Here is a 217,234-nt window from a genome sequence, read left to right on the forward strand (position 1 = left end):
TTTTGGTGCGAGTTAGGAGCGTATATGTTAACAATTACCAAGGGCTTGTTATTAAAACGTGCTGCTAGTATTAGGAATCTTCCTTCGGGGTCTTGTTCTACATTGGAAACTGTGAGAGCTACCATGGATCGCACTGCTATCAATACTCCTCTGACTTTTTTGTTTGTGCGGGAGTGGAAGATATGTTGGTATCGCTTATTAGTACATTGTGGAGGGTTCTGGGAAGACAGATGGGTCTCCTGGACGCATAGAATATCGGATCGGGAAGTCGTTGCTTCCCTCCCATAAGAGGGATCGCTTGAAAGGACTATTTAGTCCTTTAACGTTAAGGGATGTGATTGTAAGGGACAGGAAATACTAAGTGCAGTTGTCAAGATGGTACTGAGGTTGACTGACCCTTATGAGGAGGCAAGTAGTAGTTAGTTACACAGTGCACATACACAAAATCGTAGACTTTTAGCAGAAACGAACAGGTGTTGTAAAAAAATAACAAGAAATCAGTATAGAAAATAAATGGTGCTGAGGCTTTTATATCGCTAACCGGGTGATATAGAGGCATAAGTCACTCTATTAAACAGTCCCTTCAGGAACAATGGGTGGGGAAAAACGAAGTGGAACGGTAATTTAGGTGTACAGGTATGGGTAATGCTGTGTGCCTAGCACACAGTGGCAGTCTGGCGTGGAAGGTTCGAGAGAAATAAGGTGGTCATTCACACTCACATGTTTAACTGAGCACCAGTTAAGAAAGAGGGCGACCTGAAAGGTTACCCCTTTGTCATCGGAGAGTTATGATTTAATTTTTGTAGCCCATTTAGTAGGGATCCTGGAGGATCTAGTATTCAAAGGCGGCACTGGGGGTATGTTAGGTGAAATGCCCCAGTTATGTAGCTGTTTGAATCCATCCTTGGGAGTTAGAAAGGCAACTTGCTGTTGCTGGTAGTTTACAAGGAGCTTAGTGGGAAATCCTCACTTGTATGCGATTTTGTGCTCTATGAGGATCGCAGTAATTTGTGAAAAAGCCTTGCGCGCCTGTGAGGTGGCGGCTGAGATATCGTTATACAGCTGAATTTTAGTGAAATGTTCAGGAAGGTTTCGTATGGTTCTTGTGGCCCTCATGATCTGCTCCTTAGAATTAAAGAAGTGTATCCTAGCCAGGATATCTCTGGGTATTGAATCGGGCAGGTGCTGCGGTTTGTGGATTCTATGCGCTCTATCAATGAGGAGATCCTGCGGTGTTAAGGAAGGTATAATCTTACGAAACAGTTGGTGCAGGTATGGAATTATATCAGGAGATGACACAGTTTCTGGGACCCCTCGGATCTTAATATTATTCCGCCTCGAGCGGTCTACGAGGTCTGCGACTTTAAGACACAGTTGGTGGATAGCTGCGGAATGTTCATCCTGAATGTCAACCATAGTGTTATGGGAGCTAGTGGCAGCAGAGAGATGGTGCTCAATGTGATCTATACGGTCTTCCATGTCATCTACTCTGGCCAACAAATGGTTAATGGAGGATCTAAGCTCTTTCTGCATATCTGCTTGTAATCAGAGTAACATGGCCTTCAGGGTATGTTCAGAAGCAGGGCTGTCAGAGGTGTTGTAAGCAGCCAGAGAGGAGTTAGATTCACCTGGTGCTGCTGTGGAACTACAGGTGCCAGCGCCATGTTGCTGCTTCACTGGGGGAGGCTTAGAGGGAGAGTGTGCTGGAGACATCGCTGATCTCTTAACTCTGTCAGCCGGTGAGATGGGGGGCAAGCGCTGTTGTTCCTCAGATTCCTCCATATCAGAGAGGGGGTCCTCTGTGGACGCTGGGGCCGACGAGGCCGCGTGTGTCTCCTGAGGCGCAGGGCTTTCGTCCTGGTCTGCGCCATCTTGGGCCTGCACGCCGGTGGGCTTCATATAGAATTCCATGAGTTTCCTTGCTCCGTGGGTGGCGGATCTACCGCGGGTCATGTCCCCGGTGATGTGGGGTGATCCCTGGCTCTCTGTGGGACAGATCGAGGAGGTTGATGGCGCTGGATGCTGTTTATAGCTATGTGGATGAGAGGAGCTCAGTGTCTATGTGGCCATTCCGGTCAGCGGCCAAGCCACGCCCCCCGTAAAATTTTTTTTAAATTTGACGCGGGGGTTCCCCTTAATATCCATACCAGACCTGAAGGGCCTGGTAATTGAATTTGGGGGACCCCCATGCTTTTATTTATTTATTTATTTTATCAATGATTTTCAATGAGTGTTCTCTGTATTACGGAGCCGAAAATTCATAATAGCTGCGAGTGATTTTAAAGGACTTTTTTTCCTGCATAAATGACACTTTGTGCAGGGACAGTTCTAAGCACCAGAAATATGCACCCCTTCACAGGCATACTATAGACACCCCCCAGGTACGAAATTTAAAGGAATATTACACTTTTATTGTTTCACTTTAATCATTATTAAAATCACTGCTCCCGAAAAAACTGCAGTTTTTAAAACTTTTTTTTGCATTGATACATGTCCCCTGGGGCAGGACCCAGGTCCCTAAATACTTTAGATTTTGAACTTTGGATTCCCATAGACTTTAATAGGGTTCTAAAGTTCACACGAAGTATGCTATATACTAGCTCCGTCGAATCTTCTTTATACATTCAACAGACACCATAAGCCTTCAAAGACAGATTCGACCGTAATTCATGTGGATTTTCGGATGAAAACAAAGTAAATAAAAACAAATTTTGGGAGTAACTAAATCAATTCATTTTTCGGACGAAAACGAAATTCCAAAACGAAATATTTTACTCTGCACATGTCTACAAATAAGTGACCTGATTTATGAAAACAAAAGAAAAAGCTTTTAAATAATATTCAGAATTGACTGACCTAAATACTGTACAATGTGCTACTTAATAATATGTACGTTACTATATGGAACATCTATTGTCCTGCACATGATAGTATAAAAAAAGTTAAACAAGATTTATACCATGCTCAATATTCTTCCTCAAACTTAAAAAGCATTATTACTTTCATATTTTTTTTATTTTACAGGTTATGGACAACATGGCCTGTTTTATATATGTTTTAATGTTAATAATTTACTCCCATCACATTGCAGGCAAGGCATGGGATAAATAGCTAGAAACAAATGTATTTCCTCAATTCTAGACAATGTTCTTATCTCAGAACAACACTCTAAAACATATCTGATCTTGATCATGCTTCTTTTTTCTCTTTTTTTTATTATAGTGACGCATGTCAGATGGATCATTAGTATCATATTTTTCAAGAGCCTATAAAGGTCCCACATTTTTTAACTTGAAAGGCTGGTGTTGACACTGAATGGTGAATGTCTTGGGATATTAAGATCACATAACTGCAGACATGAAATCGGCGTTGGTCGCATTGGTGGGCTGGTTCCTTTTGGCATTAGGTGAGATACCACTGGCAAAACATGGATTTTTACTATTACGTTTTGAGGAACTGAACGAAACATTGAGGTGGTTATTGCTGATCACTGAAAATACTAGATGCTTGGATGACACTTGTTTTGGTACTGACATAGAGAAAAAAATGAAAACTGGGACTTTTTCTTCCCTATATCCTGATCTACATACTTGTGATGGGTTATTGACTTTGTCCGAAAAGTCAAAGGTTCAGCAGCCAGGCAACTAGCATTTAAGAAATTAGCAAGGCCAAGTCTCATATTTCTGTCATGGAAGGTTTACTTTTTAACATTATGCAATGGCTGCATGAACGTTCCACAAAGAAAGTAATGTATGTGCTTTCGGGTAGTATATATGTCCAATCTTTATAGGTACCTCTGTGTCTTCCACATCCTTCTATAACTCAAGTAACCTTCTCTTCATATACAGGTTACTGCCAGGCACTAACACTGGAGGGGTTTCTGATTAGCTGATTGTATTGATATGCAATGAATTAATGAGTTATATACACCATCTATCTAGTGGTGGTTAGTGTAACCGATTACTTCTGAAGATAATTTTCCATTGTGTGCAATCAGGTAATTATTCATTACCCTGAAAAAAATCTGATAATGAATCCAACTGGTCAGGTCATTTTGCACAACAAAGACTTAGTTGGCATACTACTGAGTCATTCTAAGGCTTCAGCTATGGTCCTTGCCACAACATACACCTTACATTAAGTTTACCAACATACCTGTCCAAGGTTTATGGTGAACTGGGGAACCTATCAGTAAAGTAATGACTATTCCCTGTTGGATAGCGTTCCTTAATAAGTTGGACACATTAATAAACCAGAGACTTCTGATCCAGGGAATATCCAATTGCCTTCTGGGGGATCAGAAAGGATTGTGTTCCCTCCCATTGGAGAATGGATGATAGAATTTTTGCTTGCCTTCCTCTGGATTAACCGTGGGCATAGGATTGTGTATATGCAGATTTTTCAGTTTTTTTTCTGTTGGTTGAACTAGATGAATTTGTGCCTTTTTTCAACTTGACTAAATATGATGGGGAAAGTCAGCATGTAAAATATGTTGGATGAAACACTATAGGACTGTGTATAGCCATATATATTTGAAACATCCGCTGAGAGAGGGTAGCTGAAATTGCTTCAGTCTGCAATATTAGAGTGATTTCGACCCCACCAAAATGTGGAGGGCTCCTTTCTCCATCCATAGTACCTCTGCAAACACTGTTGTTTATATAGCAGTCTTCAGGTCTCACCTGCAGCAAAAGCTGATTAGCAAAAGCAATTTTATATATAGTGCCTTGAAAAAGTATTCATACGCCTTGAAATTTTCCACATTTTGTGATGTATTGGGATTTTATGTGATAGACCAACACAAAGTGGCACATAATTGTGAAATGGAAGGAAAATTATAAATGGTTTTCGTAATGTTTTACAAATACATATTTGAAAAAGACTGCATTTTTATTCAGTACCCCTTTACTCTGATACCCCTAACTAAAATCTAGTGAAACCATTTGCCTTCAGAAGTCACCTAATTAGTACATAGGGTCCACCTATGTGTAATTTCCTCTCAGTATAAATATAGTTGTTCTGTGAAGTCCTTGGAGGTTTTCTAGAGAACCTTAGTGAACAAACAGCATCATGAACACCAAGGAACACACCAGACAGGTCAGGGATAACGTTGTGAAGAAGTTTAAAGCAGGGTTAGGTTATAAAAATAATATCCCAAACTTTGAACATCTCACAGAGCACTGCTCAATCCATCATCAAAATATGGAAAGAGTATGGCACAACTGTGAACCTACCAAGACGTCCACCTAAACTGACAGACCGAGCAAGGAGAGCATTAGTTAGAGAAGCAGCCAAGATGTCCATGGTAACTCTGGAGGAGCTGCAGAGATCCACAGCTCAGGTGGGAGAATAACTATTAGTCATGCACTTCACAAATCTGGCTTTCATGGAAAAGTGTCAAGAAGAAAGTCATTGTTGAAAGAAAGCTTTAAGAAGTCCTGTTAGCAGTTTGCAAGATTCCCTGTGAGGGACACAGCACACATGAGGAAGAAGGTGCTTTGGTCAGATGAGACCAAAGTTGAACTATTTGGCCTAAAAACAAAATGGCATGTGTGATAGGAATCTAACACTACAAATGATCAAGGCTACCAGGGGTGATCCACAGTGAAATGAAGCTGGTGTGATGTCATGATCTCTCGATGGGATGACAGGATCTCTTTGGGATCTCTTTAATGTTCCTAGATCTCTAATCCTGAGCTCCTCACATGTCTGCTGTTCCAGTTTTAGTAAATTCCTCCCAATAGCTACTTAACTTCAGCAGAGAAACATCATATTTTCTGCCTTGCCAGACAGAGCTGTGCTGTATGATAGTGCTGTATAAGTCTTAGGACTGAGGGGACATAAATGCAACTCTATTGGAAGGTAAAACGGCTGCCATGCATGCATTTCATCTGTGGGTTCAGCGATTTCTCTGGAAGTCAGTTTTAGGATACACTAAATGGTTCTTACTTGCAAGTCAATCAGGACATTTTCATAATTTTCTTACATTTCCTTGTGAGGTTTTGTAACACTGTAGAAGATGATTACCAATTATGACATTTAACTTCCTTAACCTTACTCATATTATAGTATGTTGTTTGGTATAACTTGACTACAAATATACAGTCTCTTTAACTCCTATTATCTGGCAATAATTAAAGACATATGCAAATATGTTAGCAATATAGAAGAGAGAGATGGATATGTTTATTCATTTTGGCTGATGCTTAAGCTCCGGAGTATGTATTAGTGTGCTGACTCCAACATGAAATTATCAATGGTCTCCACAATGGTGGGATTCTTGAAAAAGGTATGAGATTGCTGTGGTTTACTAGATAAGTAGATAGATAGACATGTTTATTAAAGTTGCCTTATGGTATGTATACAACTAAAAGCAAGCATATCTTGGCCCATTCATGTTGTTTATCAACAAATGCCCTGTAGTTTCCCAAACATTGTATTTTAATTCTATAGCCGATGGAGAGGGTGATATGCAAATCAATATTTTACTTATCAACAATATATTAAAAAATTATACTCTTTACAACAACCCTTCCCCTTTGTAATGATCCCTTAGACTGGCACAGTGAAAATTAACAGGAATAAGAGATGAAGATTACAGAAGGAGGGGGCTTTATTAGCTTTGATATTGGTCTCCCTCATGCATAGCTATGGCCCTGGGGGACAAAGTTGATAATAACAAAGTTAATAATGAAAACTATTATGTGTGTGACAATGTATCTAAAAATATCTACTTTCAAAAATGTGTACTCAAAAAATGACACTGCCCAGTTAACATACATTGGAGTTGATTTATTAAAACTGGAGTGTAAAATCTGGTGCAGCTGTGCATGGTAGCCAATCAGCTTCTAACTCCAGCTTGCTCAATTAAGCGTTGATGAAAAACCTGAAAGATGATTGGTTTCTATGTAAAGCTGCACAATATTTTGCACTCTCCAGTTTTAGTAAATTAACCTCAATGGGTCCAAAACCAAGTTCTCAATTTCCACCTTCAAGTGCCATGTGTGCAAAAAAAATTAAATATAAGAAAATAACATTGTAAAGAAATCCTCTATGTTAAAAATGTGTTATCAACTTGGTTTTTGTTTATTTGGAGAACCTATTTTTTGTTTATTTGGATTGAATAATTTGTGGACTGAGTGGTATCATTTTTTGAGTACAATATTTTTGCATAATATTTTTGAAAGTAGATATTTTTTGATACATTGTTACGCAATGTTATGTATATAACCTTCTTGTTTTAGGTATTTTAAGGCTGCTTTCCTGCTGTTTTCGACCGCTCGCGGGGCACTTTTAACCCCATAAAAGGGGTTAAAAATGCCCATGTTACGGCGTGAAAGGGGTCTAATTGTTTTACACACTCCACAGAGAACATAGTGACTGCAGCTGGATAATTATTTTATTACACCTGTGGGGTTGAGTTATAATATTTATATTTTTTAATAATGAAACTTAAGCTTATGAGATTACTGAGCCTTTTTTATTTCTTATCTTGGATTATAAAAACAAATTTGGGTTTGTGTTGCAGAGATGTAGACAGTGGGAGGGTTTCTAATCTTTTTTTTTTAAGTTTTAGTTGCCTTGGTGCTGTCTTGACCAACTGGGTTTAATAATTTTTGAGAATACTAACAAGAACATGTAAACAAATCAGGTGAGTTGTAGAAAAGGTTACATTCTTTAAGGTTAATGACTTAAATAATGAAAGATGAATTTCATGTATGGATGTTTTATTATAGTTACATTGGTCCAGAATATACCATACCAGGCTGAGCCTCTGGAAACTGGAAATCACTAATGTAGACATGGCTACTCCGGCCATCTCCACTTGCTTCTGGGTCCCATTCCGATCAGTTTTCCTGCTGCATTCTGAATACAGGAGGTCAGCCCCTTAGCACAGGAGCCATTTAAGGACTGCTCTGCGCTGTCTGAATGAATGCATTCTCTTATTGGATGAGGTGGAGAACATAACATCACTGCCCTGCCTTTCCACCTTGTCCAATCATAAAATGCTTTGCATTCATTCAGAAAATTCTCTGAATGGCACCCGTACTGATTCATGTGTTCATAATGCAGCAGGGTAACCGCTCGGCACAGGACCTGGAAGCAAGTGGAGATCACTGAAGTAGCAATTTCTTCAGTGATTTTCAACTTCCAGGGACATTGGCCAGGCATAGTATATGCATAGTTACATTGCTCCAAACTGGACCAATGTAACTATGTAAAAAAGTATCCATACCTGGAATTCGTCCCTGAAGAGGATCGGCATATCAGCCAGACAACTAGTATTTTCAGACGTAGAGGTGATCAGTAGCGGCCTCCATATTTCTCTCATGATGGAAACACATTTTGATTTCTATTTTTTCATTCATAGAGATGAACTCTAATTTGTGAACTTTATATATTTTATAGTGTTCTGAGCACTACACCTTTTACTCATGTTATGTACCGAACAATTAGTGTCAGCAGCTTTCTTTACAATTTATTATTTAGTGCAACAAATGTTGTGTTTTCTACATTTTAATGGGTGTTAAACAGTATAACTGAGAGAGCTTGATAAGGGAAGTTTCTTTTACACTTCCAGCTCAGTTTACTATTCGTAGAGAGATAGGTTGCATGAGGGCATGGAGCGGCATGAATTTCTGAATGAAGTAGACTGGAACCACTAAAACTGTGTGGTGGGAGGGGGGGCGGGGTTGATGCAGAGCAACCGGAAGCATGTCAATCAGAATGCACAAGGGTTAGTAGAGGTTGGAAAGCATTGAGTAAGTTAAGTACAAAGGTAGCCAGAGACATTTCCAAAGGTGCTAGCAGAGCTTGAGGCCAAAAATCAAGTCATGATGCAAGCCAGGTCAAGAACAGGAAAAAAAAGAGCATCAGGAACAGGTTACAAGTCATAGGTTACAACTGAAGACCATTCGGCTCAAAGACACCAGCATTTAGCATGAGCAGACACACCATGAAGCATGCCTGCGAATGGGTGATTTTTTATGCAATAACATACTCCCAGTTGGACGTCTATGAGCAGGATGGTGCACCGAGAAATGTGCATGAGCCCATGATAACAAGCATAACATTCCCCCCCCCCCCCCCCCCATTCCAGAACACCATTAAACACATCAATAAACAAATCACAGTTCAAGCAAGTCTGATACACAAGCAGGTTGCATCCACAGCTTACATGGTTATACATGTTGCCACTCCTGAAATCCTCCCCAATTGGACACCCCATTGAACAGGTAGTAGGTATTCATTGCTTACCCGGGAAGTCTCCTGTAGTACTTCAACCCAGGGGGACCCAGCAGTTCCCTTATTAGAACTAGTTCCCTTAGGGCTGGCCCTGGGACGTCAAGCCAAGGAGACCAGAGTTTCTCGTATTTATTTAATCAACCCCTGTGCTGGTATATACCTGTATAACTCTTCAGAAAGAGCGTGTTTGTCATGTGAGTCACCCATGTTTTTACCAATGGGGGAGTCATGGATTTCCATCCCAACAAAATTACCTTCCTAGCCTGAAATAGGGATCTGGAGAAGGCCACTGCTGTCGTTTCCACAGGAATCTCTTCTTCAGGGATTCCGAGTAAACAGTGAATGGCATTCAAAGGGACATTCACCTGGAACACTTTATTAAGCGTGGAAAGGATCTCACTCCAGTAGCGGTGCAGCTTTTGGCATTGCCATATGAGATGAATAAGATCCTCCAAAGCTCAAGTCTACCCATTTTATTAAGCTTTGCTGGGGTGTAATGAATAGATTATAGAATATAGAGAATATAAAGTGGGATGACTTTTTAAAGGAAGTGTGTATTTATTTATTTTTGTAGTCAGAGTCTTCAAGCGGGAAATGCGATACTCCTAAGAACCAAGGCCTGAGGTGTGCCTTGGCCTAGCTGGTCAGTATGCCTGAGAAGAGGGCATACCCTGAATGTAAGAATAAGAACAAAATACTATGAGAATGTATGAAACTGGGGAACGGGTGGGTGGGAACTCAGAAACCCTAACGACACTGGCCCTGACAGAGGAGGAGGCTTAAATAGCCCTCTCAGGCTCCTCCTACAAATACAGGCTGGCCTGCGGCCAGCCTTCAACTTGTAGTCAGAGTCTTCAAGCGGGAAATGCGATACTCCTAAGAACCAAGGCCTGAGGTGTTCCTTGGCCTAGCTGGTCAGTATGCCTGAGAAGAGGGCAAAAAGACACAAAATTTAGGTGAAGAAGGGAAGGTAATGAACCATCCCGGATAAAGGCGTGCTCCCGGACGGCAGCAGTACGTATCCAGCAAGTAACCGGAAAGGGTTCGCAATGGCAAAAGAACACACCGACTCCTGCCTTGGCGAATGAGAAGGAACCCCCTAATGAACCTGTGACACTACCCTAACCCAACTGAACATCCCCTGAAAGATTGAATTGAGCCGGATGCCCGTGACACCCAGACCCGAGAATGAACTGCTTGTGAAATGAGAGGATACGCGAGGGGAAAGGAACAAGGCCTGGCCCGAGGAAACCCCTGCAAAAGATGATGAACTACCCCAATGAAATAGCCCAGAGACATACCCCCCCAAGAGGGTGAGTGGCAAAAAGACCACTAGCAGGAGTGCGAAAAGCTGGAAACCTGATGGATGTGACGGAGTAAGCGGATAAGGCCCCTGCACCATGCAATAATACTGTCAACCTGGAGAAATCAAACCGGACGCAGGACCCAGGTCCCAACGGATACGATTGGGTCATGCTACAGCCTGAACCCAACAGCTGGGACAGAAACCTGAACCAAGGAGGGCCAAACTCCCTCCTGGGGAAATGGTCCCCATGGCATAATAGACATACCCAAGCCCCCCCTACTTGGAACAAGCTGGGGATCGGAAAAGACGACTGGACTGATGTCCCTAAGTGGAACTCCAGGCAATAAGTTCAAACAAGATCAGAGCCAAGAGTGGCATCCAAACCATTGTGACATCTGCCCAACCTACACCCCCAAGGACCGTCACGGGGACGTGGCTTACAAACGCCCTGAGAGAGACTATACATCCCTGGGCAGTAACCAGGGCCTCAACACAACAGGACATCAACTGAAGGAAAAAATTATTGACTGCTTCTGACCCAAGGGTGAGCCCAGTGGTGAAAAGACATCAGCACCAATCCACTAGCCCCTAACATCGGCGTGGCTGAAGGTAGTGATAGCAAGCATGGATGATATCGGTATGGATGCCAAGACGGCCCAACCTGACACACAAACTAGAGAAATGACAGACAACCAGACATGAGAACAACAATACCCGCTGCCTAACTAAGAATGAAACATGAGCAGAAAAGTCAAGACCACTGCACTTAAAAGAACCTGACGGACGGACCACCCCCCCCCCCCCACCCAACATGTAAGTGGTAAGTGAGCCCGAGTGACCTGCAGTGCAGAGACAGGCAATTACCTGAAAACTCAGGGCTAGTGTACCCACGGACCGTGGTGGGTAGTCGTATAGATGTGGTGAATGAACATGCAACGTATGATGTATGGTATACGGGCGAGAAGATTGAGGACAACAATCAATTAATAAATTAAAACCTCAGCCCGTATGGATCTATAGACGTGACAGATCCTGACGTGTGAGCCCTAGCTACCTGACCCAGGTACAAACATGACACAGACACGATGGGACATGACAATCAACAAGGACGAACGACTACCAGAGTATGCCATGAGTGAACAATGCCCCTCTGAGAAACTCTGAGACTGAATACCAAGTCTGAAATACCATGACAGGCATGCTGGCAGCAACACAAAGACAGAAAACGCTGAGACAGAAAACGCTGAGACAGAAAACGCTGAGACAGAAACACAACATGCCATGATGAAAAACAACATGACAGAAAAAACACTGAAACTAACCGCTGAAGCAGAAACGTAGTGACAGAAACAGAGACAAAACGCAATGACAGCAACAACCAAAACTGAAACGCTGAGGCATAAATTAAATGCCAGAAATCCTGGGCCAGAAATGCTATAACAGAAAAACTGCGACAGTGACGCAACAGCAGAATCCTGGCCAGAAATGCAAAGCCCGCCTGGTTCAGAACGCCATGAAAGAAATCTTGGTCCAGAAGCCACCGCAGTCCAGGGGCAGCACGCTATGACAGCAGTCCAGGATCAGAATACTATAACAGCAGTCCAGGGGCAGAACGCTATGACAGCAGTCCTGGGGCAGAAAGCTACGACAGACATGCCGGGGCAGAACGCTACGACAGGCATCCAGGGGCAGAAACGCTATGCCAGACATGCTGGACATAAACGCTATGACTGAAAAACTGGACAGACCGCTATGACAGTAATGCTGCACAGCACGCCATGACAATAATGCTGCACCGCACGCCGTGATGGAAATGCAGCACCAAACGTAGTGCTGGAAATGCTGCACAGAACGCTGTGATGGAAAAGCCGCACAGAACGCTGTGACGGAAAAGCCGCACAGAAACGCTGTGACGGAAATGCAGGACAGAACACTTGAGACAGCAACGCTGAGACAGAACGCTGCGACAGAAATGCTGGACAGAAACGCCGAGACAGAAATGCTAGACTGAGCGCTGTGACAGAAATGTCACGTGGAGCTCAGGTGGGGGGGGGGGACCCGCCACGTGGAGCTCAGGAGGGTGGGGAGACCCGCCACGTGGAGCTCAGGCGGGTGGGGAGACCCGCCACGTGGAGCTCAAGCGGGTGGGGAGACCCGCCACGTGGAGCTCAGGCGGGTGGGGGGAGGAAACCCACCACATCGAGCATGGGGGGGGGGTGCCCACCACGTGGAGCTCAGGAGGCCCACCAGGTGGAGCTCAGGAGGGGGGGGACCAACCACATGGAGCTCGGGATGCCCACCACGTGGAGCTCAGGAGGGGGGGGTCCCACCATGTGGAGCTCAGGAGGCCCACCACGAGGAGCTCAGGTGGGTGAGGAGGAAACGACACTGGCCCTGACAGAGGAGGAGGCTTAAATAGCCCTCTCAGGCTCCTCCTACAAATACATACTGGCCTGCGGCCAGCCTTCAACTTAACACAATTGGATGATCAAGGTGAACACAACTTTAATTTGCTAAATTAAATGGTTCCAGACAAGTGGTCCATGGGCCCATCGGCTATTGGGCCCCAATGAGATAACAGAGTGCTCTCTGCATTCCAGCACCTGGCACTGAAAAAGAGACTGTAATGTGTGTGAGTTATTACACCAATGGGAGGGACGTGAATTTAACTTTCACTGGATGACCAGTGCCACCAATGCAGGGGAGGGATGGGGGTTAATTTTCACTGCCACTGACCACCAAGGAGGGGGTGTTAAATTTCACTTCTAGAAATCACCATTGCAGGGGGGTTAAATTTCACTTCCATTGACCATCAATGTGGAGGGGTTAATAGTATTGATACCAATGTTGAGGGCTATTATTGCATCCACTGAAACCAATGTTGGTGGCTATTATTGTGTTCACTGACTCCAAAGTTGGGGGTTATTATTGCATCCACTGACACCGATGTTGAGGATTATTATTGCATCCACTGATACTAAAGCTATGGGTTATTATTGTGTCCATTATCACAGAATCTGAGGGGTTATTATTGTGTCCACTGAGTCCAATGTTTGTGATTATTATTGCATCCACCAACACCAATGCTGGGAGTTATTATTGCACTCACTTACACAAATCCTAGCAGTTAATATTTTGTTAACTAGGGATGGGCGAATGGTTCAGCCTGAGCATAAGTTCAGGCTGAAACTTTGGTTGTTCGGAAGTTCTGCGAACACCGAACAATATGCGGTGTTCGGGGCAAATTCGAAAGCCGCCGAAACACCATTAAAGTCTATGGGACACTAACATGAAAAATCAAAAGTGCTAATTTTAAAGGCTTATATGCAAGTTATTGTCATAAAAAATGTTTGGAGGGGCGGGTCCTGCCCCAGGGGACATGTATCAATGCAATTTTTTTTTTTCTTAAATGGACATTTTGTCAGGTCTCGGATTGTCAGGTTTGTCTAATTGTCGACAAATTGTCAGGTCTCGGCAATATAGATAAAACGCATTGAAAAAAAGGAGCATGGGATCACCCCCCCCCCCCCCCCAGTCCGTTACTAGGCCCTTTGGGTCTGGTATAGGTATTAAAGGGAACCCCGAATCAAAATAAAAAAATTTGCAATCAGGTTTAAATGACAATTTTTCCTTTAGAAATGTAATTTTGCTGTGGTACTGTTCTAAACACTGGAAAAGTGAACCACTTTACAGACATACTATAGACACCCCCCAGGCACAACATTTAAAGGAATATTTCATTTTTATTGATTCACTTTAAGCATTAAAAAATCCACTGCTCCTGAAAGAATGGCAAACAATTTTTGCATTTATACATGTCCCCTGGGGCAGGACCCGGGTCCCCAAACACTTTTTATGACAATAACTTGCATATAAGCCTTTAAAATGATCACGTTTGATTATTCATGTTCATGTCCCGTAGACTTTAATGGTGTTCGTGTGTTCTGACAAATTTTTTGCCTGTTCGCATGTTCTGCTGCGAATTGATCCGGGGGTGTTCAGCTCATCCCTAGTGTTAACTGACACCAATGTCTGTGGTTATTACTGCATCCTCTGACACCAATGTGGGGGGTTACTATTATGTCCACTGACCCCAATTCTGGGGGTTATTATTGAACTCCCTAACACTGATAGGGGGGACATTATTGCATCCATTGACATCAATGTTGAGGATTATTATTGTGCCCACTGACACCAATATTTGGGTTATTATTGTGCCCACTGACACCAATGCTGGGGGTTAATATTGCATCCACTGACACCAATGTTGGAGGCTATTTTTGTGTAAACTGGCACCAATGCTGTGGATTATTATTGCACTCACAGAAAATAATTCTCTAGGTTATTGTACTCTCAGAATCAAAATTGTTAGTGTTGAGAGGAAAAAATTTGCTGCTATTGTGCAACCTTTGGAAGCGCTGATGGTCACACTTGAGGCCCTCTAAGGCCATTTCTGTTTCAATATGTTTATTGCTTTCAAGTAAAAAAATCAGAAAGAAACATTTTCCAGAGATAACTCAGGTTATAGTATTTCTCTACACAACCATGCATAAGACGTCAAGGACCTTAATGCACACTCAGTACATTTAGGATAAATTTAGTACGGTGCAATCATCAGTAAAGTGATAATATAACATACATAAAACTCATTATAAGTGTAAATACAAAACAAAAAAAAAAAAAGCAGTCACTTCCAGCGCTAAGGTGTCTTCTGAAGTAGAGGGCAACAGGGAAAATGGTAAAATGGTGTCCCAAGACTGGGTGGATGCTGCTTTCCTCAGATTGAGTAAAACGTTCATAAAAAGTGGGTACCCACAAAGTGCAACTCTCAATAAGCCCTAAAAAAACGCACTGCATGGATATGTGCAGGCCCAATCACAGGGTATAGCTGACATGTTTCAGGAGTGCACCCCCTTCCTCAGTGCTAGGCTGATCAGGACCACCATAGGCAAGCGCTTTTATAGGGAATTGTATCATTCTCTATAAAAGTGCTTGCCTATGGTGGTCCTCTATGATTTTCAAGTTGACTAGCACTGATCTAACCCCTAACAAATCAACGCCAGCATCTTTATGCCCTATTTGAATCTTCTTATCTTGATTCCATGTAACTCATATCTCATTTAAATGTCAACCAGGAAATGTCATGTTGTCTTGATTCCTTGAAACTCATATCTGATTTAAATTACAACCTGGGAATTTGTATTACTGTCAAATATTGACTTCAACTTAATTGTAAGACACACAGCTTGTGATGTCATTAATTACCAATGTTATGCGTTACAAAGATCATCGTATGGTTTATACTAAATGGAAAGATCCTGGGTCACATATTCAATTTGGATGCTGATGCACAAACAGTGAAGGACTTTGAGTATTACAAGCACCCCACTCGAAGAATGAAGCCTTTGGTGGTCTACACATTAATGGGTTGTATGCTTCTGGCAACAGGTGAGGGATTGTTCAGAGTGTAAGGTGATTCTTTTTACTTCAGAGTTTTATTGAGTGCTGGAATTTTGCAGCCAATAGAAATTCAACAAGCTGGAAGGAAGATAATCCTATGGTGCATTATGCATTTATTTATTTTAAATAGTAATTATATACTATTTATGTTTCATATATATCTATCTGTCTATATAAGTGTATAATTTTGTTTGCGCATTATTACATATTTTATGATCCCTTATTTAACACATTTGTTCTATACTTGTTTTGTTTTTTGTTTTTTTTTAACGACACATTGTAATTGCTTAGTGTGCCATATTATTTGTATATACTGGATAATTCAAGTACTTTTTATTCTTGGAGAAGACAGATATTCTTCATCAATCATAACTATACATTTTGGTTGCTACACCACTGAAAGCTATCCAGCTTATTGTATATACAGTTAATACTTCAACTCAACTCCTACCAATTTTTAATTATTATTTTTTTAATTATTCCTCCCTATAACCCTACCAATGAACTGTAATGTCCCATACACACAATCGGAAATTTGGCCTGCAAAAGTCCGATGTGAGCTTTTGGTTGGAAAATGTGACCGTGTGTATGCTCCATCGGACCTTTGCTGGCCAAATTCCTGCCAGAAAATGATTGAGAGCATGTTCTCAATTTTTTGGTCATAAAAATTTCCGATTGGAAATTCCAATCATCTGTACCAATTCCGATGCGCAAAATTCCTACGCATGCTTGGAAACATGCTTGGAAACAATTTGACGCATGCTCGGAAGCATTGAATTTAATTTTCCTGGTTCGTCGTAGTGTTGTACGTCACCGCGTTCTTGATGGTCAAAAGTTACGCAAAACTTTTGTGTGACCGTGTGTATGCAAGCCAAGCTTAAGCGAAATTCTGTCGGAAAAACCATCCAAGCTTTTTCTGATGGAAATTCCACTTGTGTGTACGGGGCATCAGGCTTTGCACTCTTTGCTAAATTTGCTGCAAAGGACAAGGGACACGCTTTGTGTCTGGAGGAAAGGAGATTTAACCTCTGCATACGAATCTACTTCTTCACAGTCAGAGCCATAAAAATCCGGCATAGACTTCCTCAGGAGCTAATTTAAGCAAGCTCAGTTCGTTGTTTTAAAAAAATGCTGGAAACATTCTAAAATTCATTATAACTGGATATTATCATTTGTATGTAATAATACCAGAGTTTGTTGATCCAGGGAATATCTGAGGAAATCAGGGAGGATTTTTTTGCCCTGGACCATGTTTTATAAACATTTATTTAGCCTTACTCTGGATCAGTTCTGAGTATAGGATTATACATATGGTTTTACATTTATTTATTTATTTGTTTTATTGGTTGAACTCAGTGGAATTGTGTTTTTTCATTTGAATTTAACCTATGTAGCTTTTAGGCACCTGAAATATATTTAGCTGATTTAAACTGAAGGTTCAGGCTGGGTTCACACTAGAACGCGCTGCGGCTCATAGCAGGAATCTAGTGCATCTCCGTTCACCGTTTCAGTTCTCATTTTAGCAGTGGCAGCTGGTGCTCAAATTTTTTTGGGGGGGGCGCAAACAAACTGAAAAATTCAGAAAAATACTTAAAAAAAACATCAACTGCAGCCTCACTGTGCCTATCAAATGCAGCCACTGTGCCATCAATTGCATGTGTGTTTCTAACTGTGGGGGATGTGATTGACTAGAGGAGGCGAAATATTGCTGTTCCTACTTAGTAGGAACAGACGATTTGTCTCTCCTCTCCTGTCAGAACAGGAATTTGTGTATTTACACACACACATCCCCATTTTGGCTCTCGTATCCACGATCGCTCATGGCTGGCAGACATCGTGGGCACCGGCCAGGTGCACTGGGTCCCCCGCCGTGTGCCTTCTAGAGCTGTTTAAAAGGGCGATGTACAGCTACGGTGATTCGTGGGATCGTGCCGACTTGCTACAGTATAATGATGGTGACTTCCCATAATTGATGAAACCATGAATTCTGCACTCTACTAAAAAATCCTGAATAAGAATGTCCTGACCTCAGTCTCAAGCACACTTGGGTAATGATCCAGAACACACCAGCAAGTCCACCTCTGAATGGGTCAAAAAAACAAAATTAAGGTTTTGAAGTGGCCTAGTCATAGTCTGGACTTAAATCCCTTTGAAATGCTGTTCATGACCTTACACAGGACGTTCATTGTAGAAAATGCTCCAATGTGACAGAATTAAAACAATTCTGCAAACCATGATGTGAAAGACTTTTTGCATGTTATCACAAACACTTGATTGCAGTTGTTGCTGCCAAGGTTGGCACAACCAGTTACTTTCTCACACAGGGCCAGGCAAGTTTGGACAGTTTTTTACCCTTAATAAATTAAATCATCCTTTATAAACTGCATTTTGTATTTACTCTGGTTATCTTTGTGTAATATTAACATTTGCTTGATATCTTATTCATTTAATGCCTCGTACACACGATCGAATTGTCCGGCGTACTTAGTCCGCCGAAACGCATTTCACCAGACAATTCGATCGTGTGTGGGCTTCAGCGGACTTTCTCAGCGTAAAGTCCGGCGGACTTAGAAAGTATTTTTGCAGTCCAATCTTTCCGTCGGACTTGGGTTTCAGCGGACAATACGTTTCGTCAGTGTGCTAGTCCGGCAGACTAAGAATGACTCATGCTCAGAAGCAAATTATGAAAAGGAAGCTATTGGCTACTGGCTATTGAACTTCCTTTTTCTAGTCCCGTCGTACGTGCTGTACGTCATCACGGTAGCAAACGCCAGACTTTCTGTGTGTCCGTGTGTGGCCAAGTCCATTCGGTAGAATGTCCGCCGGAATATCCGCCGGATTGTTTGCTGGACTAAGTACGCCGGACAATTCGATCATGTGTACATAAGTGTGACAAATATGCAAAAAAATTAAAAAAAATTATCAAGAAGTACTTTTTCACAGCACTATGAAAAAAGGTTACATTCACATGACCACACGGGTGTATGTTTGTACTCTGCACAAATCAAGGCCTTCACCACTGTCTTTGCATTACTCTCATCTGAGTGATTATAAAAAGTGTGTCCAGAATCAGTGAATACGTGGAGTTCTGGCAATGCACAAACCAGCCGATTAGCTGTGACTATACCACCCAAGGATGCAGAATCCAGAGGCAGGATTTAGCCAACTCTGAACCCAAGAAACTATCAACACCCATGCGGATTTGTGAATGTAGTCTGATTAAACTTTTTCATTTTGATAATTGTTTTTCACGTGCACCAGAAGTGATTGAGAAAGGTGACATCATGTATTGTTAAGGACTCGGCAGTGCCTGAACCCACTGACATCCTCAAAAACTATTGACAATAGGAAGCTGTAGTAATACTGCTATTATGCAAGAAAAATTATCCCTTACATCAGACTCCTGAGTTAAGTTCTTCCTTATATCCGAGTTCCCATTCACATCAGAGTCCACAGGGTTCCCTCTTACCGTGTAAGGAGGAACTCTGAGGACCATGATGTAAGGGGGAATGCTGTGGACTCTGGTGTTCTCAGTGTGTTTGCTCAGTTCTCCTCTCCACTCTGAGAGGAAAGCCATGACTATCAGTTAGCAGCTCTGTGCTCTGCCCTTCCATGGCTCGCTGGAGTGCTGGGCTGTGGAGGGGATGGGAGGGGCAGGCTTAGACTCTTAGCGGTTTGCTGAGAGGTGAGCCAGGTGATGGTCCAGGGATTTGGTTGGATCTTGACCATATGGTTGGGATCCTTGTCAAGTCTGGACCGGCTAAGTGATGTCAGTCAATAGGCTAAAAAAAAACGGGTTACAAGAGTGAAGAACAAACTAGGAGAAGTAGGGCCAAAAGACCTTTGGCCCTACTTCACATTTAATGCTGGATGATAGGTGCTTGCTGTACTAAAAAAAGCTGAATACAGCAGCCACACATGGGACAGGCATAAATAGATGTAAGAGGGTCAATAATTATTCACATATTTTACTAGAACATGAGAGAATGTACCCTTACATCATTTTTCAACATAGTCCCCTTGCTTTCCAATGCACTTGTTCCAGCATTCTACAAGCTCGGGAGCACACTTGTTCACATGTCCCCTTTGCAAGCTGCTTGCTCTGGGGGCATGTGTCTGAAGGGAGGGGCCAAGGGGAGCTGGCGGGGTACCAGAGAAGAGTAGGATCGGCAGGTAAGTATGACATGTTTGTTAATTTTAAAAAAAAATTGCCTTTATTATCACTTTTAAGCCCTATACACTATCAGATTTTCTGCTGCTTTTTTCCTTCAGATTTACCAAAACCATATAATATGAGGTCAAACCTTAGGAGTTTCAATGTGTATGCAATCGGACAGGCCCTTGCACTACATAATTTTGGTAAATCTGAGGACAAAAATCAACATAAAATCTGATAGTGTGTATGGGACTTAACTCAACGGAATAGATAGTAATCAATTTGTGATTCCGGTTGTTTCCATTCCAAACTCTGGTGTTTGCTTTCTGGTTCAACGTAATGGATCATCTCCAGTGATTATTATTTTGAAAAAAGCTTCACCTTAGAGTAGCGTTACAGTAAGTGTTGACAGATGGCCACATAATTGCGCTCGTGTCCTTCAGTGAGCTATTTTTGGACTCATCTTGAACACAACTTATCAAAACCAAAACTGTTATGAATAAGCTCATATGCAAAACCATGACTAATCTGCTTATGATTTTCCACTTAATCAATAGTCATTCATCGGTTCATCAGAATCATAGCACAGACAACGTTGTCATCAGTAACGAGCGGATGTGGATGGGCGTCTTGCTCCTTCTGTGTGCTTAACAGTTGGCTGATCATTTTTGAACTTCTCAATCCATTATTATTACGCTTCTCTCCCCATACTGTGATGAAAGCCTTCAATGGATTTCGGCTCCTGGTACACATTCGGACCACAAAAAAGGGATCACTGCTTTCTGTTTGTTGGTGCAAACCAAGTGGTGTGGTCATGTTTACTGTGCAACAAAACCAGAAGAGTTATGAAGGTCAAAGATTCAATAAATCAACAGCAAAAGGGTCATCTCTCGACTTATGCGCACAGAAATCAGTGCAATCAATTTAAAGATCATTGGAACAAAGTGTGTATTATTAACCACTCACCCTCATAGTTGGTGTACCTAGTGTTATGTCGTGTACACACGGCCGGACTTTTCAACAGTAAAGGTCCGACAGAACGAATCCGTCGGACAATTCGACCGTGTGTGGGCTTCATCGGACCTTTGCTGTCGAAAAATCAGACAGACTTTAGATTTAGAACATGTTTCAAATCTTTCCGACGGACTCGAGTCCGATCGAAAAATCTCTTCGTCTGTATGCTAGTCCAATGGACGAAAACCAACGCTAGGGAAGCTATTGGCTACTGGCTATGAACTTCCTTATTCTAGTCTGATCGTACGTCACCGTGGTTGAATTTGTCGGACTTTGTTGTGATTGTGTGTGGCCAAGTCCATTCGTTCGTAAAATCCATCGGAAGTCCACCGAAAGTCAGTCGGGAAGACCATCGGACCTAGTCTGCCGGAAAGTCCGGTCGTGTGTACACAGCATTAGGAATCTTTAGGGCAGTATGTGCCCAGGGATGAATTGCCCAGTAGTTATTGTTCCAAGCAATCATCCCTGGGCGTATAGTGCACTAAATTTTTGTAATTCTCAGGAAACCATCCAGCTGCAATAGCTTTCTCATAGATTTACAGGCTGCCAGCTGCAGGTCTGGACATGGCCTTCCACCTGCACTTAAGCGCTAGAGCCTCATGCACTGGGGAATATATGGCAAGTGTGCATTAGGCCTTAGAGATTATAAGGAAGATAAGAAATTAAGGTAGTAGCATGCATATCTTTGCATGTTTTCCATCCACCAGTGTTTTATCAGCAATGATCCACATTCATAAAAAACACGTAAGTTTACATAAACATATTTGCATGTGTATCACTAAAAAATTGTATACTGCGCTAAAGCCAAAAGAAAAATAAATATAAAATGTAAGAAAAATAAGGATTGAGATCAGTGACTAACCTTGTGATATAGACATAGTAAGCATAAAGCGGACAAAAAAGTCACGCTACTCAATATGAAAAATGTTAGAAAAATGGAAATTGAAAAATCAATGCAAAATTCTGTGAGCTTACACAAAAACAATTAAATGTAATGGCAATGTATGTGAAAAGAAAAAAAGAAAATTCAAAAAAAAGTATAGAAAGTTAGTCCCCGTGATGTGGACTACGCCGCTTACCAGATGATGTGGACCATCTATTACTAGAATGGTCAAATAGGCATACAGATAAACCTCAATAGGATATCATAAGCAGCCAGGCCTCTAGAACCCGCTGATAATCCTGAAGTTCCTCCAAGGGTGTCCAACTCACATCCAGAAGTCCAGATCAACCAAGACCAAAGGGCATGTATGGAAGAGACCTGCACTAGCATAAACTGATTTATTAGTATAGCCAAAAAGGTACTTACAAAAGTCAAAAGAATCACAAGCTTTGTTTAAAATGAGTTTGCCAGAAAACAGAAAACAGATTCACCCTTGCTTCTAGGGTCACGTGGGGTGTGATGGCGTCAGAGCATAGCTCCGCCCAACATGTTTAGACGTCACATATGGAAACTGATATTTTTCAGACCTCATAACATTTATTAATTGTATAAGCCTAGAGAGAGAAAATTGTATTTACAATTATTACGTGAATTAGAAATGTCCTAGCTAATGAACAGTCTAATTTTTGGTGTTAGAGTTGATTGTTCAATCAGTCATTTTCTGCATGTGAAATTTATCATGTGAGATTATTATGGACCATGTAGCATCTGATATTAATAATTCCAAAATGAAGCTATCACAAGCTATCACTTACCATCTGATATTTTGTTGTCTTTGGTTTGATGCATGTGTACTGTACATCTATGTGTATAGCTATACATGCACACATATGTATATCTATGATCGCTATTTTTAGGATCATGATTGTATCAGTCACATTTACATTGATATTATAATGCATTTTTTTTGTAGCCCTGATGAAATGAGTTGGCTGTTGATTTAGTATTAACTAATAAAATAATTTAGACTCTTTTATCCTTTGGTCTTGCGTTCTTCTTCCATTAGTGCGTGTTCTTTTTCCTTCATAAATCTCCAAAATAACAGAATGATCTTCGTTTTAGTATAGAGGGCAGAACCATGCAAGTCATGCTATGCTCATTTGGCCAACTTTGCATCAATACCTGCTCATTTACAGCAGAGATATAGTCTACAGTAATAAAGAGCCCTTTATTTTAAACTACATACAGCTTTTAAAGGTATGTTTGTCATGATCAGTAAAATGATGCAATAACTTCCATCAACAATAATGTGACAGATAATGTAAGGTTAGCTTAATAAAAGCAAAAATCCCCCTCACTCCATCACAACAATATACAATATATCATATAAGAGGGAGAGAGTAGGCAGGTTTTATTTGAGATAAACATTGCAGTGTGTTTATCTAAAACACATAAACTACTTAACTGCAGCAGAAAAAAAATGTGTCTTCTGTCCTGCCAGACAAGGCTATGCTTTGTGCCAGAGATGTGTAAATACCAGATATTTACCTTTTTCCCTGGAGGTCAGTATCACGTACCTGGTGATGACTGGAATGTTATGGAGGACTCTCTTGCACCACTTGCCCAAAACTCTTAGGCCGCGTACACACGCGGGGACTGTTCGCCCAACTTTGTCCGTCAAACAGTTTCGGCAAACAGTCCGCTCAAAATTAGCATGGACGGACATGGCCACACATGACGAACGAACAGTTTGCTGAAACCGTGCGTGATGACGTGAACGGCACGTACGACGGGACGAAAAATACGACGTCCTATACACTGCATTATAACTTTCGGCGTATAAATCCTTTCTGAGCATGCGCGGAACTTAGTTTGACGAACAAGCCTACACACGAGGGGACTGTTCGCTGAAACAAAGTTTCAGCGGACAGTTTTTCGGAATTTCCGAAAAACCTTGTTCAGCGGACTGTTCGCTGAAACTGTCCGCTGAAAGCCCACACACGAGCGGACTGTCCGCCGAAACACTGTTCAGCGGACAAAGTTGGGCGAACAGTCCCCGCGTGTGTACGCGGCCTTAGAGATGGAGACAGAGAGTGTGAGGGCATGGAGTGGTACAAGTGAGTGGAGTGACTGGCTGGCAAAGTCTGCTCTTTAGGTGGATGATGCTGGGGTCACAGTCCTAAGAACATGCTACTGAAGCAGCTTGGCACCGGAGCAGGAGATGATAGCAGAGCCGGGATGTAGGCAAATATCAGTGGCAGCCAGGCATCAAGCGACCGAGTCAGCAGGCAGAGCAAGTCCAGAAAGTAGACCAAGGTCGGTCACAGTCGGACAGCACAGTACAGGATCAGCCAGCAGAGACAACTCCCTTAAACAGGCAGAGAGGTCAGAGAGATTATATGAACAAGGTTAATGTCGGAGCAAAGACAAATCCAGGAGAAAGCCAGGTCATACACAGATAAGCAGGTTTAAGTACTGGATCTCAGGAATACAGGTACAAGCTGGAGACCTTGCAGCAACTGCTCATAGTGACAGAGCATTAGCATGTGTGCAATGCACACACACAAATATGAGCATAAGCCTGCACTGGTTTTCTGGTGCTGGGAATCTGGTTTACCTTACAGTCAGCTTTAGGATACATCAGATCATTCTTATTTGCAAGGTATTCAGGAAGTTTTCATAATTTTCTTACATTTTCTTGTGTGGATTTGCAACACTGCAGAAGATGATTACTATTTATGACTAATATGACTATTAACTTCCTTAACTTTCATCATATTTCTTTTTCTTTCTTTTTTTCCCATACATTTTTATTGGTGTAAAAGAAACGTGCAAAGGACAATAGAATCTCGCACATGCTAACAGTAATACAAGGTATATAGGTCATATATATATATATATATATATGGGGATGGTCATTTTGAGAAGAGAGGCTCTACTAAACCATGAGACATTTAGGATGTTCCATTTCTTTAATTCTTCTCTTGTTTCCTTTAGGGCTGGGGTGAAGTTTGCTTGGAAAAGTTTACAGTAAATTGAGTAAGAATGAGTCTTTGGACCATGTGAACCATGTGAAAGGGAAATTATTTTAACATTGTGAAACTGTGTCAGGGGTAGTGCTATGTTTAAGGTGTGTGATTTTGAGTAATTTATCTTTAAATTAGAGAAAGTCTGAAAGTGTTTTAGATCTTTTAGCAAATTTGATATGGAGATTATTATTACACAGGATTTATATATAGCGCCAACAGTTTATGCAGTGCTTTACAATATAAAAGGGAGACAATACAGTTATAATACAATATAAAAAAGAGGATTAAGAGGGCCCTTCTCAGAAGAATTTACAATCTAATTGGGTGGGACAGGTGGTACAAAGGGTTGTAACTGTGAGGAATGATGGAATGGGGAATGAGCCGATGGAAGTGGTAAAAGATTAATTGGAGATGTGCTAGGCTTTCCTGAAGAGATGAGTTTTCAGGGATCTCCTGAAGGTAGCAAGAGTAGGGGATAGCGGACAGGTGGAGGTAGCGAGTTCCTTCGGGTGGGAGAGGCTTTGGAGAAATCCTGGAGATGAGCATGGGAGGAGGAGCAAGATTGGTGATGTAGCTCAGGGTAGAGTTGTGAATGGCTTTGTATGTTGTGGTTATTATTTTGAATTTACTTTTCTGGGTGATTGGGAGCCAGTGTAGGGATTGGAGGAGAGGTTTGGCAGACACTAAGCAATTGGTAAGCAGAAGTCTGGCAGCAGCATTCATGATACATTGAGGAGGAGATAGCCTATGGAGAGGCAGGTCAATGAGAAGGGAGTTTCAATAGTCAAGGTGAGAGATAACGATGGAGTGAATGAGGAGCTTTGTGGTTTCATTCGTTAAAAAGGGGCAAATTTTAGAGATGTTACGGAGGTGAATTCTACAAACTTTTGACAATGATTGGACTTGAAGCTGAAATGACAAGTTAAAGTTTAGGATTACACCTAGTACTCTAGCGTGAGGGGAGGGACTGATAGTTGCACTGTTTATTTTAATGTGAGAGTCTGATAAGAAGAGCAGGAGGTCGCCTGCAAATGCTGCAAGCTTATACGTTCGTTTTTTGATTGTGACACCTTTAATATCTGGGTTCATTCTTATTCTGTTTAGAAGTGGTTCAAGAGTGAGATGAATAGTAATGGGTAAGGGGACATCCCTGTCTGGTACCATTTGATAGGTGTTTAACAGGTGGCCATTGACTCGAACCCTAGCAGCGGGTGAGGTGTAAAGAGCTCTTATGTATGACAACATTAAGTTAGGTAAACCAATGGATGTGAGATCGGCTTCAATATAGTCCCACGCTACCACCCTGTCAAATGTCTTTTCCACATCTAAAGAAAGAAATAAACCGTGTTTTCCATTATGATTAAGCCAATGACGGATGTTTAGGACCTTGATGATATTGTCTCTACCCTCTCTACCGGATATAAAAACCAACCTGGTCGAGAGAAATTAAGGAATGGAGAAGTGGCAATAAATAGTTAGCGAGGGTTTTGGCATACATTTTTACATCTAAATTGGTGAGAGATATAGGGCAGTAGCTTGTTACTTGTGTGGCATATTTTCCTTCCTTTGGAATGACTGCTATATATGCTTCAAAAAGGTTTGGGGGAGTAAGAGGATCTAAATTGAATGAACGAAAGGCAGACAAAAAGAAATGTTTTAGAATGTCTTTAAAGATTTTATAATATTGTAATGGGAGACAGTCTGGACCTGGGGCTTTACCTACTTTCATGTCCTTAAGGACTTTTTCAAATTCCTCTTCAGAAAGAGGGACATTCAGTTTGCTATAAGTCTCTGTAGAGATTGGCGGTGCCCAATATTTTGCAGGAAAGTCTGTAATTGTGCCAGATCTTTTCTTTTATTCCCTTGTTCATAGAAGATTTTATGTCTTAGAATGTACTGTCTTTTGGTTTTCATGTTTAGCTCTTCAAGGAGAAGAAGTCTTGTTTGGGTCAATTCTTGGTTGGTAGAGGTTGCTAAGTTTTGCTTGTGGGTCACTTCTAATGCACGTATACGGGACATGAGGGATGTAATTTTAAGTTGGCATTCTTTTTTGATTTTGGATGCAGTTTTTATGAATTCCTCCTGGATCACACATTTGTGTGCTTCTCACAAGTTCAGGCATGTTGTGTCTGTGGTGTAGTTGAGATAAAAATACTCTTGTATGTAAGAGGTTAATCTTTCTATGTCAACTGGGTCTCTAAATAAGGAGGAATTGAGTCTCCAGGTTTTTGTCCTCATGGTATTTTCGGGGAAAGTTAGAAGGCTAGTGATCGGGTGGTGATCTGATTGAGTCATGTTTTATGAAAAGTAATAAGGCACTAGGCGCTACCTCAAAGGGTTATTTTATGAACTAGAACGATATTTTAGGGGAGTCTCCAAGTTCCTCTCTACCCCTCCAGGCCTCAGACCCTCCTCCGCAAAGGGAAAACCAGATGGTCTTCTCTAGTAGTGGGATCACGCTACATATGTTTTATCAAACTATAATGTCCAAAATTGTATACAGTGTTCCCCTATGTTAAGTGCGTATACAGCTATACTCTAAAGATGGACAGATTAAACACCCCATCCCCTACATACTACCTATTGTGTAAAGCAATACAGAGTGTAGGGATAGGTTAAACCAATGAAATGTTATAAACAAAAAAGTGATAATAATTATAGATATCAAAAATAAAAATAAGAAATAAAAAGATAATAATAAAAATAAAGATGTAATGCTCGGTCGATGTGTAACAGGTCCCAAAAACTGAATGAATGAAATATAGCTGGAGACAGAGATTACATGCACCTAACCCCTTAGGGGGACAAAGATCTGGTGAGTGGGGACATGAGTGGGCGAGCACGGAAGTCACTGGATTCATCTGAATGAGCACTAAAGTCACTTTTGACTCGTATTTACTTCAGAGTTTTTGGGACCTGTTACACATTGACTGAGCATTACATCTTTATTTTTATTATTATCTATTCATTTCTTATTTTTATGTTTATCTTTGTTTTTATTTTTTATTCAGTTCTCTTTATTTTTTATTTTTTTTATTTTCATTTTTATTATTATTTTTACTTTTATTTTTATTTTTTCAAGTAGGCACTTTTGGATACAAAATAACTGGTTCTGCATTTTTTTGCACTTTTTTTGCACATGTTTTTGCACTTTTGCGCACATTGCACTTTATGAAACTTGGAGAACTGTTTTTTTGCACATTATTTGGACTTTATCATCACATGGATTTACTAATGTGTTATGTGTTTTTTAATCAGGAAATGACATTCACACCAAAATCAAATGCTAAAAGCAAACAAAGATGTCAACAAAATTTGTCATGCCATTGAAAGTACTGATAATTTTCTTACTTATACATTTTGTACACGTTTTCATACGAATTTGACCCAAATATGGGGCAATACTTATTCATTTGGTCTATTTATAGTATCTATCTATCTATCTATCTATTTATTTTAAAAATCCCCAAAATGTTTCTAAATATATTAATAGTAAAAAGGCATGGTCATAACATATTGGCCCATAAAAGATGATCGGGAGAAGTTGGTCACACATGACAGGCAACTGTATTAAATAAATTCTTCTCATTTTATACGAATATAAAGGAGGGTTGTAATAAAAAAGACAGTAATGCTAATACCATTATATGTAATGTATCCTGACTGACATGTATGACTGACAAAAAACAGTATTCAAAATAGACTACAGAAACTTGAATAAATCACAGACAAGATTGGATTGCTTACACCCAAGAGTTCTCAAGGAACTTAGACATGTTAATGTCAGACTGTTATCCCTAATTTTTATGGAAAGCTTACTGACTGGAATGGTACCAGTGGATTGGCATAAAGCTAACATGGTACCAATATTCAAAAAAGGGCTATATAGATATATACCTGAATATTACAGACCAAAATAGTATCATTAATAGTAACCATAATGGATTTATGAAAGAACGTTCTTGCCAAAGCAGCCTTTTAACATTTTATGGGGATCTAAGCTTTCATTTGGATAAAAAAAGGCCTGAGGGCCTAATGTATCTAAATTTCTCTAAGGCATTTGATGCTGTACCCCATAAATGTTATAAAGGACAGCTTATATATTGCCCTTAGAGCATTTGGCTGTGTTTGTGTTTTATTTTTTTCAGCAGATACAGAAAATACCAGTTGATCTGCTGTGTCCTTGTCACTTCCTGTAAATTGAACTGCAATTACAATCAATGTTCCTTCCAAGTTATGTTTGTAAGCCACTAATTCCCTCACCTTTCCATTAGGCTGCAGTCACACCCAATCAGAGTGATTTTTAAGGCATTTTCAGGCAAGTTTGAGTGTTTTTGCATGGGTATGCAAGTGTAAAAATAAATCTTCAGATAACCGCAATGGAGTCGATTTACTAAAGGCAAATAGGCTGCGTGCTCTGAAAGTGCAGCTTCACTCATTTCCCTTAGTAAATGTAATGAGGGAAAGATTCTTTGTAAAGAATACTTAATCAGGTGCAAAGAAAAAAAAAACATTTTTACTTGCCTTGTGCAAGTAAAAATGTTTTTTTTTTCTTTGGATGATGGAAATCAGCAGAGCTTTACCTCGTTTACTAAGCTCTAGGGAAAATAAGTAGAACTGCACTTGCAGAGTGCACAGTATATTTGTCTTTAGTAACCCCCCCCCTTATTTCCACTGATGGTTGAATTTACTCAACATATATCTAAAGCCAAAACATAAAAAAAAAAATATATATAGTTAGTGAGGTTGAAAAAAGACACTAGTCCATCTAGTTCAACCAGCAAGAAAAAAATATTGAAAACCCCCATATACACAATCCTATACCCACAGTTAATCTAGAGATAAAACAAACAAACAATAAAGCATGATCAAATTTGCTCCAGTGGGGTTAAAAATGCCTTCCTGATCCCCTGGGAGGCAATCTTATATTCCCTGGATCAACTAAATAGTAGGGAATTTGTGAAACCTATGGCAAGTTTTTTTTTTTTTTTGCCATTGGTGTCCATTTGGGAATATTTCCCTTAACTACCTTTCCTGTGAACACAGCAGTAAATGTAGGAAAATGTCTTCAAAGAGATGAAAATCTTCTTAGTCCCTAGAACAAATTTCACCAGTTGGATGATTTCCCTTCCAAACAAGCACAAACAGGAATGAAACTCTGACAGACATTTTATCTATTCACAATTCTAACCACAATGAAATACAATTTGAGTTTTAAAGGAAGGGTGGATGTCTGAAGATGAGGGCAATGGAAGAGGGTGTGTAAAGAGTTGAGTGCTGGGGGTGGGGTAAAGAGATCAGAGCTGAGAAGGGGTGCGGAAGTGACATGTCGATGACAGATGCAGATGTGAGCAACTGTGGAGGATGGCTGAACCCTACACCCTGTGCATAAAGCACTACTGAATCCTTCATCCTGTGCGTAGCACATTCTTGAACTCTGCACTGTGCATAGCACAATCCTGAACCATCCGCCCTGTGCACCCTGGTCATAATGGACATGCTCTTGAACCCTGCACTGTGTTTGTAATACACTCCTGAACTATGCCATCCAGTATGTAATGCAATGGTACAATCCTGAACCCTGCACCCTGTGCATAGCGCAATCTTGTGTGTGTGTAATTTACCTGTGTGTAATTTGATGAGCACACTCCTGGACCCTGCACCCTGTGCGTAATGTACTCTGAGCATAGCACAAATACTGAACCCAGCACCCTGTACATGATGCACTCCTGAACCCTGCACCCTGTATGTAGTGCAAATACAGACTCCTGCACCCTGGGCATGACACATTTGTGAATCCTGAACTCTGTGAGTAATGCACTCTGTGCATAGCACAATCCTGAACCCTGCACTCTATGTGTAGCACAATCCTGAACCCTGCACTCTGTGTGTTGAACAATTCAGAACCCTGCACCCTGTGTGTAATGCACTCCTAAACCCTGTTATCTTGTGTATAATGCACTCCTGAACCCTGCTATCTTGTGTATAATGGACTCCTGAACCCTGCTATCTTGTGTATAATGCACTCCTGAACCCTGCTATCTTGTGTATAATGCACTCCTGAACCCTGCTATCTTGTGTATAATGCACTCCTGAACCCTGCACCCTCAATATAATGCACTCCTCAACCCTGCACCCTGAGAGTAATACACTCCTGAACCCTGCGTGTAATGCATTACTAAACTCAGCACCCTGTGCATAATGTACATCTTAACCTTGTACCCTGTGCACAATGCATTCTGTACTTAGCACAATCTTGAACTCTGTACCCCATGCATAATGTGTGTAGTGCACTCCTGAACCATGCCATCCTGTGTGTATTGTACTTTTGATCCATGCCATCCTGTGCGTAATGCATTTTTGAACCAGGGTCCCTGTGTCTAATGCACTCCTGAATGCTGCATCCTGTGAATAATGATCTCCTGAGCCCTGCACCATGTGTAAGCTGCATAATGCACTCCTGAATTCTGCACTCTATGCATAATACACTCCTGAACCCTGAACGCTGTGCATAGCGGCATGATCTTAAGCACCACAGTCTGTGTATAATGCAGACTGTGGGTAGCACAATCCTGAATCATGCCATCCTGTGCATAATGTGTGTAGTGCACTCCTAAACCATGCCATCCTATGCCATAATGCACTCTTCAATCCTGCACTCTTTGCTTCATGCAATCCTGAACCAAGTAAAGTGCATAGTGCACACCTGAATCATGCCTGTAGGCACATAATAAATATATATAATTATTATTATAATAAATAAATATACATCAAATGGAGTAATCCACTGGCTTTACAGCCTCTAAAACAATAATCAGTAGTCTCAAAATACATGTTATTTAATTGAGATGGGGTAAAATCAGTGGCAGCCCCTCCATAAGGGGTGTAGAGTTACCCCCTAATCTCAATGTGCCCAGCCCCTAATCTCCATGCAGGGCACCAGACGCATGGATTTCAGAGAGCCGGAGGCTCCAAATGGCTTAAAAAAGGCTGGGCTTGTGGTGCAGAGCACCGTGCCCCGAGCCCACCCATTATTGTCTTCCTGCTTCTCCTTCCGGCTATCAGGAAGCAGGTCTTAAGAGGAGGAGCAAACTTATTGGCTGGTAGAAGAAGCAGGGGGGACGTCACCCATGCCGCCTGTGAAGCTGCCATGGAGTAGAAGCAGGAAAGAAGCTGCCCATGCCGCCCACGAAGCCGCCCATGCCACTGTGGAGTAGAAGGGGCGCCCGTGACCAAGATGGGGTAAGTAGTGCTGGACGATCGAGGGACAGTGGGAGGAGGTTTGTTTGCCACCCCCTCAAAAAAAAAAAATGGAGCACCAGCCATCACTGGGTAAAATACCATCTAATTAAGACTTTTATTTCTGCTTCTCTAATGAAGAGTGAACATGTGCATCTATAGATATAATATTGCCTGATTGGCAGCTGGTTTAGCCTCTCAGCCCCCCTCTTTAGTCTGGCGCTCCAGTGAGTACTGGAAGGGCAGAACAGAGGGCGGTGAATAACAGTCCTTGCTCTCTGCCCTGGGAAGACCGAGAACTGAGCAATTAGCAGTCATGTGATTGCTCAGTTCTTGAGCTTAGAGCTGGTGGGGGGAAATCAAAGCTGCAGCAAGGAGGTGAATAGAATTGTTTTTTTTTTTTTTTCGATTCCAATAGTTCTCATTTAAAACATGTCCTTAGCACTTCATGAAAAGTACAATGTAGAAAAGAGCAGTTATTGCACAAAAAATGTATAGAAAAAAAAAAAAAACTTGTAGAAAACTAATTGTGGGCCTCTTTATGTTTTCAGTCTTTTGTAGTGCATTCAGAGTTAGCTCTGAAGAAGAGAGTATGCAGTATTAATTTAATTGAATTTGCATTCTTGTTTTGTGTCATGCAATCAGGGCTGGTGCAAGGATCGTTGACACCCTAGGCGAAAACCTAATTTTGCCGCCCCCCCCCCCCCGCTGCACCCATGACTCCACCTTACCCTGCCCTTGCTACACATGACCTATCTGACCCCTACACTGACCCCCTGACACATAAACTAATCCACCTGACTCCTACTTCCTGCACTACTCACATCACACTGACCCCTACACTGACCCACCTGATAATTACACCGACCCACCTGGCACCTACACCAACCCACCTGGCACCTACACTGCCAATTACACTGACCATCACGCTGACACCTACACTGACCATCACGCTGACACCTACACTGACCATCACGCTGACACCTACACTGACCATCACGCTGACACCTACAGTGACCATCACGCTGACACCTACACTGACCATCACGCTGACACCTACACTGACCATCACGCTGACACCTACACTGACCATCACGCTGACACCTACAGTGACCATCACGCTGACACCTACACTGACCATCACGCTGACACCTACAGTGACCATCACGCTGACACCTACACTGACCATCACGCTGACACCTACACTGACCATCACGCTGACACCTACAGTGACCATCACGCTGACACCTACACTGACCATCACGCTGACACCTACACTGACCATCACGCTGACACCTACACTAAAAACACATACCCTGAAAACACATACCCTGAAAACACATACCTTGAAAACACATACATTGACACATACAATGGCACTGACGCATACACTGACACGACACATACACTGACACGACACATACACTGACACATCACACTGGCATGACACATACACTGACACATTACACTGACATGACACATACACTGACCCGACACATACACTGACACGACACATACACTGACACATCACACTGACATGACACATACACTGACACATTACACTGACATGACACATACACTGACATGACACATAGACTGACACGACACATACACTGACACGACACATACACTGACATGACACATACACTGACACGACACATACACTGACACGACACATACACTGACATGACACATACACTGACACGACACATACACTGACACATTACACTGACATGACACATACACAGACACATTACACTGACATGACACATACACAGACACATCACACTGACATGACACATACACAGACACACCACACTGACATGACACATACACAGACACACCACACTGACATGACACATACACAGACACATCACACTGGCATGACACATACACAGACACATCACACTGGCATGACACATACACTGACACATTACACTGACATGACACATACACTGACCCGACACATACACTGACACGACACATACACTGACACATCACACTGGCATGACACATACACTGACACATTACACTGACATGACACATACACTGACCCGACACATACACTGACACGACACATACACTGACACATCACACTGACATGACACATACACTGACACATTACACTGACATGACACATACACTGACATGACACATACACTGACACGACACATACACTGACACGACACATACACTGACATGACACATACACTGACACGACACATACACTGACACATTACACTGACATGACACATACACAGACACATTACACTGACATGACACATACACAGACACATTACACTGACATGACACATACACAGACACATCACACTGACATGACACATACACAGACACACCACACTGACATGACACATACACAGACACACCACACTGACATGACACATACACAGACACATCACACTGGCATGACACATACACAGACACATCACACTGGCATGACACATACACAGACACATCACACTGGCATGACACATACACAGACACATCACACTGACATGACACATACACAGACACACCACACTGACATGACACAGACACATCACACTGACATGACACATACACAGACACATCACACTGACATGACACATACACAGACACAGACACATTACACTGACATGACACATACACAGACACACCACACTGACATGACACAGACACATCACACTGACATGACACATACACAGACACATCACACTGACATGACACATACACAGACACATCACACTGACATGACACATACACAGACACACCACACTGGCATGACACTGACACACATCACACTGACCTACCTGACTCCTACTTCCTGCATTACTCACACACAAACCCCTCCATACAGCTCAATGGATCCATCCTCCTCCTTACCTCTGCTCTTTGATGCTGCCTTCAGCGACCATCATCCGGGCCTCTCCGACTCCTCCGCACTGCCAGCGCCGTCCACCCGCTCCGCCGGGGCCGCGCCAGCGCCATCCATCCGCTCCGCCGGGGCCACACCAGCGCCGTCCACCCGCTCCGCCGGGGCCACACCAGCGCCATCCATCCGCTCCGCCTCCATCATATCCCCGCCGGGACCAGGCCAGCGCCGTCAACCCCGCTCCATGATGTCCCCGCCGGGCAGGAGGTCAGCTGACCGACCTCTCGAAGCTCCCATCTCCGCCGAGCCCCGCCCCTCCGCTGCACTCACACAGACACACAGCGCCGCTCCAGAGGGACAGGCTGGAGCAAAGGAGTCCCGGAGCGGCGCTGTGAGATGAGTACGGTGGGGCGCTCAGCGGAAAACATGGGGGATTGGTGGCGCCGGTGGAACACCACAGGGGGGGCGAGAGAGCAGAAGAGGAGCTCACACTGGGCAGAGGCCGTAGTTGCGCCCTAGGTGGTAGTGCGCCCTAGACGGCTGCCTACTTCGCCTAGTGGTAGCGCCGGCCCTGCATGCAATGTTGCTAGATCTTTCTATTGATTATCCAGATCCTAGAGGTCAGAGAGGCACTGTTAAGCTACATGCTTGTGATTTTACAGCTTTGTGAGTATGTTTTTTATACTTTTATTAACCACTTGACAAGCAACCCATAGTAAAAATACGTCATTACTGTGATGTTAAATACCAGGGTTATGGCAGCAGGTTTTTTTTTTTTTTTTTTTACTATGGACCATTCTCTTTCGGATAAAAGCAGACCTGCAGGTGAATTCACTGAGGGATCACTTTTAGAAGCAACGGGAGGGGTGTCCCCCACCTCTTCCCAGGCATTCCTGGGCTTATTTAACAGAACCCAGGGAGTGATCTGATGCTGCCATTATCTGGGCATGGAGAAAATTGAGGCCAAGAGTGCTGCCACTAATCTCTATGCCCTTGGAGGACCAGAGCGACATCTGACATCACTTCCAGTTCCCGGCCCATAGTAAAACATATATTTTTTTTTTAAACAAAAGTAACATTTTCTTTTCTTTTGCTTTTAAAGTTAAAGTAAAGTAAAGTAAAGTGCCCCATCTCCCTGTGCTTGTGCGCAGAAAGAAACGCATACATAAGTCACGCAACCATATGTAAACGTTTATCAAACCACACATTATGAGGTATCACCATGAGTGTTAGAGTGAGAGCAATAATTCTAGCACAAGACCTCCTATGTAACTCTAAACAGGAAAAAAGTCGTTTGTCGCAATTACATAAGTGTGTGCATTTTGAAAACATGACATGTTAGGTATCTATTTAGTCTGTGTAACATCATATTTCACATTATACCAAAAAATTGAGGTAACTACAGGCATACCCCACTTTTAAGTACACAACACAATGGGTTTTATTTACTAAAGTTGGAAAGTCCAAAATCAGGCACACTTCTGCATAGAAACCAATGAGCTTCTAATTTCTGTTTGTTCAGTTAAGCTTTGGTAATAAAACCTGGAAGCTCATTGGTTTCTATGCAGAAGTGAGCCTGATTTTGCACTTTCCAGCTTTAGTAAATAAACCCCATTGTGTACTTAAAAGTGGGGTATGCCTGTATTGTGTTTTTTATTTATTTATTTTTTTCATTAACCACTTCCGGACTGCCCGCTGTCGTTTTACGCCACTACTTTGAAAAGGGATATCGTTGTTATGGCAGTAGCTAGCTACCATAATCCCGGTATCCTCTTCTTCAGCGGATGGTCCGCTTCAAGATAAAAGTGGTCTCTGCTATCGATTCACCGTGAGATCACTTTTATCGGCCACAGGAGAAGGGGACCCCCCCGCCACTCTCCGGTGCCCTCCGCTGCTTAGCAGTAGTGGCGATCAGATCCTCTCCCTAGCCTGACATGGAGATAAGTGAGGGGAATATGGCCCCCACCTGTCTCCATATCGTTGCAGGGTGGAAGCGACATCAAAACGTCACTTCCCCCAATGGTCTTGAAGGGACTTTTTTTTATTTTATTTTTTTAATGGCATAAAATACATTTTTATTTTTTTATTGTATTTTAGTGTAAATATGAGATCTGAGGTCTTTTTGACCCCAGATCTCATATTTAAGAGGCCCTGTCATGCCTTTTTTTCCATTACAAGGGATGTTTACATTCCTTGTATTAGGAATAAAAGTGACCAACTTTTTTAAAAAAAAGAACAGTGTAAAAATAAAAGGTAAAATAAATAAGATTTTTTTTTTAAAAATGTTAAAGGCGCCCCAACCTGTCGAGTTTGCGTGCAGAAGCAAGCGCATATGTGAGTAGCGCCCGCATATGAAAACGCTGTTCAAATCACACATGTGAGGTATCGCTGCAATCGAAGCGAGAGCAATAATTCTATCCCTAGAACTCAAAACATGCAACCTGTAAATTTTTTTAAATGTCGCTTATGGAGATTTTTAAGGGTAAAAGTATGTCGCCATTCCACAAGCGAGCGCAACTTTGAAGCGTGACATGTTGGGTATCAAATTTACTCGGCGTAACATTATATTTCACAATATAAAAAAAGTTGGGCTAACTGTACTGTTGTCTTATTTTTTAATTCGAAAAAGTTAATTTTTTCCAAAAAAAGTTTGCTTGTAAGACCGCTGCGCAAATACGGTGTGCCAAAAAGTATTGCAACGACCACTATTTTATTCTCTAGGGTGTTAGAAAAAAAGAAATATATATATATATATATATATATATATATATATATTGTTTTTGGGTTTTGGAGTATGTTATGCACAGGGTTCTGGAGTGAGTTATGTACTGGGTTCTGGAGTGCATTATGTACTGAGTTCTCGAGTATGTCATACACAGGGTTCTGGAATGAGTTATGCACATGAAGGTGGGTTCTGGAGTGAGTTATGCACAGTAAGATGGGTTCTGGAGTGAGTTATGCACATGATGATGGGTTCTGGAGTGAGTTATGCACAGTAAGATGGGTTCTGGAGTGAGTTATGTACATGAAGGTGGGCTCTTGAGTGAGTTATGCAGAGGAAGGTGGCTTCCGTAGTGAGTTATGTACATGAAGGTGGGTTCTGGAATGAGTTATGTACATGACGGTGGGTTCTGGAGTGAGTTATGTACATGAAGGTGGGTTCTAGAATGAGTTATGTACATGAAGGTGGGTTCTTGATTGAGTTATGTACATGAAGGTGGGTTCTGGAATGGGTTATGCATAGGATTCAATAGAACTCAATCTTCCCATCCCCCAAAGCTCCACCACCCTCCACATGATTACCTTTCTAAAAGCCACATTCTGTAACTGGCTTTGTCACAGATTTATTTTCAGTGCACGCTACTTTTTAGTTCCTAAACTCCTCAATAGGAGATAAGGATAGTGGTGCAGAGCAGGGAGGCTGTTGAAGGAGCCATGGGGGGGCTGTTCTACTTTCACTTTCATCTACTGTAGAAGGCTGAAAAAAGCCCTGCCTTGGCATCTTTTTCCCGACCAGCAATGTACGAATGCCTCTTTCCCTATGCACTGGTTGCTTGACAAAGGGGCAGGTATGGGTAGAATTCTCGCCCTTCCACAACATCAGAGCTCAGATCTGACAGGTGCAGTCTCTCATCGTGGCTGCACAGTGCACATCCAGCAAGCTTGCTCGCCAATCCCTGGCTGTGCTGAATTTTCACACTGCTACAGGTTCTATTGAGCCTGAGGTCCTATTTGATGTAAATCAACATAATTATGCGTAACAAAGCCCCTGCACAGCGGGACAGTGGGAGAAATGTGTGAATGTGGGAAAGTCCCGCCCAATACGGGATTTTTGGGAGGTATGCATTTAGACCTGCTCATTTGCATTACAGATACAGGCTACGGTAATATTGCACCATTTATTTTGAATTGCATACATCTTTAGGCTCGTTTGCCATATGAACGTCATTGCAATGCAATGGGTTCCCTAAAGTAGTGCTTTGGGGACCAGCAAGAAATTATTATCTGAGAGGTTACAGTAAGGCTAGCTAATTGAAAGCAAAAAAAGTTCAGCCAGATGGATGAACCAATGGGAAGCAAAGCAAAGGAATGTTGGAACAGAAGGTATTTAATTCCATCACATCCATCATCAGTTTAGGATAGTGAGTAGAGCAATGCAAATAATTTCTATATATCTCTATGACCAACTGTTTATCCAGAACGCCTAATTTACAGCACAGACACAGTCAAATATTATTGTGTAACTAGTTCCAAACTGCACTGATCTGTTTTGGGCTTGTTAACCATCATCAGTGGTGTAGGGTTCTGAAAACCCTAAAAAAATAATACGTAGACAGCTTATTGTGAGGGGGTTAAAAGGATTAAAAAGGCTCCCAACTGAACCAGTCTGAAGCACAGCAGAGCCTTCTTATGCCCTGTATACACGACTGGACTTTCCAGCAGACTAGGGTCCGACGGACTTCCCTACAGAATTCCGGCGGCGTTCTGATGGACTTTCCGAACGAACGGATTTGCCCACACATAACCAGACTTTCTGGCCAACTAGGTCCACTGGACTTCCCAACGGAGTTTCGACGGAGTCCCCACCCCCTTTCCTGACCAGCCAGGCTGCTTGCTCGGATAAGGGTCTGGTATGGATTTTGGGGGAACCTCCATGCCGTTTTTTCGGTGTAGGGTGTTCCCCTTAAAATCCATACCAGACCTAAAGGCCTGATATGCCTCTGGAGGGGCATTCCCTCTCACGCTCGCTGCAATAGGAAAATGTGTTTTTCCTATTGCAGCCAACACGAGATATACAGTACCCTGTCGCCAAGAACCAGCGCGATAGATAGGATCGCGCTGGAAACATTCTCACGGGCAGGTGCTGTAGCTGCCCGCGCATCATATTTGGTATATAAACTGTTTTTGTTTATAGCGCAAAAAAAAAAAAACTGCCGAGGTGATCAAATACCACCAAAAGAAAGCTCTATTTGTGGGGAAAAAAGGACATCAATTTTGTTTGGGTACAATGTCGCACGACTGCACAATTGTCAGTTAAAGTGACGCAGTGCCGAATTAAAAAAAATGCTATGGTCATTAAGGGGGGAAATTCTCCTGGGGCTGAAGTGGTTAAAGAATCAAGCATAGCAAAAAGGGTATTTCACCACGTCAAAAAAATGTGTTGTCGCCACATCCCTATTATATGGCAAAAAAAGAGGATCCCCCTTCGTTGGAACTTTGTAGGCAACAACCACACATGAATAGATTAAAGAGTTTATTGTATATACATAAAATTGTTTGATCATTCAAACATGAAATGATCATTTAAAAGACATATCAAAAAACACATATTTCAAATTAGAAAAAGAAAAGACAAAAAACATGACAGATTACATAGTTTGCATGACAAAATTATTACAAAGTAGTGTCTGCAGTAGTGGGTGCGTTTCTGGTTCAAACACCTTCATCAGGGTTATTGGTAAGTGGATATGTTGTCATAAATTTGTCTTAAATGCAAAATGTTCTACTATGCAACTTGAAAAAATTAAGCACTACCAACAGTGGTGTAGACAAATGCCCACCAAGAACACTAATGCCGTAAGAGACGTTTTCCAGAAAGAAAAGCTTGTTTGTTTGGTTTGCCTGATGATCACAGGGAGTCATATATAACAAATTGCAAGCTACGGTTTCTGTAGATTAAAGAATGAAGCACACTCTGAGTCATTTGGCAATGGCTCTGCAGTGTTGGCAAAAGAACCTCTGTATGGATTCCATCCTGCTCTTCAGTGCTCCAAGAGCGGGTTGGATGCCAGACAGAGGTTACTTTGCCAACATGGAAGAGCTATTGCCAAATGACCCAGAGTGTGCTACACCAGGACCGTCTTAATAGCATCATGGGCATGCCCATGGGCAAAGTAATGTTCTGGGGCCCCTACAATAGAGACAGTGCAGGCAAACAAACATCAAGTAGGTAGGAGGCAGACAAGCAGAACTTCCCCTTTTGGGTGGAGCTCCGCATTAACTACACAAACAATCATTCTGTACAGCAAAGAAACAGTGGTAAAATGCTACATACATAAAGTAACAAAGCTGTCCTGTGCATACACACACACACACACACACACACACACACACACACCAGGTTTCCCCCTACCATTGTTATCCTGTTACCACCTCCACAGCCCCTGGTTTCTCAACCCCAAATACCTCCCCAGCACTCTGACCCCTCTACACCCCAGATATCACCACAGCACGTTTGCCCCCTCTACACCCCAGATATCCCCCCAAAACCCTGACCCCTCTACACCCCAGATATCCCCCCAGAACTCTGACCCCTCTACACCCCAGATATCTCACCAGCTCTCTGACCCCTCTATATCCTCCTAGCACTGAGACCCCTCTACACCCCAGATATCCCACCAGCACTCTGACCCCTCTACATCCCAGAACCCCAGATATCCCCCAAGCACTCTGACCTCTTTACACCCCAGATATCCCCCCAGCACTCTGACCCCTCTACACCCCAGATATCCCCCCAGCTCTCTGACCCCTCTACACCTCAGATATTCCCCCAAAACTCTGATCCCTCTACACCCCAAATATCGCCCCAAACTCTGACCCCTCTACACCCCAGATATCCCCCCAGCACTCTGACCCCTCTACACCCCAGATATCTCCCAAGTCCTCTGACCCCCTCTACCTTCCAGATATCCTCCTAGCACTGAGACCCCTCTACATCCCAGATATCCTCCCAGAACTGTGACCCCTCTACACCCCAGATATCCCACCAGCGCTCTGACCCCTCTACATCCCAGAACCCCAGATATCCCCCAAGCACTCTGACCCCTTTACACCCCAGATATCCCCCAGCACTCTGACCCCTCTACAACCCAGATACCCCCCAAGCACTCTGATCCCTCTACACCCCAATTTCCCCCAAGCACTCTGATCCCTCTCTGCACCCTAGATATTACCCCCAGCACTGTTACCATATACCATAAGATACCCCTTGTATTGTGACCCCACTATATCCCTGATACCCCCTACACTGTGGCCTCTCTACATCCCTGATACCTCTAGCACTATAGCCACCCAAGATACCCCAAGCATTGCTACCTCCTATATACCCCAGATCCCCCTCAGCATTGTTTTCCTCCATACACCTATCATATCCCCCAGCACCATTATTCCATCCATGTAGTACCCCCTTTTCCAGTGGAGATACAGTGCATGTGAGCTTTTGGCTGTGTGTCCACCTCCAGCATTGTGACAAGGACTCACCTATACCAATCAAGTCATGCAGGCAGAAGGAGGGGCGGAGGAGGAAGCATCCTTACGGGCATTCCAAGCCCTTCAGTGCAAACAGTGCTGGATAGCAGGGCTCACTATGACAGAATCCACAATGCCACTTCCACAGGTGGGCTCTCAGTGCTGCAGACTCAGCAGCTTCCACTCCAACTCTTGCCCTGTAGCCTTCACGTCCCAAGCATTCAAGCTGCATGGGGCATGGTCAGTGCATCACTGGTGCTCCGGCCCCACTCTTCCCTGCTGGCTTTGAAATAATAGGTATCGTGTTGCACAGCATGGCCCACCGCTGTCAGCCAGTGTGAGCTCAAGGAGCAGTTGCTTTGGGGAAAATGCAGGGGCCTCTGGTCAGTGCCCAGGTGTGCCCGCTTATTAAGACAGCCCTGTGTTACACATAAGCCTTATTGAGGCTTCGGTTAGCTTCACTCTTTAATCTACAGATACTGTAGCTTGCAATTTGTTATATATGGCTCCCTGTGATCATCAGGCAACCAAACAAACAAGCTTTTCTTTCTGGAAAACATCTTATGACATTGTGTTCTTGGTGGGCATTTGTCAACACCACCATTGGTAGTGCTTAATTTTTTCAAGTTGCATAGCAGAACATTTTGCATGTAAGACAAATTGATCACTGCATATATTCTTACCAATACCCCTGATGAAGGTGCTTTAACCAGAAACGCATTGGGTACCGGAGACACTACTTTGTACTAGAGAGTAATCATTTTTTATGTCATGTAAACTATGTAATCTGTCATGTTTTTTGTCTTTTCTTTTTTCTTTTTGAAATATGTGTTTTTTTATATGTCTTTTAAATGATCATTTCATGTTTGAATGATCAAACTATTTTATATATATATATATATATATATATATATATATATATATATATATATATATATATATATATATATATATATATATATATATATATAATAAACTCTTGAATCTAGTCATGTGTGGTTGTTGCCTACAAAGTCCCAATAAAGGGGGATGCTCTTTTTTTGCTAAGAATCAAGAATAGGTTCTATCTGAAAAAAAAATGCTGTTGAGCCTCTATATTTTGTGTAGAGGTTCAATGAGCAATGTATGTGGGAAAGTCAAAGACATTGTTCAATATGCAGTTTCTATGCTGGATTGTGCTTTATCCATGCAACATTAATGACTGGGCATCTTGCTGTGAAAAGAGAAATCTATGTGCTGGAGGTGAGATTTTACTAGAGAAAGCTCAATGTAGATGCTGGACACTGTTTAACCACTTGCTTGCTGGGCACTTAAACCCCCCTCAGTCCCAGACCAATTTTCAGCTTTCAGCGCTGATGCACTTTGAATGACAATTGCGCGGTCATACAACACTGTACCCAAATGAAATTTTTATCATTTTTTTCCCACAAATAGAGCTTTCTTTTGGTGGTATTTAGTTACAGCTCGGAGTTTTATTTTTTGCTAAACAAACAAAAAAAGATGCAAAAAAAAATAAAAAATCATGTTTTAATAGTTTGTTATAAAATTTTGCAAACGGGTCATTTTTCTCCTTCATTGAAGTGCGCTGATTAGGCGGCACTGATAGGCTGCATTGGTGGGCACTGATGGGCTGCATTGGTGGGCACTGATAGGCTGCATTGGTGGGCACTGATAGGCTGCACTGGTGGGCACTGATAGGCATAGTTAAGGCGGCACTAATAGGCACAGATAAGGCGGCACCGATGGGCACAGATAAGGCGGCACTGATGGGCAAAGATGGGCACAGATAAGATGGCACGGATGGGTGGCACGGATGGGCACTGATAGGTACCACTGATAGATGGGACTGATGGGCACTGATAGGTGGCACTGATAGGTGGCTCTGATAGGTGCACTGCTGGGCACTGATGGGCGGCACTGCTGGACACTGATGGGCGGCACTGGGGTGCAGCACCTTTGAGGCAGATTGTGGGCACTGTGGGTGGCACTGTTGGTGGCACTGCTGGATGGCACTGTGGGTGGCATTGTGGGTGGCACTGTGGATGGCACTGTGGGCACTATGGGCACTGCTGGGTGGCACTGATGGGGGGCACTTACTTTTATTCAGGATGGCACTGCGGTGGGCAGGTGGGCACTGGCAGGGGGCAGGTGGTCGCTTGTATTGCTGGCCATGATCGGGACTGATGTCCCGATCACGGCCGCCGGTGATCGGCTTTTTTTTTTTCTCCTCGCGCTGTCAGCGCGAGGAGGAATAATAGCCGATTGCCGGCTCCGTTCTATCACATGATCAGCTGTCATTGGCTGACAGCTGATCACGTGATAAGGGGTCGGGATCGATCCCTTGCATGGATCGGTGATCAGGCGAGTCTCATGGACTCGACGATCACAGAGCGCGCCGCGTGCGCCCCTCAGGCCGCGCGCAGGCCGCTCGTACACGGGACGACGTCAATAGACGTAGTCCCGGAAAAGTAGATCCGCGCTAATGCCGTCATTTGGCAATAGCGCGGATCCCAAGTGGTTAATGTAATTTGTGCGGTGGATTGGGGGTCCTGCAGGCAATTTACATGATGAGGGTGGCATTTCACTGGGAAAAGCAAAATGTGTTTGCAGATTGTAGAGAGGGGGAACAACACATCTGGGTGCTTAGGGTGGGATCTCACTGAGGAAACAGCAATCTGTGTGTGTGCTGAAGGTGGGATCTCACTGGAGAAAGAATAATGTATGTGCTGAAGGTTGGATCCCATTGGGGAAAGAATAATGTGTTTGCTGGAGGTGGATTCCCACTGGGGAAGACTAATGTATGTAATGGTGGAGGGATCACACTGGGGAAGACTAATGTATGTGCTGAAGGTGGGATCCCACTGGGGAAAGACAAATGTGTGTGCTGAAGGTGGGATTCCACTGGGGAAAGACTAATGTGTGTTAGGGATGAGCCAAACACCCCCCCCCCCGGTTTGGTTCACGGCAGAACATGCGAATTTCCCCGAAAGTTAATGCGAACGTTCGAACACTGTTAAAGTCTATGGGACCCGAATGTGAAAAATCAAAAGTGCGAATTTTAAAGGCTAATATGCAAGTTATTGTCCTAAAAAGTGTTTGGGGACCACGGTCCTGTCCCAGGGGACATGTATCAATGCAAAAAGAGTTTTAAGAACAAACGTTTTTTTGGGAGCAGTGATTTTAATAATGCTTAAAGTGAAAAAATAAAAGTGAAATATTCCTTTAAATATCGTACCTGGGGGGTGACTATAGTATGCCTGTAAAGTGGCGCATGTTTCCCATGTTTAGAACAGTCCCTGGACAAAATGGCATTTCTAAAGGAATAAAAGTAATTTAAAACTGCTTGCGGCTGTAATGTAATGTCAGGTCCCGGCAATATGGATGAAAACTATTGATGCCCTTTGGGTCTTGTATGGATATTAAGGGGAACCCTGCACCCAAATTAAAAAAAGAAAAGGCGCGGGGCCCCCAAACCGTATTTACTTTGAACAGCAGTATGCAGGTGGTATAAACAAGACAGGGACTGTAGGTTTGTTCTTAAGTTAAATATGTTTGTAATTTGGAGCAGGTACATTTTTTAATTGTAGTTCCAGTCAAAAAAATCTATTTTTAAGCTTTTTGGATAACATAGGGAAGGGTTATCACCCCTGTAACATTTGTTTTACTGTCTGTGCCCCTGTTCAGAAGATTTCCCAATGACATTTGGATTTTGGATTATTAGGGGAACATGGATTGGTGATAAAGCATCCTTGGAGACACCTTTTTCCCATATTAACTCCTACAGGAGAGAATTTCCCTTCCTAGGGGTAAATTTCCCCTCACTTCCTGTTGTCTCCCTCCATTTGTAAGTAGGAGTAAGTAGGGGGCCGCCTGTATATACTATACGGTCTGCCCTATATACTCTGCAGAAAAATGGGCCTTAGGTGTTGGTGGTACCAGAACACTGTAAGCCCTCACAGTTACTCTTGGTGGGCACTGGAACGGGCCCTGCTGTGAAATATTATATCAAGAATTGTAATTACATGCCACTGTTAAACAGGGGAAGAAAAAAATGGGCCTTTGGTGGTGCCACAACACTGTAAGCCCCCACAGTTACTCTTGGTGGGCGCAGGAACAGGCCCTGCTGTGAAATATTAGATCAAAAATTGTAAATATACTCCTCTGTTAAACAGGGCATAACAATTGGGTCTTAGGCAGTGGTGGTGGTGCCACAAAACTGTAACCCCTCACAGATTCTGTTGTTGAGCGCAAGAACAAGTCCTGCTGTGAAATATTAGAGCAAATATAGTATTTACATGCCCCTGTTAAACAGGGGCAGAAAAATTGGGCCTTAGGTGGTGGTGGTGGTGGTAGTGGTGGTGGTGGTGCCACAACACTGTAAGCCCTCACAGTTACTTTTGGTGGGCACAGGAATGGGCCCTGCTGTGAAATATTATATCAAAAATTGTAAATATACTCCCCTGTTAAACAGGGGCATACAAATTGGGTCTTAGGCAGTGGTGGTGGTGCAACAAGACTGTAACACCTCACAGATGCTGTTGTTGAGTGCAGGAACGAGCCCTGCTGGGAAATATTAGAGCAAATATAGTATTTACATGCCCCTGTTAAACAGGGGCAGAAAAATTGGGTCTTAGGCGGTTGTGGTAGTGGTACTGGTAGTGGTAGTGGTAACACTGTAAAGCCTTACAGATACTCTTGCTGAGTGCAGGAACGGGCCCTGCTATGAAATATTGCAGCAAAAATTGTAATTACATGCCCCTGTTAAACAGGGGCAAAAAAATTAGGCCTTAGGCACTGGTGGTGGTGCCACAACAATGCGACCCCTCACAGATACTCTAGTTGAGCAGAAGAACGAGCCCTGCTGCAAAATATTACAGCAAAAATTATAATTATACACCCCTGTTAAACAGGGTAGAAAATTGGGCCTTAGGCACTAGTGGTGGTGCCCTGAAACAAAATTGTTCTATCAACATGAACATTGAGGAGGAATAGGATAGTCATTCAGCATAACAGTATAGTTACTCAGCACAGGCAGTCTTCAAAGCATCTCACATTGACAGAAAAAATAATCGGTTACATCAGCATCAGGTGCTTGGTAGCTGGTGATCCAAATTAATTCATTTTTATGAAGGTGAGCCGATCAACTGAGTCTGTGGATAGGCACACTCTGTGATCAGTTACAAAGCCTCCAGCAGCACTGAATGTGCATTCAGAAAGAACGCTGGATGCAGGACAGGCCAGTAGGTCAATTGCCTATTGTGCAAGCTGTGGCGAGTGATTCATCCTCAACACCCAGTAACCCAGTGGATTTTTTCGGTTGGAAAGTTCTCCAAGTCTGATCTTGCCCCTAGGTATTCCTGCACCATGTAAATCAGAGGCTGGCGATCGTTGCTGGAAACAATCAGACCTTGGGTCTGTGGACTAAAGAATTGTTTGAACGTGTCAGTCACAGGGCCACCTTCTCCACTACTCCTTCTGTGACTGACCGAAGCCTCAGCAACACGTTGCCCAGGAGGACCAGGAAATTGTAACCTCCCAGGCTCTGGAAACACATTGCACAAACCTGTCTGAAAGGCCTCCTGAAGATGTTGCATCCTCTGCGAAGGTTGGATAAGTTCCGAAATTTTACCCTTGTACCGTGGATAAAGAAGGGTTGCCAGGCAGTAATGATCCCTCTCCTTGATATCCGAAGGGTCCTTTTGCAGGCTTTGCAGGATCAGGGAGGCCATGCAGCAAAGGTTTGCTGAGGCATTCAATCCGAAGTCCTCTTGGTTACTAAGGATGACATGATACACAGCTACCTCCTCCCAGCCAATTACAAGTCCATGGGTTTCTGGGGACTGAAAATGATCCCTTGAAGATTGCTGCTGATGTTGAGTGCAAGGCTCCACCTCCATGCTGACACAATCCTCTTCCTCCTCCTCTTCATGTGTGATCGGCTAGCCCGTAGGAATACTGTCTGGATAAAAAGGGCCTTGAGAGGTAAGGAAATCCTCTTCTTCCTCCCTCTGTTCTGCCTCAAATGCCCTGTACATTATTCCACAAAGCGTGTGCTCCAACAGGAAGACAAGAGGGATAGTATCACTGATGCATGCACTGTCACTGCTCACCATCCTCATGGCCTCCTTAAATGGGGACATGACAGTGCATGCATCCTTGATCAGTAGCCACTGGCGTGGCAAAAAAAGCCAAGCCCCCTGACCTTGTCCTGGTGCCATACTCACACAGGTACTCATTTATGGCCCTCTGCTGCATGTGCAGCTGCTGCAGCATTGCCAACGTTGAGTTCCACCTGGTGGGCATGTCACAAATGAGGCAGTTCTTGGGCAGGTTGCATTCCTTTTGAAGGTCAGCCAGCCAAACACTGGCATTATATGACCGGTCGGAGGGCAGAGAGGAGGTTGGTTCCATTGTTGCAAATCGCCATTCCTGGCTGAAGCCGGTGTGGCATCAACCACTTCTGTGTATCCCTCTGCAGAGCTGATAGAATCTCTGCCTCAGTGTGGCTCCTGTCCCCTAAGCAGACCAACTCAAGCCCCGCATGGCATCTTTTTGCCTGAGTGCTTGCATAGCCCCTTGAATGCCTACGGAGCACCGCTGGTTCCGAGAAGAAATCTGCAGAGGAAGAGGCCATAGAGGAAGAAGAAGAGGAGAGGGTGGAGGAGAGAGGTGTGGCAGAATCACCACTACTAGAAATTTGGAGGCATGGTGGTGGAACAATCTCCAACAAAACTGCACCCTGTCCTGCATCCTTCCCAGCTGCCAACAGAGTTACCCAGTGCACCATGAAAGAAAGGTAACATCCCTGTCCATGCCTGCTGGACCATGAATCAGCGGTAATATGCACCTTACCGCTGACTGCCCTGTCCAACGAGGCCAAGACATTGCTTTCCACATGCTGGTAGATAGCTGAATTGGCCTTCCGTGAAAAGAAATAATGTTTGGGAACCTGCCACTTTGGTACTGCACATTCCACAAATTCATGAAAGGGGGCAGAGTCTACCAGCTGAAAAGGCAGCAGTTGGAGTGCTAGCAATTTAGCCAAGCTAGCATTCAGCCGCTGAGCATGTGGATGGCTGGGACCAAATTTCTTTCTATGGTTTAGCAACTGGAGTAGGGAAATTTGCCTGCTACAATCAGATTTTAGTGTAGCTATAGCAGATAGCCCACAAGTACTTGGCACACCTAATTCTACACCTTCACTCCTCTCAGTGCAGGTTTCTGCAATGACTGAAGGTATAGAGGGGTTGGAGATCCCAGCTGATGAGGAGCAAGGAGAGGTCCGCCTTGTTCTTTGGTGTGGGTCTTTTAAGTACTGTTGCCAACGGACTGCATGGGAGGTTGGCAAATGTCTGGTCAAGTATGTGGTGCCCAAGAGGCTGCTGTTTTGGCCATGCTTGATACGCTTCAGACATATGTTGCAAACAGCAACGGTGTGATCTGCTGCACATGTATCAAAAGAGGCCCACACCAAAGATCTTTTCAAAATATGCAGGGAGTGAGCAGCACCCTGCAAATGTGGAGCTCTGCGGTGTGATGCAGTCGGGTGGCTGCCCTTAAGCTGGCCCCTGGAGGGCATCCTGCCTCAATGGAGATGTGCATCCTCCTCTCTTCTATCAGGCACCCACATAGAGTCAGTGACCTCATCATCCCCTCCCTCCTCATCACTGGAGCAAACCTGACAGTATGCTGCAGCTGGGGGGAACATGACTGCTAGTTTCTTGTCCTTCTTGGGTACCCCCTCTCTCTGGGCTCATGTTACTGCTTTCCTCAACTTGGGTACCATCATTGGAGCCTTTAAAATGCTGCACATCCTCCTGCAGCATGTACCTGGCACTGTGGTCGAACAGTTCGGGGGACTCCTCCATGCATGACTGATGGCAGTGAGCTGATGGGATAGGCCGCTTTGGCAGCTGCATTGGCAGGCAAAGTACTCTGAGCCTGGTTGACAAAGGATGAAGAGAATTCGTATGTCTTAGTTATCAACTCTACCAACTCTTCTGCACATTGTGGATCAACACGGCCAGCTGCCAAAAAAAGTATGCACCGTGTCCACGACCAGCACTGTTAGCTGTAGACACAGAGCATGCTTGCCCTCTTTTAGTGGTCTGTGAGCATCTGCCTCTCCTTGGTGGCCTTCCAGACATGCTATAAAATTTTATTAGCAAAACACCGCCTGAAGTTTACTATTAAAAGTACACCAGGAATGGCCTGCAGTCAGATATAGGCTTGGCTAGACTAGAATACAGTGGATATATATGAAGGAGACTGTATACATATTTTATGCACTGCAGATCACTGAATCATCTGCCTGCCTGCCTGCCTGAAAGTGTATTTGAATAGTACACCGGGAATGGCTTGCAGTCAGATATAGGCTTGGCTAGACTGGAATGCAGTGGATATTTATATGTAGGAGACTGTATATATATTTAATGCACTGCAGATCACTGAATCGCCTGCCTGTCTGAAAGTATATTTGAAAACGTACACCAGCAATGGCCTACAGTCAGATATGGACTTGGCTAGACTAGAATGCAGTGAATATATATATATATATATATATATATATATATATATATATATATATTTAGGAGACTGTATATATATTTAATGCACTGCAGATCACTGAATCGCCTGCCTGTCTGAAAGTATATTTGAAAACGTACACCAACAATGGTCTACAGTCAGCTATAGACTTGGATAGACAAGAATGCAGTGGATATATATATGTAGGAGACTGTATATATATTTAATGCACTGCAGATCACTGAAACACCTGCCCGCCTGCCTGAAAGTGTATTTGAAAACGTACACCAGGAATGGCCTGCAATCAGATATAGGCTTGGCTAGACTGGAATACTGTGGATATATATGTAGGAGACTGTATATATATTTTATGCATGGCAGATCACTGAATCACCTGCCTGCCTGCCTGAAAGTATATTTGAAAACGTACACCAGCAATGGCCTGCAGTCAGATATAGGCTTGGCTAGGCTATAATTCAGTGGATATATATATGTAGGAGACTGTATAAACATTTAATGGACTGCAGATCACTGAATCACCTGCCTGCCTGAAAGAATGTTTGAAAATGTACACCAGCAATGGCCTGCAGTCAGATATAGGCTTGGCTAGACTGGAATACTGTGGATATATATATGTAGGAGACTGTATATATATTTTATGCACTGCAGATCACTGAATCACCTGCCTGCCTGAAAGTATATTAGTGACAGTACACCAGTAATGGACTGCAGTCAGATCTAGCTAAACTGGAAACAGTGGATATATATATATATATATATATATATATATATATATATATATATATATATATATATATATATACACGAGACATGAGACTGACTGTATATACATATATTAAATACACTGCAGCTAACTGAATCACCTGCCTGCCTGAAGTATATTAGAGTACAATGGTGAAGGACTGCAGTGAGATATAAATTGGATACAGTGGATATATATATATATATATATATATATATATATATATATATATATATATATTAGGATGCACCGAATGGGTTTTTTGGTGCTGAAACCGATACCGAAAATGAAAAATACACTAGGCCGAAAACCGAAACTGATACCGAAAAAGCACCGATACCGAAAATGACTATTTTTTAAAAAATAATTTTATACAGGAGATGGTCAGAGACTGGGGACATGGTACGGGAGGTGGTCAGAGACTGGGGACATGGTACAGGAGGTGGTCAGAGACTGGGGACATGGTTCAGGAGGTGGTCAGAGACTGGGGACATGGTTCAGGAGGTGGTTAGAGACTGGGGACATGGTTCAGGAGGTGGTCAGAGACTGGGGACATGGTTCAGGAGGTGGTTAGAGACTGGGGACATGGTTCAGGAAGTGGTCAGAGACTGGGGACATGGTTCAGGAGGTGGTCAGAGACTGGGGACATGGTTCAGGAGGTGGTTAGAGACTGGGGGCATGGTTCGGGAGATGGTCAGAGACTGGGGACATGGTTCAGGAGGTGGTCAGAGACTAGGGACATGGCACAGGAGGTGGTCAGAGACTGGGGACATGGTACAGGAGGTGGTCAGAGACTGGGGACATGGTTCAGGAGGTGATCAGAGACTGGGGACATGGTTCAGGAGGTGGTCAGAGACTGGGGACATGGTACAGGAGGTGGTCAGAAACTGGGGACATGGTTCAGGGGGTGGTCAGAGACTGGGGACATGGTTCAGGAGGTGGTTAGAGACTGGGGACATGGTACAGGAGGTGGTCAGAGACTGGGGACATGGTACAGGAGGTGGTCAGAGACTGGGGACATGGTACAGGAGGTGGTAAGAGACTGGCGGCATGGTACAGGAGGTGGTCAGAGACTGGCGTCATGGTACAGGAGGTGGTCAGAGACTGGCGGCATGGTACAGGAGGTGGTCAGAGACTGGCGGCATGGTACAGGAGGTGGTCAGAGACTGGCGGCATGGTACAGGAGGTGGTCAGAGACTGGCGGCATGGTACAGGAGGTGGTCAGAGACTGGCGACATGATAAAAGAGATAAGTGTGTTGTCCACTGTGCAGCCAGTATGTTTTCCCCCGTGCAGCCAGTGTGTTGTCCCCCGTGCAGCCAGTGTGTTGTCCCCCGTGCAGCCAGTTTGTTGTCCATCGTGCAGCCAGTGTGTTGTCCCCCGTGCAGCCAGTGTGTTGTCCCCGTGCAGCCAGTGATGCAGTGAAGAGAGAGTAGAGCCGCCTCCGCCGCCTGGTTCAATAGAGTGCCGGGAACATCACAGCTTTAATTTCAATAGCTGTGTGTTCCCCCGTCGTGCGCCGTCGCATACAGCCCCTCCCCCTTGTCCGAGGAACTGTGATAGACAGATCCCCCATCCAATCTGGAAGGGTAATCTGTCTATCAAAGTTCCCCGGACAAGGGGGAGGGGCTGTATGTGACGGCGCACGGCGGGGGAACACACAGCTATCGAAATTAAAGCTGTGATGTTCCTGGCACTCTACTGAGCCATATGGCGGAGGCGGCTCTCCTGCGTTATAGATCTGCCATGATGGGCGGCACCAGGGGCGGGGGCGGTGCTCCGCCCCCGCCCAGGCCCCGCCCCATTTTCGGCTCAATTATGGGCCGTTTTTCCTTTCGGCAAATTGCCGAAAAGGGCATTTTCGGGCCGATATGTTTTGGTGGCCGAAATTTCGGTGCATCCCTAATATATATATATATATATATATATATATATATATACGAGACTAACTGTATATATATATATATATATATATATATATATATATATATATATATATAGTCATTTGCACCCCAGAAATTTTTCCAGAAAATCAAGTATTTCTCACAGAAAAGTATTGCAGCAACACGTTTTGCTATACACGTTTATTCCCTTTGTGTGTATTGGAATAAAACAAAAAAAGGGAGGAAAAAAGCAAATTGGACATAATGTCACACAAAATTCCAAAAATTAGCTGGTCAAAATTGTGTGTCTGTGTATGCCACACTAAGCATGGACAACAGAAAGAGCAGAAGAGTACTGTCTGAGGACTTGAGAACTAAAATTGTGGAAAAATATCAACAATCTCAGTATAACAAGTCCATCTCCAGAGATCTAGATTTGCCTTTGTCCACAGTGTGCAACTTTCTCAAGAAGTTTGCAACCCATGGTGCTGTAGCTAATCTCTCTGGGCGTGGACAGAAGAGAAAAATTGATGAAAGGTTGCAATGCAGCATAGTCCGGATGGTGGATAAGCAGCCCCTAACATGTTCCAATTGAAATTGAAGCTGTCCTGCAGGCACAGGGAGCATCAGCATAAACTATCTGTCAACATTTCAATGAAATGAAATGCTATGACAGGAGACCCAGGAGGACCCCACTGCTGACACAGAGACATAAAAAAGCAGCACTACAGTTTGCCAAAATGTACTTGAGTGAGCCAAAATCCTTCTGGGAAAATGTCTTGTGGACAGATGAGTCCTGAGAGTCCATGAGACAGAAGAGCTTTTTGGTAAAGCACATCATTCTACTGTTTACTGAAAACAGAATGAGGCCTACAAAGAAAAGAACACAGTACCTACAGTGAAATATGGTGGAGGTTCAATGATGTTTTGGGGTTGTTTTGCTGCCTCTGGCACTGGGTGCCTTGAATGTGTGCAAGGCATCATGAAATCTGAGGATAACCAAAGGATTTTGGGTCAAACTGTAGAGCCCAGTGTCAGAAAGCTGGGTTTGCGTCCGAGATCTTGGGTCTTCCAGCAGGACAATGACCCCAAACATACGTCAAAAAGCACCCAAAATGGATGGCAACAAAGCAGTTCTAAAGTGGTCAGCAATGAGTATACAGTAGATCTAAATCTCATTGAGCACCTGTGGAGAGATCTTAAAATTGCTGTTGGGAAAAGGTGCCCTTCCAATAAGAGAGACCTGGAGCAGTTTGCAAAAGAAGAGTGGTCCAAAATTCCGGGTGAGAGGTGTAAGAAGCTTATTGATGGTTATAGGAAGCAACTGATTTCAGTTATTTTTTCCAAAGGGTGTACAACCAAATATGAAGTTAAGGGTGCCAAGAATTTTGACCAGCCCATTTTTTGAATTTTTATGTGACATTATGTCCAATTTGCTTTTTTTCCTCCCTTTTTTTTGTTTTGTTCCAATACACACAAAGGGAATAAGTTTGTGTATAGCAAAACGTGTTACTTCAATACTTTTCTGTGAGAAATACTTGATTTTCTAGAAAAATTTCTGGGGTGCCAACAATTTCGGGCATGACTGTATATATATATATATATATATATATATATATATATATATATATAAAATACACTGCAGCTAATTGAATCGCCTGCCTGCTCAATCTAAATGAAATGACTCTCTCTCGGTCAACACACTACACAGGGCTGACGTGCAGGCGGCCTTATATAGTGTGGAGTGTGGACTTAACCTCCTGAGCCATAATTGGCCAAAGGCACACTGCCTTCAGCCAATTATGGCTCTCTTTTGCTCACGGCATTATGGTTGGCCAAAGTATGCGGGTCATAGTGCATGGTTGGCCAATCATCAGACAGCAGTGCACTACACTCCACAGTGCATTATGGGCCATTGTGCGCCGCTCAAATTTGAAAAAAAAAATTAAAAAAACTATTTTTTTTAGCACAAACAGTCTCTGCCATGGGGTTAGTGTCTTTACTCCTTGCTGGATCTGCTCCTCAGTCCATTAGTTCCCAGGCACTTTGTTCACCGCACACAGTTCCAGTCAGTCATTTAGCTTTAAGCACCACTCTTGACTTCTTCCAGATCATTATCTAGACTACTGGCACTCAGAACACAGAACAATGAGCCCCTACATGTAGCTCTAACCCTGCAGGAGTCGCTGCATAGGATGGGTTCTCTGTTTTTTGCCCCACCCTTTCCAAAGAAAGTCAGCCCTTCAAACACGCCAGGTTGAGTATACAAACATACAATATCACAGGAAATCACTGAAAGTAAAACTTATTACCTAGTAGTAGTGTTATATCAAAGAAAACAGTCACCAGATCAGGTAATAAAGGCACACTTTATATATTGTCACCCAATATGGTTGGTGATTAGGCAAGCATAAAAAGAATAAACCATCCCTGTCCGCGCTATAGCCGAAAGAAGGCTACAGTGTAGGCTTACTTTCTGGGAGGGTGTTCAGGAATGTCCTCCTGTGATCACGCTGCCATGATCATGGGCGGTGCTCTGTGATCGCTGAGTCTTTTGCACTCAGCTAATCACAGATTGGGGTAAAGGGCCAATCACAGTAGCCCTTTACCAAGTGATCAGCTGTGTCCAATGACAGCTGGTGACACAGATGTAAACAAAGCCAGTTATTGGCTTCCCTTTTCCCATGTTGACAGTGTGAGAAAGGGAGAAGAGAGCCAATAACTGACATGTGTTAAAGGGAAATCTACACTGATACACTGATTATCAGTGCAGTCCCAACATAGCACACCAGTGCTGCTAATGAGTACGCACCAGTGCTGCCAATCAGTGTCCATCAGTGTCTGCTCATCACTGTCACCTATCAGTTCTACCTATCAGTGCCCAACAGTGCCACCTACCAGTGTCTATCAGTGTCCATCAGTGCCACCTATCAGTGTCCATCAGTGCCACCTATCACCCATCAGTGTTGCTTATTAGTGATGCCTATCAGTGCCACCTATCAGTGCCCTTCAGTGCCACATATCAGTGCCCATTGGTGCCACCTATCACTGCCCATCAGTGCCGCCTCATCAGTGCTGCTGCAAATTTTTATAACAGACTAAATTTTCAGTCTTTTTTTGTTTGTTTAGCAAAAACTAAAAAAAAAAAAAAAAAAGAAACTGTGGTGATTAAATACCCCTAAAAGATAGCTGTATTTGTGTGAAAAAAAAATTATAAAAATTTCACATGGGTACAGTGTTGTAGTGTTATTCAAAGTGCGTCAGCTCTGAAAGCTGAAAATTGGCCAGGGGTAAAAGTGTCCTGTTGGCAAGTGGTTAACAATGGAAATAACACAATTTAGCATACAAAGTGATTAACACCAAGGACTAGGCATAAGATGACATTTGGCATCCAGATGAGCATTAACTGTAGCCACCTCAAGTGCAGCACTAAACAGTAGTAAAGTTCTACTGAGTGCTGGAATGATAGTGCCAGAGCACATTTATGGTGACAATTAGGGATGAGCCGAACACCCCCCGGTTCGGTTCGCACCAGAACTTTCAAACGGACCCCAAATTCGTACGAACGTTAGAACCCCATTGAAGTCTATGGGACTCGAACGTTCGAAATGAAAAGTGCTAATTTTAACGGCTAATATGCAAGATACTGTCCTAAAAAGGGTTGGGGACCTGGCTCCTGCCCCAGGGGACATGGGTCAATGCCTAAAATGTTTTTAAAAATGGCCGTTTTGGCGGGAGCACTGATTTTAATGACGATTAAAGTGAAAAAAAAAGTGAAATATTCCTTTAAATATGGTGCCTGGGGGGTGTCTGTAGTATGCCTGTGAAGTGCCACGTGTTTCCCGTGTTTAGAACAGTCCCTGCACAAAATGACATTAAACGGAAATAACACCATTTAAAACTGCTTGCGGTTTTAATGTTATATCTAGTTCCTGCAATATGGTTGAAAATCATTGAGAAAAATGGCATGGGTAGCCCTCCCTGCCCATTACCAGCCCCTTTAGGTCTTGTACGCATATTAAGGGGAACCCCGTACCCATATTAAAAAAAGGAAATGCGGATGGCCCCCAGGCCCTATATACTCAGAACAGCAGTATACAGGTGGTGCAAACAAGACAGGGACTGTGTAGGTTTGTTGTGTTAAGTTGAATCTGTTTGTAATTTTCAACTGGTACATTTTTAAAGTGTAGCTCCAGTCAAAAAAACTATTTTTAAGCTTTTTGGAAAACATAGGGAAGGGTTATCCCCCCTGTATAATTTGTTTTGTCGTCCATCTTTTTTCATCTCACTTGCTGTTGTCTCCTTCCGTTTGCAAGTAGGAGATGTTTGTAAATTGGATGTTTGAAAGTAAGGGCCTGCCCTATATGCTCTGCAGAAATGGCGGAACAAGGTGTTGGTTTTGCCACAACATTGTAAGCCCTCAAAGTGACTCTTTCTGGGCGCTGGAGCGCCCTGCTGTGAACGATTATATCAAGAATTGTAATTACATGCCATTGTTGAACAGTGGTAGAAAAATTGACCTTTGGTGGTTGTGGTGCTGGTGCCACAACACTATAAGTCCTCATCGTTACTCTGGGTGGGCACAGGAAGGGGCCCTCCTGGTAAATATTATATCAAGAATTGTAATTACATGTCCCTGTTAAACAGGGGCAGAAAAATTTGGCCTTAGGCACTGCTGCTGGTGCCACCACACTGCAACCTCTTCCATACACTCTAGTTTTATTGCAGGAATTAGCCCTGCTGCAAAGCATTGCATCAAAAATTGTACTTAAACGCCCCTGTTAAACAGGGGCAGAAAAATTGGGCCTTAGGCACTGGTGCTGGTGCCACCACACTGCAACTTCTGCCATATACTCTAGTTTTATTGCAGGAATTAGCCCTGCTGCAAAGCATTGCATCAAAAATTGTACTTAAACGCCCCTGTTAAACAGGGGCAGAAAAATTGGGCCTTAGGCACTGGTGCTGGTGCCACCACACTGCAACTTCTGCCATATACTCTAGTTTTATTGCAGGAATTAGCCCTGCTGCAAAGCATTGCATCAAAAATTGTACTTAAACGCCCCTGTTAAACAGGGGCAGAAAAATTGGGCCTTAGGCACTGGTGCTGGTGCCACCACACTGCAACTTCTGCCATATACTCTAGTTTTATTGCAGGAATTAGCCCTGCTGCAAAGCATTGCATCAAAAATTGTAATTAAACGCCCCTGTTAAACAGGGGCAGAAAAATTGGGCCTTAGGCACTGCTGCTGGTGCCACCACACTGCAACCTCTGCCATATACTCTAGTTTTATTGCAGGAATTAGCCCTGCTGCAAAAGCATTGCATCAAAAATTGTACTTAAACGCCCCTGTTAAACAGGGGCAGAAAAATTTGGCCTTAGGCACTGCTGCTGGTGCCACCACACTGCAACCTCTTCCATATACTCTAGTTTTAATGCAGGAATTAGCCCTGCTGCAAAGCATTGCATCAAAAATTGTAATTAAACGCCCCTGTTAAACAGGGGCAGAAAAATTGGGCCTTAGGCACTGGTGCTGGTGCCACCACACTGCAACCTCTCCCATATACTCTTGTTTGATTGCAGGAATTAGCCCTGCTGCAAAGCATTGCATCAAAAATTGTACTTAAACACCCCTGGTAAACAGGGGCAGAAAAATGTGGCCTTAGGCACTGCTGCTGGTGCCACCACACTGCAACCTCTTCCATATACTCTAGTTTTATTGCAGGAATTAGCCCTGCTGCAAAGCATTGCATCAAAAATTGTACTTAAACGCCCCTGTTAAACAGGGGCAGAAAAATTGGGCCTTAGGCACTGGTGCTGGTGCCACCACACCGCAACCTCTGCCATATACTCTAGTTTTAATGCAGGAATTAGCCCTGCTGCAAAGCATTGCATCAAAAATTGTAATTAAACGCCCCCTGTTAAACAGGGGCAGAAAACTTGGGCCTTAGGCACTGGTGCTGGTGCCACCACATTGCAACCTCTCCCATATACTCTTGTTTGATTGCAGGAATTAGCCCTGCTGCAAAGCATTGCATCAAAAATTGTACTTAAATGCCCTTGTTAAACAGGGGCAGAAAAATTGGGCTGATGGCATCAACCAGAACCAGAAATGTTCTTCCAACATATCAGCGGAGGAGGAAGAGGATAGACAATCAACATAACAGGACAGTCACTCAGCATCAGCATAGGCAGTCTTGAAGGGATGTGATATTTCAAAAAAAATTATTCTGTTACATCAGCTTCAGGTGCTTGGTAGCTGTGGGTGATCCAAGACTGATTCATCTTGATGAAGGTCAGTCGATCAACTGATTTGGTGGACAGACGCACCCTGTGATCGGTAACAAAGCCACCAGCAGCACTGAAGGTGCCTTCCTAAAGAACGCTGGATGCAGGACAGGCCAGTAGCTCAATTGCATACTGTGCAAGCTCTGGCCAGTGATCCATCCTCAAGACCCAGTAAGCCAGAGGATTTTCAGTGGGAAAGGTGTCCAAGTCTGACCTTGCCCCTAGGTATTCCTGCACCATGTAAATCAGACGCTGGCGATGGGTGCTGGAACCGATCATACCTTGGGCTGCGGATTAAAAAATTGTCTTAAAGCATCAGTCAGACGGCCACCTTCTCCACCGCTCCTTCTGACCGATGCCTCAGCAACACGTTGTCCAGGACCAGGAGTTTGTAACCTCCCAGTCTCTGGGAACGCGTTGCACAGACCTTTCTGCAAGGCCTCCCGGAGATGTCTCATCCTCTGCTCCCTCTGCGATGGCAAGATAAGGTCGGCAACCTTACCCTTGTACCGTGGATCAAGGAGAGTGGCCAGCCAGTAATGGTCCCTCTCCTTGATCCGAAGAATACGAGGATCCTTCCGCAGGCTTTGCAGGATCAGGGAGGCCATGCAGCGTAGGTTAGCTGAGGCATTCGGTCCGGAGTCCTCTGGGTCACTAAGGACAACATGATCCGCAGCTACCTCCTCCCAGCTACGTACAAGTCCACGTGTTTCTTGGGACTGTAAATCATCCCTACAAGACTGTTGCTGCTGCTGCTGATGCTGATGCTGAGTGCCAGCCTCCACCTCCATGCTGACACAATCATCCTCTTCCTCCTCCTCATCCTCTTCCTGTGTGATGGGTGGCACAGCAGGAACACTGTCTGGATAAAGGGGGCCTTGAGAGGCAAGGAAGTCCTCCTCTTCCTGCCTCTGTTCTGCCTCAAGTGCCCTGTCCATTATTCCACGCAGCGTATGCTCCAAGAGGTGGACAAGATGTACAGTGTCACTGATGCATGCACTGTCACTGCTCACCATCCTTGTGGCCTCCTCAAACGGTGACAGGACAGTGCATGCATCCCTGATCATGCCCCACTGGTGTGGTGAGAAAAACCGAGCTCCCCTGACCCTGTCCTGGTGCCGTAGTCGCACAGGTACTCATTGATGGCCCTCTGCTGCGTGTGCAGCCGCTGCAGCATGGCCAATGTTGAGTTCCATCTGGTGGGCATGTCACATATAAGGCGGTTCTTGGGCAGGTTCAACTCCTTTTGGAGCTCAGCCAGCCGAGCACAGGCATTAAATGATCGGCGGAAATGCACACAGACTTTCCTGGCCTGCTTCAGGACATCCTGTAAGCCGGGGTACCTGCCCAAGAACCGCTGCACCACCAGGTTAAGGACGTGAGCTACACAGGGCACATGGGTCAGTTGTCCCTGTCGGAGGGCGGAGAGGAGGTTGGTGCCATTGTCGCAAACCACCATTCCTGGCTTAAGCTGGCGTGGCGTCAACCACTTCTCGGCCTGCCCCTGCAGAGCTGACAAAAAATCCGCCCCAGTGTGGCTCCTGTCCCCCAAACAAACCAGCACAAGCACGGCATGGCATCGTTTTGCCTGCGTACTTGCGTAGCCCCTGGAACGCCTACGGAGCACCGCTGGTTCTGAGGACAGAGCACTGGAAGAGGCCATCTAGGAAGAAGAAGAGGAGGGGGTGGAGGAGAGAGGTGTGTCACAACCAATAGTAGCATTTTGGAGGCGTGGTGGCGGAACAACCTCCAACACTACTGCACCTTGTCCTGCATCCTTCCCAGCTGCCAGAAGAGTGACCCAATGGGCCGTGAAAGACAGGTAACGTCCCTGTCCATGCCTGCTGGACCATGAGTCAGCGGTAATATGCACCTTACCGCTGACCGCCCTGTCCAGCGAGGCAAGGACATTGCCTTCCACATGCCGGTAGAGAGCCGGAATCGCCTTCCGTGAGAAAAAGTGGCGTTTGGGGACCTGCCACTGAGGAACCGCACATTTTACAAACTCACGGAAGGGGGCCGAGTCTACCAACTGAAAAGGCAGCAGTTGAAGTGCTAGCAATTTAGCCAAGCTAGCATTCAACCGCTGGGCATGTGGATGGCTGGGAGTGAACTTCTTCCGCCGGTCCAGCAGCTGGGGCAGGGACATTTGCCTGCTATAATCGGACGTGGGGGTACCGCTAGCAGAGTTCCCGGAAGCACTTGGCTGTGACACACCTAATTCTACACCTTCATTCCTCTCAGAGCAGGTTTCAGAGAGGACTGAAGGTCTAGTGGGGTTGGAGATGCCAGCTGATGAGGAGCAAGGAGAGGTCTGCTTTGTTCTTTGGTGTGGGTCTTTGAGGTACGCTTGCCAACGAGCTGCATGGCATGTCAACATATGTCTGGTCAAGCATGTGGTGCCCAAGCGGCTGATGTTTTGGCCACGTGAGATACGCTTGAGACATATGTTGCAAATAGCAGCGGTGCGATCTGATGCACTCGTCTCAAAAAAGGCCCACACCAAAGAACTTTTAGAATAACGCGCAGAGGCAGCGCTCTGCACAGGCGGAGCTCTGCGGTGTGATTCAGTCGGTGTGCTGCCCCTAAGCTGGCCCCCGGAGGGCATCCTGCCTCATTGGACATGTGCCTCCTCCTCCTCCTCCTCCCTCCTTCCAGGCACCCACGTGGAGTCAGTGCCCTCATCATCCCCTCCCTCTTCATCGCTGTAGCAAACCTGGCAGTATGCTGCAGCTTGTGGAACATGACTGCCAGATTGCTGTCCTTCTTGAGCATCCCCTCTCTCTGCGCTCACGCTACTGCCTTCCTCTAGCTGAGTGTCATCATCAGAGCCCACAAAACACTGGGCATCCTCCTGGAGCATGTACCCAACACTGTGCTCAAAGAGTTCAGGAGACTCCTCAGGAGGACGTGGTGGGTCTAGGGAAGGAGTCACTGATGATGACATTTAGAGGAGGGAAGACGATGCGTTGGCAGCTGCTTTGCTAGTACCCTGAGACTGGGTGAGAGAGGATGAGGAGGATGAAGAGGGCTTGGTCATCCACTCTACCAAGTCGTTGGCATGTTGCGGTTCAACATGTCCAGCTGCCGAAAAGAAGGGCAAGCGTGTCCCATGGCCACGTGCTGATGACAATGCACCGCGTCCACGACCAGCACTGTTGTCTCTAGACACAGAGCCTGCTTGCCCTCTTTTATCGGCTCGCGCCTGTCTGCCTCTCCTTGCTGGCCTTCCAGACATGGTAATGGCCTGAAGGGAGTTGGGTAAAAAAGCAGTTGGGTAGTGTATAATGTGCTAGAGGCACACAACACCCACTAACTCCTGCAGATGCCTTTATTATAGAACACCAGAGATAAAGGGGTATATACAGATGTATACTGTGCTGTGCTGGAGGCACACACAACTTCCAATAACTCCTGCAGATGGCAAGTGGTCTCAAATAGAGAACAGCTATGTAGGTGGATATAGCGGTATGTACTGGGTACAGAGCACGCAGACAGCACGCACTATCTCCTAACACTACTGACTGCAAGCTCTATTATAAAAGATAGATCACTAGCTATATAGGTGAGGTGAATATAGCGGTGTATACTGCGGTCAGGGCACGCAGACAATAACCACTACACAACAGCAAGATCGAAAATCGGCCGAAAATGATCGGTGTGTACTGTGTTGAAGGTACACAGAACACCCACTGCTTCAGACGCCAACACACTACACGAGGCCGCCGCGCTGGCGGCCTTATATAGTGTGGGGCGTGCACTACACAGCCTGAGCTATGATCGGCCACAGGCATCCTGCCTGTGGCCAATCATGGCTCTCCTCGATGCTGGCGCTGCGATTGGCCAAGCATGCGGGGTCACAGTGCATGCTTGGCCAATCATATGCCAGCAATGCACTGCGCCATCACAGTGCATTGTGGGCCGTGAGCGCCACACGAATTTGACGCGAATGGACCAAAATGTTCGGACTTCGCCGAACGGACGAACAGCCAATGTTCGAGTCGAACGTACGTTCGACTCGAACACGAAGCTCATCCCTAGTGACAATGATAGTTCTAGAGTGATTGGGTATGCACTGTCCAAAACAAAAAAAAAGAGGATGGTGGGGGTAAGGGAGGGTGGGTCAGGGGAACAAAGGGAACTTGCAGAAAAATTATTACGGGAGGGGCAGTCCCTTGAGGTGTTCTTCTGCTGGCTTTTGTTGGGGCCCTTTAGGGGCAATGGTGTGCTTAACATAAGTCCCAGTTAACCTGCATGCAGTATAGGTACAGCATAGGCACAGTATATTCTTGACACAGGTGTAAAGTAAATCTGGTTCAGATGCAGTAAAGTTCAGTATAATGCAATATAGGTGTTGGCATAGGTGCAGTCTAGGTTTTGGTATAGAGTAGTGTTGAGCGAATGGTTTGGAACAAACAAAAGTTCAGCGAACACCTGAACTTGTGGGAAACTTGGCAGGATGTTCACCCGCCAGGCACCACACAATGCACTGCGTGCTGCACAATGTACTCTAAGTCCCGATTGGGCAAATCTTTGCCCAATCAGAACACAGTGAAGACTGTTTGTTAAGGAGCGGGGCCAGGAAGTCAGTGGCTGCGGCCTTAACAACCGATGAGTCATCAGCTGTCAATGGCAAAATAAAAAAAACAGCTTGCTCCAAACATATGTAAAGTGCTCCAGTGCAAATAAGGTGCTCTTCAAAAAAGTTGGATTGGCCTCTTACCAGACAGGGGAGATCTCAAATTATAGAGATAAAATAGCGCTAAATATCGTAACTGGATAGCCAACACTCTCACCATCAGGCATCCGGTTAGCTACATTAAATATAAGAAAGAGAAGCCACATAGCGTAATACAGCTAAAAGAATCTTCTTTTTATTAAAGAATAAAAATGCACTTACATATATCCAGCAAAACAATCACAATGTCACAGAACACTACCATGAGACTATCCAACAGGGTCGTGTGTAATGACGTCACACTCTACCTCCGCCCGATGCCTTTCCTCAAATCTGGTATCTTCCTGTATTGGAGACTGGGGAATAAAAAGGAGATTATTTTAACTGTATTAAGCTATGTGGCTTCTCATTTTTATATTTAATGTGAAACAAAAGTAATAATCAATAAAAACATATTTTTCTTTTATTTTCAGAGACCACTGATTCATTTGAAACGTCATTTTCACCATCAGGTATGTAAGTTCATGTATAGTGCAATGAATTTTTTTTTAACCACTTTAGCCCTGGAAGAATTTACCCCCTTCCTGACCAGAGCACTTTTTGCAATACGGCACTGCCTGGCACCCAAACAAAATTGACGTCCTTTTTTTCCCACAAATAGAGCTTTCTTTTGGAGGTATTTGATCATCTCTGCGTTTTCTTTTTTTGCACTATAAACAGAAAAAGTACGACAATTTTGAAAAATCGCTATATTTTTTACTTTTTGCTATAACAGATATCTCCAAAAATATATAAAAAACCTAATTTCTTTCTCCGTTTAGGCTGATATGTATTCTTCTACATATTTTTGGTAAAAAAAAATTGCAATAAGCATATATTCATTGGTTTGAGCAAAAGTTATAGCATCTACAAAATAGGGGATATATTTATGGCATTTTTTTTTTTTTTATTATTATTAATGGCAGCAATCTGCGATTTTAATTGTGACTGCGACATTGCAGCGGACACATCGGACACTTTTGACACTATTTTGGGACCATTGTTGTTTATACAGCGATCAGTGTTATAAAAATGCACTGATTACTGTGTAAATAAAACTGGCAGGGAAGAGGTTAAGGGGTTAAGTGTGTCCTAAGGAGTGATTCTAACTGTGGGGGGATGGGCTCACTACAACATGACAGACATCAATGCTCCCGATCTGCCGCTCCATGTCACAATTGCGAACCCCCTGGCGGACTTCGAGTCTGCGGGACCTATGGGGACGCTCATGGAGTACTCGGCGCAAGCCCACAATGCTGCGTTCTAAAAGGGACATACAGGTAGGCCCATTTGTACAGCCGTGCCATTGTGCTGATGTACATTGTCGTGCGCTGGTCGACAAGTGGTTAAAGAACCTAACCAGAACCAGAATAAATGCAGAAGAATACACAGAGTGTAATACAGCTAAAAGAATCTTCTTATTATTAAAAGATAAAAATGTGCTTACATGTATCCAGCAATACAATCGCAATGTCACAGAACACGGCCTCGAGACAATCCAATTGGGTAGTGCGTAATGACGTCACACTCTAACTCCGCCCAATGCTTTTCCCCAAATCTGGTGTCTTCTGGGAATGGAGACTAGGGAATAAATAGAAGATTCCTTTAGCTGTATTATGCCATGTGGCTTCTCCTTCTTATATTTAAAGTGGATGTAAACCCTCACATATACCCACTGAAAAGGCCAGCCTCAGATAATACACAGAGATGAAACAAATCTCCCTACATAAGTTTTACATGTATATATAGTGTTTAGAAAGTGCATAGAGGAGAGATCGGCTGCTTTTTTGACAGGGGGGGCCTGTGCTGAACAATTATCAGTGCAGCCCCCCCGAGGATGCCCAAATTGGACCACCAGGGCCACCACAAGACCACAAGACCACCAGGGATGCTCAGCACCAGGTACCCCCCTAGACCACCAGGGATGCCAGTCAGTGACCACAATGGATGCCAATCAGTGCCCACAATGGGCATCACTGATTGCCTTACATTATTGTTTGGTGCTGATTGGCATCCATCCTTACAATACTGTTCACCACAATGTCGCCTATCGGTGCCCATCCGTGCTGCCTATCAGTGCCCATCCGTGCCGCCTATCAGTGCCCTTCCATGCCGCCTATCAGTGCCCATCCATGTCACATATCAGTGCCCATCCATGACACCTATCTGTGCCCATCCATGCCCATCAGTGCCACCTATCCATGCCGCCCATCTATGCCAATCCGTGTCACCTATCCATGCCAATCCGTGCCACCTATCAGTGCCTATTTGTGCCACCTATCAGTGTCTATCTGTGTTGAATATCAGTGCCACCTATCAGTGCCATCTATCAGTGCCCGTCACTGCAGCCCCATCAGTGCCCATCAGTGAAGGAGAAAACGTACTTATTTACAAACTTTTGTAACTGAAGCAAAAAAACATGTTTTTTTCAAAATTTTTGTTTTTTTTATTTGTTTAGCAGAAAATAAAAATTCCAGAGGTGATCAAATATCACCAAAAGAAAGCTCTATTTGTGGGAACAAAATTATACAAATTTAGTTTGGGTACAGTGTAGCATGACCGCGTAATTGTCATTCAAAGTGCGACAGCGCTGAAAGCACAAAATTTGTCTGGGCAGGAAGGTGTATACGTGCCTGGTATTGAGGTGGTTAAAAGATAAAAATACATTTACATGTACCCAGGAATACAATCACAATGTCACAGAACACGGCTGCGAGACTATCTGACTGGGTTGTGTGTAAGGACGTCACACTTTAGCTCCGCCCGATGTCTTTCCCCAAATCTGGTTTTCTGGGATTGGAGGCTGGGGAATAAAAAGAAGATTGTTTTAGCTGTATTACACTATGTGGCTTTTCCTTCTTATATTTAAAGTGGATGTAAACCCTCACATATACCAAGTGAAGTGACCAGCCTCAGATTGTACACAGGGGTGAAACAAATCTCCCTACATAAGTTTTACATGTATATCTGCTGTTTTCATCTTCTTATAATGTTTACAAAGTGCACATCGTGTTAGGAGATTTTCTCTTCCTGGTTAGCACTGCAGTCAAGCATGGGCATACAACCAAGACAGCTGATTGGAGGAAAGGCACACACTCCCTCTCTGCATTGGTAGAGACGTTCAGTTCTGTCCTTTAAATAGTTCAGGGCTCTGCTAATCTATTTATAGCATCCTTACCAAGAGAAAACTCTGCCTGCTTTTATCATATTTGACAGAGAATCTGTCAGGAGTTGTCAGGCTGATAACAGAAGAACAGAGCAGGAGGCAGCTACGGGACACAGTGTTTTGAAGAGAGATAACAAAACACTGCAGATATATGTGCCCAGCTCAAATTTCATGAATCGGATTTACACCCACTGTAATGTGCACAAAAAAAAAGTAGTAATTAACAAAAACATATTTTTATTTTATTTTCAACAGCCACTGATCCATCAGAAACTCAGTTTTCATCACCAGGTATGTAAGTTCACATGTAGTGCAATTGAAAATGTTACCTTTTTTTTTTTAAAGAAACAAACCAAAACCATAATAAATGCAGGAGAATCCACATAGCGTAATACAGCTAAAAGAATTGTCTTTTTATTAAAAGATAAAAATGCACTTACATGTATCCAGCAATACAATCACAATGTCACAGAACATGGCCACGAGACTATCTGACTGGGTTGTGTGTAATGACGTCACACTCTAGCTCCGCCCGATGTCTTTTCCCAAATCTGGACTTCTGGGATTGGAGGCTGGGGAATAAAAAGAAGATTGTTTTAGCTGTATTACACTATGTGGCTTTTCCTTCTTATATTTAAAGTGGATGTAAACCCTCACATTTACCCAGTGAAGTGACCAGCCCCAGATTGTACACAGGGGTGAAACAAATCTCCCTACATAAGTTTTACATGTATATCTGCTGTTTTCATCTTCTTATAATGTTTACAAAGTGCACATCGTGTTAGGAGATTTTCTCTTCCTGGTTAGCACTGCAGTCAAGCATGGGCATACAACCAAGACAGCTGATTGGAGGAAAGGCACACACTCCCTCTCTGCATTGGTAGAGACGTTCAGTTCTGTCCTTTAAATAGTTCAGGGCTCTGCTAATCTATTTATAGCATCCTTACCAAGAGAAAACTCTGCCTGCTTTTATCATATTTGACAGAGAATCTGTCAGGAGTTGTCAGGCTGATAACAGAAGAACAGAGCAGGAGGCAGCTACGGGACACAGTGTTTTGAAGAGAGATAACAAAACACTGCAGATATATGTGCCCAGCTCAAATTTCATGAATCGGATTTACACCCACTGTAATGTGCACAAAAAAAAGTAGTAATTAACAAAAACATATTTTTATTTTATTTTCAACAGCCACTGATCCATCAGAAACTCAGTTTTCATCACCAGGTATGTAAGTTCACATGTAGTGCAATTGAAAATGTTACCTTTTTTTTTTTAAAGAAACAAACCAAAACCATAATAAATGCAGGAGAATCCACATAGCGTAATACAGCTAAAAGAATTGTCTTTTTATTAAAAGATAAAAATGCACTTACATGTATCCAGCAATACAATCACAATGACACAGAACATGGCCACGAGACTATCTGACTGGGTTGTGTGTAATGACGTCACACTCTAGCTCCGCCCGATGTCTTTTCCCAAATCTGGACTTCTGGGATTGGAGGCTGGGGAATAAAAAGAAGATTGTTTTAGCTGTATTACACTATGTGGCTTTTCCTTCTTATATTTAAAGTGGATGTAAACCCTCACATTTACCCAGTGAAGTGACCAGCCCCAGATTGTACACAGGGGTGAAACAAATCTCCCTACATAAGTTTTACATGTATATCTGCTGTTTTCATCTTCTTATAATGTTTACAAAGTGCACATCGTGTTAGGAGATTTTCTCTTCCTGGTTAGCACTGCAGTCAAGCATGGGCATACAACCAAGACAGCTGATTGGAGGAAAGGCACACACTCCCTCTTTGCATTGGCAGAGACATTCAGTTCTGTCCTTTAAATAGTCCAGGGCTCTGCTAATCTATTTATAGCATACTTACCAAGAGAAAACTCTGGCTGCTTTTATCATATTTGACAGAGAATCTGTCAGGAGTTATCAGGCTGATAACAGAAGAACAGAGCAGGAGGCAGCTACGGGACACAGTGTTTTGAAGAGAGATAACAAAACACTGCAAATATATGTGCTCAGCTCAAATTTCATGAATCGGATTTACACCCACTGTAATGTGCAAAAAAAAAGTAGTAATCAACAAAAACATATTTTTATTTTATTTTCAGGGGCCACTGATCCGTCAGAAACTCAGTTTTCATCACCAGGTATGTAAGTTCACATGTAGTGCAATTGAAAATGTTACTTTTTTTTTTAAAGAAACAAACCAAAACCATAATAAATGCAGGAGAATCCACATAGCGTAATACAGCTAAAAGAATTGTCTTTTTATTAAAAGATAAAAATGCATTTACATGTATCCAGCAATACAATCACAATGTCACAGAACATGGCCACGAGACTATCTGACTGGGTTGTGTGTAATGATGTCACACTCTAGCTCCGCCCGATGTCTTTCACCAAATCTGGTCTTCTGGGATTGGAGGCTGGGGAATAAAAAGAGGATTGTTTTAGCTGTATTACACTATGGGGCTTCTCCTTCTTATATTTAAAGTGGATGAGAACCCTCACATATACCCAGTGAAGTGACCAGCCTCAGATTGTACACAGGGATGAAGCAAATCTATATAAGTTTTACATATATATGTGCTGTTTTCATCTTCATATACTGTTTAGAAAGTGCTCATTGTGTTAGGAGATTTTCTCTTCCTGGTTAGCACTGCAGTCAAATCTGGGCATACAACCAAGACAGCTGATTGGAGGAAAGGCACACACTCCCTCTCTGCATTGGTAGAGACATTCAGTTCTGTCCTTTCAATAGTTCAAGGCTCTGCTAATCTATTGATAGCATCCTCACCAAGAGAAAACTCTGCCTGCTTTTATCATGTGTGACAGAGAACCTGTCAGGAGTTATCAGGCTGATAACACAAGAACAGAGCAGGAGATAGCTACAGGACATAGGGCTTTGAAGAGAGATAACAAAACACTGCAGATATATGTGCCCAGCTCAAATTTCATGAATCAGATTTACACCCACTTGCACAAAAAAAAGTAATAATGAACAAAAACATATTTTTATTTTATTTTCAGGGGCCACTGATCCATCAGAAACTCTATTTTCATCACCAGGTATGTAAGTTCACATGTAGTACAATGGAAAATGTTACTTTTTTTTTTTTTAAAAGAACCAAACCAAAAGCAGAATGAATGTAGGAGAATCCACATAGCGTAATACAGCTAAAAGAATCGTCTTTTTATTAAAATATAAAAATGCATTTACATGTATCCAGCAATACAATCACAAGAACACGAACACGGCACAGAACACGGCCGCGAGACTATCTGACTGGGTCAGGTGTAATGATGTCACAATCTAGCTCCGCCCAATTCCTTTCCCCAAATCTGTCTTCTGGGATTGGAGGCTGGGGAACAAAAAGAAGGTTCTTTTAGCTGTATAACGCGATGTGGCTTCTCCTTCTAATATTTAAAGTGGATGCAAACCCTCACATATTCCTAGTGAAGTGGCCAGCCTCAGATTGTACACAGGGATGAAATAAATCTCCCTACATAAGTTTTACATGTATATCTGCTGTTTTAATCATCACATACTGTTTAGAAAGTGCACATTGTGTTAGGAGATTTTCTCTTCCTGGCTAGCACTGCAGTCAAGTCTGGGCATTCAAACAAGACAGCTGATTGGAGGAAAGGCGCACACTCCCTCTCCTCATAGGTAGAGACTTTCAGATCTGGTCATTGAATTGTTCAGGATTTTGCTAATCTATTTATAGCATCCTCCCCAAGACAAAACTCTGGCTGCTTTTATCATATGTGACAGAGAACCTGTCAGGGGTTATAAGGCTGATAACAGAAGATCAGAGCAGGAGATAGCTAGGGGACATAGTGCTTTAAAGAGAGATAACAAAACACGACAGATATATGTGCCCAGCTCAAATTTCATTAATCAGATTTACATCCATTTTAATGTGCAAAAATTGAGTAATAATCAATAAAAACTTTTATTTTATTTTCAGGGGCCACTGATCCATCAGAAACTATATTTTCATCACCAGGTATGTAAGTTCACGTGTAGTGCAATGGAAAATGTAATTTTTTTTTTAACCAAACTAAAACCATAATTAATGCAGGAGAAACCACATAGCATAATACAGCTAAAAGAATCTTCGTTTTATTAAAAGATAAAAATGCATTTACATGTATCCAGCAAAATAATCACAATGTCAAATAGCAGAGCCGCGAGACTATCTGACTGGATTGTGCGTAATGATATCACACTCTAGCTCCGCCCAATGTCTTTCACCAAATATGGTCTTCTGAAACTGGAGACTGGGGAATAAAAAGAAGATTCTTTTAGCTGTATTACGCTATGTGGCTTCTTCTTCTTATATTTAAAGTGGATGTGAACCCTCACATATACCAAGTGAAGTGACCAGCCTCAGATTGTACACAGGAATTAAACAAATCTCCCTACATACGTTTTACATGTATATCTGCTGTTTTCATCTTCTTATAATGTTTACAAAGTGCACATCGTGTTAGGAGATTTTCTCTTCCTGGTTAGCACTGCAGTCAAGTCTGGGTATACAGCCAAGACAGCTGATTGGAGGAAAGGCACACACTCCCTCTCTGCATTGGTAGAGACGTTCAGTTCTGTCCTTTAAATAGTTCTGGGCTCTGCTAATCTATTTATAGCATCCTCCCCAAGAGAAAACTCTGCCTGCTTTTATCATATTTGACAGAGAACTTGTCAGGAGTTACATAGTTACATAGTCAGGTTGAAAAAAGACACAAGTCCATCCAATTTAACCACAAAAAAAAAAGAAAATATGTATAATAATATCATACCAGTCCATATACCCAATTCTATACCCACAGTTGATCCAGAGGAAGGCAAAAAACCCCAGCAGAGCATGATCCAATTTGCTAAAGCAGGGGAAAAAATTCCTTCCTGATCCCCAGAGAGGCAATCCCCGGATCAACTTTAGCTATAAATGTTAGTACCCAGTTATATTATGTACACTTGGGAAATAATCCAGGCCTTTCTTAAAGCAATCCACTGAGCTGGCCATAACCACCTCTGCAGGGAGTCTATTCCACATTTTCACAGCTCTTACTGAGAAGAAACCTTTCCGTATTTGGAGATGAAGTCTCTTTTCCTCTAGACGTAAAGAGTGCCCCCTTGTCCTCTTTGTTGAATGTAAAGTGAATAGCTCGACACCAAGTTCCCTATATGGACCCCTTATATATTTGTACATGTTGATCATATCCCCCCTTAATCTCCTCTTATCAAGAGTGAATAAATTCAGTTCCTCTAATCTTTCCTCATAGCTGAGTTCCTCCATGCCTCTTATCAGTTTGGTTGCCCTTCTCTGCACTTTCTCCAGTTCCCGATATCCTTTTTGAGAATTGGTGCCCAAAACTGAACTGCATATTCCAGATGAGGTCTTACTAATGATTTAAACAGGGGCAAAATGACATCTCTCTCTCTGGAGTACATATCTCTCTTAATACAGGAAAGGACTTTGCTCGCTTTGGAAACCGCAGCTTGGCATTGCATGCTATTATTGAGCTTATGATCTACCAAAACCCCCAGATCCTTCTCCACTATGGATTCCCCCAGTTGTACTCCCCCAAGTATGTATGATGCATGCATATTCTTAGCCCCCAAGTGCATAACTTTAAATTTCTCAACATTAAACCTCACCTGCCACATAGTCGCCCAATTAGACAGAGCATTGAGGTCAGCTTATAAATTCGAGACATCCTGTAAGGACGTTATTCCACTGCATAGCTTGGTGTCATCTGCAAAGATGGAAATGTTACTTTTGATCACAGACCCAATATCATTTTTAAAGATATTAAAAAGCAAGGGTCCCAACACTGAACCTTGGGGTACACCACTGATAACCTTAGACCATTCAGAGTAAGAATCATTAACCACAACTCTCTGAATTCTGACTTTTAGCCAGTTTTCTATCTATTTACAAACTTATATTTCCAAACCTGTAGACTTTACCTTACACATGAGCCATGTGTGCGGAACTGTATCGAATGCTTTTGCAAAATCCAAGTATATCACATCCACCGCAACCCCTCTGTCCAAGGTTTTACTTACCACCTCATAAAAAGAAATCAGGTTTGTCTGACAACTTCTGTCTTTCATGAATCCATGCTGTCTGTTGCTCAAAATATTTTTTTCCTGCAAGAACTCGTCTACAGTATGTGGTCTTTTATTAATCCCTCCAGGATCTTCCGAACTATAGAAGTTAAACTAACGGGTCTATAGTTACTTGGTAAAGACTTTGTTCCCTCTTTAAATATAGGCACCACATTGGCCCTGCGCCAATCCAGTGGTACTATTCCTGTCATTAATGAGTCCCTAAAAATTAGATACAATGGCTTTGAAATTACAGAGCTCAAGTTTTTTAGGATCAGTGGGTGGATGCCATCAGGTCCAGGTGCTTTATCCACCTTTATTCTGTCCAAATATTTCTGGACCATATCACTTTTAAGCCATTGTGGATTTGGGGCTGCGTCAGTACCACCCCCATTATGGACATGAGCTCCCCCATGCTCCTTTGTACACACAGAGCTGAAGAAAGTATTTAATAAGTCAGCCTTCTCTTTGTCCCCAGTCACCCACTCCAGATTTTTTTGCAAAGGGCCTACATGCTCAGACTTGACCTTTTTACTATTAATATATTTGAAGAATTTTGGGGTTTGTCCTACTATCTTTTGCAATCTGTCTTTCATTTTGAATTTTTGCATCCTTGATTTCCTTTTTAAATATTCTGTTATATTCCTTGTAACATTTAATTGACACTAGCATTCCTTAATTTTTATATTTTTTTAAAAGCTCTTTTTTATAGTTTATAGCTTTTTTAACTTTGGCCGTGAGGTTTTATTTTTAAACTTTTAAACTTATTGCCCATGGGAATATACTTTGCCGTGAGATCACAAACAGTCTTTTTGAAGAATTCCCATTTCTGTTCTGTGCCCATTGATGCCAATATTCTCTCCCAGTCTAAGTCCTGGAGAGCAGCCCTCATCCTTGGAAAATTTACTCTCTTGAAATTAAGTGTTTTTATCTTTCCCGTATGTGATTTTTGCTTACAGCTAACATCAAATGAAATTATGTTATGGTCACTGCTACCCAGGTATTCCTTTATCTGAACATTAGTAATACGTTCTGCATGGTTTGAGATTACCAGGTCCAACAGAGCATCATTCCTAGTTGGGGCCTCAATAAACTGGACCATAAAATTGTCCTGTAATAGGTTTACAAATGTTTTCCCTTTAACTGTCCCAGCAGTGCCATTACCCCAGTCAATTGCTGGGTAGTTAAAATCCCCCATTATTATCACTGTCCCAGCCCTTGCAGCCCTTTCTATCTGTGCAAGGAGCTGAGTCTCCACCTCCTCATTAACATTGGGTGGTCTATAACAAACTCCAATGATTAACTTTGAACTACGCACATCTGTATGCAGTTCAACCCATAATGCCTCAGACTCATCACACTCTCTGTCCACCAGGTCCTCTTTCTCACTCGCTTTGAGATCACTTCTCACATACAGACAGACCCCTCCACCTTTCCTTTTTACTCTGTCTTTCCGAAAGAGTGCATAGCCAGGAATATTAATAGCCCAGTCATGTGAGAAATGAAGCCAAGTTTCAGCAATACCGATTACATCATAGCTTTCCTGATGCACCAGAGCTTCCAACGTGCCTATTTTGCTTGGCAGACTTCTGGCATTGGTGAACAAACATTTTAATGTATTAATATATTTTGACCGGTCACATACTATCCTCTTGGGTGTTCCAAGATTACAACTAGGACTTGCTACTATATTTACCTTGGGTTTATGTGCTTTGGTTACCATACCATTAATGCCCCTAATATTAACCTCTGGAATATGCTCCATGCTGACTATATCTATCTCTGAACCCTCCCCCTCATCGCCTAGTTTAAAAACCCCTCTAACTTTTTGGCCATCCTTAATCCCAGCTGATCCGCACCCTCCTCATTTAGGTGCAGTCCGTCCCTTCTATAGTACCGGTTATCGACTGAGAAGTCATCCCAGTCCTCCAGGAAACCAAACCCCTCCTTACTACACCAGCTTTTGAGCCACTTGTTTACTTCCCTAATCTCCCTCTACCTTTCTGGTGTGGCTCGATGTACTGGTAGTATTCCTGAGAATACTACCTTGGAGGTTCTTTTCCTCAATTTAGCTCCCAAGTCCCTAAAATTATTCTTTAGGACACTCCATCTGAGTTATCAGGCTGATAACAGAGGAACATAGCAGGAGATAGCTACAGGACATAGTGCTCTGAAGAGAGATAACAAAACACTGCAGATATGTGTGCCCAGCTCAAATTTCATGAATCAGATTTACACCCAACTTTAATGTGCCCAAAAAAAATAATAATCAAGAAAAACATATTTTTGTTTTATTTTCAGGGGCCACTGATCCATCAGAAACTCAGTTTTCATCACCAGGTATGTAAGTTCACGTGTAGTGCATTGGAAAATGTTACTTTTTTTTTTTTTTAAAGAATCAAACCAAAACCAGAATAAATGTAGGAGAATCCACATAGCGTAATACAGCTAAAAGAATCGTCTTTTTATTATAAGATAATAATGCACTTACATGTATCCAGCAATACAATCACAATGTCACAGAGCACGGACACGAGCCTGAATGAGTTGAGTGTAATGACGTCACACTCCAGCTCCTCCCGATGCCTTTCCCCAAATCTGGTCTTCTGGGATTGGAGGCTGGGGAATAAAAAGAAGATTCTTTTAGCTGTATAATGCTATGTGACTTCTCCTTCTAATATTTAAAGTGGATGTAAACCCTCACATATACCAAGTGAAGTGACCAGCCTCAGATTGTACACAGGAATTAAACAAATCTCCCTACATACGTTTTACATGTATATCTGCTGTTTTCATCTTCTTATAATGTTTACAAAGTGCACATCGTGTTAGGAGATTTTCTCTTCCTGGTTAGCACTGCAGTCAAGTCTGGGTATACAACCAAGACAGCTGATTGGAGGAAAGGCACACACTCCCTCCCCTTATAGGTAGAGACTTTCAGATCTGGTCCTTGAATTGTTCAGGATTTTGCTAATCTATTTATAGCATCCTCCCCAAGACAAAACTCTGGCTGCTTTTATCATATGTGTCAGAGAACTTGTTAGGAGTTATCAGGCTGATAACAGAAGAACAGAGCAGGAGATAGCTAGGGGGCATAGTGCTTTGAAGAGAGATACCAAAACACTGCAGATATATGTGCCCAGCTCAAATTTCATTAATCAGATTTACATCTATTTTAATGTGCAAAAATAGAGTAATAATCAATAAAAACATACTTTTCTTTTATTTTCAGGGGCCACTGATCCATCAGAAACTCTATTTTCATCACCAGGTATGTAAGTTCACATGTAGTGCAATGGAAAATGTAACTTTTTTTTTTTTTAAGAACCAAACCCAAACCAGAATAAATGCAGGAGAAACCACATAGCATAATACAGCTAAAAGAATCTTCTTTTTTTTTTAACCACTTGCCGTCCGCCATATAGCAAAATGACGATGGCAAAGTGGTTTTAATATCCTGACCGGATGTCATATGATGTGATCAGGATATTAAGCCGATGTGCGCCCCCGGGGGGCGTGCATCGCGGCGATCGTTGTTGTGGTATGTCAGTCTGACACACCGAAACTACGATCTCAGTAAGGAGTCTCTGACTGAGACTCTTTACCATGTGATCAGACATGTCCAATCACGGCTGGTCACAGTGTAAATAGGAAGAGCCGGTGATCGGCTTTTCCTCACTTGCATCTGTCAGACACGAGTAGAGGAAAGCCGATCGGCTGCTCTTCTGACAGGGGGGTTCTGTGCTGAATGATTATCACACTGGACCACCAGGGACTCCAGCAGGCCACTAGGGATGCCCAGCACCAGGTATGCCCCACTAGACCACCAGGGATGCCAATCAGTGGCCACAATGGATGCCAATCTGTGCCCACAATGGGCATCACTGATTGCCACACATTATTGTTTGGCGCTGATTGGCATGCATCCCTACAATACTGTGCACTACAATGCCGCCTATCAGTGCCCATCCGTGCTGCCTATCAGTGCCCATCCATGCCACCTATCAGTGCCCATCTATGCCGAACATCCATGCCCATCCGTGCCACCTATCCATGCCACCCATCCGTGCCAATCCATGCCACCTATCCATGCCAATCCGTGACACCTATCGTTGCCTACTTGTGCCACCTATCAGTGTCTATCTGTGTCACATATCAGTGCCACCTATCAGTGCCACTTCATTGGTGCCACATCATCGGTGCTGATCAGTGCCGCCTTATCAGTGCCCGTCACTGCAGCCCTGTCAGTGCCATCACTGAAGGAGAAAACTTACTTGTTTACAAAGTTTTGTAACTGAAACAAAAAAAACATGTTTTTTTCAAAATTTTTGGCCTTTTTTTATTTGTTTAGCAGAAAGTAATAATTCCAGAGGTGATCAAATATCACCAAAAGAAAGCTCTATTTGTGGGAACAAAATAATAAAAATGTCGTTTGGGTACAGAGTAGCATGTCCGTGCAATTGTCATTCAAAGTGCGACAGCGCTGAAAGCTCAAAATTTGTCTGGGCAGCAAGGTGTATAAGTGCCTGGTATTGGAGTGGTTAAAAGATAAAAATGCATTTACATGTATCCAGCAATACAATCACAATGTCACAGAACATGACCGTGAGACTATCTGACCGGGTCGTGTGTAATGACATCATACTCTAGCTCCGCCCGATGCCTTTTCCCTAATTCTGGTCTTCTGGGATTGGAGGCTGGGGAATAAAAAGAAGATTGTTTTAGCTGTATTACACTATGGGGCTTCAGCTTCTTATATTTAAAGTGGATGTAAACCCTCACATATACCCAGTGAAGTGATTAGCCTCAGATTGTACACAGGGGTGAAACAAATCTCCCTACATAAGTTTTACATGTATATTTGCTATTTTCATCTTCATATACTGCAGGGATATGCAATTAGCGGACCTCCAGCTGTTGCAAAACTACAAGTCCCATCATGCCTCTGCCTCTGGGTCTCATGCTTGTGGCTGTCGGAGTCTTGCTATGCCTCATGGGAATTGTAGTTCTGCAACAGCTGGAGGTCCACTAATTGCATATCCCTGATATACTGTTTAGAAAGTGCACATCGTGTTAGGAGATGTTCTCTTCCTGGTTAGCACTGCAGTCAATTATGGGCATACAACCAAGACAGCTGATTGGAGAAAGGCACACACTCCCTCTCTGCATTGGTAGAGACGTTCAGTTCTGTCCTTTAAATAGTTCAGGGCTCTGCTAATCTATTTATAGCATCCTTACCAAGAGAAAACTCTGCCTGCTTTTATCATATGTAATGGAGAACTTGTCAGGAGCTATAAGGCTGATAACAGAAAAACGGAGCAGGAGACAGCTATGGGACACAGTGCTTTTAAGAGAGATAACAAAACACTGCAGATATATGTGCCCAGCTCAAATTTCATGAATCAGATTTACACCCACTGTAATGTGCAAAAATAAAGTAATAATTAATAAAAACATACTTTTATTTTATTTTCAGGGGTCACTGATCCATCAGAAACTCTATTTTCATCACAAGGTATGTAAGTTCACATGTAGTGCAATGTAAAATGTTACTTTTCTTTTTTTAAAGAACCAAACCAAAACCATAATAAATGCAGGAGAAACCACATAGCGTAATACAGTTAAAATAATCTTCTTATTATTAAAAGATAAAATGCATTTACATGTATCCAGCAATACAATTACAATGTCAAAGAACATGACCGTGAGACTATCTGACCGGGTCGTGTGTAATGACGTCACACTCTAGCTCCGCCCGATGTCTTTCACCAAATCTGGTCTTCTGGGATTGGAGACTGGGGAATAAAAAGGAGATTTGTTTTGCTGTATTACACTATGTGGCTTCTCCTTATATTTAAAGTGGATGTAAACCCTCACATAATCCCAGTGAAGTGACCAGCCTCAGATTGGATGAATCAAATCTCCCTGCATAAGTTTTACATGTATACCTGATGTTTCATCTTCATATACTGTTTAGAAAGTGCACATTGTGTTAGAAGATTTTCACTTCCTGGTTAGCACTGCAGTTAAGTCTCGGCATACAGCAAAGACAGCTGATTGAGGAAAGTCACACACTCCTTCTCCTCATCAGTAGAGACTTTCAGCTCTGTCCTTTAAATAGTTCAGGCCTCTGCTAATTTATTTATAGCATTCTCCCCAACACAAAACTCTGGCTGCTTTTATCATATGTGACAGAGAACTTGTCAGGTGTTATCAGGCTGATAACAGAAGAAAAGAGCAGGAGACAGCTAGGGGACACAGTGCTTTGAAGAGAGGTAACAAAACACTGCAGATATATGTGTCCAGCTCAAATTTCATTAATCGGATTTACATTCACTTTGTGCTAAAATAAAGTAATAATCAACAAAAACGTATTTTTATTTTATTTTTAGGGGCCACTGACCCATCAGAAACTCAGTTTTCATCACCAGGTATGTATGTTCAGGTGTAGTGAAATGGGAATGTAACTTTTTTTAATGAACCAAACCAAAACCAGAACAAATGCAGGAGAAATCACATAGCATAATACAGCTAAAAGAATATTCTTTTTATTAAAAGATAAACATGCATTTACATGTATCCAGCAATACAATTACAGTATCACAGAACACGACCGTGAGGCTATCTGACTGGGTTGTGTGTAATGACGTCACACTCTAGCTCCGCCCGATGTCTTTTCCCAAATCTGGTCTTATGAGATTGGAGCTGTATTACGCCATGTGGCTTCTCCTTCTTATATTTAAAGTGGATGTAAACCCTCGCATATACCCAGTGAAGTGACCAGCCTCAGATGATACACAGAGATGAAATAAATCTCCCCATATAAGTTTTACATCTATATCTGCTGTTTTAATCGTCATATACTGTTTAGAAAGTGCACATCCTGTTAGGAGATTTTTTCTTCCTGGTTAGCACTGCAATCAAGTTTGGGCATACAGCCAAGACAGCTGATTGGAGGAAAGACACACACTCCCTCTCTGCATTGGTAGAGACTTTCAGTTCTGTCCTTTAAATAGTTCAGGGCTCTGCTAATCTATTCATAGCATCCTCCCCAAGACAAAACTCTGTCTGCTTTTATCATATGTGACAGAGAACTTGTCAGGACTGGAGTTATAATGCTGATAACAGAAAAAGGGAGCAGGAGACAGCTACGGGACATAGTGCTTTAAAGAGAGATAACAAAACACTGAAGATATATGTGCCCAGCTCAAATTTCAGGAATCGGATTTACATCCCTTTAAATGTACAGAAATAAAGTAATAATCAATAAAAAACATATTTTTATTTTATTTTCAGGGGCCACTGATCCGTCAGAAACTCAGTTTTCATCACCAGGTATGTAAGTTCACATGTAGTGCAATGGAAAATTTTACTTTTTTTTAAAGAACCAAACCAAAACCAGAATAAATGCAGGAGAAAGAAAGCACATAGCGTAATAAAGCTAAAAGAATCTACGTTTTATTAAAAGGTAAAAATGTATTTTCATGTATCCAGCAATACGATCACAATGTCACAGAACATGGCCAGAAAACTATCTGACTGGGTTGTGCGTAATGACGTCACACTCTAGCTCCCCCGATGCCTTTCCCCAAATCTGGTCTTCTGAAAGGCACATAGTGTAATACAGCTAAAACAATATTCTTTATGTTCCCCAGTCTCCAATCCCAGAAGACCAGATTTGAGGAAAGGCATCGGGTGGAGCTAGAGTGTGACGTAATTACGCACAACCCAGTCAGATAGTCTTGCGGCCGTGTTCTGTGACATGGTGGTCGTATTGCTAGATACATGTAAATGCATTTTTATCTTTTACGGTAATAAAAAGAAGATTATTTTATTTTATTTTTTTAATGAACCAAACCAAAACCAGAATAAATGCAGGAGAAATCACATAGCGTAATACAGCTAAAATAATCTTTTTATTAAAAGATATAAATGCATTTACATGTATCCAGGAATACAATCACAATGTCACAGAACACGGCCGCAAGATTATCTGACCGGGTCGTGTGTTATGACGTCACACTCTAGCTCCGCCCGATGCCTTTCCCCAAATCTGGTCTTCTGGGACTGGAGGCTGGGGAACAAAAGGAAGGTTCTTTTAGCTGTGTTACACTGTGTGCCTTCTTCTTATATTTAAAGTGGATGTAAACCCTCACATATTCCCAGTGCAGTGACCAGCCAATGGTGGAGAAGGATCTGGGTCTAATGGTAGATCATAGACTTAAAGGAGTTGTAAAGGTACAAGGCTTTTTATCTTGCATTCTATGGCTGCTCTGTTCAAAACCAACTGCACATAGCAGGTAAATATGACATGTTATTTAAAAAAAAAAAAGAAGAAAAACAAGACTTTACAATCACTTTAAAGGGGTTGTAAACCCTCATGTTTTTTTCACCTTAATGCATCCTATGCATTAAGGTGAAAAAACTTCAGACAATGATCGACCCCCAGCTCCCACCATTTTACTCTCCTGAGCCCTTTGTTCCCTCTTCGGTGATACCCTCTTCCTCTCTTCCTGGGGTTCTCGGTTTTTGATTGGATAGATTTATAGCAGCGCAACCATTGGTTCCTGGTGCTGTCAATCAAATACAATGATGCAGCTGCTGGGGGTGGGGCAGAGTCCGACAGTCTGTGCCTATAGACGCAAATACTGGACTCGGGAGCAGGCCCACAAGGTACCCCCCCCCCCCCCGGTAGAGAGAGCTTCTCTCGGGGAGTTTACTGATGCGAGGAAGAGACGCGAGAGCCGCCGGGGGACCCCAGAAGATGATAATCGGGGCCACTCTGTGTAAAACGTACTGCACAGTGGAGGTAAGTATGAGATGTTTATTTATTTTTTAAACAAGGGTTTACAAACCCTTTAAGCTTTACATATACTAGTAGAATTTAATTTTGTTGTAAGAATATTTGTTTGATTTCTAATCGTTAGTGGGGTCAAATTGATGTTCATTTTCAAACTCAGTGATGAGAAAATTAAAAGGAGCAGGATGGAAAAGCTTTCTTGAATGAATGACTTTCTAACTATGAATGTGGTTTACATTTGGGAGGCCAAAAATGTAATGTACCTAAAACTAGTAGCCTACTGTGGGGTGCTAAAAATAAATATTGTATCTTTACTTTTACAGATGCATCGATAAGTACAGATGATGCCTCAACTGTAACTGATACATCAAATAATGAAGATACATCAGCTGTAACTGATCTGTTAACTAGTGAAAATGCAAGTGTGACCAGTACCTCTGTAACTGATCTATCAACTGATGATGGTACAGCTGTGACTTCTACCTCACCTGGACCAGATCTATCAACTGATGATGGTACAGCTGTGACTTCTACCTCACCTGGACCAGATCTATCAACTGATGATGGTACAGCTGTGACTTCTACCTCACCTGGACCAGATCTATCAACTGATGATGGTACAGCTGGGACTTCTACCTCACCTGGGCCAGATCCATCAACTGATGATGGTACAGCTGGGACTTTTACCTCTCCTGGACCAGATCCATCAACTGATGATGGTACAGCTGTGACTTCTATCTCACCTGGGCCAGATCCATCAACTGATGATGGTACAGCTGTGACTTTTACCTCTCCTGGACCAGATCCATCAACTGATGATGGTACAGCTGTGACTTTTATCTCACCTGGGCCAGATCCATCAACTGATGATGGTACAGCTGTGACTTCTACCTCACCTGGACCAGATCTATCAACTGATGATGGTACAGCTGTGACTTCTATCTCACCTGGGCCAGATCCATCAACTGATGATGGTACAGCTGTGACTTCTATCTCACCTGGGTCAGATCCATCAACTGATGATGGTACAGCTGTGACTTCTACCTCACCTGGGCCAGATCCATCAACTGATGATGGTACAGCTGGGACTTCTACCTCTCCTGGACCAGATCCATCAACTGATGATGGTACAGCTGTGACTTCTATCTCACCTGGGCCAGATCCATCAACTGATGATGGTACAGCTGGGACTTCTATCTCCCCTGGGCCAGATCCATCAACTGATGATGGAACAGCTGTGACTTCTACCTCACCTGGGCCAGATCCATCAACTGATGATGGTACAGCTGTGACTTCTACCTCTCCTGGACCAGATCTATCAACTGATGATGGTACAGCTGTGACTTCTACCTCACCTGGACCAGATCCATTAACTGATGATGGTACAGCTGGGACTTCTACCTCACCTGGACCAGATCCATCAACTGATGATGGTACAGCTGTGACTTCTACCTCTCCTGGATCAGATCCATCAACTGATGATGGTATAGCTGTGACTTCTACCTCACCTGGGTCAGATCCATCAACCGATGATGGTACAGCTGTGACTTCTACCTCACCTGGACCAGATCCATCAACCAATGATGGTACAGCTGTGACTTCTACCTCTCCTGGACCAGATCCATCAACTGATGATGGTATAGCTGTGACTTCTACCTCACCTGGACCAGATCCATCAACTGATGATGGTACAGCTGTGACTTCTATCTCTCCTGGACCAGATCCATTAACTGATGATGGTACAGCTGTGACTTCTACCTCGCCTGGACCAGATCTATCAACTGATGATGGTACAGCTGTGACTTCTACCTCACCTGGACCAGATCCATCAACTGATGATGGTACAGCTGTGACTTCTACCTCTCCTGGACCAGATCCATCAACTGATGATGGTATAGCTGTGACTTCTACCTCTCCTGGACCAGATCCATCAACTAATGATGGTACAGCTGTGACTTCTACCTCACCTGGACCAGATCCATCAACTAATGATGGTACAGCTGTGACTTCTACCTCACCTGGGCCAGATCCATCAACTGATGATGGTACAGCTGTGACTTCTACCTCACCTGGGCCAGATCCATCAACTGATGATGGTACAGCTGTGACTTCTACCTCACCTGGGCCAGATCCATCAACTGATGATGGTACAGCTGTGACTTCTATCTCACCTGGACCAACTGACAAAGATACAACAACTGCAACTGCTACATCTGCTGTATTAGATACCACAACTGATGCAGATCCACCAACTATAAGTGACTCATCAGAATCACAAACATCTCATGTAGGTGGCCAAACATCTACCATAACAATTCTTGAAACTTCTCCTTCAACCGATCAAACTTTGAACATAACAGCAGAAACACCCTCAGTAACTGGTTTTGCAGACACCGAAACACCAACATTCACTGGAACAGTAGCAAAAACATCTCCTGCAACTGGCATAACAGAATCTGAAACAACATCTTTAACTGGAACCTTGGCTGACATTTCTCTTGTAACTGATATAACACAGGAGACATCACCCGTAAATACTGCCACAGAATCATTAACCCCTTTTTTGTCTAGTCAAACCACAGATACTTCCCAAGTAACTGGCACATCAGGACCTGAAACACATCCATCAAGTGGAACAATGGGAGACGTATCTACTATAACTAATAGTGTGGAATCTGAAAGTCCTTCTGTAGCTGCAACAACTAAAGAAGTGTCTCTGGAAACTGACACTGTAACACCTGCAGCGTCTAGGGCAACAACAGAGACATCTTTTGTAACCACTGTAGAGTCCTCACCAGCAATGGACATAACAGGATCTACAACATTTGGGGTATCAGCAGGAACCCTGGATGTAACAGTTTTAACTGGATCTTTACCATCTCCAGCAGGTGGAACAACGGTACAATCTTCACCAGCAACTGATACAACAGTTCCTAAAACAGGTCCAACAGCAGAAATATCACCTGTAACTAACACAATAGGACCTCAAACATCTGGAGCATCAGCAAAACCTTCTCCAGCTACTGATACAACCGATCTTAAAACAGCTCAAACAGCAGAAACCACACCTGTAACTAGTGCAATAGGACCTAAAACATCTGGAGCAACAGCAAAACCTTCTCCAGCTACTGATATAACAGATCCTAAAACAGCTGATACAGCTGAAACCTCTCCTGTAATTAATACAATAGGACCTGAAACATCTGGAGCAACAGCAAATCCTTCTCCAGCTACTTATACAACAGATTCTAAAACAGGTTCAACAGCAGAAACCACACCTGTAACTAATACAATAAGACCCGGAACATCTGGAGCATCAGCAAAACCTTCTCCAGCTACTGATACAACAGATCCCAAAACATCTCAAACAGCAGAAACCTCACCTGTAACTAATACAATGGGACCTGAAACATCTGGAGCAACAGCAAAACCTTCTCCAGCTACTGATACAACAGATTCTAAAACAGGTACAACAGCAGAAACCTCACCTGTAAGTATTACAATAAGACCTGGAACAACTGGAGCATCAGCAAAACCTTCTCCAGTTACTGATACAACTGATCCTAAAACAGCTCAAATAACAGAAACCTCCCCTGTAACTATTACAATAGGACCTAGAACAACTGGAGCATCAGCAAAACCTTCTCCAGATACTGATTCAACTGATCCTAAAACAGCTCAAACAACAGAAACCTCCCCTGTTACTATTACAATAGGACCTAGAACAACTGGAGCATCAGCAAAACCTTCTCCAGCTACTGATACAACTGATCCTAAAACAGCTCAAATAACAGAAACCTCCCCTGTAACTATTACAATAGGACCTAGAACAACTGGAGCATCAGCAAAACCTTCTCCGGATACTGATACAACTGATCCTAAAACAGCTCAAACAACAGAAACCTCACCTGCAACTATTACAATAAGACCTAGAACAACTGGAGCATCAGCAAAACCTTCTCCAGCTACTGATACAACTGATCCTAAAACAGCTCAAATAACAGAAACCTCCCCTGTAACTATTACAATAGGACCTAGAACAACTGGAGCATCAGCAAAACCTTCTCCAGCTACTGATACAACTGATCCTAAAACAGCTCAAACAACAGAAACCTCACCTGTAACTATTACAATAGGACCTGGAACAACTGGAGCATCAGCAAAACCTTCTCCAGCTACCGATACAACTGATCCTAAAACAGCTCAAACAACAGAAACCTCACCTGTAACTATTACAATAAGACCTGGAACAACTGGAGCATCAGCAAAACCTTCTCCTTCACCAGCTACAACAGATCCTAAAACAGCTCAAACAACAGAAACCTCACCTGTAACTATTACAATAGGACCTGGAACTACTGGAGCATCAGCAAAACCTTCTTCTCCGGCTACAACAGATCCTAAAACAGCTCAAACAACAGAAACCTCACCTGTAACTATTACAATAAGACCTGGAACAACTGGAGCATCAGCAAAACCTTCTCCAGCTACTGATACAACTGATGTTAAAACAGCTCAAACAACAGAAACCTCACCTGCAACTATTACAATAGGACCTAGAACAACTGGAGCATCAGCAAAACCTTCTCCAGCTACTGATACAACTGATCCTAAAACAGCTCAAATAACAGAAACCTCCCCTGTAACTATTACAATAAGACCTGGAACAACTGGAGCATCAGCAAAACCTTCTCCAGTTACTGATACAACTGATCCTAAAACAGCTCAAATAACAGAAACCTCCCCTGTAACTATTACAATAGGACCTAGAACAACTGGAGCATCAGCAAAACCTTCTCCAGATACTGATACAACTGATCCTAAAACAGCTCAAACAACAGAAACCTCCCCTGTTACTATTACAATAAGACCTGGAACAACTGGAGCATCAGCAAAACCTTCTCCTTCACCAGCTACAACAGATCCTAAAACAGCTCAAACAACAGAAACCTCACCTGTAACTATTACAATAGGACCTGGAACTACTGGAGCATCAGCAAAACCTTCTTCTCTGGCTACAACAGATCCTAAAACAGCTCAAACAACAGAAATCTCACCTGTAACTATTACAATAAGACCTGGAACAACTGGAGCATCAGCAAAACCTTCTCCAGCTACTGATACAACTGATGTTAAAACAGCTCAAACAGCGGAAACCACACCTGTAACTAGTGCAATAGGACCTAAAACATCTGGAGCATCAGCTAAACCTTCTCCAGCTACTGATACAACTGATCCTAAAACAGCTCTAACAACAGAAACCTCCCCTGTAACTATTACAATAGGACCTGGAACAACTGGATCATCAGCAAAACCTTCTGCTTCTCCGGCTACAACAGATCCTAAAACAGCTCAAACAACAGAAACCTCACCTGTAACTATTACAATAAGACCTGGAACAACTGGAGCATCAGCAAAACCTTCTCCAGCTACTGATACAACGGATCCTAAAACAGCTCAAACAATTAAAACCTCACCTACAACTAATACAATAGGACCTGGAACATCTGGAGCAACAGCAAAATCTTCTCCAGCTACTGAAACAACAGATTCTAAAACACCTCCAACTTTTCAGACATCTCAAAAAGCAGAGCTAACAACAAAAACCTCTCTTATTCCTAATACAACAGGACTTGAAACACATAGCACAACTGAAGCAGCACCAGAATTTGTCAGCACAATTGCTTCCACTGTGCAATCTACTATCATAACAACGGTTCCAATCAATCCTACTACCAAGAACACAGTAGCATCAACCTGTGAGTCTTTTTTTTTAGAATCTTCTAAATTCGTTATCAGCATTAGTTCAAGCAAAGTGAATTATCTTATAAATTGTGAATTAACTGTGTTGTCTTGGAAGAAAATACTTGTCTAGAGAATGTACTTACTCATGAGGCTCTTTCTATGACCACCTATACCCTCTATAACTTATCTAACAAATGACCAGATGACACATTCTCTTTTGGAGTCAAATGGCCATAGCAGCCCTTTTTTATTACAAACATATGAAATACAAAAATACTCTGAAACATAACTTAATGCATATAAATAAATTTCTCAACAAACATTATAAACCAAATATATACATCCAGCATTAACCCTTTCCTGATCTAGAGGTCTTTGAAGGTAAATTAGAATTTTAACCAACCAGTTGTATCGGTAAACCATAAAAAGGCTCCCCGCTGTGTATTAGGCAAGCTCAGGGACAAACCAGCAACTTCTTTCCAGATACAACTTTCTCCATTCCATTATTAACATTTTAAGGGAAAGGACACCCATACCGCCATATGTGCCCAACCCCCTTAAACCTCCATTATTTTTTCCAGCACCACCTTCAAAGACCCCACAGACCTAACATAGACCTAACGCTGCTACGACAACAAATCTTTTGTAACCTGCCCTGAGTACCCAAAAATGATCAAAGAACCGCCCAAAAACAAGAAAACCACCCCGATTGCCACTTCTCTCTGACAAATTAAAAACTTAAATTAGGGAGGGTGGGAAAAACTCTCCTCCTGCTTCCCGATCACGACGCAAACTGAGCTTCCGTGCGCCGACTCCGCCCCCTGCCATGTCACGCTTGTCGCCCATTGTCCCGCCTCCTCACTTCCCATTGACGTACAGCCAACCCTCACTGCCCCCCACCCTCGTCATGCCAGCCCTCCCCCTAGTGCCTTAGATATGGGCCATTTCTTTCTTCATAGTTATGGAGGGAGGTATTCCATTGAATTAAAACAATAAAATTAATTAAATAAAAGCTAATCAAAAAATGCATCTCACACAGAGTGGTGCTGTGGATACACAGAAGTACAGCAAGTGCCAATTAAATAAAAGGACTAGATGTTAGAGGGCTGTCTTGAGGCAAAGACCTGTTCAGTTCTCTAACCATTTATAGAAGCATATTATTTTAGGAACCAGTATTTTTCTTTTCAAATGTTTTTATTGAGATTTTTAGCAGAATTAGTTACAACAAGGGTTACAAAACAAAAAAAAATAATATATAGTAATAAAAGTAACATAACACAGTATAATGTAGTGACAGGGTTTTCTCAGCACAATATAGCATATAAACAAATAATCCACAATAAGGAATAAAGTAGTATTCCCAAGTATCTAATATTCATAGTCATAAAGGGACTCGAACAAGAGTAAGTCTCTTAGAATTTGTATAATAAAGTCCGTAATATAATTATTGTAAGATTTATAAATAGCGATATGGATAATGGCCACTTCTGGACCCCAAGACACCCCTCAAGGGATCTATCTGTGTCTTGGAGTACCTAGTCCAACATCCTAAAGGAAATTCAAACACAGTAGTTATCTTTTATGAAGGAAAATAAAGATCTATTCTTACTCCGCAGCTCAATTCAGATAAACAAACATGTGATATATTTGTCACTTTGTTATGAAATTATTTTTAAAGCCATCCAAAAAAAAAATATTAAAACGCACAGGAGTTCTTTCTTCTATATGATTAAAGAATCAGCATTATCTAAATTGTGGAAGTATAATTTTTGTACCATGTACTCCAAGGTTCCCATAGTTGTTGTTCCTTAATTAGGGATGAGCCGAACACCCCCCGGTTCGGTTCGCACCAGAACTTGCGAACGACCCCCGCGTTCGTTACGAACGTAAGAACCCCATTGAAGTCTATGGGACTCGAACGTTCGAAATGGAAAGTGCTAATTTTAATGGCTAATATGCAAGATATTGTCCTAAAAAGGGTTTGGGGACCTGCCTCCTGCCTCAGGGGACATGGGTCACTGCAAAAAAAAGTTTTAAAAATGGCCGTTTTGGCGGGAGCACTGATTTTAATGACGATTAAAGTGAAAAAAAAGGTGAAATATTCCTTTAAATATGGTGCCTGGGGGGTGTCTGTAGTATGCCTGTGAAGTGCCATGTGTTTCCCGTGTTTAGAACAGTCCCTGCACAAAATGACATTAAACGGAAATAACACCATTTAAAACTGCTTGCGGTTTTAATGTTATATCTGGTTCCTGCAATATGGTTGAAAATCATTGAGAAAAATGGCATGGGTAGCCCTCCCTGCCCATTACCAGCCTATTTGGGTCTTGTACGCATATTAAGGGGAACCCCGTACCCATATTAAAAAAAGGAAATGCGTGTGACCCCCAGGCCCTATGTACTCAGAACAGCAGTATACAGGCGGTGCAAACAAGACAGGGACTGTGTAGGTTTGTTGTGTTAAGTTGAATCTGTTTGTAATTTTCAACTGGTACATTTTTAAAGTGTAGCTCCAGTCAAAAAAACTATTTTTAAGCTTTTTGGAAAACATAGGGAAGGGTTATCACCCCTGTATAATTTGTTTTGTCGTCCATCTTTTTTCATCTCACTTGCTGCTGTCTCCTTGCGTTTGCAAGTAGGAGATGTTTGTAAGTTGGATGTTTGAAAGTAGGGGCCTGCCCTATATTATAGCGGTATGTACTGGGTACAGAGCACGCAGACAGCATGCACTATCTCCTAACACTGCTGACTGCAAGCTCTATTATTAACCACTTGACCACTGGGCCCTTAAACACCCTTAATAACCAGACCAATTTTCAGCTTTTGGTGCCCTCACATTTTGAATGACAATTACTCAGTCATGCAACACTGGACCTATAGGAAATGTTTGTCCTTTTTTTCACACAAATAGAGCTTTCTTTTGGTGGTATTTAATCACCTCTCAGTTTTTTATTTTTTGTGCTATAAAAGAAAAAAGACCGAAAATTCTGCGAAAAAATGAATTTTTCTTCGTTTCTGTTATAAAATTTAGCAGATTAGTAATTTTTTCTTCATAAATTTTGGCCAAAATTCATACTACTACATATCTTTGGTAAAAATAAGTACAAATTGGTGGATATTATTTGGTCTTTGTGAAAGTTATAGAGTCCACAAGCTATGGTGCCAATATCTGAAAATTGATCACACCTGAAGTACTGACGGCCTATTTCCTTTTTTTTTTCCACAAAATTGTCATATTATCAGGTTATTTCACACACACAGCATATGCATACCACAAATTACACCCCAAAACACATTCTGCTATTACTCCCGAGTACGGCGATACCACATGTGTGAGACTTTTACACAGCGTGGCCACATACAGAGGCCCAACATGCAGGGAGCGCCATCAGGCGTTCTGGAGCACCCAGGCCAATTCTGACATTTCTCTCCTACATGTAAAAATCATCATTTATTTGCTAGAAAATTACAGAGAACCCCAAAACATTATATATATATATATATATATATATATATTTTTTTTAGCAAAGACCCTGGAGAATACAATGGTGGTCGTTGCAAATTTTTATCTCACACGGTATTTGCGCAGCAATTTTTCAAACGCGTTTTTTTGGGGGAAAAAACAGTTTTGTGCTTAAAAAACAAACAAAAAAAACAGTAAAGTTAGCCCAATGTTTGCATAAAGTGAAAGATGAAGTTATGCTGAGTAAATAGATATCAAACATGTCACTCTTCAAAATTGCACATGCCCGTGGAATGGCGCCAAACGTCGCTACTTAAAAAATCCCCATAGGCCACACTTAAAATTTTTTTTTACTGGTTACATGTTTTGAGTTGCAGAGGAGGTCTAGGACTAGAATTATTGCTCTCGCTCTAACGTTCTCGGCGATACCTCACATGTGTGGTTTGAACACCGTTTTCATATGTGGGCGGGGCTTACGCATGCGTTCGCTTCTGCATGCAAGCACATGGGGACATGGGTGCTTTAAAAAAAAAATATTTATTTTTATTGTTCATTTTACTTTATTTATTTTAGTTTGACATTTTTTTCCCCAAAAATATATTTTTGATCACTTTTATTCCTATTACAAGGAATGTAAACATCCCTTGTAATAGGAATATGGGGTGACAGGTCCTCTTTACAGTGAAATCTGGGGGTCAATATGACCCCACATCTCACCTCTAGGCTGGGAAGCCTGAAATAAAAAATAAAAAAAAGATTCTGGCTTTGATCGTACTGGCGAGTTGGTAGAAGCACCGGAGGGCGGTGAGGGGTGGGGGGCGTCTATGGCTGGGTATTTCAGGGTATCACCGAGTATGGCTGGGTATCTCCGAGTATGGCTGGGTATGGCAATTTATGGCAGGGTATTGCAGAGTATTGGCGGGGTATTGGCGGGGTACTACAGAGTAATAGCAGGGTACTGCAGAGTATTGGGGGGTACTCCAGAGTAATGGCAGGGTACTGCAGAGTAATGGGGGTTACTGCAGAGTAATGGGGGTACTGCAGAGTAATGGCAGGGTACTGCAGAGTAATGACAGGGTACTGCACTGCAGAGTAATGGCGGGTACTGCAGAGTAATGGCGGGTACTGCAGAGTATTGGGGGGTACTGCAGAGTATTGGGGGGTACTGCAGAGTAATGGCAGGGTACTGCAGAGTAATGGGGGTTACTGCAGAGTAATGGCAGGGTACTGCAGAGTAATGGCAGGGTACTGCAGAGTATGCACTGGTATTGCAGAGTATTGGCAGGGAATTGAGGGGTTAAATTCGGTGAGCAGCGATGTGGGCACTGCAGATGCAGCCCACATCGCTGCTGACACCGATCTCTTTCCCCTCCGCTGTACCGATCGGTACAGAGAGGGGAGGGAGGAACCGGCGTCATAACATGACGCCGGTTTGTTTACAAGTGATCACTCCGTCATTTGACGGAGCAATCACGTGGTAAACGGCCGCGACGAGCGGCCGTTTACCACGTGATCCGTGATGCGTCGGGTCCTGTGGACACGGCGGCCCCGGATGCTCTCGAGTGCGCGCCCCAGGGGGCGCGCGAGAGCAGAATTCTGGGAGGCCGTTAATTAACGGCCTCTCAGAGTTAAACAACCGCCCTGAAGCCGTTAATCGGCAATGGGCAGTTGTTAAGTGGTTAAAGCTAGATCACTAGCTATATAGGTGAGGTGAATATAGTGGTGTATACTGCGGTCAGGGCACAGACAACAACCACTACACAGCAGCAAGATAGGAAATCAGCCAAAAATGATCGGTGTGTACTGTGTTGAAGGTACACAGAACACCCACTGCTTCAGATGCTAACACATTACACGAGGCCGCCTCAAAGGCGGCCTTATATAGTGTGGGGCATGCACTACACAGCCTGAGCTATGATTGGCCACAGGCAGGATGCCTGTGGCCAATCATGGCTCTCCTCGCTGCTGGCGCTGCGATTGGCCAAGCATGCGGGGTCACAGTGCATGCTTGGCCAATCACGAGCCAGCAATGCACTGCGCCATCGCAGTGCATTGTGGGCCACTCGAATTTTGACGCGAACGGCCCAAACGTTCGGAATTCGCCGAACGGACGAACAGCCAATGTTCGAGTCGAACGTACGTTCGACTCGAACACGAAGCTCATCCCTATCCTTAATATATAGGGATTTGTCATTAGGAAATAACAATTCGTAGGAGTGGTGGAGTTGGGTTAATTCTATAACTTCTGTCATAGTAGGAAGAGAGTCAGTTTTCCATTTTCTAGTTATGGATAGTCTCGCAGCTAAAAGTATATGTGTTACTACTTTACGATATTGTTTGGGAATCGTATGTAAATTCATATTCAGAATGGCTAGTTCTGGTGAAAGTTGAAGGACAATACCTGTTACGGAAGTGAGTAAATGGGAGATTGCCTGCCAGTAGTTATGTAAGCTTGGGCAGTCCCACATAATATGAAATAGGGTCCCCAATTGAGTACAATTTCTCCAGCAATTAGGTGATGAGTTCCCCTTGAATTTTGCTAGGATATGTGGAGTCAGGTATTGTCTTTGAACAATTTTTTGTGCCAGTTCCCATAGTGTAACACATGCAGTGGCCCTATATATGCTTCGTAGGGAAGCCATCCATTGTTTAATTGAAAAGTCTTGCCCCAAATCTTGTTCCCATTTAAGGAAGGAAGGTAGTTTGCTGGGTATGTTTTTTTCCTCTAGAATTGGGTATATTGTAGCTACTCCTTTCTGTGAGGTGGCATGGTTATTGAGGAAAGACCATATTTTAACCGGGATTGAAGCTCTGAGTTGTGGATTGTGTAGCAGACACTTTTCTATTTGAATATATGTAGATCGCTCATAATTCGGAAGCTGTAATTCATTACTTAACTGAGAAAAAGACTTTAATGAGCCCTGTTGGAAGAAGGAACCAAGTTTGATATCCCGACCCAAATTCCAGTCGTGTATTTGTACGCCAGGAATTAATGTTGGTATAATTGTTAGAGGAGGGTTTAACACCGTGATTGGAGTTTTATCCCATTTGTATGTGATGATTCTCTGCCAAGAGTGTAGCGTCGCTTTCACCGTTGGTGGGTATTGAGCTGTAATTGTGGACTTAACTTTCCTACTAAGTAACCAGAATTGCATATTAGGCTGTCGTGTGATGTCTTTCTCAATTTGTCCCCATAAAGTTTTAGGAGTAGGCAAGAACCATTCTTGCAATTGGGTCAAAAGAGTTGCATCATAATAATCCTGTAGATCAGGTACGGTCCCACCACCTATATTTCTATGTTTAATTAGTATATGGTATGCGCAACGGGATTTTTTGCCATTCCATAGATATTTTCCCAAACTGCTTTGTAAGGATTTAAAGTAGTATTTAGGGATACATATTGGAAGGGACCTGAGTTGATATAATAATTTTGGTAAGGTCATCATTTTGAAAGCTGCCAGGCGACCAGCCCATGTAAATTCGAATTTACTAAGTGTTGTCAGATCTGTTTCAAAATGTTTCATAAATGGTAAAAAGTTTGTTTTAAATAACTGTTTTGTTTTGTTAGTGAGAGTGATTCCTAAGTAAGAAATCCCCTCGTCTTTCCAGTGGTAGGGGTATTTATTAGACAATAACTGCCTGGTTGTGTTATCTAATCCTAGGTCTAAAATATTGGACTTAGTTTCATTGATTTTATAATATGATGCTGCTCCAAAGGTCGTTAGTATATTTTGGAGATTCGGGAGAGATGAAATAGGATCAGACACTATAAGCACTATGTCATCTGCGAACAGACTTATTTTATTATCTATTTGCCCAATTTTTATACCAGATAGTTTTGTGTCAGATCGTATACGTTCTGCTAGAGGTTCGATGGCTAAATTAAATATTAAAGGAGATAAGGGGAAACCTTGTCGTGTTCCATTCGAGATGCCAAAGGGCCTAGACATCATATCATTTGTGTATACTCTCGCTGAGGGGCCCTTATACAGTGCAAAAATTGCCGATAAAACATTTCCATGAAAGCCGAATTTTAAAAGCACTGACTGTAAATAGCCCCATTGGACCATCCAAAGAAAGGAGCAGAGAAGGCGTTTGATGTCTCTCAGTGAAGTGTATAATATCAATCAGACGTCTTGTTGCATCTGAAGATTGTCGACCTTTAGTAAAGCCAGATTGATCTTTGTGAATGAGGTCTGGTATGTAGTTCATCAGTCGATTCGCTATTGCTTTGGCGTATATTTTGATGTCAATGTTCAATAATGAAATCGGTCTGAAATTTTGGGGAGCATTGGGATCTTTGCCTGGTTTCGGCAGTGTTATGGTCAAGGCCTGAAGCATCTCAGCCGGAAATTCTGATTTGGATGCCGCTTCGTTAAAAAGTGAGCATAAGTGGGGAGCCAGTATATCTCGAAGTAATTTATAGTATTCTCCTATCATTCCGTCTGGGCCCGGAGATTTATTGTTGGGCAGGGAGTCTATAGTTCTAGCAATTTCTTCCACTGAAAATGGGACGTTAAGATCAGAGATTTGATCAGTAGTTAATGATGGGAGACTAATAGTATCTAGGAAATCACTTATTATCTTCGGGGTAGGTGTGGGAGTTTGTGACTCATCTTTAAGATTGTAAAGGGAGCTATAATAACAGCTAAATGCATTCGCTATGTCTTGGGGGTCTTGCAATTTTTCTCTAGTAATAGGGTGGTATAGATATGGAATCTTTGATTTGGAATATCTGCCTTTGATCCGAAGTGCCATGTTTTTTCCTGCTTTGTTGCTGGTAATATTTAGCTTTAAGTTTTCTAGTATGTTTTTCAAATGTATCCAATAAAGTCGTTCTGAGTTCCTGTCGTAATATTTGTAGTTTAGTTTTCAGTTGTTGTGATGGGTGAGATTGGTTTTGGGAATCTAATGTTTTAATGTCAGCAGTAAGTTTCTCAATGTTTTATTTTTCCTGAATTGAGCATTCAGTTGCATTAGGATTCCCCTACTAAATGCTTTATGAGCACCCCATAGGGTGGCGGAGTCTGACACCGATCCCACATTATATTTAAAGAATTCAGTTATCTGGTTTTGTATAGCTGTAGCATAGGTAGGCATTTTGATAAGATATGCATTTGTTCTCCATAGAAAATGGGCCGTTTGAGAGTGTTTAGATAGAATAGTCATACTAATTGGGGCATGATCAGTCCAAGTGATGGGTGCAATGTCAGACTCCCTCACCCGCTGCAATAACCACTTATCCGTAAAAATATAATCGATACGAGTATAGGTATTATGTACCAGGGAATGATATGTGTATTCACGATCTCCAGGATGATGGCATCTCCATACATCATAGAGATCGCTTTTATTCAAAAAAAATTTAAGTGCACAGTTGGTTCTGGTTTTGGGATTAGAAGTGTCTAGTTCTTGTTCATGTATTGTGTTGAAGTCTCCACAAATTATTAAGGCACCTTTTCGGCATTTACCTATTTTTCTCATCAGGCCATTCAGAAAATGGGATTGCCTTTTATTAGGCGCATACACATTTACCAATGTAGTAAGTGTATTATCAATGGTACATATTAATATGAGGTATCGTCCATTGGTATCTACAATAGATTCATGCAATTGAAAATTAACTGAATGATGTATGGCAATAAGTACTCCTCTTTTTTTCTGTTGGCCTGATACTGTAAATATGCGAGGAAAGTTCTTATGGGTGCAAGTGGGAATAGCGCCTGTTTTGAAATGGGTTTCTTGTATACACAATATTTGAAATCGCTGGGTGTTAGCCATTTGCCACATCGACGCTCTTTTTGCTGGATGGTTAAGACTTTATACTCATAAAAGGATATTAATAAGATGGAAAAAGTAAGTACATACTAGCCTGATAATAGCTTTAAATTCTACTTCCATGTGAGCAATCTGTAGTCTGAAATGACTATGAATGTCCAAAAATTTAGTGACGGAAAAGTTTTGATTCAAATTTTGTAGGTTCACAACATACCTGTCCCTTTGAATGCTATGAGTTGTGTATAGGATACTGTGAAGAAAAAAATAAAAGTAAAAGCACAAACAAAAATATAACCAAACATTAAACTTAACTTGCAGTGGTAAACATTTCATTGTATACTGCAACATTAGGAACCAGTATTTTTCTAAGTCACTCTAAAGAGGAGCTCCAGTCATTTTTATAAAAAATTTGTGAGCAGCTACAAAAATTGTGGGGTTGAAAACTGTGGGGTTGATTTACTCAAACTTGAGAGTGCAAAACCTGGTGCAGCGTTGCATAGAAACCAAACAACTTCCATTTTTTTTATTGTCAAAGATTAAAGAGGTTCTAAACACTCAAGGTTTTGTACCGTCATGCATTCTATGCATGAAGGTTAAAAACTTTCTCTGTGCAGCAGTCCCCCAGCCCCTCTAATACTTACCTGGGCCCCATTGCGATCCAGCAATGTGCATGAGAGCCTCGGCTTTTCAGAGACTCCCCATCCTTATTGGCTGAGACAGCAATGGGAGCCATTGGCTCCCACTGATGTCAGTCACAGCAAGTGAGCTAATGAGGAGAGAGAGTGAATGGGGTCGAGCCACGACACTGTGTATGAATGGACACAAAGTGCAGAGGCCTGGGAGCGAGCCTGCTTGGTGCCCCCATATCAAGTTACTTGCTCTGGGGGCGCCTGGCAGGAGGGAGGGGCCATGAGCAGTGGCTGGGAAACCTAGAAGAGAAGGAGCAGGTAAGTTTGAAATGTTTGCTGGGTTTTTTTTTTAAGTCTTTACCTACTTAAGGACTGGGCCTAATTTTCTGACTTGGTGTTTACAAGTTAAAATAATTTTTATTTGTTTTTGCTAGAAAATTACTTAGAACCCCCAGACATTATATAGTCATTGCGATACTTTATGTCACACCGTATTTGCGCAGTGGTCTTACAAGTGAATTTTTTGGCGATAATGTTACGCCAAGTAAATTAAAACTCAACATGTCACGCTTCAAAATTGTGCCTGCTCGTGGAATGGCGACAAACTATATACCCTTAAAAATCTCCATAGGCGATGTTTAAAAATTTCTACAGGTCAACAGTTTTGAGTTACAGAGGAGGTTTAGACCCCTTTCACACTGGGGTGTTTTTCAGATGCTTTAGCGTTAAAAAAAAGCGCCTGTAAAGCGCTTGAAAGAAGCCTCATCTGCAATCCCCATGTGAAAGCCCAAGTGCTTTAAGAGCCCTTCACACTGCCAGCTTTTAACCCCTGCTAGTGGCCAAATAAAGGGTTAAAAGTGCCCACAAAGCACTGTTGCCAAAAGCGCTTTGCAGTCACTTTTCAGGCATTTTGCAGGTGATTTGCAGGCACTTCCCATTGAATTCAATGGGAAGGGCCGCTTCAGGAGCGGTGTATTCACTGCTCCAAAAGCACTCAAAGAAGCTGAAGCACTCAAAGAAGCTGCTTGCAGGACTTTTTTTGATACCCTGCCAGCGCAGCGCCTCAGTGTGAAAGCACTCCGGCTTTCACATTGGGATTGCAGTTGAGGCTTCTTTCAGGCGCTTTTTTAGAGCTAAAGTTCCTGAAAAATGCCCCAGTGTGAAAGGGTTCTAGGGCTAGAATTATTGCTCTCTCTCTAACGATCGCGGTGATACCTCACATGAGTGGTTTGAACATATGCTGGCGTGACTTACATATGTTTTTCGCAAGTGCGGCGGGACACGGCACTTTACATTTTTTTTCCTTAATTATTTTGCTTTTTATTTTTTATTTTGACACTGTCCTTTTAAAAAAATATTTTTTTATTCCTATTAAAAGGAATGTAAACATCCCTTGTAATAGAAAAAAAACATGACAGGACCTCTTAAATGTGAGATCTGGGGTCAGAAAGACCTCAGATCTCATATTTACACTAAAATGCAATAATAATAAAAAAATAAAAAAATTCCCTTTAAGACCATTGGGCGGAAGTGACGTTTGATCCAATGGTGTGGAGCCGAGTAGGGGCCATCTTTCCCTCGCTCGGCATCCAGCCTGTGAGGGGAGAGGACCCGATCATCTCCGCTGCTACCGATGGCGCTGGTAAGCAGTGGAGATGACCGGAGCTCGGTGGGAGGGGATGTTGCTGCGAATCCAGCATGGAGACTACTTTTATGGGTTAGCGGACTGCCTGCTGTTGAAGAGGATATCGGGGTTATGGCAGCAGCTAGCTAGCAATGGTATTCCACTTCAAACAACCGATGTACAACTGCGGCGGGCGGCCCTTAACCCCCCTAGCGGTAATCCCGAGTCTGGCTTGGGGTAGGAATATACTGACAGGAGCGGTAACCCCAAGCCAGACTCGGGATGGCTTCGCTCGATGCAGGGGAGGACACAGGGAGAGTTACTCACCTTGTCCCCTGGATCCAGCGATGTCCGCTGCGCTGTGTGATCGAGCTGTCCTCCGCTCGATTCACAGTGCCGAATGCCGCCGAGCTCCGTTCCCTGCGACGTTACGGTGCACGGGAGCGGAGAACGGCGGCAAATTCAAAAAAGTTAAAACACACTAAACACACACAGCACTGTAATCTTACAGATTACAGTGCTGTATTAAATAATACACACCCCCTTTGTCCCTAGTGGTCTGTGTGGTCTAGTGGTCTGTGCAATGCCCTGCATGCACTTTTATATTATAAATACTGTTTTTTACTGCCTGGAATTTGGAAATTGTCCATAGCAACCAAAAAGTGTAAATTTTTCAGTGTTTTAGGATTTTATTACATTATTGAATAATTTTTATTATTCTTTATTATATTATAAACTTTATCATACCCGGGATGTCTGCTAGACTCTGGTTTGAACAGATTTAAGAGCGTTATTCCTAAGGCTGCGTACACACGGGCGGACTGTTCGCCCAACTTTGTTCGTCAAACAGTACGACCAATAGTCCGCTCAAAATTTGCATGAACGGACTTGACCACACACGATAAACGAACAGTCCGCTGAAAGCGTGCGCGATGACGTGAACGGCACGTACGACGGGACTAGAAAAACTACGTCCTATACACTGCAATGCAACCTTCGCCGTGTAAATTCTTTCTGAGCATGCGCGATACTTAGTTTGACGAACAAGCCTACACACGAGCGGACTGTCCGCTCAAACCAAGTTTCAGCGGACTGTCTTACGGGAATTCCGAAAAACTTTGTTCGTCAGACTGTCCGCTGAAACTGTCCGCTGAAACTGTCCGCTGAAGCCCACACACGAGCGGACTGTCCGCTGAAACACTGTTCAGCGGACAAAGTTGGGCGAACAGTCCGCCCGTGTGTACGGGGCCTAAGAATTACAGGACTACAATATAAAAGCCAGATTTCTGTGCAAAATAATTGTACCGCTTTCAGCATCTAAATCCAGACTGAATCATACCGCCAGGGAGGTTAATTTGTTAATTGAACAAACTGAAGTTAGAAGCCAATTGACTACCATGTAAAGCTGCACCACATTTTGCACTCTCCAGTTTTAGTAAATCAACCCCTGTCTGTCTTAACAAAAGTTTAAAGATTTAGGGGCTAGACTTCACCGTTGCATGTTAATAAGAACTGGACTCAGCCAGTCCTCAGCCCAGCTATGTATTGGGACAGACCATATTGGTTTAGCTGAGAATTGCTTGCAGTCAGCCTTCTTCTCAGAAATATCAAAAAAGATAAAAAGTAATTAAAAAGCTTTTTATTTTTTATTTTTAAGTATGCGGTATGAATAGGAACACAGAACAAACATAGAGTGGGGTTTTCCCAAATTTCACTACAAATGTTAAAATATACTTGCTGACCGGCTCCTGTACATATACGTCAGCACTTTGAAGATGGCTATCTTGGTAATGACAGCAGCTGCTGCCACAACCGAGGTATCCATCTTTGGAGTAATGGTGGTCTCTGTTGCGGATTTGCTGCAAGATCCCTCGGGACCTGTCCGTCGCTGGATATGGAGACGAGTGAGGCTAATATGTCCCCCACCCGTCTCCATATCATAGCAGGGCTAAAAAATTGTAAACAGTGTAAAAATAAATAAAATCAAATAAAACCAATAAGAATTTTTTTTTTTTTTTAAAGCATCCTGTCCCGACGAGCTCGCGTGCCTCCTCTCTAACTCATGCAACCTGTAGAATTTTTTAAACGTCGCCTATGAAGATTTTTAAGGGTGAAAGTTTGATGCCATTCCACGAGCGGGCGCAATTTTGAAGCTTGACATGTTGGGTATCAATTTACTTGGCGTAACGTTATCTTTCACAATATAAAAAAAAAATTGGGCTAACTTTTCTGTTGTGTTATTTTTTTATCCAAAAAAGTAAATTTTTTCCCAAAAAAGTGCACTTGTAAGACCGTGGCACAAATATGGTGTGACAAAAAGTATTGCAATGACCGCCAATTTATTCTCTAGGGTGTTAGAAAAAAATATATATATAATATTTGGGGGTTCTAAGTAATTTTCTAGCATAAAAACATGTTTATAACTTGTAAAAACCAAGTCTGAAAAAGAGGCCTGGTCTTTAATTGGTTAAGGCACTGGTCACTTAAAGCCACTAGTTAGTTCCTCGTCACAGAGTAATGGAGTGCTTTTGGTGAATTTATTCATTTCTTTTTCTGATCCTAAATTTTGGTTTGGAAACTCCATTTTGCTCATTGAGCTTCAAAGGCGAAATCTTATTTTTTTTCCTCCTTTATTTGGATGCTGTGTGTGTTTGGAAAGGGGATGTATTCAGGGTAGTATAGGGTATTTCATTGAATGTTTTGTGTTTTTTTTTTTTTTCTTCTAATTGTTATTTGTGTACATTCATTTTACATGCTTTCTGACTTTTTTTCTTTCTTTAGAAAAAAAAAAAAAAAACATACATTAACGAGGCTAATAAGGGGCCATTGCAAAAGACCAGTTCCAGGATAGTTGAAAGGAGCTTCTGTAACCCTCAGGAGCCATACAAAGACCTTTTTTTGCCCTAGTTTTGCTTTCCCCAGTTGACTTGAATGAATTTACCCAAAATGGCAAAAGTTACCAAAATCTAATGGCAAAAATTTTGGGGACGTGAAAACTCTCAGTTTTATCTCATCCCTGTTGCTTGCACTGCCTTTTCTAAAATTCTCCATAGTTGGGTAGAAAACATTTGGTACAAGCTCATATAGTAATTTATTATGTATGTATATATGTGCATGTCTCTAACTATTTTTTCTGTTGTTTTTCTCTAGCTAAATGTGAGAATGGAGGAGTCGATGATGGAATTAAGTGCATATGTCCTGAAGGTTTTATCGGGGCCTTATGTGAGACAATTGAAAGCCAGTTTGAAATTGGTAAATTTCACTATTACGAAAGATTATATTCTCAAAAACTCTAATGTGCACCTCTCATACCCAGCCTCATATCTTCCGACCAAGTGGGTTTCATTCCAGGTAGGGAGGCGACAGATAATACCACACGTACCTTAAATCTACATCATTGGCTCACCTCCTCAAAAACCCAGGGATTTCTTCTATACCTGAATGCGGAGAAGGCGTTCAACAGGATGGCCTGGGACTACATGCGGGAAGTACTGAAGGGTATAGGCCTTCGGCCCCAACTGTGCTTCTACATAGCTGCACTATACTCCAACCCCTCGGCGAGGGTGAAAGTGAATGGCCACCTGTTGAACGCCTTTACCATTAGTAACGGGATACGTCAGGGATGTTCCCTCTTGCCCCTCATTTTTGTCCTGACATTAGAACCCCTATTAATCAAGCTCAGGGCAAATCCTGACGTCAAGGGGATTGCCACACCACATAGAGAATTTAAAACAGCAGCGTTTGCTGACAACATGCTATTATCACTCCAAACGCCTCGAGTCTCCCTACCTAGTCTACTGAAAGATATGAAACTATTTGGCGACTTGTCAAATCTCAAAATCAATCTCTCTAAATCTTATGCCCTGAATATCTCACTCCCCCATTCTGAAGTACTACATTGCCAAGACTCTTTCCCATTCATATGGAAACAGGACTCAATCCCATATTTGGGTATACACATACCTAGGAGACTACCTGACCTCTATCACCGCAACTTTATACCCATGTTATCTAAGATTCAATCGAACCTGAAGGATTGGGCCAGCCTTAAAGTCTCCTGGTTTGGGCGTTCAGCCCTAGTAAAAATGATAATTCTCCCCCGTCTACTCTACTTAATGCAGACAATCCCCATCCACCTTCCCCAGTCCTTTTTTCGTCATATAAAAAATCATGCGCTGCTTTCATATGGAAAAACAGCACTGCACGTATTAGTTATTCTCAGCTCACACATGCCAAAAGCAAAGGCGGGATCAGACTACCTGATATGCATAAGTACTCTTTAGCTTGTCATTTGACCAGAGTGGTCGATTGGAAAGCCCACAAACATGAGAATACTTGGGTCGGTTTGGAGAACTCTTTCACGGATACTTTATTACATATAATCCCCTGAAAGAAACCCTCTCTATGGCCCCGAGACTTGGTGACGCACCCCTTTATCTACCCCACATTAATGGCCTTTAGGAAGACTATGGTACCCTTCCAACTGTCCTCATACCCAGGCCTGTTGACTCCTCTGCGGGGGAATCCTGACTTTCCCCCCGGAAATTCTGAGGCGTTCCTCCAGGGAATGGCCTCATGAGGAAGTACTGGCGCACCAATTTTTCCACAAGGGACGTCTACGTTCCTATGAAGACTTGGTATCCTCATCACGTACTAAAACATTCCCCTTTTGGACCTACAGACAGCTGAGACACTTCTTCACGTCGCCAGCTCCATCTACACTGTGGAGCAGACAGCTTACTGCCTTTGAATCCCTACACACACGCACAACCCCTCAAAGGCACCTAATATCATGCATATACACTCTACTCCAGGGGAAATGTTCAACCCCTAGCAGGAACGATTCACAACGCTCCTGGAAAAGGGACCTTGAGGTGACCCTTACGGATGACAATTGGGAGGATATATGTGAGCACATTCATAAAGGCTCGTTAAACGTAGCAATCCAAGAAAATTGCTACAAGATCACAACCAAATGGTACAGAACCCCTGCTCTTCTACACCAATTCTCCTCTACAATCTCTAACATTTGCTGGAGATGCAAGAAGGCGGTAGGCTCAATGCTCCATATCTGGTGGGAGTGTACTTCAATCCAACAGTTTTGGAGAGAGGTGCATTCCCTAACAACACAAGTTACTACACTCCCCCTAGAGTTTAGCCCAGCGCAATACCTCCTACATCACTCGACTCTTCCTAAGAGACACTATTACAAATCACTTGCCATGCATATGGTCAATGCTGCTAGGCTTTGCATTCCTGTGCATTGGCGATCTACAGACACACCATCCATTAGGGAATGGCTAACGAGGATCTCTAAGATCGAGGAAATGGAGGAATTAATTCATATCTCCCAAGAACGTCTGCAAAGCTTCAGAACCACCTGGGCATGCTGGACCCACTTTAAATCCACCGAGAACTATAAGTCTCACTTTACGCCCCTTGATACGGTTACCGGAACAAACTAGTGGGACACCCCATCCACAAGTCCTAAGTGGGGGTTGGGATGGAGAGCGGTCCCTATCCCCTCCCTTTCTCCCACCCCTTCCACCCCTCTCTCTCCCTACCTTTCTCCACTTTCCTTTCTTTCCCCTCTTAACCATTCCTTCCTCCGTATTAATGCATGTGACTAAACCCCACAACACTAGCACGTTCTCTCACGACCCATGTTGCGAGATAGAGGCTAACCCCTCCGGAACCAAATCTCCCATTGTTTGGACCTGTCAACAATGGTCTCATTGGCATTGTTCTAATCGCCCCTAGGGGTTGGCTTTCAAAAGCAGTACACACTGAGAGGACTCCTTATTGCTATGTTTTAATGCAAGACTAGTCGCCTTGAATGATGTTAAGTATTCTCTCAATGTTGTGTCTAGTTAAGTGACCCACTGCAAAATGCTATGTTGACTGTACTGTATTGCACATTTACCTTGTAACTTTTTCAATAAAATAAAAAAAATTTTGAGAAAAAAAAACTCTAATGTGCAACTGGTGCAGTTAAATACACCAGGGACTTCCTATATAATGCATAATGAGATCTGTGCCATTATAGTCACTGTACATACCCCTGTGTTTTCATTAAGCATGTTTTTTAAAGCTAAACTCCAGGCAAATAACTAAACCCCCTTTCTCCCGATGGTGCTGTTTATTGTTTGGCTATGGTCAGGAAGAGCAGGACATATTGTATTTAGGTCATCTTACTCCAGTTTTGGAACTCAACTTTGAAGTGTGTGTGTGTGGGGGGGGGGGGGGGGTTTGGGGGGTACAGGGATATATGGTAGAATATATATAGCTGTATTTGGTCCCAGTTTTAGGGAGGGTATTCAGGCCATTGACCCCTCTGATATTCAGACCATGCACCCGTCAAGATTCAGCAACAGGGATGGCCAGATCTGCGTAGCTACAAAACAAAACTGTGAAGTATAGTGAAGTGAACTATAGTGAAGTAAATGTATTAATAGCAAATAAAAAAAATTGCACGGACCAGCAAACTGTGAACATACAAATGAACCATAACCGTATAAGCAAAATACCTAACAAAGTAACAGGATGCCTAACAAACTAACAATATACAATATGTACAAGAAGGGGTGCGCAGGTCACAGAGAATACTGAAGATGCAAGGAAGGGTGCACCTGGACTAGGTACAGGATCAAGGGAAGCAGATGTAAGGCAGCAGAGTGCAGAGTACCAGATGCAGGGCTAGAACAAGAGCAGGTAAAAATCTCATTCAGTATTAGAGGGCCGAACACCCCCTGGTTAGGTTCACACCAGAGCTCCCGAACATGTAAAAAGTTCAAAGCCGACTCACAAACTCTATTAAAGTCTATGGGACCTGAACTAGAAAACTAGAAAAATTAAAAGTCCCCATCTTGAAGGCTTATATGCAAGTTATTGCCCATAAAATGGGTATGGAGGTCCTGGGGAACTTTAATCAATGCAAATGTTTTTTTTTGTTTTTTTAAAATGATTGTTTTTACAGGAGCAGTGATTTTAATGATGCATAAAGTGAAATAATAAAAATGAAAAATTCCTTTAAATTTAGTTCCGGGGGGAGGGGTCCCTTAGTCTGCCTGTAAAGTGGCACATCTGTATTATGTATAGCACCTGCTGCAGCAAAGCTGACATTTACAAAGAAAATAAATGACTGCTAAATTGCCAGCAATGAAAAAAAAAAAAAAACGGCGTGGGGGTCCCACCAATCCATACCAGGCTCTCTGGGTCTGCTGCTGGGTGCATGCTTGGTCAGTGATGTCACAAAGGAGAAGTGCCCCCAGGTGACATTGCCAGGTGGCCCCGCCCACTACCTATATAAAAACTGTCAAATGCCAGAGCCTAATGTTGGCAGTTATCCTTTGTCGCATGCAGAGTTTTTTTTTTTCTTTTTCATGTCCGGTGGGCGTCATGATTGACGATGATTGTCATTGAATCTACATGGGGGGACATTGTTTTTTTATTTTTCTGTCAAAAACTGTCTTTCTATTTATTTTTTACACTTACTCCAGTAAGGGTCTGATATGCATTTTTGGGGGTCCCTTCAAAATCACACCAGATCTAAGGGTTTGGTATGGTTTTTGGGGGGCCCACACTGTTTTGTTTTTAATTTTGGCCTGGTAAGGATTGGAGGGCAATACTTTTTTTTTTTTAACATTTTTCTATTGCTTTTTTTTTCATTTAGCTGTCAGCGGGGAAGCCCATTGACAGCTGATGACTCATCTGTTGTTAAGGACACTGTTGCCGACTTCCCGGCCCACTCCTTAACAACTAGCTATTCACTGTGCCCTGATTGGGCAAAGCTTTGCTTGGCTGGCGAACATCTCGCCAAGTGCCCTGCAAATTCAGGTGTTCGCCGAATGGGCGAACAGCCAATGTTTGGGCCGAACTTTTGCTTGGCCCAAACCGCTCGCCCAGCACTATTCAGTATCTGGCAGCAAGCAAAGCAAATCCAAAGACTGATGCAAGGTGTATTAGCAGACAGAGGCTTAAGTACTCTTTCAACTGCTGGGACCAGGTAGAACTGATTACTGAAACCTGCTTGCTCTCATCTGCTGATGGACATTGGAACTACAGCTATCCCCCAGTGCCACCAGCAGGTGAAGTAGGTCCTGACAGTGCCCCTCCCTATCAGGAATAGCATGCCCCTAAGGATTGTATCTATAAATGGCTAAATTCACAGATAAAATACATATAAGGGAGCTGTACGGTGACTGGGTTCCACCATGAATAAAGATTAGCCATAGGAATGAATAGTCCAAGTGGCACACATTATGACTTGTTTGCTGAGCAGGGACATACAGGGAAGAACTCAGGATCCAGGCTAAAAGTAAGTATTTAAATAGGGTTTAACTTTTTGGGATGGGGAAACATTTTTAGAACAATTTCACTATTTAAAGAAGTCAGTCCTGCATGCATGCAAACAGCAATCATTCAACACATGTGAGGTATCACCTCAAACATCAGATCATGGGCAATAATTCTAGCACCAGACCTCCTGTGTACATCTAATGTGCTAACCTGTAAAGGCTTTTCACCTATGGATAGTAAAAGCATGGGGGTGCACAGTTTTAAAGCATGGCATGTTTTGTATCTATTTATTTAGTGTAACATCATCTTTTATATTTAAAAAAAAAAGTGGGTATTACATCGTGTTTTTTTGCATTAAAATTCAAAAATGTATATTTTTTTCCCTAAAAATTGCAACACCCACCAATTTATATTGGTGGGGACAAGGGCCTCTTCCCCACAACCCTGGCCGGTGGTTGTGGGGGTCTGCGGGGGGCTTATCGGAATATAGAAGCCCCCTTTAACCTGCCCCCTCTGTGTGAATGAGTATGGGGTACATTGTACCCTGATAAAAAGCAAAGCCAAGCCGCTCCAGGGGAGAGCAATCAGATGCTTCAACCTTACGGTGCAGGTCCAGTCCGCAATCTGGATAAAAGCCACTGGAACAGGAAAACGTTTGACTGCACTCACAGGTTTGAAGATCATCAGACAACATCATAGACATCATGACATCAGTGCAGACCTGGCAGACATTAACACGTTTCACAAATTTAAATTTGCTTAGTCATTTGAGTGTGGTAAAACCTTTTCCTGTTCCAGTACATTGTACCCCTACCCATTCACCAAACAAAAGTAGTGTAGTGTGACAAAAAACAAGAGACAGTTTTTGACAAGTCTTTTATTAAAAAGGTTTTCTTCCTCCGTCTTCTTCTTCTTCCGGTCTTCTTCTTTCTCCGGTCCTCTTCTTCCTCTGCTCTTCTTCTTCCTCCGCTCTTCATCTTCTTCTTTCTCCAGTCTTTTTCTTCTTTCTCCGGTCATCCTTCTTCGGTCTTCTTCATACTTCACCCGCTGCATTCTGTGGGAAAAAAAGTCCCTGACCCTTTCCAAAAACGCAGAGGCACAAAAATGCATTGATGTGAACGTGTTCCATAGGAACCCATGTTAAAAATAATGTCCTGCGTTTCTGCAAAAAGCACAAAAATGTATTAGTGTGAATGGAGCCTTAGGTCTCTGCTTTAAAAAAAAATATATAATGTTTGAGGGTACTAAGATTTTTTTTTTTAACCACTTCCCACCCATAGGCCTTCATATGATGTTCTGGACTTTGAGATATCTGAATGATGGGTGCAGCTACCGGAATCATCCAGATATCTTTTTTTTCAGTCAGTGATTTCCTGCAAACTAAAAGCAATCATAGTGGCTGTTTAGCCTCTTGATTGCTTTTAAAGGCGATGAGAGGGGAGATCCCCCCCTCCGCCTGCCGTGCTCTGATATCCATGTGATCAGGGAGCTGGAGAATGAATCCGCCAGCTGCAACGGTTTACCATAGAGCTGGCCATGGACTAGATGATCCCCAGCCATCTCTATGACCCCTCGGCGTAACATTAGCTTTCACATTATAGAAAAAAAAATTGGGCTAACTTTACTGTTTTGTTTTGTTTTATTTATGAAAGTGTTTTTTTCCCCAAAAAAATCTCGTTTGAAAAATTGCTGTGCAAATACTGCAATGCATTTTATTCACTAGGGTGTCTGCTAAAAAAATATTCATATAACATCTGCGGGTTCTGAGTAATTTTCTAGTAAGAAAAATATGATTTTTACATGTAGTAGAGGAATGACTGGTATAGAAGTAATCTTCTCACCTGAAATTATTATTTTTTTAAACATTTAAAGAAACACAAAATAGGCTTGCAAAAGGGTTAATGGGTTTTTCATTTTTGTCCTATTTTGCCTGGAATTCTGCTTTAACCATATCGACAATCCCTCATACCTAATATATCTGTTTTACATGATCTTTTACCAGAGGCGGCTGGTGTTTTTTTTGGGGGGGTGGTTGTCCCTGATCAGCTAGCACCCCATTTCCTAATTGGCCAGGAGGAGGATCAGTGTGAGAATAGTGAATATTCATTCGCTATTCTCACACAACTGGTCCCAACCTTTTTTGAAGCCTATTAAAGCCTCTGGCTCTAATCACGTGCTAAAACCCTCCCCCCATTGGAATCCATGTGTTCTTCACCCTGCATGTAGATCAAGGGGTTGGACAGATGGATAGGGGGGCGCACCTGCCTTTAACCCAAACTAACACATACATTACATAGAGAGACAAATCTGACTAGACATGTGCAATTTGTTTAGTTCTAAATTTGTTTTTTTTTTTATTTTGATACATTTGTTAATTCATAAATATCCGAATTAACGAAAGTCCGTTTAACAAATTTTTCTGAATATTCGAAAAATTTGGAAAATCTGAAATTTTAAATTCAGAAGTCTGAAAATTAAAAAATTCGAAAATTTGATCATTCAAAAATCCGAAAATCGGAAATTTGAAATTCGAAAATCTGAAAATTCATAAGAATGAAATTCCGAAAATAAGAATGAAGATTCGAAAATCTGAAAATTCGAAAATCCAAAAATACAAACATTCGGACGTTCGAAAATTCAAAATTCGGCAAACCGAAAATCCGAAAATAAGAACAAAAATTCAAAAGAACGAAAATCCGAAAATAAGAATGAAATTCTGAAACTAAAAAAAAAAAATGTTGAATTTCTGAATTCTCTAATTTACGAATTTTGCGAATTTTTGAATTCCCGGGTTTTCGAATTTCCAGATTTTCAAATTTTTGAATCTATGAATTTATGAATTTGAGAATTTTGATCATAACGTTTGACCTGATGAAAAAAAAAACGAATGAAACTAAAACAAACACATTTTTTGGCAGTGCACATGTCTAAATATGACCCCATACTATTTATGTCAATATTTCTTTTGGGTAATGCATTTTGTACATGTAGCTATATGTGGATGCATCTTTGTACTAATACAGCTACACCTATTGCTTTACAGATACAACAGTGAGAACATCTGTAAATGTAATACTGCGATTTCCTCAGTTGACAGTTGACGATTATAAAAGTGATCCGGTTGAATTTCAAAATAACTTTAAGTCTGTGGTGAGATATCGCACTTGAATAGAAAAGGGTATGTGACATATTGTTCATTTGTGCAAGATTGTGTGCTCTATAAATGTCTTCTCTCTTCACAGGCAGATGAGATGTATATAGATGTACCAGGTTACAAGGGTGTTACCATTACAAATGTAACGTAAGTCTTCTTTTTTATTTATTTTTATTTTTTTTACAAGCTGCTTACTTTTATATTAGCCACTATCTAGTAGACATGTGCACACTGAAATATTTTATTTCGGAATTTCGTTTTCATCTGAAAATTTTATTTATTTAATTACTCTCGAAATTTGTTTTTTTTATTTATATTGTTTCGTTAAAAAATGCACTCGTCTGAAAATCCGAAATAATTAAGGTCAGATCTGTCATTGAAGGCTTATGGTGTCTGTCGAATGTTCTAAGAAGATCTGACGGAGCAGCTAAACTGTACGACGCCGCAATCGTACATTTCCGGTCAAATATTCCACCTACAAGCTATAGTAGAATTCTAATGTTGTATGACACTAGTAATAATTATATTTATAAATTATTATTACTAGTCAACCAACATTAGAATTCTTCTATAGCATTTGATCCGCTGGCGGCGACTGCTTTGTCGAATCTTCATGACGAATCTTTTCTCTCTATGTCGAATAATTTTGGACTAATAGAGTTAGATTAGGCACATTCAACCTTTTTTTGCTATTGTCTCTATAATGTTGAATCTTTTCTCTCTATGTAGAATAATCTTGGACTAATAGAGTTAAGGTTAGGCACATTTGACCACATGTTCGATGGACACAGATCGCTATTTTCAGTGTCATGTCGAATCTCCTATCTATATCGAACTGTTGTCACTCACAACGAAAACAAAAATAAAGCATTTGTTTATGTCGCATCTTTCGGTGTTTGGATTCTGCACGTTCGTTATCGTTTGTTAAAACGATATAAAAAATACCCGAAATTCGGATGAAAATGCATTCGGACGAAAACAAATGCACATGTCTATTATCTAGGTAAACCAATATCAAATGAAAAATGTCTTGCTTAAAAGCAGAAACCACAAGATGCCTGATGTTATTGGCCAACAAAAAGTCTTATCTGTGCCCCTCTCTAATTTAGCTTCACTTTGTTATTGTGGTCTAACATTCCCTGATTTTATAGCTGGGACCCACCAATTGACACCTCACTGTACTGTAAAGGTTAGAGCTCATGTACACTAGCATTATCCCTCTGAAGATCAAGCCATGGTGGATCACTTTCCAGAGGGCATTTTGACAGGCGGTGAAAAGGCATTATATTGCCTCCATGCTGTCTGTTTTGACACCAGGAACCTACACCACGTACCAAAACCGCATGTTTTGCACATGTCTTGGTGCATCTTGGCTCCGATCACTTAAAATGGATGTAAACCCTCACATATACCCAGTGAAGTCACCAGCCTCAGATTGTACACAGGGATGAAACAAATCTCCCTACATACATTTTACATGTATATCTGCTGTTTTCAGCTTTATATACTGTTTGGAAAGTGCACATTCTGTTAAAATTTCCACTTCCTCATTCAGCAGTAGCAGTGCAATGCGGAATTACACTGGGAGGCAGCTGATTGGAGGAAAAGAACACCCCCCTCCCCAGATAGGCAGAGACTTTGAGAGCTGTCCTGACCTATATAGCACCTACCCTGACACAAAATTAAGGCTGGTTTTATCTCCTGTGTCAGAGAACTTGTCAGAGGTTAGCATGCTGATAACAGAAGAACGGAGCAGGAGAAAGCCACGATACTCAGCTCTTTGCATAAAGATAAGAGCTCAAATTTCATGAATTGGGTTTACATCCACTTTAAGAGACAAGGGGTTTAATTCTTGTCATGGCCATGATGCTTTATTTTGTACACCCCTGTCCACTGCCTTTGCAGCATAACTGGTTCCCGACCGCCACACGCCGATGTACATCGGCAGAATGGCACGGCTGCGCAAATGGCCGTACCTGTATGTCCCTTTGAATTTTCTGCCATGCCATCATGTGCACACCGGCCGGGAGCTCCATGGGTAGGATATCCACGATCGTCTAACAGAGAGGGAGAACGGGGAGATGCTAAAAAAACAACAACATTTTTTTACTTTTTGCTATAAAACATATCCAATAAAAAAAAATTCTTCATTAGTTTAGGCAAATATATATTCCGTTACATGTTTTTGGTAAAAAAAAAACAAAAAAAAACATTAAGCGTATATTGATTGGTTTGAGCAAAAGTTATAGCGTCTACAAAATAGGATATAGATTTATGGCATTTATATTTATTTATTTTCTGTTACTAGTAGTGGTGGCGATTAGCGACTTATAGCGGGACTGCGATATTGAGGCAGACATATCGGACACTAACTGACACTTTTGACATATTTTTGGGAACCAGTGACATTATTACAGTGATCAGTGTTAAAAATATGTAAAACACAAAACTGGCGCTAAAGTGATAAACAAGTGAATAAATGATGATAAATTAAATGTTGCTAAATTAAAAAGTGCTATACCTTTAAATATGATAAACATGTGAGAGCAGCGTTAGCAAATAAAACAGAACATTTGTAAGTATATGAACAAATTCTGAAAATATATAAAATTAATGAAATTCCTAAAAATATTAGTGTTAACCAAATGTCATCGGTATGGATCCAAAATTCATATAGTGAGAAAAAAGTGTATCTGCCTTAGGAGACCACACTCATCAAACAAGAATTGTCCTCAACTTTTCAGTCCAAGGGTAAAAGCAAGTAAAACAGCCCCAATATTAATGATGTAAAAGTTCCAAAGGTAAAACATTTGATGGGTACTTGATATAAGAATGCCACACTCTACCGGTAAAAAAAGAGATAGAAAAATATACGGTGAAACACCATTAAACAGTGTAAAATGCAGCGCACTATGGCGCTACTTACAAAAGCGGAGAAATAAGAGCAAACACTCAGAAAGGACTTCCGCGATCGTTGCTCGTTCAGTGTGACTGGTTAGTTCGTTGGCGCGTTTCGTCCCTCCTCCGGGGCGTTATCAAAGACATCTTGTCTTTCATTTTATTGGCTGTGCGAACGGACAAACTTTCCGTGGAACAAAGTCCAGTGGAGCAAAGTCCGATCATGTGTACAGAAAACCATAGGACTTTTGTACAAAGTACAAACACGAATGCTCAAAACCAATGCAAAAGATCAGACAATAATACAGAAGTTGACCAAAGGTGGCAGTAAAGAGCAGAAAAACCACATGATTTAGTGAAAGTTGTCTGAAAAAGTCCTGTTGTGTGTATGCAATACAAGTTCACAGCCGACACCCTTTGTACAAAAATCCACTGGAAAGTTTGTACAAAGTCTGATTGTGTGTATGAGGCTTTCGACTGGGATTTCATTAAAGTTCATGTGTGTGTAAAGGCAGGTGTCCCAATACTTTTGATAATATAGTGTATATATTATTCATGACAGCCCCACTGTATTTTATTTTATTTTATTTGGTGTAAATTCCCTTGGAAAATTACCAGCCTATTTGTCTTTAGTACCTTAAACACTATATGTTCATAATTTCATAATGAATTGTCTAAAGTAGTCACCAGAGTGCTGGTGACTACCTATTCAGTTTTATTTGGATATTGCACAGTGGCATCTATTTCAAGCATCTAATTCCAATCTATATTTTTCTATGCATCTAATTGATTGTAAAGCTTTGTTTATTAAAAAAAAATATATTGTGGCAGCACGCAGGTAAAGTCACCTGGTTGTATCCAGGATGGGAAATATGTATGCCCTAGATTCAGGCTTTATGCAGACTTGTACAACTAGAGGGGAAGAGTTAATGAGCCCAGCTGAAGTAAGTGGGCTCATTAAGACCTCTACAAAAAACCCCAGCATGCTTAGGGTGATGCTCCATCCTGGAACCAGTTTTGTGTTGTATAGACTGGAGAGTGTGACACCTGTTCTGTGCGGTGAGTTAACGCCTGTGTGGCAAACCTCTACAACAGAGACAGGGACTGGTGCAGCACAAGGCTGCACTCAGTTGTTAGATAGGGAATCTAAGTGTGTAATTAGAGGTCAAGCTGACCAGGATTTATTTTCATGTTTTATTTTTTGTTTGGCTGTTATATGTTTCACTGCATGGAGCATAAATAAACCGCATCTTTTGTTTTTTTGCACCTACAACGCTGTCTGCTGTGCCTGATTTTGTGTTGTGAACCCATCCAGGGGGTCACACACACCCGCTGCCGAGCTAACCCCTCACAATATATACAAACATGTCATGCTTACCTCCACTGTGCAGCTCATTTTGCACAGAGTGGCCCCGAACCTCTTCTTCTGGGGTCCTCCGGCGACTTCTCCTCACATCAGATAACCCCCTAGGAGAAGCGCCCTCCCGGGCAGTTACCTTTTGCACATGTTCCCAAGTTCATCATTCACCGGCCATAGCCGGCGAATGTATGATTCGGCCCTTCCCCCCGGTGCCCACGTCATTGGATTTGATTGACGGCAAAAGGAGCGCTGCTATCATTTGTCCAATCAAGACCCGAGCACCCTGGGCAGAGGGTTCTCAGCTCCTGCCGGATGAAGTTCCAGGGCTCAGGTAAGTAAAACGGGTGGGCTGGGGGGCAGTCACTGCCAGGTGTTTTTTGCCTTAATGCATAGCATGCATTAAGTTGAAAAAACATGAGGGTTTACAACCCTTTTAAGGTAAACAACCTTCCACTTCCTGTTTCCCCCACCCCCTGCCTAACACTTACCAGGCTCCTGTCTCGATTCAGGGCTGTGCCTGGCTGCAGTTCTTCTCTACCCTCTCCCTGCTCTCACAGGCTGCATTGATAGCAGTGTCAGTCATTGGCACCTGCTGCTGTCAATCAAATCCTGGGAGGAGGAAACAAGGGGAGTGGTCAAACCACATGTGTGTTTATGGATGCAAACAGCCTTGCTTGGGACTGTGCTTGCACATGTGATCCCATAGCACACGGCTTGGTATGAGTGCACACATAGGAGAGGAGGAGCGGAGAGTGCCCGAGGGGATGGGGGACTCCAGAAGAGGAAATAAGGGACCACTCTGCAATACCATTGCACAGAGCAGGTAAGTACTATATAATATCTTTTTTTATTTTAATTGAAAAACATTTTTTAAAAATGGTGTCGCAAAATCAGTGATTGCTAATTGTTTGCTTTACACGGCTGAGGGTGCGAATTGCTGTCAAATCATCAGGATGGAAGTTTTAAAATGGCGTTATATGCTATGGTTAAATTTACAAGGACAGATGCAAGACCAGTCAGTCAAAAGAAGGGAACAATAGTAACTGGTCTTCTGCACTGGAAACTGTTGAACAGAAGCCCTGTAGCCTACATCTTTCAGGTAAGTCTGTTTAAGAATAGGGATTAGCTAGAGCATGTTTGGATCTCAGTCCGAACCCACGTGAGTAAGTGCCTCCAGGAAGCTGTCAAATATACAATGGCAATCATAAACTATCCAAATGACTTTTGGGCAGGAGGGGCCAGTCCATAAGGGGCGCAGGGGCACACCCTAGTTTGCATGTGGGGCACCGGACTCATAGGTTTCTAATTTCTATGAGTGTGCTCCAAACCCATCCACTTGTCACAATCAATATTCTCTATTGTCTTCCGGCTTCTCCTCCTGGCCAATCAGGACAGGAGGCAGATCGGGTTGGCTGGGAGCAGAAGCCAAGGAAGCCACGGCGCCATAACCGTGGAGGGGTGATAGCTGACCTTGGAGGGGGGGGGGGGGGTTGTTTGCCCTAGCTACCACTGCTTTTGGGGATAATGAAATGAGGGCAGTGCAAATAAAAGTGTGGCTCAAACACTTCAAAGATGGTTGAGAATCTATTGAAAGTGATCAATGTTCTGGAAGGCCTGCAAAAAGCAGAACATGCAGAACACTTGGGAATGTTGAACGTATACCAGGTGCAATCAACAAAGCTTGGCGACTGGCAGTGCAAGAACCAGAAGCTGATCTGGTGATTCCATAAACTTCTGTGTCTGAGATTTTGTGTGAGGTCCTAAGGTGCTTACCTTGACGGGGACGGAGAAGTTATTGTCCTATGTTCAATGATTCTTGCATCTTCTTCAATAAATGTCTCTATTCTCCATATTACGTGACTGGATACTTTCCGGGCAGACCTCATATGTGCGGCTGCAGGGCGGAGGATGCCTATTATAGCTACTCATATTTAGCATAGTACATGTGAGAGCTTCTTGGTGGGATAGTGCACATGGGTTTGAACTAGGATCTGAACACGCCCCCAGCTCACCCTTATTCAAGAAGAGCTGCAATGTTTTGAAAGATGATAAAAAATGTTGCTAAGGTAAGTAGCTAAATTTCTATAGGAGGTTTGATAGTTCTGACTCAAATTCAGCTTGGGTTTTGTTTTTGTGGTATATTGTAAAATAAAGCCCTTCGGATCAATTCGTTTTTTAGGAGTGGAAGTCTTATTGTGGACCATGTGTTGATCATAGAATTGGACTACGCCGGCAGTGATTCTTTGACTGAACAATATGAAAAAGTTATTGAAAAACTAAAAGAAGACCTGGAGGCTCAACAGAATGAAAGCTGCACCACAGACAGTAAGTAATAATTTTTGTCTTCATAAGGAAAAGGGGCATTTGGAAATGCAGATGACTACATTCTAGGAGTCAGAGTGATAGCCATAGAGAAATTAAAAAATAAATAAAAATAAAACATTTACTGTGTATATTACTATTAAATTCCTCACTTAAGACCGTCCTAGCATCAGGCTGCAGGTCCTCATCAGGGCAGTGCATGGAAACAATGACTTCTATTGAGTTGGGCTTGGGCTGTTGCTAAGATTGTGAAAAGCCTGGGGATTTTCCAGCACAGCTGTCACAGGCCATAGAGACAGTTCTTGAGCCATTTGCAGACAGTATAAATTGATGTAGCACCCTCCTAGACAGCCTGCTGGATGATAGGCAAATGTTTTTTTTTTTTTTTTACTCCTCTGTAATCATTGGAGCAGCTGTTGATTTTTAAGGTGGGGAGAGTCAAATGCACAGCTTGAATATTTATTGTGCTGCAGCCAATCCCTGTGGAGGTGTTCCCAATAGGTGACTAGGGAAAACATAAATAGTGGGGGGTCTGGAGCAGGCATCTTCTTGTCCTGCTAGAGAATCTCCACAACCTAAGGGGCTGCTGTCCCTTTATGGCAATTCTGCTAGAGTTTTGCTGATGTCCATCGAATTCTCAGCTATAGTAGAGCTGTGGGGGCTATTCCTAAGTATCTTTGGAGCTAACTAAGTACCTTCACCTAAGGATCTGGTTTGGGGAACTCAATGAAGAGTGCTGGGTGGAAGCTGAAAAGTGTATAGCTGTCCTGTGGCATTGTGAGTGTCAACCCCTCCTTTACTGAACAGTGTCCAGTGGAAGGTAAGGAACTGAGCAAGTGTTCCCTGACATAGGGATGTTTGACAGAAACGAAGGAGTGTTAAGCTGTCTTGTTTTAGTAGACATTGCAGAGGCCATTTCTTATTAACCCCCTTAGCGGTAATCCCGAGTCTGGCTCGGGTTGGGATTTTGCTAACAGGAGTGGTAACCCCGAGCCAGACTCGGGATCGCATCGCTGGATGCAGGGAGGACACAGGGAGAGTTACTTACCTTGTCCCCTGGATCCAGCGATGTCCTCCGCGCTGTGCGATCGAGTTGTCCTCCGCTCGATTCACAGTGCCGAATGCCGCCGAGCTCCGTTCCCTGCGATGGGAGCGGAGAACGGCGGCAAATTCAAAAAAGTAAAAAGACACAAAACACACACAGCACTGTAATCTTACAGATTACAGTACTGTATTAAAAATTACACACCCCCTTTGTCGCTAGTGGTCTGTGAATTGCCCTGCATGCACTTTTATATTATAAATACTGTTTTTTCTGCCTGAATTTGGAGACTGTCCATAGCAACCAAAAAGTGTCCCTTTTTCAGTGTTTTAGGATTTGATTACATTATTGAATAATTTGTATTATTATTTATTATATTAAAAAACTTTATCATACCCAGGATGTCTGCTAGACTCTGGTTTGAACAGATTTAAGAGAGTTATTCCTAAGAATTACAGGACTACAATATAAAACACCAAATTTCCATGCAAAATAATTGGACAGATTTCAGCACCTAAAACCAGACTGAATCATACCGCCAGGGAGGTTAAGACAGCTCTTAGCCCTTGTACACACAGTCGGACAGTCCGACGGAAAACGTCCGACCGTGTTGTCGGATAATCCGACCATGTGTGGGCTCCGTCGGACTGTTTCTGTCGGAATATCCGTCCGACAAAGTTTTAGAGCTGGGCTATAAAATTGTCCAACAACATGATCCGATCGGATTTTCTCCGATCGTTTGTAGAGAATTCCGATCGGACAAAGGGCCACGCAGGCTCAGATCAAATTCCTAGACCAAAGCTATTGGCTACTAGCCGTAACTAAATAATGTCATCACGTTCTGAACGATCGGATTTTCCGACAACTTTGTCCGGCCATGTGTATGCAACACCAGTTTCGGACAAAATCCATCGGATTTGGTTGTCGGAATGTCCGACCATGTGTACAAGGGCTTACAGGGTCTCAGTTCTGGTCAATTCTCTTAGTTCCTGGCATAAAGATTGTTCAGAGAAGCCCAGTCTTGTACAGAGTGTCATCCTGTTACTATTCAGTGAGTCTTCTATATCCCATACCATCCCATTGTACAAGCAGAAAGTCATAAAAAAAAGTTAAACCCTAGACCAGCTTGGGATCCTTCAGAGGTTGCTTGAGGTTCTTTGAGCAATGAGCAATTTCTACCTCTCAAATAAGTTCCCGCTGACACCATTGATCTTATATTAGCTATCTGTAAGGGGGTAACTCCTCCCAATGACTACAAATGTAAGGAGCATTCTTCCCGCTGACCATCACACTAATGTACTGTGAGCTGTAAAAAATAACGCTTCAGAATGCATGCATCTAGAGTGCTGTTTTTGGATCTTAGGGCAGTACCACTACAAGTACAGAAATGAGCCCTCTTGGGAAACGTCCTCTCCAGAATTTAGGATTCACATCTGGGGAAATGCTGGCTAACCACACAGGGGTTTTATACCATCAAGAGAGAAATTTATAGCGTGTCTCCTGGGTCCTGGGGCTAATTGAGAAAATATGGATAAAGTTTAGCAATTTTCTGCAATTGAGTTGGCGTAAACTTATACCCTATTTCTTACTCCACCTCAAAGTAGTAGATTTTTTCCTAAGGACTTGATCCGAAACTTGTGTTGCATTCACACGGTCGCACAAAGTTGTCGGAAAATCCGATCGTTCTGAACGAGGTGACGTCAAACACGTACGTCGGGACTATAAATGGGCCAGTAGTCAATAGCTTTCTTCTCTTAGTTTATTCTGAGCATGCATGGAACTTTGTCTGTCGGAATCTGACAGAAAAAGTCCGATAGAGCCCACACACAATTGGATTTTCCGACAACATAATCCGATCTGACCTTTTCCATCAGAATTTCCGACCGTGTGTACAGGGCATAAGAATGGGATAAATGTGGCTAAAAAATAAAATATGATGAGGTGAGGTATCAATAATAAATGAAATGAATTCATCTAACTAATTTACCTTCTATTCTAGGTGGTCCATTCTGTTTTAGTGATTTCAACTATACACCCAGAGATGATATACCTAAAAAAGAGGGTAAGTTTGAATTTTCTGATACTGGGAATACATGCATTTCGTCAAATTTAATTTAAAAGCAAAATTGATGACTTTGTGCGTGCCAAAATGACTCCCTTATTTTGCTGCACAGCACCATAAACTATTTTGTTTAACATATACAAAAATAAAAAAATAAAATAATAACTGTGTTATTTTTTTTTTTTTTTTTTTTTTTTTTTAAAGGATACGTTTTATTGTGACGCATTTTTTTTTTTTAATTTCAATATATTTTTATTAAGCAAGAAGTATGTAGCATACAAGGTAAGGAATTATACTTGACAATGAGTCGTTGACAATAGATAATACAATACTAATATAATCAGAATACATACATAACAAAGGGAATACAAACTGGTGGAGAAAGGGTAGGTCTATAACAGTACAAAGACTGAAATATAAGGGGAACGGTCCCTCGTTCCCGGCACCCCATATGGGATCACACTGTGCCCAAGAGCGAGGATCCGCTACCTCGATCAAAGTTTCGATGTGAACGATCAATGTGCAATACAAACATTTTCCTTGAACGTTGCTTCAGTAATCTTTACTAACTGTAAGTATAAAATAGATTCAACCAAGGATTATCCAGAACAGTAATAGTAATAGTAACTTAGGAAATAACTCGAGGTAACCTGTTGGCAGTAATCAATAGTAATGAGTAGATTACATAGTGGGGAGGAAAGGAAGAGAAAGAGAAAAGAGAAGAAAGGAAGAAAAAAAAAAAAAAAAACGAGAGGGGGGGAGGAGGGAATGTACAGGTAAGCAAGGATCTGAGTAAGATGAGCCTCTCAGTGAAGTAAAGGCTTGGTTCTGTTATACCATTCTAGCCAGACTGTCCATCTGTGTGTCAGTTTAGATAAGGAACCTTCTGCCGATGCATACATGCATTCATACATGCCGTGTATATGTGTTAGTTTGATGACTTCTGTGTGAGATAAATGTTCAGGGGATTTCCAGTTACGTACAATGATCAGTCTTGCTGCCAGGCATATATGAGTGATTATGGTTTGAAGGTTACGTGGGTATTTATCAATTCCTATGTTAAGGAGTGCCAATTCAGGAGTTGGGGGGGAGGCGATGTGTGTGATATCTGATATGAGGTGGAAAGTGTTTGTCCAGAATTGAGTCAATTTAGGGCATTCCCACAAGATGTGATATAAGGTACCTAGGGAACCGCAGAGTCTCCAGCAGTTAGGATCGGTGGAAGGACTAAATCTGTGAATTTGTGTAGGGGTGAGGTACCACCGAAGATTACATTTGAGGGAGAGATCCCAAAGGTTAGCTGATTTAGTCGCTATGAAGGTAGCGCGTAGAGCGTGGTGCCATTGTTGTGTATGTGGAGTTTAGATCTTTTTCCCAATTTAGCATAGGGGGTAGTTTCTCAAAGCTATTTTTATCATCTAGAAGAGCATAAAAGAGAGAGATACCTTTGGTCGATGTGGATTGTTTTGATAGGTAGTGCCAAGCCACTGTCGGTAGGGTACGTCGGAGAGAGGGAGTATTCAGGAGGCAATGTGATATTTGGACATATTTGAAATAGTCCGTGGTTGGCAATGAGAATTTTTCTTGTAAGGAGGTGAATGGGAGTAAATATCCGTTATCAGTGTCGTATAAGTCTGAGATGTGGGATATACCTTTGTCCCGCCAAGTGGAGGTCTGTAAATCCGCTATCAGTAAGTGTAGCGTCTCTATGGGGAGAGGAATTTCGCAGGTAGGGGCTGTGGTAGGTAAGTGATCGAATAGATAATTAAATGCTGCCAAGGATGCCTTAATGGTTGGGGATAGACGGTGATCTGTCTTCCTAATTTTAGGTGCGGATAAAACCCAATTTCCTAAGTGTTTGCCCAGGATTTGAGAAGCTTCCATATTGCTCCAGTGATTATTTGGGTCAGAGATGAACCAAGCTTTAAGTTGAGCTAAAATTGCTGTGTAATAGTAATGTTTAATATCTATGTAACCCATGCCCCCTATCCTTCTGTGTTTTGTAAGAAGATGTCGTGCTATTCGAGGTTTTTTATCTTGCCAGACATATTAACGGAGCAAGGATTGTATTTGTGTGAAAAAGGAGGATGGTAGAGGTATGGGTAGAGCTCGGAATAAATAAAGTAGTTGGGGGAGTTGGAGCATCTTAAATGCTGCGAGTCTGCCTGATGCGGAGAGGGTGAGCTTAGAAATATTGGCAAGGTCTGCGGGAAGTTTAGTTAAGAATGGAACAAAATTCGCTTTATATAAGGCAGTAGGGTTGGACGTAAGGGCAGTGCCCAGATAGGTGAGGGAGTTTGATGACCATGCATATTGATATTTGTTGCGCAAGTGTTGTTGGATTGGTTGAGGCAAGGCTAAAGGTAATATGAAAGACTTTGTCACGTTCACCTTATAATACGATACACAACTAAAATCATCCAGTAAGCTTTGCACAGAAGCCAGGGAAGAAGAGGGATTAGTCAACGTGAAGATCACGTCATCAGCAAAGAGGCTAATCTTGTGTTCTTTATCGGCAATTGGAACTCCCGATATAAGTGTGTGGGATCGCACTTTAGCCGCGAGGGGTTCAATTAACAGATCGAAGATTAGTGGCGAAAGGGGGCATCCTTGACGGGTGCCATTGGATATGTTAAACTCAGTGGATAACATGAATGAGCAATAAACTTGTGCTGAGGGGGTAGAATACAAGGCCAAAATAGCCATTAATATATGACCCTGGAAACCAAATTTTTCCAATGCTTGTTTTAGGTATTGCCAGTGGACCCGATCGAATGCCTTCTCTGCATCCAAGGATAGAAGCAGAGAAGGCATCCGATGGGCCACCGCATGATGGATTATGTTGACCATACGTCGGGTTGCGTCAGACGTTTGGCGGCCTTTAATAAATCCTGACTGGTCAGGGTGTATCAGTTGTGGCATAATATCATTCAATCTATTAGCTATTACTTTAGCAAAGAGTTTTACATCATGGTTTAGTAGGGATATAGGACGAAAATTTTGTGTGGAGGTGGGTTCCTTCCCTGGCTTCGGAATTGTTATGATTAAAGCTTTCAACATTTCATGTGGAAGAGAGGCCGAGGAGGCAGCCGAATTAAACACTGGAGTAATATGTTTGGTGAGAATATGGTGAAATTGTTTAAAATATTCACCCACAAAGCCATCAGGCCCGGGTGCTTTGTTGTTAGGTAAGGATTGGATGGCATGAGTAATTTCTGCTACCGTGAAGGGTGCATTTAGTTCAGTTAGTTGGGAGGGAGATAGGCTAGGCAAACAAGTTGTATCTAAAAATGCTTTGATTTGTAGGGATGTTGGTTGGTCTTGGTTATCTTTCAAGTTATAGAGAGCACTATAATAGGTGCTAAAGGCGTTTGCGATGGCTTGTGGATCAGTCAGTTTGACACTGGTATGTGGGTGATGGACGTAAGGAATACGGAACTTAGTGGAGTATCCCTTAATTTGATGGGAGAGCAGTTTGCCTGGCTTATTACTTTCCGCATAAAATCTCATTTTTAATCGTTTTTGGTGTTTGTCATGGGTTTCAATCAATAAGGCCCTGAGTTCTAATCTGAGGGCAATGAGTTTAGCCTTAAGTGCTTGTGTGGGAGTGTGCTTGTTAAGGAGATCAGTAGTTTGGATGTTTGTCAATAAGGTGTTCATTCGCTGCCTCCTTTGCCTCTTATCTCTAGCCCCTAGTTGAATAAAAAGACCGCGCATATATGCTTTATGCACTAACCAAAGAATATGAGGGTCAGTCACTGAGCCAGTGTTATTTTCAAAGAATGACATTAGATTGTCCTGTAGAACCTGTGCATGTTGTGGGGATTGCAGTATCCTGGTGTTCAATCTCCATAAATAAGTTGGATTACATTTAGTGGTATCCTCAATGGTCAAGCTTACAGGGGAGTGGTCAGACCAGGTGGTCAGATGTATATTTGAAGCAGATATTTTCTGCAGAGTCCATTCATCTGTGAGAAAAAGGTCTATACGGGAATATGAATTGTGACAAGGAGAGAAAAATGTGAAGTCTTTTTCGTCTGCGTGGATGCATCGCCATCCATGCATTAGTTCAGGACGTTTCCTTGTGGTGTGAGATGATGCATCTAGGATAGGATCAGGGGTGCAGTTGAAGTCACCACACCATACAATAGCGTCATGTTGAATTTCCTTAACTTTTTTATGTAACTTTCATAGGAAACGAGATTGATGTGTATTGGGGACATATACATTGACTATAGTGTAAGGGGCATCATTAATATAACATTTCAGAATAATATACCGTCCTCCTGAGTCAAGAAAACATTGGTCTTGTCGGAAAGTCAAGGAGTTGTTAATGGCTATGAGCACTCCCTTTTTTTTTTGATCCGCATTGGCTGTGTAGATGGTAGCAAAGTTTCTGTTGGTGCAGGAGGGGGGGTTACTGGCTAGGAAGTGTGTCTCTTGTGCACATAATATGTCGCATTTGGTTTGTTTAGCTAGAGCCCATAAGGAGGCTCTTTTGGCGGGATGGTTCAGACCCTTAGCATTAATTGTAACAATGGTTATTGTCATGGTGTGAGCTTGAGGGATAGCTGTTGTAACTGAAAGTAGGAATACCGTCGCTTACTTCAGAGATGAGGACGATGTCCGCTTCGTGCGCAAGAAACTGGTCAATATATGTCGTTGAGGAGAGATCGTCTATCAATCTGCGTGTGCGGTTCCGAGAAGGGTTGCAGAGGTAGTCCTTAGGATGAGAAACCAGCAGTGGAACTTGAATACCTGTAGGGGATGAGGGAGAAGAAAAGCAAACAAAAAAGAGAGAAACAAAGAAAAAAATAGGGAACGAGACTGAGGAGCTCCCCAGGGGTTGGTTATTAGAGCAACAGGGAGAGAGTGATACTTGGGGTATAAAAAGGTGAGATTAGAACAAAAAACAGTTCTCAGGGTACTGGAACGACACTCCGGTGTCCGGAAGAAAAAAAAAAGACCCTGGAGGGGGGTAACAGTCTAATACGACCGAGTGTGATCAGGAGTCACATCCAATCGGCCCTAATAAGATATGGTACCGCAGCCAATTAATGAGGCAGTGCGCTCCTATTTCCTCTCTGTGGAAGAGGATGGGTTATTATGGAACCCGTGTTGCTTTGATCCATTGAAACCAGATCAGTATTGGATGGGATAATGGCCCACGCTCGCAACATATGCAGCCCTTGTTCGACTGAGGAGACCACATGCTTTGATCCAGCATGATTGATGGATATTTTGGCAGGAGCAATCCATTGGTATTGGATTTGGTTTTAGTAATGTTGTTCAGTTGCCTACGTCTGCTCAGGGTGTGCTGGGAGAGGTCGGCGAAGATTTGGAGGTGAGTATAAGGTTCAGGTAACGTTGGCATAGCCCTCACTTTCTGCATAAATTGCTCCTTAATATGAAAAAAGTGCACTCTGAGAATGACATCTCTGGGAGTGGTATCAGGCAAAAAAGCAGGTTTTGGTAATCTATGAATACGGTCCACAAGCAGTTCCATATTTTTAGCTTCTGGGAGTACCGATTTGATTAGGCCTTTCGCAAAGGCAGGAAGTTCAGTATTTTGTACTGATTCCGGGACCCCACGGATTTTAAAATTATTGCGGCGGGCTCTGTCCTCCAAATTTGCCAGTTTATCAGTTAACCATTTTGTTTCCTGGGCCTGTGCTTCTTGTGAATCAATTATGTCGTTTATGGTGGCAGTCATGGCGTCAGCATTAGATTCTATATGGGTGACTCTGTTATCCAATATTGCCAGATTATTGCCAAAACCCTGCAGGACCGACATTATGTCTGACTGTAAGGAGCTGCGGAGGGACATAAGCATTTCCTTGAGGGTAGTGTCCATAACAGCCTGGCCTACTGTGGGAAAGGAAGCAATGGCATCCGTTTGAGGGCTCTGTAATGGTAGGCCATAGGACAGCCCTGTTCTATTGTCTCCTTTCTGGTTTGTTTCTGAGGCATCCATCCTCATTTTACTTTTAGCAGGGCTGTGTGAGGAAGGAGACCCGGGAGGAGAACGTAAATCATTCCCTGATGCTCAGGGACTTACCCGCGTGTCGTTTGTATCAGAGCGGTCGTTTCTCCCTTGAAGACGACTGGGATGTTCCGCTGTGGTAACATGTTCACCCGCCGCGGCGCCATCTTGGCCTCGCCGCGCAGACGGCTGATACATAAAGGCCGTCAGTTTGCGGGGAAGCCTGGTCTCCTTTCGTTTCAACGACATACAGCGGGTGTTCGCACTGCCGAACGAAGTAGTTAAAAAGGCTGGGGTCCGCTCGTAGCCGCTGTAAGTCGCCATTTCAGTCACGCGCCGGCCACGCCCCCAATAACTGTGTTATTAATGTTTCAAGTTGCTATTTGGTATTTTTTTCCTATTGTTTAACCACTTTCAGACCGGACCATTTTGCTGGCTTAAGACCAGACCACTTTTTGCGATTCGGCACTTTAACTGACAATTGCGTGGTCATGCGACGTGGCTCCCAAACAAAATTGATGTATTTTTTTCCCCACAAATAGAGCTTTCTTTTGGTGGTATTTGATTGCCTCTATAAAGGAAAACTAGTGCGCTTCACCTAATAATTCATAGGAAGACTAAATGAATACAAAATATTAAATATTGAATGAGTACAAATTACTATGCACAGGAAGCAGCCAGCATAAAAACAGTGATCTCAGCACCGAAAGTGAGTAAAGTAAATATAAATAAAAATGCGGCGCTACCTAAAAGTGTTTATATATATACAATGAGTAATATTACCAAAATAGAAAATAAAAATAAAAATATAGTGCAAATAAAATACTATCCACTACATGATAAATACAGCATATATAGTGCAAAAAAGAATTATATCTGCATAAATATTCCAAATGCAAAAGAACGTACAAAAAATATATATAAAAGTGCAAGTACGTGAAAAAATCAATCCAGTGATTAAATATAAATATTCAATATAAACAAGTGATTGTCCATAAATAAAACGTGCACTGATGACTGATAAACTTGCAAAAATAAAGTTCATGCAGAAAGTGTAGAAATCATTTCCCAAAAGTGACAATCCACTGCAAACTTCAGTGCTTAAAGAGTGCACCACCTATTTCCCCCAGCCTCTCACCTCCAATAACTGGTAAATAGGCACTGTGTGTAATTAAAGTAGCTGCTGGCTCCTTATTCATTCAGTCACACTGCTCCACCGCTGTCAGTATCTCACTGTATGGCTATGTAGTACATGCCCTCCCAATAACTCCAGGATGTCCAACCGGTATAAGATGGAAGAAGACAGAGGGGCTTTCATGTGTAGTAATTAGCTAATTTATTTTATTAAAAGATAAAATCCACACTTACATAGACATAAACAGCAGAGTGTGCAGCAGACGCGGACTTCCGGTTTCGGCCGTAACCGGAAGTGATAGGTCCGACACCAAATTCCTTCCCTGACGCGTTGCGTTACAGCACGTAACTTTTTCAAAGGGTTTTTATTTTTTGTGCTATAAACGAAAATAGAGCGACAATTTTGAAAAAACACATTATTTTTTACTTTTTGTTATAATAAATATCCCACAAAAATATATAAAAAAACTTTTTTTTTCCCTCAGTTTAGGCCGATACGTATTCTTCTACATATTTTTGGTAAAAAAATCGCAATACGCGATTATTGATTGGTTTGCACAAAAGTTATAGCATTTACAAAATAGGGGATATTTTTATGGCATTTTTATTAATATTTTTTTTTTTTTTAGTAATGTCGGCAATCAGCAATTTTTATTGTGACTGCAACATTATGGCGGACACATCGGACATTTTTGACACATTTTTGGGACCATTGTCATTTATACAGCAATCAATGCTATACAAATGCATTGATTCCTGTGTAAATGACACTGGCAGTGAAGGGGTTAACCAGGGGGTGGCAGTGTAGGGGTTAAGCATTCCTAGGGGTGTGTTACTAACTGTGGGGGGCTGGGTTTTGTGTTAATGAACACTGATCTCTGCTCCAATCACATGGAGCAGAGATCAGCATCACTAGTTGCTAGGCAGAACGGGAAGATGCTGTTTACAATGGCATCTCCCCATTTATCCACCCCGTGAGACGATCGCGGGTATCTCCACGGCGATCAAGTCTGCGGGACCCGCGACCAGACTCACGGGGGTCCCGCGAGCATGCCACCGGCGGTGTGCACACAATGGCAGGGCGGCATTTAAAAATGGATGTACCTGTATGTCAATATGCCTGCCCGTGCCAGTCTGCCGACATACATCGGCGTGCGCCGGTCGGGAACTGGTTAAAAACCTCAAATAAAAATAAATAAAAAAACAACAAATAAATATAAAAGCTCAAGGTAAAAGATGTAGAATCATATTTACTTTTATTTTAGTTATGCATTTTCCTTTTTTATTTCAAACATTTCATGCACAGCCATAATCACTGATCATGCATGATATAGTTTAAAAATCTGGAAAAGTAAACAGCCACAAAATTGAAGACATGTATGCCCTTTCCTTTGTTTTATGTTGATGTGTTTTGATCAACTATAGCATGTCACTATGCAATGCATAGAAAATAATTATTGCGCAGGTAGGAAAAAAAAAACTGCTGCTGGCAACAACACAATAGGACATCTTACGGAATGGCAGAATAAAAATGAAAATTTGCCACGCAAAGCATTTCATTAAATATGGTGAAAAGAAATCCATAATGTGAAGGAGTTCATGCTATTCTTCATAGTGACAAAAATAATAATTCAAAGTCTGAAATTCCCCTAGTATGAATCCAAATTGAGTGAATGAGGTGAATAAAAGTGCCGATCAACCAAGTGCACCTCCACCGTTTACACACACAAATCCACGTTCCTGCTCTGTAACCAGGGCTGGATTAACGTAGGGGCTATTGGAGCTGCAGCTCCAGGTCCCTACCATAATATAGGCCCAGACACCCAGAAAGGACAATCTGCTCATGGAAAGCAATGGGCCAACGGGAAGAGATCTCCCCTGACGGCCCTGCATTCCACATGCACTGCCTGGGCAAGGTGGTGGAATTGATAATGGACACTGCATGAGCAGTCCCAACAGAAGCCTGGACTCTTACAGAAGTTGGCAAATCAAATGCCAGGCTTCCCTAGTGTTATGCCTGTGCGGATGCACCCTTTTGAGTTTGGGTGCATGCCAGCACAGGCTCTTGGAAAGCAGGAGGGTGCGCAGTAAAAGGTCCACCAAAATTCTCAGCACCAAGCACATGATGCTCTTAACCCGGCCCTGTTTGTAACAAGTGATCGCGAGTGCCCGGCGTACATCGACGGCAGGTACGCGCATTGGCTCCTCAGTAACGCGACGGGCGTGCGCTGTCCTCCCGCAGCGCACACCCCCTAAACCATCAGAAAGCCTTGGATGTCCTATGACGCCCGCCCAGGATGGGAGATCCCATCTGAGGACGTCATATGACAATCGGCGGGTAGGGAAGTGGTTAAAGCAGAACTCCAGCTTTGTTAACTTATTAGACATTTGTATCACTTGTATTGTTGCACTGTATGTTATTTTTTATTTTTTTCATTTATGTGTAGATCGTTTTATTAGCACTGTAAAAGCACTTTCTCTTTATGAGCCTTTCTCAATAAGTTCTGTTTGCCTCAGAATTAGCTTTTACCAATAAAAATGCAAAAGCAGGTTAATGCAGATTAGAAATAGGTCACAAGCAAGCCAAAAGGAGCTCAGCTGCAGGTAAAATGCATCTGTCAATGAACAGTGAATGCTCTCAGAAGCATCTGAACCTGATGTCAAATGCAAGCAGAATCCCCCTAAAGCAAGCTGCTAGGGATGAGCCGAACACCCCCCGGTTCGGTTCGCACCAGAACCTGCGAACGGACCGAAAGTTCGCACGAACGTTAGAACCCTATTAATTACAATGGACGCAAATGTTCGAAATCGAAAAAGTGCTAATTATAACGGCCAATATGCATGTTATTGTCCTAAAAAGGGTTTGGGGACCTGGGACCTGCCACAGGGGACATGTATCAATGCAAAAATAAGTTTTTTCTTGAGCAGTCATTTTAATGATGCATAAAGTGAACAAAAAAAGTGAAATATTACTTTAAATATCATACCTGGGGGATATCTAAAGTATGCCTGTGAAGTGGCATGTGTTTCCCATGTTTAGAACAGTCCCTGCACAAAATGACATTTGTAAAGGAAAAATAGCTATTTAAAACTGCTTGCGGCTATTAAAGCATTAAGTAATTATTAAGTAATGTCTTGTCCTGGCAATATGGAGGAAAATCTTTGAGAAAAATGGCATGGCTACCCCATCACCCCCCAACCTCAGCCCATTACCAGCCCCTTTGGGTCTTGTATGGATATTAAGGGGAACCCCGCACCCAAAATATGTTATGTTAATGTTAGGCAGATGCCTGTGTTGCACAAATGAACTACACAACACCAGCAACGAGGGGGCAGATTCAGGTGTATGCTGTGCAGGAGGCACACTACACTGACTGAATATTAGGCAGATGCCTGTGTTGCACCAATCAACTACACAACACCAGCAATGGGGGGGGGGGGGGGTAGAATCAGGTGTATGCTGTGCAGGAGGCACACTACACCCACTGTAACAGTACTAGGTTAGGAAGCAAAGCAAGGCAAAGCTGACACTGTCCCTGCCTATCCTGCGCTCTCCCTGAACACTACACTCATTGTAACAGTGCTATCTAAAGAAGTAAAGCACAGCTGACACTGTCCCTGCCTATCCTTCTCTCTATGAACGCCACAACACACTACACAAGGCCGCCGCGCTGGCGGCCTTATATAGCGTGGGGCATGTACTAAACCCCCTGAGCTATAATTGGCCTGTGGCCAATTATGCCTCTCCTCGCTGCCGGCGCTGTGATTGGCCAAGCATGCGGGGTCACAGAGCATGCTTGGCCAATCATCAGCCAGCAATGCACTGTGACTGGCGCAGTGCATTGTGGGCCGTTCGTATCACACAAATTTGATCCGAACGGCCCACAAAGTTCTGTTTTCGCCGAACGGACGAACGGCTGAATGGACGATGTTCGATTAGAACATGGGTTTGAATCGAACACCGGGCTCATCCCTACAAGCTGCATTTGCCCATTGACATGAGTCCAAAATCCATTGTCACAGGCCCTATCTGTATTGTTCTGGGTCTGTGCAGGGCAGCTGATAAGGCAATGCAGCCAGCCCTCCTGTACTAGGCCTAGTACTGTACTAGGCATCAGTTCAAAAGGGGGGCGCAGGCACAGTGCCGGCTGTACTGCCTTATTGCTGACACTTGTGACTTTTGTGCATCCCCCTGCAGCTCTTCCTCCTTCTCCTCCTCTCTTTCCCACCAGCTGTGCTGCAGGGGGTTGGTTTTATTATCTGTGCCCTCGTCCACCTGCTGTTGGGCCCCTCTCCCCTGCAGCGCTGTGGGCTTCCCTCCTCTTCCTGCAGCTGCTGAGGGCACAGAGAAGGATTGTTTCAGGATAGAAAGCAGGGGGCCAGTAAATATGTAATTTACTAGCCCCTCCCCTTCCTGAATGAACACAGTGAACAATTGGTACCGATCACTCACTGTGTATATTCATCACTGAAGCATAGTAAACTGTGTTTCCTATGTTTCAGTTTGTGAATGAGTGGGAAGCCTCAGAGCGCATCTATTCATTAACTGTCCATAGTAGCTCAGGCTGCTCAGGCTCAGACCGATTAATCTATGTCCTCATTCCCTTTCTCAAAAAAGAACAAACATTTGGGACTTTAAATGAGGCATATACTGTATAATAAAGGTGACTCCATCCCTAATTGTCAGTGTGACAGTGGGGTCACTTTGGACACAGGGTGAATAAAAGAAACCCCCGATATGGTCTGTGATAGCCATATTCAAGGCTGTATAATACATTGTATATAAATTGGATGTATACTGTATGTGGGGGTTAAGTGTCATTGCTGTGAGGAATTAAGTTGTTTTGCATTTCTATTGTTCATTTAAGTCTATCCTTGTGTGTATTGTAAAGTGCCAGACAGACTGGCTGCTAACCCTTTGTGAAAAGATGTGTATTGGGTGGGATCGTTTTTAAGCCTAGCAGACGTCTTGGGATGTGTGGGTGGAGCTGGGCTCTTGTTCATGTTAAAGCATGTGCCTTGAATTGTGTATAAAGTTACAATGTTGGTTTTTAATAAATTCATTCCTACTACAGAAGGGACAGAGTGCGTCTCGTCTTTTTGCCAGAGGGGTCGGCTTCTATAGGAAAGGGTCGTTTAGCTGTGGATATTGGTAGCGAGTGGATGTGTGTCCAGAAGAGGGAACATCGTAAACTGCGTTAACCCCCTTTATATTAGGGGAGCCGTTACAGTCAGAAACCATGAATCAGACTGAAACAGAAGTACAGCTAAATCTCACTTGTTTAGTAATAACAAAAAGAGGGTAAACAGAGTAAACAAAGTCAAAACATGGCCAGAGTTCAGGAACCAGAATGGATAGTAAGACAAACCAAAACGTCAGGGAGCCAGAAATGAGCGTAGTAGAACAGCAAGCAGGATCTGGAGCCAGAAGGTATGTCTTTAACAGAAACACAGAAGAGCGTCTCTAGACATGTGACCAAGGTGAAGGCTGAGATCATCTGGGCTGGACGGCTTATGTAGGCAGGACTGGTGAGCAGGATATCAGCAACAGGTGAGTCACTGTGGAGAGAAATGGGATCTGGCAACTAGCCGACAGCTGAGCCCAGCCCTGACACTAATTCATTTAAAAGAAAGGAAGGCTTGGGACTTTGAGTGAGATGTGTGATAGTAGTAGGTAAATTCTAATATAAATGAACATAATATACAGTGGAACCTTGGTTTACGAGTAACTTGGTTAACAAGCGTTTTGAAAGAAGAACACTTTTATTTTTTTATTCTGACTTGGTTTGCGAGTGTTGTCTTGCAAAACTAGCAGAATTCAAGCTAATGGGGTGTGCAGTATGGCATTTGGCCAGAGGTGCGGGGGCAGTGGTGACACTCGGAATGGTTTAGAGCCATTTGGAAATACTCAGAAACGCTCAGATATACTCCATTCCCAAATGTTTCAAGCCTTTCTGAGTTGAGCCGAGCTGTCCCAGAGTATTTATGACTCTCTCTGGCACCCTCCCACCTCTGACCACATATGGTATTGCATGCAAAAGAAGTCAATGCGAATTGAATTATCTTCGTTTCCATTGACTTCTATGGGGAAACTCGCTTTGATATGAGAGTCCTTTGGATAACAAGCATTCTCCTGGAATGGATTATGCTCGTAATCCAAGGTACCATTTTGAGTGATTCTTTAATGTGCAGCTCAAAGTAATGTCTTTTGATCTGCAAAAAATGACAGTTCTGGCAACTTTGGAAGTTAAAAAAAAACAAAAAAAAAACGTTTTTACCAATGCAAAGTTTATTTCAGTCCAGTGGTGTAGATAAAGAGTGGTGATCCAAACGTACCCAGGTTTGGTTCAGCGAATTTATTAAAATTTCGATACTGCGCCCTAAGAAAATCAATGGGAGCCAAACGTTTGTTTTCAGTAATGGCTATTTTCTAAGCAAAAAATCCAGGGATTGAAAAGAAAGGGTCGAGCACTGATCTGGGAGACATGTACGTGGAATTACAAACATTACCATTACATTAACATTACCTTATATTATATTACATGTTCAGACTGTTGGAGTCAGGGACACTATATTCTGGCATCATGTAAATTGCATGCCTATTTGTTTACTTTACTTTTGCATAATTACTTGGCTTACATACAGTGGCAGTAAGCCAATATGATTGTTTTTTGACCTATAAGAATTTTTTTAATAGCTAATTTTTCGCAAAAGATTTGTTGTGTAGAAGTGTTAATTCAGCATTGGAAACAGAAGAGGCAATACAGCCAAAAGAGATTGCTATATAGCCGAAATACGGCTACAGAGCCGTTGGCTTATTCTGGGAGGGCGTCCATGGACCCCTGGGGCAGATGGGCAGATGTTTACCATGTGATCTCTCTGTCAAATGACGGCGCAATCACTTGTAAACAAACCGGTGTCATGACGTGACGCCGGTTTGTTTACAAGTGATTGCGCCGTCATTTGATGGAGCGATCACATGGTAAACATCCACTATCCACCTCTATCCACCGCTATCCTCCCCTCGCTCTGTCCTGATCAATACAGAGCAAGGGGAGAGGGGGAGAGATGGCAGCAGTGCTGTGGGCTGGATGTGTAGTGCCCACAGTGCTGCTCAGTGACAATAATCTGCAGTACTCTGCCCATACTCTGCAACACTGTGCAATACTCTGCCAATAATCTGCAACACCATGCAATACTCTGCAATACTCTGCAATAAACTGCCAATACTCTGCCAATACTTGCCAATACTCGCCAATACTCTGCCAATACTCGCCAATACTTTGCCAATACTCTGCAATAAATTTTAAAAGAAACAAATATTTTTTTTTTTTTTTTACCAAATTTTCTGTCTTTTTTGATTAACTAGATGCCGACCGCCGGGCGTCAAATGACGACCAGGCGGCGCACCTATTGTGGCGGGAGGCCGTCATATGATGGCCTCCCGTTTAAACAGGGAATGCGCGCGATCGTGCGCGTGCATCCCTGTTTCTTCGGTGGCGGTGTGTCATGGAGACACCGCTCGCCACCGAAGGGGGTGAACAGCCATTCGTTATGGCTGTTTACCACGTGATCGGCCGTGATAAAGTCACGGCCGATCACAGATGGTCACACCCCGAACGTGCACGGCGCATGCGCGTGATCGCGAGCACGCTGCGCGTGCACGTCGGTGGTGGCGTGTTCCCCGGGAACACTGCTCATCACCGACGCTGGTAAACAGCCATTGGCCGGCTGTTTACCCACATGGTCGGCTGTGATCCTTTCACAGCCGATCACTAAAATGTAAACAAACCACGGTAACGAGATGTTACCGGGTTGTTCTCCTCCTCACACACCGATCGTGTGTGAGGAGGAGATTGCGGTAACATCTCGTTACCGCCTAGTGTACACCAATCACACTGATTGCCTGCCTGCCCCCCCCCCAATAAAGAGGACCTGTCACCACCCCTCATAGTACCTGTCAATCACAGTCCATCAGAGTACCTGTCACAGCCCATCAGAGTACCCGAGTACCTGTCACAGCCCATCAGAGTACCCGAGTACCTGTCCCAGCCCATCTGAGTACCCGAGTACCTGTCCCAGTTTATCTGAGTACCCGAGTACCTGTCACGGCCCATCTGAGTACCCGAGTACCTGTCACAGTTCATCTGAGTACCTGAGTACCTGTCACAGCCCATCAGAGTACCCGAGTACCTGTCACGGCCCATCAGGGTACCTGAGTACCTGTCACAGTCCATCAGGGTACCCGAGTACCTGTTCCAGTCCATCTGAGTACCCGAGTACCTGTTCCAGCCCATCTGAGTACCCGAGTACCTGTCACAGTCCATCTGAGTACCCGAGTACCTGTCACAGTCCATCTGTGTCCCAGAGTACCTGTCACAGTCCATCTGAGTACCCGAGTACCTGTCACAGTCCATCTGAGTACCCGAGTACCTGTCACAGTTCATCTGAGTACCCGAGTACCTGTCACAGTTCATCTGAGTACCCATCACAGTCCATATGAGTACCTGTCAACGCCCTTCAGAGTACCCAAATACCAGTCACCAAACCATCAGAGTACCTGTCACCAGGCCATCAGAGTACCCGAGTACCTGTCACCAGGCCATCAGACTACCCGAGTACCTGTCACCAGGCCATCAGAGTACCCGAGCACCTGTCACCAGGCCATCAGAGTACCCAAGTACCTATCTCCAGCCCAACAGAGTACCCGAGTACCTATTTGCAGCCCATGTCTCATAGAACATACGTTGGGGTGTTTGCTTTCCAAAATGGGGTCATTTTGTGGGTAATTTCACTGTCCTGGTGGTCCAGGACCTTCAAAAGTGTGATAGGTAGGAATGAAATGAGATGTGTCATGTATGCTCCTAGAACGCCTGAACGTACTACTTCAATGTTCGGCCTCTCTATGTGGTCAGGCTGTGTAAAAGTCCTACACATGTAGTATCGCCATACTCGAGAGGAGTAGCAGAATGTATTTTGGGGTGTAATTTTTGCTATATACATGCTATGTGTTAGAAATATCTCATAAATTGACAATTTTGTGTAAAAAAAAAATTGCTATATACATGCTATGTGTTAGAAATATCTCATAAATTGACAATTTTGTGTAAAAAAAAAATGCGTTTTAATTTTTTTCCACATATTCCAAAAACTTCTGGAAAAAAATTAACCATTCAAAAGACTCATTATGCCTCACAGATTATACGTTGGGGTGTTTTCTTTCCAAAATGGGGTCATTTTATGGGAAATTCCATTGTCCTGGTACTCCAGGGACTTCAAAAGTGTAATAGATGGTTGAGAAATGAGATGTGTCATTTTTGCTCGTAGAACGTCTGAAGGTACTACATCAATGTTAGTGCTCTGTATGTGGCCAGGCTGTGTAAAAGTCTCACACATGTGGTATCACCGTACTCGGGAAGAGTAGCAGAATGTATTTTGGGGTGTAATTTGTTGTATGCATATGCTGTGTGTGAGAAATAACCTGGTAATATGACAATTTTGTAAAAATAATAATAAAAAAAAAAATCTTCATTTTGCAAAGAATTGTGGGAAAAAATGACAACTTAAAAAAACTCACCATGCTACTTACTTAATACCTTGGAATGTCTACTTTGTAAAAAGGGGTCATTTGGGGGGTATTTGTACTTTCCTGACTTGTTAGTGTCTCAAGAAATGAGGTACACCTGATGTACTGAAGGCCTGATCAGAAGTGATCAATTTTCAGTGATTGGCACCATAGTTTGTAGACTCTATAACTTTCACAAAGACCAAATAATATACACTAATGTGGGTTATTTTTACCAAAGATATGTAGCAGTATAAATTTTGGCCAAAATTTATGAAGAAAAATTACTAATTAGCAAAAATTTATGATAGAAACAAAGAAAAAAGCATTTTTTTCACAAAATTTACGTTTTATTTTATTTATAGCACAAAAAATAAAAAGCCCACTAGTGATTAAATACCACTAAAAGAAAGCTCTATTTGTGTGGAAAAAAGGACGCAAGTTTCATATGGATACAGTGTTGGATGACTGGGTAATTGTCATTCAAACTGTGAGAGCGCTGAAAGCTGAAAATTGGTCTGGTCAGGAAGGGGGTGTAACTGCACTGTATTGAGGTGGTTAAAAACTCTCTGAAAAAAGACAGACTTTCTGCGCATACCATGAGGTGGTATTTATATAAAAAATATTGTTTTACTACAAAGTAGATTAAAATAGCATACAACAACCTACAACACCCTATTACTTGACAAGGTAAACAGATACCCAATAAAACAGACATAGAGGTTTGGATCCTTTCATTGAGATAAATGTGAAGTCGTAGTAAATACGAGATAGATCTGTATCATACATATATGCATATATATATATATATATATATATATATATATATATATATATATACACAAACACACATTGGAAAGTAACATATAAGAAAGAAACATAACATGACATACAGTATCTCACAAAAGTACAGAGTACACCCCTGTCCAAATTAGGCCCAAAGTGTCAATATTATGTGTGGCCACCATTATTTACCAGCACTACCTTAACCTTCTTGGGCATGAAGTTCACCAGAGCTTCACAGGTTGCCACTGGAGTCCTCTTCCACTCCTTCACGACATCACAGAGCTGGTGGATGTTAGAGACCTTACGCTCCTCCACCTTCCATTTGAGGATGCCCCACAGATGCTCAATAGGCTTTAGATGTGGAGACATGCTTGACCAGTCCATCTCCTTTACCCTCAGCTTCTTTAGCAAGGCAGTGGTAATTTTGATAGTGTGTTTGGGGTCGTTATCATGCTGGAATACTGCCATGCGGTCTCTGAAGGGAGGGGATCATGCTCTGCTTCAGTATGTCACAGTACATGTTGGCATTCATGGTTCCCTCAATGATCTGTAGCTCCCCATTGCCAGCAGCACTCATGCAGCCCCAGACCATGACATTCCCACCACCATACTTGACTGTAGGCAAGACACACTTGTCTTTGTACTCCTCACCTGGTTGCTGCCACACACGCTTGAAACCATCTGAACAAAATAAGTAATCCATGTCCTTAGTCTGCTTGCCTTCAGCAAACTGCTGGCTTTCCTGTGCATCATCTTTAAAAGAGGCTCCCTTCTGCTAGGACAGCCATGCAGACCAATTTGATGCAGGGTGCGGCGTATGGTCTGAGCACTGACTGGCTGACCCCCCACCCCTTCAACCTCTGCAGCAATGCTGGCAGCACTCATATGTCTATTTCCCAAAGACAACCTCTGGATATGCTTAGTAGGATATAAGCATGTGCACTCAACTTCTTTGGTCGACCATGGCGAATCCTGTTCTGAGTGGAACCTGTGCTGTTAAACCGCTGTATGGTCTTGGCAATCTTCTTATAGCCTGGGCAATCATTATGCTGAGCAACAATTGTTTTTTTTCAGAACCTCAGAGAGTTCTTTGCCATGAGGTGCCACGTTGAACTTCCAGTGACCAGTATGAGAGAGTGAGAGCGATAACACCGAATTTAACACACCTGTGCCCCATTCACACCTGAGATCTTGTAACACTAATGAGCCACATGGCACCGGGGAGGGAAAATGTCTAATTAGTCCCAATTTGGTGCACTTACTTTTGTTGCCAGAAGTTTAGACATTAAAGGCTGTGTGTTTAAATTACAGGAAGATTACCCAGGCATTCCCTACATTTGCCTCAAAGTTGGCTTGAAGTCACATTGTCATAATCTTTTTATATGGACTATAGACTGAAGGACTTATGAATCAATGGTTGTAGAACGAATCATCTGAGTTTCCATTATTTCTTATGGGAAAATTTGCTTTGATACACGAGTGCTTTGGATTACAAACATGTTTCCGGAACAAATTATACTCGCAATCCAAAGTTTTACTGTACTATATTAGGTGTTTAGCTGTTTTCAACTGTGTGTATGAATTATTAGATAACTGAGAACTTCTCCATGACTAATATGCTTTTTATATTAAACATTAATTGCATTGTTTTTTTTTGTTTTTTTTTGTTTTTTTTGGGGGGCTTTTCTAGACATCTGCTCAACAGTGGTTCCAGGAGGCTATGAAAAGTTTTATACTCCCTTCATAAATTCAAATAAAGTGGTCTGTTTGTCTGTCTGCGAGATCGCTTCTCCAAATTTCCATAACTGTAATACTGGGAAATGTGACCTTAAAACTACAGGACCTCAGTGCTAGTAAGTATTGATTATTAATATACTATATAGTTATATAGTTACATAGTAGGTGAGGTTGAAAAAACACACAAGGCCATCAAGTCCAACCTATGTGAGTGATTATATGTCAGTATTACATTGTATATCCCTGTATGTTGCGGTCGTTCAGGTGCTTATCTAATAGTTTCTTAAAACTGTCGATGCCCCCCACTAAGAACACCGCCTGTGGAAGGGAATTCCACATCCTTGCTGCTCTTACAGTAAAGAACCCTCTATGTAGTTTAAAGGTTAAACCTCTTTTCTTATAATTTTAATGAGTGGCCATGAGTCTTGTTAGACTCCTTTCAGCGAAAACGTTTTATCCCTATTGCAGGATCACCAATACGGTATTTGTATATTAAAATCATATCCTCTCTCAAGCCTCTCTTCTCCAGAGAGAATAAGTTCAGAGCTCGCAACCTTTCCTCATAACTAATATCCTCCAGACCCTTTATTAGCTTTGTTGACCTTCTTTGTACTCGCTCCATTTCCAGTACATCCTTCCTGAGGCCTGGTGCCCGGAACTGGACAGCATACTCCAGGTGCAGCCGGACCAGAGTCTTGTAGAGCGGGAGAATTATCATTTTATCTCTGGAATTAATCCCCTTTTTAATGCATGACAATATTCTGTTTTCTTTGTTAGCAGCAGCTTGGCATTGCATGCCATTGCTGAGCCTGTCATCTACTAGGACCCCCTGGTCATTTTCCATCCTAGATTCCCCCAGAGATTCCCGCCCTCCCCCAGTGTATAGATTGCATTCATATTTTTGCCACCCAAATGCATTATTTTAAATTTTTCTACGTTGAACCTCATTTGCCATGTAGTTGAACACCCATTACATTAATGTGTTCAGATCTTTTTGCAAGGTTTCCACATCCTGCAGAGAAGTTATTGCCCTGGTTAGCTCAGTATCATCCGCAAATACAGAGATGGAACTGTTTACCCCATCCTCCAGGTTGTTTATGAACAAATTATACAGGATTGATCCCAGCAAAGAAACCCTGGGGGACCCCACTATCCACCCCTGACCATATGGTCAAAACTTTATGGATACCTGACCACCACATCACAGATATGGCCAAAAATGTGTGGACATCCCTCCAAATTATTCATGAGTTCAAGTGTTTCAAGTAAAGGGTACAGCTAATACTGCAAAATACTAAGACATTTTATACAATTGTGGAGAAAAATTTATTAAAATGTAAGACTGCAAAATGAGCAAATTGTGTTTCCAGGCAGTGGGAAAAGCAAATAGAATTGTAGGATGCATTACTATAGATGTCACCAGCAGGAGGAATAAGGTCCTGATTCCCGTATATATAGATCTTTAGTTATCACTAGGGAGATCACCAGCAAGAGGAAGGAAATCCTGATTCCTCAATATATTGTGGATCTTTAGTTCTCACTAGAGGTGGTCCAAAAGGTCCCCTGTTCGGTTTGCGGCAGAACTTTCAAACATCACAAATGTTTGGAACTGAATAATGAACCCCATTGAAGTCTATGGGACTCAACCTGGACCCAACCTGGAAAAATAAAAATTGCCCATTTTGAAGGCTTATATGCAAGTAATTGGCCATACAGTAGCTGAGGGTCCAGGTATTGCCCTGGGGGACATCAATTAATGAAAAAATGAGCAGTGATTTACTGAGGCTTAAAGTAAAACCATCAAAATGAGAAATAACAATAAAAATGAAATATTTTAGTGCCTGGGGAATAGAATATCCCGGGTATAGAACATGCTGCAGCAATAATGACATTTATAAAGCCAAAAAAAAAAAGATTTTCCATTCAAGCTTTTTTTATTTTATAAGCAACCGCTTGGGGGGGGGGGGGGGGGGGTGGCAGTATAATGAGGCCACAATTCAGTGCACTCAGAACAAGATTAAGAGATTTTTGGGATAAATTCTGGTGCAGTGGCGGCCCATTCATGTGGGGCGAATGGGCACCGCCCCCACCCCCGGCCGCCAGACACAGTGCACTATGGGAAGTGCCACGTCAATGCAATCACGAGATTGCAGACGAGGCGCTTCATTTGCAAAGCGCTGAACAGCTTCTGCCCGTAGTATTACTACGGGCAGGAGCTTTGTTATTCAAGTTAAGAGGTTACTTCCGGTTTCCCTGATCCAGAGGGAAGTGACGTTGGCAGCTCTGTGGAACGCACGGCCCGAGCGGAGCTGCCTGTAAGGTAAGTAAGTGAGGTTGCATATGATGGAGTACAGTGAGGCTGCATATGATGGGGCACAGTGAGGCTGCATATGATGGGTAGATCGTCCGAATTTCAGCTATTTTCGTTTTCGTTTTGACAAACGATAACGAAAGCACAAAATCCGAAAAACGAAAGATCCGACATAAATAAATGCTTTATTTTCGTTTTCATTGTTACAACAGTTCGATATAGAATAGGAGATTCGACATGACTCTGACAATAACAATCTGTCTATAGAACCTGTGGTCGAATGTGCCTAACCGTACCTCTATTAGTCCAAGATTATATAGAGAAAATATTCGACAGAGAAAAAAGATTTGACAGAGAGAAAAGATTCTGCAAGTTACTGTCCTAAAAAGTGTTTGGGGACCCGGGTCCTGCCCCAGGAGACATGGATCAATGCAAAAAAAAGTTTTAAAAACTGCCTTTTTTTTCGGGAGCAGTGATTTTAATAATGATTAAAGTGAAACAATAAAAGTGTAATATTCCTTTAAATTTCGTAGGGGGGGGGGGGGGGGGGTTGTCTATAGTATGCCTGTGAAGGGGCGCATGTTTCTGGTGCTTAGAACTGTCCCTGCACAAAGTGTAATTTATGCAGGAAAAAAAGTCCTTTAAAATCACTCGCAGCTATTATGAATTGTTGGCTCCCGTAATACAGAGAACACTCATTGAAAGTCATTGATAAAAAAATAAAAAAATAAATAAAAAAAAGTGTGGGGGTCCCCCAAATTCAATTACCAGGCCCTTCAGGTCTGGTATGGATATTAAGGGGAACCCCGCGTCAAATTGAAAAAAAAATTGACGTGGGGGTCCCCCTAAAAATCCATACCAGACCCTTTATCCGAGCACGCAACCTGGCAGGCCGCAGGAAAAGAGGGGGGACGAGAGAGCGGCCCCCCTCCCTCCTGAACCGTACCAGGCCACATGCCCTCAACATTGGGAGGATTGGGAGGATGCTTTGGGGGTCTGTGACCCCTCAAAGCACCTTGTCCCCATGTTGATGAGGACAAGGGCCTCATCCCCACAACCGTGGCCGGTGGTTGTGGAGGTCTGCGGGCGGGGGGCTTATCAAGGGGACCCCCAGATCCCGCCCCCCCCTACCATTTCACAAAGAAAGTGTAAAAAATAGTTAAATAAGACAAACACACTTTTGAAAAATATCTTTTTAAAAAAAAATAAAAAATAAACAAAAGATTCCAGCGGTGGTAATCCACTCTTGCTATCCAGTGACGGACGGTCATCTCTCCAGCGATGGCTCATCTCATCCAGCGCAGTGTATCCATCCTTCTTCTGTCTCCACGGACCACCCGTCACCTGACCCCGCCCCCCTCTGACGCAAGGGGAAACCCGGGGTTCCCTGTGACGTATGGGTGACCCCGCACCCCTCTGATGTAACACAGGCAGGTTTCCGTTACATCAGAGGGGGTGGGGTCACCCATACGTCACGGGGAACCCCGGGTTTCCCCTTGCGTCAGAGGGGGCGGGGTCAGGTGACGGATGGCCCCGCCCTCCGTATATAAGAAACGTCAGGCCGCCGGAATCCTTGCAGTGTCTCCTCCGTGGAGACAGAAGAAGGATGGATACGCTGTGCTGGATGAGATGAGCCATCGCTGGAGAGATGACCGTCCGTCACTGGATAGCAAGAGTGGATTACCACCGCTGGAATCTTTTTTTTATTTTTATATTTTTTTTAATAAAGATATTTTTCAAAAGTGTGTTTGTCTTATTTAACTATTTTTTACACTTTCTTTGTGAAATGGTAAGGGTACTTTTGTACCCCCTTACCATTTCAAACAGGGGGGGGGGCGGGATCTGGGGGTCGCCTTGTTAAAGGTTGCTTCCAGATTCTGATAAGCCCCCCGCCCGCAGACCTCCACAACCACCAGCCACGGTTGTGGGGATGAGGCCCTTGTCCTCATCAACATGGGGACAAGGTGCTTTGAGGGGTCACAGACCCCCAAAGCATCCTCCCAATGTTGAGGGTATGTGGCCTGGTACGGTTCAGGAGGGAGGGGGGGCACTCTCTCGTCCCCCCCTCTTTTCCTGCGGCCTGCCAGGTTGCGTGCTCGGATAAAGGGTCTGGTATGGATTTTTAGGGGGCCCCCCACGTCAATTTTTTTTTTAATTTGATGCGGGGTTCCCCTTAATATCCATACCAGACCTGAAGGGTCTGGTTATGGATATTTAGGGGGAACCCCACGTCAAATTTTTTCTTAAATTTGAGGCAGGGTTCCCCTTAATATCCATACCAGACCTGAAGGGCCTGGTAATTGAATTTGGGGGACCCCCACGCTTTTTTTTTTTATTTATTTATTTTTATCAATGACTTTCAATGAGTGTTCTCTGTATTACGGAGCCGACAATTCATAATAGCTGCGAGTGATTTTAAAGGACTTTTTTTCCTGCATAAATGACACTTTGTGCAGGGACAGTTCTAAGCACCAGAAACATGAGCCCCTTCACAGGCATACTATAGACACCCCCCCTACGAAATTTAAAGGAATATTACACTTTTATTGTTTCACTTTAATCATTATTAAAATCACTGCTCCTGAAAAAAACGGCCGTTTTTAAAACTTTTTTTTGCATTGATACATGTACCCTGGGGCAGGACCCGGGTACCCAAACACTTTTTAGGACAGTAACTTGCAAATTAGTCTTTAAAATTAGCACTTTAGATTTTGAATGTTGGAGTCCCATAGACTTTAACAGGGGTTCTAAAGTATGCTATATACTAGCTCCGTCGAATCTTCTTTATACATTCGACAGACACCATAAGCCTTAAAGACAGATTCGACCGTAATTCATGTGGATTTTCGGACGAATGCAATTTTTGAACGAAAAACGAAATAAATAAAAACGAATTTCGGGAGTAACTAAATAAATTAAGTTTTCGGACGAAAACGAAATTCCGAAACGAAATATTTTACTCTGCACATGTCTAATGATGGGGCACAGTGAGGCTGCATTTGATGGGGCACAGTGAGGCTGCATATGATGGGCACAGTGGCTGAATTTGATGGGGCACAGTGGCTGCATAAGATGGGCACAGTAGCTGTATTTGATGGGACACAGTGGCAGAATTTGATGGCACAGTAGCATCATTTGATATGGCACAGTGGCTGCATTTAATGGGCACAGTGTCTTTGTTTGATGGCACAGTGGTGGCAATTGATGGGCACAGTGGCTGCGTTTGATGGTACAGTGGTGGCAATTGATGGGCACAGTGGCTGTGTTTGATGGGCACAGTGGCTGTGTTTGTGTCAAGAAAGACGTTCTGGTAATCCAGCTGCTTGTGGAAGATCTGTGTGCAGAATTCCCATCAGAAGAGCCAACCGGTGCATGCGTGTGTGACAGCGCTTGGCGCCAAGAAGCTTATTTAAAGGAGACTGTCACCATGCCTTCTTGCTGTCCGGTCTACAGTGTTCTCTGAGACCAGTGCTACTTGTTACCTACTTACCTGATTCCTGTCTACCTGGCCTGTTCCTGATTACTCCTGTTTGCTGCCAGTCTCCGACCCCAGCTTGTCCCGACTACTCTTCTGCCACTCCCTTTGGTTTGATCGCTGCCTGCTTGTTGCCAACCCGGCCTGCACCCCGACTACTCTCCTGCTTCTGTCTGGTACCTGCTCTGCCGGCCAGTGTTTACCCAGCGTGTCTGACTTTGCTAGTGTTGCTGCCGAACTACAGAACACCTCCTCACTGTCTGCTGTTCCAGTGTTCCTGCCAAGGTACAGAGCACCTCCTTGCAGCCGGCTGTTCCAGTGTTCCTGCCGATCTACAGGACACCTCCGTACTACCTGTTGCTTTGGCTGTGCTACGTAACTCCTCCCGGCTGTCTGCTGTGTTCCAGTCATCTGTTCCAGCCCACTGTTCCTGTCAGTCTCTCTTCAGCCACTTCAGAGATGTTGGCGATCGAGAGTTGTTAGCAATCAAGGCCTCGCTCGAAGAATGGCGATATCTTCTGGAAGGAGTAGCTCATCTGATTCTTGTTTATACAGATCATAAGAATCTGCGGTACTTAAAGACTGCCAAGAGATTGAGACCATGACAGGCCAGGTGGGCACTTTTCTTCACCAGATTCTCATTCCACATCACCTATCACCCCAGGTCGAAGAACACCAAGCCTAAAGCTTTGTCGCAAACATACAACAAACCTGAAGCTCCTTCATCCCCAGACACCATCCTGTCCTCAGGAAACTTCCTCCTGCTCCAAGGGGATTTGCTTTCCCAAATCAAACAAGCTTCCATAGGCTCCCTTTCTCCACCTAATACCACTCTACAGGCCAGAGATGATCTTCTGTGGTATAAGGACAAGGTTTTCGTACCCCAGGAAGTGTGAGTTACGGTACTTAGTTCCTGTCATGGTCACATGCTGGCCAGCCATTTTGGTGTGCACAAGACCTCTGAACTTCTTCAGCGCACGTTCTGGTGGCCGCAGTTACGAAAGGATTGCAATGACTATTTGAGGCATGTGCTACCTGCATCCAGAACAAGGGCAGCAAGTCTAAGGTGTGGGGTTTGTTGAAGCGATTACCCTTCCCGGAGAGGCCATGGAGGATGATCTCCATGGATTTAATTGTTGAGCTGCCACCTTCAGAAAGCTACACTACAATCTTTGTGGTGGTGGATAGAATATCCAAAATGGCTCACTTCTTGCCAATGAAGGGCACACCCTCTGCCACTGAGACTGCTAGAACATTCATCAAGAAAGCAGTCAGACTTCATAGCATCCCTGCAAATATCACTTCAGATCGAGGAGGGAAATTTACTTCCATGTTCTGGAGGGCACTTTGTGGGTCTCTGAAGATTGACCTTTCTTTCTCCTCTGTCTATCATCCTCAAACAAATGGCCAGACGGAAATAACAAATCAGACGCTGGAGCAGTATCTGCACTGTTTTTCCTCATTCTCTCAGGATGATTAAGCTCCTCTTCTACCCCTTGCCGAATTTTCATATAATAATTCTGTTCATTCTGCCACAAAGCAATCCCCAATTTTGCAAATTACGGTTTTCATCCTCTGTTCCTGTCTAACAATCTCCCGGAGTGCCCGGTACCAGCCGTCCAAGAGAACTTTCACTTCTTTGAGTCAAATAATAAGCTACTGCAGGAGACTATGGCAAGGACTCAGAATTACAATAAAGAGGTATATGACAAGAAGAGAAGGGGGAGCTTAATCTCAAACCTGGAGATCAGGTCTGGCTGTCCACTTTGAATTTAAGACTGGCATGCCTTTCTAAGAAATTGGGCCCTAAATTCGTGGGTCCCTTCCCAATAAAAAGGAAGATTAATAATGTGGCTGAAGTTACCAGAATCATTCCGGAGTCACCCGGTCTTTCATGTGGTCCTACTCAAACCTGCAGTTCCAGATCCCTTTGCCAACCGGAAGGTCGTACCCCTGAACCTGTGATCATTCATGAGGAAGTTGAATTTGAGATTGAATCCATCCTGGATTGCAGCAAAAGATGTAACCAAGTCCAGTTTCTGGTGAAGTGGAAGGGGTACGGGCCAGAGGAGAACTCCTGGGAGCCAGAGTCCAACATCCATGCCAAGAGGTTTATTCTTGCCTTTAAAAAGTCCCATCAAAGTAAGATGGCACAGTTGGGCATCTGGAGGCTGCCCCTTGGGGGTGGGGGCAATATCAAGAAAGACGTTCTGGTAATCCAGCTGCATGTGGAAGATCTGTGTGCAGAATTCTGATCAGAAGAGCCAACCGGTGCACCCGTGTGCGTGATAGCGCGAACGTGCGCTCGAGTGTGCGCGCAGGCAGTCCGTGTGTCAGCACTTGGCGTCAAGAAGCTTACTTAAATGGAGAATGTCATCTGCCTTCTTGCTGTCCAGTCTACAGCATTCTCTGAGACCCTCGCTACTTGTTACCTACTTACCTGATTCCTATTTACGTGGCCTGTTCCTGACTACTCCTGTTTGCTGCCAGTCTCCGGCCTCGGCTTGTCCCGACTACGCTTCTGCCTCTCCCTTTGGTTTGATCGCTGCCGGCTTGTTGCCGACCCTGCCTGCAACCTGACTACTCTTAAGCTTTCGTCTGGTACCTGCTCTACCTGCCAGTGTTGACCCGGCCTGTCTGACTTTGCTAGCGTTCCTACTGAACATCAGAACATCTCCTCGCTGTCTACTGTTCCAGTGTTCCTGCCAAGCTAGAGAGCACCTCCTTGCAGCCTGCTGTTCCAGTGTCCCTGCCGATCTGCAGAACACCTCCATGCTACCTGTTGCTCCAGCTGTGCTACAGAACTCCTCCCAGCTGTCTGCTGTGTTCCAGCCCACTGTTCCTGCCAGTCTCTCTTTAGCCACTTCAGAGGTCCAGACTAGCCCCAGCACCTGCACCTGTCAGGCACTTGTGCTCCTTTGCACTCTTGCGTCCCTGTCTCCTCTAGCAGGGGTTCTCAAGCCAGAGGCATATGAGAGGCTGCTCCCTGCATTCTGGGCTCCATCACCAGGTATGTGACAGTTTGATGGGCACAGTGGCTGCGTTTGATGGGCACAGTAGCGGCAATTGATGGGCACAGTGGCTGCATTTGATGGCACAGTGGTGGCAATTGATGGGCACAGTGGTGGCAATTGACGGGCACAGTGGCTACATTTGATGGCACAGTGGCTGCATTTGATGGCACAGTGGCTGCATTTGATGGCACAGTGGCTGCGATGGATGGTACAGTGAGGCTACAATTGAAGGTTTTTTTTTTCAAAATTTTTCAGTTTGTTTGCGTCCTCCCAAAAGGGGAGAACCAGCCGCCACTGTTCTGGTGTTTCTTTCACAGACTTTGGATAGAAGTAACAGGTGTGGAAAAATTGGGCTTTGGGCGTTGGTAGTGCCTTCACACCATAACCCCATAGAAGTATTCTTGATAAAATATAGAATTGGCCTTCCTGTAAAAAATTTAAATCAAATGCATCTGTGCTTTTCTGTCAGGGCCCATGTGGACATAATAAAGTTTCCAGTTTTCATTATTTTAAAATTATCTCATGAAATGACACTTGGTTTTACAGAATTAAGTTATAAAAATAAATATCAACAACAACTTTATCAGTGCCCATCAGTGCAGCCTCACCTGTGCCCAACAATGCAGCCTACCTTTGCCCAACAATGCCGCTTCACCTTTGCCCAACAATGCAGCCAACCTGTGCCTATCAATGCAGCCTACCTGTGTCCATCAATGAAGCCTACCTGTGTCCATTAATGCAGCCTACCTGTGTCCATCAATGCTGCTTCACCTCTGCCCAACAATGCAGCCAACCTGTGCCCATCAATGCAGCCAACCTGTGCCCATCAATGCAGCCTACCTGTGTCCATCAATGCAGCCTACCTGTGTCCATCAATGAATCGTGACCAATTATGTTCAAAAATGCTGTTTTTCTTCTTTTTTTTTCAAATTTTCCTTGCCTGGGATTTGGAATTCTTTGCAAATTGAGATGTCACCATATTCACTAAGCTCTGGGGCAAATTATTTTGCGAAACACATCTTCCCTTGTGAAGTGAACAGTCTATTTGACTTTAGTAAATGAACCCCAATGTTTTAGAGAATGAAACAACACATTTCACAGTATTCAAACTGCACTCTTATCTCTTCATGTATGTCTGTACTATCTGTAGCACTGACTCCCGAAGGAGCTGTTAGTTTGAGTTGGGCCTGCCTTCTTCTGAGAAACCCCCCTTTAACGTAACTCTGTCCCCTTGACACAGCTGTGGTGCAATAATAATACAGTACAATATAAGACAGTATAAGGTACCTGTATCGATCCCTCAAAATCCTCTGGCTTCACCTGGTAGGGAAAACAGTATGACACACAATTGTACTCTTAACCAGAAATACCTTTACTGGAAGTGTAACAAATAGAAGTTTACAGAGACTGCACTGTCGTCCCGACGTAGAACGTCAGTACAGCATAAATCAACAGTCAAATACAGTAAGCAATATATAAGTATGTTATTATCTAGACCTGGGAGCTCCCTACTTAAAGTTTTATGTGAGGCCTCACTTAAAGTACTTTCTCCTTTATCTTCTTTCTTCGCTAGCTTAAGTAGTTCCTCAGATATTTGTAATCCAAAGGGTTAAGTGGAAAAGTTAACTTAGAATGCTCCAGGTATAGTTCCAAGAACTTGTAATCACACTTGGGCACTAGAGTGAACTGGGCCTCAAGCCTACTCAATGTCAGTCGCTCAGTTACGCTTCTGTGGAACAACAGGTTCCAGCGAGGCCTATGAGTGAGTCTAACTGCATGAAATAATAATAAACGATGGGCCGTAACCCGCTCACCAACTGGATCAGAATTCTGGGTGATGACTTTGGTCCTATAACTACAGCTTGCTTCAGCTTAGACTGGACCATATGCTCTGTGTCACTCCGCTGACTGGATCTGGTCCTCCACTATCCCGACAAGTATCTCCGAACCTTGTCAATCCGATCAACCAGCTCCGAGGCTCTGTCAAGTCACCTCGCAAACAGTCCGGTTTGCAATCCGTGGTGACTTTCTGCCTATGTGTCCGAGAACCCTCCTCCCAGTTCCGCACAGGCAGGCAGCGTGGTCCCAAGAGGCCAAATATGGCCACTGCAGTCCCTTTTATCCCCCTACCCAGCATGCACTGCATATCACAGTGTTCATGGGTAGGTCACACATACTCCTGGGTAACAAAGGTCAAACCTCTTATCAAACAAACAGTACTTCCTATGAAAGTCTTTTGTGCTTATAATCACCATATCTGTGCATTACCAGATTTTGGCAGTAGATGGGTCCAAACACTGAGCCATCGCAATATCCACAGATTTAACATTGACATATGCATAACCACGTTAATAAACAAATATGTCCCCGCTACATATCTAACAGAAAATGATGTGCTATATCTGTATATTGTACAGTGTTAGGAAATGAAGGCATGAAATAGGTCATCTGACCATTGATCATTGATCCAAAGGAATGAGATGAGCGATTTCACTGTCGCAAAATTTTACCAAAGAGGACATTTTCTATTTTGTTTATTGAGCTGCTATGGCATAATTTGTTGTGGGAACAAGAGTTTGTTTTTGTTTTTTAGGAGGTGTGTGTGTGTGTGTGGGGGGGGGGGGGGGGGGGTAAATAGTTTGTTTTCGTTTATTGTTTTTAGTTTTTCAGTTTTCTTTTTGCATTTAAACTTTGTGCATTTTTACTTTAAGTAGAAATGAGTACACATAAGATGTTATGTACAGCATATTTGTAGTGTTATCAGTAACTAGGCAGAAACATTTTTGAAGGGTTAGTTCACTTTTTCTTAAAAGATTAGAAGGTGAACTAACATCCTACACCCTCCCCACCCCCTGGTCCCACTGTACTTACCTCCATTGGTGATTGTGGGTGTAGTGGTCTAGGGATTTTAAATCACTGCTCTTCTCCACCTTCTTGCTGCAGGTCTTCTGGGAAGGTTCAGATCGACTTTCTGTGCCTACACCGACCAATTATTATTATTATACAGGATTTATATAGCACTAACAGTTTATGCAGCACTTTACAAGTTGAAGCTAGACAGTATAAATAGAATAAACTTTAATACAGTAGGAATCAGAGGGCCCTGCTTGCTAGATCTTACAATCTAAGAGGAAAGGTCAAGAGATACAAGAGGTAATAACTATAGGGATGTGCTTATGGAGAAAAAAAATGCGCAGTTGTTAGGTGGGGCCAGATAGGCTTCTCTGAATAGATGAGTTTTCAGGGATCATTTAAAAATAGACAAAGTAGGAGATAGTCGGGCAGATTAGGGTAAAGCATTCCCTAGGATGGGAAAGGCTAAGAAGAAGTCCTGGAGGCTAGCATGGGATGAGGTGACAAAGGAGCTAGAGAGCAGGAGGTCTTGGGAGGAGCAAAGAGGACGATTTGGTTGGTATGTTGGGACTAGGTTAGAGATGTAGCTGGGGGCCAGGTTTTGGATGGCTTTGTAAGTTTCTGTTAGTATTTTGAATTGAATTTGTTGGTTGAGTGGCAGCCAATGGATTGATTGGCATAGAGGGGTTGCAGACGCAGAGTGGTTTGTAAGGTGGATGAGCCTGGTAGCAGTGTTCATGATGGACTGAAGGGGGATAGCCTTTTCAGAGGTAAGCCAATAAGGAGGGAGTTGCCGTAGTCCAGGCGAGAGATCACCAATCAGAAATGCTCTGATCCATCCCAGAAGCCTTGATCCATCCCAGAAGTGGAGAATAGTTGGGATTTCAAATCTCCAGGCCACTACACCAGTAGGGATGAGCTTCGTGTTCGAGTCGAACGTACGTTCGACTCGAACATTGGCTGTTCGTCCGTTCGGCGAAATCCGAACTCTTGGTCCGTTTGCGTCAAAATTCGTGTGGCGCGCACGGCCCACAATGCACTGCGATGGCGCAGTGCATTGCTGGCTCATGATTGGCCAAGCATGCACTGTGACCCCGCATGCTTGGCCAATCGCAGCGCCAGCAGCGAGGAGAGCCATGATTGGCCACAGGCAGGATGCCTGTGGCCAATCATAGCTCAGGCTGTGTAGTGCACGCCCAAACACTATATAAGGCCGCCTTTGAGGCGGCCTCGTGTAGTGTGTTGGCATCTGAAGCAGTGGGTGTTCTGTGTACCTTCAACACAGTTACACACCGATCGTTTTTGGCTGAATTCCTATCTTGCTCTTGTGTAGTGGTTATTGTCTGTGCCCTGACCGCAGTATACACCACTATATTCACCTCACCTATATAGCTAGTGATCTATCTTTAATAATAGAGCTTGCAGTCAGTAGTGTTAGGAGAGTGCGTGCTGTCTGCGTGCTCTGTACCCAGTACATACCGCTATAATCCACCTACATAGCTGTTCTCTATTTGAGCCCAATTGCCATCTGCAGGAGTTATTGGAAGTTGTGTGTGCCTCCAACACAGCACAGTATACATCTGTATATACCCCTTTATCTCTGCTGTTTTCTGGTTATTGTCTGCGTGCCCTGACCGCAGTATACACCGTGATATTCACCTCACCTATATAGCTAGTGATCCATCTTTAATAATAGAGCTTGCAGTCAGTAGTGTTAGGAGATAGTGCGTGCTGTTTGCGTGCTCTGTACCCAGTACATACCGCTATAATCCACCTACATAGCTGTTCTCTATTTGAGCCCAATTGCCATCTGCAGGAGTTATTGGAAGTTGTGTGTGCCTCCAGCACAGCACAGTATACATCTGTATATACCCCTTTATCTCTGCTGTTTTCTGGTTATTGTCTGCGTGCCCTGACCGCAGTATACACCGCGATATTCACCTCAGCCTAAGGCCCAATTTTTCTGCCCCTGTTTAACAGGGGCGTTTAAGTACAATTTTTGATGCAATGCTTTGCAGCAGGGCTAATTCCAGAAAAAAAACTAGAGTATATGGAAGAGGTTGCAGTGTGGTGGCACCAGCAGCAGTACCTAAGGCCAAATTTTTCTGCCCCTGTTTAACAGGGACATGTAATTACAATTCTTGATATAATATTTCACAGGAGGGCCCCTTCCTGTGCCCACCCAGAGTAACGGTGAGGACTTATAGTGTTGTGGCACCAGCACCACAACCACCAAAGGTCAATTTTTCTACCACTGTTCAACAATGGCATGTAATTACAATTCTTGATATAATCGTTCACTGCAGGGCACTCCAGCGCCCACCAAGAGTCACTTTGAGGGCTTACAATGTTGTGGCAAAACCAACACCTTGTTCCGCCATTTCTGCAGAGCATATAGGGCAGGCCCCTACTTTCAAACATCCAACTTACAAACATCAGACAGCAGCAAGTGAGATGAAAAAAGATGGACGACTAAACAAATTATACAGGGGTGATAACCCTTCCCTATGTTTTCCAAAAAGCTTAAAAATAGTTTTTTTGACTGGAGCTACACTTTAAAAATGTACCAGTTGAAAATTACAAACAGATTCAACTTAACACAACAAACCTACACAGTCCCTGTCTTGTTTGCACCGCCTGTATACTGCTGTTCTGAGTATATAGGGCCTGGGGGCCACACGCATTTCCTTTTTTTAATATGGGTACAGGGTTCCCCTTAATATGCGTACAAGACCCAAATAGGCTGGTAATGGGCAGGGAGGGCTACCCATGCCATTTTTCTCAATGATTTTCAACCATATTGCAGGAACCAGATATAACATTAAAACCGCAAGAGACTCTTCTTGTTCGGTCGAAGGCAGGATTCATCATGCCCCAGATGTGGAAGAATGGAGAGGGATATGAGGCCGCGTACACACGGGCGGACTGTTCGCCCAACCTTGTCCGCTGAACAGTGTTTGGGCGGACAGTCCGCCCGTGTGTGGGCTTTCAGCGGACAGTTTCAGCGGACAGTTGGACGGACAAAGTCTTTCGGAAATTCCGAAAAACTGTCCGCTGAAACTGTGTTTGAGCGAACAGTCCGCCCGTGTGTAGGCTACTTTCGAAATGAGCAAACTGTTCCCGCTCGGAAAGTCCGCCCATTTCGAGCGCGTGTACAGGTAGGCGGGGCCCGCGAAGGAGACGTCGCGGGCTCCGCCGCCTGGAATGGGCTTAAAGGGGAACCCCAACGCCGAAAAAAATCGGCGTGGGGGTTCCCCCAAAGTCCACACCAGACCCTTGTCCGAGCACGCTACCCGGCCGGCCAGGAAAGGGGGGCGAGCGAGCGCGCCCCCCCTCCTGAGCCGTACCAGGCCGCGTGCCCTCAACATGGGGGGGTGCCTTGGGGAAGGGGGGGCCGCGCGGCCCCCCCACCCCAAAGCACCTTGTCCCCATGTTGATGAGGACAAGGGCCTCTTCCCGACAACCCTGGCCGTTGGTTGTCGGGGTCTGCGGGCGGGGGGCTTATCGGAATCCGGGAGCCCCCTTTAAGAAGGGGGCCCCCGGATACCGGCCCCCCACCCTATGTGAATGAGTATGGGGTACAATGTACCCCTACCCATTCACCTGTGAAATAAAGTACAAAAAAAAACACAACACAGGGAAAAAATATTTTATTGCACAGCTCCGGGGGTCTTCCGTCTTCGGGGGTCTTCTCGCCGGACTCCTCCGCCATCTGTGTGTAGCTCTTTTACTAGCGGAGGAGTCCGGCTTTCTTCCTCCCCGCCGCCGGCCTCTTCTCCCGACTTCGGGGGTCTTGTCCCCCTCTTCGGTTCTTCTGCCGGGCCACCGCGCCTTCTTGTAGCTCTTTTGCAGGCGGTGGCCCGGTCTTCTGTCGCCGCTGCCTTCCGTTCTTCTGTCGCCGCCTTCGGTTCTTCTGCCGGGCCACCGCGCCTTCTTGTAGCTCTTTTACAGGCGGTGGCCCGGTCTTCTGTCGCCGCTGTCGTCGCCGCCGCCTTCCGTTCTTGTTCTTCTTCTTGTTCTTCTTCTTCTTCTCCTGGAGATGTTGACTCGACGAGCTCTCCGGCCGGAATGCCAGAGCCGCGCTGTGCGGTCACTTATATAGTGACAATGGGGCGGTGTCACATGGTATATGTCACATGGGTTGGTCACATGGGTTGATGTCACATGGGGACTATGACATCGTAAGGGGGCGGGGTCACCATGTGACCAACCCATGTGACATATACCATGTGACACCGCCCCATTGTCACTATATAAGTGACCGCACAGCGCGGCTCTGGCATTCCGGCCGGAGAGCTCGTCGAGTCAACATCTCCAGGAGAAGAAGAAGAACAACAAGAAGAAGAACAAGAACGGAAGGCGGCGGCGACGACAGCGGCGACAGAAGACCGGGCCACCGCCTGTAAAAGAGCTACAAGAAGGCGCGGTGGCCCGGCAGAAGAACCGAAGGCGGCGACAGAAGAACGGAAGGCAGCGGCGACAGAAGACCGGGCCACCGCCTGCAAAAGAGCTACAAGAAGGCGCGGTGGCCCGGCAGAAGAACCGAAGAGGGGGACAAGACCCCCGAAGTCGGGAGAAGAGGCCGGCGGCGGGGAGGAAGAAAGCCGGACTCCTCCGCTAGTAAAAGAGCTACACACAGATGGCGGAGGAGTCCGGCGAGAAGACCCCCGAAGACGGAAGACCCCCCGGAGCTGTGCAATAAAATATTTTTTCCCTGTGTTGTGTTTTTTTTTGTACTTTATTTCACAGGTGAATGGGTAGGGGTACATTGTACCCCATACTCATTCACATAGGGTGGGGGGCCGGTATCCGGGGGCCCCCTTCTTAAAGGGGGCTCCCGGATTCCGATAAGCCCCCCGCCCGCAGACCCCGACAACCAACGGCCAGGGTTGTCGGGAAGAGGCCCTTGTCCTCATCAACATGGGGACAAGGTGCTTTGGGGTGGGGGGGCCGCGCGGCCCCCCCTTCCCCAAGGCACCCCCCATGTTGAGGGCACGCGGCCTGGTACGGCTCAGGAGGGGGGGCGCGCTCGCTCGCCCCCCTTTCCTGGCCGGCCGGGTAGCGTGCTCGGACAAGGGTCTGGTGTGGACTTTGGGGGAACCCCCACGCCGATTTTTTTCGGCGTTGGGGTTCCCCTTTAAGCCCATTCCAGGCGGCGGAGCCCGCGACGTCTCCTTCGCGGGCCCCGCCTACCTGTACACGCGCTCGAAATGGGCGGATTTGCCTCCTCCTTACGTGGGCGAGTCCGTTCATTTCAAAAGTTGAGCGAACTGTTTGGCAAACAGTTCGCTGAAACAGTCCGCTCGTGTGTGGGCAAGTCCGCTCATGCAAATTTTGAGCGGACTGTTTGCCGAAACTGTTTGACGAACAAGGTTGGGCAAACAGTCCGTGCGTGTGTACGCGGCCTCATACATATGTTCTGGAGATGCCCCAAATTGCACCGCTATTGGAGGGAGGTAGTGAAAATAATAACTCAGGTATTCGATACGGTAGTAGACTTGGAACCCCTGGGTTGTGTATTGGGATGGATAGATGGAGGTAGCGATCCCAAAGATACTAAACTAGCAAAATTAAGATGCCTTTTCCAGGCTAGGAAGCTCATAGCCCAGAAATGGCAGTCTTCCATACCCCCTAGCAGTGAAGAGTGGGTGCAGAATATGAATGGGGTAATCCTCAAGGAAAGGGTAGCATTTATAAGACAGGGAGGTATAAAAAAATTTGACAAGATCTGGAAGTTGTGGTGCGAGAAAATGAATAAGGGTATTTACACCTAAGTGAAAGGGTTGCTAGCTAGGGAAATAGTGCAAGGAGAATGTCTGTGTGAGTGGGTAGGAGGGATGAGGGAAGAGAATGAAAGGGTGTAAAAGGGTTTTATGGAATTTCTATTTAAGCTTTTGTTCAATTTTGTATGGAAATGTTATATGTTTTGTTTAAATTGAAAAGTAATTAATAAAGAGATAAAGTTAAAAAAAGAATGTCCCAAATCTGCTTACTTGGTAATAAATGTCCCTGGCACATTGTCTTAGGGTCACGTTCTTGTCCCTAGGTTGGTCAAAATGGTGGGTGTAGTCACCTTGGTTCAGATTTTTAAGTTTTTGTTACGCTTGTGTGTGAACAATTAGGTAAGAGGGAGCACAGTACACCTAAATGTTTCATTTTAAAGGTAACTCACGGTTAATAATCAGGGCAGGAACGTAATGTAAAGGTCCCTGTGTTACTTTCCTACACAGAAATCTCTCACCAATTCCATGTGGAAGAAGACTGTAATCTGCTTCCTCTAGTCTTGCATCCACTTCATTGCACCCAATATCTTTGGGGGAACTTTTATAAGGGGAGATCCCTGTAACATTCCATGCCCTAAGTCCTAAAGACAAAACTGGTATTTCAGCAACATCCTCCCAGGGTGAAAACATTGGAGGGAAGAGCACACACCAGGAAGTAATTCAGATATTTAATATTTCTCCCAGCATGCACAGCAAGCTCCCTATATCTGCCTATTGGCCAGGTATTAAACATCCCTAACATATATTATTACCTCTAGCACCCCCTGTTGGAGCAATCTAGTTGCCTAGAGCAGTGGTTCTCAACCTCAGTCCTCAGGTACCCCCAATGGGCCATGTTTTGGGAACTTCCCTTGGATAAAATAGCTCTTATCAATACCATGTCATTGATATTGATTTAAAGCAGCTGTGCAAAGTAAAGGAAAACCTGAAAACATGGCCCATTGGGGGTACTTGAGGACTGAGGTTGAGAACCACTGGCCTAGATGATACCAGATAAGACTCCACTGGCTGGCAATCTTTAACAGATCAAAAGTACAAAAAGAGAATTTGGAAAAATGCTAAAGCCGTATTTCCCCGAAAAAATGACCTAGCGTTATTTTCCAGGAGGGCTGCAATAGAAGCCCTACCCCAAAAATAAGCCCTGGTTCAGGGTGCTTGTATACTCCTATAGTCCTCTCTGTTACAGTGGTGCGTGGTGTACTGTGTGTGTGTTTCTGTGATCTGGTGGTGTCAGAAACCTTTGGTACAGAGCAGCTCTCAGCTGATCTCCTCACTGGTCCCCTCATCTTCTCCCAGCTGTTGGTGGGAGATCTCGGCCCCCCTCGCTCTGCAGAGCTTTGGTGGATAACAGAAGGTACAGTAGTCTCAGTGCAGAACCTCTGCAGTCTGCAATCATTTTTCTCAGAACATCTATCAACATGTCATACTGTATGCGTACAGATACTCTTGTCTCCACAAAGGTATTTACTTAAGATCAATCTTCACACGATGCATACAATTGAAGCACTGAAATGCTATAGATCTTTCTTCACATGCACATGCATTTTGGCATTTTACAAGCATTTTAACTTTGTTAAAACTAGGGATTCCTGACAGGCAGGGAAGGAAAGAGAGAGAGAAGAAAGCATGTTATATGGCAAGACCTACCCTAAAAATAAGCCCTACTGGGTCTTTTGTTGCCAAAATTAATATAAGACCTGGGTTTATTTTGGGGAAAACACGGTTTGTGTATATATATCAAATGTTACATACACGAGTATACTTTATACGCATAATAAGTTGTGTATCAGCGATATATCACTTTTGAAAAGAGCTGAAACTCTCTTTTAAATTATGAAATTAGGTAAAAATATAATTTTATTTTCAACTACAGTTGTGATCGTGCGGATCTATACATTTATACATCTCAAAAATGTGAAGGGAGGATACTGAAATCCGGTTTGTATGGAGGAGTCGGGGCAGCCATCGCCGTGTTGGTGATTGTAATTGTCACTGTGGGAGTCTTCCTGTTCCGTACCACACATAGGAAAAAAGAGTAAGACTTTGTTTTGTTGTTGTTTTTGGGTTTTTTGATAACGCCAACTAAAAATGCCAACTTTATCCATTTCCTGGTCAGCAGTTGTCTGTACATAGCACAGCTTATATCAGCTAATGCTTACTGCCAAAAACAATTGGCCATAATATGTGTATGTATATGTGACAAAGTGTGTCGGGACCCTACAGGTTAAAAGGACAGCATAAAAGCTGCAGATGGACACCGGTGGCAAGAAAGCGCCCTGAGGCGATTCAGTTCGCATAGGTAGCGCTATACAAGTCACTCATTCATTCATTCACTGCTTTTCCTCCCATAAGACATTAAAGTGGGTGAATATAGGGAATAAGGAAAAATCTTGCAGGCATGGGGACACAAAGAGCAATGAAAACTTGATGGTTCGACGCCTTCCCCACTCCAGCCAACATTCAAAATAAAAAAATTGGATGGAGCTTTACATTAAACTTTGCTAATAAATAAATAAATGCGTTATTAATATATTTTAGATTGTAAAGATTGAGGCTTAAGTTTGCTTAGTTTTTCAGTTTAAATTACTAAACACATACCAAGTACATCAAAGAAAAATGCGTGCAAAATTTTACAATTAATTTTCCTTATAAATCAGCCACAGCCTAAATAAAAAAAACCTGTGCCCTGCCAGCAAGCTACAAAGGTGGACCCTTTATCTCTGGTGAGGAGATCTCTTTGCAGAGAACTGACACACCCCCTGCTGAGCTAGAGCTCCAATCGGTGGGGAGCATAAGCTTTGCTGACTTGAGAGCTCTCGTCCTGACTCTTCAAGGGCGTGCCAGACCTCTGCAGAGAGACCACTGCTACCACACAGAGCGCAAGGGGGCAGGTTTTGTTTGCTTAAAGCCCCATACACACTATCCGATTTTCTGCTGACTTTTGTCTTTAGATTTACCAAAAGCATATAATATGAGGTCAAACCTTAGGAGTTTCAATTTATATGCAATCAGGCAGGGCCTTGCACTACATGGTTTTGGTAAATCTGAAGACAAAAATCTGAAGAAAATCTGATGGTGTGTATGGGGCTTAAGAAAGAAACTCAACTGTATGGCCGCGTACACACGTGCGGACTGTTCGCCCAACTTTGTCCGTCCAACAGTTTCGGCAAACAGTCCGCTCAAACTTAGCCTGGACGGACATGGCCACACACGACGGACGAACAGTTTGCTGAAACCGTGCGCGATGACGTGAACGGCACGTACGACGGGACGAAAAATACGACGTCCTATACACTGCATTATAGCTTTCGGCGTGAAAATCCTTTCTGAGCGTGCGCGCAACTTTGTTTGACGAACAAGCCTACACACGAGCGGACTGTTCGCTGAAACAAGGTTTCAGCGGACAGTTTTACGGAATTTCCGAAAAACCTTGTCCGTCAAACTGTCCGCTGAAACTGTCCGCTGAAAGCCCACACACGAGCGGACTGTCCGCCCAAACACTGTTCAGCGGACAAAGTTGGGCGAACAGTCCGCCCGTGTGTACGCGGCCTTAGACTTCTGTTTTGTGTGCTTGGAATGTATTAGCTGATTTGTGAATAAAGCTCTAGAAAAAAACATTTTGCTGACTGGTGTCCCCTTTTGTACAGATAACACTTGGAGAAGATATGAAAGGTGCAGGAGTCACTGAGAGATAAATACATTGCCATTAATACAAAAACATAACCGAGGCTCTATCCTTTCCCCACATTACAAATAAAAGTTTTTTTATGCTGTCTCTGTCCCCAGTTGAGACAATAACAATCACTTCCTGTCTACCTGACTATTTTTTAATGAAATAAGACAATATACTCCCTACCTGTTCACTTGGGAAATGTACTTTTACTTTTATTTGTTCCATTACCTTCTGTTATATTCTCCATAATATACAATAATTACAAACCCCAGCCAGAATAGGTGGTGCCTGATAGATTGATCCCTTCTGTCTGTATCACCCTGCAGGAGGAGGACAGACTCATAGCCCCATTCTGTCTATATCACCCTGCAGGAGGAGGACAGACTCATAGCTCCCTTCTGTCTGTATCACCCTGCAGGAGGAGGACAGACTCATAGCCCCATTCTGTCTATATCACCCTGCAGGAGGAGGACAGACTCATAGCTCCCTTCTGTCTGTATCACCCTGCAGGAGGAGGACAGACTCATAGCCCCCTTCTGTCTGTATCACCCTGCAGGAGGAGGACAGACTCATAGCCCCTTCTGTCTGTATCACCCTGCAGGAGGAGGACAGACTCATAGCCCCCTTCTGTCTGTATCACCCTGCAGGAGGAGGACAGACTCATAGCTCCCTTCTGTCTGTATCACCCTGCAGGAGGAGGACAGACTCATAGCCCCCTTCTGTCCATATCACCCTGCAGGAGGAGGACAGACTCATAGCCCCCTTCTGTCTGTATCACCCTGCAGGGGGAGGACAGACTCATAGCTCTCTTCTGTCTGTATCACCCTGCAGGAGGAGGACAGACTCATAGCTCCCTTCTGTCTGTATCACCCTGCAGGAGGAGGACAGACTCATAGCTCTCTTCTGTCTGTATCACCCTGCAGGAGGAGGACAGACTCATAGCCCCATTCTGTCTGTATCACCCTGCAGGAGGAGGACAGACTCATAGCTCCCTTCTGTCTGTATCACCCTGCAGGAGGAGGACAGACTCATTGCCCCCTTCTGTCTATATCACCCTGCAGGAGGAGGACAGACTCATAGCTCCCTTCTGTCTGTATCACCCTGCAGGAGGAGGACAGACTCATAGCTCCCTTCTGTCTGTATCACCCTGCAGGAGGAGGACAGACTCATAGCCCCCTTCTGTCTATATCACCCTGCAGGAGGAGGACAGACTCATAGCCCCATTCTGTCTGTATCACCCTGCAGGAGGAGGACAGACTCATAGCTCCCTTCTGTCTGTATCACCCTGGAGAAGGAGGACAGACTCATAGCTCCCTTCTGTCTGTATCACCCTGCAGGAGGAGGACAGACTCATAGCTCCCTTCTGTCTGTATCACCCTGCAGGAGAAGGACAGACTCATAGCACCCTTCTGTCTATATCACCCTGCAGGAGGAGGACAGACTCATAGCTCCCTTCTGTCTGTATCACCCTGCAGGAGGAGGACAGACTCATAGCCCCCTTCTGTCTATATCACCCTGCAGGAGGAGGACAGACTCATAGCCCCCTTCTGTCTGTATCACCCTGCAGGAGGAGGACAGACTCATAGCCCCATTCTGTCTGTATCACCCTGCAGGAGGAGGACAGACTCATAGCTCCATTCTGTCTATATCACCCTGCAGGAGGAGGACAGACTCATAGCTCCCTTCTGTCTGTATCACCCTGCAGGAGGAGGACAGACTCATAGCTCCATTCTGTCTGTATCACTCTGCAGGAGGAGGACAGACTCATAGCCCCATTCTGTCTGTATCACCCTGCAGGAGGAGGACAGACTCATAGCCCCATTCTGTCTGTATCACCCTGCAGGAGGAGGACAGACTCATAGCCCCATTCTGTCTGTATCACCCTGCAGGAGGAGGACAGACTCATAGCCCCATTCTGTCTATATCACCCAGCAGAAGGAGGCCAGACTCATAGCCCCATTATGTCTGTATCGCCCTGCAGGAGGAGGACAGACTCGTAGCTCCATTCTGTCTATATCACCCTGCAGGAGGAGGACAGACTCATAGCTCCCTTCTGTCTGTATCACCCTGCAGGAGGAGGACAGACTCATAGCTCCCTTCTGTCTGTATCACCCTGCAGGAGGAGGACAGACTCATAGCTCCCTTCTGTCTGTATCACCCTGCAGGAGGAGGACAGACTCATAGCTCCCTTCTGTCTATATCACCCTGCAGGAGGAGGACAGACTCATAGCTCCTTCTGTCTGTATCACTCTGCAGGAGGAGGACAGACTCATAGCTCCCTTCTGTCTATCACCCTGCAGAAGGAGGACAGACTCATAGCTCCATTCTGTCTGTATCACTCTGCAGGAGGAGGACAGACTCATATCCCCCTTCTGTCTGTATCACCCTGCAGGAGGAGGACAGACTCATAGCTCCCTTCTGTCTATATCACCCTGCAGGAGGAGGACAGACTCATAGCCCCCTTCTGTCTATATCACCCTGCAGGAGGAGGACAGACTCATAGCTCCCTTCTGTCTGTATCACCCTGCAGAAGGAGGACAGACTCATAGCTCCATTCTGTCTGTATCACTCTGCAGGAGGAGGACAGACTCATATCCCCCTTCTGTCTGTATCACCCTGCAGGAGGAGGACAGACTCATAGCTCCCTTCTGTCTATATCACCCTGCAGGAGGAGGACAGACTCATAGCTCCCTTCTGTCTGTATCACCCTGCAGGAGGAGGACAGACTCATAGCTCCATTCTGTCTATATCACCCTGCAGGAGGAGGACAGACTCATAGCTCCCTTCTGTCTGTATCACCCTGCAGGAGGAGGACAGACTCATAGCTCCCTTCTGTCTGTATCACCCTGCAGGAGGAGGACAGACTCATAGCTCCCTTCTGTCTGTATCACCCTGCAGGAGGAGGACAGACTCATAGCTCCCTTCTGTCTATATCACCCTGCAGGAGGAGGACAGACTCATAGCTCCTTCTGTCTGTATCACCCTGCAGGAGGAGGACAGACTCATAGCTCCCTTCTGTCTATATCACCCTGCAGGAGGAGGACAGACTCATAGCTCCTTCTGTCTGTATCACTCTGCAGGAGGAGGACAGACTCATAGCTCCCTTCTGTCTATCACCCTGCAGAAGGAGGACAGACTCATAGCTCCATTCTGTCTGTATCACCCTGCAGGAGGAGGACAGACTCATAGCTCCCTTCTGTCTGTATCACCCTGCAGAAGGAGGACAGACTCATAGCTCCATTCTGTCTGTATCACTCTGCAGGAGGAGGACAGACTCATAGCTCCCTTCTGTCTGTATCACCCTGCAGGAGGAGGACAGACTCATAGCTCCATTCTGTCTGTATCACTCTGCAGGAGGAGGACAGACTCATAGCCCCATTCTGTCTGTATCACCCTGCAGGAGGAGGACAGACTCATAGCCCCATTCTGTCTGTATCACCCTGCAGGAGGAGGACAGACTCATAGCCCCATTCTGTCTGTATCACCCTGCAGGAGGAGGACAGACTCATAGCCCCATTCTGTCTATATCACCCAGCAGAAGGAGGCCAGACTCATAGCCCCATTATGTCTGTATCGCCCTGCAGGAGGAGGACAGACTCGTAGCTCCATTCTGTCTATATCACCCTGCAGGAGGAGGACAGACTCATAGCTCCCTTCTGTCTGTATCACCCTGCAGGAGGAGGACAGACTCATAGCTCCCTTCTGTCTGTATCACCCTGCAGGAGGAGGACAGACTCATAGCTCCCTTCTGTCTGTATCACCCTGCAGGAGGAGGACAGACTCATAGCTCCCTTCTGTCTATATCACCCTGCAGGAGGAGGACAGACTCATAGCTCCTTCTGTCTGTATCACTCTGCAGGAGGAGGACAGACTCATAGCTCCCTTCTGTCTATCACCCTGCAGAAGGAGGACAGACTCATAGCTCCATTCTGTCTGTATCACTCTGCAGGAGGAGGACAGACTCATAGCTCACTTCTGTCTATATCACCCTGCAGGAGGAGGACAGACTCATAGCCCCCTTCTGTCTATATCACCCTGCAGGAGGAGGACAGACTCATAGCTCCCTTCTGTCTGTATCACCCTGCAGAAGGAGGACAGACTCATAGCTCCATTCTGTCTGTATCACCCTGCAGGAGGAGGACAGACTCATATCCCCCTTCTGTCTGTATCACCCTGCAGGAGGAGGACAGACTCATAGCTCCCTTCTGTCTATATCACCCTGCAGGAGGAGGACAGACTCATAGCTCCCTTCTGTCTGTATCACCCTGCAGGAGGAGGACAGACTCATAGCTCCATTCTGTCTATATCACCCTGCAGGAGGAGGACAGACTCATAGCTCCCTTCTGTCTGTATCACCCTGCAGGAGGAGGACAGACTCATAGCTCCCTTCTGTCTGTATCACCCTGCAGGAGGAGGACAGACTCATAGCTCCCTTCTGTCTGTATCACCCTGCAGGAGGAGGACAGACTCATAGCTCCCTTCTGTCTATATCACCCTGCAGGAGGAGGACAGACTCATAGCTCCTTCTGTCTGTATCACCCTGCAGGAGGAGGACAGACTCATAGCTCCCTTCTGTCTATATCACCCTGCAGGAGGAGGACAGACTCATAGCTCCTTCTGTCTGTATCACTCTGCAGGAGGAGGACAGACTCATAGCTCCCTTCTGTCTATCACCCTGCAGAAGGAGGACAGACTCATAGCTCCATTCTGTCTGTATCACCCTGCAGGAGGAGGACAGACTCATAGCTCCCTTCTGTCTGTATCACCCTGCAGAAGGAGGACAGACTCATAGCTCCATTCTGTCTGTATCACTCTGCAGGAGGAGGACAGACTCATAGCTCCCTTCTGTCTGTATCACCCTGCAGGAGGAGGACAGACTCATAGCTCCATTCTGTCTGTATCACTCTGCAGGAGGAGGACAGACTCATAGCCCCATTCTGTCTGTATCACCCTGCAGGAGGAGGACAGACTCATAGCCCCATTCTGTCTGTATCACCCTGCAGGAGGAGGACAGACTCATAGCCCCATTCTGTCTGTATCACCCTGCAGGAGGAGGACAGACTCATAGCCCCATTCTGTCTATATCACCCAGCAGAAGGAGGCCAGACTCATAGCCCCATTATGTCTGTATCGCCCTGCAGGAGGAGGACAGACTCGTAGCTCCATTCTGTCTATATCACCCTGCAGGAGGAGGACAGACTCATAGCTCCCTTCTGTCTGTATCACCCTGCAGGAGGAGGACAGACTCATAGCTCCCTTCTGTCTGTATCACCCTGCAGGAGGAGGACAGACTCATAGCTCCCTTCTGTCTGTATCACCCTGCAGGAGGAGGACAGACTCATAGCTCCCTTCTGTCTATATCACCCTGCAGGAGGAGGACAGACTCATAGCTCCTTCTGTCTGTATCACTCTGCAGGAGGAGGACAGACTCATAGCTCCCTTCTGTCTATCACCCTGCAGAAGGAGGACAGACTCATAGCTCCATTCTGTCTGTATCACTCTGCAGGAGGAGGACAGACTCATAGCTCACTTCTGTCTATATCACCCTGCAGGAGGAGGACAGACTCATAGCCCCCTTCTGTCTATATCACCCTGCAGGAGGAGGACAGACTCATAGCTCCCTTCTGTCTGTATCACCCTGCAGAAGGAGGACAGACTCATAGCTCCATTCTGTCTGTATCACCCTGCAGGAGGAGGACAGACTCATATCCCCCTTCTGTCTGTATCACCCTGCAGGAGGAGGACAGACTCATAGCTCCCTTCTGTCTATATCACCCTGCAGGAGGAGGACAGACTCATAGCTCCCTTCTGTCTGTATCACCCTGCAGGAGGAGGACAGACTCATAGCTCCATTCTGTCTATATCACCCTGCAGGAGGAGGACAGACTCATAGCTCCCTTCTGTCTGTATCACCCTGCAGGAGGAGGACAGACTCATAGCTCCCTTCTGTCTGTATCACCCTGCAGGAGGAGGACAGACTCATAGCTCCCTTCTGTCTGTATCACCCTGCAGGAGGAGGACAGACTCATAGCTCCCTTCTGTCTATATCACCCTGCAGGAGGAGGACAGACTCATAGCTCCTTCTGTCTGTATCACCCTGCAGGAGGAGGACAGACTCATAGCTCCCTTCTGTCTATATCACCCTGCAGGAGGAGGACAGACTCATAGCTCCTTCTGTCTGTATCACTCTGCAGGAGGAGGACAGACTCATAGCTCCCTTCTGTCTATCACCCTGCAGAAGGAGGACAGACTCATAGCTCCATTCTGTCTGTATCACCCTGCAGGAGGAGGACAGACTCATAGCTCCCTTCTGTCTGTATCACCCTGCAGAAGGAGGACAGACTCATAGCTCCATTCTGTCTGTATCACTCTGCAGGAGGAGGACAGACTCATAGCCCCCTTCTGTCTGTATCACCCTGCAGGAGGAGGACAGACTCATAGCTCCCTTCTGTCTGTATCACCCTGCAGGAGGAGGACAGACTCATAGCTCCCTTCTGTCTGTATCACCCTGCAGGAGGAGGACAGACTCATAGCTCCCTTCTGTCTATATCACCCTGCAGGAGGAGGACAGACTCATAGCCCCCTTCTGTCTATATCACCCTGCAGGAGGAGGACAGACTCATAGCCCCATTCTGTCTGTATCACCCTGCAGGAGGAGGACAGACTCATAGCTCCCTTCTGTCTGTATCACCCTGCAGGAGGAGGACAGACTCATAGCTCCATTCTGTCTGTATCACTCTGCAGGAGGAGGACAGACTCATAGCCCCCTTCTGTCTATATCACCCTGCAGAAGGAGGACAGACTCATAGCCCCCTTCCGTCTGTATCACCCTGCAGGAGGAGGACAGACTCATAGCCCCATTCTGTCTGTATCACCCTGCAGGAGGAGGACAGACTCATAGCTCCCTTCTGTCTGTATCACCCTGCAGAAGGAGGACAGACTCATAGCTCTCTTCTGTCTGTATCACCCTGCAGAAGGAGGACAGACTCATAGCCCCCTTCTGTCTGTATCATCCTGCAGGAGGAGGACAGACTCATAGCCCCCTTCTGTCTATATCACCCTGCAGGAGGAGGACAGACTCATAGTCCCCTTCTGTCTGTATCACCCTGCAGGAGGAGGACAGACTCATAGCTCCCTTCTGTCTGTATCACCCTGCAGGAGGAGGACAGACTCATAGTCCCCTTCTGTCTGTATCACCCTGCAGAAGGAGGACAGACTCATAGCTCTCTTCTGTCTGTATCACCCTGCAGAAGGAGGACAGACTCATAGCCCCCTTCTGTCTGTATCATCCTGCAGGAGGAGGACAGACTCATAGTCCCCTTCTGTCTGTATCACCCTGCAGGAGGAGGACAGACTCATAGCTCCCTTCCGTCTGTATCACCCTGCAGGAGGAGGACAGACTCATAGCCCCATTCTGTCTGTATCACCCTGCAGGAGGAGGACAGACTCATAGCTCTCTTCTGTCTGTATCACCCTGCAGAAGGAGGACAGACTCATAGCCCCCTTCTGTCTATATCACCCTGCAGGAGGAGGACAGACTCATAGCCCCCTTCTGTCTGTATCACCCTGCAGGAGGAGGACAGACTCATAGCTCCCTTCTGTCTGTATCACCCTGCAGAAGGAGGACAGACTCATAGCCCCATTCTGTCTATATCACCCTGCAGGAAGAGGACAGACTCATAGCCCCCTTCTGTCTGTATCACCCTGCAGGAGGAGGACAGACTCATAGCTCTCTTCTGTCTGTATCACCCTGCAGGAGGAGGACAGACTCATAGCTCCCTTCTGTCTGTATCACCCTGCAGGAGGAGGACAGACTCATAGCTCTCTTCTGTCTGTATCACCCTGCAGAAGGAGGACAGACTCATAGCCCCCTTCTGTCTATATCACCCTGCAGGAAGAGGACAGACTCATAGCTCTCTTCTGTCTGTATCACCCTGCAGGAGGAGGACAGACTCATAGCCCCCTTCCGTCTGTATCACCCTGCAGGAGGAGGACAGACTCATAGCTCTCTTCTGTCTGTATCACCCTGCAGGAGGAGGACAGACTCATAGCCCCCTTCTGTCTGTATCACCCTGCAGGAGGAGGACAGACTCATAGCTCTCTTCTGTCTGTATCACCCTGCAGGAGGAGGACAGACTCATAGCTCCCTTCTGTCTGTATCACCCTGCAGGAGGAGGACAGACTCATAGCTCTCTTCTGTCTGTATCACCCTGCAGAAGGAGGACAGACTCATAGCCCCCTTCTGTCTATATCACCCTGCAGGAAGAGGACAGACTCATAGCTCTCTTCTGTCTGTATCACCCTGCAGGAGGAGGACAGACTCATAGCCCCCTTCTGTCTATATCACCCTGCAGGAAGAGGACAGACTCATAGCTCTCTTCTGTCTGTATCACCCTGCAGGAGGAGGACAGACTCATAGCCCCCTTCCGTCTGTATCACCCTGCAGGAGGAGGACAGACTCATAGCCCCATTCTGTCTGTATCACCCTGCAGGAGGAGGACAGACTCATAGCTCTCTTCTGTCTGTATCACCCTGCAGGAGGAGGACAGACTCATAGCCCCATTCTGTCTATATCACCCTGCAGGAAGAGGACAGACTCATAGCCCCCTTCTGTCTGTATCACCCTGCAGGAGGAGGACAGACTCATAGCTCTCTTCTGTCTGTATCACCCTGCAGGAGGAGGACAGACTCATAGCCCCCTTCCGTCTGTATCACCCTGCAGGAGGAGGACAGACTCATAGCCCCATTCTGTCTGTATCACCCTGCAGGAGGAGGACAGACTCATAGCCCCCTTCTGTCTGTATCATCCTGCAGGAGGAGGACAGACTCATAGCCCCATTCTGTCTATATCACCCTGCAGAAGGAGGACATACTCATATCCCCCTTCTGTCTGTATCACCCTGCAGGAGGAGGACAGACTCATAGCCCCCTTCTGTCTGTATCACCCTGCAGGAGGAGGACAGACTCATAGCCCCCTTCTGTCTGTATCACCCTGCAGGAGGAGGACAGACTCATAGCTCCCTTCTGTCTGTATCACCCTGCAGGAGGAGGACAGACTCATAGCTCTCTTCTGTCTGTATCACCCTGCAGAAGGAGGACAGACTCATAGCCCCCTTCCGTCTGTATCACCCTGCAGGAGGAGGACAGACTCATAGCCCCATTCTGTCTGTATCACCCTGCAGGAGGAGGACAGACTCATAGCCCCCTTCTGTCTGTATCATCCTGCAGGAGGAGGACAGACTCATAGCCCCATTCTGTCTATATCACCCTGCAGAAGGAGGACATACTCATATCCCCCTTCTGTCTGTATCACCCTGCAGGAGGAGGACAGACTCATAGCCCCCTTCTGTCTGTATCACCCTGCAGGAGGAGGACAGACTCATAGCCCCCTTCTGTCTGTATCACCCTGCAGGAGGAGGACAGACTCATAGCTCCCTTCTGTCTGTATCACCCTGCAGGAGGAGGACAGACTCATAGCTCTCTTCTGTCTGTATCACCCTGCAGGAGGAGGACAGACTCATAGCCCCATTCTGTCTGTATCACCCTGCAGGAGGAGGACAGACTCATAGCTCCCTTCTGTCTGTATCACCCTGCAGAAGGAGGACAGACTCATAGCCCCATTCTGTCTGTATCACCCTGCAGGAGGAGGACAGACTCATAGCCCCCTTCTGTCTATATCACCCTGCAGGAAGAGGACAGACTCATAGCTCCCTTCTGTCTGTATCACCCTGCAGGAGGAGGACAGACTCATAGCTCTCTTCTGTCTGTATCACCCTGCAGGAGGAGGACAGACTCATAGCCCCATTCTCTCTGTATCACCCTGCAGGAGGAGGACAGACTCATAGCTCCCTTCTGTCTATATCACCCTGCAGGAGGAGGACAGACTCATAGCTCTCTTCTGTCTGTATCACCCTGCAGAAGGAGGACAGACTCATAGCCCCCTTCTGTCTATATCACCCTGCAGGAAGAGGACAGACTCATAGCTCCCTTCTGTCTGTATCACCCTGCAGGAGGAGGACAGACTCATAGCCCCCTTCTGTCTATATCACCCTGCAGGAGAAGGACAGACTCATAGCTCCCTTCTGTCTGTATCATCCTGCAGGAGGAGGACAGACTCATAGCTCCATTCTGTCTGTATCACCCTGCAGGAAGAGGACAGACTCATAGCTCTCTTCTGTCTGTATCACCCTGCAGGAGGAGGACAGACTCATAGCCCCCTTCCGTCTGTATCACCCTGCAGGAGGAGGACAGACTCATAGCCCCCTTCCGTCTGTATCACCCTGCAGGAGGAGGACAGACTCATAGCCCCATTCTGTCTGTATCACCCTGCAGGAGGAGGACAGACTCATAGCTCTCTTCTGTCTGTATCACCCTGCAGGAGGAGGACAGACTCATAGCCCCCTTCCGTCTGTATCACCCTGCAGGAGGAGGACAGACTCATAGCCCCATTCTGTCTGTATCACCCTGCAGGAGGAGGACAGTCTCATAGCTCCCTTCTGTCTGTATCACCCTGCAGGAGGAGGACAGACTCATAGCTCTCTTCTGTCTGTATCACCCTGCAGGAGGAGGACAGACTCATAGCCCCATTCTGTCTATATCACCCTGCAGGAAGAGGACAGACTCATAGCCCCCTTCTGTCTGTATCACCCTGCAGGAGGAGGACAGACTCATAGCTCTCTTCTGTCTGTATCACCCTGCAGGAGGAGGACAGACTCATAGCTCTCTTCTGTCTGTATCACCCTGCAGGAGGAGGACAGACTCATAGCCCCCTTCCGTCTGTATCACCCTGCAGGAGGAGGACAGACTCATAGCCCCATTCTGTCTGTATCACCCTGCAGGAGGAGGACAGACTCATAGCCCCATTCTGTCTGTATCACCCTGCAGGAGGAGGACAGACTCATAGCCCCCTTCTGTCTGTATCACCCTGCAGGAGGAGGACAGACTCATAGCCCCATTCTGTCTGTATCACCCTGCAGGAGGAGGACAGACTCATAGCCCCATTCTGTCTGTATCACCCTGCAGGAGGAGGACAGACTCATAGCTCCCTTCTGTCTGTATCACCCTGCAGGAGGAGGACAGACTCATAGCTCTCTTCTGTCTGTATCACCCTGCAGGAGGAGGACAGACTCATAGCCCCTTCTGTCTGTATCATCCTGCAGGAGGAGGACAGACTCATAGCCCCATTCTGTCTATATCACCCTGCAGAAGGAGGACAGACTCATATCCCCCTTCTGTTTGTATCACCCTGCAGGAGGAGGACAGACTCATAGCTCTCTTCTGTCTGTATCACCCTGCAGAAGGAGGACAGACTCATAGCCCCCTTCTGTCTATATCACCCTGCAGGAAGAGGACAGACTCATAGCCCCCTTCCGTCTGTATCACCCTGCAGGAGGAGGACAGACTCATAGCTCCCTTCTGTCTGTATCACCCTGCAGGAGGAGGACAGACTCATAGCTCTCTTCTGTCTGTATCACCCTGCAGGAGGAGGACAGACTCATAGCCCCCTTCCGTCTGTATCACCCTGCAGGAGGAGGACAGACTCATAGCCCCATTCTGTCTGTATCACCCTGCAGGAGGAGGACAGACTCATAGCTCCCTTCTGTCTATATCACCCTGCAGGAGGAGGACAGACTCATAGCTCTCTTCTGTCTGTATCACCCTGCAGAAGGAGGACAGACTCATAGCCCCCTTCTGTCCATATCACCCTGCAGGAAGAGGACAGACTCATAGCCCCATTCTGTCTATATCACCCTGCAGGAGGAGGACAGACTCATAGCCCCCTTCTGTCTGTATCACCCTGCAGGAGGAGGACAGACTCATAGCTCCATTCTGTCTGTATCACCCTGCAGGAGGAGGACAGACTCATAGCCCCATTCTGTCTATATCACCCTGCAGGAGGAGGACAGACTCATAGCCCCCTTCTGTCTGTATCACCCTGCAGGAGGAGGACAGACTCATAGCCCCCTTCTGTCCATATCACCCTGCAGGAAGAGGACAGACTCATAGCTCTCTTCTGTCTGTATCACCCTGCAGGAGGAGGACAGACTCATAGCTCTCTTCTGTCTGTATCACCCTGCAGGAGGAGGACAGACTCATAGCTCTCTTCTGTCTGTATCACCCTGCAGGAGGAGGACAGACTCATAGCCCCCTTCTGTCTATATCACCCTGCAGGAGGAGGACAGACTCATAGCCCCCTTCTGTCTGTATCACCCTGCAGGAGGAGGACAGACTCATATCCCCCTTCTGTCTGTATCACCCTGCAGGAGGAGGACAGACTCATAGCCCCCTTCTGTCTATATCACCCTGCAGGAGGAGGACAGACTCATAGCTCCCTTCTGTCTGTATCACTCTGCAGGAGGAGGACAGACTCATAGCCCCATTCTGTCTGTATCACCCTGCAGGAGGAGGACAGACTCATAGCTCTCTTCTGTCTGTATCACCCTGCAGAAGGAGGACAGACTCATATCCCCCTTCTGTCTGTATCACCCTGCAGGAGGAGGACAGACTCATAGCCCCCTTCTGTCTGTATCACCCTGCAGGAGGAGGACAGACTCATAGCCCCATTCTGTCTGTATCACCCTGCAGGAGGAGGACAGACTCATAGCCCCATTCTGTCTGTATCACCCTGCAGGAGGAGGACAGACTCATAGCTCCCTTCTGTCTGTATCACCCTGCAGGAGGAGGACAGACTCATAGCTCTCTTCTGTCTGTATCACCCTGCAGGAGGAGGACAGACTCATAGCCCCTTCTGTCTGTATCATCCTGCAGGAGGAGGACAGACTCATAGCCCCATTCTGTCTATATCACCCTGCAGAAGGAGGACAGACTCATATCCCCCTTCTGTTTGTATCACCCTGCAGGAGGAGGACAGACTCATAGCTCTCTTCTGTCTGTATCACCCTGCAGAAGGAGGACAGACTCATAGCCCCCTTCTGTCTATATCACCCTGCAGGAAGAGGACAGACTCATAGCCCCCTTCCGTCTGTATCACCCTGCAGGAGGAGGACAGACTCATAGCTCCCTTCTGTCTGTATCACCCTGCAGGAGGAGGACAGACTCATAGCTCTCTTCTGTCTGTATCACCCTGCAGGAGGAGGACAGACTCATAGCCCCCTTCCGTCTGTATCACCCTGCAGGAGGAGGACAGACTCATAGCCCCATTCTGTCTGTATCACCCTGCAGGAGGAGGACAGACTCATAGCTCCCTTCTGTCTATATCACCCTGCAGGAGGAGGACAGACTCATAGCTCTCTTCTGTCTGTATCACCCTGCAGAAGGAGGACAGACTCATAGCCCCCTTCTGTCCATATCACCCTGCAGGAAGAGGACAGACTCATAGCCCCATTCTGTCTATATCACCCTGCAGGAGGAGGACAGACTCATAGCCCCCTTCTGTCTGTATCACCCTGCAGGAGGAGGACAGACTCATAGCTCCATTCTGTCTGTATCACCCTGCAGGAGGAGGACAGACTCATAGCCCCATTCTGTCTATATCACCCTGCAGGAGGAGGACAGACTCATAGCCCCCTTCTGTCTGTATCACCCTGCAGGAGGAGGACAGACTCATAGCCCCCTTCTGTCCATATCACCCTGCAGGAAGAGGACAGACTCATAGCTCTCTTCTGTCTGTATCACCCTGCAGGAGGAGGACAGACTCATAGCCCCCTTCCATCTGTATCACCCTGCAGGAGGAGGACAGACTCATAGCCCCATTCTGTCTGTATCACCCTGCAGGAGGAGGACAGACTCATAGCTCTCTTCTGTCTATATCACCCTGCAGGAGGAGGACAGACTCATATCCCCCTTCTGTCTATATCACCCTGCAGGAGGAGGACAGACTCATAGCCCCCTTCTGTCTGTATCACCCTGCAGGAGGAGGACAGACTCATAGCCCCATTCTGTCTGTATCACCCTGCAGGGGGAGGACAGACTCATAGCTCTCTTCTGTCTGTATCACCCTGCAGGAGGAGGACAGACTCATAGCCCCCTTCTGTCTGTATCACCCTGCAGGAGGAGGACAGACTCATAGCCCCCTTCTGTCTATATCACCCTGCAGGAGGAGGACAGACTCATAGCTCCCTTCTGTCTGTATCACTCTGCAGGAGGAGGACAGACTCATAGCTCTCTTCTGTCTGTATCACCCTGCAGGAGGAGGACAGACTCATAGCTCTCTTCTGTCTGTATCACCCTGCAGGAGGAGGACAGACTCATAGCTCTCTTCTGTCTGTATCACCCTGCAGGAGGAGGACAGACTCATAGCCCCCTTCTGTCTATATCACCCTGCAGGAGGAGGACAGACTCATAGCCCCCTTCTGTCTGTATCACCCTGCAGGAGGAGGACAGACTCATATCCCCCTTCTGTCTGTATCACCCTGCAGGAGGAGGACAGACTCATAGCCCCCTTCTGTCTATATCACCCTGCAGGAGGAGGACAGACTCATAGCTCCCTTCTGTCTGTATCACTCTGCAGGAGGAGGACAGACTCATAGCCCCATTCTGTCTGTATCACCCTGCAGGAGGAGGACAGACTCATAGCTCTCTTCTGTCTGTATCACCCTGCAGAAGGAGGACAGACTCATATCCCCCTTCTGTCTGTATCACCCTGCAGGAGGAGGACAGACTCATAGCTCCCTTCTGTCTGTATCACCCTGCAGAAGGAGGACAGACTCATATCCCCCTTCTGTCTGTATCACCCTGCAGGAGGAGGACAGACTCATAGCCCCATTCTGTCTGTATCACCCTGCAGAAGGAGGACAGACTCATATCCCCCTTCTGTCTGTATCACCCTGCAGGAGGAGGACAGACTCATAGCTCCATTCTGTCTGTATCACCCTGCAGAAGGAGGACAGACTCATATCCCCCTTCTGTCTGTATCACCCTGCAGGAGGAGGACAGACTCATAGCTCCCTTCTGTCTATATCACCCTGCAGGAGGAGGACAGACTCATAGCCCCATTCTGTCTGTATCACCCTGCAGGAGGAGGACAGACTCATAGCTCTCTTCTGTCTATATCACCCTGCAGGAGGAGGACAGACTCATAGCCCCCTTCTATCTGTATCATCCTGCAGGAGGAGGACAGACTCATAGCCCCCTTCTGTCTGTATCACCCTGCAGGAGGAGAACTGACTTGTGAACTTGGTGCAGAAATCTCACCCAGTCCAAGAGAGATATAGAACCTGCCAGGTAGTTTATATTGCCTTCATTTACCATGCACTGAAATATCAGCTGTGTAAAAAATTAATCCTTTTAAATCTTGAAGGGGTAGACCCATTTTATTTGCTTGTTATATGTGTCACTCTTTTACGTTTCCAGGAACATCATTACTGATGATGACAATGATAAATGGTATGAAGAGAATGATGATGAATGGGATGTAAAGAAAGGCTTTACCAACCTGAGTGGACAGTCAGAGGATATCACAGATGGTCCACAGTATGGTAAATAAAACAAAAGTTCCTCTGATCAATAAGGCCTTAGTAATTTAGCCACTGCTACATAGATGAGAAAAATGATCTTTTACGTTTCCACTCTCTTATATTTTGCACCCTCTTTGTTTTATTTTGCTTATTTCCCTCCTTCCTTTTTTTTTTAATAGAAGGTATTGTTTCTATGCACTGGATTAATGATAGTCAACGGACCTGAAACAACTCTAATACCATGTACGCACGGTCGGACTTTCCGGCAGAAAAAGTCAGACGGAATCATTTCATCGGATATTCCGATTGTGTGTGGGCTTCAGCTGACTTTTTTTTTTTTTTTTTTCGAAAATTCTGACGGACCTAGAAATAGAACATGTTTTAAATCTTTCCAATGAAATCAATTTCTATCGGGAAAATCACTCGTCTGTATGCTGTTCCGACGGACCAAAATCGACGCAAGGGCAGCTATTGGCTACTGGCTATTGAACTTCCCTTTTCTAGTCCCGTCGTACATATTGTTAAGCCCCATACACACTATCAGTTTTTCTGCAGATTTTTTCCTCCAGATTTACCAAAACCATATAATATGAGGTCAAACCTAAGGAGTTTTAATGTGTATGCATTCAGGCAGGCCCTTCTACTACATGGTTTTGGTAAATCTGAAGACAAAAATCAGCAGGAAATCTGATAGTGTGTATGTGGCTTAAGAGCCCATTCACACAGGGGCAACACGACTTGTAGGCGACTTGAGTCAGGCAACTTGGACACGACTTGAGTTAAGATCACAGCGCGACTTGGGACGACTTCAAAACGACTTGTGATGACTTCAAGCCCGACTTGGGACGACTTACAAGTCGCCCCAGGCCAGGCGACTTTTGCCGAGGCCAAGCAGAGAATGAGCTCAAGGGGGAACTCCACGGCAAATTTCTGAAAAAAATTTGGCGTGGGTTCCCCCTCCGAGAGCATACCAGGCCCTTAGGTCTGGTATGGATTCCAAGGGGAACCCCCTACGCCGAAAAAACGGCGTGGGGGTCCCCCCCAGATCCACACCTGACCCTTATCCGAGCACGCTACCCGGCCGGTCAGGAAAGGGGGTGGGGACGAGCGGGCGGCCCCCCCCCTCCTGAGCCGTACCAGGCCGCGTGCCCTCAACATGGGGGGGTGCCTTGGGGGAGGGGGGGCGTGCGGCCCCCCCACCCCAAAGCACCTTGTCCCCATGTCGATGAGGACAAGGGCCTCTTCCCGACAACCCTGGCCGTTGGTTGTCGGGGTCTGCGGGCGGGGGGCTTATCGGAATCCGGGAGCCCCCTTTAATAAGGGGGCCCCCGGATACCGGCCCCCCACCCTATGTGAATGAGTATGGGGTACAATGTACCCCTACCCATTCACCTGTGGAAAAAAAGTACAAAAAAAAAACACAACACAGGGAAAAAATATTTTATTGCACAGCTCCGGGGGTCTTCCGTCTTCGGGGGTCTTCTCGCCGGACTCCTCCGCTATCTTCTTGTAGCTCTTTTGCTAGCGGAGGAGTCCGGCTTTCTTCCTCCCCGCCGCCGGCCTCTTCTCCCGACTTCGGGGGTCTTGTCCCCCTCTTCGGTTCTTCTGCCGGGCCACCGTGCCTTCTTATAGCTCTTTTGCAGGCGGTGGCCCGGTCTTCTGTCGCCGCCGCCGCCGCCTTCCGTTCTTCTTCTTCTTCTTCTTCTTCTTCTCCAGGAGATGTTGACACGACGCTCTCTCCGGCAACAATGCCAGGGATGCGCTCCGCTGCCACTTATATAGGGACAATGGGGCGGTGTCACATGGGTTGATGTCACATGGCAAGGGGGCGGGGTCACCATGTGACATCAACCCATGTGACCAACCCATGTGACATCAACCCATGTGACACCGCCCCATTGTCCCTATATAAGTGGCAGCGGAGCGCGTCCCTGGCATTGTGGCCGGAGAGAGCGTCGTGTCAACATCTCCTGGAGAAGAAGAAGAAGAAGAAGAAGAAGAACGGAAGGCGGCGGCGGCGGCGACAGAAGACCGGGCCACCGCCTGCAAAAGAGCTATAAGAAGGCGTGGTGGCCCGGCAGAAGAACCGAAGAGGGGGACAAGACCCCCGAAGTCGGGAGAAGAGGCCGGCGGCGGGGAGGAAGAAAGCCGGACTCCTCCGCTAGCAAAAGAGCTACAAGAAGATAGCGGAGGAGTCCGGCGAGAAGACCCCCGAAGACGGAAGACCCCCGGAGCTGTGCAATAAAATATTTTTTCCCTGTGTTGTGTTTTTTTTTTGTACTTTTTTTCCACAGGTGAATGGGTAGGGGTACATTGTACCCCATACTCATTCACATAGGGTGGGGGGCCGGTATCCGGGGGCCCCCTTATTAAAGGGGGCTCCCGGATTCCGATAAGCCCCCCGCCCGCAGACCCCGACAACCAACGGCCAGGGTTGTCGGGAAGAGGCCCTTGTCCTCATCGACATGGGGACAAGGTGCTTTGGGGTGGGGGGCCGCACGCCCCCCCTCCCCCAAGGCACCCCCCCATGTTGAGGGCACGCGGCCTGGTACGGCTCAGGAGGGGGGGGGGGCGCCCGCTCGTCCCCACCCCCTTTCCTGGCCGGCCGGGTAGCGTGCTCGGATAAGGGTCTGGTGTGGATCTGGGGGGGACCCCCACGCCGTTTTTTCGGCGTAGGGGGTTCCCCTTGGAATCCATACCAGACCTAAGGACCTGGTATGCTCTCGGAGGGGGAACCCACGCCAAATTTTTTTCAGAAATTTGCTGTGAAGTTCCCCCTTCAGAGCTAATAATTCTGTCAAAGTCGCCTCCGTATAGACGGAGATCCGACTTGGAGGCGACCTCCATTGAAATCAATGGGTACCGGTCGCCTACAAGTCGGATAGAAGTAGTACAGGAACCTTTTCTGAAGTCGGAGCGACTTCAGTAGTGTGCATTAAGACGGCTCTCATTCACTTACATTGCTTTTTAAATGTTGTCCGACCTGAGGCGACCTGAGGCGACTAGGGGCGACCTGAAGTCGGATCAGGAGTTGCCCCTGTGTGAATGGGCTCTAAGTCACCACGTTCTAAGCGATCGGACGTTGGTTTGATAGTGTGTAGGCAAGTCCGTTTCAGCGGAACTCCGTCGGAAAAACGGCCAGAGTTTATTCTGACGTAAAAAAAAAGGTTGTGTGTACACGGCATTAGTAGTTTGGAATAAATGGCTCTAATAGGATAAGACTGGCCATAGATGAGTCTTTTTTTTTTTCATTCAACCAATAGGTTGTACGAAAAAAATTACACGATTCCCCTATCCATACATTTAAGTTGGGTGGGAAAATCCTCCCTGCTGTGTCTTTGTATTATGACTTTCTCATGCAGGCAATAGAATTCAGTACTGATTAAATGTAAATTTTCCAACGGGACGGTGGAACAGTAGATCGTCTGTTGTTTAACCACAGTGGTCACACATGGATAAAAATTTGGCTGGCTCCTGCTAAACCAGGCTGTATCTGTACTATAAACCAGTAGTTCTTGTACCGTTGACAACAGGGGCAGACTTATAGCTTATGGATCCCTTCTTTCTGTATAGTGATGAGCTATGGTTCAACCCAAATATGCTGGAAACTGTCACAAGATAAGAGGCCACCGACCCAATTACCTGCGACTGGGAAAGTCTTTGCTCCGCATAACATAGGGGCAGGGTTTCTGGTGATATCATTGACCTAATATGGCCACATCATTAACCAAAGATGTCCATGAAGCCATATTAGGTCAATGATATCACCAGCATTCCCACTCTTTTGTTAAGTGCAGCTGTGGGATGGGAAATTCTTACAGAACATTTAATTGGGAAAGAGGCCTGCTATTATGTGACAGCATCTCGTGGGCTCGACCTAGCTTGTCCTATTTCAGGAAGAGGAACAGACTTACAGTATAACGCTATCATGTCTGTATCACACTTGAGAGGAGGGACAGACATACAGCTCCCTTCAGTCTATGACAGTTTGAGGGCAGTTTGCTCAGCTGATAATTTTCTATGTCATATGATTTATTTTTCCTTTGCTATTCACATAGGCTCAACCAAAAACAGTGCTTCTGGTAAAAGGCCATTTAAAGCCCAACTGGAAACAGTGGACACAAATATTCAGGTGAGTTAAAAGCTAAATCTTTTATTAATCTTTGATGTGCTTGCTCTAGTATTCTTATTTTCTCATCTTACAGTTAATTTGGTGTATCTGTTTTATGGCCTTAGCATGGCAATTTTGTTATCCAAACTGCAATGAAAAGAGCAATAAGTATATGCAAAGTTTTAAGCGGTAGTAAACCGCATCAAGAAAAAAAAAGGCACCAGGCAGTTTAGGTCATAATGTGCTAGTATTTATCGCATGCTAGCACATTATGACAGGCTTACCTGAGTACGAAGCCCTCCAGCATTTACGGCGTGGCTCTGAGGGAACGGTATGGGTATGCCGTTCCTTTCAGAAATCATGCGCTGGCGCTGACATCACCATCTTCATCTAAAGTAAATATCTCCTAAAGGGTGCATGTTTAGAAGATATTTATTGTACCTATAGGTAAGCCTTATTATAAGTAGGGATGAGCCGAACACCCTCCATTTCAGTCCGCAGCAGAATATGCGAACAGGTAAAAAATTTGTTCAAACATGCGAACACCATTAAAGTCTATGGGACATGAATGTGAAAAATCAAAAGTGCTAATTTTAAAGGCTTATATGCAAGTTATTGCCATAAAAAGTGTTTGGGGACCTGGGTCCTGCCCCTGGGGACATGTATCAATGCAAAAAAAAAAAAAGTCAGTTTTTTCGGGAGCAGAGATTTTAATAATGTTTAAAGTGAAACAATAAAAATGAAATATTCCTTTAAATATCGTGCCTGGGGGGTGTATATAGTATGCCTGTAAAGTAATGTGTTTTTTGCTGTGTTTAGGACAATACCACAGCAAAATTACATTCCTGAAGGAAAAAATATATTTTAAAACTACTTGTGGCTGTAATGTTTTGTCGGGTGCCAGCAATATAGATGCAAATCACTGAAAAAAATGTCACCCCCCCCCCCCCCTAGTCCATTACCAAGCCCTTTGGGTCTGGTATGGGTATTAAGGGGAACCCCACACTCAAATTAAAAACAAATAAAAGGCGCGTGCACTATATACTCTGAACAGCAGTATATATACTATATGGCCTGCCCTATATATTCTGCATAAAATTGGGCCTTATGTGTTGGTGGTACCAGAACACTGTAAGCCCTCACAGTTACTCTTGGGGAGTGCATGAACGGGCCCTGCTGTGAAATACTATATCAAAAATTGTAATGACATGCACCTGTTAAACAGGGGCAGGAAAATTGGGCCTTTGGTGGTGGTGTTGGTGGTACCAGAACATGGTATGCCCTCACAGTTAATCTTGTTGGTCACAGGAACGGGCCCTGCTGTGAAATATTATATCAAGAATTGTAATTACATGCTCCTGTTAAACAGGGGCAGAAAAACTGTACCTTGGGTGGTGGTGGTGGTTGTGCCACAACACTGTAAGCCCTCACAGTTACTCTTGTTGGGTGCAGAAACGAGCCCTGCTGTGAAATATTATATCACGAATTTTAGTTACAGGCCCCTGTTAAACAAGGGCAGAAAATTGGGCCTTGGGTGGTGGAGCCACAACACTGTAAGCCCTCACAGATACTCTTGTTGGGCGCAGGAATGGGTCCTGTGTCAAAATATTATATTAAGAATTGTAATTACATCAAGGGATCCCACATCCATAGCAAATTCAATCAGTTACATTAACATCAGCTGCTTTATAGCTGCTGATCCAAGACTGATTATTTTTGATGAATGTGAGCCTATCAACAGAGTCTGTGGACAGGAGAAATCTTTGATCCCTTAAAAACCCTCCAACGGCACTAAATGTGCATTCAGAAAGCAGGCTGGATGCAGGACAGGTCAGTAGCTCGATTGTATATTGAGCAAGTTCTGGCCAATGGTCCATCCTCAAGACCCATTAACCCAGTGGATGATCTGTTGGAAAGGTTTCCAAGTCTGCTTTTGCTCCTAGATATTCCTGCACCATGTAATACAGATGCTGGTGATGGTTGCTTGAACTGATCAGACCTTGGCCCTGAGGACTCAGTTCTGCGGTTTGATGAAATAGGGTGGCTTCCCTTAGTTGCTCCCTAGAGGACATCCTGCCTCGTTGGAGTTGTGCCTCCTCCTCCTTTCTTCTCTCAGGCACCCAAGTACAGTCAGTGACCTCACCATCCCTTCCCTCCTCGCCACTGGAGAAAACTTGACAGTATGCTGCAGCTGGGGGAACATGACTGCCAGTTTCTTGACCTTCTTGGGCACCCCCTCTCTTTAGGCTCACGTTACTCCCCTCCTCAACTTGAGAACCAACATCGGAGCCTTCATATCGCTGCACATCCTCCAGCAGCATGTACCCGGCACTGTGATCAAATAATTCTGGGGACTCCTCCGTGCATGATGGTGGGGCTACGGAAGGAGTGACTGTGGACAAGTAACCAGTGGAATAGGCCACTTTGGCATCTGCGTTGGAAGGCAAACTACTCTGAGCCTGAGTGAAAGAGAATGAGGAGGACTAGGACAGCTTTGTTTTCCACTCCACTAACTCTTCTGTATGTTCTGGCTCAATAACACGGCCAGCAGCAGAAAAAAAGGACAAGCTTGCCCCACGGCCACCTGCAGAGGATGCACCATGTCCACGACCAGCACTGTTGACTGTAGACACAGAGGCTGCTTGTCCTCTTTTAGTGGCCTATGAGCTTCTGCCTCTCCTTGGTGGCTAGACATTATGTATATTTTGTTTTTCAACACCACACTACACTGTATTGTGTACACCCCCAGAAGTGTAGTAGACATTGCACTGTAGATATAGTCTACAGTGGGTGCATATATATATATATATATATATATATATATATATATATATATATATATATATATATATATATATATATATATATATTTTTTTTTTTTTTTTTTTTTTTGTGACGATCCGGGGTGATTAGGTTCAGAAATGTGCCACTCCAGACTTGTGTTTTTAGGGCATGGCAGCCCACTTTTATTTAAAGGAAACGAAAAAGTTCAAACAAACAGTAATCTTCCCTTGCAGGGTGTTCCACCATCACTGTATAAACAAAGGATAGCCTCCTGTCTTACTCACTGTCAGCTTCGGGCTGCTTTAGACACAGGCTACACCTGCCTGCTTCAGACATGCACACAGACTGTCACCTGCAGTTTTAGACTCCGAGACCTCCTGTCTCTTTCTTCTGGAGCCGTCTCCTACTGGAACCCTCCCAGCCTCCTGACCAGACTTCCTGTCTGCTGGGCAGAGCTGTTTCCAAGTCTAAGCACTGACTTCTTTTCCTGGCATGTTTATGAACCCAGCCCACAGGTGTGTAATTAGTATTCCTGCCAAAATCAGGCATATACTGCTTATATGCACCGGTGACATAGGGTCGCATCTCCACAATATATATATATGAGACTGTGTATATCTATATATATATATTAATACACTGCCTGCAATGACTGAATATTGAGTACCTGTGGGGCTGTGGTGTCCTCACCCCCTCTCCTGGAGTGTGGGCAGCAGCCGAGGCAGCTCTGGTGTCCACTCCCCCGGCTTCCTCCGCCATGTGTTGTCTCTTCCGCCAAAGCGCTAGGCATTCAATAGGATCTCTTGACACTTTGGCCAATCAGGAAACAGGTCTCACAGACCTGCCTCCTGATTGGTAAGGAGGAACTTTATTGTGAAAAATAGCAAAAATGTATTTGCTATGGTCACAAAACTGGGTGGCCTTGGAGCACAATGCTATGAGCTCCGCGGACACCCTTTTTTGAAGCCTATTAGAGCCTTTGGCTCTAATCAGGTGCTTAAAAAACACCCACCCTGCATTGAAATCCATGGTCTGGCACCACTGATATGTAGAACAAGGGGCCAGACACATGGATATGGGAGGCGGCGTCCGTGTGCCCTCTATAGATGGGCCGCCACTATTCTATACACTCTATACATTTGTTTCCATGCACTATACTTTATTTTTGGAGTAGTAAATATAAAATAAAAAGGTGACCTTCTGTGTATAAATATTTTGTGCTATTTTTATTTTAGTACCAGTGTCTGTAAACTTGGTTGTAAATTCTCTACTAAGCTGTGTGAGATTGCATCATGTGGCTACGCCCTTGTGTTTTCTGTGATTGCAGCTGACAAGGAATGAAAAGGACAATTTGTTTTTATGCTGAATACTGTCAGTGTATGGAAGTTATTGGATTTGCCATAGATAGAGACGGATCTTATACCCAGCAACAGGGATATGTTTGTATGTACAGTTGCCTAGTAGGCTAGTCCAGTGTTTCTCAACCCCAGTCCACAGCCCCAACAGGTCATGTTATCAGGATTTCCCTCAGATGAGACAGCTGGTCGAATTACTAAGGCAGTGAAACTGATCATATCACCTGTGCAAAATAATGGAAGGCCTGAAAACATGACCTATAGGGGCGCCTTGAGGACTGGAGTTGAGAGACACGGGGCAGGTCAGCTGATAAACAGGTGGTGGCATCTACTCTGATCTTGTAAAATCTGATGTCTTTTACCCTGATCTCATGTCATCTAGTTGCTTAGTGAGTGCATGCTGTTTTTCAGTTTGTTACTGGATCCAGATTGGGGAACTTTGAGTTCTCAAGATAATTAATGTTCTGTACAATTTCCAAGGTTGCACAACAGCAATAAGTTGTCCATCATCTGGCCTCCCTTGTCCTTGTACTGTCTGTACCCGAATCCATGAGAGGTGTGCCACACTAAGCCATATTATTGAGGAATACTCATCTTTCACCATATCCACCTATAACTGTGGTACCATGGCACACTTTGCATGGTACGCTTTTGTATGCCCAGAGAAATCCACCAGGGAGCTACCTGGTTTTCATTGCCCCTAAAGCCATGAGTTCCCAGTCTTTGTCTGGTGAAGAGTTTACTATCAGCAAAAGGTTGAAACAAGGGGATGATATTTCTACAAAAACCTTATCTTAAAGTCCAACTCCATTTTACATCATTCGCTTCTTTGCCTTTTACAGTCACCTATGCTTACTTTTGCCACTGCCCTGATCCAAGTTTGATATGAATAAAACTATGATTACAATGTAACAATTTCAGGCCTTAGTAGCCAATTGTCAAGGCCCAGCACTGTCATCTAGAACCAGGGGTGGGATCCATTGAGTGTGAAATTATCAGCAATGCCTTATTGGTTTGTTTTTACAGATCAAAATACAGAGACCAGTGATATCCCATTCATAAATCAGATTCATTGGAAAAAGGAAGGAAAGCCCTGTACCACTATGGGATATTTTCAAAGAACTGCATATATATATATATATGAACATTATTGCTCTGGAAAAGCTAATGAAGAGTCGTTGGAATGGAACCTGGCTTTGGGTCTTCATGGTCACTGTATGTACTGACAGATAATAATCGTATACACCTAAGAGACGAGTCATGGCCATCCCCAGATCTCCGTTTATGGCTGAATATCTTTTTCTTTTTCTGTATCTGCCATCTGGCATAGTAAAATACTATATCTTGTATGATGCTGCAAAATTATATTTCTACAGACAAATGTAATGTTTTGTTTAAGGGGACCTATCATGTGCAAAAATTTCCTAGACTGCCATTATATACTATGTAGGTGCCACAAGCTGTACTTGCAAAGATTTGGAGTTTTGCAAACATGCAAACCTGGCCATATCTATCAGTGGTCTTCAACTTTTGCTCCAGCTCCAAACTATGCACCCTTACCCACATCCCACCTTTTCCACTGTCCAGAAAAGAAGCTGCAGTGCATAGCAAAACATGTTCATTGGATAGTAAGATTACAGAATACCACTATCCAACTGTTCAGAGAGGAAGCCTCAGTGCATAGCAAAACATGTCCATTGGATAATAAGATGACCCAACACCACTATTCCACTGCCCAGGGAGGAAGCCTCAATTCTTAGCAAAGCATGTCGATTGGATAGTAAGATGACCCAACACCACTAATCCACTGTCCAGGGAGGAAGCTTAAGTTCTAAGAAAGAATGTTTATTGGATAGTAAGATGCCCAGAGTATGTTAGAGCACTTAGCTAAAGCTGAAGGTGAGGCTTATTTACTGCTGAACTCCAGACATCCATAAAAGACATAAATGAATCCAGAGCTCTGTCTATTACATGAGTTTGGATCAGGGCTGAACTGGGAATAAAAACCAGCCCTGGAAAAAATTTCATACCAGCCCCACAGCATTATTATACCAGCCCAACAGCATAACGTCATTATTTTCTTGTTCATGAAAGGGAAAACCATGCATTTTAAAGCACATTTGATGAAGAATGTATTATACATAGATATGAAATCACATAGGGATTTATATATATATATATATATATATATATATGCAAATTCCAGTTAAAAGTGGTGAATCATCAAGGGGGACCCCAGGAACTCAGAACGTGGGGGGGGGGGGGCCCTTCTGCAGAAAGAATACACTAAGGTAAGGGGGGAGGGTTACTAATATAAGGGGGAAACCCTTTATATCAGGGCCCCTTACATTATCGTATTCACTCCCCCTTACATCAGTGACCCCCCCCCCCCCCCCCCGACTGGCCTGGCGGTGCTGTCACTGACCTCCTTTCAGGTGCACTGTGCAGGGCTCAGTCAGTCGGCTCCAGCTTGGTGGCTCTGGTTTTATCCTATAGTCTCCTCTCCACAGTCCACACAAGTCTGACTTCTCCCATGACCCCCATCCCGACGGCACTCCCACTCTTGACTCCTCTCCAGACTCCCTCAGAGACTGCAGACATGATACAGGAGATGGTCAGAGACTGCAGACTTGATGCAAGACCTCAATGCAGCCTTACCAGTGCCCATCAAATGCAGCCTCACTGTCCCCATCAATGCAGCCTCACTGTCCCCATCAATGCAGCCTCACTGTACCCACCAATGCAGCCTCACTGTGCCCACCAAATGCAGCTTTACTCTGCCTGTGAATTCAGTCTCACTGTGCCCACAAATGCGGCCTCATCGTGCCCACCATTGCAGCCTCACTGTGCCCATCATTGCAGCCTCACTGTGCCCATGAATGCAGCCTCACTGTGCCCATCATTGCAGCCCCTCCTTTGCCCCATGTCCCAGTCTGCAGTCCCTGTCTGTGGGAAGGTGTGTTGTTGATGCACGGTACCTTGCATGCCAGCAGGATATCCATGATGGCCAGCAGCAGGCAGGGTCTGTTCTCGTTTTGGATGGAGACATACTCCTTCCAGAGGATCTGTTTGCTGTGAGATAGAGTGGTCCCTTGCCACCTGAACCTTCAGTCATCCTCATTTTCCGGCCCCAGCCAGCCTGTCCTCTGGTCCTGGGGAAGTAGAGAGCACTGGGTGGGAGCAGGAGAGAAGGGGGAGCGGAGAGTACTGGCAGGGTAAATAGCAGGGGGGAGTGGAGATCAGAGGGGTGGGGAGTGGAGAGCACTGGGGGGAACTTGAGAGCACTGGGAGGTCAAAAAGAACAGGGGTGGAGAGCACGGTAGGCTGAGAGCACTGGGGGGGCTAAGAGTGTGGGGTGGCGAAGAGCACTGTGGGGGCAGAAAACAGGGGTGGAGAGCATGGGGGCTGAAGAGTACTGGGTGGGTACAAAGAGCAGGGGGGGAGCTTGAGAGCACCAGTGGGGGCCAGAAAGAACAGGGGTGGAAAGCACGGAGGACTGGAGAGGGGGGGCACTGGGGGAAGAACAGGGGAAGAGCACTAGGGGGAGTGGAGACCACTGGGGGAGAGCACTGGGGGGAGTGGAGAGCGCGGGGGAAAGAACAGGGGGGAGAGCACTCGGGGGAGTGGAGAGCACTGGGGGGAAGAACAGGGGGGAGAAAGGGGGAGGAGAGCATGAACGGGGGAGCACTGGGGGGAGTGGAGAGCAGGAGGGGGAAAGAACGGGGGAGAGCACTGGAGGGAGTGGAGAGCTCTGGGGGGAGAATGGGGGGGCACTGGGGGGAGAGAATGAACAGGGGGGAGCACTGGGGGGTGGAGAGCAGGGGGGAGAATGGGGGGCACTGGAGAGCACTGGGGGGGAATGGGGGGCAGGAACAGGGGGAGCACAAACAAGGGGGGCACTGGGGGGAGTAGAGAGCAGGGGGGAAGAAGGGGGAGAGAGCACTGGGGGAGTGGAGAGCACTGGGCATGAAAGAATGGGTGGGAGCACTGGGGAGAGCACGAACGGGGGGAGCACTGGGGGGAGCACTGGGGGGAGTGGAGAGCACTGGGATGGTGGCTAAAGAAGGATGGGGAGAGTTGGAGAGCAGGAGGGCAGAAAGAACAGGGGTGGAGAGAATTGTGGGAGGCAGGAGAGTGTGGTGGGGGAGGAGAGAACTGGGGGGATAGGGAGCACAAGGTGAACTGGGGGGCAGTAAAATAAGTTGGATAGGAGGATCAGCAGGGGGCTGCATATAGAGGAAATTAGCTTTCTATATTCCTCCATGCAGCCGCTGAATGTTTAATTCTCCTCCTCTCCCTCCTGCAAGCATTCAGCGGCTGCATGGAGGAATATAGAAGGCTCACTTCCTCTATATGCCGATCCTCCTATTCAGGCACTGTGGCACACAGGGTGGACTGTACGGGCGGCATCTCCTCCTATGGCTCTGTGTTCGGCGTCCGCGCTGTAACACAGTCCCGCCCCCCCCAGACCGGATCGTGTGATAGGCAGAAAGTTGATTATATCTACTATCACAGGAGTCGGTCTGAGGGGGCGGGACTGTGTTACAGCATGGCCACTGAACACAGAGCCAGGCAGCACTGTGATCCATAGGATGAGAGAGCAGAGCAATGTAGCCGCTACTAAAAGCGGCCTCAGGGCAGGCGGCCTACCGTAAAATCTCCCGGTATCCCGGTAGGCCAGTCCGGCCCTGGTCTGGATGCAAGCAGTGTAAGCAACTTAATTTGACTTTGTATCAGCCTTTTGTAATCTGTATACAGAAGAGCTGAGCCAATTGTTTGTGCTACCATGAACTTGTGTTAACAAGGAGCATGCTGATAAGAGAACAGAGCAGAGTGACGGAGAGATGATTCCATCAATGCTCTGCTTCTCTTTTCACTGTCTAGTAACAGGCTGGGGAGGATTGAGACTTGCAAGGAGGAATGAGGTTAAAGTTCGACCTGAACACATGTTTGATGGACTTTTTTACTCATGTGAATGTCATGTATGGTATCAGTAGAAATACCGCTTCTATACAGAACAGTTTCCTTGCTGCCATTGGGTGCTAAGGAAGCAGCGGGTGCCATGGCCTGACATGTCTTTAGCAACCAGTGACATCACCCGGCCCCATTCATTTAGTGTAAAATTGTAAGCAAAGGGGTGGGGTTAGCATAACATCACTAACCAAATATGGCCCCATGACCATATTTTGGCAATGACATTGACCAACAAGGGCAATAGTTATATTTGATCAATGATGCTACCTGGGGGAACCCACCCATTTATTTTTTGATTGAAGACTAGTCAAAAACATTGTAAGGGTAACCATACACATTAGAATCTAAATGTGTACAGACTTTGTACAAGCAACTTTAGGTTTACCAAAACAACGTCTTAAAAGGACTATCTAAGCTATCCAATCAATTTGTATTCCCTCAGGTAGATCCTTGCACCAGTGTTGGGGCAAGGTCACCTAGAGCCCAGGGTGAACATGGCAAATTGCACCCCATTGCCCCCCCCAAAGATATATGATTATGTGTCAGCAAGCCCCCCCAAAAAGAAAGAAAAAGGGCACTAATCTGCATGCCCCCCCTTCCCAGTACAAATCCACCCCCTGCTGAAATCCCCCCGGTACAAATCTTTGTCCCCCCATCCCCCCCAGCTCAAAACCTCTCTCTCCCCATATGCCCCCAGCACAAATCCGCACTCAAAAGAAAACTTCCCCCTCCTAGCACAAATCCTCCACCCCGCAAATTTCCCCTCCAAAGCACAAATCCTCTCTCCCCACTCCAAATCTCCCTCACCCAACACAAATTCCCCCCAAATCCCCACTCCTTGCATATCTCCCCAAATTTACCATCACAGTGAACAATTCTTACCCCCCTGCCACCCCCCATTTTCCCACTCCTAACCCAAATTCCCTCCCACCAATCTCCTCGTGGTGCCCCCACTCACATTATATCACAGTGCCTAGTGCAGCTGCCTCTCCTGCCCACGCCTTGTCCTGACCCTGCCTTGCACTACATAATTGTTAAAAGATCAAAATGACTACCCCCCTTCTCTGTTCTACCCCCCTTCTCTGTTGCTCTCTGTTTGTGTTTATTCCCTTTATCTCTTTGATACCTACTTAGGTAACATAGGTCATTAGCAGTCTCGTTTATGTCCTTGCACTGTTTCTTGCGAGTTGGCAACAAATTGCATTTTGACTGTTAAATTCGTGAGGGTCCTGGTCCTGTCACGTAGCAGGCCTCCATTGGAGCCCGTGGCAGCTCTGGGACCTGATTTATGAGCTCGTCTAGAATGACCGTCATGTGTGTTAATATGTGCCCATGATGTACTCTGTCTGGCATTATGTGTTATGTATCAGACTCCTGCTCTTTATTTGTTTTCTTTTTTCTACTGATACTATATGGCTGTTATCTCTGTATTCTTTGCTCCTGTTACCAATAAAAATTTTCGAAACACGAAAAGATCAAAATGAGATTGTACAATCAGATTGTAACTTGTGTGGTGAGCTTTAGTGTGTTTATTTCCTTTTCAATTTTTTGAATTGGGGTACTACTAGTTGTTACCTAATTTTTGTCAAAAGGGGCCTCCAGATTCCAATAAGCCCCTCTGCCTGCAGACCCAGACAACCACTGGGCCAGGGTTGTGGGTAAGAGGCCCTTGTCCTTGGCAAGGTAACCCCTCCATGTTGAGGAAATATGGCCTAGTATATTTTTTTTCGGCGTTCCCCTTGAAATCCATACCAGAACCCCATCAGTGTTAAAGGTGTGATTTTTTATCTTTTTATCTTGGTGTCGGGAAAACTTGTCAGGAGCAACTTCAGATTTCAGAGGAATGTGTAAGCAAAGAGACACGTAGTGCTCTGGATTGAGACAAGTACACATAGAGGCATATGCTTTGTTCATATTTCAGGTCTGAGGTTTACAATTCCTTTCCTGCCAGACAGGTTTGTGTTGTGCTTCACAGCCATATAAATCTCAGGTCTGGTTTAGAGAACTCCCTGCATTCACAAAAAAATAGGAAATACTATCATTCAAGAAGCCTTTTGCATGTGACAGGTTCACAATAATGGTTGTCTTTGCAGCAATAGCCACTCCTGGTATTAAGAAATTAATGATGGATAAAAGTAGACATGTACACTGACGAAAAATGTGTTTGTATTAGTTTTATTCTTTTTTTCTTTTGTTGTTTTTTTCTGTTTTGGGGGTCATTCATTATGATCAAAATTTGTAAATGAGAAAATTTATAAATTTGAAAGAAAGAAAATCTGAAAATTCGAATGAATAACTAACAAACTAATAATATCTAACTATTAAATTACAGGTATTGGAATTACCTTTCAAATTTGGCTATTAGTGAGCGTAACGAATATGAATTTATTTGAAGTTACGAATTACCTGAAATAACGAATGCTGCATATAAACAAATGGAATGGAACAAATTATTAATAAATAGTAATAATAATAAAACTTTATTATTATTATTATTATTATTATTATTATTGTTATTTATTATTATTAATTTGTTACGTTCCATTCATTTAGATATGGCATTCGTTATTTCGGATAATTTGTAACTTCAGATAAATTCGTATTCGTTACCTTCACTAACAGCAAAATTTGAAAGGAAGTTCCAATACCTATAATTTAAATAGTTAGAAATAGTTAAGTTATTATTAGTTAGTTATTATTTCCGATTTTTAAAATTTTCTGATTTTAAAATTTTAACATTTACGAATTTTCGGAAAAAATTGTCGAATTTGGTAAAAAACTAATTCAGAACGAAACAAACTACACATGTCTAAATAAAAGGTGGTTTATTGATACCATGCCAAAGGTTACCTGTAATGCGACCTTTCAGGGTGTCCAAGTCTTCCATACTGCCTTTATCAATGCTCTAAATGTCATCAACACCAGATGGTTATCATTTTGCTTTCCGCAAATCTTTACTTTGGTGGAAATTGAAAGCTTTTTGGAGAGCTTGGAAGTAAACTAAACTCCCAATGGTAAAAAAATAAATAAAAATCAGAGATATAGTTTAAACAATAAACAGGCAACATTCTATTAAAGAGTAATGTCTGGCAGTAGTAAAATAATTATAATTTTTCAAAGCTAATAAAAAATATATATTGCTCCCTTTTTTAGGGGATCTAACACAGAGTAATCCTTACTTTAATCCATGGTCTGGTGTCTTCCTTCACATCAGTTCCAGTTGTAGACTAGTCTCCTGATGCTGCTTTTCTTGGAAGCCTCCAACCAATCCTTGTTTGCCAACATTTGGATATAAATCAGGACTAGTGTTCACGTCCAATTGTGATGACATACCGACTGGTCCTGCATTGTATGTAATGACATAGAGGTTCCCACCCATATTCAAGTGTTGGAAAGTGAAGAACTGGACTGCTGAATCATACATAAGATGAGATAAGTATTACTCCGTGTTAAATCATCTCTTAGTAAAAGGTACAATCCATTCTTTGTCAACTGGAAAGTCTACTTTTTAAATATTTTTTTTACTGCCAAATTTAAATCTGAGTACAAAAATGTTTATTATTGCCATAACTATTTTACTGCTTTAGCTATTTTCTTACCTATTTTATAGTTACTGTTTTCTTATTCCTTATTCATGTATATCGCTTCTGTGATTTTGATATAAAACAAGAGTTGTTTATATATATATATATATATATATATATATATATATATATATATATATCTATTTGCACATTACTACACATTATATATTTTACTATGCAAATTATGAATCTGAATATTGTAGACAAAAATTATTTGATCATTAAAGGAAAAATATATATTTTTGCATAATGTCTAGCATTCTCTAATTATTAATCTCCTTGAGGGAAGGGACCGATGTGACCGTGCTATAAAAGTACCTGAAATAAAATTAAAATAAAATAAACAATTGATTATTTATATATTAGCCATTTTCTAAATAAAGATTACATTTGATACAACGAAAGAAGTTTGAAACAAAATTATATACGGTAAATATTTTAGAGCCAATATGATTTTATGATCACATTACTAAAGATTCATACAATATGTTGAAATACATTAACAGCTTGGATGCACATAATTTTGTGTACTGGTAATTACAATTATTGGTATTTATAATTAGTGATGGCCGAACGGTTCGCCCGGCGGTCGTTTCGCGGCGAATTTCCGACTTTCGCCGTCCGCGGGTTCGAACGCCTTTTTCCGTCGTTCGCCCCGGCGGACTTACGTGTTTAATGTATACAAGAACTTTAACCTTTCGTGACACGTTTATCATGTGTTACAGGACAACCAATTGAGACATGACAGCTCATGGACACTTGGACATTCCCCCTAACCTATAAATACACCCGATCCGGTGGCCATTTTACATTCTTTCTTCTGTCACTGTAGGGAAAGGATCCTGTGTGGAGTAGGGACAGAGAAAACGCTAGCTATTTGGTACACAAAAGTTCTTTTCAGGACTGGTATAGGTGTTAGGTCAGCAGCCTGAGTTTCTTTTGTCAGTTTAGATAAAGGGACAGAGCGCTGTATGCTGCTATTTTAGGGACAGCTCAGCCAGATTAGTCTTTCTTCATCATCATCATCATCATCATCATTAGCTGTTACTATCAGGTCCACAAAAGAGCTGTTCCAGCTAATCGTTCCAGCCTACTCTTTTTTGCCAATTTGTATAGGGACAGGCAGGAAGCAGTGTGTCAGGCAGTGAGGATAATTTTAAAGACTTGCTGTTACTATTAGTTCCACAAAGGTTCTTTTCAGGACTGGTATCAGTGGTACGGTAATAGGCTTGTACACGTATAATATTCTTTCTTCCAAATATAGAAAGAATATTATACTTGACTGCTGCCCTTCTGCTGCAGTCTGCTAATCATTCACAACTCACTTGTTCCACAAAGCTCTTTATCAGGACTGGTAACTTGGTCTGTCTAGGGTGCTACGGTACATAGGCTTGGGTGCGGTACAGTCTGCTGTTCTGTAAGGACCGCTATCGGTCCACAATAGATAGGGTTGCCGTGCACTACTGCTGACCGCTGCCCTATACTGCAGCAGTCCTTCAGCGGTATAGGGACTGACGCACAGTCTGCTAAACACTAATACACAACCTGCTTGGTCCACAAAAGTTCTTATAAGGACTGGTAACTTGGTATAGGGTGCTACGGTACATAGGCCTGAGTGCGTTACAGTCTGCTGTTCTGTAAGGACCGCTATCGGTCCACAATACATAGGGTTGACGTGCACTACTGCTGACCGCTGCCCTATACTGCAGCAGTCCTTCAGCGGTATAGGGACTGACGCACAGTCTGCTAAACACTAACACACAACCTGCTTGGTCCACAAAAGTTCTTATAAGGACTGGTAACTTGGTATAGGGTGCTACGGTACATAGGCCTGAGTGCAGTACAGTCTGCTGTTCTGTAAGGACTGCTATCGGTCCACAATACATAGGGTTGCCGTGCACTACTGCTGACCGCTGCCCTATACTGCAGCAGTCCTTCAGCGGTATAGGGACTGACGCACAGTCTGCTAAACACTAATACACAACCTGCTTGGTCCACAAAAGTTCTTATAAGGACTGGTAACTTGGTATAGGGTGCTACGGTACATAGGCCTGAGTGCGTTACAGTCTGCTGTTCTGTAAGGACCGCTATCGGTCCACAATACATAGGGTTGCCGTGCACTACTGCTGACCGCTGCCCTATACTGCAGCAGTCCTTCATTGGTATAGGGACTGACGTACAGTCTGCTAATCACTAACACACAACCTGCTTGGTCCACAAAAGTTCTTATAAGGACTGGTAACTTGGTATAGGGTGCTACGGTACATAGGCCTGAGTGCGTTACAGTCTGCTGTTCTGTAAGGACCGCTATCGGTCCACAATACATAGGGTTGCCGTGCACTACTGCTGACCGCTGCCCTATACTGCAGCAGTCCTTCATTGGTATAGGGACTGACGTACAGTCTGCTAATCACTAACACACAACCTGCTTGGTCCACAAAAGTTCTTATAAGGACTGGTAACTTGGTATAGGGTGCTACGGTACATAGGCCTGAGTGCGTTACAGTCTGCTGTTCTGTAAGGACCGCTATCGGTCCACAATACATAGGGTTGCCGTGCACTACTGCTGACCGCTGCCCTATACTGCAGCAGTCCTTCAGCGGTATAGGGACTGACGCACAGTCTGCTAAACACTAACACACAACCTGCTTGGTCCACAAAAGTTCTTATAAGGACTGGTAACTTGGTATAGGGTGCTACGGTACATAGGCCTGAGTGCGTTACAGTCTGCTGTTCTGTAAGGACCGCTATCGGTCCACAATACATAGGGTTGCCGTGCACTACTGCTGACCGCTGCCCTATACTGCAGCAGTCCTTCAGCGGTATAGGGACTGACGCACAGTCTGCTAAACACTAACACACAACCTGCTTGGTCCACAAAAGTTCTTATAAGGACTGGTAACTTGGTATAGGGTGCTACGGTACATAGGCCTGAGTGCGTTACAGTCTGCTGTTCTGTAAGGACCGCTATCGGTCCACAATACATAGGGTTGCCGTGCACTACTGCTGACCGCTGCCCTATACTGCAGCAGTCCTTCAGCGGTATAGGGACTGACGCACAGTCTGCTAAACACTAACACACAACCTGCTTGGTCCACAAAAGTTCTTATAAGGACTGGTAACTTGGTATAGGGTGCTACGGTACATAGGCCTGAGTGCAGTACAGTCTGCTGTTCTGTAAGGACCGCTATCGGTCCACAATACATAGGGTTGCCGTGCACTACTGCTGACCGCTGCCCTATACTGCAGCAGTCCTTCATTGGTATAGGGACTGACGTACAGTCTGCTAATCACTAACACACAACCTGCTTGGTCCACAAAAGTTCTTATAAGGACTGGTAACTTGGTATAGGGTGCTACGGTACATAGGCCTGAGTGCGTTACAGTCTGCTGTTCTGTAAGGACCGCTATCGGTCCACAATACATAGGGTTGCCGTGCACTACTGCTGACCGCTGCCCTATACTGCAGCAGTCCTTCAGCGGTATAGGGACTGACGCACAGTCTGCTAAACACTAACACACAACCTGCTTGGTCCACAAAAGTTCTTATAAGGACTGGTAACTTGGTATAGGGTGCTACGGTACATAGGCCTGAGTGCAGTACAGTCTGCTGTTCTGTAAGGACCGCTATCGGTCCACAATACATAGGGTTGCCGTGCACTACTGCTGACCGCTGCCCTATACTGCAGCAGTCCTTCATTGGTATAGGGACTGACGTACAGTCTGCTAATCACTAACACACAACCTGCTTGGTCCACAAAAGTTCTTATAAGGACTGGTAACTTGGTATAGGGTGCTACGGTACATAGGCCTGAGTGCGTTACAGTCTGCTGTTCTGTAAGGACCGCTATCGGTCCACAATACATAGGGTTGCCGTGCACTACTGCTGACCGCTGCCCTATACTGCAGCAGTCCTTCATTGGTATAGGGACTGACGTACAGTCTGCTAATCACTAACACACAACCTGCTTGGTCCACAAAAGTTTTTATAAGGACTGGTAACTTGGTATAGGGTGCTACGGTACATAGGCCTGAGTGCAGTACAGTCTGCTGTTCTGTAAGGACCGCTATCGGTCCACAATACATAGGGTTGACGTGCACTACTGCTGACCGCTGCCCTATACTGCAGCAGTCCTTCATTGGTATAGGGACTGACGTACAGTCTGCTAATCACTAACACACAACCTGCTTGGTCCACAAAAGTTCTTATAAGGACTGGTAACTTGGTATAGGGTGCTACGGTACATAGGCCTGAGTGCAGTACAGTCTGCTGTTCTGTAAGGACCGCTATCGGTCCACAATACATAGGGTTGCCGTGCACTACTGCTGACCGCTGCCCTATACTGCAGCAGTCCTTCATTGGTATAGGGACTGACGTACAGTCTGCTAATCACTAACACACAACCTGCTTGGTCCACAAAAGTTTTTATAAGGACTGGTAACTTGGTATAGGGTGCTACGGTACATAGGCCTGAGTGCAGTACAGTCTGCTGTTCTGTAAGGACCGCTATCGGTCCACAATACATAGGGTTGACGTGCACTACTGCTGACCGCTGCCCTATACTGCAGCAGTCCTTCAGCGGTATAGGGACTAAGAGTTTTGTCACAGGGTGATTTAAAAAATGACAGGCAGAGGAAGAGGCAGGCCCTTCCGCAGGGGTGGTAGGGGTAGGGCAGGAGCAACAGCCTTGAGCCAAAGTGGGAAGTTGCAGAAGGTGCGTTCAATTACTTTAAAGGACGCACCAGACTTGGTTGAGTGGCTCACTCAGCCTTATTCTTCTGCACCCTCCTCATCCTCTCGATCTGCACCCTCTTCTTCACTCTCTGCTATGTGCACCCCCAAAGACACTACCACCAACAACACCACCACCACCACATACCTTCCGCTTGAGTGCAAATGGGGGCCTTCATGCTCCAGTGTTTTAATAGGGACCCCCGTATAAAAAGCATGAGGGTCAAGGACCAGTACTGGGTGGCAACGTACTTAGATCCCCGGTACAAACACAAAATGGCGGAAATGTTACCGCCGTCGCAGAGGGCTGTCAGAATGCAGCACTTCCAGGCCTTGCTTCGAGAAATGCTGCATTCTGCTTTTGCGTGCGCTGGCAGAGGAGCAATTCCCACTCCCAGAGAAGGATTTGCGGGTACCAATCCAACAGCGCCTGCAAGAAGAGGCCGGTTTGAAGATGTGTTGGTGACTTCGGATATGAGGTCATTCTTTCAGCCGACCCATCGACAGGTGTCATCCGGATCCAGCATCAGGGAACGCCTAGACCGTCAGGTGTCCGACTACATTGGGTTAACGGCCGATGTGGACGCTCTGAGGAGTGATGAACCCCTAGACTACTGGGTGGGCAGGCTTGACCTCTGGCCAGAGCTTGCCCAATTTGCAATCGAACTGTTGGCTTGCCCCTCATCCAGTGTCCTGTCCGAAAGGACGTTCAGCGCAGCAGGGGGGATTGTGACCGATAAGCGTACTCGCCTAGCTCACGACAGTGTTAACTACCTCACATTTCTAAAAATGAATGAGGCATGGATCTCGGAGGAATTCAACACATGTGATCAGTAGACCATGTATATGTCTATAAACAATTTTTGGAATCAAGCACACAGACCTTCTTAATTCATTTGGCTCACTTCCCTGACCCAAAAAAGCACACCGTACTATATGCCCCTACCCTCCTCTTTGAAGAGGTTGAGCGGTGTCATATTTCTACTGGGGCTGCTTATTATGAGGGGTTCCCACCATCCCTGTGCTGTGCTGACTTCCTCCTGGGTGTTCTTATTATGAGGGGCTCCCACCATCCCTGTGCTGTGCTGACTTCCTCCTGGGGGTTCTTATTATGAGGGGCTCCCACCATCCCTGTGCTGTGCTGACTTCCTCCTGGGGGTTCTTATTATGAGGGGATCACACCATCCCTGTGCTGTGCTGACTTCCTCCTGGGGCTGCTTACGGTGCTGCTGTCAGCGCTGTATGTCACGGAGCTGCTGTCAGCGCTGTATGTCACGGAGCTGCTGTCAGCGCTGTATGTCACGGAGCTGCTGTCAGCGCTGTATGTCACGGAGCTGCTGTCAGCGCTGTATGTCACGGAGCTGCTGTCAGCGCTGTATGTCACGGAGCTGCTGTCAGCGCTGTATGTCACGGAGCTGCTGTCAGCGCTGTATGTCACGGAGCTGCTGTCAGCGCTGTATGTCACGGTGCTGCTGTCAGCGCTGTATGTCACGGAGCTGCTGTCAGCGCTGTATGTCACGGAGCTGCTGTCAGTGCTGTATGTCACGGAGCTGCTGTCAGCGCTGTATGTCACGGAGCTGCTGTCAGCGCTGTATGTCACGGAGCTGCTGTCAGCGCTGTATGTCACGGTGCTGCTGTCAGCGCTGTATGTCACGGAGCTGCTGTCAGCGCTGTATGTCACGGAGCTGCTGTCAGTGCTGTATGTCACGGAGCTGCTGTCAGCGCTGTATGTCACGGAGCTGCTGTCAAGCTGCTGTCAGCGCTGTATGTCACGGAGCTGCTGTCAGCGCTGTATGTCACGGTGCTGCTGTCAGCGCTGTATGTCACGGAGCTGCTGTCAGCGCTGTATGTCACGGAGCTGCTGTCAGCGCTGTATGTCACGGAGCTGCTGTCAGCGCTGTATGTCACGGAGCTGCTGTCAGCGCTGTATGTCACGGAGCTGCTGTCAGCGCTGTATGTCACGGTGCTGATGTCAGTGCTCTGTATTACGGTGCTGCTGTCAGTGCTCTGTATCTCCTGCACCCTCTTGTTTGCCTACCCTGGTCCCTGACCTTCCCTCTCCTCCATTGCCTTCATTAGCTCCATAGTCCTGAATTGTCAGAACAATTTCCCAAATAAAAAAAAAATGCTTGTAGTTATCGATCCCAAATTCACCTCATACATGTATTATGCTATTGTCCAGGTGGTGGGACTACGTGCTACCCCCTAATAATTACCCCGTGGCCGCAAATTCGACCTAAAGGTTTGCGAAATTCGCCTCCCATTGAAGTCAATGGAGCCCGCGGCGAACGGTCGTTTTCGCGAACGTTTGTGCCCGTTCGCGTTTCGCGTTCGCGAAACGTCCCGTCGGAAGTTCGTCCATCACTATTTATAATTACTATTACGATTACTTACTTTGCTGTAGTTATTTTGTGCTTGGCTTATAATTTAATGGATTGATACAACGGGGTTGTTTGTAACCCCGGGCGTGGGCAGTGTCTCCTCGTCCTTGGCTTCATGGTGGCTTCCCCTGCCTCTTCTCCTCCTCCTCGGCGGACAATACTTCTCCTCTCGTCCAATCGGGTCTCAGGACACACTTCCTGATTGGCCCGGGAGGAGAATCAGGAAGACAATAGTGAATATTAATTCGCTATTGTCACACAACTGGGTGGGCTCAGGGTGCAGTGCTCTGCACCCTAAGCCCACCTTTTTTTAAGCCAATTAGGGCCTCTGGCTCTAATCACATGCTTCTAAAAAAATTAAATTAAATTAAATACATGTGTCCAGCGTCCAACATGTAGATTAGGGGCCCGTACACATGGATTAGGTGGGTGGCACCTGCTTAAATATTTTCTTGTCAACTTTTTTTAATGATGAATAAAAAAGGATAAAACCATAATTTATTTTATATTTCTAAATGGATCCCTTACAAGATCAAATATGAGAGACTGCGGTAAGAGCAAAGACATGAAAGAATAAAAAGCAGAGGGCGTATAGGGATTGTGTATGGAGAAGCAATACTTTAGATATGCATTGAATCCTAATTTATCTGGTTAATTGTTATGGTAAATATAGTAAATATAGTTCATTGCGATTAATGACAAAATCAAGACAATAGCTGATTCATTGTTTGATTCATTGGAATATTGGCATAAAGATCTGACCAATCTGTTATAGTAAATATTATTATACATAATTCTTTGCAAGTCAATAAAAAAAAAAGAGAGAGAGAAAGATTCACGCAAACAAATTCGCCTGATTAGTTGTTACTTACTATGTGCATCATAGATTTACTTCTTGTAAAGATAAACCTTGTGATTTATTAAAGACGTGTATATGAAGAGGCTACGTGTATCTATGTAACAGGAGCAAAGGGTAAGTTAATCACTTTATTTTTTTCTGTACCTTAGATCTGCACAATGTACCAGGAGGTTACCATTATACTTAACCATGTGAGCGTTTACACTTGAATACACCTAATGGACGAAGCACATTTATGCCCTGTACACACGACCAGTTTTCCAGTGGGAATAAACTCTAAAGGTTTTCCGACGGAGTTCCCACAGAATTCCACTGAAACTGTCTCGCGTACACACGATCACACCAAAGTCCGACCATCAAGAATACGGTGACGTACAGCACTAGAAAAAGGAAGTTCAATAGCCAGTAGCCAATAGCTTCCATCTCATACTTGCTTCGGAGCATGCGTCGTTTTTGGTCTGTTGGAACAGCATACAGATAAGCGGTTTTCCTGATAGGAATTGGTTCTGTCGGAAATATTTAGAACATGTTCTATTTCTAGGGCCATCAGAATTTTCAATGTAAAAATTACGATGGGGCATACACATGATCGGAATATACGATAAAAAGCTCCCGTCTGACTTTTTCTGTCAGACATTCCGCTCGTGTGTACGCGGCATTAGAATATTCACTAGAGGTTGATTGAGTGAGCAAAAACATTGTCATTACTTAAAGGGTTAGTCAGAAAAATTTAAAAGTGAGAACACCCTAAACCTTCAGCACCCCTCCCCCTAGTGCCTCCTGTATTTACCTTTGTGGGTGATGAGCTGTTAGTGCTCACATAGGTAGTGTAACAGTCTGGGGCTTTGAAATCCTCGCTCCAGTCCCTCTTCTTTCTACGGGACTTTCAGGACAGATCAGAGCGATTCTCTGTGCAGGTGCTGACCAATCAAAATCTCTATGATCCATCCCAGCAGCTCAACTCCAGGTTCAGCCCTCAGTGCTCCTCCTGCACTGTACATTGTGCTTTTTTACACATACCTTTGTCCAAAGTGTTTGGACCAGTCACCTGGCGGTGAAAGGTCCTCAACGATATGTAAGCCATGCACAGTACCACGGTGACATTCCCTTGGGTGCTACCGATCTGCCTGATCATTGGTCAATCCTACGATGCCAAAGCCAAGGAGCCCATTTCCGCTCTGCACAATGCATTAGTTCAAACAAATGGGCTGCACTCCTATGATGTCTCCTAGATCCGACTCAGTTTATTTGACAAATAACACACACTGCATTCTTCCACCTATGGCTGCCTTCCTAATGCATTTCTCAACCCAGGGCTTAGCTGTCCACAACTAAGCCCTGGATGGATGAAACGCGTTAGTGGACAGCCATTGGTGGAAGAATGCAGTGTGTGCTGTCTGTCAGAAAAATTGAATTGGAGTGGCATCCTAGGTGTGTGGACTGTTTGCTTTATTATGTTTATATTTTTATAAGTAGTTTGCAGAATTACATACAAAAAGCCATAATCTGGAACACTGAAATGTCATATATCAAATGCAATATTAAAGCTTAAAAAAAAAATCTTTCCAACGTTTTGAAAGTTAATATCAATATCTTACAGTGTGGACTGTTTACTTGGTGTTTTGGTTCTCCTAGAAGACTGAGAACATTTTGTAGTAGAGAAGAGATTCTTATACTCTAATTTATAAAGAATTTGCATAGCTATTTGCCTAGTGAAAGTGCATGTACATTTATTCTGTATGAATGAGGAAAACTGTAACTATGCTATATCCTGTGCTTTTTTAATGTAAATTTAAGAACTTAAAATACCACATTTGATCACTAGATGAAGATAAGTATTATAGGAAATTCACATGATTCTTACCTTTAACTGACAATTGTGCGGTCGTGTGATGTGGCTCCCAAACAAAATTGACATTCTTTTTTTCCCCCAAATAGAGCTTTCTTTTGGTATTTTTTATCGGGTTTTATTTTTTGCGATATAAACAAAAAATAGCATCAATTTTGAAAAAAACTCATTATTTTTTTAATTTTTGCTATAATACATATCCCCCAAAAATATATAAAAAAAATTTTGTTACCTCAGTTTAGGCCAATATGTATTCTTCTACATATTTTTGGTAAAAAAAAATCACAATTTCTTTTTTTTTGCTAGTAATGGCGGTGATCTGGGATTTTTATCATGACTGCGATATTATGGCAGACACATCGGACAATTTTGACACATTTTTGGGACCATTGTCATTTTTACAGCGATCATTGCGATTAAATTGCACTGATTACTGTAAAAATGACACTGGCAATGAAGAGGTTAATCACTAGGGGGCTAGGGAAGGGTTAAGTGTGTCCTGGGGAGTGATGTCCTGTCCTGGGGGGAGGGGCTGTGTGTGACACATCACTGATCATAGCTCCCAATCACATTGTCACTAGGCAGAATGAGGAGATGCTTGTTTTCATTAGCATCTCACTGTTCTTCCTCTCTGTGAGATGATCACAGGTATCCTTGCGGCCGTCGAGTCCGCGAGACCCACGGAGTTGGTGGTCGGACTCACGGAGCTCATGAAGGGCATACGTCGGAAAATCCGATCGTTCAGAACGCGATGACATACATTGAGGCTAGTAGCCAATAGCTTTGGTCTCGTAATTTGATCTGAGCATGCGTGGCACTTTGTCCGATCGGAATTCTCTACAAACTATTGGAAAAAAGTCCGATCAGATTTTTTTGTCAGAAAATTTGAGATTCTGTTCTCAAATTTTTCCGTCTGAATTTCCGACAGAAAAAGTTCGATAGAGCCCACACATGATGGGATTTTCTGACAATATAATCCGATCGGACCTTTTCCAATGGAATTTCCAATCGTGTGTACAAGGCAATACAGTTCAGTCACAGACATTGACTCCAGTTTCTGACTATTTGTTCCTCATTTGTTTTGTTGTGCGTTTAATGTTTTCAAGGCATATCGCTTTACATTTTTCTAACTTCAAGCTTTGATGTCTTCCTTAGTCTACCAGTACACTTCCCTTTAACAACCTTACCATTTGATTTGTACAAACGAAAACCATCATGAACACCTAAACAGAAAAAACAAGGTGGGCTAAAGAAAAGTAATCATGGACTGTGCATGATGGTTTTCATTTGTGGTGACAAGCTGTATTTCTGGTGACAAGTGAACTCTGCATCTCTGGTGACAAGTAAGCTGTGCATCTCTGGTGACAAGCAAACTCTGCATCTTGGTGACAAGCAAGCTCTGCATCTCTGGTGACAAGTGAACTCTGCATCTCTGGTGACAAGCAAGTTCTGCATCACTGGTAAGAGGAAAGTTCTGCATATCTGGTGACAAGTGAGCTCTGCATCTCTGGTGAAAAGCAAGCTCTGCATCTCTGGTGACAAGCGAGCTCTGCATCTCTGGTGACAAGTGAGCTCTGCATCTCTGGTGACAAGTGAGCTCTGCATCTCTGGTGACAAGCGAGCGCTGCATCTCTGGTGACAAGTGAGCTCGGCATCTCTGGTGACAAGTGAGCTCGGCATCTCTGGTGACAAGTGAGCTCTGCATCTCTGGTGACAAGTGAGCTCTGCATCTCTGCTGACAAGCAAGCTCTGCATCTCTGGTGACAAGTGAGCTCTATATCTCTGGTGACAAGCAAGCTCTGCATTTCTGGTGAAAAGTGAGCTCTGCATCTCTGGTGACAAGTGAGTGCTGAATTTCTGGTGACAAGTGAGTGCTGCATCTGTGGTGACACGTGACAAGCTGCATCTGCGGTGACAAGTGAGCGCTGCATCTGGTGACAAGTGATGTGGCAGGTGACATGCTGCATCTGATGGCACGCGACGATGGCAAGTGATACGCTCAGGGCTCCCACTGATTCTGCATTATGGTGAGTTGAAATATTGAATTTTATATTACAATGTAATAATGTGCTTCAATCATCCTGACACCATACCAACCATGGTGTCATGATGATTGAAGCGCTAACACCAACTGCTGATTGTTAAACTTTATGGAATACACATATTGCTATTGTGGTGTAGGATCTGGGTCTGCTGTCCCTCCATTCCTCTTTATTTCCTTCCTTCTCTCTCCTTCTCTCCCTCTCTCTTTCTCCCTTTCCTAACAAACTTAAAGTGATATTAAAGTCTGTTTTGTTTTTTTTGTTTAAAAATAACAAGCTTATTATACTTACCTGCTTTGTGCAGTGTTTTGCAAAGAGCATTCCAGGTCCTCCTCTTCTCAGGTCCCTCGTCCTCACTCCTGGCCCCTCCCTCCTGCCAAGTGACACGAAGCTGCAGATCAGCCCCTTCCTCTCTCTCTTCTCATTGGCTCACTGACTTTTATTGACAGCAGTGGGAGCCAATGGCGCCCTGATGCTGTCTCAACCAATGAGCAGAGAGAGTCCCGGACAGCCGAGACTCTTGTGCAACATCGCTGGATCGAGAGGGGGTCCAGGTAAGTATTAGGGGGACTGAGGGGGGTGCTGCACACAGAAGGTTTTTTTTATTTTAATGCATAGCATGCATTAAGATTAAAAAAAAAAAAAACTTCTGACTTTAGAACCACTTTAACTGATGCATGTATGAAATCTCAAAATAAAAAACAAAATAATATCTGCTCTTAGCTAGGAAATATTTGGCTATCAGCCAGCACCAATAGGTTTGATCATACACCTATAAACAAATACAATACACAAAGGGTGCAGTGTCAACTAAGTGTTAACAAAAGTCCTGAAAAACACTTCATTTAAAATCCACCAACTATAGATGGTATGGATAGAGGTGATAAAAAGATCCCCGCACCAACTGTTGTGGAAACAATGGTAAATGCACTCGCCACCACTGTAGGAGAAGGGGCAATCCTGCTTACCAGAATGTTTTGACCCTCAAGTTATAGAAAGGTCAATAAACACATATGTAGAGACCAGGGCAAGATTAATGGACCACTGGGCACCAGCTGTAAACCTAAATGGCTCCTTAGGAGAGATGTAACCCACAATCCCAAGACAGGAAGCTTGTATTCCAAACAATAAGTGCATAGAAATTGGCCTTGTACCTTTCCTGTTCTCCTGCTGACCTGTTTGTTCCTGAAGTAAGAAGACAATACACAGGACCAACACCTATTTCAATATCATGCTGGATACACTTTGCTGCCTCTTCCTTCACACTAGCCAAGCCTCGCTCTGAAAGCAATCCCTCCACCTGCAACCTCCAAAGTTTGTCTGGATCTCAGACTGTATTAAAAGACAAAGTTCCGCTTCTAGGTAGCAAAGGAGCATGATGCTTTGCCCAGCTTCTATAAATTCATATTGGTCCATAGCAATGATGGGGATTATGGCCATTATGAATATATATATATATATATATATATATATATATATATATATATATATATATATATATATATATATATATATATATATATATATATATATATATATATGTATATATATATGAATATATATATACTATGGCCATTAGGAATATGCAGGAGGCAAGGAGGGGCAGGCAAGCTTTGGTAGCAATTTTGACCTTCTCCCCATGACAGATTCCCTTTCAAGTGAGCCTAATAAGTCTGTAAATGTATGTTAACAGTCCATGCAATAGAAGAGCATATACAGTATCTCACAAAATTTAGTACACCCCTCACATTTTTGTAAATATTTTATTATATCTTTTCATGTGACAACACTGAAGAAATTACAATTTGCTACAATGTAAAGTAGTGAGTGTACAGCTTGTATAACAGTGTAAATTTGCTGTCCCTTCAAAATAACTCAACACACAGCCATTAATGTCTAAACCACTGGCAACATAAGTGAGTACACCCCTAAGTGAAAATTTCCAAATTGGGCCCAAAGTGTCAGTATTTTGTGTGGCCATCATTATTTTCCAGCACTGCCTTAACCCTCTTGGGTATGGGGTTCACCAGAGCTTCACAGGTTGCCACTGGAGTTCTCTTCCACTCCTTCATGCCGGCATCATGGAGCTGGTGGATGTTAGAGACCTTGTGCTCTTCCACCTTTCCGTATGAGGATGCCCCACAGATGCTCAATAGGGTTTAGGTCTGGAGACATGCTTGACCAGTCCATCACCTTTACCCTCAGCTTCTTTAGCAATATAGTGGTTGTCTTGGAGGTGTGTTCGGGGTCGTTATTATGTTGGAATACTGACCTGTGGCCCAGTCTCTGAAGGGAGGGGATCATGCTCTGCTTAAGTATGTCACAGTAAATGTTGGCATTCAAGGTTCCCTCAATGAACTGTAGCTCCCCAGTGCCAGCAGCGCTCATGCAGCCCCAGATCAAGACACTCCCACCACCATGCTTGACTGTAGGCAAGACACTCTTGTGTTTCCGCCACACACACTTGATACTATCTGAACCAAATACGTTTATCTTGGTCTCATCAGACTACACAACATGGTTCCAGTAATCCATGTCCTTAGTCTGCTAGTCTTCAGAAAACTGTTTGCGTGCTTTCTTGTGCATAATCTTTAGAAGAGGCTTCCTTCTTGGATGACAGCCATGCAGACCAATTTGATGCAGCATGCAGCGTATGGTCTGAGCACTGACAGGCTGACCCCACCACCCTTTCAACCTCTACAGCAATGCTGGCAGCACTCATACGTCTATTTCCCAAAGACAACCTCTGGATATGTCGCTGAGAAAATGCACTCAACTTCTTTGGTCGAACATGGCAAGGCCTGTTCTGAGTGGAACCTGTCCTGTTAAACCACTGTATTGCCACCGTGATGCAGCTCAGTTTCAGGGTCTTGGCTATCTTCTTATAGCCTTGACCAGGGATATGCAATTAGCGGACCTCCAGCTGTTGCAGAACTACAAGTCCCATGAGGCATAGCAAGACTCTGACAGACATAAGCATGACACCCAGAGTCAGAGGCATTATGGGACTTGTAGTTTTGCAACAGCTGGAGGTCCACCAATTGCATATCCCTAGCCTAGGCCATCTTTGTGTAGAGCAACATTTTTTTTCAGATCCTCAGAGAGTTCATTGCCATGAGGTGCCATGTTGAACTTCCAGTGACCAGTATTAGAGAATGAGAGCGATAACACCAAATTGAACACACTTGCTCCCCATTCACACCTGAGACCTTGTAACACTAACAAGTCACATGACATTGGGGAGGGAAAATGGCTAATTGGGGCCAATTTAGACATTTTCCCTTACAAGTGTACTCACTTTTGTTGCCAGCGGTTTAGACATTAATGGCTGTGTGTTGAGTTATTTTGAGGGGACAGTATATTTACACAGTTATACAAGCTGTACACTCACTACATTGTAGCAAATTGTAATTTCTTCAGTGTCGTCACATGAAAAGATATAATATGTGAGGAATGTACTCACTTTTGTGAGATACTGTATATACTGACCTCTCCTGTGTCTGCTACCTTCCCTTCTTTCCATTGTTGCAATCTACAGCAAAGTCTTCAGCAGTCAACACTTACAGAAGTCTCAGATGCCCTCCACCACATGCTGCATTCCCTTCCTCTGACCTCAGCACCACTGAGTCCTGTTGTGACTTGGGGTCAGAGAATCGAACCATTCCAGATGGCGAGGACACAGCCAACCAACATTTCCAATAGTGTTGAATACTGAGTGATACAAAGAATGGGGGGGGGGGGGGGGCATGTAAAACACCTTTTTGAATTATAAAGGTGCACAATTTGGTATATTTTAATTTTGTAATATCTGTTTGATACTGTAAGTGCAAGAAAAAACTATTGATCCTGTCAGAAATTTTAGCATTAATTTTGTGTAAAGTGAAATAGAAGTACATAGTTACATAGTTAGTAAGGTTGAAAAAAGACCATCTAGTTCAACCATACAAAAATAAAAAAATAAAAAAATATCAATTCCCATATACCCAATCCTATACCCACAGTTGATCCAGAAGAAGGTGAAAAAAAAAAAATGAAAAGCAGAATCTAATTTGCTCCAGCAGGGGGAAAAAAAATCCTTCCTGATCCCAGAGAGGCAGTTAGATTTTCCCTGGTTCAACTTTACCTATAAATGATAGTACCCAGTTATATTATGTACATTTAGGAAAGAATCCAGGCTTTTCTTAAAGCAATCTACTGATATGGCCAGAACCACCTCTAGAGGGAGTCTATTCCACATTTTCACAGCTCTTACTATGAAGAAACCTTTCTGAATCCTCAGTGTTGACTGTAAAGTGAATAACTCAACACCAAGTTCACTATATGGACCCCTTATATATTTGTACATGTTGATCATATCCCCCTTAATCTCCTCTTATCAAGAGTGAATAAATTCAGTTCCTCTAATCTTTCCTCATAGCTGAGTTCCTCCATGCCTCTTATCAGTTTGGCTGCCCTTCTCTGCACTTTCTCCAGTTCTCCGATATCCTTTTTGAGAACTGGAGCCCAAAACTGAACTGCATTTTCCAAATGAGGTCTTACTAATGATTTGTACAGGGGCAACATTATATCTCTCTTTCTCTGGAGTCCATGCCTCTCTTAATACAAGAAAGGACTTTGCTCGCTTTGGAAACCACAGCTTGGCATTGCATGCTATTATTGCACTTATGATCTACCAAAACCCCCAGATCCTTCTCCACTATCAATTCCCGTAGTTGTACTCCCCCTAGTATCTATGATGGATGCATATTCTCAGCCCCCAAGTGCATAACTTTACATTTATCAACATTAAACCACATCTGCCACATAGTCGCCCAATTATACAGAGCATTGAGGTTGATTTGTAAATGTCAGACATCCTGTAAGGACGTTATTCCACTGCATACCTCGGTGTCATCTGCAAAGACAGAAATGTTACTTTTAATCCCAGACCCAATATCATTTATAAAGATATTAAAAAGTAAGGGTCCCAACACTGAACCTTGGGGTACACCACTGATAACCTTAGACCATTCAGAGTAAGAATCATTAACCACTACTCTCTTAAGTCTGTCTTTTAGTCATTTACACACTGATATTTCCAAGCCTATAGACTTTATCTTACACATGAGCCATGCGTGGGGAACTGTGTCGAACGCTTTTGCAAAATCAAAGTATACCACGTCCACCGCCACCCCTCTATCCAAGGTTTTACTTACCTCCTCATAAAAAGAAATCAGGTTTGTCTGACAACTTCTGTCTTTCATGAATCCATGCTGTCTGTTGCTTAAAAACATTTCTAGCAAGAACTCGTCTATGTGGTCTTTTATTAAACTCTCCAGTATCTTCCCAACTATAGAAGGTAAATTAACAGGTCTATAGTTACTTGGTATACCTGGTTGATCCTGCTTTTCGCTGTCCCTTCCATCTTCTCTGTGTCCCTACTGCAGGCTGAGATAGTGTAGACCAGCTGGTGTCCGCTACTGAGCATGCTTATATTTCAGTTCCCTTCTAAGCTCATCACTTTCTCCTTTTTCTTATCTGTGCAGTCCACATGACTATAGCTTCACACATGTGGGTGTGTAAACAGTGGTAAATTACACTGCCCCCCCCCCTCCTATTGCTAAACACTACGGGGTGGTATATAGTATGCTGATTAATTAAATTCACTAAGAGACTCACAAAAAAAAAAAAAATTGAATATAAATCAGTTTTAAATATATCACATGTAACTACTAATACCTGTAAAGTAAAAAAAAGAGCCTTGGATGCAGATTCTGTCTGAACAAATTGAAAGCTAGTTTCAGTTATCTCTCACACTGCCTACACCATAATAATGCACACAACATACACATTTGATGGTTAATAAAGTTTTATTGGGAGCTATAAAACCGTTTTTTTATATTTATAATTTGAATTTGAATTGCTCTTCTGTTTTTATTTGTATTTTTTAGTCATGTGACTGGCAGAGCACCAATCAAGGCTGGCCACACACTGTAGAGAGCATACCTCAGTAGAGTAATAGAAGCCCCTCCCAAGGACCTTTCCCTGCAGATGTCAAAGAACAAGGGGAGATCATGTGACCACACAACAGTGCTGCAGGAATAAGGTACTTAGAGGATTAAAAAAAAAATACAGTGGCATGTTATATATGATATTAGGGCAGAGGAGGGATCTCTCCATAAAGAGCATATGTCTGTGCACAGGGTGTGCCAAATGTGCCTGGGCACACCCTAATCACCCCATACACATTAACTCAGAGGCGGCTCTAGACTTTGCGAGGCCTTAGGCAAAACTTAGGCACAAGGCCCCACTCACACCCATAATGGGAAAAATAATATAGGTGATAAAAATTAACTGCAAAAATGCATATATTAACAGCCTTAAATCCTATGAACTCTGTTTATATCATTTTCACGGACCAATTATTCTTTAATCAAATATCATTAAACATAGGATATATATATATATATAACACACACACACACACACACACACACACACACACACACACACACACACACACACACACACACTTGAGCCATGGACAGGGTGCTGACAGACAATCACACCACAAAGATGCAGGAGATGGTCAGACTATGCGGAAAATGATACAGGAGACGGCCAGAGACTGTGCGCAGACAATGATACAGGAGACAGTCAGAGACTGTGCGCAGACAATGATACAGGAGACAGTCAAAGACTGTGCGCAGACAATGATACAGGAGACGATCAGAGACTGTGCGCAGACAATGATACAGGAGACGGTCAGAGACTGTGCGCAGACAATGATACAGGAGACGGTCAGAGACTGTGCGCAGACAATGATACAGGAGACGGTCAGAGACTGTGCGCAGACAATGATACAGGAGACAGTCAGAGACTGTGCGCAGACAATGATACAGGAGACAGTCAGAGACTGTGCGCAGACAATGATACAGGAGACAGTCAGAGACTGTGCGCAGACAATGATACAGGAGACGGTCAGAGACTGTGCACAGACAATGATACAGGAGACGGTCAGAGACTGTGTGCGGACAATGATACAGGAGACGGTCAGAGACTGTGTGCGGACAATGATACAGGAGACGGTCAGAAACTGTGCGGACAATGATACAGGAGACGGTCAGAGACTGTGTGCGGACAATGATATAGGAGACGGTCAGAGACTGTGTGCGGACAATGATACAGGAGACGGTCAGAAACTGTGTGCGGACAATGATACAGGCAATGCTCAGACTGCGCAGACATGATGCAGGATGCTGATAGGGGAAAACAACAGAATGAGCATAATTGATAACTTATCAATGTAATGCTTCATTATCAGCAGGTTTAGGGAGAGGGTAAATAACACTGCTGTATTATTTAACTGTAATAGAGAAGGTGGTGCACCATTCTGGCTTTACTGTCTGGCAGAGGTATATGAATCACAAAAATGTGTGCACAGAATTATAAATCTTTTGGTAGATGAAAAATTTCACGTGTGTGAATAGCTGTTTGCCTGGCATTCATTTTGAAAGCAAAACTGCAGCAAGATAAATAAAAAAAAGCCCATTAAAAATAAAATAAGCCCTCCAGTTTGAACGACAGCCAGCCTCATTCAACGGCTTTCCTCAAAGCCCACACTGGAATGTACATACCCTCAGCCTGTCATTCAACAAGAAAGGAGAAGCGGCACAATGATGATCCTACCCAGTGGCGGCTGATGCTCAAAATATTTGGAAAAACTGAAAAAAAACATCAATTGCAGTGCCACTGTGCCCATCAAATGCTGCCACCGTCTGTGCCCCATCACATGCTGCCACCGTCTGTGCCCCATCAAATACTGCCAGGGGACAAATTACATGCAGCCGGTCTGGAGAGTCACCTGACGCTTATGGTGGTACCAGTCCCCCTGGCCAAGCACGGCCATAATATTTACAAGTACGACGCTACATACAGCAAGCCGCCTACATGGGGCAGTATTTGTGCAGGAGGCGGCCGTTGGAGCCGGGACTTGGGAGGATGGGTCAGGGGGGCTTTTTTTTTCATGCAAGCTGCTTTTTTACCGCCCCTGCAAAGTGCCGCCCTAGGCCTGGGCCTTGTCGGCCTAGGCCAAGACACAGCACTGAAACAGAGGACCGTGAGACAGAGAGTGAGACCTAGGACAGACCAGAGTGAGACCTAGGACAGACCAGAGTGAGACCTAGGACAGACCAGAGTGAGACCTAGGACAGACCAGAGACACACCAGAGACACACCAGAGACAGAGACACACCAGAGACACACCAGAGACAGAGACACACCAGAGACACACCAGAGACAGAGACACACCAGAGACAGAGACACACCAGAGACAGAGACAGACCGTGAGACAGAGACAGTCCGTGAGACAGAGACAGACCGTGAGACAGAGACAGACCGTGAGACAGAGACAGACCGTGAGACAGACCGTGAGACAGACCGTGAGACAGAGACAGACCTGAGACAGACCGTGAGACAGACCGTGAGACAGACCGTGAGACAGACCTGAGACAGACCTGAGACAGACCGTGAGACAGAGACAGACTGAGGCAGACCTGAGACAGACAGAGACAGACCGGGTACTGGCCATGAGACCATAAAAAGACAGGGTAATGTACACTCAGCATGATGATGTACTGTACCTGCTCGTCGGTCCCCTATACTACTAAAGGCAAGGCAGCATGAGAAGCCGGTGACAGGTGATGTTGTCTTTGAGCTCCCTCATGCAGTGCAATCTGGGAGTTGTAGTCTCTGCAGAGCAAAGGCACCAGAGGGCCAAGTCTGTTGTCTGTGCTGTGAACTACAACTCCCACTATGCACTGGGGCCGACGACTGGGGGAAAGGCTAGGAGGATGGCGCCGCAGCGTTGGAGCCTGTTAATGGATGCAGCCTGACTGAGCCGAGATGATGTCATCTAACTCGTCCGCAGAGGCTCATCATCAGCTCAGACAGGCGGCATGGTGCCGGCGTCTATGTGCAGCTCCTGCCCGCTCACTCACCTCGCTACAGGCAGCCGGCTTGCTTGCGCACACTAACCGTTCCACTCCCCGGTCCCACACACTGTCAGGCAAATTTAGGCGATTGCGGCCCGTGAGGCCCTTATGAGGGCGAGGCCTAAGGCAATCGCCTAATTTGCCTAATTAAAGAGCCGCCTCTGCATTAATTATAGTGCTCTGTGTGCCAACAGGAAAATGGGAAAGATCCATCTTACTGGCTCTGCCATCAGAGAAGTCTCCTCTCTTTTGCTGTGCTGGCAGGGAGATTGATCCCCTGCCAGAGCCATTTATATGTAGACACACATATGTGCTTGAGGTTTAGGGTGCACACCCTAATGCAATATGCTCTGCACACACCTATGATAAAGAGTACTTGTCACATGCCTATTGCTGTCACAAGGGATGTTTACATTCCTTGTGACAGCAATAAGAGTTATATTACAAAAAATTTAAAATGACAGTGTAAACTTCCGGTTCCGGCGCCGCATGGAGTAGCTGTCCTCTCCCACAGCTCCCGCAAACCGGCCTCTAAATCGGCTATAATTACGGCGTTTTCGCCCGCATCACCGGCCAGCAGACTCCCCCACATCACTGGCTCCAGGATGGACCGGTTCGTGGAAAAAACCGGGCCGCGCTCGTACGCGGCCGCCACCGCGCGGCAGGCCTCACCGCAAATCGAGGCCCCGGCTTCGGCCTACACCGCTCCGGCCTGCGCGGCCCATCCGGAGGAGACAGCGCCAGACATGGAGTTAGGAGACCCCACACCAGGCCAGACAGCCTCTAGAGCACCCTCCTCCCTGCAATCTCCAGTCTCCTCACACATACCTGGGCCTGCGGCACCTGTTACCATGCTGCAACCTCTGCCATCCCCACCTCTGCAGGACCACCAGACAGAACTTCTGGCACAGGCTGTTGCTGCTCTCCTCTCACCTATGATAGCTGCCTCTGTTGAAAAAGCTGTCACCTTAGGCATGCATAAATTTCAAGCCCAGCTCGGGGAACATGCTTCCAGACTAAATGAGGCTGAAAACCGCATCTCTAATTTAGAGGAAGAACTTTATCAAACACAGTCCCTGGAACAAGCCCAGGACAGAACCAACCAATATATTCTGGAAAAACTCAATGACCTCGAAAATAGGTCCAGGAGGAGCAACCTGCGTTTTGAGGGTATCCCCGAATCGCTTCACCAATCCGCTCTTTTAGAACTGTGTGCAAGCCGCATCCCGGAGGCCCTGGGTCTTGGGGGACCCTTCACCGTGGAACGAGCACACCGTGTGGGGGCACCCAACTCAGATCGCAAATCCCCGCGCCCAATAATTGCCAAATATCTGAACTATTCGGACAAAGCCTCCGTTCTGCAGCAATATCGACAGTCCAGATCTCTCCAGATTGACGGGGTCAAAATCCTAATTTTTGCTGACTATTCAGTAGATGTCTCCAAGAAGCGAAAGGCCTTTCAACATATCTGCACGGAGCTATTTCAACGGCAGATAAAATTCACTCTGGCATTTCCGGCAGTCCTACGGATCAAAGCACCCAACGGGGAACAGCTCTCTTTCCAAGATCCGGACGATGCAACTAGTTTTCTGAAATCGCTACGTTCGGGCCCTCCGCTCAGCCCGGCACCCAAAGCGGCTCCAGTCAATAGGGCCCTAGACCAGAGGAGCCCACGGAAGGACTCCTCCAAGCGCTTCAGAGCCTCAGGTCCTGCTCAACACGCTCTGAACCCACGCTGATAGACTCCAGGGCCATGCTACTTCTCTTGTTTTCTCTCTCTCCTAGGGACGGAGCCTTGCCTACCACCCGTTCTCTCATGGTAGAAGTGGCTTGTGAATGAACACTTTCCTCCTGGGCCACTTGCGCTTCTCAGGTAATATTTGACAAATGGTCACAAAAGGCCCTATAAGCTGCATTGACTGAATCCATGCTCTCCTAAGTATCCCATAAGCTTTCAGCTTCTGGTTGTTCTACTGTTTCTGTTTTCCCTCAATGTTTGTGTTTTACAGGTTACGCACACTCGTTCCCCCTGTGGTTTCTTCTGTGCAGACCATCTCACACTTTTTTTACTCCTTGCCTGGGCTGACGGCGTACACTGTTCCTTCTTTATAGGGCGGCAATATCTGCATCAGTCTGGAGGCCTGGTTCTGGGAGCTGGTCTACAGAGTGACCCCCATGCGGAAAAAAGTGAAGTTGATAGTGAGTTATGTTTACCTTCTCTGTTTTTATACCTGGCACATTTGTCATTTCCCTCCCCACCCCCTCCATTTGCCTCTTCCACCCGCTGCACCTGTCTTCAATGTACCCTCCCTTGCTGCAACATTATCAGGGGCCGTGTTGGCCCTGTCTGGAGCTCCGCTCCTGTTGTTACACGACCCGGGTCCTCCCAATTACATGGTAGTAATACTCTCTACTGTTGCCTCTCTTGACGCTCCACCATGCTACAAATAGTCTCGTGGAACGTTAAAGGGCTTCGTTCTCCCAACAAACGTTTGAAGATACTACGACACCTTAAGAGACTTAAGACAGACATAGCGCTGTTACAAGAAACCCATCTCTCCTCATCTGACTTTGTTCGGATGAGGAAGCTCTGGGTGGGTGATGTGGTAGGCTCTGAGGCTGTAGGCCGAAAAGCGGGAGTTCTTATTCTCATCAACAAGAATCTTCCCTGTAAGATCTTATCTACGGACGCAGATCAACAGGGCAGACTCCTCACGATTAGGGCCCTTATAGGGACCAAGGAACTTGCAATCTCCAACGTCTATGC

General features: G+C 44.3%; 1 protein-coding gene across 7 annotated transcripts; it reads left to right on the forward strand.

Annotated features, from left to right (window-relative positions):
• Positions 1 to 3,226: 3,226 nt before the first annotated feature.
• Positions 3,227 to 186,423, forward strand: LOC143973780 (uncharacterized). Of its 7 annotated transcripts, none has more exons than XM_077474635.1 (21): positions 3,227 to 3,406; positions 65,062 to 65,100; positions 68,983 to 69,018; positions 69,913 to 69,951; positions 70,835 to 70,873; positions 71,776 to 71,814; positions 76,221 to 76,259; positions 77,152 to 77,190; positions 79,396 to 79,434; positions 81,216 to 81,254; positions 83,043 to 88,478; positions 103,109 to 103,210; positions 111,300 to 111,406; positions 111,499 to 111,557; positions 117,848 to 117,993; positions 121,032 to 121,094; positions 140,253 to 140,415; positions 159,609 to 159,770; positions 176,721 to 176,845; positions 180,883 to 180,956; positions 186,101 to 186,423. In XM_077474635.1, exons 1-21 carry the CDS (start codon positions 3,358 to 3,360, stop codon positions 186,134 to 186,136), a joined length of 6,870 nt encoding a protein of 2,289 aa, XP_077330761.1. In that variant the 5' UTR covers positions 3,227 to 3,357; the 3' UTR covers positions 186,137 to 186,423. The 7 variants fall into 7 exon arrangements, with proteins under 7 accessions (XP_077330761.1, XP_077330764.1, XP_077330758.1 ...); XM_077474632.1 differs by lacking the exon at positions 3,227 to 3,406 and adding an exon at positions 15,805 to 16,000; XM_077474638.1 differs by lacking the exon at positions 69,913 to 69,951.
• Positions 186,424 to 217,234: the final 30,811 nt, after the last annotated feature.

This window comes from Lithobates pipiens, unplaced genomic scaffold, assembly GCF_037356315.1.
Source record: "Lithobates pipiens isolate NorthernLeopardFrog02 unplaced genomic scaffold, aLitPip1_a1.2 Scaffold_98, whole genome shotgun sequence".
Classification (NCBI taxonomy): domain Eukaryota; kingdom Metazoa; phylum Chordata; class Amphibia; order Anura; family Ranidae; genus Lithobates; species Lithobates pipiens.

Coding starts and splice junctions, on each gene's coding strand:
- LOC143973780 (XM_077474632.1), top strand. CDS start 15,820: ATGTTATGCGTTACAAAGATCATCGTATGGTTTATACTAAATGGAAAG. Junction 70,874..71,775: donor AACTCTATTTTCATCACCAG/GTATGTAAGTTC, acceptor TTTTATTTTCAG/GGGCCACTGATCCATCAGAA. Junction 159,771..176,720: donor ACCACACATAGGAAAAAAGA/GTAAGACTTTGT, acceptor TTACGTTTCCAG/GAACATCATTACTGATGATG.